The sequence below is a fragment of the Melopsittacus undulatus genome, chromosome 11 (assembly GCF_012275295.1).
Source record: "Melopsittacus undulatus isolate bMelUnd1 chromosome 11, bMelUnd1.mat.Z, whole genome shotgun sequence".
Taxonomy (NCBI): domain Eukaryota; kingdom Metazoa; phylum Chordata; class Aves; order Psittaciformes; family Psittaculidae; genus Melopsittacus; species Melopsittacus undulatus.
The window spans coordinates 17,512,373-17,796,711 of NC_047537.1; the positions used below are offsets into that span (position 1 = coordinate 17,512,373).

At 48.1% G+C, this 284,339-nt stretch overlaps 3 protein-coding genes across 12 annotated transcripts; all 3 read left to right on the top strand.

Moving 5' to 3' along the window:
- Window positions 1-11,244: 11,244 nt before the first annotated feature.
- LOC117436798 (uncharacterized) lies at window positions 11,245-20,548 on the top strand. Of its 4 annotated transcripts, XM_034067671.1 has the most exons (8): window positions 11,245-11,398; window positions 13,585-13,735; window positions 14,454-14,756; window positions 15,925-16,092; window positions 17,162-17,281; window positions 18,717-18,747; window positions 19,236-19,305; window positions 19,796-20,548. In XM_034067671.1, exons 2-7 carry the CDS (start codon window positions 13,639-13,641, stop codon window positions 19,267-19,269), a joined length of 753 nt encoding a protein of 250 aa, XP_033923562.1. In that variant the 5' UTR covers window positions 11,245-11,398; window positions 13,585-13,638; the 3' UTR covers window positions 19,270-19,305; window positions 19,796-20,548. The 4 variants fall into 4 exon arrangements, with proteins under 4 accessions (XP_033923562.1, XP_033923564.1, XP_033923561.1 ...); XM_034067673.1 differs by lacking the exon at window positions 19,236-19,305; XM_034067670.1 differs by lacking the exon at window positions 19,796-20,548 and having other exon boundaries at window positions 19,236-19,768.
- A 201-nt stretch (window positions 20,549-20,749) lies between these two features.
- CD7 (CD7 molecule) lies at window positions 20,750-32,175 on the top strand. Of its 2 annotated transcripts, none has more exons than XM_034067943.1 (5): window positions 20,750-24,279; window positions 25,828-26,166; window positions 27,667-28,014; window positions 29,336-29,445; window positions 30,425-32,175. In XM_034067943.1, exons 1-5 carry the CDS (start codon window positions 24,210-24,212, stop codon window positions 30,533-30,535), a joined length of 978 nt encoding a protein of 325 aa, XP_033923834.1. In that variant the 5' UTR covers window positions 20,750-24,209; the 3' UTR covers window positions 30,536-32,175. The 2 variants fall into 2 exon arrangements, with proteins under 2 accessions (XP_033923834.1, XP_033923835.1); XM_034067944.1 differs by having other exon boundaries at window positions 27,667-27,825.
- A 28,826-nt stretch (window positions 32,176-61,001) lies between these two features.
- Window positions 61,002-193,654, top strand: SEPTIN9 (septin 9). 6 transcript variants are annotated; one of them, XM_031044815.2, is made up of 12 exons: window positions 61,002-61,354; window positions 85,764-85,820; window positions 139,143-139,802; window positions 174,410-174,601; window positions 178,014-178,142; window positions 178,491-178,572; window positions 179,363-179,500; window positions 185,504-185,621; window positions 188,006-188,101; window positions 188,866-188,962; window positions 190,652-190,703; window positions 191,562-193,654. In XM_031044815.2, exons 1-12 carry the CDS (start codon window positions 61,333-61,335, stop codon window positions 191,695-191,697), a joined length of 1,779 nt encoding a protein of 592 aa, XP_030900675.2. In that variant the 5' UTR covers window positions 61,002-61,332; the 3' UTR covers window positions 191,698-193,654. The 6 variants fall into 6 exon arrangements, with proteins under 6 accessions (XP_030900675.2, XP_030900677.2, XP_033923316.1 ...); XM_031044817.2 differs by lacking the exon at window positions 85,764-85,820 and having other exon boundaries at window positions 61,003-61,354; XM_034067425.1 differs by lacking the exons at window positions 61,002-61,354; window positions 85,764-85,820 and adding an exon at window positions 99,069-99,204.
- The last annotated feature ends 90,685 nt before the right edge of the window (window positions 193,655-284,339 follow it).

The window sequence follows — 284,339 nt, forward strand, 5'->3', positions numbered from 1 at the left end:
TGGAAGTGAGTTGCTGGCAATGGCTGAAGTCTGAAGCACAGCTTTGCTCCTGCTCTGCCTGAACTGGGTGTTGGACCCCAGTACAGGTGCCTGCCATGGTTTTTGGCAGGAATAGATGGGCTCTGGGCTGTCTTTACAAAGACTGGAAATGCTCCGGCCTGGAGGGGCTTGGTCAGCAGCTCTGATGACTTGGAGGGGAGAGTTTTCCTCTCTGCTTTCAGCCTAACTGCTTTCTCACCTTTTGAAGTGTCACTGCTTCTATTTAGATTCAAAGAACTTACCTGGTGATAAAAGCATTGTGAAAAGTGTTTCTCACTGGCAAGCAAAACGCAAGCTTTACCTCTGCTTTCTTCACAACAATCAGTTTACAGGCTCTTTCTGTGAGTGTCAGGCATTGTACAGACACCTTAGGCTCTTGTGGAAAGTTAATGTTGTTCTGCATGAGTTATTTGCCTCTGTAGGAAACAAGCATTGACCTGTTTAATGTTGCTCTACCTAAGAAACCCCCAAGCCATCCAAGGAAACTGTAACTGTTAAATGTAATCCCTGTTTGTTTCTCTGCTAAATGATGTTGGCTGCTTTGCCTTTCCCATTTCTTCATTCATCTCATCTTATCGGATCATCAGGGCAAATCTGACTTGTTCCATACATGAGTGTCTCACTCCTGTGATCTGGCTGGAGATGAGGGTACCAGGTATCTGCAAGGCCTGTAGGCCCCCCCTGCAAGGAGTGTCTGCTCCACATTAGTGCTAATGATGCCTTTTGGTGTGACTTGGTTCTCTGAAAAACTCTTGTTTCCTGACAGGGTGAGAAACACTGATTTTAACCTTAAAGCTTGTAGTTTGCAACCACTCTCACCATCTAGTGAATTTGTTCATAGTATATCAGAGTTGTGATCTGGACTTCCCCCTTTCTCTGTCATCTTATGTTGTTGTGACAGTTAATGGTTAATCTAATCACAAATGAAATGAAGAAATCTTTGAAATCAAGATTTTATGGCATGTATTTGTACAGCAACCTCATCCTGCCACAGCGAGTCAGAGTTTAATGGTGTTATGCTCCATGAACATGCAGTATATTCAGAACACACTACTTACAGGAAATACAGATCTGGAATAGATCCATTCCTTCAACTATTCTGCAGCAGTGGTGCCTGTGGCTACACATGGCTCTGACCACGGGTGTGAGTTCTTCTGTGTTAGATTCAGCTCTGCCAAACAATTTAGGAAGATAAATGGATGCTGGAGATGGGCTCTTCATCAGGGACTGCAGTGATAGGAAAAGGGGGAATGGGTTCAAACTTAAACAGGGGAAGTTTAGATTGGATCTAAGGAGGAAGTTCTTTACTGTGAGGGTGGTGAGGCACTGGAATGGGTTGCTCAGGGAGGTTGTGAATGCTCCATCCCTGGCGGTGTTCAAGACCAGGTTTGACAGAGCCTTGGGTGCCATGGTTTAGTGTGAGGTGTCCCTGCCCATGGCAGGAGGGTCGGAGCTGGATGATCTTAAGGTGCTTTCCAAACCAACCCATTCTATAATTCTGTGATTCTATAAAGTTGATGAAAATCGCTTGTGTTACTTTTGGGCCAGAAAATTTTGTTATAAGAAATTATAGTTCATTAAGTGTGAAAGCTTTGCCTCTGAAGAAGCTTCAGATGATGTTCTCCTGTGGTGGGGATTTATGATGTGACTTTTGGGGTGGTGTTACTGATCCCTGAGTACAAACTGCACTTTCTTCACCTTCAGCAGCAGGACCTTTAGCTTTGCCCTCCTGTTGCCTCCCTGGGCACAGGGTGATTTCTTTGGCCTTTGGAACAGTTTTTGAATACAGAAGTGTGGGAAGGCCAGTTGGAATTACAATGGTATTAGAGGACCCTGCGACAGTGGATCCTGCTGAAGGAGAACCACGGGGCAGTTGTGCCAGGTCCAGCAGTGTGCCTCACTGACCCACGTTGTTTGCACACGTTGTTTGTCTTTTGGCTCAGCTGGAGCAGAGAAGTAATTTGTAACCTAAAATACTGGAGTCCATGTGGAAATCCCCATTACCTGCAATGCAGGATGGTGCAGCTCCCAGCAGCATCCTACTGAGCGCTCTTGGAGGGAGTCCCAGCTATTGCTCCAGTTTCCCATAGGGGAACTGGTGCTGTACGTGACACAATGCTGTGACCCAATGTAGCCTGTCAGTGAGACAGAGGCAGGTAAAGATCTGAAACCCTTACCAAAGTGCCCATCATGTCTTTTGACTGCCTGATGTATTTAGATCTGCTGATGCAACCCTGTCTCTGCTACCCTCATGTTGTGGTCCATGCTGGGGCTGTGACTTGCATGTCTCCAGTCTGAGCTCACACCCCTCCTGTGCGACAGCCAAGACACAGGCTCCAGCTCAGCTGTAATTGCTGCTGGGTGTTTGGGGCAGATTTGGGATTGCTTTTAGAGGATGACTCTTCAGATGTTAAAAGCTTTGGTGCATACAGGTTGTTAATGAGCTTTTCTCTTAGAGCAAAAGTTTGTGCTCTTTGCCTTTGCTTCCAGGATATTTGGTATGATGGTCATAAACATAACAAGTTTTCTACTTGAAGTAGAACATTTTGAAGGATGTGACCTTTCTGCACTGAGATGGGTAATTCTGGACTCTTTTGGATTCTCTGACAATAATATTTGCTGTACATCTGGTATCTCCCCAGCAACCAGAGGAGCAGAAGAAGGGCATGGATGCTTAGGTAATTGTTTGGCTGGAGATTGAGTTGTTGCAAGGGGAATGCCCTAAACATGTGTGAGAAGTCTGAAACTTATCTCTGCTTTGAGCGGCATGTGGCTTCTCCCTAAGCTGTCCTGGGTACTTGATTACTTCATTTTGCACGATCAACCTCTTCCATTCATTCCTCCTCATATCTACAGGCTTAAACTCCGGGACACCACTGTGTGAGGCATCTCTGCCCATGATGGAACTAGATGATCTTCAGGTCCTTTCCAACCCAAACCATTCTATGATTCAATGAAATAATAGAGCAGAGGCAGCTGCTTGTCAGAGCTTCAGCAAGTTGTGTTCTCCTGTGTGATTCTGGGGACTTTATCGTATAAAAAATGTTTTCCCACTATTTTATCATATCAAAGTGTTTAATTTCTCTCTGCTTTTATTAATTTACAATTAATTGAAAGCTGTGTTGATGCTCAGGTTATCATGTTAACTATTCTGCTGAGTGAAGGCAGACCCAGGATGGAGTCAGCCAGCAGGCTGCTTTTCAGAGCTGCTTGTGAGCTCACGTCCTGGTTGTGATATCATATCATTTGTCACTGCAGCTGTTTGCTTTATTGTGGTATTTCTGTTTTGTTGCTAGAACCACAGCTCCATCAGCTCCCTCTGGAGGAGAAGAAGCTCTCTGGGATGAAGCTCCTTGCCTGGAAAATGGCATCACTTGATCCCCCTGTCATGGGAGGGGGTTTTGGTCTGTATTGTTTAATTTTGATTTCTTATTCCCCCAGTCCTACAGGAATGATGGAAATCTTTCAGTGAAAAAATGCAATGATATTTATTTGTTGCAATGGCCAAGCCTTACAGACATTTAGTGTCTCTTATGCCTCTGACAGGTCTAGAATTGAATTGGACCTAAATATTATGAGTCTGCCAGCTCCTGCAGGGGTTGTCCTCAGAGACGTGATGCCAGCAGCATCATGGGAAGGAAGGTCCCTGAATGTTGGAGAATAGGTGAGTAGATATCCATGTTGACCTGCAACCTGCTTGGCAAGTGATGGCCTGGGAGCCAGCCTGGTGGCTGAGGCCAATGCTTTCCAACCCAGGGGCTTTAATTCTTTTCAGCTGAAAATGACCAGAATTGTTTGGATAAATAGGTCAAAGTCATGTTTGTGTGGGGCAAGAAAAGCTGAAACGGGAGTGGCTGAGGAATGAGGAAGTCTTTGCTTGCAAGCCTAAGTATCCACAGATCATGCATTACATCATTCTTGGTTTTACATAATTGTTGTTTTTACATTGTTGTTTATACATTAACCACTAAAGCACCAGGACATTGCACTGTGCTTTCCACCACTCAGGGATGGACTCGTGAAAAGGTAACTCTCAGGCCTCTTGTGAATCAGAGTGGTGCAGCCCTTCTTGTACTCGGTGATCCTGTTTGCTTCATGCTGATGGGCTCTGGCTGGTGCCTGCCTGAGCAGAGCAGGCTCCTGCAGGGCAAAGGTGTCCTGTGGGAGCCCCCACTGCCCAGCATCAGCCTGGATTCTGCATCATCTTCCCAAATGAAACACATCCTTTCTGTAGCTCCTGCATGTGATGCTTCAACCAGGTTCAAAATACACTCAAGTCAGTCATGGGAATGAAATCTCATTTTACTGAATTGATTGCATTCAGTTTTAATTGTGGAGAGAAGGGTTTTATCCGTGTTGTATACAAAATCAAACTCTTCTGATGTTTGTTTCCTTTTACCATAGAAAAGTTGGACACCCCTTTAGGTTGGGTGTTGACTGGCTCTCATGCACACCAGTGCTTGGAAACCTGGGCTGAAAACAGAAAGTCAAAATGCCTTTTTTAGGATCTTTTCCCCTTCAGTTACTCAAGGCAGAAGGTGTATTTCAAGAAGGAAATGTTTTCTAGGGATCTTTACTGCCCCTTTGAGTCTAGACTCTCTTGACATTTGATATAAGTCAGCAGTTAAAGACTAGGAAACATGCTCCACACATTACTTGCTCCCTTGCAACCAGTGTCCTATAAAGGACAGTTTTTATTGCTAAAAAGCAATAAAAGAGTAAACCAGAATATCTTTCCTGACATCTGTGTGAGATTGCTGATCTTCCCTGTAGGAACCATAAACAAGTATTACTAAATGTCATATAAAGCTGATGATATGGGACATCTTCAGCCTGTTGTCTTGAAACACGATAGGATAAGCAGAATCCTGAAATCTTACAAACTTCTATTTAGATGATGCATCCAATAATTTTGCTGACAAGTTTATGATTAAATAGGCAATGGATTCCCCTCATTGGGTGGGAAGATGGCATTGTGGAAACTCCCTAAAGGTCCCCATAGCAGGTGCTAGCTGGGAACTCACCTCACTGGATGTTCTCTGGTATGCCTGTCCAAGGGGCAGAGGAGGCTATGTAGATACCTCACTCACAATCTGCCTTGTGTTTGTGGGTACAGTCCTGTGCCTTGTTGGAAAATGAGACTTGTTCTGATGCTTCCGCAACAGTGTTGGTATCTACATAGCCATTGCAAGATCTTTCTGCACCATGAGCTGGAGTTGCTCCACACCTATTTGGTCCAGGGGGGAGAGCAGGGTGTGAGCACAGCCCAGAGCACACCAGAGGAGGAATCACAGTGCTTCAGAGGGACTCAGTCTTTCTGTCTGAAGTAGTGGACCCACAGCTTTGATGCAGACAGTGCCTGTGGGGGACTGTATTGGAGTGAATGTGCAAGTCACTGGCAGTGTCAGGGATGTTCCCCACCTGATTCCTCATCTGCAACATCCATCAAGGGGCATGGGTGGCAGTAGGATTGACAACTTCTGTCTGTCGATGTGCCGTTATCTCCTCAGTAATAATAAAGTCACAAGTCTGTGATTAAACATCCCTTGTAAAGAGAAGAAAAAAGGGTTAAAAACCTCCAGATCCCCGATACCAATGCAGTCTGTGTAGCAGGGGAGCAGAAAACAGGCCCAGTGGTGTCAAAAGATCACCTATATGCATATATTATTAAACCCTCTGTATATTTATCCTCTGGAACATAGAAACGAAAAAGGAAACCTGAAGTGGTTCTTCACTTGCTGGAAGCAGTGACACATCTCAGGGAAGCGTGAGAGTTCCTTGGATCGCTGGACTCCAGGGTCAGTTGTGAGATCAAGAAAATAGCATAACATCCGTGTTATGTTGACTGTAGTGCCAAAGCTGAAATAATTCCTCCTGAGAGTCAAGTCCACATCACAATTAAACCCAGTTCTTATAAATGGCTGAATTGAGAGCAGTGGTGTCAGATGTGAAGCATGAGTCACACAGGGAAAAGTTCAGGAGGATGTAGACTGTCCCCAGTTGATGTTTTCTGGCAGCGACTGAGGAAACAGTGTTCTGTCCAGGGGGTCTCTGGAAAAATATCTCGGGACAGAACAAGACACCAGGAGGTGACAGCCCCCTAAAACCACATTTCCTCCCCTGGCTCCCCCAGATGGCTGTACTTCAATGGGCAAATCTTAATCCCTGGTCAGAGCCAGTGGATCTGGAAGTTATGGCTTGTTCATGGGAAGGTCTTTTGTCTTAGCCATAGCAAAGTGTTTGTTTCGTCTTAGCCATAGCAAAGTGTTTTCATTTTTCACTGTGACTGGTTTGATTTCGTTTTCCTCTACACTGACTGATCTGTGTGTACTTTCCTCTGGTTTTGCCTAGGAGTGTAGATGATGGCATGTGGACAGTCTGTTCCAGCCTTGTGAGATCTTACAGACTTTTCCTTTGCTCTCTCTCATCCAGTGATTGCCTTCTATTGCCCCTGCTTGATTTTGAAGACACCAATTCCCACTGGTGGGTTTGGTTGGTGCTGCTGAACAAAATGCTTGGCTTTTTGCTCCTTCACAGTAGAACACCTACAAGGAAGGATGTGACTGAAAACTCTCAGTTCCTGTGTTGAATTGTGTTGTCATTTAACTTCTTACTTTCCTATTGAGTTCCTTTGACTAGCAAGTTGTTGCCTAAGCTGGCCTGGACTAGGACCAAAACCCGGGGACATAAAATGCCGTATGTGGTCATGGGGTGGTTTCCCTGGGTTTGCTTTTTGAGGAGTGCTCCCTACCCTTATATAAGGAGTAATACAGTCCCCAGTGTAGTAGTATCAGATATACCTGGGAAAGGTTTTCCCTGCAATGTTTGTCAGCATTTGGATTTTGTTATTCTCTGGTCAACATCTGGATTTAAACTCCTCAGAGGGCGTAGGAGCTTCTCTGAGATGCCAAGGAATGTGTCAACTAGGTCATTGCCTTGTAAATATTCAGTTGTGCTCTTCGCTTTAGAGCAGTAACATAAGTGTTTGTGTAAGTAGACTTGCTTTGCAATTCCATCATTTTAGTTTTGAGACAGAAATGTCCAAAGCCTGGAATCTGTGTTCTATAGATGGAGACACAAATGCAAACAAGTTGTTTGGCTTCTAGAAACAAGGTGGTTAAGTAGGCTATGAAGTACTCGACAGACACACAGACCTAGAAGCAAGTCATGGCACTCAGTAACTATCTTGGGGGCATATTTCTCAAGCTCCAGTCTGAAGCCTGGAGGCTGGAGGTTTTTGTTCTTTTACAGAGGTTAAACCAGAGTATGGGAAAGGTGAGTTGCTCCAGCTCATATTGTGTGACCATCAAGGAGGTATGATGTGCTATTTGGTGGACTTGGCTTTTTACGTCACACAGTGTATATTTACTTATGGAAATATGTTCATGTTTTGAGCCTACGCATTTTCCAGGCCACCAACCCACACTGCCTGATAAGTATTCCCAATGGAATTTATAGCTGGTTATTTCCACCCTTTGTTCAGGCTGAAGAAAACAAAACCAAGATGTGTGGCCAAGGCTGGTGTCTCCAAGCCTGGGTTGTAGCAGAGCTGTTGCTGCAGTTTGTCCTCCCTGACATGCTCTTTGTGTTTGCTGGGCCTTTGGCAGGGCAGACTGATGTGAGACAAGGAGTGATTTTAGCTGGCAGAATGGAGATGAATCCTATTGCGCTGGGGTTGAAGGGATTGCACCAAATTTCAAGTTGGAATTATCAGTCATTGAGAGCTGCCTTCTGTTCCCATCCTATCTCATGTTGTATAAGCCTTTGTTTTGGAAAACCAAATCACTTGCTCATTGCCTAATGCAAGTCCCTTTCTTCCACAAACAGCTCTTGACTCATGTTGAAAGTGCTTTTAGTTTACATCCAAAGTGCATGAATCCAGCTTTCCTAGAGAATGGAAAATGATCTCTCCGCTGCTCTTGTACACCATAATCATGTCAGCAGTTCTTATGAGCTAGTGTAGCTCGTGGCAGCAGTACATTTGTATTTAGATCCCTCCTTGTGTACAGTTGGTGCGATTGGCTGCATGTATCACATCCAGTTTTGGGCAGTAGTAAAGCAAAGAGAACAACACATGCACTTAATTAAACCTTGTCTGTACCATTCAGAATACATTAAATAGATGGAGGAGGATGGGGCTGGTTGCAAATATTCTTTAGTAGTGACTTTTCCAAGAAGTGCTTGAATAAGGCTCTTGAACTGTCATAGGTTACAAGTACAAGCACAGAGGTTAAATTTTCCTCTTGGCAGGCGAAGAAAGAATGGGCTTACAGAAGTCATGCCATCCTGAGAAGGAACAAGGCTGGGTGTGGAAATAACCTCCTGGAATGGACTGGGCATTGATGCAGCCTCACCAGGGAGTGAGTCTGGATGGCTGAGGTGCTTTCAGCTTCTGCAACAACACCTGATGGTGGTCCTGGGCACAGGCAGAAAGAGCTTCCCTCCCTGCACCCAGGCTGTGGCAACAACCCAACTTGTAAACCACTGCAGCCATGGAAGTAAAGCTGAGCATTAGCTAAGTCCTCGTGCTGAAAGAGAAAGCAAATATTGCAAAGTGTTGAAAAGAAAAATGTCCAGGGAAAGCAAGAGGAGATTGGGTTTTCTTTTTATAGATGTGCTCCTTGTCCCAGTGAATTGGAGCTGCCATTGGTTGAGCTGTGACCCTGCTGTGGCACATGGTTCTCTCTTATCTGCAGTTCACTGTGATACTGCCTGGTGATGTGGCTGCAAGAAAGACATGTTGTTGGTTCCAGCTCTGACCTTGGATTGATTTGCACTTTCTGCCTCCAGGGAAAGGTACTGGCAGTGTGTGTGTGTGGCACTGGCCAGGTCAGTCAGGCTGTAACTCCATCTGCAAGTCTGTCTGAATACACTGCAAAGAAACAGGCTGGCTGCATAAGGTGCATAAGGTGGGCTGATGCCAACCTTATGAAGTTTAACCCTGCCACGTGCAAGGTCCTTCACCTGGGTCTCAGCAATCCCAGGCACAGCTACAGGTTGGGCAGAGAAGAGATTCAGAGCAGCCCAAGGAGAAGGACCTGGGGGTGTTGGTCAATGAGAAAATGAACATGAGCTGGCTTCAGTGTGTGCTTACAGCCCAGAAAGTAACCGTATCCTGGGCTACATCAAAAGGAGCGTGACCAGCAGGTCGAAGGAGGTGATCCTGCCCCTCTACTCTGTTCTTGTGAGACCTCACCTGGACCATTGTGTGCAGTTCTGGTATCCTCAACATAAAAAGGACATGGAACTGTTGGAACAAGTCCAGAGGAGGCCACGAGGATGATCAGGGACTGGAGCACCTCCTGTATGGAGACAGGCTGAGAAAGTTGGGGCTGTTCAGCCTGGAGAAGAGAAGGCTGCATGGAGACCTCAGAGCAGCTTCCAGTATCTGAAGGGAGCCTACAGGGATGCTGGGGAGGGACTCTTCATTAGGGACTGTAGTGACAAGACAAAGGGTAACGGGTTAAAACTTAAACAGGGGAAGTTTAGATTGGATATAAGGAAGAAATTCTTTACTGTGAGGGTGGTGAGGCACTGGAATGGGTTGCCCAAAGAATTTATAAATGCTCCATCCCTGGCAGTGTTCAAGGCCAGGTTGGACAGAGCCTTGGTGACATGGTTTAGCATGAGGTGTCCCTGCCCATGGCAGGGGGTTAGAACTGGATGATCTGAATGTCTTTTCCAACCCTAACTTTCTATGATTCTATGACTCTATAAATCCTGGCGGACTTGCTGGCTTTGGAGCAAATCACAGAAATATCTGCTGCAAGAGGTCTTAACAGAGCTCTAACCATAACTCCTGTAATTCTACCCATGATAAATTCTAGTGCCTTCCCTGTATAGATGTGTTCTGACCATGGATTGAACAGAGGAGAGCTGTTAGCCCTGTTTTGGAGGGCCAAGGAGGGGGTTATGCCGTCTCTCCCAGTAGGATGTAAAGCAGAGCAGCCCCTCCACTGCTTTGCACTGCTCCAGCCACTTCCCAACCACACGTCACAGTTTCTCAGAAATTACTTTGACAGGAAGCATTTTTGAGCAAGAGCAGAAGTGAAAGCTCTTTTCTGCATTCCAGGCTTAGAAAGAACAAAGATGTGAAGGTTTGATTGTTTGTTATGAAAACCTCTTTCTGTCCAGGTAGGTCTGTCTGTATGGGTCTTGGGAACACAGAGACAAGAATGACTCTCACTGCAGCTGCTCCTCAGCAGCAGGTTGCTGAACGGGGTTTTGGTCTGTCTCTGGACTGTTCCCTGGTCTCGAAAGGGGGTCCCCCACTTTTTATCTACTGAGAGGTGCTGCTTGCCCTTGTATTGGGTTTGTATGGAAAGATTTTGATAGCTGGGGGTCTACAGGGATGGCTTTAGTGAGAAGCTGCCAGAAGCTTCCCCTGTGTCTGGTGGAGCCAATGCCAACTGGGTCCAAGACTGTCCCGCTGCTGGCCAAGGCTGAGCCCACCAGTGACAGTGGTAGCTTCTCTGGGATAACATAGCTCCAAAGGGGAAAAAAAACCCCATGATATGGTAAGTTCAGCCAGAGAGAGGAGTGAGAAAATGAGAGGCTGTGGAGTCTCCTTCACTGGAGATATTCAAGAGCTGTTTGGACTCTATCCTGAGCAGTGTGCTCTAGGTGGCCCTGTTTCAGCAGGGAGGTTGCCCTATTTGCACTCAGGTGGTCCCTTTCAACCTCAACTATTGTGTGAAATAACAAAGGCACTGTTTGAAGAAGCCACCCATCAGCCCTATTAGTCCCCACAAAGGAGATAAGCAGACCACAACATATGTGAACTACTACAGAACAGATCCTGGAAGCCTTCATTCCATGGTCAGAACTAATAAATAACATTTTCTCTATTAAAGAGCAAATATAAAAGTGGATTGTTGAGATTAATGCTACAGGTATTCACTTTTCAAAGTGCTTTGCCAAGGCTAATGAGCATTATTTTCCTTGTGTTGCAGATGAGTCTGGGAAGTAGAGAGGTTTCTTTGACTGTTGCAATGCATGGAGAGGCAGATTTACTCCTCAGGTGCCCATATGCTGGTTCCTGGAGGATTTTCTGTGGGGTATGATTTTTCCCATGCTCTCCAGCCTCAAAGTCCCATGGAGCAATGCACCCTGACCTTTTGTGTGTTGTTTAGTGCTGCTGTCGTCTTGCACTCTGGGAAGAAGTGAAAGCGAAAATCCAGTGGTGTTTTTAAGAGAGGAGAAGCCGGTTGGGTGCCTTTTTCTCTGGGATCCAAGTGGTTTCTGCATCTCCTGTGCAAGCCTCTGCAAAAGGAGCTGAATGAACCAGGGGCTGGAAAGGCTGCTCAGGCAGGGAAAGGAAGAGGCATCAAGGCTTCTTTGGCTCCAGACCACTTTTGAGGTATTTGTACTGTCTTCTCCTTTAAGGGGTCCTGTCTTCTAGCCAGTCCTTTCTCTTACAAAATGTTGTTTCCTCTTTTTAAGTCGGCAGCTAAAACAGGCTCTGGAGCAGGAGGGAAATGATCAGTGTGTTTCCCATTTTCACCATCAAGAAGAATGTGCTTATTTGTGTGCATGATCTGGCTACGTATAAAATGCTCCTTTTTATGGCCCTGCCTGCCAACCTTCACGCAGTGCTGCACTACTTTCACACTGCCCTTCTGAATGCAAAACCCCAACAGCTTCCTTAAGTGGTGCACTCTTATGTAAGAGTGAGTGACACAGAAGGAACGGGATAAATCTGTTAGAGCATTCTTATCTTCATGTAATTACCAATAATGTTTTCTTCATCAAATTAACCTGTATTTTTTTCATCTTGCCGTGTTTTGTTAGTATCTCCTTTTCCAAAATTGCCTGTCATATTGGCAAAGAAAGGATAATTTGCCAGGAGCGTTGCAGCAGAAACCTTTGCCTCTCTGCTTTCAGTGAGCAGCTGCTGCCCAAGCTGGAGGAGACTGCATTGTTTTCCCTGTGGTTACTGGTCCACTCCCCAAAGGGAGCTGTGGAAACCCTGGTGGTTCTGGTTCAGAACAAAACTCAACAGAGAAGCAAACCAGATGTATCACTCAGTATTTTGTATCACTCAGAATATTGGGTTTAAAAAATGAGAAATTCAACCAGTGAAACTGTTCATTCTGTTCAACTTAATGTGCTGCAAGCAGAACATAAACTCTTAGTAGTGTTTTCTACTAGTTATTGTGGAAAATCTGTTTAAGAGCAGTTGCTGGGAAGGTGTGTACTTACTCTCAGGTTTATTGCAGGCGTATCTCAGCTTAAGCACAGAGTCCTGCTGATTGCTGTCTGCACCAGCTGGCTGGAACTGTGGAAACAAATTGCACCCAGGCTCACTCTGAAAATCTCTGTTTTGTCTCTTCCCGTGTTCTCATCCCTGTTGTGTTTTGCTTTGCTTGGTTGGTTTTTATTACGAAAGCTTGTGAGTTCGGCAGATTCAGCAGCTCGACAAGGTGAAACCAGTAGTGAAAGTAATGCAAAAAGTAGCTCTTATGTAAACGCTGTTCCTTTTCTAGGAAAGAACTTGAATGGAAAAGAAAATCCCTGGGATCCGCTGAAGTTCCCTGATTTTTATTTCGTTGTTTCCTTACTTCCTTCAGTACTATTCTTGTTTTCAAGCTGTTAAAACTTGACTCCGTTTGTGGTTGTGTTCCTCCCTTCGCCTCTGTTTCTGGGAAGTGGGTGGGACTTTCAGCAACTTGAGACTAGTGCAGGTAGTCGGGATAAGCAATGTTAACTTCTGCTCTGCTGGAGACTCCATGCGTAATTAGAAATTAATGCCTGAATACTCTGAAGCTTCCTCAAGGTGCTTCTCAGGTAGGGACATACCAACACAATGTTGGTTTAATGAAGACTTCTAACTGAAAGCCTTTAGAGCCAGGCTAGTGAGGAAAGTTGAGTCAGTTTTCCAGATTTCTTTTTTCTTGTTTGGATAAGTGAAACTTGTGTTTTCCTGAAACCTCTTTCACAAATTCATGGCAGTTTCATTGAAATGATTGAGGTTTCATTGCTGACTAAATCCAAGGTGTTTGTTTATTTTTTTTAAGAAATACTGTAATTTGAGCAGATATTTTCTGTATCTTTTAGGTTTAAAAGTAGAATTCAATTTGACAATAAATATTTCATCTTAGGGCAAACAAAACATTCAGCACCAAACATCTTCCTTGTCTGATTGTTTGTTTGTTTTGAAAGTGACAGCAAGTCAAGATGTTATTTGTTGCATGTATTTACTGAATGATGTGTGCAAAGCCTCTGCCCAGAGGAGCCCGAAGGACCTGGACATGGAGCCTTCTGCCCAGCAGGCTCAAGACGGATTTATCTTTCCCTGCAGAAACACCTTTCCCTGCAGCTGTCTTCTGCTGGTCTAAAGGATTGCAAGCTTGGTATCACCAAAACTCATCTCAGTGTTGTAGCAGATAAGCAGTATGAGCATTTCTTTGCCAGTATTCCAGTTCTCTTGGCTAGTAGAAGCTTTACAGCACTTGAAAAGTGTTTTCTAGAAGGATAATAAGGAAGAGATAATGAATGCTGAATAAAGATAATGAATGCTGAATACTGCATTTTATGCTCAAACAGGGAGGAACCTGGTGAGGCTGACATGGGATCCTGGAGAATGTAAGAGAGCATCCAATGCTGCTGGTGATGAACACCCAGGGCAGGCTGATGGATTTAGCCCACTTTGTGCAATTGTGTTTCCTGCTTCTAACCATTGCATCTTCCTGTCCAAGTGAGTCTCCTTGTTTGACCTCTGTGCTTTAAACTGCACATTAGTAGCTAAAAGCTTTTTAACTGTTAGAAAGCTCAGTTATGTCCAGTTAAAAATAAAACCACAAAACCAGTAAGGGGAGAAAAGGAAATAAGGAGGTGAAGGCTGATTCATTCAACCTGTCACAATCACCTAACTTGGAGGGGTGACTTTCTGGTTCTGGCTGAAGTCAGATGAGGTGAGTCCTCTCTCGTTCAGACTCTCTTAGGAGAGTCTGAATGAGTAAACCCTCTTTCAGCTCTCAGCACCCAGTGCTAGCATATTCCAGCACTTCAGCCAGGCTGGTGGCGCATTTTGGCTTTGGCTGTGAACTTCCTTTGTCATAGGATCGGGATGTCTGTTGGAGGTATCCCTGATAAGATTGTGCCACAAAGTTTTCATAGGGAAGAAAATAAGAACGGATGAGTCATCTGAGCCTGTCTGAGCATAGAACCACCTTGCTCAGCAGGAGAAATGTGTTTTAGCTCACTTCCCAAGCTGCCACCAATGGCAGCAATGGAGGAATTATGTCATGCTTCTACCCCCAAAATTACTCTGTGGTCTGGGCCCAGTACCCTAAATTGTCCATTGGCAGACAGCGTCCCTTAAACCATGACTGGATTCACCCACACATTCTCTAACACTAAAACTCTGGGGAGAAAATTGGTAGAAAAGAATTTTTCTTTGGTTTCCCATTTAGGTATTGCCGTGGCCAGTGATGACCCTGCAAAGGGGACGCACGACTCTTCCTTTGGCAAGACAAATGTGGCAGTCTATCACTGTGAGAGCAATGCATGCGAATCAAGCAATTACGAAGACTGCACCAAAATTGGTGAAACACAAAATGAGAGCTTTTCAAATGAAATAATTCAGTTGGTGACCAGTGACACACACATCACCATGTGCTTTCATCAAGGAAATACGCTTCCTAAAGGAATTTATGCAGTCTTCTGGGAGAAAGACATGGGAGCAGGAGACTCGTGTGGCATCCTGGATTATGAAGGTATGCTCTGCTGGGAACCTGGCTAGGAACTTATGGAGGACATGTTTTGGTTATGAACTGTTGTATATTTAAGCAGACAGCAAGGTACAGAAGTAAACAACTTCTGAAAATGAAAACTAATGCCTTTTGTGATGAAGTCGTTGAGTCGTTCACAAAAACAAATTCAATTCTCTCAGGTCAAACAGTGCTTAAAACTACACGAGGAGCAATTCAGACAGATGCGGGTCAGGGAGGAAGCTGGAGGAAGCCGTTCCTCCCATAAGGAGAAAAGGTAGAAGGTGTAATTGTGAATGGTTCCCCTAGATGGCCCCCGGAGTACAGAGGTGGCAGCGGTGCGCGTACACGTACCATATGGGTTCCTGACCAGGGATTCTATCACGCTGTAAGCCAGTATTACAAAGAACCATCCCTTAAATTCACATACTGAGCTTGATGTGTTGTGGCATGGAATATCACTTTGGCTAGTTTGGGTCGGGTGTCCTGGCTTTGCTTCCTCCCCGTTCCTTGTGTCCCTCCTCACTGGCAGAGACAAGAGACTGGAAAGTCCTTGATCAGGGTTCAGTGCTACTGAGCAACAACCGAACACTGGTGTGTAATCAGCATTGTTCTCAAACTAAAGCCAAAGTACAGCACTGTACAGCTGCTAGAAGGAATTAAGTTTCCCAGCCAAAACCAGCACAGTAGGAAGGAAGGAGTTTCCAAGAATCTCTTAGAAGAGGAGTAAGTTGTATGGTAGCCCAGTGGCGTGCAGGCTAGGTGAGAGATGCACCCTGGGGTCTGAGGTTTACCCAGCTGCTGGTCTTGTTTGTTCCTCTTTTTTGATTCCTGTATGTGAATGGGGGTCGCAAAGTTTTGGCATCAACTGAATGGATTTTAATTGCAGAAAGGTGATTACAAGCTTTTTATGAATGTTTTGTTGTTTTTATTATATGTGGAAAATTTTTGCTTTCCTCAAATTTGAAGATTTCCATTATTGGCTCCCAGAACAATTCAGCAGCTTAAGGGAAAAGCTAAATGTTGATTTGAACAGCTGGTGAATTAAACACGGTTACAACAATCTCCAATTTCTTGTGGTAAATGGAGGGCCCACGTTCTAGGCTTTTTAACCGTTGATTGAAGATCTTCTAAATGATCCATATTTATAATCAAAACTTCTTCTGTCTTTCAGCTTCCTTGAAAAATAGGTACAGTAACATCATTACAGAGGAGGTAAAAGTTTGCTGCAAAGCAAGCACAAACCTCTCAGTGCCCAACCATACCTTGAGGTGCTACACTGAAGTGTTGGATGAGAAACCCAGAAAATCAACAGCCGACATCACTGGTGAGGGAAATCAAGGTAATAGCTTCATGTATGTGTTTGCCTTTTGCTTTGAGAGAGGTTTGCCTGGACAGATGTGAGCAGAGTTTCATGTGGGTGGCACGGGGAGATGTACTGTACCTTCATACCTTGAATCCACGCATGCTGTAGCCATCCAAACTCAAAGACTTTTCACAAGTCCCTGTAGGTGCCCAGTCCTGGATTCATGTATCCATAGATGCAGGTTTCTGTGACTGTAGTGGTATAGCTGTAGATACAGGGATGCAGAAGGAAGGTGCTATGTGATGGCTGTGCAGCAAGTGTCCAAGAATTCCACTTAACAGTAAGTGATAAATGAGACTGTGATAAATGAGACTTCATCTCTAGACTAAGAGGACATTTGTCACATACAGGTATTTTTATATCTAAATTTCTTTCACTGTAGAAATCCCTGGCATCTTCCTTAGGTTATGGACAAACAGGGCATCTTTGTTTGAGACCAGTAAACACCATTTAGTCTCTTCTGGAGACAGTCCTTAGTAGGGGTATGGCTCTTCTTCACTCTTTGCTATGTTGTTTGTTTGGGGGGTTATTTTTTTGGTTTTGGCTTGGGGTTTGTTTCTTTTTTTTGTAATTTTTGAATGTTTGCTGGATGAGTCTATGATTCCTCTTCCAAACTGGACCAGTATTAAAGCAAGCTTTCTAGATGTTTGTATGTTTAAATTCCCATGCATTGAAGTATTTTAAAAATGGCCAAAATGGATTTCCCATGTGGCCTTTTAACCCATCACTAAAGATGGGTCTTGTCCCTCTTCGTTTTGGTTATTTCAGATGAGATGGATGTTCAAAGGTACCTGTTGTGGTGGGGAGCCAAGAATTGGCTTCCAATGTTAATAACCCTTCTTTTGTTACAGGCATCTTCATTGATGTGAGATGATATTAAAATATCCTAAGCCAGAAGCTATTTGTTCTCTCATTCATCAGTTCCTTTTCTCAGCTTTTGTAGAAGCACCAGCTCCAGTTCTCCCTAGGTGCTACTTCTGAGGCAGGCTTATTTCTTGGCACACCTGTTTGATTCACATGGACTTTATTTTCATCTGCTCTCCAGATAATCCTCAATATTTGGTCAGTGAAAAGAGCAATGTTGGTGTCATCACCACCGTAACAATTCCTGTGCTTTGCGTAGCAGCAGCTCTGGCAATATCTTGTGTGCTACGGAAAAGAAACGGTACAGTCTAACAAAATGTGATGTTTTCTATGGATAACATGCCTTGCAAGTGGTGCTGGTAGTAGAAGAAGCATAAAGGGTTTTCTTTCTGGATTTCATTTCCATAACAAGTTGATAAATCTCATTCATTGTGAAGGGGAGGCTGGGCTAGCAGCTGATAGGAATTCCACCACTGCATTTGGTCCCATGACATAGGCCCCAGTCAGAATAGTTTGGGTTGGGAAGGACCTTAGGATCATCCAGTTGCAACCCCCCTGCCATGGGCATGGACACCTCACACTAAACCATATCACACAAGGCTTCATCCAACCTGGCCTTGAACACTGCCAGGGATGGAGCATTCACAACCTCCCTGGACAACCCATTCCAGTGCTTCACCACCCTACCAAGAAAGAATTTCTTCCTTATATCCTAATAAGCACAGAACACATTTCCTTACTGCTACAGTAGTACATCTAAGTGACTGCACTGCTCAGCCTTATCCCTGTGAGATCCAGCTCCTTGGAGTAGGCTCAGACTGCAACATTGCCCTGCAACTTTCCCTGTAGAGACATATCCCAGCCAGGAGACTGCTGATATCCAGACATGGACTAACAGGTCCTTTAGGTGGAAGGTTCCCACTCACAGCTGTGCCTGCTGAAGAGCCAATTTAAATTTAAGAAAGGATATTTTCCTAAATACATCCAAGTGTGGAGTTTGTTTTACAAACTAATATGCATGGAAAGGGGGCCAACAAGAAATCTGGAGAGAGACTTTTGACAAGGGCATGTGGGAATGGCTGTAACCTGACAGAGGGGAGATGGAGATGAGCTCTTAGGCAGAAGCTCTTCCCTGTGAGGCTGCTGAGGCGCTGGCACAGGGTGCCCAGAGAAGCTGTGGCTGCCCTATCCCTGGCAGTGTTCAAGGCCAGGTTGGACACAGGGGCTTGGAGCAGCTGCTCCAGTGGAAGGTGTCCCTGCCTGTGACAGGGGTTGGAGCTGGATGAGCTTTAAGGTCCCTTCCCACCCAAACCATTCTATGAAAGGGCTGGGATAGGCTCTGTGGAGTGAATAAAGAGTCATGTGGGTAAAATCACCTGGGAATATCTGCCTTTTGCTCTTCCTTCCTCCCCCATACCACAGAGACTGCAATATTCTTAAAGTGAGATGATATTAAACCACCTCATACTTCAGAACAGTTGTGCTACAATAGAGTATAGAACTTGAGATCCAGCTGTGTTGTCATGTGGCAAAGGATCAGACCTGCCATATGTGGTGGGGTCTTGTACAGGTTCACAAGGCCTGTGAATCTCTTGGAGATGGACACCAGTGAGTTGCTCAGGCATTTCAGATTCCATTGGGAAAAAACAACTGCAAATTTGTTAGTTTTAATTCTTTTAAGTAAATCTTTGCTAATGCTGGTACTTTACTTTTTTGCTCTTGTTGTTTTTTTCTAGGACCTGTCATAGTGCTTCATCAGACTTCATGGTAAGATTTGATTTTAATCAAACTACATTTAACTATGTTAAATGGTGAAATCACATTACTATAGTGGCAGGAGGGTGTTTGGTGAAAGACTAGATATGTTGACTAGGACCGTGTTCAGCAGATGCCCATTTCCTCCCTACATCAAGTCTGAGTCAATAGATTTTAGCCCCTACATGACTTTCCAGTGGTTCCATTACTCATGCGTTGGTCATGTGCGTGCTTCTATAGACACCCCTTGACATACAGCTTCCTCCTGTATCTTATAACCAACCTGGCACCAGGGTTTATGAAACAATGTGTAATGCCAGAAACTGAGACATCTCTCAAATCCTGAGCTACTCCATCCTGTAAAAATAAATGGTGGGGTTTTTTTTTCTTTTTAGGAGAAAATAATTAAACAATTAAATTTGTAAGTCTAAATTTAAAGTTAAATTCTTGGTCAGAATTCAGTTAAAGGTTAAGATTTTTGTCTTGTGCTCCCTTTCTAGTGAATGGAGTGAAATATCTGTCTTGAGAAGATGATTCATCTCGCCTTAAAAAGGTTTTAAGATGAAACAGGTGAATTACCTTTTGAAGGTGCCTCCCTGGCAACTCTAAAGGAAGCCAATGGGAACAAGCCAAGATGTTTGAACATCTACAGCTGGACAAAACACAAAGGTGTCTGAGAAAAAAGAGTTGTGCAAGTGTTTGCAAAACTCAATAAAGATAACACTAGTCTCACTGTAGTTGTTACAGTAAGATGTATTAATGGATATATTAGTGTGACAGGTAAAACATTTCCCACTAGTGGTTTCTGTGAGGTCCTGCCCTTAGGTGTGACACTGGGTGATGCTGCAGGCCTGTCCTGAAGCCTCTCTAAGGCGAAGGCTGGTGGGCCACAGCAACCAGGGCAGGGTTTCAGCAAAGATGCCATGACCTTGCTGGGCAATCAAGCTGCAGTCCTGTTACGTTTCAGATTTCCAAGCCAAAATACAGACAATTGGATTGTAATTGTTACTGAAATCAGCCCATGCCTTTGACCTCACATATTTTTCCTTCAATTCTGCAGCTGTTAGAAAACTCAGGAGTGGCTTCGGACAGTTAAAGCCTCACGCCTATTTGACAAACATCCACAAATGAGAAAAGTAGGCTTGGTGCTAGCACCCCACTCCTCAGTAGCGTCATACAGCATTCAGCTCAAGAAGCTCATTTTATGAGACCTCATGGCAGTTTTCACGAACGTTCCTTCACCAAATCCATATGTTCAGTGAATACCCTTCAGCCACAGTTGTCCAGCTTCAGGCTTTCACAAGCAACACAAGAAGCTCCCTGTATCTCCCCTCCTGCCCTGGTGCTTCGCTGAGGACAGCAGGCATTGCAAGATGTGTGCCTGGCTCAGCAGCACAGGTTTAAACCAGCTGAATTCTCTCAATGGTTTTCATGACTGCAATGATCAGTCCGTGTGAAATTCTGCAGAGAACTGTACCTGTGCTCAGGAAGGTTGTGCTGAACCTTGAGGTGGATGCTCACTGCATGTCTTCCATTTCATACTGTGATAGCACGCCCACAGGGCTTTATTTTCTTTACCTCCTAGGTGATCTCTAGATAAAAAAATGAACTTCTTACAATCCCTACATCTGAAGACAGGTTTGGGTATGCTGTGTGCAGTATGTGATGAATGCTGCACTTCAGGGATCTCCATTTTGCAGTTGAAGCGATTTATCATTCACACTTGATTCAGTTAAATCCCCAAAAGTTTACATTAGACCTAAGCTGGCTTCAGGCTTGTCCTGGGTTCAGCTGTAGCAGTCATTTTTCTTCTTCCTAGTAGCTGGTGCAGTGCTGTGTTTTAGACTTTACCCTGAGAACAGCACTGATAACACCCTGATTTTTTTCGTTGTTGCTCAGTAATGCTTACCCTGATCAAGGACTTTTCAGTCTCATGCTCTGCCAGTCAGGAGGGGCACAGGAAGACAAGAGGAAGCAGAGCCAAGAGCCGGGACACCTGACCCAAAGTAGCCAAAGGGGTATTCCATACCACAGCACATCATGCCCAGTATAGAAACTGGGGGGTAGTTACCTGGAAGGCTGGACCACTGCTCGGGTCTGGCTGGGTATCAGTCAGTGAATGGTGAGCAATTGCTTTCTCTTCCTTGTTATTTCCCTTATCATTATTATTGTTGGTGGTAGCAGTAGTGGGTTTGTGTTATACCTTAGTTACTGGACTCATCTTAACCCGTGGGGCTTGCATTCTTTCCATTCTCTGCCCCATGCCACCGAGAACTGGGGAGAAGGAGGTGAAGTGTGAGTAAGCTGCTGCGTGGTTCCAAGTTACCAGTCAAGCTTAAACCATGACAAGACTCTTGAGCAAAAAGCAGCAGCAGCACAACTGGAAAAGCAGATCTATGTAACAGTGTGAACACTTGTTGAATCAGTTTTACATGGTTTAATTACCCATAAACCTGTAGCTGAAACTTCCAGCAGGAAATCTCAAAGGATGTGGGTTGTCATGTGACTCTTGAAATTTGCTGCAATCAAATCTGAAGGGAAAAGTTCATAACGAAAGACATCCAAAAATATGTTATTAATTAATGTCAGAAATGCAGAAAAGCCTCCGTGCTTCAGTTTGTTTCTTGTTTGGCACAGCAGACGAGTGCTGTTAGGAGGTGGTTTTCCTTCCCCAGTGAAGGCTTTACACTCATGCTGATCTGAGATACCCTTTTAACTCAGCTGTCACCTTATTTTTTGGATTTTGTCTTTCTAGTTTTAATGTGGTGGAATGCAGTCAAAACATCACGAAGAGATGGCAATCCCCAGCTATTCAAAGGCTTTTAGGTATTTACTGATTATGTTTTGATCCACTTAAAATAATTTCTTCATGTTATGTTATTATGTTACATCATGAAGAATGTGATAGTATAGTTATTCAGTAAGCCAGAGCTAAGGTTGCCCGTAAAGAATCCAGACTGTACAAGAGTTTGGAGGTATAAGGAAAAGAATTTCCCTCTTTACACAGTGCCTTAACACAATTGCAGTTCCTGGGTTTTTTTTCCCCAGAACAGGGCTGCTGTAAGTTTTCAATGGAGTAGAGCTGTGTCTAAAAGGAGTGAGTGAGGAAGAGGTTTGTTTGGTGTAAAAGCCATCCTTTTTGGAAGAGATAACGTATCAGCTGCTATAGGCTGGGAAAGGAGTGCTTAAAATGGGTATGGGCCTTTCAGTTCTTGGCCCCACTGCAGCTATCACAAATGCTTTAGATTCTGTTTCTTTCTGCTGTAAGTTGTTGCTGTGGGTGCCTTCAAGGAAGTGCCGATTGCTCCAGCACATGCAGTCAAGCTGCACGCTGAGATTCTGGAGATTTCCACTGATGTACACATTGTTTTCCTACACCTAGGAAAATCCTGTCTTCAAATTGAAGGCTATGGCAGTGTGGTGCATGATGCCAAGGACTCAGCGGAGGTACAGAATTGTTTCTCTAACGACATCTCTTTAGGCTTACAAGGGTGTTATGAGAAATAACCAATAAAAACCTGTCACACAAATATTCCTTTACAGGTTACTCAATCACCATTTTTCTAACCATTTTGTTGTTGGTTCTAGCTGATACGTGCTTTAGAGGTGGCAATCTATGTTATTGCTTAAGCAGTCATCGCTTTCACAGACTATATGTCTTTTATGACTACACAGCAGTTAAGCACAAGATATCCTCTGCTCCCAGAACTTCCTATTTGAAGCAGCCTATGAGGAACAAACATTATTTTTCTCCTTGGTCCACTTATGCCAGCACTTTGTGGTTAGCCTTGTATGTGCAGCTGCATTGTGTTCTTAAGATGGTCCTTAACATGGCAGTTCTTTTGTATGGTCTTTTATTGAGAAAGACAAATGTGTATAGAAAAACCTCTGTATGTGTGTATCTGGTGTTCAAATTCCTGGCTGACCCTGGGTGGTTTTCATATAAACTCAGATTTTGAGTTGTTTGGAAAAGGGACAAAATGATATCTGAGAACTCACATGGTATTAATTTGAGGGAGTCAGGTTTAATGATGTGCAGATTTGATTTCTACTCTTTAGCATCAGCTGGGGCCAGAGAGCTGATCAATCACAGTCCTTATGGCTCACTCAAGCACATTTTCATTTTGGTTTCTTCTTTCTACTGATGATTATACAGATTGTGATATTCAAAGGCATCGATACCAACTGTTTCACTTTGCCCCTCCTGAGCTGTGTCATGCTGTTAGACACCAATTATCCCACATCTCAGGAGGAACAGCTTTAAAAAATCTACAATACTTATTCTGGGTAACTGCACTGTGTTGTTCTGCAATATACAAATATAGGAAAATAGTTGTTTATGAAAAAGACTGCTCTGACTCACCAAATGCCATCATTTGATATTTGTAATTTCATTTTAATGTTTTGTCTGCTTGGGGTTACTTTTGTGTTTTTATACCATTCACAATGAAACAACTTAAAACCTGGCTATTCATTGATAACCCTGGGTTGATGAGTCGTTACTTCGTATGTTAATCTTTTTTACAAAGCATCACCATTAGATGGTTCCCAAACTCATAATCCAGTATTATTGTCATGATTCACTTTAATATTACAAAAGCAAAGATGGGCAGTGAGAGATATCTCCTGGCATTTACTTTTGTGTCCAGTAGTGAGCCTCTGTAGGGCTAATTGAAAGGTCATTTCACAACCTGCCTGAACTCTGTTTTCTTTACAATGACTGATGGAATGCCTAAGCTTCCAAGCATTCAAGAAACTCTTTGGGAACTCACCCCTTTCCCGAGGTCTTCACACAGAGAACAAAGCAAGAAGAGCTTTTCAGCACATCGGGGAGAGAGCAGGAGCTACATGTGAACTGTCACAGAGATTCCCTAGTTACCAGCTCTTATGCTGCAGACACTACAGAATGTGTCATTAAATGTGAAGGCAGGAGGCATGTGAGAGGTATAAGAATTTAAGGTTTATCTGAAGTAAGGGAACATCTCTCATCTACTCACTCGTTACAAAGCCAGGACATTTGCACCAACCAGTGGGAAAACTGACAGACTGAACTGATTGTACCGAGCTCCTACATTTCCAGCAGGGACACAACTGGGAGATCATTGCCTGAGTTTAGCACTGTGAAGAGCAACTTTGAGCTTATTTTTCCTCAGTTGATTGTAAAGGGCAGGTAAGTGCTCACCACAGAGCACTCTTTAAAGTCCTGCCCCCAGGGTTGGGGGTTGTTCAGTAGTAGGAAACCGTGGGCGTTTTAGGTGTGAAGTCAAAACCAAGATGCACCTCTGGAAAGAAATCTCTCCCTCCACCCTCCATCACATTCATTTTCATACTAAAATGAAAGCTGCACATTGCTGAACTGCCTTCAGTAAACAGCTGGTGTAGCTGGAAGAAAGCAAGGCAGGTGTGGCATACAGCACTTCGGGTCTTGCATTCATCAGTAAGACAACAGAGAACAAGTAAAAAGATCCTTGAAAATGCCATGGATATGTCTCCCAACTGCGTTGCTCTTCCTTCTGCATCTTCCTTGCTTCCCTGGCCAGAACGGTACGTACAGCATAGATGCTCTTACACTTCACAAGTCTAAATCTTTCCTTTCCCCCCTTCTGCTCCTGCTTAGTCTGTCTCAAGCAGGTCCCTGGCAAATTCACCAGCAGCAAAAAAGAAGTGGAACTTTGGAAAACATTCCCTGGAATTATCGGATGAGTTTTTAGAAAGAAGTTTAAAAATCATGTGATCTAAACTTTTCTACACAGAAGTTGCACACTGTGGAAGCAGTGGATTCCCCAGTAATCCAGCTGTGGGAATTACTGGGAAATTTCCCAGAATTCACAGTAATGAACTGTGTCTGTATTGTTAAGGTTGACAGGGGAGCCCACTGCTGGATAGAAATGAGCATTGATATTTGCTAGAGACAGAATTATTGAAGGTGTAATAAAACCTTACTAGAAATTTCCAATGCTAAATATTGTTGTAGCTATTGAGAGTACAGGTTGTAGGCAGTGAAACTGGTGAGAATACTTATTTTGCCCTTCTTTAGTTCATGTTCGTTGAGGGGACAATACTGGTTTGTGCAAACAGGCTGATGGAGATGGATTTCCTGGGCTTTCCTTCCCCACTTGTAAAGGCTGAGTGCTCTGTGCTTCTCCAGCTTTCTCCATCACCCTATTTCTGTGCTGCTCTGGAAGGTAATGTTGACAACTCCTGGGTTGCCTTAGTTCCTTTTCTAGGTGGTGTAAGAGGAATGTCCTTGTGTCTGATGAGGTCAGATTGACCGACTGTATCAAAATTCCCATGATCTGGTCTTTCTGTGGTTGTTCCCTTATTAAAACTAATTGGTTTAAGTATGTAGGGATCCTTAATTTGCTTGTCAACAGTGAGTAATTCTCCCCTTTGTAGACTATGTCCTAGATACACAATACTTTACATTTCATTGTCCTGCCCTTGCTTTTTAATGTAATTTCTTTTAGGTGTTTCCTGTTTGATCCCTCTGTTCCATGCTGTTCATTGCATGAGTACTTACTGGTCAGATTCTTTTGATCTTGAGGTCGTTTGGGAACTCAAAGGGTTTCATGACATTTTTATACCTTTGTTTTTTACCATAGGCTGGATTTGCACTTTCTGCAATTCTCGTCCTAAGAGGCTGCATTATCCACTTGATGCTGCTAAAGCCTCATTTCTTTTTGTTTTTTAAAGTGTAATTTTCTTCCATTCTCTGCCATTTTTTGGATACTTTTGTATTCCAGATTTAGTTCCTCGACCAGCTCCAATTATTGGGCTGAGTTCAATGAAGCTTGTATTTTGAGAATTAATGGGATCATGCTGGAAGCTACAGAGCAGACTAAATATTTTTAATGAGTAACAAGCCTCTTTTTTGCTGAGGCATGAAAATGTTGAATTCCACAGGTCAACAGGCATGAAAGGCACAATCGGCTTCAGGGCAGCCAAGAGATGATGGATACAGAATAGCAAGGCCGAGGTCCAGTCTCAAACAGCAGTTCTGTTGATGGACTAGTTTTGGAAACTACTTCAATATTATGAACAGATCAAGAAGAACACTGATATTACAATACCAATTTCATTTCTTATTTTTAGGTGGAGAAAATGAAGAGTCAACAGACATTATCAGTGTTCGTGAAGGAGAAAGCATCAACATAACTTGTTCAATTGAAGGTTCAGAAAATGAAGTGGGAACATACTTGAAAACTAGCATACAGCCTGTCAATGTGGTATATGTTTCCAGGCACAATACTTCATATATCCTTCCTGCTTTGGCTAACCGCACCAAGTACTCAAAGGAAGGAAGCAATCTCAGGATAACTCTGCACAATGTGCAGGAATCGGATTCTAATATCTATCAATGCAGTACATATGTTAAAACCGAAAGCAATCACAGAAAGCTGTTTGGGAAGACAACCATAGTAGTGGTAAAAGGTACTGCACCTTTTCTGTCGTGAATTAATAAATATAGCTGTATATTTGAAATCAAAGAACGGAAGAAAGCATAATGGGAGAGGGAGTCTGACAGGACTTTCCCCATGTCTGCTCAGGTAATGTACTGATTTAAAGGAAACTGTGAGTCTGTTCTGTAAACAGATGAAGAAAACACTTTAGGTAGAACATTACCAAGAAAACCCCCAGAACATCAATCCACAACAAATTTAACCCTAGCTATGGGTTTTCACATGAGTCATAGGATGCTGCAGCAGTTTGGAAACAGCTAGGACAGTTAGCTCTTTCCAAAACAATCTTTCCAATCTCTGTGAATAGCTAGGAGACAATGAGCCAGTTTTTGGTCGTGGTTTTTACAAATGTCTTTTCCTTTTTACTATTTCATCTTACAGGACAATTTGATAACAACTGGGAAGTTGGTGCTAGGCAGGGCTTGCAAGCTGGGCATCAGTGGATAAAGGGATGTGGGGTTTTTCTCTTCTTACCAAACAGTTGATGATGGGCACGAACACTCCTTTTGGCAGGTGTTTCTAGTTAGAGATTTTTCCCTTTTAAAACGTTTTTATTATAAGAGGGTTGTGTCCCCAGTATTCTCTTTGGCAGCTTGTTCCTCTACATCCCTTCCCTGCTGATGAGAGCCTCTAAACTGCTACAGCTTCACCAGAAATCAGTTTTCTTACTTTCCTGTCCTCAGGGCATGCAAAACGTACTTGACAGTGGTGTCAGTAATAGCCTGTTATATCTATGAAGAGTTACCCTGTCCTTCCTTAGGCTTCCCTTATCAAGCTTTTTGACTGTTTTCTCACATGAATTCCATCTTGTTGATTATGTACTGTTTCTCCAAATTATTTTATTGAATTATCTTGTACCTCTTCAGGATTCTGCTCCTCTTCTCTAAAATGTTTGCAACCTTCCCAGAATTACCTCTTCTACAAATGTGATTAATTCTGTCTTCATTCTCTCATCCACATTAACTAATGTCAAAAGGGATGGGGCTTGTCCTCAGAGGAACTCAGTGAAACTTGTCTTCCCAGCTGGACAGCAAGCCATTTATAACTCCTTTTTGTTGAACACTTTCAACACTCATGGAACCCACACTGTATGATTTCACCCAGACAAATGGTATCCAGATCTTGCTATAACTTAATTTCATTTGAGAAGGCAGGCAATAATCCATTTCTCAAAGGCAAGCTGATGTAGTTGTGTCCCCTTAGAAGAGTTCAGTACAAAAGATATGTATTTTGTAAGTAGGTGGAGACCTTTTACAATGGGGTAAATGTATTTGATCAGTCCTACTTTCAGCAAAACCATGCCAGATTGTTCCCAACACACGTGTAAAGGTTGCCTCTAAAGAAATAATTTCATCTAAATTTCTGTGGTCTATTTTTATTGTCTTTGACCTCTGTGTTTAAATTGCTGTATTTCATAGTTCAGCTGTACTGTGTTGAGTATGTGGTTGCCATTAATCTCTCTTGTTCCTAGGTAAACGCAGTGGAACTGTTGAACAGGCACCGCTGTATGTGAATCCTCAGCAAGGCCAATCTGTCAGCATTACCTGTGCATTGAAAACCTCACATGAAAATGAAGGGATCTACTTGCTCAAGACTCACATGCAGCCTGAACCAGTGCTGTATGTTTCGGGTCAGAATACTTCCACTGTTTTTCCTGCTTTTGCTAATCGCTTGGAGTATTCAAAGGAAGGGGAAAAAATCGTGATAACTCTACACAACCTATGGATAAATGACAGTGACATATATGTATGTGCTGGAGTGGTGAAAAACTCCTCTTTTCTCTCAGTGAACAGAAGTGGCACTATGATGCTGATTAAAGGTATCCTTTTACTTGTTCAATCGTAAAAGACTAAGGTTGTAAGGCAAAAGCTGAACCTAAAGCTTGCAGAACCTTAGTAAGGACAGGGGAAGCACTAATCCATGGCTAGACTTCTTCCAGTACCTGGGAAAGCTTGGAGAGTGTGCTCAGACTCCTCTGCCCTGTTGTGCTAGGACACAGCCAAGCACTTTGTTCCTACCTGCCTTGTGCTATCAGAGGGGAATTATGAAAGAAAAAAGTTGCTACAATCCCACATCTTAAAAATAAACCAAGTTCAGAATCAGATAACAAACATTCCATTGTGTCCATGTATAACCCATCACATTTAGGGAATTAATTAGTATTTTTAGCATCAGTTCTTTGACCTTTGTGTGATGTAAATGTCTTTTAGAAACCACTTCTCTTTGTGTTTAAAAATAGCTCGTGCTAGGGAGTATGGAACAAGTCCTCAGGCACTTACTTAAAGTACCACAGATAATAGCAGAGATGATCTCACACACCCTTATTATACACTGAGCACTCTGGGAGCATGATCCAAAGAGAGGGGTGGTTTTTCTTCTGCAGGATAGTGGTGTAACTGTTTGCTAAACAAAGACAAGCCCAGCAATATAGTGCTTGGTTTTGACCTTACCAGTATAATCTAACCCTGTGCCCTGGGCTGTGATGAGATCTTTGGGTAATTAAAGTAAGGTTTACACAGGCCCTAAGAGTTGCAAACGATTTGTCTTCAGTCTGCAAAAAAGGCTGTACTCTCACTCTGTGCTGCTGAGCCATAGAGGGTGCAAGGATTCAGTAATGTGGGTTAGGGAAAGCAGCATCTGCACATCAAAGAAGCATTGTGATTACCACTATTATGTTATTCAGGTATGGATTAATTGAGGTTTTAGAGAACTTTAACACTTTCCACCAGCACTATTGTGCTCAGTGTACATACTTCAGATAACAGTAGACTCCTCCTGTTATTCTGCTTGTAAACCTAGCTGTTTGCTGTAATTCCTATATAGTCCTGGCCAAACCCTCAGCATTGCTGTCATACAGCAGTAAAACATTTTCTGTTTCCATTATAAGTGTGTGGTCCTACTTCTGACCAGTGCTATAGAAACTACCACCTTTATAGAGTGCTTCTCGCTGACCCCCCACATGTGATCCTTAGGAAAGCACAGAGAATAGAAGTGGGAAATAATATTGGGATAACAGATGTGGCTCTGTAGCATGCTATTGATAACTGATTCTTTGCTGACCAGTGAATAATACTTTATTAATAATAAAAATAGAATTCTACCTCTTCATATTTATAATACTGATATAATTTTACATGCAGAAGGAGAGCAGACAGACTGCAAGAAAAATTCCTGGCTTGTCTATGTTCTTATCACCATGGTCATGCTCCTGTTCTCTGTGCTGATGTGCTGCACCTTGAACCGTGTTGATGTAAGTTGCTACAGTGCCAAAGGAAAACTGAATCCAGGCACAGTGAATAGGTGCTTTTGATATTCTTTGTAAACAGTGACAGTCAAGCAAACATTTGATAAACCTTAAGAATCATGGCTTTCTATTGTCTCCTCTTTGCCCTTGGTTAATGTCTCCTAGCTGTAAGCTCTTGGCAGTAAAGTCTGTGTCTTCTTATGTTTCTGTTACTTTTAGTAAATGAGATACTGTTTGCCTTTTGAGACCAAGCCTCAAGTAAGCCTCACAGTCAATAACACAGCCGATGTTTGCATATATTTCCCTGAACAGAGCACCTTATTATTCTGTTTTGCTGCTTTCTTTTGTTAGTTGGGAATGGGACTGTATATATCCACCTTGTATTCGATGTAAAGAGGATGTTTGCAGGAGAACGTAGCATCATGTCTGAAAGTTGCTGTAGGAGAACAATTTTATGCCATCCTAGAAAAAAGGCAAACAAGATTCTTTTGCCTTTACTGGTGTTATTTACACTCATATTGTGCAGCCAGTGCCCAGAAATTGTCTCTGTTAGATCCTTCTGCTCTATAAAAATGACTCAAAATCGACAGAGTATGGTTCACAGACCAGACCCTTATCTTGTCCCTTCACTTCAGCACTGCTAAAACCCAGTGGTATAGCATCATTCTTGCAAAGCCAAGAGGCCTTCTGGGAACTGTCCCTTGTGTAACCAGTAACAAACTGAGGATAAGCCTTATTTATGCTGGAGCCACAGTTACAGCCATCTCTTGAATGAACTTTTGGTGAAATTACATCAGACTGACAATAGAAAGTTAAATAAATAGGTCGACAGTTTCCACCTATAGTCTAAGCCCTCACTGGGTGATGAGAGGTGGCTGGAAAGTAAATTTCCATTTCAGACATATGGACTCTGAGGTGTAAACTGACTCCTTGGTCAGAGTCTTTTCAAGTTTGGTGCTCAATGGCTGTTTGGTTTGTTTTGCAGTTGAAGAAGTATTTCCAGAACAACTCCCCAAATACAGTATATGAAGACATGTCTTACAGTGTTAGACAGCACACCTTGCAGACAACCAACGCTTGCTGCATTGACAATTAAGCTTCTGCCAGCTGGGACCATGCATGGATCAACCATTCCTTTACAGGTCTCCCTCAGAGCTGCCCTAGCAACCTGATGTGGTAGCTGAACTGAAGATGCTGTCCCTTACCTTCTTCAGAAGAAAGAAAAACCCACTTCATTTCCAAAGCTTTTTCTGTTTTTTGATCACTTGTAATTTTGGGTTTTTTTGGTTAATGTATATAAAATGTACAGAAATGCAGGTATCCTGCACATGTGTTTGCAGTTTAGGATGGAATGCAGTGTTTTCTGGACTATACTTTCTGGCTGGAGGCAACATATGGACTCATTTCTTTGATTGATCAATAACCTTTTCAGGGAAGGGGGGGTAGATGATGGAGAGGTCCGGCTCTGAGCTTTGGTAACTGCTCAGAAAGACTGTAAGATGCAACAGATCCACATATGCACGGATTGTAGTTCTCTTGTGAATCCTCATGGGTCTGCAGAGGAGCTCAGGTAGTGAAAACTACTCAAGAGTTACAGCAAAGAAATCTGCTTTGAAGAGACCTCAGAGACGTTGTGGCAGAGCGTGGTACGAGTGAGGTGCTGCGTGTGTGGGAGATACTTACGCAGAGAACATAATGGCACTGGAAAAACACAGTCAAGTCTGGATTTCAAATTACAGCCTTTGTCAGAGATACTGATGTGATCGCTGTGGGCTTGGTGTGGTTGACATGCCAAATGACCAGACTTGGGCCATGGGGGCATTTTGGGACAGCAGAAATACTAGTGATGTGCTGGTGTTGTCTCAAACTCCAGAGCCTTTAGGACTACACAGCTGAATGCATTTCTCCAGGTCAGTGAGTCTACACTGTACAGTACAAGGTGAACTGATCTGAGATAAAACCAATGCCTGCATTCCAAGCAGGGTGTGGGTAAGTCAGATCCAAATCTCTTAAAAAGGAATTTATCAACGCCATCAGTCAGGTGGGAACTAAGTTTGGTTCAATAATGGCTTAGGACAGGTTGCTGTGATGAGCTTAACTCTCCTCTAGCTAAGCAAAGGCTACAGCTTTCTCTGGGGTGTTTTGGTTTTGGAAAGCTGTGTCTGCTGCAGAGAGTCAATAGTTTGCATGCCCAGAGGAATATCAGATTGCCCAGTCCCGAGGCAGGATAGATGGGTTGATGTGTGATTTCTGGGAACAGGCTGACACTGGAATTTTTCTTTACTGATGTACTTGTTTAGTTTTTTAGGGATTAGGGCTGGTTTGCCATTAATGAGAGCTGGAGCGGAGCCAGGCACAGGGGATTCCCCCTCTCCGAGGTGAGCTCTGCTGCGATTCCAGCTTGCTGAGCCAAGGCTGCCACTTGGGAGAGCCCATTTCCTTCCAGATCTTACTCCTGAAATGCTGTGCAACAGACCCGAAGGGGAAATCTGCGCATGTGGGTGGCTGATGGAGGGGGTTTTACCTTGTAAGAGGTGTCTGCTGCTTGCAGACCCTGCGGTCTTCACATACCTGTACCTGAGTAAAATTATGTTTAGGACTGGGGCTTTGTGGAGTTGTGCTGTGTTTCTATACATGTATTAAAGACTTTCATATATCTTGCAAATGAACGCTAGTTATTGCAAATGAACACTAGTTATTGAAGGGACTGTTTCTCTTAGTGTTTTGTTTGGTTGCTGTGGGGTTTCTTAAATAGAGTTACTCAAAGGCTTGTTCCAAAATGCTGCAATGCAACACCTCAATAAACAACAGATTTTCCCCTTTATTCACCAAATCTGTGTGGATTTGGGTGGTTTGGGGTTTATTTTCTTTTTTGTTTTAAAACTAAGCACTGAAAAAAATTACCAGAGATCCCAGGGGGAACAAGAGCATCTGCACTGGGGTCACTTGGAAGGCCCTGGCTCAGAGGGGACTGGGCTGGAGCAGACCCTGAGGGACACAGCATAAGGAAAGCAAGACCAAGCCAAAACGTCCCCTATGGCATTTAAAGCAATTCTGTCTGGAACAGCCCCAGCTCCAGTGTGGATGCAGAGCTGGGGAAGATGATCTAACAAATTAGATACCAATCTAGGAACTAAAGTGCCCAAATCAGAAGTAATCACTTCTTATCTGTTCTTATTTGTGAGAAGAGGTGCAGGCTTAGCAGAGAAGGGCAATACTCAAAGAGAGACAACATACAGAGGCTCAACACAAGCAAGCTGGCACTAGAGAGCAGTTTTCTGTAGCACTGCTACTGGGCAAACATGACCACAATGATTAGAAAAGAGAAGCTGTGAAAGGAAACAGCAGTGGAGGTGGTTGCTTTGGCTTTCATAAATAAACCTAGCTGAGGAAAATGCCATTGAGTGAGAAATGGCCAGAGTTGTAGCTGTGCAGGGGAATAGAGAATCAACCCCACAATCAACCCAAGCAGTGGTGAATGAGCTGCTTGAAGAGAATTGCTGGGGAAAATAGCTCAAGAATGTCATGGAATCACTGAATGGTTTGAGTTGGAAAGGAGCTTAAGATCACCCAGTTCCAACCCCCTGCCATGGGCAGGGATGCCTCACACTGGACCATGTTGCCCAAAACTGTGTCCAACCTGGCCTTAAACATGCTAGGGATGAAGCATTTACCATTTCTTTGGGCACCCTGTGCCAGCACCTCACCACCTTCACAGTAAAGAACTTCTTATATCTAACCTGAACTTCCTCTGTTTAAACCCTTCACTCCTTGGTCTTATCACTACTCTGAGGAAGGGTCCCTCTCCAGTATCATTATAGGCCCCCTTCAGACACTGGAAGCTGCTCTGAGGTCTCCATGGAGCTTTTCCAAGCTGAAGAGCCTCAACTTTCTCAGCCTCTCAAAGTGTCAGAGTGAGGGGTTGGGTATTTGGCGGTTTAAGAGGGTTGGAGGGTCCTAAAATGCATCCTGGAGACAGGCAAACCAGATTGTTCATCTCCACAACTGACAAGAGAGCTGCTCTGGGATTATCCTGTTGCCTTTGTTGTTTTTCTGTCTCCTGTCCCTGCATTGGACAGGGAAATGCAGTATAGGGCTCCGAGTCTGGGCCAGGATCCAGAGCAGTGAGAATGGTATCAGGGTATTAGTGAGGTCCCACCCCATTTCATGGGATAAATGACAGAAATTCCTGCTGGGAGCAGAGCACATGGACTCAGTAACATTGAACTGAGGAAAGCACTTTAACCCTTTGCCTAAGGAGTATCTGACAAGTACATGATTGAACTCAGATGGCAAGAACATTCATAAGCCAAGCTGAGGCGCAAAACGTTTTCCAGGAAGGCACTATATGGGATAGAATTACGTCCTCCTCTTGTTGTGCCTTGTGATATGCAAGTCTAGTGACTGTCCTGCAAGCAAATGTGCTTCCAGCAGCTGTAAATGCTGCATGACTTATTTCTCACACCTACATTGGTGTTATTGCCTGGGGTTAGGTCCTTCCACCCATCTGTTACTGGTTGCTCCTTGTGATCATTATTCCATCCAACAACTTACACAGGAGATTTACTTGGAAGATATGACCGAGCTAGAGGGCAGGGGGGGATGGACGTGGCCGTGGACTTGGACTTGCACCAGGCCGTCCTGCTGCTCTTTGCTGTCCTTGCCCTTGTCCTCGCCTCCATCTGCGTGAGGCTGCGTGAAGCTGGGAAGGAACGGCCCCGGGAGCTGGCAGTGGCTGAAGCTGCCAGGGAGAGCAGCTCCGGGAACCAAGCAGCAGAGCAGCGGGGGGGAGGAGGAGGAAGAGCGGAGAGAGGTGAGAGCTGAGCAGCGGGAGCAGACGCCGGAAGAACCGAGTCCCGCCGCCATTCTGGACCCTGCGACGGCCTAGAGTATTCCCCGGCAGTTGCCTGCTGAACCCCAGGAGGATGCAGGAGACCACGCAGCGCTTCCCAGCAAGGCAGAGGAGGAAGATCCGGACTCGGGAGAAGAGAAGCTGGTGGTGGGAGAGCTGGCAAGCACAGCAGCTACATCAGCCCCAGTGACGAGTGCAGCTCAGGCAGCTGAGAGTTCTGACGGTTATGAATGTTTTTTGGGTGCCCTTGGGACCTGTTTGCTGATTGTGATAGGGATCAGCATGGTGGCACACACACAGAGTGTGTTCTATCCACAACCATTTTGTCTGATCCCAAAAGTTAAGCAGAGTCAGGTTTGGGTCTTGTCTAGGGTTAGACAAGTATATAGAGGCACCAGGAGGCTGTCCCCAAGGCTGGACAATCATGAGTGGCAGGGCATGTGGGACAGTATGGGCGAGTATCTGGTCCACTGGGTTCTTCCAGTGCTTTGGAAGCATTGGAGGTGGAAGGCAGCTGTATGGAGTCCCCAGCAGCAAGCTGTAGAACTGCTGAAGGGGACGGTGAATGATTTTGAGCCTGGTGGGCCCAGATACTTCAGGCCATCAGTCCAGAGGTGCAACATAGAGGTTGACTCATGATCGAGGGGTGGACTTAAGAGTGATGGTGTATTTAAAAGTGGGATCTGAGCATGACGTGAATGGTATGGAATAAGGGGTGGATAATGTCCTGGTTTGAGCAGTAGCAGTCATTTTTTTCTCCTTCTTGTAGCTGGTGCAGTGCTGTGTTTTGCCTTCTGGGCTGGGAACAGTTGCTTGATAGCAAGTATGTTTTGAGTTACTGCTTGGGTGTTTTTTGTTCAAGGCCTTTTCTGAGCTCATGCTCTGCCAGGGAGGAGGAGAGGCCGGGAGGAAGGAGAGACAGGACACCTGACCCAGGCTAGCCAAAGAGGTATTCCATACCATAGCACGCCATGCCCAGGATGTAACTGGGAGAGACCCGGAAGGGCTGGAGCTCTGGGGGGGAATGGAGGAGGTATCAGTCGGTGCTCGGTCAGGCAGGGTGGAGTGAGTTATGGGTCAGTGGCTGGTGAGGTGTTGTATTCTCTTCGCTTGTTGTTTGCTTTATCATTATTATTTGTAGTAGTAGTAGCAGGAGTGATTTGTGTTATACCTTAGCAATTAAACAGTTCTTATCTCAATCCATGGGGGCCACATTCTTTGGATTCTCCTTCCTAACTCTCCGGGAGTTGGGGGAATGAAGGGGGAGAGTGAGTGAACGAACTGTGCAGATTTGGTTTAAACCACGACACTGGTGACTTCTCAAAGCCCTCTGTTAGTGAAAAACCCATTTGCATTTGACATTTCTGAGCACTTGTTTCCCAAGGCATTTAGTTTCTGTTTGAATGTTTGGTAGCACTCAGCTCACGATTCACAGCCCGCTTACAGTCAAGTTGAAAACATGCAGGGTTTTTCTGGTAGACTGATTTGGCTTTCACAGTTTAGAGCTCTCAAGTGCTGAAAATGCCTTCTTGGTGCCGCTTTTTTGACCTGACATCTCTGGTTAATATGCTTCTGCTCTAGTTAATGGACTCTGCTGATGCCTGACATCTGATTTAAAGAGTATTTGTGTCGTCATGCATGGTTTTAACACTATTTGGAATGCTTCAGTAGTGAAGTATTGGCTGTGAGCAGCACGCGAGAAATCTTCCAAATGCCACTTGAAATCTTAACAGGTTTTAACTTACCTTTTGATATATCACTGGTAGTACATTACTGGTCTTACAACTCTCTCATAATAGTCAGAGTCTTACCTTGTCTACAATATTAAGGCTTAATGGTAAGAGATCACAGTTTTCATTCAAGGAAGTGAAATAAAGCAACCAGCCTAAATGCTGAATAGGGTGAATAAGCCACTTTGTCCTAATACTAACATTTCAAAGGGTTGTCTTCATCTACCTTGTACAAGTGATTTTCTCTTCATCTTGAGGACATGAGGAAACTCTACTGTGTATAAATAAACTTCTATTAGGGCTGAATGAACACTCTGGATGGTGAAGATTCCTTCCTGTGTTACTACCTCACAAGAACTATTACTTTGCTTTTGGGTGGTATTTGTCTACAACAGCTGGCTGGCATGTTCCTGAAACTCTCCCCAGAGATCATGTCCATGTCCGCAGAGAAGATGCCCACCTCAGGTACCACAAATGTCCTGCTATACTCTTGTGCCTCTGACTGTAATGAGAATAATATCTTAACATTGCAGATGCCAAGTGGAAGATGTTCTCTCCCTCTTTCTCTGGATTAGTAACAGCAATTAAGAACTCTGTTTGGTCCACCTCCTTCTAATACAGTGGAAAACTACATTAGTCTCTTCAAGGAATCTGGCCAAACTCTGTGGTTCAGGAGCCACTATTGCCCACTATTAAGACATGAAGGCCTAAATGATGCAGCCTTCTCTCATACAAGTTGTAAAACCTGACTCTGGGGCTACCTGTACAATGCTTTACCAACAGAAGTAATCATTTCATCCTCATACAGCAGAATTTCTTACTCTGCTCCTGTAAAAAAGAGAAGGAGAGCTTTGATTTTTGGGTGCTCTTTCTCTACATATAACTGTTTTACAACTCTGAGACAAGTCTTGTGAGAAACCACAAAGGTCAGCTCATGGTGTGCAAGCTTGTGGGTGGCTGACATTTAAGGTGTAGCTGTGTTCTCCTCTGGCTGAAGGGTGGCTGCTGAGGTGATATTTTGCCCTAATATCCCAAACTTCTAGGAAAGAACCTGATTTCAAAAGCACTCTGTGACATCCCTATGGATTTCTCTGTTACTCTCATGCACTGTAATGCTCATAGTGCAAGCGTCTGTAGAGAGCCTTGTAAAAGTAGTGGCAGCCAGTGACTAAACGCTAACAGCTTTCGGACTCAAATCTCTTTCATAAAGGAAACAAGTTCGAGGTTTCAGGAAAGCCATTAACAAGAAACTTGGCATGTATGAGTGTCCGCACTGCAGATGAGGAAACTACAGTTCCTAATGCCTAAAATTAACTGGCTGAACTGAAAACCAGGCCTTTCTCAGAGCATGGTGTTCCTCCCTTGCAGATGCTGGTTTGGAAATGAAGTTGTTGTAGGCAGAAATGCACAATTCTATTTCTGTCTTAGCCAAAACAGGAAATAGAGGAGAGTTTCTAGGAAGTTTCCTGCTCATAGGGAAACAAAAAGTGTAAACTGAGGCTTTGCAACTTTTAGACTTGTTCAGAGTTAGGTGAACCAGGAGGGGTCCATAGTTGAAAGGATGACCGTTGGTTTCTTGATTCTCTGCTGGTAAATCTCACCATTATGATCATGGCAAGTTAGCAAATAGTCTTAGAGCACTTGGCTGGAGGCAGAAATGTTCTTTCAAAGCTGGTTATTCAATGACAAGCTCAAACACTTGGACCTGAGGGCACCACACTGATGGCAGGAACAATCACACTAAAAGCAATTGCATTCATTAATAACATGCTTCTTTGGCTACCTTCTCTTAGGCTGCTCTCATGCCTCAAGATTATGAGTGTGGTATTTGTGGTAAAGATACAGAAGTCAGGCTGCCGCAGGGATGCTTGAGCTGTTATGTTTCTATTTGTCAGTCAGAATTGCCTCAAAATGGTTTATCTTATCACCATCATGACATATGGACTTGCAAGGGCAGTCTGGCAGGAGATTGTGGTTCCTTTGTGCTCAGAAGGGCTTTTGCACTGCTTCTGCAAAGCAGAAAACAGGTGCACAATAAGGTCACTGCACACCTGGTCTTGCTAGTCCTTCTCTGGACCATTACCAGCAGATGAGGCCTGTGGTCCCTCATTGTTCCTCTCCCACATTGCGCTCTGCAGTATAGCTTGCTGTGGCCATTAGGTTAGTCAGTGGAAACAGTTCTTTGCTGGCCCAAGACCAGCCTGTGTTGATAATGCTCTCCTCATGGTTTACTGCCAGCATATGTCAAGCACAGGGTTCAGGTCATAACAAAGAACTGTGTGAAAACATAAACATGTCTTGCAGGCTTGTCACAGCCCTGGGCAGCTCTGACAGCTCCTGCAATCTGGGCAGAGCTGTAATGGACGGTATTTGAATAGGGCTTGAACTGCTCAGAGCATCATTCATTCACTAATGAGCCTTCTGCTTCTTTCCATTTTAAAGAAGGGAAGCTGAGGTACTAAATAGCTGATGTCCTTGGACCAGGCTGAGGCTGAGTCAGGCAGTGCGCAGTTCTCACTCCTGCATATCATGCAACCCCTCCAACATGAACTTGTCCTTCATATTTCTATTCTGTTATTACATTGAATGAAATAGAGGAGAGTAATGGGACAATCAAACCTGTTCAGCTGCGAGCTGGCATCACTTTCATTGCTTCACTTTTAAAGGGTTTGATTTTTAATCTTTGATCTCACCTTCTTCTTAACATAAAGACATAAGAGAAAGCACCTCTTAATTTTACACAATGCCTGCTTTTTATTTGCAATAGAACTTTTGGCATGTGCCAAGGGGCACATTGTAAGTGGCTGGTGACTAAATACACGCTATCATGCGGTCACCTTGCTCTGTCAGGCACAAACGATAAGATCTGTCAGGCACAAAGATTTTCTCTTTTACTGTGGTTTAGGGAGCTCAGATAGCACCTCTGACATGGGAGTGGAGATTGGCACATGATTTTTATGACCACTATACACATCCTGCCGAGACAAAGCCTTTCAGCTCATACACTGGATCACTTTATTTGGGCATTTCTGCATGATACTTGTACATCTCCTCTGTGTGTGGCTAGCTCAGATATTAGCAGCAGTCTGGCTTTTACAGACCTAACTTCCTTCTGGGCTCAGATACTCTGCTTGCAGCTACACCACTTCAGATACAGTCATGCTTAGGGCTTGTGTGGGTATTGCAGACAAGTGTTGCTGGGTATCGGTATCTCAGTGTGGAGGTCATGGAGACACATCAGCTGACAATGCTCAACTACTGATGGACCAGCACTGCCTTTCACAAAGCTTGACATCTGTACAGATCCTGAATAAATCTGGCATCTGCGATGCACTGAGCTCCAGGATACCTCAGCTGTGTTGTCCGCTGGGCCCAAAAGCATTCAATAGCTATGTTTGAAGGGTTAAAAGGAAAAGTAGGGATATTCACTGCAGTACTGGGCCCTTCCAGGTGTGAGCTCAAGACTCAGTAAGTTGGGATGGAAAATGTTACCCAATACTCAGTTCAGTTGAAAGCTGAGCAATTGCTTTATGCAGCTACCCTTGTGCAGTGACCTGCTGTGCTTTCTGCCTGCCAGCCCAGGGCTTCTCTTGAGCCCAGACTGTGCCAGTCACTCTGATCTGTGATGTGACCCTCATGATCTGCTGTTGAATGCTGCCAGCTCTTAGGTGGCCCAGCTGGGTGATCATCCCAAGGTTCACACTAATATGCTCTTATGAAAGAGGTTCCTTGGAATGCTCTTCAGCCTCAGTCATACATGGACCAGTCTGCAGGTTATTTGTGTCTGCTTGGACACTGTATTCTCAGTTCTGAAATGTCTTTTGCTGGTTGAAAGATTCTTTGCTGTTTGAAGTAACTTTTTCATGGTAAGTTTTGCACATGCTCAGCTATACATACAGTCCTTGTTAAGTGGCTCTAATTTCCTTGCATTACACAGCTGGGTACAGAGGCCATTTCAGACCAGTAGGAAACTAATTCCCTGCTTCAGGTTCCCTGGGGGTTGAATGAACGTGTAATGAGGTGCAGCTGAGGCTGCCTTGGGTGCACAGGGGTTTGCAATATAAAACAGAGGAGCAGAAAGAAGAGAGGCTGGTGTGTTTGAGCCAGTAGCCATGGAGTTCAGGTAAGGAAGTGCTGTATTATTCTTGTTAGGTGTAAAGATGTGTTACCAAAATTGTACACAAATGTTCTCTAGCTTTGTCCTACATTTCCTTTAGTTTTTGTATATCCTTCTAGCAATCGCAGGTCCTGCAGCTCTAGTTTAGAAATACTGAAAAAAGCAGCTGACTTCTTGTCTCTTGGAGTGCTTATGGGTCAAAACCTGGCTAGAAGGGTGCATGAAGTCCTGCTAGTGTATTCCAGCAGCCGTTTGATCTCAGAAGGACAACCTAGCTCTGTGTGTAACCTGCTGTGTTAAATGTGTACTCATGTGGGCGGGCATACAATGAATTTGTGCTAACTGTCAGCGCAAATACTTCCTGGAAATAGCAGGAGAGATTCAGAGCTCCACTCCCTGGGATGCTGGGAAAAGGCAGGACGTGAAGATGATATTCTGCTGTAAGTGTAATGTTGTTTGTAAGAAGGTTGCTGTACTTTCCTGTTGTCTCTAATAAACCCAGCAGCCACCATTGTTTCTGAGCTAGCATTGTGCTCACTCTGGAAGTGGTCACAACTATGCTAGCAAGCAAATGAGGAGATGTTACAGCCCTTTGCCACTCTGCGATGTCTTAGTTGCTATTGGAGATGCAGCAACTGCAACTTGCATCTTGCACATCAATGATTATCCCCCTGACACAGCACTTTCTCTGTGTCTGTCCTTTGTCTAGAAGGTGTCTAAATTAACCCCTGAGGTAATTTGCCCCTTTTCAACTGTGCAGCAAGAATGCGATCAGAAGGGCAGGCATATACACTGCCTGAGCAACCTGAATATGTTGTGAGTTTTTCCATGCCTCTGTTGGCAATGTATTTCCTCAGCAGCAAGTTCAATCTGTGAGAGTTAGAAGCTGCATTTCTAATATTGGGTCTTTTCCTCCACACTTTTGTGTGTTACTGGTTTCCTTTGCAACAAAACAGGACGTGTATTCAAGAACCACAAGAACAACAAGTGTTAGCTCTGTGGTTCTTCAACTTACTACATCAAATTGCAGTTAAATCTCCCATCACACTGTTGAAAAGCCTGGCTGGTTGAGGAGAAAGACAGAGAGGGGCTGTTACTATGAGATTCTTTACAGCTGGAGGAAAAGGAAATACCAGAGGCTATTAGAAGGAAATCTGTACTTAATACTCTGTGGTATCAAATTACATCTCCTTTCGCTTTTTTTCATACCTGTGAAAGCATGTTTCAAAGACTTTAAGTGGTGGATATTATAGCAGGAGTTGGCATCAATACTTAAGAGGAAAACTTTTGATCATGTATTAGTGTTTAATAGTGTAACAGTATGAAGATTTTTATTAATATGTGTTCCAATGCTTGGTTTGAGGCACCACTTGCCAACTCTTTGGGCTTCCCCATTCAGGATGGAGGGAACCCTCTGGCTTGTTTAAAAAGTCCTTTTGAGAGAATAGAAGAAGATACAGATTGTTAATAGAGCTTGGGAAGAGACATCTTGAAGGATGCTGAAGTACTGGGTTAGGGCACAGAGGATCAGAGCTGATACAAGTGTAGGGCTAGAAAGGACTGTGAGAGGTTACCTGGTCCACGCCTCTACTACAAAGCATAATTGTCTGTATCTAGGTGTAGACCATCCCAGGAATTAGGTGCTTGCCCAACCCGTTCCTGAAGGCTCCTGCTGGTGGCATAATTCAAAGTCTGTGCTGGAATTTAATTTGTTGTAACTTGTATGACCTGATATTGAGCTGTTGACAAAATGCAAACAAAACTGCTCTGTTCTTTGAGTACTGTCAGTGGTAGGGTTTGGCCCAGAACAGGGGACCTTGGAGGTGCTGCTGCCAAGAAGAGCTCTTGTACAGGGCTGGTAGCAACATGACAGAGGTAGTACTGATGTGCAGTCTGCTTAAAAAGAAAGCATCATTTCTAAAGCTGTTTGAGACAAAGCAGGTAAATATATCACGTGGAAAGATTTCATCTACAAACAAGGACAGACCAATTCACTTATCAGTGAACACTATATGCTGGACAATGCAAACAGAAGCTGACGGTTTTGCTCTTGCATGTCAGCAGCAGTGCCTAAATCTCCAGAGCTTTCTGCATGTACATACAAACACATGTGGGTGTGTGAAGGTGTGCTCCCCACCTTCCACACTGAACCTATTCCTATCAAATATTCATCAGAGGAAGGTTTTTCATCTGTACGTTCTGCATTTCAGTCTGAGAAGTATTTTGGTGACTTTGATGTTGGCTGCAGGATTCAGATACCAGGGAGAAAACTGAAGCCTCTTTAATTTTCTGCATTTTGGATTTCTGCTTCATTAAAATTCTTTTGAAGATCTGTCTTAATGATAGATCTTTAATTCGGAGTCTTCCTCCCAGGAAAAATAAGCTTGCAGCTGAAAACAGATGAACCCACTCAAGAGAAAACCCTCTAATCTGACCATTAGCCATGGGTGGATGGTGCAGGTACCTGTATTTCTTGTCAATATTTGCCTTGCCCCAAGGGCCCGTATTTAACCCCAGTGTGTAACAGTAGTGCTGCTTCCACACACTTGCCCAGGGTAAAAAATAAGAGTATCCTTCTTTGAGTAATTCTTTGAGACACAAACCAGACAACATTGGTCCAGTTTGAACTGGGTTTTAAACTGTAAGCACTTGGGTTAATGTACAGACTGTTGGTGTGGTTTGTTACAGTGCCTGAGTTTTCAGAGACTGGGAAGCACCTGACTTGCTGTTTGTCCTGGCTTCAGCATCCATATATAAAAGGCCAGATTGTTTGTTACCTTTCTTCTGCTCTCTTATATGTCACAAAGGAGAGCAAGAGGCACAAAGGTGGTTGGAACAATATCTTTGGGGTGTGATGTGCTTGTGCGCAGCTTCCTGTGTACTGAATTTGGTAGACTAAGGCTTACATTATGGTTGACTTCTTATCCAAAACACCGAATGAGAGAAACAGCCTCTGTTCTGAATGCAGCCTGGGTAGGTAGGTTCCAGAGGACACAATCTTTGGCTGGGACTGGGGGTGGTGCTTAACATCTTCCTTTTCAGCTGCTTGTTGCAAACCTTCACCAGTTCTGGCTTCTAGGGGGAACAAGCTTGATGCACGTAATTCTCTGATAGGAAACAGATGGATAAGTAAATGATGGCATTTTCAAGGATCACTTGCTCTGAGGAATCTCACCTGGGAAAAGCAGGCAGGCTCGCTTTGCAGACAGCTTCGAGGAGCTCTTGGGTTGGTTCCTTAGCTCTTGAGGAAAAAATTCCCAACTTCATCTGTTTATGTTGGAGTCTGTTGTGATTGTATCTCCCTGGTTTTGCATAAGCTGATCTTACTTCAGTTTAGCAAATGCATTAAAAAGGGATGAACTTGTCAAGTGCTCTTAGTAGCAGCCCTTGGTACTTGGTTGAGCATAGGATGAATGTTTTGATCTGTAGACAATGAAAACTATTAGAACAATGCTTATTTCAAACCACAAGCAAAAGACAGCAGCTTGGTAGACAAAACTACAGCTCTTCAAGTCTTGTAGACAAACTCTCAGAGCCCTTGAGCTTTAGCAGTGGTTGTTACACCTCTCTTTCTAATGTGTCTGCCCTATGTGTGTGTTTTGGGAGCTGGTGGTGTGGGTATGTGTGTATAAGTAGGAAGAGTTTATCCACATTCTGTCTGTGCTTTTTATGTGGTAGTTTTTCTAGTACAAGGACCTGAACAAGGAAGAAGAGATTGATTCTCATAGTTGGAGGAGCAAACACTGCACACTGCAGAGGTCCTCATTCTTCAGCAGCATTTCAAGTTGCTGTACTGAGTGCTGAAACTAACCTTAACACACCTGATGTGATGATGTGCTAAAGCATCTGCATACAAAATGGCTGCTGCCATGGAAGCCTTACAAAAGCTCCTTGCTTCTGTCTCTCTTGGTCTATGCTAATTGGAGATGCGTCTTACACCATAGGTCAGCTAGTGACTAGAAATAGCTTGACCTAGTCTGTTTTGCCAACTTTTCAAGAAATGGGTGAGAAATTGGAGAGTTTACAAACATGATTAAATAAATGATATAACTGCTTTAGACAGGCTTCATCTTGAAGATGTAGACAACTGTAGCATGACTTTCAGTTGTCTACAATGGAGAAGTATACCTCCAAGGATGCTTTTAAAGTCTGCAGAAGCAGAAGGATGCTTACAGGAAAAGATCCTGAGGAGCTGGATGTGTCCTACAGAAGAAAACACATCAAACCCTGCTACAGTTTATGTCTCTCCCTGGCCTTTAACACACAAACCATCAGTTCAGGTGTCGATGCCCACACTGTGGGTAACAGTTTGGACTGGTGGAACCCATCCTGTGCACAGAGTCTATTTCCAAAGTGTTGGCAGTGGAGCTGGGAGCATCCCAGCAACACTGGTACATGGAGGAGTGAAAACAATGAAGCAGCTTCCAGTGGCTTCATTCCTATTAGGGCTTTCATGAAAGGGCTTCAGTATGCTTTACACTGAGAGTGGAAGAGACTGTTGTTAATTAAATAATTAGCTGTTTAAGATGTATTTATTAGGGCTTAACAGCCAGGCCACAGATATACATCAATTACAGAGCCACAATATCTGCAATAAATGTTTCTCACCCCATAATCAAATATGGCTTAATTAGGCAATGCTGGGAGAACAGTCATAATAAATAAAATGGGTAAGGCTTGCCTCTATAATTGAGATTTAATCAGAGGACTCTTGTATGCTCATTGAGTAATTGATTATTCTACACATTTATCAAGGATTAAAAACTCAGTGGTAGATATGCAAATCCCCGTGTATTAAATACATCTGAAACCTTCAAATACCATTTAATGCATATTAACATTTTGATTAAATCGAAATGCTCAGTGCTCCTGCACTATGCTGTTTTATTGCTATTTGTCACTTGGTTTTCTCAAGCTAAACTGTTTGTGTGTTTGTTGTTTTGCAAGTGGTTGTAAGAGATGGGCAGAAATACACCAAAGGGAAAGGGAAACAGCATCTTGTGCATTCCTGGAATGAGCAATATATCCCTGATGGGACAGCAGGAAATACCTTTGCCCTGGCTGCTGGGGAGCAGACTAAATGAAATGAAGCAGCTGAACACACTGAAAGATGCAGTAACTCTTTCTAAAGAGTTACCATCATACTTAGTTCTACACTTGGTAAAACAAGCATGTAGAAATGCTCATGGGCAAATGGAAAATAACCCCTCCTGAAACAAGAAATCAGACCCATGTGCAGAAACCTTAATTATTGTGAGGTGTGGATGGGTGCTGCTCAGCGCTCTCTAAGAACCAGCCAGCACAAGATGGGTCCTGCTGGCTGCTGGCAGTTGTTGATGGAGAGGCATTACCCCTTGTATAGCCCATGAGAAGCAGCCCTGGGTCTGCTGGGGGAGCACTTTCTCAAAGGAGAGCAGGTTCACTTTACTCATGTGAAAGCACGATTTAAACCAAGGGTAGATCACAGGACTGCAGCTTGGTAAATCCCTTTGCATCTGTGTGCAAAGTGCTTTCACCTTTTGTAAGTTCTAGACTCCTAAATATTTTCAAGCCTCTTGATCATTGGATCCAAGCAAGTGACAGTGGTGTACGTTCCTCAGCTATCATTTGCAGATGCTGGGGAGGACAGGTCCTTTACCATCCCCGTTGTCTGCAGCTGGAGACCATTCATCTAAATTCAAGAATAATGAATGACCTAAACCTTGCAGTGTCGATGGCTTGCTTTATTTTCCAAGTCTCGTAGAGTTTCCTGCTAGCTCCAATTTGGACACAAGAGGGTGGTATTTCCTCAGTAATTTGTCTACCGGTGTTGTGGGGTTGTAGGGAATGTACCCTAGAGAGAAAATAACCCTTTTTTGGTTTCTTCTAGCATGGCAGGGTTAGTCTTGTTCCTGCTTGACGTTGTGGTCCACTGCTGGAGGGTGCTCTGGAGCTGGGTGGACACTAGGACATGCTGCCTCTGAGCTGAGCAGACCTGCAGCCTGGGGAGCTACAGAGCTGTTGAAGCTGACCAACAGCAGTTATCCCTGGGTTTCCTCACATCACCAAGACCCCTGTGAAGGCCAATTCCCTGATGTGCTTTCAGAGGTGCAAGCTCTGTTGGATACCAGTAATTTCTATAGCATACACATCTTTCACCTGAGGTGTGCAAATGTTGAGTTCCCTTTGCTGACTGCACCACCTTTAAATGCTTGACAAGCACAGAATAAACGGAACTGCTGCTGCCCCAGGCAAGGATTATGATTCCTGATAGTTCATGGAGCAGTGCTGAGAGAAGAGCTATCTGCAGGATAAGCACATCTTGTTCCTGCACATCAGGTCTTGTTTTCCACAAGCCAGTCTCACCTACAGCATGCTGATTTAGGGGTGTAAATCTTGGGGCAATGGTGGCTCTGTTTCTGTATTCCAGCTTGCCTGTATCTCCAGCTTGGAGAGAGGACACAGGTCAGTCTAAACAGCCTGTGAAGCACTGCTTCTTGGGAAGCAACTTAAGCTCAGCTCTGGAGGTATGTGTTAAATCCTATCTACCGCCATGAAGTACCCAGGAACCGAGTGCCAAGCACTGCTCCAACACCACCCTGGTCTGCCATCCTGCCATCTCTTCCTCACCTGCTGTCAGGTCTTGGTGCCCATCTTTGACTGTGCTGGGTCACTGCAGGTCATTTGCAAGACTCTGGGTCTGCTCTGGTCTAATGGTTTAGCTCCATGCTTAGATTGCAGTCACTGGTTGGCCCAGGAGCGAAATAAGACTCTTGGAAATAGCTGTCAGATGTTCAGTTACAGACAAGCTTTGGCTCCCTTATAAATGAGCAAATGAAAAGGGCTGGATTCCTTAGGAGATGGTGTCTGACATCAGTGATAGCTGCTTGCCTCAACCATTTGTTGTCCAACAAAGTACCCCAACCCACCCTTCCTCATAAACTAAAGGCAGTGAAGAAACCTGAGTTGGAAATGCATTTTTTCCTAGTGCCTTTTTTGCCCTTGTAAAGACTGTGGTGATTCTACCATGCCCTGGGCTTTATGTCACAAAGTGACTGTGCCTTGTTCAGTGCATTCAGTTTAGAGGGCAGCAAGTAGGACTGCATTGATCCCCTCCCTGGACAAGGTTAATGGTAACTCTCACCCTACTCTTAATGCTCTGCTAGTACAGCCAGATGTGGATTGTCTCCCCGAGTTGTCATTGAGCTCCTCTGATTCACAGCAGTGCCCTGGACCAAGGCAGTGACTCAACCTCAGGCAGCAGCAGGATGAGTCAAACCTCGGGCTTTTACAGAGTGCTGGATGCTTCAATGGATGTGTAATTCCTGTGCTTGGAACCCGCACAAGACAATGCAAAGCAAATTACCACAGACTAAATATATGGTCAGGATGTGTTGGAAGTTGGCAGTGTAGCTGCCTGGGGTAGCCAGGGAGGGAGGAGAGAAATGGTCAGCTTTTTGAACTGGATAATGCTTGGGATCATTTAAAAGACTTTAACATGGTTTTGGAAAGGAAGAGCTGGAGGAGATTCAGCTATATAAAGCTGGATGAAGGCTGAAGGGTGCAATGTGCCTGGGAATTGTGAGAAGGGATCGACAGACAGCTTTGAGAAGGAGGATGAATTTAGGAGCAGATAATCTTTCACAGCAGTTCAGAACAAGGGTTTGGCATCTCCCTATGAATTGGGAGATGGACTTCTGCTCTGATCTATTCCATGATCCACAGCTCCTTTCTGATCCTTTGTAAGAGTTATGCTACATGTTGGCAGCAGTTTCTCTGTGACACCATTTGTATCCAATATAGAGATCAGTTCTCGTCTGGTTTGCCATAACTAATTGCTAATGTTGTTGCAGTGGAAAGAATGTTATAAAACTGAGTTAGAGCTTTGTGTTTTAATTGACTTATTTTTGTATTTCACCTGGTTTGCTCAGTGAAATTAGAATGGACTTTGCTTCCTTTTTCTGTTCAGAGTCACTTTCTGGCCCTTTGCCCAGGCCAGAAGAGCCCCAAGCTCTTCAGTACTGCATGCTGATTAGAAGTGGGGCCAAATCCCATTGTAAAACACTCTGCTTTGAATAAAGAGACAGCTGTAATGATGCCTGTGACCTTTAGTTTTACCCTCCTACAAACAGGATAATTCAACTTGATGGTGCTTGAAAATCTTAACTGGGCAGTGCTTGTTCCTGTGAGCAGTGGTTAAAAGGAAACGAAGAATTCTTGTTAGTGTTCTGAAGGCAAATACCCACCTGGACATATTGGTTCTGCAACATTTGAGGAGAGGAGCATGACATGTCGGAGGAGGTCTGAATGCTGAAATGGCCTCTTCAACTGAGCATCCTGCTGTGGGCAGTACATTACCAAAACAGCTCTGCCATGAGTCACACGCATTGTACTCCCTCCTCTTTCCCTGCTCAGCGAGGAGAGAGTGCTTCAGCTCAGAGCTTGTTCATAAAAGAAGCCTGTGTTTGATCACCTTTGTCCTCACCCTGCAGGTAGAGAGATATGTCAATAGATCTCATTTTAAGGCTTCAAAGGTAACATGCAGCTTCTGGAGTGCTGCTCAGGCTGCCTAATCAAATTCCCTGTAATGATTACTCTGCTTGCTAGGCATTCATCCATCCTGGAAAAAGGCAGGGGGGCCTCCCTGCCCACTCAAATCCAGACCATCTATAGGCACAGTAGCTCCTCTGATAAGCACTTTACAGAAAGAGAGAGTATGCAGGTCAATCACCCTCTGCTTAGTGCAGCAAGGACATGGGAACAGCTGTGTATGCTCAGCAGACAAACCTCAGCGATAGACTGAAAATACCATGGGTCAGCTGCTATAAATCTCTTCTAATGTCACTGGAGCTGTGCAGGTTTCCATCACCTGCGGCCTGAGTTCTGTATTTATTTGAAAGTTCCCCAGGGTGACCCTGCTTTGTCTCTGCTGCCAGCCGGTTGAGGCTTGTTTCTCAGGAGACCATGCTATCTCAACATCAGTAGGTCCATACGCTTCCTTCTGCTGGAGTTTAAGGGCACTGTTACCTTCCTTGTCATCAGCTCTTCTGAAGCCTTCTCCACCCCTTTGTGGAGATGCAGATGGGACCTGGGGCATAGAGGAACTTGTATGCTGGTTAGCTGCTAATGAGACAGGGTTTGTATAGTGCTGGGAGGCACATGGCTCAGCAAACAAGCAACGTGGGGCAGGCTGCATGAAGTGTGCTGTAGGTGAGGTGTAACAGCAGGGGGGTTGCAGTGTTCCTCATGTTACTGTTTTCATTAGGCTATCGGTTTATCTGTAGCTCTACGTATCTGCTAGCTGAGACACATTGAGTAACCCGTTATAAATTATCGTGTTTGCTGTTGTTGGCATTTCTGGTGTTGAAATACTATGTTAGTGCTATTATTTTGCGCGTGTTGATGCATGTTTGCATACACATGGTTTGGTCTCCCTGGTACATACAAGATAAATTTCTGAAGCAGGGACACCTCCTGTGTGTAAATATGCATTTTGCTTAAAATGAATGTGTTTTTACAAGGTTATTTCCTGAGTGAACAGGACCATGCTTGCAGCCATAAATAATTTTATACCTCAGTTTGCTCTTTACAACCTCCCCATGTAGGACAGAAATAGTAAATAGCATTCAGATGCTACCTCACTAAATGGTTAAGGAGGAAAAAGAAGGCTTTAAAACCATTTAAATATAATGTTCTGTTCCTATGACTTAGGAATTTAATTCTGCCTAACAAGAAAGGGCACAGCCGTGGGACTGACTGTCCAGAAGACAATTCAGAGCTGGAAAAAGCCTAAGCACTCTTCCAGGATAAAGGGGACAGTGTGAAATCTGCAGCTTCCAGCAATTCTTAACTGGTTGTTTAAAGCTGCTAAATAATAGGAGTCCCCTTTGCCCTTACTGGTACCATACATAGACATGACATAAAGCAATTCCAGCTTCAGCCAACAGTCTGGGGTATCTGATAGCTATTTTACTACTTTCTTTGCTGTTTTAGCTGACAGTGATGGATCAGATGAGGGAAACTAGGAGGGCAGGAGGAAGGGGATTAAGATCTTAGACTCAGCAGCCCCCCTTGGGTATTGCTCCCATGGGCAACTGCTGCTGAGCATTCCCCATTTTGTTTCTTCAGTGATTAAACTAAGAAACCAAACCAAAGGACGCAGGAGAAAAGGGTTAAAGGATTAGGAGATGGTCTTTGAACAGCCATGTGGAAGGTAATGAGGCATGAATTATTAAAATGATTTCAATTATAACTGGCAGCCACATGAACTGCTTTTGCACTGGCTTTCTTCCTCATTGGGAAAAGACAGGTTTGCAAGTGCTCATGTTTTCTTGGAAGAGATGCTCTTCCAGAAATCTTAGTTGTATAAATAGTGTGGTTTGTCATTGGGTGTGATTCTTCTGTGGTTATGTAAGTTGAAGTGTAAATGAAATGGGCATGGCTCAGCAGCAAGACATATTTGTTCTTTGAAGACCTATGGAAATGGATTACTACCATGTTGCTGAAAGGATGTGAGAATTAGTGGCCTCTGATACTTGATTTGGAAAGATAGGCACTGGTCATATGCTGCTAATAATTAATTTAGAAGTGCTCTGGCTGTAATTGAAGGAGCAATACATTTATACCATGTGTTTCTTCGCTTGTGTGTATCTTGAAAGTAGTGTTTTTAGAATTACTCTATTCAGAGATTTGTGGACAATGATCAGACTGATTTATGCTCAAGCTTTATAAAGACAGGCACCACACAGCTAGCTGACTTTCCCATATTTCTTCATGACATACATGCCTATAGAAATATAGGTATTAGCAGGAATAGCTCCATCTGGTGACTGCTAAATATTTTGCACAAAAGCCTGTGTTTTGGGTCAGAATGAACAACCTTGGTCTGACTCCTTAGGAAAACTCATGTGGCTACAAAGACCAACGAGCATGAGTAAGGCTTGCAGTGTTTGCTACAGCAAATGGCTGTGGATAAATCCTGGTGAGATGGGAATTTGATGAATGCTTCAGAAACATTTATTTACCTAACAGACATTTTTATTTGCGACTCATTAATTGCTTGAAGGAGGTGTGGGAGAACTGACTCCATCGGGGCACAGTTCAACAAGTAAACATTGAAATGTGAGGTATCCTGAAGCTGCATCTCTGAGCAGTTTTGTTGAGCTGTTAGTTTCCATTACTTTTCTTCACACCAAGAAGTTCATCTTCAGAAGTCAGATGTACTCCATTCAGAAACATGATGGCTGAAGGCTATTGCCAGGTGAATGCATCCCTAATTACTTTCTGTACCTTTTATCTTCATAGGAAAAGAAAAGTGATGGCAAGGAAGTAACATTTGTTGTTGACTTCAATACACATAGAATGAACTCATCGGGAAAGGAGGTGTGTGCAATAGTGGCTGCAAAGCTGAATAGATAGAGGTTGTTACTTCACTGTCCTGTTGTGGACAGTGACCGCAACATCCAGCAGGGATTAGTGCATCCTTCCAAGGGGGAGTACCTGATCTATGGGCCAGCCACGAGAGGGCAAGACAGCAACAAAAACCTGCGTGAAAATGAATCTGTCAGGAAGGGAAACAATTGCCTGGGAAGAAAGTGGGGCCAAGCTGGGAGCTTGCTGGTCCAGCAGTGAATGAGAACCCTCCACGGGGCCCGGCTGGTGCCATTGTTCACAGTCACGGCAGGCAGCACTCGGCCCTGCTCCTCTCGGAAATGTGAGTTATTAAAACATAACAACAGCAGGAAGGCTTTTGCACTGAGGCTTGTACAATATCCCTTGTATAGTTCCTGAGTTTTCCTCCTTCTCAGAGCTGAGCTGTTTTCCTTTGGCCACAGGTGAGATGAGGGGTGTTCCTGCCCATGACCCTGCCAGCAGGTGACCACTCTTCCAGCTACTCTGCAGAGTTCCCCTTCACAGCCTGTAGGAAACGGAGGCCAGATCCCCCCTGGGGTTTCTGCATGACAACAGACTCTTTCCAGCTCATCCAGCACAGCCTTGTCTCGGGAGCAGCAGAGAGGCACAGGGGGATGAGGAGGGAGAAAGCATTCCTTGCTGCTACATTCACATAGTTGCTGGCACCAGCCAGCTCAGCAAGCTCCTCCTGAAACTGCTCCAGTCTCTGAAATCATTTCTATGAGGAAACCATTCATGCTCTAGCTAGAGCCCTAGCTGACTCCTTAAAGCCCCAAAACCCACTATATCACTGACAGCAGCCAGGAGCCTATGATGCTGCCTGGCTTGTTTTGGCAGGGCTAAGGGTCTGGGCTGCAAGGAGACCAGAGTCCTCTGTTGTTTTCGGGCAGTAGTTTCCCCACATAATTTTGCACTTCCTGCCCGTTTGCACAGAGCTGGAATCAAACTCCAGTTCTATTTTCTTAGTTGCCCTTGATGCTATCCTTGTCTTATTCTCAGTAAGAAGAAAAGCAGCTTTGCACAGCACGACTCTTTTTTACTCACTTTATCATTGGTGCTGCCATTACAGGAGCTGCCTGTGAAGCGTTAGTGTCAGCACTAAAAAATGTCACATTTATAAAGCTTATGATATGTTCAAGCAATGTGTAAGGTGAAAATAGATACTCAGGCTCCAAGGTGCTTCCCAACAGCAAGATTGTCCCGTGCAGGGACGTAAAGGACCTGGGCAGATCAAGCCTCTTGCTAACCACAGCTCTGAGATGTGCTCTCCACCCTCCCTCCTGAGCCTGTGTTTAAGTCCCTCTTTGAGGTGGGTATGTTAGCCCAGTCATGCTGTTACCTGCTGAACAGCAGCAGGCTTGTTTCAGTGTTTAAATTACCTCTTTGCATGTCTCTCTCAAGTGATGATTCATTTTGATTGATCAGCTTTGAGCTGGGTGTGAAGGCAGCCCTGGCTGCTTCATTACTGGCACTGCTGAGCTCTGTGTGAAGCTGATTTTCACCTTTCAAAGCTACTGCCTATTGCAGCTCCTGTGTTAGGTTTGCTCCTTTCACCATCAATGGGAAAATCCACGGGGCCTTTCTGGAGCTTTCCAAAGGTGTTTGTACCCAGCTAATTTGGAAATCCTGGACTTCTAGGCTTAGGACTTGTTCATGTATGAGTTGATTGGAAATGAGTGGCTGAACCTTCTACTGCCCTAAACCTTGTGCAGGTGTTTTAGCTGCTGCTAGTTGATGGCAAAAATCTTTCCTTTAAATTCTGGAGTAAATGATAACGATAGATCAAGAAGAATGAGAAATGAAGCGGTGCCAGTGTAAAGAGAGAGAAAATAATAGTGGAATTATGTCCTTAGCAAGCAAGGCAGAGACAGAAGTGATGGCTAATGCTGTGTGACAGTGCATCACAGTTAAACCCGCACCAGTTTCCAGGAATATTGAGGGTTTTATATATATAATAATAGACCAGGACTATAACTCTAGATGTGGGTTAAACCAATTGCTTTCTGTAGGCTCTTTGTGTCACAGTTCCCCACCTGTAAAGTTGGATAATAGTAATTTCCTCCCAGAAGGGCTGCCAGTGCTGGCTAGAAGCTGCAGTGTGTTACAGCAGCACTAAGGAAACAGTGGCTATTATTAATCACTCCCCATATTTTTTCAGCATTCTGCATAAATAAGTTTTGTTTGTTTTGGTTTTTAAACCTTGGAATTGATGGCTGGGCCAAATTATAGCTGGAGGCTGAGAGGTACCAGGAAAGACATCCAAATGCTTGCTCTGTATAGGACAGAACTGCTGAGGCTGCATCACTTGTGGCTCCTGAGCCTCATGCCAGCATACAGAATTCCCTCCTTACAGCTTTTCCATTCCGCATGCCAAGTATCCAGCTCTTCAGTCTGTTATAAATCTTCCCTAATTCTGTAATTGCTTTGGTAGTGATTATAGGCAGGCTCTTGTTGATCCTTCTGTGGTTTTCCTTTATCCACATTTTCTGTGGGCTCGTTTATTGTTGTTGATTCTTTGTTATTTCCAGATCCTTGCTTCCCTTTCCCAGTTCCAGCAGGCCCCATGGCTCCAGCCCAGCGCCTTCCTGCCAAGGCAGAGCCCCCTCTGCACCCGGGGCTGCCGCTCCACGCAGAGCCCTCAGGGGCAGGGGCTCCTCCTGCCTCTCGCACACCCGCAGGTACCGGAGCAAAGGGGTAAGTTCTTGTCCCTCATGTTCTAGATCACACTGGGATCACGTTCAGGGATGGATTGAGTTGATGGTGGCCAGCAGGGGTAAGGGGGGAACGTGAGGGAAGATCAGTAGGGGAATGGAGGGGCAGCCATGACGGGTAAGGGGTGGCCGTGAGGGAAGATTGTGAGGGGAAAGGAGGGACGGCCATGGGAGTGAGAGGCAGTTGTGAGAGGATATTATGGAGCAGGGGTAGCCATGGGATGTGAGGGGGGTCTTGAGGGGAGATGAAGGGTGGCTGTGAGGGGTAGGAGTGGCGGATATACAGTGTAGGCCACTACAGGGGCAAATAAGGAGTGCCTATGAGGGGCAACCATGAGAGGTGATGGGTGGCCATGAGGGAAGATCATGAGGGGAGAGAGGGTTGGCAATGAAGGGTAAGGGGAGATTGTGAGGGAAAGATCGTGAGGGGAGAGGAGAGGTGGCCATAAGGAAAGATCGTGAGGGGAGAGAGAGGCAGCCATGAGGAGCGAGAGGCACCTGTGAGAGGATACCATGAAGGGAGAACAGGGGTAGCCATGAGGTGTGAGGGGAGGCTGTGAGGGGACATCAGTTTGCCTTTAGTGATGTGGTTCCATGGTAGCATTTTCAGTCCTGGGGTAAGGGTTGGACTTGATAATCTTAAGGGTCTTTTCCAACTCAGTTGATTCTATGATTCTATGAATTTAAAAATCAGGGAAGGCAGGAAGTTAAGCATAGCTTTAAGCACGATTGAGCTGCTCCCTGAGTACCCAAGGATGTCTCTTAGCAGAAGTAGTTACAACAGCAGCCAAACAATCATGCCTGCTTGTTCTCTTGGCACACGCTCAAGCCTGCAGCCAGGCTGGTTGCTGCTGCTGAGAAGACAGAATAGCTGCTGTGTGGTCCCTCTGCCCTGCAGCAGTTCAGAGCCATGCTTTCTGTGCCTGTCTCCAGAGCAGCAGGACCGGTAAGCTCAGCTTCTGGGAGCTCCAGCACCCAGGCTCTGTTCTACCTTTTCCCTCTCCCCAGGGTTCTATGTTCACTTCTCTAAACTGCACTTGTGGAAATGTACCTGGTAACCAAGGCAGGGGCTTACCCCAGTGCCTGCCCTTGGTCAGACTCGGTTATGTATACCTGGATAAAAAACTGTGAAATTCTCACTTGGTTCTAAGATCCATGTCTCTTCCGTAGCACTTTGAAAGGATGTGATTGTTGCAAAGCTGAGGTTGTTGCTTCATTCTTGTAGTTTCAACTAAAACTCAGACCATAAAAGCCATAAACCAGGATTGTATATTTGTGAAAAACGGAGCAAGCTTTGCGGGGTTTGAGAGTTTGACTTTGACCTGTTCTTGTTTTTCAAGCTTGCAGCCAAATTCAGAAGTGCTCAGCTGGCATTTCTGCAAGCAGCCTAAGGATTTTACAATGAGTCTTAAGAGTGAATATTCATGTGGGTCAGCTCATGAAGCACCTGGAAGAGTTTTGTTTTCAGGGACTGGGGCTATTGAAAATGGAAAACACTTCTGACCTTTCATTCAGACTTCCCCTGCATTCAGGGATTTTCCTTCTATTGAGTGCACATTGACTATTGCCCTTAGCTTTTATTTTTTTTGTCTGTTTTACACACTCTTCCACTTTGATTTCAGGTTGAAGTATTCCCTTCCCTAAACATGGGAGAGGCTGCTCTATGAAAATGGCCATCTGACGTACCTTGCGGTTGAGCAGATGTTATCTTCTGCAGTAATGAAATTCTGCCTTGAGTAATTGGACATTCTTCCCGGTTCCTCATAATTAAGGCAGAAGAAAAGAACAAAACCAGCTGATTTGATATGAGTAATTGCTTCATTAAGTTATTTGCTTCCTCACCATAACCGTCAGTCCACAGAAGAGAACAGCATGACCATCAGACCATATATAATGGTATTCTAATGCTGTTGTGGGTCTTTGGTTCTTTGTTGTCAGATGGAATCATAGAAAAAGGAGTTGGGAAACACACTGCTAAATCGTATACCTCTTAACCATATGCACTTAAGACCACAGAGGGAGTCTGGCTGTTGCTAGCTGTGCTGTGTCCTAACTCCAAAAAACGCAGAGAGCTAATGTATGAGGCTTTAGATCAACACAGCTGCCTTGCCTCCTGTATCTGAGCATTGTGAATTGATGCTGGGAGGCTGAACATCTGTGTTTTCCCTCTGTGGAGTAGGGTAGGGGAAATCTGCACTGAATCCTGGCCACTGGCAAGAAGAAAGTGGCTCAGAACTGGAGTATGGCAAATCTTAGCTGTAGTGATGGCTTATGTCACTGCTGGCTTTTTGCATTTAGTTTTACTGAGTTTGGCAAGCAGGTTTGCATGTGTGTTTGGGTACACAAGGACTCATTGGAGAACACAGATTCCTGGAGATGCTGAGGATGGGTAAATGGGCCATGTTGACTTGTTACATTGCATGCTTTTAACTGGGATCTCAGACATAATTTCAAGTAGAGGAGTCTCCATCTATGTGGACTTGAGCTCCTCTCATGCACATCTGAATGCCCCATCCCCATGATTCAGTGGCTTTGTTGCTCATAAATAACAGGTCACCCCCAAATGCATTTCATAATCCTATCCCTTATTTCCTCATTGCAAGCTTGAGAGCCAAGCCTGCTGCATCAGAGTAGCTGCAGGATTTATATGTGCTTACTGATAAAATCAGGGCTTGGAGGCTCCTTGGATGTGAGTTCTGCTGAATGATCCCCAAGTGCTCGGGGAAGCAATTTTAGGTCACTGAGATCAGTCCTCCAGACTTCTGCGTGCTGTTCTCTGCAAAACTCCCAGGAATGCTCTAAGTAACTTTGATCATCAAACTGATTTCTATCTCCCTCTCCAAGCTCTGGGCAGGTATGTTTTTATAAGGCAGACATCACCGAGCTCAGAGCTGGCAGACCCAACACGCTAAATGAGGATAATTATGAGCTTAAGTAACCAAGGATCAACTGTGTCACAACCAGTGCATTTTGAGTGAGCACTCCATTAGGGCTGCAGGGAAAAGGAAGAGAGATCATAGGTGCCATAACACTTTAATTTCCTCAGGAAGGTGGCAGAAAGGAGGGCAGATTCTGCCCGTGCCACAAGTGCCCAATGCTGGTTGGTTTGCTCTCTGTATTCTCACAAGCATCTTGGTGTCTTGGCCACCAACAAAAGTCGTGCTCTACAAGAGGCACAAAGCATGGACGGAACTTTGCCTTAAGCTGGGCTGCCAGCAGCCAGCCCACTGGCACAGAGCTTTCCCAGCTGCAGTGACTGAGTTCAGTGGCTGACAGAACCACCTGGCCCTTTCCTGCTGACTTGGTGCATCCAAGCAGTTGGACCTGCCAAAGTACACAGGTGACTCAGGCCCCATTGCACATGCAGCAGTGCCAAAAGCCACCCTTTGTGCCTGCCAGGGCAATTTCAGGTTCTGGGCAATGGAGGTAACCCTTTCTTGGCCAAAAGCCACAAGTTCTCATCTTCTTTGTGGTCTCCTTCCCCTCTTGCTTCCTTTCGCTTGAGTCCAGGGGCTCCCTGAGATGAGTTTTGCTGGGCTTTTGCAATGATCTCCTGGGTCAGGGTGCAGTGCCACTGCTCACCTTATGCCCGGTTTGGCAGCCTCCTCCCTGTGCTGAGCAGGATGAGTTGCTGGTACAGAGAAGGGTGGAAAACTTTACATCCTCCCTCCAGGCCCACAGCCACTAAAGAACAATTGGTCAGGAAAAGGGAGCTTGGAGGATCATACGTAAAACAAACAGAGCGGGAGAGGGAGATGTGCGTGGTTTGTAGTCCTGACATGTGAGTTTTCACCTCTAGATCAGTTGGAGATACTGTTCCTCCCAAGGAGGAGGGTCCGGCTTGCTCTGCTGCGCACTGGCAGGTCTTTGCAGCGTATGTTTCTGCTCATCTAACAGCAGCTTTTGTCTGCCAGGCAATGTCTTTGAGCCCCAGGGAAAGACTGAGTAGCACACAGCCTCCCCATACCTCTCCCTGGGAAAACTCAACCTTCCTTCCCTTTTGCAAGACAAGAAACCAAGAAACTTAGTCTGAGAGGCTGAATAAAACAGTTGGAGAGATGCAGTTACACAACTCAGTGTACCCTAATGTCTAGCTTTGTACTAGTCCATGAGATCATAGGTTTTTACATGCAGCTCACCCTTATTTATTCTCCTTCCTCCTCACTACAGTATTCACTGTTTGGTGTTATTGCCTCTGCCAGTCTCCCTCAACTTGACCCTCTCCTGAGCATCTGATTCCCTACCCCAGCCTACTGTACATAGCTGGTGGTGCTTGTCTCTCGCTCCTCTGATCACTATTATGTTCAGTGTGGGAGATTGCATATCTCGGTGCAGGACCCACACATGCTAGGGTATATGGTTGCCTGGAGGATGCTGCTGGGGGAGAGACAGCATGCACTGCTTTTGTGCCTGCCATGGAACTGTAATGTGTGTTGCAGACTAATCCATGAAGAACCAGCTGCTGAGAGCATCACAGCTGGGTCAGGCTCAGCAGCTGCTGTAGGAGGTGCAGTATCTGCAGCTCTGGTGGGTGCAGTGCCACTGGGCTAGGAGGAGCCTGCCCATGCTCAGATTGCTGCTGTGTGCTTGCAGTTGGGCATCAAGAGACAGTGACAAGGGAGGCTGGCACAGTCCCTCTGGAAAGAGGCCAGCTCTGCACCACTGCCAGCACCATACTGGCACAGGAGTGCCAGGGTTGGATGCAGAGGGGTTGTCCAGGGCTGGTGCAGGATGCGTGCATGCCCCAGGTCATATCCAAGCTGCTTTGGCAAGGCTGGATGCATGAAGCTCACACAGTGCCTCCCTCTGCTGTGGCCAGGCCAAGCCAGCAGTCTGATCCTTCACTTTCAGGAACAATAAATTCTCACAGTAATCTTATGAAAGAGGGGGGAGGGAGAGAACGAACCTATAAATGACTTACCTATTTGAAGCCTGTGGGCTCTGCATTGTATTAAACATTAACCTGCTCTTCTGAGCCAAGCGACTGATCCTCTTGGTAATTCTGAGGCCAGGCAGCCAAAGAAAGGGATTCTTTGTCAGACAATATTTCAGGGGAAAAAAGTCCCTTCAGCCAATTTGTGTCTCATCGTGTTTGTTTGGCCCTGCAGTAGAAAAGCCTGCTCCACAATTTGCTGTTTGTATTTGTGCAGTCAAGCAGATCAGATGGCTGTACCCCAGCCATGGCTCCGAATATGCTGCTCACCAGCAGCCCTATGAAGGCACAGCACACCTTGCAGGCATAATCACACACACATGTGGTGCCATACACTTAATCGCATGCATGTGCACATGCAATCACACACTTAATCATGCACACATGCACATATACTCATATGTGAGAAGAACAGAAAACTCTTTTGATCTTCTGTGAAGTATAGCCCTGTGAATGTTGAGTATTAAGAGTAGCTGTGTCCATCAGAGAGATGCAGGCAAAAGTGGAGCAGTGGGGTTAGCATTTGGGAGTGGGTTCTACCGCTGACTTTGCCCTTGGGGTACAAGGTTGGGCAAGTCATTGTGCTATTGTTTCTCCTCCAATTGTGACTAATGAAGTTAAAAGCACCTGTGGCAAGAGTAATATATTGTTATTATGGGCTTAGATGTGTGTTTACTTAAGTAACAAAGCTTTGGTGGTTCAAAAGTTTTCTTGATGACAGAGTTTTTTTGCAAACATCTCCCTGCTGGAGACCAGCAGGAACAGAACAGTAAGGCAGGGTAGTCATGCAGCAGCAGGTAGAGTTGTTGCTGCTATGACCTGGGGAATATGTGAGTGCTCCTGAGCTGTTCCAGTGCAAAGTCTGGCTGCTTAGCACTGAATCCCCCAGTGACTTCAGCTAGCTCTTCAGGTTTTGCACTAAAGCCTGAGAGGCTCAGACAATCCGTTTCTTCATATCTGCTACAGAAGCAAAAACCCATGGCTGAAAAATGGTGACCGTATCCTTTTAATCCAGCTCATCTGTCTCCATGCAATGCTGGGTTAGGGCTGGGTGCAGCACAGTTATTCTCCTGCTGTGGAAAAGTCTAAAACCAAATGGAAAATGCTTCCTATACCTTGAGCTGGTGTCATTTTCTCATGCAGACAGGACTCGTGCTCTGCACCTTCCCGCAAGTGACTCACCCAAGCAGGCTGTGGGAACATTTCCAGTGATCAGCCCAGTGTTTCCTGCGGCAGTTCAAGCTCTTGCACTTCACTGTGCTTTTAGTCATAACTAGTCTTAATTTGCTCTTTCTTCCTGTCTGTGTTCATAATGCCCCCAGCTTATTGCATTTGTGTAGCTGATTGTCCAACCTGTGTTTCACAGGGAGTGATCAGGAGCATGTCTGCTTTCCCGGCAGATCTGCGTGCTGAGGCACATAAGTACTTGCAAAATGGAGCCTCCTCTTCCTCAGTAACCTGGGGACATGCCCAGATCCCAGTGCTCTGGGGAACTGGTTATGGAATACGTGGCACTCTGCATCCTACTGGGCAGTGAGTAACTGCTTGCACATAGCTCTCCCTATGTTGCAAACCTGTGTAAGCATTTTGCTCAACTTACAGCCTTGAATGAGTCCCTTACATGTAGGTATGAAGAGGAAAGAGGTGTTTACACCGCAGCATGCTGACAGGCCACTAATGCACTTTGAACTAAAAACTGCCTGAGAGCAGATCTGACCTAAGCTGCTCCAGCAGCAAACAGCTGAATCAAAGCCATGGGGTGTGCTGGGCTGGAGGCGTGAAATTCCCTCCCTTCCCTTTGCTGCACTAGCTAAATACACTGGGATTTCCAGGGCTGGTAGTTGGTAGGACTAATCCCCGAGACCGTTTGTTTTCCAGGGGGATAACATGCTGCCAGGGAGGCTGAGCCCTGCTCTACCCTGCCGGTGCCGAAAGAGTTGGAACAGCCCATAACTGTGTGTGAGGTTGGAAAAGGTGTGTGCTAATTAATTGGAGCGCTGGGCTGCCCCTCGGCTGGAGCCACGCGCCTGGATGTGGTGGCAACGTGCTCGTCCCCTCCCCATCACTGCCTGCACCGACAAAAGGATCACACCTGCGGCACGGCACCCCGGGGACCCAACGCCTCACCCAGCTCCTATGTCACAGCTCGAAGCGACGGCATGAAGAAATCCTCGTATTCAGGTGAGTAAGTAACAGCCTGTTGTTTCTCTCTCGCCTCTTTCTCTTTGGGTATCTACTGGGAAAGAAAAGGTTTAACACCCCCAAAAGTACAACTTGCACAAGCCACTCTCCCTCCAAGCACTCTGTTACAGAGTGAGCTATTTTACTGTGTATAAGCAAACCCTGCCGATCAGTGGAAAAGGCTTAAAAAGCAAAACAAATCCAGTGAGGCAACTTGTTCCAGGCAGAACTCGGTGTTGGTGGCATGGAGCTTGTTATTCAAAAGGCACCTGTGCCAGCACAGGGTAAGCTCCAGTGCTGAGCAGCTTGAAATGGAATGGAACGGTACCATTGTGTGAGACACCAGCTTCTTTGGGGCTAGAAGGATTTCTAAATGGAGGGCTCTCCTAATGCTGCAGGACTCTCCTCTCCCTACTACCCATCCTGTTTGTTTCATCTTGCCCGTGGGGTGAGGGCTTTGTGCCCTCTGCTCTCACAGGCTCACCAGGCTGCTTCCTCCCCAGCTAACACAGGAGCAAGCAGCACTGACTGATGTTATTTCTCTGAGTTTTCTGTGAAATCCTGCCAATAGTCCCAAGAAGCGGCAAGCACACGTTAGAGTGGACACAACTCCTGCAAAAGAGGAGACATGTCTGTAGCTCACCCTTGTAAAGCTCAGGTGCTTCTGGCAGCTCCTCAAGGTGAAGGACTTTGCTCTGCAGCTGATTTCTGCTTGGTTCCAGCTATCAACCCGTGACCATGTGCTCTGTAAGCCCAGTTCTGTCTTGGCTTTGCCCCAGCTGCTGCAGGGATGTGGTGTCACCATGATGGCCTCCTAACATCCTGAGTCACCACGGGGGTGCTGGTGGCAGCTGCTGTGCTTTGAACCACTCAAGCCATGTCATGGCCAATCCTGCCTGAGCTCATTAGCCACAGGAGATGGGGGTTTGCCTTCACACAGAAAATTCCCTGTGTGATGCTGCTGCCTGTTTATTGTTAAAATGAATTAGTCATGTTTCTCTCTTGCACATTTCTCATTAGTGTTGCTAAATAGACTGCCAAGAAGGTTTTATTAGGGAACCTGAGAAAGCCCGAGCATGATTATTAGCATGTTGTAATGGATTAAAGTGGGTACTAACGGTTGTGCATTGTGTGTAGGAAGAAGTAGCTGTACAGACCTCCTGAGATGCAGACAGTGGCTAAAGCAGCCCTGGAGCAGTGCGAGAACTGGTCTGGAGATAACTGGCTGTCACAAGGAAAAGCTGTCAGCAGCTGTGTGACCTGCTATTATGCAGATGAAGCCAAGTGGCCCCTAATTGCTTTGCTTGCTTTGGTTGGTTGTGCTGGAGTGGAGCTAGGGCAGTGCAAAGCCCGTGATGGGACTGGTGTGGCCATAGTCACAAATCCACCTTCATTCAGTGTTGCAACTGAGGTCGGTTGACATTTGGCCAGTACTTTTATTTCAAAGGAACTGCAGTGGTACTTTGGAAACACTGTTTGCTTTGAGATTTCCCTTGGTACACTGCAGAGAAGAATGGCACTAGCCAGGATGTGCTAGACTGAAGCAACAGGATAACTGCACTATGTATTACCTGCACTAATCTTCCACAACGCACATGCAGCTCTTCTGAGCAGGTCCTATGTTCATGTGGTAAAGGCTCCACATTCATGTGTCAGCTCCTGGCCAGGCAGTGCTGAGGCCTTGCCTCTCACTGATTGATTGGGCAGAGAAGAGCTGGATTAATCACCCACTGTGCTGGGGAGGGTGCCTTTGGAGAGCTGCCACCTCTGTCAGCCCTCCTTGCACTATGATTCTGGAGGTTTTCCAAGTTATGGAGCAGTGATGGTAGCTTGCTTGGGGGATTTGCACCGGGAGTCCAGATTGCGTCTCCAAGACATGAGTAAGATATACAGGGTGCTGCAGGGCCTCTGAACTTCCTACTGCTTGAGAAAATGGTGAGGTGACAAAGTGATTTCTCAGCTGCAAAGCCTGTGCTTCTCAAGCACATTGCTGACAACCTCTGACAGGCTGGAAACACTGCGCCTGGCTGAGAAACTCCTGAAAATGATGACAATAGGAAACCCTAAGCATCTTCAGAACACTTTTTGAGGTTAGGGAGCATCCCTTGCTGGCTTTGTTTGCTCCTCTCCAGTATATTCTGGATTTGTTCTGTGGACTGGGTCCCACTGAGCCCAGCTGGAGCATCTCAGTTGACTTCACAGGGCTGAAGCTCCAGCTCTGTCCTGCTCTGCTAAAGCAGCAGCGCTGCTGTAGTGCTCTCCTGTTAGCAGGCTGCTCCCCACCCCAGGAGAGATTTACTTTTTCTAAAGTACTACAGGGGAAATGATTACCCATCTGCTATGGCTTTTGAGCACATGCCATATAGGTGTGGTTGGGATAAAGAGTTTGCTTTAGAATGCTTTACCTCTTACCAGCAGAGAGGCTCAGACCTTTGTGCCGTAGCCGCAGGCACATGCAGCTCAGCCTGGTAGCACTTTTTTTCCTGGGACTTCCTGGCAGCAGCAGGAGGAGGACGGGAGAGGGAGAAAAGGAGAATTTACATAGCAAGTTAAAAGTGAGCAACAACTGCTGCTGAAGCCAGCTCTTATATGTTTGCTTTAGGGATGTCTATTATTTCAGATGCTTAAGGCAAGGAGAGGTTTTTCCTGAGATGTTTTACTTGTCCTGGAATACTATTTTTATAAAGGATTTTTCAACTCTCCTTTCCATTACTCAAGCACAATTGCACTGCCAAAGAAGCAGTAGGCTGGATTTGTGATGAATGACACAATTACTTATAGGTATTATTAAAGATGGTGCAAATTGTTTTGGCCAAGGACTGTTTGCAGTTTCAAGTTTCTGTAAGGTGTTGGCGTGCACTGAAATAAGGATTGTCATCATTACAGTGCCTCCAGAATTATCCATAGTGGTTGTGCGATACCTCTTACCTAAACTGTGAACTCCTGATTTATTGCTTAGGCACTTAGGGAGAAATAACTCCTCACATATGAGCCAAGGCTATAAGAAAACTGCGGGAGTAACAGTGAAAACTGATCTGATCATTGCAGTAGGACTTGGGAACAATATTGTTTTCCCCACATCATGACTCACAGAATGATTCGCTATAAAACATGGAATAGAATATTATGACAATAGGGTATTAGTCAAATTGGAGTTGTTGGCATTATCTAGACTGGGAAGCTTTGGGGAAAGAGGTTGGTATATAGTGTCCCAGGGTCCCCTCCTGCCCCAGCCCCATTGTGTTGCCTTGGTGCCGCCACCACACAGCATCCTGTAGATGCTGGATGCCCGCAGCTCTGGCCCAAGGCAGCAGCAGTTACTGGTACTAGTGGGGCAAATCAGGTTTGTACCTCACAAAAAGGCTCCATGTTTATGCTCCAGTATGTGCAACTGGTGAAGCAGAAAAGCAAGTGAGCTCTCGCTGGGGGTGAGCAGAGCTGCTGTGTGCAGCTGTGATAGCACAAGCACACACTGCAGCGAGTGCTCATCTGGCAGTCAATGGAGTTCATCAAAGTGCAATGAAGAAGCAGTTGGTAGACTTGACCCCCCCTAAAAAAGCATCAGGGGCTGTGACTGGATGTGTGGTGCCTGTGGTGGGGGCCTCAGTACATCTCTGGCACAGCCAGTCCTCTGGAAACACTGAGACTGGATCTTTTTCAGGCTCATGCTGCACAGTGTAGTTCCCTCAGTGGCTTTTAACCTCACTATTACAAAGCTTGCTGGCTAGGACAGAGATGATCTGGTGTTCGCAGAGCCACATTGTTCTATCCTGAACTGGACTCCATCTCCTGTCATCTAACTGGCACCGTGTGTCTAAGCCATGATAAAATGAACAGAGTTGTTCAGACTGATGTGATATTTGAAGTTCAGTGGCCAAACAGCAGTATCAAGGACAAAGCATTTGTTTGATTTAGTTTGACATTTTGGACAGAAATACAAAACAGTTTGTTTTGAAATATACGAAAATTAAAAAGACATTTTTTTTCAGCTCAAACTCACAGCCAGCTCTTATTCCCCCAAACCTTCCAACAAGAGATTAAAACAAGATAGATTATTGTACTGAGGATTTGCAATCAATCACAAGAAGCTGGATCCTCAGTCTGTGGCTGTTCAAACCGATTGCTCAAAAACTGAATTCAGTGCAAGCAATGAATGCCTTCACCAGCTCAGATGAATCAACTGTCCTTTTGCCCCACTTCTACCCATTATCTCTGTGTGAAACAGCTCTGCCTGTGCTTGATGTGCCAAAGCACTTTGCAGTAAACTTCATAAACCAGTAAACAAACTGGTTTATGAAGAGGCATAGCAGCCACTGGCATGGCTTTTGCAGTGCTTGGGCAAATACAAGGTGTAATAAGGAACGGCATCAACCTTCAGGAAGGCTTCTGTAGAAGAGCAGGAGTGGAAAAACCCACTGCAGCCAGAAATACCAGGGTTTCTGTACCCATCCTGTGTCCTCACTGCTTGGTGGGACAGAGCTACCACTGAAACCACAGGTGGAGGAGCTAGCATGCTGCTTATTTGGCTTGTGTTTGCTTTTGAGAGAGTCACGCATTTGTGTGCTGGGTTGCTGTTCTGCTTACAGCTGATTCCTACCTCTCACCTTGCTCGGAGGCTGCCATTTCAGTTCTTTTGCTGCCACCCATCCATGCCTTCTCCCTCTTACAGGTCTCTGCGCTCAAGTAGAGCTGTGAAACCTGGCCTGGGCTCTTTTCCTTTACCATCAGTGGCAGAGCAGGGTGGAGGCATTAGTAAAGTCAGTGTGAGTGTGGGGGATGTAAAAGCGAAGGAAAAGGGTGAGCAAAGAGTTTTGGATCCCAGGAGTAGAGGGATGAGGAGGGACAGTGGTGCTGGCAGGGCCATCATGGGGTGAGCTGCCCCAGAAACACTGGTCCCTTGCCTGAGGCTGTGGAAGTTTTTCATTACATGGTTTTGTGTTGGCATTGTGTTACCTCATGTTACTGAAATAGCAGGAAGGAAAATAACAAGGAGTACAAAATGAACTTGTTAATCCAAGAATAGCACGAAGCTGGTGCACAAACAAAGGGCTTTGCTGAAAGCTCTGCAGGTTGGTCCGCTGTGTGGATGATCTGCATCATTCACATCCACGTGAAATCTAGTTGATACCAAATGTCCATGGCCCCAACCTTTCTTTAAGCCCCAAAAGAAAGAGAGAACAAATGTGATGCAGTTCCTGCATGACGAACACTTGCTCACTATTTTGGACAGCCCCATCTCCAACTGGTCCATGCCAGTAAACAGCAGTCACCGTGCATGTTCACGTTCACACAGTCTGTCTGGTGGGGTTTCTTTCACAATCTTCTTTTTGTTCTGCCTCTTACCACATCATGTTTTTCCCTGCTCTGTCCCTGCCTGAGTCACTTCTTCATTGCTGCATGTAAGGCTGGACATAGCCTTTGACATTCCCACTGCCTGCTGCCACCAAGGTTCTTTTTGAGCTATAGTAACATTTAGAGATGCCCAGAGAGTGTGGTACCATTGTCCTGAGTGCTGCAGAGAGGAAAAGTAGAAATGTCCTTCCCTCCCTCCCCTTCTGAATCCCCAGATGAGTGGTGTGTGATGGGCAGCAGAGGCAAAGGCTGTATGAGCAGGGTGGTGTCACAGAGCATCCTCCCAAGCTAACACTATGGCCAAGAGGCAGCATTACCCAGGTCTGCATTGTGTGGTCAACAGTTAAAATCCTTTATCAATTCTTTTGACTACTTTTAAAATTAGAAAGTTGTATGCTTTGGAGAATTAGATTTCTCATATTCCTGTCCTCCCTCATAGTACTAAAGCCTGTGATTTTCCTCAAGTGCCACAAATTGTTGGAGTCTCTGTTGAACAAAAGCACCCTGATCCTCAGACAGACTCTTCTCAGCTGCCTTAAGGGCCTCACAGTCTCTTTCTCTGGGTTAGCAGATATCAAGAGCTGTTGATGGCATCAGTCCTGGCCATCTTACTTGGCTTACTATGCTTCCTTGTTGCAGAGAATGAGGTGGGATCGTGAGATTTCCAATCAAAAAGCACAACTGTTACATTTTACTACCATGATGACAGAATATATTCCCCTAAAGGTCAACAGAGTCTGTTGTCACATGTTTCTGATGGCTCGTGATGATTGACGTAATGTTATGAAAAGATTCTCCTATAGCAGGTTCTCCTGTATCAGCACCACACTGTGCTGGGCTGGCAGGATCAGTGTGACGGGTTTGGTTGGGTGCTCCACCATGGGAGATTTGGCTGGCACATACAGACAGTGGTAGAGCTTTGGTTCTGGTAGCAAAATGTCCCAACATCTGTTAGGAAACAGTTTGGAGAAGCAAGGGAATCCAGCATATGGAGAAAGCCAAATAAGAAACCACAACATGCAGACATATGCAGAAATAACAAAAAGCCATGTGTGGCCCAGCGGGGTGATTATCTGCTTCCCTGAAACACCAATCATCTTCCCATTCCCACCTGGAGTGAGAAAGGAGAAGTGGGGCCATGTGGAATGGGGAGATGTTGCTGCAGAGAATACTTCCCTGTGTGCTCACTGCTTGCAGGGAAATCCCTCACAAGAGCAGTGCTGCTGGTCAGATAGTAAGTGGGGTGCTTTGTGTGAGGCTAACCTGTCCCATCTTGGACAGGAGATGTTGTGGGGTTTGCAGCATAAGGTGGGATCCAAACCCAGGGCAAAGCCTGTGAAAGAGGAGATGACTTTGTATCGCAGTGATTTGGGAAGATTTAACCTGTTGGATAGTGTGTAAAGTGTCTGCTTCCTTTTCGTATGCTCCCTGGTGCCATGCAGGATGGGGTGAGATCCACCAGTCCCTAGGCTTGGTGTTTACTGGCCACACCAGTGTCTTTAACAACAAACCAGGGAGTTTCTCTTCCTCCCCAGTCCTGGCGTCCTCTGGAAGAGCAGCCATGCTTGTGTAGCCATCATTCCCTAAGGAAATCACATGCCACAATCAGTGGTGTGGTGAGAGAGATGCAGCACTGTCACTGGTGAGTCAGCCTGTTCCCACACTGGCCTACAGTGACTTACCAGTGACAAGGGCAGCAAAAATTACCCTTTAAAGGGTTTATATTTCAGAGGGGGAGGTCATAGCTGCCTGGGAAACTGCTTTATTCTGTGTTTATCCATCACTCAGGTGATGGTTCAGGCTTGCAAAGGCCTTTCTTGTAGCTGCTGTGAGACGGGGCAATTGGTCCATCACTGTAGAAGTCTGAAAAGGAATCCTGCCTTTGTGTTGTAAGACAGCTTCCACTGTTACATGGACAAAATAGCCTCTCATGGGGCTCAGAGGGATTCAGTCATCTCTACAGCAGAATCCAGCATCAGGGTGGGATGGCAACAGGAGGACAGGAAAAGAAAGTTTTTGTCGAAAGCTGCTACATTTGTGAAAACATCTGGCCATGCTGGGCAAAAGAGGCTTCTTGTGCAGTTGTCTGAAGCACAATATAAGTTACTCCATGACCCGAACTTTTAATTTCAGGTAGGGCTGGCTCAAATCTGATGTCCAGAGTATGTAACTGTCCCCTCCATTTCCCTCAAACCTCATGCTGCCTTCTAGGCTCCCAGGTCAAGCAGATGGCAGTTAAGCTGGAGGGATGATAGCAAGCTGGAACTAGCAGCAGAAGGGATTTTCTATTTTTCTTCCCTTTGTCCATGCCAGATGAATATTATTTGCAGGAAACACTTTGTGCAGCTCAGAGATTTGTTTAGAGAAGGAGTGTAGGGGGAGGAGACAGCGAAAGACATAATGGAAATTAAAAAGGCTACAGTAATGTTCAAGAAAGTCTGTAATTTCCTGGTGTGGGAGTACTGCTATTCTGGGGACCAAGGGAATAAGGGCTCCAGTTCCCAGGGGAGAGAGTGCTCACTGAGGGATGATCTGCAGAGGCACCAGCTCCTTTTGGGAAAAGCTCAGCACACAGCAGTTCTCCCTGAGGCCTCACAGGGCTGAATCCAAAGCAACTGCTGGGAGCACAGAGGGAGTCTGACACTCAGATGCTCCCTCAGCTTGTCTGGAGTCATGTCCCTTTGCGGCCTTCATGGGGATCCCAGGGAAGATTTGAGTGCATGTACATGGGGAGCAAGTTGGAGTCCTTATTGCCTATAGCTTTATATAATAGACATTAGAAACAAAGCAAGATGCCCTCACCAGTTACTGCTGAGAGCTGCTGCTAAATGACTCAGTGGCTGAGTTGTAAGTGCCTGGACATGTAGGAATAACAGTTGCTGAGAAGAATAACAGATCTTACTGTGCTACAAGTCAGGACAAAGGACTTGCCCATAATAAACCATGGGAGGTGGCAGGGGGTTTGCTCAGGTGAGTTTAAGGCTGATGGAAAGCTGTGTTAAGGAAGCCTGCAGGAAAGGTACAGCCCTGGGCTGCAGAAGAACAAGTGTCACCCACTGACTCAGCTGGTGGGGAGCTCCCATCCTGCCACTGTTTGTGACTGGCAGTGTCATCCACCAGCACTCTACACACACTTTGCTCTCCCAATACTCAGTTTCCATCTTCCTTCCAAGCTGACTTTTAATTCATTTTTAAACTTAAAATCAATATATGTATATTTAATCAGTAGGAATGAGGATGAGATGTAGTTCATTGCCTACATATAATTTAATGTGAAGCATTGAAAGTTGTTGCAAATCCAATCTTGAAATGCCATAATCCTCCTCATCCTCTGGTTTGTTCTGGGGAAGATTTCTGACCTTGCTGATTTTCAGTGTTCTAGGGATAAAAGGAGTCACGTGAACTGCATTGCTTTTATCTAAGGTCAATTTTTGGGAGCACCAGGAAATCCTTAAATTCAGACCTTTATTATGTGCATTTGCAGCCCTGTCTGCTGCATGAAGGGATTTTTCCCCTCTGGTGTCCTGCCTTCACATGTTTGAGAGCATGTTTTATCAAACTAAGCATTATACTGAGAAATGGGAGTGTGAGATGTGCCCAAGCTGTATTAAACCCACCATATCCTACTATGGGATTTCAAATGCCTCTTAAAATAATTTTTCTTAGCAGATAGCTTGTGACTCTCAGAGCTGCTGAGTGTTTTCTGAACAGTCCAGACTTACACAGCCTGAAGGATCAACATTACTGTAGCTAATTGCCCTTCAATGTTAATTGTCCTTCAGCTCCATCTGCATCTGTAAATGCTTTCCCAAATTGCTGTCCTGACAAGTGAGATGCTTCAGTTGGCGAGTCCCACATCTGGGCACGGAAAGGTTGTCAGTGCTGTGGGATGCTGGGGGATGTCATGGCTTGGGTGGTCCCTCCTGTCCTGCTTGGCAGCTGCAGCACATGGCTGTGATTTATTTCCTGGAGTGGGTTTTTGTCAGATAAACCTCCCAACAGTGATGTGAAATAATCCTACAGCTGATTCCTGCAGTTAATGTTTGGAGCAATGAGTTAAAATTGGGGAGGATGAGCTCAGCCCTGGCAAGTTTGATCCATCTGTAGAGGTTTCAAACCTGCTCTTCTCCATGTGCTTCTTCACGGATCAGCCACTCTCTAGGAAATCAGCATCAGACAGCAGTGTTTTAAATGAACATCAGGCTTTTCAGACAGTGTATGTGGTGGGGAGAGGGAAAGAGTATGTCTGTGGCTGCACTGGGGGTTTTTTGTGTTTGGCTTTGTTAAGTTTAAGATTATCATGGGAAACATAAGAACCCTGTGCCTGAGCCATGGTGGAGAGGGAAGAGTAAAAAGTTGTTTCATAATATGTGTCTGGATTAATGTTCAGATCTTACTGAGTCTTTTATATCCTGTGATTCATAAATATAAGTATGGGAGCCCCTGGGAATTGATATAAGTCAGAAAAGCCTCCAATGTCTATGTACTGGGTGCTGATTATTGCAGGCATCTACATTAAACCATTTTATAGACTGTTCCTGTTCCTTGACGAACAGTTTGTGAGCTGCTGTTGGCAGAGTTTGTAACACAGAAGAAGGGTTATTGGCTCTGGACACTGGGAAGCAAGGAGCTGGAATATTGGTCTGGGGCATTGTCACACAGCCCCTGGCTAGGAGCACAGTGCTGGGTAAAAATAAAGTGTTCTCATTCCTAGCTCTGTGGACATACTTCTGTATCCAAAGCCCCTCCGTCTAGTGGACAGACTGATAGCAAGATGCATAGCCAGGGTCAGAAGTGTTTCCTACAGGTCAGGTGTACACAGGAGTGTGGGTGGGAAAGCAGAAGCTGTGCTGGCAGAGCACGTACACTGGTGGAGATTGGTGAGGAAGACCAGTACAGCAAAGTGGAGAGGAGTGAGCAAGGGCAGGGCCTGGAAGGGCAGGAGAGGGGGATGCAGACCCAGTGCACGGCACAGTTCACAGTACCTCTGGGCTCTGGGATGGGGCAGAGACTCAAGGAAGGAAGCGGCTTCACTGATGAAATGAGTGTGTTTCTTCCTCAGCCACCACTTTGAGCATTACTGCAGCTGTCTCCCAGCAGGCACTGAAGGTGGAGAAGATGGGGGCAGGAAGTGAACCAGGTTCCACATGGTTCTGGGCTACAGCTCTGAGTGAGACAGAGCAGAAAACATCAAATCTTGTAAGGGTGCAAGAGAAAACATCCAGACAGGAAACAATTTCTTCAGAGAGTTATGCACTAGGATGAATCAGAATAGTCAAAAGTTGTCCTGGGACATACTAGGAGGGATGCTGTGGTTGTCTCTGGGAAGGTAAGAGCTACATAAGTAACCTCTGAATTGTTTTACAATTGCATTTCTTTGTTCTAAATGTTGTTATAAACAGTCTGATGAGGTAATGTGAATTCTTGTGCCTACAGAAAGAAATTTCTATAGATAATTTCCACTCTGTGAACACTTCCCAGTGAGGCTGCATATCTGCATAGAAATTCACCTCTCCCATGAGTAGAACAGGAGCTATGAACAGTTTGTAGCCTTGTCTTCCGAGCCTCCTTGTATAGTCACAGCACAGGTAGACAGCACAGGTCTCTCTTTGAACTTGTCAGATAGACCCCAGGCCTCTGTATGTGGGAATGGTGTCTTCTTCAGCATTCCTTAGTCTGTGAAGTTTTAACTCTACTCATCTGGACAGCGGAAATGACAACCACAGGCAAAAACCCCACTGGTGTCTTAGGTCAGGAGCATTCTGAATGAGAAGCTGCATATCCTTTTTAAATCTACATGGTCTGTAGACACAAAAGGTGTCACAGGATGGAGAGCAGTGGGTTAGGAAAGGAGATGTGGTGTTAAAAATACCTGTCTTGTGCTCAGTATGGCACTAAACTGTCATTGCATATGGAGAGGAGGCTGCTCAGATACTCAGCCCATGAGCTGTGGCTTTTCTCCTTCCTCCTCCCCACCTCCTCCCCACTGACTGTGAGCTGCCAGAGCTGCCTGAATAGGCACTGCGGCAGCCACTTTACCCAGGACTGTTCCATGCTCTCCTGCTTTCTATCTGGAAATGACCTTGTATAAAACCTCTAGGAGTGCATGATGCTTGCCAGGGTGGGTTTGTTTGAGTTTCTCTCTAAGCAAATCCCTGGCTGTCACGTGGAGCTGGAGCAGGTGCTGTGCAGCACCTTGTTCAGTTCCAAGGTACTCAGTTTCAAGGCAAAATCATGGCTCATTAACAGAGCCTGGAGGGTCTCATGTTAACCTGTTGAGTGGAGGATGTCTGGGCATTTCCATAAGGCTCTGCTGCTCCCTCAACACTCACAGGCCTGCAGGGATGGAACAGGCTGAAGCAGTCAGCCTTGCTGATCTGAGGGGAGCAGGCTGCTAGCTGCAAGACTGGCCATGCATGGTCAGGTGTCCCTGCTTTTTCATCTAGCCAAGCTGTCCTGCCTTCTGACGCAGGAGGGAAACTTATGGCATGGCAGAACTCAGATAGACAAACTGGTTGAGTGTAAAGGAACCCTTGAATCAGGGCTGCTCTGCCTGGCACCTGGTGGCTTTTCCCATTGAGGATCTACTGCACAGGTTTGCAAAGGGAACAGCTATAATCCTTATCTTCTACAAGGTGAACTTCTCCTGGAGCTGAGCCTGTATGATGCAGGTTCTCCTATTTACCCAGCTCTGACCGTCTGCCTTCCACACCTCAACGTGCAGTCAGCTCCATCCCACCACCGTGCAAGCCCCTGCCTGGAGTACTTGTCACCCTAAGCTATTTCTGTAGCTGATGTATCCCTTCTGGGATATGAATCTTCTATAGGAACCACTGACCTGAGGAAGTCTAGTGAGTAGATTAGACCTTTGTACACTGGTCATTGTTGAATCACACTGCATCCTATTTAGTGATTTTGTTTGGTTGTTGTCCATTTCCAGTGTCTCGGGATTAATTTGAATTCTAATATTCTCTAGCATAGTAGCATTTCATCCCCACTTGGGATCATCTTCATCTTTTATAAGCTCTCTATTTCCCATTTCTGATGAATAATGAAAGATGTATCCTTAGGTCAAAACACAGCTGGGAGATCAGGCTTTGGATTAAAAACTGCTTTGGCATAGTCCCTCAGAACATCCTGGAAGCATCCAAGCCCTGTTGCCTATAGATTATGGGCAAAACAAGACTAAACCAAATAGAAACCTCTGCTTTGGGGGCTTAACAGCCTCCTCTGCTTTTCAAATCATGTAACCGTAATCTTTGCAAGATTAAACACAGTTTCAGCTGTGGTTTTTCTTTATTTAATTTCACTTTCTTATGGAATAAACTGATGGTGACAGATGCACAAGGGCCCTGGAGGACAGTGCTTTGTTTACACACAGAAAACTTGGGGCACAAGGGGTGACGATTCCCTCTGGAGAGGGACACGGTTGTTTCTTACACTCTCCTGGATCATGGGTCTACCTGGCAGTGGCCTTGCTCTGTGTTTGTATCACCCAGGCAGAGCCCTACAGAGGGGCTTGGGGCTCCTCCAGGGGATGTCCCTTGTGAGTGAACATGGTCTTTTCACCTGTGCTCCCAAAGCCCTCCCAAGTGTCCATGGGAAATTCTCTGTGAACGACACATATGCTTATACCACTTTCTTGCTGAGGAAACTGAGCTGCAGAGGAAGAGGCTGCTTCATTGGTTTGTGTACCCAGGTTGGGGCATAATCATCTATCCTGACTCCCACTCCTTGTGTAATGACTGTGCAGATGATCAGAGTCTTTCTATTCCTGTGTCTGCAGTCTTTCAGACATGAAAGCTAGGAGAGAGGTAATATCCCCTATTACAGAGGACCGAGGCCTGGAAAAAAACAAGATGTGATTTAATGTTGCCTAAGTTGAGCCACCTAAAAGCCTCTCTGAATCAGAACTGGTCCCTGCAGCCTCTCTCCAGCCAGGGGCTGTCAGTTGAATCACCCTATCTTCCACCTCCATCTCAGGATGGAGGTGACTCACTGGTTACAGAGCCTGTCTCCTCTTTTGACTGTAGAGTGTGTCTGGGGCTCCTATGCAGATGTTTAACACACAAATGCTTAGGTGGGCGCTGCCCAGGCTCCCAGGTATCTGTGGTGGAGCAAGGAGTCAAACCCAGGTCTCTGAAGACCTCTGGTTATGATCCTAAGTAGTAGATGTCATTCCTACACAGACACCAAAGCATGTGGCCACCAGCTTGCAGCAGTGGTGCAGTGAGAGATTGCTTGGTGTAACAGCAGTTTTCCAAAGAAGCGGCAGCATCCCTCCATGCAGCTCTGGCTGCTTCCTCTGATCTGCTTGAGTCACAGCTGGTTGAGGAACAGGCACCATTTCAGATCTGATGTCTCAGAAATGGTAAATACATTTAGTCTGTACCGGTGAACATTTTTCTCTGGCTCCAAAACTGCTCACAAAAGAGGTGCTTTCAGGGAGAGGAAGAGGGGTGCCAGCAGGAAGCTTGCTGAGACAACACAGAAACATTTTCTACCCATGATCTCAGCTTCTGGAGATAAGGCTGGAATTCTGACACCCCCCAGAGCATCCTCCTTCGGCCCTTTGTTGATCCCACAGCTCAGGCCAGGGGAGGGAGGTACCCACACAGGTGATGCTCTCACAGAGGATGCAAAGGGTCAGGACAGGTTTGGGCTAGAGGCACATAGCAGTGCCATGGATCCCCTCTGGACAAGAGGTGTTGGAGTCCTCTGACTACAAGAGATGCAATTTGGGAAAGGTCAGCTTGTGTAATAAACTCTGGTGATGGTATAGAGGTCCTAAGAAGTGGCCTGAGTGTACTAAGACCTTTCAGGTTTGGCTGGCAGCAGTTTGGGCATGTGTTGTAGTGGGTCAAACACTATGGCTCATTACTTATGGCATAAGGTGTAAGACCATGTTGTGAATCCTCTCATGTGCTGCTACTTATAACAGTTCAAGGTCTTGGTGGTGCTGGGGTTGGTACATGGAGATTTGGGTTACTTAGTAGTTGCAGGCTGAGCTTTCCAAGGAGGATCTACCCCAACACAAATCACATCCCAGCCCTGTGCCTACCCGTGTATTCATTACACAAGTGGCAGCAATTGTCCTTGTTGCTGTGAGGATTTTCATAGCAGAGGCTGAAGATTTGTATCATTGGGGTGAGTGACTCAAGGGAGGGTTCTGGATTGAGCCCAGATCTCCGCTGCCCTGCTCCGTTACACCGAGCATGCCATGTTCCATGTACAATGCTGCCTTTCAGCCAGACCCACAGAATAGGCTTTGTGTCTCCTTCTGTGAGCCCTGTTTCAAGAGAGAAAAGCTTCCTTAGAGGCTGCAGGCAGTGCTCTATGGCTTGAAATGGTTTTCACCTGTGCCAGGAGTGATTTCATTCTGCCCTTTGCCAGGACTGAGCTCTTTGGTGGTGCCAGGTGCTTTACCTTCTGCTTGCTGGCAGCAGCAGAAACCCATTAGGGGAACAAGTTGCACTGGGACCACTTGGTACCTGGGGAGAGCAATGTGCCATCATGGAGTTGTATCAAGTAGAGGTGGTTCCTACACACGGGGTTTATTTAAATGAACTTATTGGTATTTTTCCTGCTGCCCTTCTGTAGAGTTGACTGTTGGAGAGTATGGATTGGCAGAAAGGTAGGTGCTGGTCTAGAGTTATTTTGTCCCTTACAAAGATTTAAAAGAATAAGCCAATAAGATTTTGTCACTTATGGATTGATTCTATATCTTGGTTTTAAATTAATTTAGTGCATTTGTGCTGAGTACCTTTCTCCTCTGATGTGCAGAAGCAGAACACAGCTGGCATATTTTGTTGATATATTCCTAGTTCTCTATTAAATGCATTTGAATGTTTCATATGAAAGAGACTGAGAGAGAGGGAGCTCAGAGGAAATTTATTCTCAGTATTAACTGCTGACCCCTCACAGAGTACAGCCTTCAGGTACTCCTGTAACTGACTTTAGGACTGTTTCTGTGGGTGTCTGACTTGGAGATGGAAGAGAAAGTGGTAATTGCAGCACCTCTTAAGATAGAGTTATACTGCAGTTTGTAAAGGCCTTTTGCAAACTTTATTATACATTGATCTGCAACATTAGGTACTCAACTATGTCCTAAACACTGGCTCAAGTTCTATTCCAATTTCTCTGCTGAAGCCACTATTAAATATAATTGTAACATACAAGAGAAAACATTCAAAGAATGTTACTAGCTTATGAAACTGGATTGCCTTGGCTACTTTTGAGGCAGACTTAATAGGAGAAACCCTTCAATTGTGTGGGTCCAGGGCTTCCTTGTAGTCTAAGATTGCAACTTCCTTTCTTTCCTGATGGTTAAGAACAGCGGACATTATTTCCGTAATCTATGGGTAGTGCCTGAATCATCCTTTACAGTACAGCTAAAATGTAAAACCATTAAATAATATATCCCTCCTGCTCCTATAAGCAGGGGAAGTGTTTGACACCTCATTTTACTGGCAGAGAAAAGGATATGTGGAGGAGGAAAGTTACGTGCAGCGAGTCATGGTGGAACCATGATGGTGGCTGAGCTGTTCCTGAGTCCTCTGCCTGCAGATGCCTTTGCCTCCACAGCTAAGTTGCTCCTCCCTCACCATCCATCCACCTCAGCATCTTCCTAGGGCAGGTTGGCTTCCAATAAGCAGAGATTGGAGCTGGGGTTAAAGATTTATATTAGAATGTGGATATTTGATGTCCCAAGGGAGCAGCTGCAGTTCTGAGCTTAAATTTTTCTGTGTAAGGCTATCCATGGGGCTGGTTTCTGACCTGCATCAAGGTATCACAGGGGTCGTACCAAGTGGCTCACTGTTGTATGAGCAGAAGATTGTAAAGTGTGTGGGTTTAGGCTGCTGTTACACTAGGGTTGTTTGGGCGAAAGGGCCCCAGGTAGTGTTTGTAGCCCAAAGTACATTTGTGTGGATGTTTGATGCAGTGAGAAATGGGATCATCATCTGCTGGAGCTTAATGTTTTTGCAAGATTACCTGCTCTCAATCAAGTGTCCAGACAGCTGGTAAATCTTGACTGTCTGTTTGTCTAGGTTTCTGGTTAGGGAGAAAATGGGATTTGGTGGTTGAGGTCCTTTGGCTGCTTCTTTACCTGTCTCCGTTTCCTTCATCTGGATGTTACATGGCTGCAGTGGAGCATCTTCTCTACTGCAAGGAGAAAAAGGTGCTTTGTCACAAGACTGGTGTGAGACTTTGACGTGAATGTTAGGATCTGAGTAAAACACCTGGTTAAGTTTTTCCTTTTGCTGTGTCTTCAGAGTCAGACACTGGTCTCAAAACCAAAGGCTACCCCTTATCTCCTCCAGCTGTGAATGAAGAGTTGCTCACTAAGGCTGGGGAATCCAAACTGGCCAGGTTTGGCTGCTCTGGCTGTCCTGTCAGCTACAGACCAAGCAACCCAGTGGGTCACCCAGGCTCAAGAGAACCCTTAACCTCTGCCCTTTGTCGTCTGCAGCCCTCTGGCTAGTGAGCTGCTGCTTCTTTGTTCTCAGTTTTTCCCCTTTGCACACCCCCAACCCTCTCTGGGAAAAATCAACATTTGCCTTTCAGAGCCTGGCAAACAGAAGGGGTCTGTATTACATCCTGATGGCAGCCCCAGGCTTGCAGAGCTCCAATGATAAATCCAGTAATGTTTGTTGCAGGGGGACCCTCTGAAATACAAGACTGGAAGTTCTGTGTGTCTGAAACTAGAGCAGGGAAGCAGTGAACAGTCATGGAGCAAATGCTGTGGCTGGAAAATAGAATGTGGATTGCATTGTGGTTACAAGAAGGTGGCAAGAAATTGATTTAAACATTTCAGGAAGGATGATTGAATTGTTTTACAGATTGCTGGTTAGTGTGCTGAAGCTGTGCACTGTGTCAGTGTGAAGCAGAGAGCCAGATGCTGGGCTGGGAAGTTTGCACCAGGAGTTCCCGTGTGGTCAGAGCCAGAGCATTACTGGCCCATGAAGAGTAGGGAGGAGAGCCGTGGGGTGGTTTGGGAGTATTTGATCGATATGGAAATAGCACATTGCAGTTTCAGAATTCATTTCCCCTCCTTCAAATCTGACAGAGGTTTTCTCCAACTAATCCATGGTCATTGCCTGAGGAAGTTAGGTGTACTCCTAAGTCTGGATGCTGGAAATATTTGGGGCTTTTTGGAAGGCAAAGGATGAGCAGTGTTCATTTGTTTTGTTCTTTGTTTCCATAGTGTTCTGCATGCTAAGCCTTATCCCTTGTCCATCCAGGCTCCTGAGGGCTCTTGTGCTATTAATGTTAATCAGTAACTAACACATTGCTAGCTTTCTGAAGCTCTTGTGGCAGCTGGTTAATGTAAGAGTTTGATTGCTTCCTTCTTTGAGCAAGGCTGCAGCTTGCATGAGTTCAGGCATCTTTCCCCCTTCCCATCTCTGCTGGTGAGCTGCAGGTTTCGCAAATCCAAGCTGCTCTTGCAATGGCTTTGTGAGCTCTGTGCCATATTCCTGCAAAACATTCCTCATTTAGGGAAAATACCATGAGGACACTGTTAGCTGTGGTTCTTCATATTCTTCTGTCTCGGATTTCAAAAGCAGTGAGCAGTGAGGAGTGTGATGAAGATAGGTAAAGTTTAGAGGGACAAGATCTCTTTGGAAATGTACTTGGCTTCAACAGTGAACTGGAAGTGATTTTAGATGTGCCAGTCATTACCAAGTCCATTCCCAATCAGTGTAGCTTCACAAGAACAGCTTTCTGTTCCTTTACAAACCCTTTTCCCTCCCTCCTGCTGTAAAAGAATCACATAAACCAGCAAAGCTGACAATACATACAAAAGACCCATTTTTCCAGTCCCTTCTAGTTTATGTGGATATTTGCATTAGAAATACACAGTTACACAAGTCATTGATGTGTCAGCATGGTGATGTGGCATTCCTTGTGCTGCCCGGCCACATTACTGAAAGGCTCTCACCAGAAAGCTCCAGCTGATGACTAACATGCTTTTTCCTATGAAAAACTGCTTGTGCTAATTTATTTTGTTGTGCTTTCATGGTTGTCCAGCATATCTCTGGATGACTATCAGCTGCAAGGGATTTGTGGGTAGTAAAGACCAGATGATCACAAAGAGCAGTGAAATGATCTTGTTATTTCTATCAAGCATCTGAGGATTGAGTTTGCTCACCTCAGAACAAATGCACAAGGAACAGGCTGGGTCTCTGTGCTGTTTAAAGGCCTTTTTAACTGTTGAGCAACTTGCCAAAGCACTTGGGGTCACTCCAACTTTTTAATCTTGACATTGAGATTGAATGTTTCTGAAAAGCCAAGACTTTGTTCAAGCACCAGCTTGAATTCATGGTGACTGAATAAAAACGTGTGGTGTGGATTTTGCAGGTCAGTCCAAGCAATTTTCTGGCCTTGAGCTCTAAGGATGAAATAACTGATTTCCTGAGCATCCCTGCAGTTTAATTTGAGTTAAAGTCTTAAAGGAAAGCCTGAACTTGAGCCAAGGTTAAGGTGCTGTGTCCCCTGCCATCTTCTACAGCCATGTACAAGACTGGTCCTTCTACCTAATGCTCCCCTTTGCTGTGGTCAGGAGCTCTGGGAAGGCCACTGCTGGGTTTGGGGAAGCCTTTCTAACACTGGGAAAATTGTGGTTTAATTCTTTCTGCCTCTTATCATTAGGACAAGTTTTTGAAGCATTTTTTTAGTGTTTGGCACCTGAAAGAAGTATAACATTGTGGTAGGAATATATTCATCTTGCTAATGTTAATTTTCCTGTGGTTTCCTTGAGGGTTATATGTAATACACACTTGGGCTGGGTTCTTTCTATGTGTGAACTCATGGCTCCACTTGTGTCAATAGTGCTATGCTGATTAGCAGTGTTGTCTGGCCCCAGCCTGATGATATCCAGCTCTCATGTGAGGGAAATGGTTGCTGGTGGTTTAGGTTGTATGGTCTATACCTATAGACCTTCAACCTAGACACATGCAGCTTTTTGGTGCACCCATGTGGTGGCAGCTGTATTGGAGGAGGTAGTGGTTTGCTCCTGAGCCTGTAATCAGTGCACCTTGGGAACAGCATCCCTCCATTCCATCAGCATCCTACACCCAGGAGAGGGTGCTTTGTAAAGAATCCTATTACATAGAATCTGGAAAAGTGTTTTTCATTCTTCAGTGCATGTTTCTGATTAGTGCTGGAAATGAACATGAATATTTTCCCCATATTCCTTTTGAGTTTATTGTTGCAAGTGGATTTCAATTTAATGGAAGTAAAGTAGTAATTGTGTGCTTCGCTGCATTTGGGCTTGAAATGATAGAGATCCTCATTCCTTAGCTACTCTGCAGACAGATGTCTCTCCCTTGCAGAACTCTGCTCTACCAGACCCCCTCTGCCCTCACTGTGACACCCACAGCTTCCTGTGCAGGGCTCTGCCTCTGAAGGTGATGTCCTATGCAAGCATGAAAACTTTACAGCTCAGTCTCCAGCAGCTGGGTTGTGCAGTGTGGATCAAACCATGTCTGAGTTATTCTTCTGTTAATAGGTCCAGGGCTTGGTACTGATGAGGTCTTCTCCAGCTTTTTATCTAAGGAGGTTTTAGAACTTGTCTATGTGAAGCAGGATGAAATACAGGGGCTGGTGAAGGCAGTCTCTTGACCACTGACTGGATAGTACCTGTGAAGTAGATAAAAAGAGAGCAGTTTCACATGCTCTGTGGTCCTGAGAGTGTTGCAACGAATACGTACATCCTAAAAGAGAGTCTGCCCTGGTCCCTGAGCCAGCTCTGCATCCGCTGTAGGGCAAATGAAGTGATAACCTTGCTGCCATCTTCTATAATCCCTGTCTGTGACAGCAGAATGGCTTGAGGGGATGTCAAAGGGCAGGTTGGATTACAGGAGGTAGGGCTGTGCCTCTGCACAGTGCACAGGCTGGTGCCGATCCTGCCCTGGAGTGGATCAACTGTAAATGTCAGCCTTTGCTTTAAAAACTGCTGGTGCTGTGTAAGTGCTGTAGACACCTCTGAAGTGTTGTTCTGCTGAGGGTTCTCCCACCACCTCAGTGCCAAAGCTGAAGTCTGGGGTGGCTCATGACTAAGCCCAGACCTGTACACCCAGGAGATTGCTCTGGGAAACAGAATGCAGAAATCTCCACAGGAGGAAACTGGTCTTGAATGGAGCCATCTCCGTGTCTGGACACCCTGCCACGTTTGTGCTGGGTGAAGAAGAAAGCTGCATTTTCTGACCTCAGACTCACTAGCAAATATATTTAACAGAAGCAAGGGCCATGCTGGCTGCTCAGCTGAGCTGGTGCCGCTTTGCTGACTCCAGCACAGTGAGGGATGTCTCCTGCTAGTTTTGGCTCGTTCCTGTCCAACAAGACTTTGATTTGATTTGGGCTCCTTTGTTCATTTGTTTTTTGTTTTCACTGGACTGTGTAGAGAGAGCAAGTTCCTGGGTTACATCCTCCATTGTTTGTCTTCACCCTGTGGTTTCTCTTGATAATGGAAATTGCTCATTTGTTCTTTTGATATTTACATCATGTGAGTGTAGCTGCCTGGCTCACTTACTGTGAGAAGGGAATAAATCTCAAGTGGCCTGTCTCATTGTTGTTATCTGCATCCATACAAAGTTTGGGGTGTATCATGTGAAAACTGATGTGTTTTGGAGAATATGCATGTTGACTGTATTGGAGGTGAACATCTCTGGCAGTTCCCTTCAGAGCTCTAGGGAAAAGTCACTCTGTAGCAAGGACAGTTTCTCCAGACAGGCTGGATCCAGTCTCCCTCTGCATCAGGGCAAGTACCTATAGGATGCTTCTGTTTCCATACTGCATGCTTTACATCCATGGGGTGCTTTATCAGCAGCTGCAAGAAGCATGAAATAGGAGGGTGCTTGTCCCAAAGGAAGGAGTGGTTTAAATGTGAGCCTGGCAGGAATCTTGCTTACACTGACATAACTCACTTGAAGCAATTCTAGGTTTCTTGTATGGGAGACCCCAGAGAAGCCCAGTGTCCTTTGCTGCTGCTGCTGCTTTTCTGCTGTGCCATATGGTCCCAGCCTATGGATCTGGAGGGAGTTAGCTGTTGATTATAAAATGAGAAAAAACATTGCTCAGCCAGTGAGCCAAGGTGAGGCTGAGCTCTGGGAATGTTCTAACTCCATCCTGCTGCAGCACATCCGCTGAGATGAATGAACTGTTCTTGGACTGACCAATTTTAACTATTCGACTCTTCCATTTTAGAGGCATTCTGCCGGGGACATGGGGAAGCATTCCTCATTTCAGCTAAATAAAGTATATTTCATTATGTTCCTTAGTCCTGTGCACTACAATAAATTTATAGCATGGCTTGAGGGCATTTGAACTGTGTTAAGAGGGAAGGCTCATAGACACTGTGTCTGGGATGGAAGCCTTTGATTTTCCTTTCACAGCTCAAAGCCGGGTCTCAGCCTGCTGCTTCCATGCTATAAATAGAGGTAACCCCAGAGCACGCTCAGCACGCTGATGCTCTCTATCCTGCCCGCAGTGCTGCCTCCCTGGCAGGGTGCTCAGAACAGCATATTTTTAGCAGTTGTTTTCTCCTTTTTATTTTTTTCTTTTTTTCTCTTTTATATTTTTCCCCATCTCCTCTTTTCTTTTCCCTCTTCTGTTTTCTCCTCCTCTTTTCTTTTCCCTTTTCCTTTCTTTTTTCTCTTCCTTTTTTCCTTTTTTCTTTTACAAATCTCTTGTCTTGCTAGGCTGCCAGCTTCCTCTGCTGTTTATCTGCTTTCCAGGATTGTGTATGGCTCCTCCCTTGTTGGAGGGGCAGTGGGACACCACACATAACAAGTTTGGCTTGGAATCCATAGAGCTCCCTCCTCTTTCCAGATTCAAGCAGTGCTGTTTAAAACTCTGTTGAGCAGAGGAAATACCCCTTTTCATTCTTGCTGGTTTAATCCCTTTGCTTATTGTCCAGCAGATCTGATAGAGCAGGGTAGAAATCCTGACTATAGACCAGCAAGAAGCAGTAGACGGAGGGGAGAAAATAATTGAGAAAAAAATGTCAGGGATTGGGTTTAATAGAAAAAATAATATGTTTAAAATTGATAATGCTGGTTATAGTGCCAGCCCCTGGAAACTTCAGCCCTTTTCTCACTGGCAGTGATGGAAACTGCATGCTGAGTGGTGTGTGCAGCAGCACTGTCCTGTTGCAATGCAGATAAAGCTCTGGAGAGCACAGGCTGGGTGCTCACGCCTGTGTGTGGGCAGTCCTGCCTCTATTTCTGACCCTTCCGCTGTGGGACTCTTTGAGGGGCAGAGCTGAGCTGGGCGATGGCTCTGGGTGGTGCTTGCCAGGAGTTCTCCTTGTGCTGCCTCAGTTAGGCAGCACCGCTGCTTTCCTGGGCCAGCCCTGTGGTTCAGCCACATGATGTGGTAGGCACAGAGGCTTTTTATGTTAGAAAAGGAAAGGGAGAGAGAGAATGAACCTACATATAAATATATGTAAGCAAAAGGTTCCGAGCATGAGATTCTTTTTCCATGTTGAGTTGCCAGGCAGCTCTTTCCTTCCCTTCCTCCAGCCAAGGGCTCATGGGTATGAAAGATTTCCTGCCTTTTTTCTTGTATGATGCACTCTTCCAGCTGACAGGGTTCGTGAGGCTATGGCTGTGTTACAAATCACAGTTTAGGGATGTTCTACAACTTAAGTTGGTGCTGCTTTAATCCCTGTGGCTCCATTCTGGAGCTTGACAGCTGCAGCATTTGATTGGAGATGATGGACACCATTACCTGGAGTTGTTGTTCCTCTAGCAATACCCACAGAGACTGAGGAGGTGCTGGACCTTCTGGGAATCTGTATATTGAATATCCTAGTTTTTGGGGTAGTTGCAGAGTATAACATCCCACAGGAGGTGCTTCAGTGCATTCCTTTGTGTCACCTTTTATTGTGTCAAGAGAAGAGAAACTGAGGCAGTAATCAACATCTTGTTTCTGTGCATGGCTACGGTTTAACCAAAGGCTTGCTAAGTTGAAGTTTGGTTCTTGCTGAGATTTTCAGCATCCCTGGGAAAGGAATGTTGTGGCAGTCGCCACATTACAAAGAGGCAGCTGGAATGGCAGAGAAGTTAAATGAGTTGCTGATGGATTAGAATGCTGCTGTAGCCAGGAGGTCCCACTGGCTTGCCTGGAGTCTGGGAGGCAGGCAGGGAGTTACTGATTGCTTTCTGAACTGAGTATGGGAACGGAGGAGACAGGTGTGTCTGGGGTATGTCTTTCAATGTAATGTATGATGTAGGGTACCTTAAGATATCCACGTATCTTCTTCCAGCATGGTGCTTATGCATTAACCATGTGCTAACCCAATGAATATGATGAATACTTTTCTCTGTTAAAAAAGATGGAGCAGAATTAGCTCAACATCTGGATCACTGTGGTCTGGTTTATCATCTGCCTGAACATGAGATGCATCCCATGTTCCAACTGGTCTAACCTCACGGCAGGGTTCTTGTACATGATGTGTTCCCATGATGCTGGGTGAAGCCCAGCCAAATGTGAGCCTCCCCCCCCCTCCCCCCTCAGCTTTCCTGTAGTGCTGAATGCAGGAGCTGCTGCTGTCCTTGCAGCTGAGTTTGCTGGCAAGGCCAAGCACATCTGGGATGTGGTCTCTGTGCAGGAGCTTCTTTGCTGAGCTCTCTGCCAGGGCAGGGCATGTGCTGGTCCTTACATGCCTGTGCTTCCCCCTCTCAGCCAGGAAACCTGTCCCTGGAAGCACTGCACTTGTCTCCAGGATAAAACATCCTGGAGTGAGAGGTGAATGTGTGTGTTCTACTTAATGATTTCAAAAGTTATCTCTGGTGTTTCTGGAAAGTGTAAATATGTTTGTGGGTTTGCTATGTTTGAATAATAATGTTTGACATCTTCAGGGAAAGGTGGAGGTCTCTCTTCAGGTGGTTTTCTGTTTAAAATAACATAACATCCCTTCAATTGCAGATCATTATGCAGAGCAGATTCCCAACAGAAAATGTGCCTTGCCAGATACAGAGTCAGAGGGGGGGGATTGCTCCACATACGACATTCACATTAATTCCCTTGACCCATTCAAATCTTCTTGCTTTAGGAATCAGCCGGACTTCCAGTGGGAGACCTCGGAGGCTCAGTGACCAGACAAGTCCAAGTAAGCTCCAGGAATTTCTCTCTCTGAAACTTCCTCATCCAATAAAAAAGTATAAACTAAAAATTGAGAGAACGCAAGAGGTAACTGTCAGGGACCACGTTGCCTGCTCCTGTCCACTGGCTGTGGCTTGAAAGTCAAAGCTGCCTGCTGATAAATGCAGAGCTCTGCTGTCAAGAGCAGTATATATATGAACCAGTGCATATATATTAACACACACACCAAAAAATCCCAACCCTGAACTATGAACATGAGAAATATAAAATGAAAGGGTAATTAATTACTGGATAATGGATCCAGAGAGAATAATTAGAAATCCCCATCTCAATCCAAGGGGTCTAACACAGTGCACCAGACAGCAGCAATGGCCTGAGGTTGAAATACAGCTTTAGTAATTAGCAGCTCTTTCATACTCTCCTTAGCTATTATTTTTTATTGGATGTGGAGATTTATGGATTATATGTGCTTGTGACTCAATTTACACTCCTAATTGCAGCTTAATGTTTCTGAAGCTGTTTCTGATTCGGAAGGAAACAGGTGGGAGGGATTTTGTCTTGGAAAAGGTGTTTTTCTGCCTTGAGAAAGCAATAGCAGAAGTCTTGATGCTTGTGAGTACCTGAGTCCATCTGTTCTGCTCGTATGTGCATGACATGCGTCAGGACTGCCCAGGTACAGAGACACATCTGTGGCGCTTACCTGCATTGTCCTGACCCAAATTATCTCATTTGTGTAGAAAATTTCACTGTTCTTGTCTGAAATACTCAAAAGGAACCTGAGACAGCCCATTTCTGGATGCTTTGATTTCCTGGCCCCTTTTGCTGGCTGTACTGGCTCCTCTGATGAACCTGTAGTGCTCCACAGAGAAACGTCTGTCTCTGGAATCAGGGTCCGTTGTACATCAGATACATTCATCTTTCTCAGCAGGTGCTTTGCTGCAATTGAAACCTTCCTTCACATTTCCTTCACTGAGATGTGTGACTTTCCCTTGGCATTGCCTTATCTAGCATTTTCTCTGGCATGCTGAGAGTGGTGTCTGCTGCTTGCTGCAGTCTGTCCCCCAAGAACCCCACTCACCTCTTCCTCACCTCACTCTGGCCATGCCCAGCTCAGGGATTTCACCCCTTTGGATGCTCTGTCACTCACAGTTGCTCCTTGGGAGCTTGTTTTGTTATTTCAATTCATCTTCTCAGCCCTCATATCCTGTCTCAGCTCCCAGATGTACTTATCAAAACAGTTGTTTCCAGCTTTTCCCTCTGTGTGGGTGGGAGGAGAAAGCCACCCTCAGGATGCTGTCCTGGAGCAGTGACTTCAGCGCTTTGCTGTATCGAGGCATCAGCACATGTGGAATGGGGATTAGTCACAGACATCTGGTTAAGCATGTGCTGTGACGCTGTCTGCATGGTCCTTATCGAACACTCATGAGAAGCACTGGGACAGGCCTTCACGTTCTGGCACAGACAAGGGTGATGGAGACATGGCATGCGGTGCCGCTGTCCTGCTGCTGGCACACTTGCTGCTTTGCATCTGGAGCTTCTCAGCTGTGCACTGTCACCATCTCCAACCCTGATGCTGTGGTGTACCAGTGGGAGGGTGTAAAAATGGTCAGGGTAGGCCACTTGTCCCCAGACTAATGTCAAATGCCAGGAAAAATGCATTGAGCTATAATTTAGTGTGGAGTCATGGTATTGGCCTGGGGGCTAAAGCTTCATGGTAGTGATTGTTCAGTGCAAAGGAAAGCTGTATTTTGAAGCTGGTGCTTCAGAACTCAGCCACCAGTGCAGAAACTGTTAGTTTTGAACTGAAATGCAGGTTTATTTTTTGCATGTGCAAAAACCAAAGTTGCAGTCTCAGCCCTGACACCGTGTGTCTTCACATATCTATGTTTGAGGACAGAAGGAAGAGTTGGTACAGCTCCAAAGGTAACTGGTGTGTAGAGAATCTGAACTGAAAGACACAGCACGTTTGTTCAAGCTTGTTTTCTTTAGCCTCTAATTACATACTTTGGCACTTTTCTGGCCAGAGACCTTTTAAATGTTAATATTTTTTTCCATGTTACAGTCAAATGAGCAGGTCAGTACTCCAGTTTGGATTGCAGTAAATATTTAGGACTCCATACAACTGCAGCTCAATTTCCCCTTGTTTCAGGTCCAAACGTTCCCCTCTGCACATCTGACCTTGCACCCAGAAGCTTTTATTCCTGTAAAAGACAAATTGGGGTTGGGATGGCTGAGCAGGCATTGCAAGTGAGGCACTGCAGAAGGGGTTGCTTCGGGCTCTTTGCCACCCTAACCATTGCCACCCTTGCTCTTGGGATCTAGATACTACACAGTCATCCACACACCATGTATTGCTTTCAGATAGGCATTGATAGCAGGAACTTGGAGATCTGATGTTGATCTATTTTGGAAACCTTATCCTGTGATGCTTCTCAGTTTTACTCATCCCTGTGAAAGTAGTTGTAAGGTATTGGCATCCAGAGTTGTTCAGTTGGCAGTGATTCCAGGGCTTTGGAACTGAGGTTTTGGTTTGTATGGGCCTGCTGCATACTGCCAGGTAAGCTAATGAGGTGGATTTGTCTAGGCTGGTCAGTGGAGAGAGCTATTAAGGTTCTCAGACACTTTCTGACTTTAGAATGGAAAGAATAAGCTTCTTGGAGGAATCCATAAACCTATAGGATTATGGGGGACCATAATTTATTTAGGTATCTACATTTAGGGATATATGAATCCTATGTTTTGTCTTAGTTTTCCTTTGCCTGCAAAAGTGGAGTTCCTATCACATGTACCTGAGGAACCTCTCCAGGTTTCCTGCAGCCCCTTTAGGCACTGGAGCTGCTCTCAGGTCTCCCCTTCAGGAGCCTTCTCTTGTCCAGGCTGCCCCAGCCCAGCTCTCTCCCCCTGGCTCCAGAGCAGAGCTGCTCCAGCCCTCACAGCATCTCCATGGCCTCCTCTGGCCTCACTCCAACAGCTCCACATCCCTCTTGTGCTGCTGCCCCAGAGCTGGATCAGGACTGCAGGGGGGTCTCACCAGAGCGCAGCAGAGGTAGAGAATCCCATCCATGAGCTGCTGCTCATGCTCTGGGGGTGCAACCCAGCACACGGAGGGTTCTGGGCTCAAGCGCACACTGCAGCTGGGTCATGGGGAGCTTCTCCTCACCAAACACCCCCAAGTCCTTCTCCTCAGGGCTGCTCTCAATCCAGTATCTGCCCAGCCTGTGTTTGTGCTGGGGATTGCTCTGACCCAGGGGGAGGACCTTGCACTTGGCTTCATTGAACTTCATGAGTTTCTCACAGGGCCACCTCTCAAGCCTGTCCAGGTCTCCCTGGATGCCATCCCTTCCTTCCAGCATGTCAACCACACTAGTGAAGAATAGTATGTCAGGGAAGCTACTCCCACTTCATTTTTCTACAGCTGTACCAGATGAATTTGAAAGTGAGAAGTATTTGCTGACATTTGCCATCCGGAGCAACAATGTGTTCCCCAGCCGGCCACAAAACAGCCCCAGAGCAGTTGGAGTGGTAGAAATCAGCATCATATTCCTGTCGGGCAGCCAGCTATGTTCTGTACTTTGATTTGTTTCCAGCCTACAATTCAGTTTTTGCTAAGAGGAGGGAATTTCCCTGGCAGGAATAAAGCAAGAGGGTCCAGAAAAAAGATAGAGTTTACTGATTTAGCTAAACCAGCATGTTTTTTCTGTAGATGAATGCAAGGAAGAGAATGCCTTCCAGTTGCATGGCAGCAGGACTGCTCCAGGACCAGAGCTATTGGTGGGTCAGGTGCTTTGTTCAGGAGAGATCCCAAAGGGATGGAAGGGGAGCAGGTGCCTCAGCTTTCCTGTTTCAGCCTTTGTCTGGCTGCATGGCTGCCTGGAGCTGGAGCAGGGGCAGGCAGCCAGGGCCAGCTGTACTCCAGGGCAGGAACAGCTCTTCCATCCAAAACAGACAGGGTGCAAGCGGCCCCACTTCTGCATCATCAGCACTTGGCTAAGGGTCAACCACAACTTGTGCTGGTGCTTTTTGGAAGCGTAGGGCATAATTTAGAGGCATGAAGTTCAAGGCTGCCTATCTGGGTTGCACTGGAAAGGGGCACTCAATGATGTCATGAAATCTGCACTGGGGCAATTTGTTTCCTAATCACACAATAAAGACTGGTTTGGGCTGGAAGGGACCTTAAAGCTCATTTAGTTCCAACCCTCTGCCATGGGCAGGGACACCTTCCACTAGAGCAGGGTGCTCCAGGCCCCTTCCAACCTGGTCTTGAACACTGCCAAGGATGGGGCATTCACAGCTTCCTTCATCTGCCTGCTCCAGTGTCTCACCACCCTCACAGTAATGTCTAAACACTTCCCATGGGTATACAGTGGAGGCACTCCCATGTTTGTTGATGCACCAGCTCAAGACCCTTGTCCACCCTTTAGGTTGATGGTGGTAGACATGATGGTCAGAAGCCACAGTGTGTGGGCAAATGGAGGCTGCATATGCAGGATGTGTGAGATGGTTCAAAGATGCTGATTGTGGTTTGAGCCTGTAACCTTTTGCTTGGGGCAGAAGCTCTAGGACCCCATTGACCATGATGGGCACAGTTTAAATGAGCACCATCACCTCAACAGGGTCAACAGGATTTCAGCAGGGTTCACAAATTTGGGATGCTCCAAATTCAGGCAGTGAGTTAAAAGCAGATGTGGTGATAGATCTTGTTGTTTCCATCTCTCCATTTAGTACCTACCTTGAGGGCTGTCTTCTCTCTTCATGCCTGGAGTCTGTAAGAGAACAGCTTTAGAAACTGGTTTATGTGAGGTTGTGGGTTGACCAGAAGAGTGGAAATAAGCAAACGTCAAAAGCCAGGGGCTCCCTAGTCGAGCGTACATGATTCCTGTTACACAAGCTAATTCTGAGTGCTCTAAAAACCATTAGCTTTTGGAGGCTTTTTCCCAGGGAAATGCTGCCAGGACTGTCACATGTCTGCAGCTCAGACACGGGCACCCCCACTGCACAGCACAGCCCTCCACATGTGATATCTGACTTTGGGAACCCTTCCTGTAAACCTTGGTCCAGAACTTCAGATTGTCCTAATCTTTTCTGCATCCTTTTTTTAGCTTCCCATTGGCATTCTGGGATTCAGGCTCTGAGTGCAGCACTGCTGGTCCGGCTGGAAGCTGTGGGGATGCACGTCTCTTTGCAGTGTGATATTTTAGCACAGAGATGCTTTTCACCTTGGTTGAGCAGCAGAGGGGTTAACTAGAGATTTCTGGTTGCAGCCTCGTGGCTTTGGATGTGTCCCTAGATGAGGTCATACGAATAACTTTGGGCAGCCTCTATTCCCCTTTGTTTTAAGCACCGCACTGGTCACCACAGCTGCACTCATCTCCGTGCCAGAGTGTCCCCACACACATGCACCACTTGCTCCCCCCAGGCTCCCCAGTGACAAGCCCTCATTTGACATGTGTCCTCTTGGTCTTTCTCATCACAAGGACAAAGTAACAAAGAGTGAAGCTTGCTCAGCAGCCAGCTTGGAGAGTCCTTTTTGCAGCAGCACAGCTCTGCAGGAAACCCCATCTCCAGGCAAGACGTTAGAGTGAAAGGGCTGCTTACAGTTCAGGTGCCTGGTTTCCTGCAGGAACACACATGAAGATGGTGCTTGCATAATGCTGCCACGTGCTCTCCAAGCTGCCTGTGAGAGTCCTGTGGGGCTCCCATGTGCTTCCTGCACGTGTGCATTACTTACAGTGAATGAGGCTGCACAGACATTTGACTGCACAGGTAAAATTAAGGAATAGTGATAGGAGCCATGGGCCTCTTTCCTATTGAGGGATGTGCTCAGCACTGGCTTGTCCTGGTCCTTTTCAATACCTGTGATTCATCTCCAATCTCAAGTACAGTCTCTTAACCCCAAAAGGCTACTGGACATTGCAGGATAGTAGGTAAATTTCCTTATGCTTTCTTTGTACAGCACTTTGGGCTCTGGTGTGAGGAAACCAGAGACAGTACAACACAAATCAGTTGTTCAGGAATGACTACTGATTTAATGCTCTGTAATGTTTGGGGGGCTTTAGCTGCTTACTGTGTTTGAAGATAACCATCTTTCTCACTGTGCTGTAATATGGATTTGTTGATTAGTGCTGGTGAGGTCCATAGGGCTCCCCTGAGGTCAGGAGATGTAGAAATGCAGAGTGCAGCTGCTCCAGGACAGCAGTAGTCCTGGAGTGAAGTTATTTATCACCTCTGGACCAGGTGTCTCTGGAGAAAGCTTCTAACACCCTTTCAAGAGAACCTTATATTAGCTGCAGCAGGGAGGATGTGAGAGAGCAGAGAAGAGGAACAGCAGTGGGGTATGGTTTTATTTCATTTCTTTGTCTCATTCCATTGTGAAGGATGGAAGGAAAATTCCCTATTCCTCTAGACCAAAACACAACGTGCTGAGAGAAATAAATGTTAATACCTCTGCCAGCCCCAGCCTGTATCCTGTGAGGGACATGGCTGTGCTGGGATGTGGCTGACTCAAGGTGCCTATGCTGGAGGTGATGGAGCGAGTGAAAGGACATGCTTCCAGCCAACAGGCACTGGAGGAGTGGCACAGCTTTGGAAATGTGCATGTGTGGAATATGGCATCTTGTGCCCTTCCCATAGAAATGGGGGAAATTAACAAAAGGAGGAAGCAGGGCTGGTATGTCTTCACCTGGTCTGTACTGCGAGCTCATGGTTACCTATGCAGCTGTGTGTGGTCATGTTTTATTTGGGTGCATACATGCGTCTCTCCATGGTGTTTATTTCTCTTACCTCTTTCCTGCTGAAATATCAGTTTTCACATTGCTCTTGGGTATGTTGGCAGACCAGGTCAGGGCTGCTCAACATTCCCTTTGCCCCTCAAAATCTGGTGTCCCTCATCACTTGGGCAGGGGTAGATTCCTGAGCCCTGGCTGCTGCCACAGGCATTCTCTGAGCCACCGAGGCCAGCACATCCTGTGGTGGCTGGTGCTTACCAAACCTCCTAATTGTACCTTAGGCAGAGAGTGTGGATTTGCTCTTTGCTATATTTATCTGGTGTCTAGGACTGCAAAGAAAGACAGGAGCGCAGCCTTTTATGTCCTTTTTTGCAGAGAGATGACTTGTTTGTAAGGTAACTGCAGCTGGGTTGATGGTAAAGCCCTGTGGATGTTCAGGGCTGACCTGCAAAGTCTCTGCTGAGATCTCTGCTGAAATTTTGGTGGCCATGAAAGCAATCAGTGAGGTCCAAGAAAAGCACCAGCAGCAAGAGGCATTCCTGATTGACTGACTTGGGAAGCAGTCCCTCCATGGTTTAAGTTTTCTGTGGGTTAATTTCTGATCAGAAGCACGTTGTGATGTTCAGACGAGTGTCCAGGCATGGATGATTCTGCTGTTAAGTGAAAATGAGGTCTACAGACAAGTTCTGGAGTGTTTGCTGTCCTTCAGCAGATTGGCCTTTCTCCAGCAATGGTTTGGGCAAGAGAAGACAATGGCATGCCCTCTTTCTGCATCATACCAAGGCAGCATCTCTCTATGTTTCAGTAAGGTAACCCAGTGAAATCCGTGCACGAGACACCCCCTTGCCTGTAGCTGCCCGAATAGGCAGCAGCCTTTAGAAAATCTCCATGTTAGGGATTTGCCTAAAAAGGATGAAACAAATGACTTGGTCCCTCCATGCCAGAGGAGCTGCTTCAACACACAGGAGCAGAGTGCTGCTTCACACAAGCCTGTGTGTAAAGTGCTTAGAAATGGTACAGGTTTCCAACTGAGCTAGTTGCTGCTGCAGTGCTGGTGAAGTGCAGGATCTGGCCTCTGGGCTGTGGCTGGGGTGGCTCCATGGCTCCTTGGACAAGGATGTTGGAGGGGAGCAGTGTGTAATGCAGCCTGCACCCTGCCGTATTAGATAAACCCAGAAAGTAAGAACAGCAACCCAATGGTGTTTCAGGGTTTGGTGCAGTCTTTCTTCCTTTCATCTGCCTGCTTGCAATACCCAAATGGTAACACATTCACAAGCTTTGCTCCTTGCTGACTCTTTCTACCAGGTAAGAGCAGTTGTAGTGACCTGCCCAGGAGGCAGGAGGCTGCAGACCATTTGTCTGCTGTTCAAAGGAGAGCATATCCTGGGAATCCTGCCTTCCCCCAGCAACTGCTTGGTAGGGAGTGACCGCAGACCTCCAGGTATGGAGTAGCATCCTCATTTGGGGGACTCAGGGAGTGTGTTGTAGAAGATAGAGTGTTGAGAGGGCAAGAGGGATGGTGCTGAGGAGTCCAGGAAGGAAAACATAAGCAGAGGATGGTGGAAGAGTTAATATTTATGTGATACCTCTGTGCTCTCCCTGGAGGGTGAGTGTCCAGTCCTCCTGCCTCACCTCTCACTGCACTGCCGGCAGCTATTAATACTTCAACACATGAGTGTTAAAGTGTGAGCAGAGAGCCCGGGAGGATATGCAAGGGATTTCCGGCAGTTTGAGGCTTTCAGGCAGAGAGGTTGAGAGCCAGCACAGAGGAGAGCTATAACAGGGGCTTTCCTTAAAGATACATCCCCCTATGGGATGAGATGGGACACGGAAACACTTGTATAGGCATAATCTTGAGGAGCTGCATGGGCTAAGGGCAGGAGGGGAGATGTGCTGCTGCTGTTTTAGCAATCCCCTGATGCAATTGTCATACATGCTTCTGGGTGGTGATGAGCTCTGTGTCCTGTGCATGGCCTTTGGCTTGCGAAAACAAGTAATGTGGGAGGATCTGTGGTTCCCTGTGTTGAGAAAATAGCAAGGGATGGGCAAAACAGTGCTTGTCAGCCAAGAGCTGTGGTCCAGGGCAGAGGAGCTCCAGCCCAGCTGGGAGGGGGTGGTGGAGGTGTGAGGAGATGAAGAAAACACAACTGGCAAAAGAACAAGCCAGCAGCATTCAGAGGATAAGTACCTCCCTGGTGTCAGGGTTTAAGCCCAGCCAGTAATTTAAAATCAAGCAGTCACCTGCTCGCTCCCTGCCTTTTTCTGCCCCGCTCCAGGAGGGATGGGAAAGAGAATCAAGAGTGTAACTCCCACAGGCTGAGATAAGAACAGTCCAGTAACTAAGGTATAACACAAACCACTGCTGCTACCACCAATAATAATAATGATAAGGGAAGTAACATGGGGAGAGAATACAACTGCTCACCATCCACTGACCGATACCCAGCCCAACCTGAGCAGCGTTCTGGCCCTTCTAGGTAACTCCCTCCAGTTTCTATACTGGGCATGACGTGCTGTGGTATGGAATACCCCTTTGGCTGGTTTGGATCAGGTGTCCTGGCTCTGCTTCCTCCTGGCTTCTCACATCCTTCCTTGCTGGCAGAGCATGAGACTGGAAAAAGTCCTTGATCAGAGTAAACATTACTGAGCAACAACTAAAACCACCGGTGTGTTATCAACATTGTTGCCAGGCTTTAAGTCAAAACCACAGCACTGCACCAGCTACTAAGAAGGAGAAAAATGACTGCTACAGCTGAACCCAGGACACCTGGGAAAGAGGAGATCTCCTTGCTTTGGGGTTTGCTTTGCATTGTTGTTTTTTTTTCATTTGGAAAGAAGACAAAGAAAGAATTTTAGCCAGCATATCTTTCCTTCCCCATCCTCAAGGCTCATATAAATGTAAATGAAAGGTTTTTGGAGCGAACAGTCAGCAGAGGCTCAGATACTGTCACCTGCTGGCTGGGTCCAGCCTGGGGGTAAATGGCATAGAGGGAATATAATGGATGAACGTTTGATTGCACTGTTTGAGTTTGGACCTGTATTTCCTCATGTGAAAATGCTTCACTGTCCATAATTTGATTCAGGTCTGCTCTGCTCTGTCCTCCCCTCTGTACTCTTCTCCCAGCTCGCTAGCACTGCAGATAGCTGAGCTAATGAAAGAGCCAGCTGAACCCCCATTTTTCCTGCCTCTCCAGGCCCTGGAGGTCTTCGGCTGCTCTGGCGGCTTCCCATCACTTTTGTCAATGCAGAACCTGTATCACTGCATGGACTTGCCATGTTCACTCTTTCCAGCTCTCTCAGCAGCAGGGCTGGGGTTAGAAGGTGATACCTTTGCTACAAGCCTGGCTGGGAGTGGCGAGTTGTGACTATGGGGCTGTGTGTGTGAACTGGATAGAAAAGGAAATAACACTTCTGTTGGTTGAGCTAATCACAGCATAAACCTCATGAGACAGACAAGGAGTTGCAAACAGGATCTAAGTTCATACCTGCAGACATCTGTACCATGGTGGCAGCTGCTGTGCCTGGTGACAGTGTCACTAGCCCTAAATCCCCTCCCAGCTACGTGGTGATGTCCTGGGCTCTGGGAGGGGTGTGAGTTTGTGCTGTCTTCACAGCACCTTCTCTATGGGTTCATACACAACACGCAGTTTGTAGTTCAACAAAGGGCTTGGGCACTGCTGGGCTGGTCCAGGAAAGGTGTGAGAGAGAAAGAATTGAGGCTGAGCCCAGAGCAGGGTTTGGGCTGCTTTCCTTACTGTGATTTCCTTCCTAGCTTTCTCTGTACCTGGCAATGCTTCCTCTGGCTGCCACGCGTTGTTAACGTTTAAACCTGCGAGGTGGTGCAAGGGAAAGTGTGTGCCCCCCTGTGCCAGCCTCTGCAAGCACAGGTCAGTGTTGGAGCAAGGCTCTTGCTTTCTTTCAGCTGCTTGTTTGCAAATGGAAACTGGGTTTATCTTTATGGCAGATAGCAGTGGTGGCCTGCTCCTGCCTCTTCCCTCTCCCGGTGGCTTTGCCAAAGGACAGGCTTGCAGGGCATTGAATCCCAAGAAGACAGCCTGAACCAGGGGAGAGTTCTCTGTGCCCTTCCCAAGCCTTACATGTGCTTGACTTCCTCCCCCCCCCCAACCCTTTTAAAAGTAGTACTAGAAAATGCAGTATAAACTATCTTTATATAGACTTGTGCAGTGCACAGACCACCAAATACCCATTTGAACAGGCATGTGGTGAGCTTCTCAAACCCAGGGAGGGTGGGAGACCCCCAGCCCTCTAACATGCAGGTTGCTGAACTGCATCTTTGAAGGGAGAAAACCCCAACCCCCAATCATGGGCATGGTGAGGCTGAGCACTCCCCTCCCTCCAACAGACACCCCAGTGTCACCACTGCCTGTGGCAGGAGCACTTTGCAAGCACTGCTTCACCTCTGCACCCTTAAAGTGAATCCTTTGCTTGAGGACTTGAGTTTGAATGAGAACATCTGCCTGGAGGTTATATGAATTTCAAGGTCAATTGCGTTAATCATCATTTGGATTCACTTCCCTGAGTGTCTCATGGTGATCTGCCCTGCCAGATATGGTGCCTTTGCTCTGTCTCTCCTAATCACCTGGATGTTGATGAGTTCAAGTCTACAGGCTGAAATGTGTGTGCTGCACTCATCTCTTCTTCCTTTCCATTCACCTTCTTCCTGTCTTGATGCTTCCCCTGAGCTTTTCCTTCCCTCTCCACTCTAAGGAGTTTGGCACCACAGGCTGCTCTGCTCAGTAGAGGCAGTGGAATGGATTTTGTGCTACACGAGGCCATGCAGCTCCCCTGGGTCCTTACTTTGTGTCTGGCATCTTTGACGTCTAAGGCAGGAAGCATGGTTTCAGCCTGTTCATGGGAAAACATTGCTGATTGTCCCCTCTCTGATGCCTTGGGCACTGGCAGCTGGAAGATGCAGAGCTTTAATAGCAAATGAAGAGGAATTTGGGCTGGAGGAGCTGGATTGACCCCACTGCTTGGCATTGGCTGTTTGGTGACAGTGACACTCCATCAGCTGCTGTATGGGGGAGACACGTGCTATTGAAGAGCAATGGAGGTCCAGGCTGTCCAAAGGTCCCATCAGTTCCTGTAACACCTGGAGTCTTTCCTTAGAAGTTTATTCATCCAGCCAGGAAACCACTAATCCTTCTGCCCACACTGGGGCAGGGAGTGGAGAGCCAGGCTCTGTCACTGCTATCACACTTGTGATTTTCCGTGTGGACTGTGAGTGACTTGAGGCAAAATGTGTCACATGTAATGTGCAGAGCACACGGGGTCCTGTCAGCACACCTTGGCCTGTGTAATGGCCATGCTATCCCTGCTGACATCTGCCATCCCTGCCTCCAGGATGGCTTGTTCTCCACCTCTGGGGTTAGAGGCTGTGTCCTCACATCTGGCTGGTGACTCAGGCTCCACTGTCAATAGGAACCAGTGCAGATGACTCAGGAGGGTCATAAAGGGCAGTTTGGGCAGCAGTGTGGGCACTGTCTCAGTGGAGGTGCTGACACAGTGTCCCCACTGCCTGCCCTGGCCATTGGCCATGTGGAACTTTCCAAGCAGGCCAGCCCATCGCTGTCACATCCCTCCACCCTGGCCTGGGAGAGGAGGAGCTGGCAACAGGCTCTACAGGGCTGCCCTGCTCCCTCTGCACCCCCATGCCCTGCCAAGGCATCATAGGGAAGGAAAACTGCTTTCAAATCCCACCTCACTCCGCTGTGGGACCACGGAGAAGACGAAGAACTGCCCACTTTCACTATCGCTTTCGGGCTGGCTGCAGCAATCCTCCTGTATCACAGCTCTGCAGTGGGAGGAAGGCGAAGAGGCTCAGTGCCAGGGCTGGCAGCGAAGCTCTCCAGCGGGTTGCACAGGGCGAGTAAACATATGCGGTGCTCGGGTCCTGCCTGGTAGCAGCAGCAGCAGCAGCAGCAGCAGCCCATGATGCTGTGCTTGGAATGAAGTCAGCCTTCATCAGCCGAATAGTTTATGCATGAATCGAAACTTCAGACCTGGCAGGGTGGGGGAACGTGCAGGATCTGCACTCTTATAATGCTGGAGCCAAGGAAGGAGGAGGGGATAGAGGAAATAGCAGGAAAATAAGACTGGGGAAGCGGGGCGAGATTTGAGAAGCTGGACGAGTTGTTCGCTCTGTTATTAAGAGGAGCCAAGTCCCTTAAGCATCTCCTGGTGGATATAGGAGGGAGCTGTGGAGGCTGGAGCGCTCCCCTGGACATTCGCATGCTGTAGCTTTAAGACTTTTACAGAGGACTCGGGATTTCCAGTTTTCCTGCGCCTGGTGGAGTATTCCAGGGAGTTACAGGATTTTTCGGGTCATGCACCCCCTTTTTCCTTTTTCTTCCTCCTTTCTCTTCCTCTCTTACTCTTCCTTTTCATTTCAAAGAGACAAAGCTACTTCAGTTTGGAGCACAAACATATGATCAGCACATGGAAATGTGGTAATTTGGATGCATTCATGATTGCAACAGATTGAAGAAATTAGACCAGACAAAGAGCTTTTTTTGGAAGAGGAGGAGGCAAGGGAAGGAGGGAGGGAGAGTGGGGGAAAGAAGGGGACGCCACCGAAAAAAGGGACGGCTGTGACACGCGGATGCTAAATATATCCCGTAGTAATGGAGAGGGACCGGATTTCAGGTAGGCTATTGATCTTTTAACGTGTTATATTCTGCCGCTGCCCTCCTACCTTGCCAGCAGCTTCTGCACTTTAAGAAGAGAAACAGCCACGTTCCGGGTGGATTTCAGCCCATTCCTTTATTTTTTTCTTATTTTTTTCTTTTCTTTTTTTTTTTTTTTTTTTGCAACACTTCCTTTCTGCATTTCTTCTTTTTTTTTTTCCATCCTCCTGAGCCCTCGAGACAGAAGGTGGTTCCAGCAGAAGCCGGGGAGGGGGGTGAAGGGGGGAAGCAGAGGGGGGGGGGGGGGGAGAAAGAAAATGCTTTCTAAGTCTGGATTTCATTTGAGTCTCTCTTTCCCCCCCTCCCTCTGCTCCCATGTGCCGCACGGCACGGGGGGATGAATGCTGAGCCTGTTAGCTCAGAGCTGCGAGCTGGGAAGAGGGAGGAAAATAGCCGAGCTCTTGGCATGGAGACGCGTTTCTGCTCCGAAGGTTGGCTCCTGAGTGTGTGTGTGTGTGTTGTGGTTGTGCTTTCTCTGCTTGCCAAAGTATCTTCCCCCAGCTTTTGCCCTCCCATCCCTGCCCGCCTGGCCGGGCAGAAGTTGCCTGCGTGTCCTGTGGCCATTCACTGAGCTGGGGGCCATGGAGCTGGAGTTTGCTTCACCACGTGTGGGGACATTTGGGTGGGGGGAGCATAGCAGGGGGTAAGCACAGGAATGAATAACTCTATTTAATTCCCCAGCTTCCCTGCAAATCCCACCTAATGGTGCATGTCTAAGTGGTTGCAAAAACTGCTCCCGGGTATGTCGAGCTGTTGGGTTGCAATGAGCTGTTTCTGGGAATGCTGTGAGTGTAACAGCTTCCAGCAGCAGGGAGAGGGGACGGGCAGTGTGGCATCACCCATGAGGCTCGCTCTCTGCATGCTGAGCAGGATGGCCAGGATCAAAGAGGGAAAGGGAAGGGGTGTCTGTGCCGGACTTGCAGCCCCAGTGTGCTGCAGCCCAAAGGTGGGTCTTGCTCCTCCAGCCCCCAGCATAGCACAGCCCCAGGAGGTACGAGGCCTTTTCTCCTGGGCGTTCCCGGCTGGCTGCTGGGCATCAGCACTGGGAGGGAAACCACAGGGATGGGAGGAAGTGCTCAAGCCAGGGTGGAGTGAAACTGTGGGCAGGGAAAGCTGCTCCCATGGCTGGCATGGACCAAGCCCCCTGGGCTCCATCTGGGGATGTGCTGAAAGCGCCTGGTACCCCTGAATGAGGACTTACCTGCAGGAGTATCCTCTGCTCCCCATCGCTCCTGGGGAGTATGGGTGGCACCTTCTCATCCCTCTCCCCATCTCTCTTGCTCGTGCTTTCTCCTCTAGTTTGAGCCACTTCAAAGCATTCCTGAGAGCTGCTTGTAACTGGGAGCCTGGTGGGTGTTTCGGCAGCACAGGGCTTTGGGCTGGACAGTCTTTGCTGCTGCGTGAGGGCTTTGGCTTGGCTGGGATGTGCAGGGAGCAGGGGGTGGCAGGGGTGGTTTGAGCTCACCATAGTTTGGCCTTTCACATCTTAGTGCAGCACTGGGTCCCCTTCCTCCCCACAGAGGTGGCAAGGGGCCAGTGAGAAAGGGGACTCCCTGGTGATGTGATTCAGGGCTCTTTCCAAAAGAGCATCAAAAGTGGGTTTCTCTCAAAACCCATTCAATAGTGAGTTTCTCTCAGCCCTTGATCTGCACATCGTGTTCAGCTGCTGCAGAGAGCCCAGAGCCTCGTGTCACCCACTCCCACGGTATGCAGCATACAGCATGGACAGAAAGACCCTACATGAATGTCTTTGTGCAAAGGTGCTCTTGCTAACCCCTGGGAGTACAAGTAATGCTTGTGAAACATTGCTCTGATGTGCCTAAACTGCAGGCAGGGAGGCAGGCAGCAGGCAGGGCACGCAGGGGTGCTCAGTGGCTGTGGCCAGGAGTAATTGAGCATGGTGTGTGTGCCTTCACCTAGGATGATGGGGGTGTAGTGTGGGATGATAAACACAGCCACTCAAGCATAAATGGTTTGTGTGCTGTGTGGGACCCCAAAGCTGTGCAGGCCATTTCAGTGGTGTTTCTGATAACGCCTCTGGTGTGAAATATCGGAAAGGGAAACAGATGGGTCAAAGGGCTGATTTCAGGCCTTCTCTACAGGTTCGTCCTTGGAGAGCTTAGTGCATGCGGGTAAAGCTGCTCAGTTGCAGCAGTCTGGGAGTGAATCCTAAACCCACAGAAAACTGTGCTTTAGGAGGTTCTGGGAAGAAAAGTGACAATATCACCAGGTCATGCTGTTGTTCCAGGTCCATGGTGCAGCATGGATTCACAGGGTGAGCTGCTTGTCTCACACTGGTCCTTGCCAGAACATGAGCAGGTTGTGCCAGCCGATGTGCTCCGAAGGTCTTGCAAGGCCTGCGGCTCTGGCACCACTGTGCTGGTGGGGACTGGAGTAGGGAGCAGATCTCAGCCTGCCCTGGGCTCCCCCTGCCATGCAGGCAGCAGGACAGCCAGGGCCCTGGCTTTAGTGACTGACTGAAAGATGACTCGGATGAAAGCAGATCTATGCGGTGCTGGGGGGCACATCCCAGTCACTGTTCTGGCCCCAAACATGCTTTTAATTAATACTCTGCTGTGGGTGGGAATAGCTGAGTCCTAAGCTGAGAGCGGGGCTGTTGGATGGGGTGAGGGCACACCAGGGCGGGTGGGAATAGGGCCTGGCATCTTCTTTGAGGGCTGCTTTCCCACAGCTGCTGGAGCTTGGCATGTCCTTTTAGGGTCTCCTCTGCTCAGCCAGAGTGCAGGCTTTGTCGCACAGAATGGTGTTCCCCATCCAGGATGCTCTCTTGGGAAGGCATTGAAGGTGAGAGGTGATGCTGTGGGTCTGTGTCTGGTTCACTGCCAGCTCTGGAGCAGCGAGGGTCTTCCTCAGTCTCTGTACAAGGTACCAGTCTCAGGTGGTGCCTGTGGGTGCTGGTGTAACACAACCTCATATAACCTGCTGGTTCCTTTTAATCTGATTTACCCATCTCTCACACATTCCTGCAAGCTAATACTGCATAAAAAGCCTTAGTTCTAAATTAATTTGTTTCCAGGCATCCTTCTCCAGTGGGTTTGGGTCTGAGAGCTGTGCTCTGGGGCTGCTGATTCTCCCTTCTGCCCTTCTCCCAGCCTTGCCGGGTTGCTTTGGTGGCAGTGGCCTGGAGATGGCTCTCCTGTCTTTCCTTAGCAGATGGCTCTTTTCACTAGCCCTGATCTTTCTACAGCGCCTGAATTGTCAATACTGTGGGGCCTCTTACCTATTCTTAAAAGCAAAGGAAAGGCCTGCAGCACCCCAAACAGTGGGATTTTGGTTACTGATGGGGTGATAGTATGGGTGCAGCTGTGATGGGACAGGAGGACTGATCTCCCAGGTCAAAGATTAATGTCACCTTTGAAATGGCACTGTGAAACCTCATCTTAAGAGTTAACTCATGACGATGATGATGATGAGGTGACTGCAACACCTGGCTGCAGTGAGTGGCATCTGTGAGGCAGGGCCCAGCAGCAGGCATCTGGGATTGCTGGAGGTGCTGAATACCAGGAAGGAAAAGCTCTTTATTATCCCACTGCTGAGCATTCTTAACCTGTCAGTTACATATCCACTATAGATATATTTGTGTGTACATGTTTGTACAGAATTTATCATGGTTTTATACATCATACTGCTCACATCAGCGATCCAAGCAGCGAGGAGACAGCCCCTGTTTGCAATGCTGCTTTGTGGAGGCTCTGCAGGCAGCAGCCTTTAGGCTAAATGCAGCAAGACAGAGCACCAGCAATAGTCCTTGGAGCCACCTGGGAAGCACCCCTGGGCTGAGCAGCAGGAAAGGAAAGTGGTGACCCTGTGTGTGAATGCTGGGGATGGGAGGGGCTGCTGGCAGGGAATGTGCTTGGGTCTTTTTTCCTTTCTTTTTCTTATTTCTGATTATAAGTTACTCTTACAGATGTGTAGCAGGGCAGTGGGATTGGGCTTGCTCTGATCACTCTTGGCTATCTTGTCTGTCTCAGGTTTCTTGGTGCCCCTGTTGTTCCTTGGGAACGGCAGATAAATGCCTGACCTGTTTCTTTCCAGTGCTGTTCTCACAGCTATACACCTTGTTTTATGAGCCAGTTTTCTTTCTCCTCTGGCTTGCAGCACCTCACACATGTGGAACACCTGACGAGGCATTTACAGTCTGTGTGGTTCTACCTCCCGTTAGATCCCACTACGTTCACCCAGCCTTGACATCCAGGGACAGGTCCCTTCTTATCCTGCCTTTGCTGGTGGCTGTTGGTCTGTCCTTAACCCTTCCTTCTGCTGTCAGTGCCCCACTGCTTGTGTCCCTACCTGATGCTGACCCTTGTGGTTTGCTGCAGATTCTCCCCCGAGTTTCTTGTTCAAGCCTTTACCTTCACCCTGGATGTTCTGTAGGAACCTGCTGTGACAGGGGGGCTCGGCTCATTTAACAGTCCATGGTCCATGCAGGCCCCCTCTCAGGGAAGGGTTTGGGTTTCAGCGGCTGCAGCCTCTGCAGACCGTTGTGCTCACAGCATGCTCAGTGCTGCTCCCAGCCCACTCCTGGCTGCCTGCTCCTGCCTGGCCAGCAGATGCATTCCTGCATTTGTCTGAGGCCTTTCAAGGTATGAAGCATTATCCATTTCCTGATGGCTGCTCTTAAATCTGCTGGAATTGCTGTTCATCTCCATTTTAGACAATCCCATTGCGGGGCACAGCTCATCTCTTGCCTGGCAGCACAGGTAACACTTCCTGACACCACCCAGCTGACACCTGAACTTGGCTTGCCCTGGGGCAGGAGCTCCTTTGCTGCCTGCTTTGTGCTTCACTGGATGACCTGAGGTCTCCCAGCAGAGCGATTCCCATGCTGCTGGGGTGAGGGAGGACATTTCTCATGCAAGTGAGGGCGCTTCCAAGGTCCAGCATACCATAATGCTGAGTAGGAGCAAGTACGTATTTAGGGAAGTATGTCTGGGTCAACACATGTCTTCTGTTGCCTTAATGATCTCAGAAGCACTATATCTATGTCCTGTTGGCTTCTCCACGTGGTTCTTACAGCTATAAGTAATGGACAGTCTGTTAGAGAGCAGGGATGGCTTTTGCCATGAGTGCTGCTCTTGGGCTCGGGACTGTACAGCCTGACTGTGGCATCGTATGGGCATAGGGAAGGTCCTGATGGGCACTGAGTCTCATCTTAGGAACAGTCACCTGGGAAAATGTAGGCGACATTTCTTGCTCTGCCCCAGGTTTTCTGTAAATCCCTGGGAAAAGGTACTTGTGCTTCTATTACCCTTTGATTTCAGGTAAGGATCTGTTGTCTGGTCTCTGTGCTGAAGCTCTCCATAGGTGAAGGGGTGGGTGCATGGGATCTGAAGCTGGTCCACCCATACTACTAGTGCTTCATGGCAACTCTGGACAGCTGATGGAGACAGCGTCCTTTACATGCATGCTTAACCAGCATCCATAGACAATGATGCCCTTCCACTGAGTTCTAGGGTTATGGCCATGTTTCTTCCCAACAGCTTCTTTTTGCAAGGGCAGCTTCCTTCCTGAGATCCAGCACTGAAAATTAACTTCCTTATGGTCATCTCTGGGTGGGATACAGCATCCCCTCTGCCTCTTCCCTAGCACTTCAGGCTGTTATATGTCCTGCGCCACCACCTGGGTACCACTTCCCTGGCACAGGATGACTGTGAGACCTTTCTGCCGGATGGAGCTGCTGTTTGAGTGGCAGATGAAGTGAAGCAGCCCTTTAGTGTAACATTCAAGAGAGCCAAGGGATGCTGATGGTAAGAGTGTTCTAAGAGATGCTAAGAGACTTCTGAACAGCTTCAGTCAGGTTGTGGCTTGGGGGGAATGGGTATGATTTTACAGGTGAATAAAATGCATTAGTTTTACAAGCACTAACCACATAATAAACCTGAAAGTGCATTTTTTCATAGTTAAAGGACAGCCCAGGTTGGAAGGGACCTCAACACATCCCCTGGTCCTGGCTGTTGTGGAAAAGAGCCTAGGTGAGAGTATATAGCATTGTGTCCAATCCCATCTTGAAAACCTCCAGCTCTGAGGACTCTACCATGTCCCTGAGGAGATTGTTCCAGTGATTGGTTGTTCTCCTTATAAAAATAACCCTTTTGTGTATCAAAATGAAGATTCTTTTTATTTTTTCCCCTTGGCCTCATCCATGTCAATGGGAAGCTGGTGCCACACAGGTCTCACAGTGGCTAAGCATCTTCACTGAGGGTAGAGCCTTTGTCAAGGTGTGTTTCATAGAATCATATGAATCATAGAACAGTTTGGATTGGAAGGGATGTTAGAGCTCATCTGATTCCAGCTCCCCACCATGGGCAGGGACACTTTCCACCACACTAGGTTACTCCAAGCCCCATCCAACCTGGCCTTGAACACTGCCAGGGATGGGGCATCCATGGTCTGAGTCCATCAGGTGGTTTATGGGAACAAATAGAAAGAGTTCAAATCCTGAATGCTTGGCCAAGGATGCTTGTTTTGAGGAACACCTAAGGAGCTGAAAGACATCTCCTGTGGGGTGGAGTGGTGTGAAACTGATCCAGGCTTCCCAGCTTTCAGGACTTGGACCCAGGCTTTATGCCCAGGCCCATTTCTGTGGTGATCAGCATATTGTGCAGAGCTGCACAATGGTGTTCGTTAAGGATGCTGGTGGTGCCTGGCTCTGGAATTCTGTCCCTGTGCCACTCATTTGTACGAGTTGCAGCAAGTCACAGGTTCCCCCCATTTCTCTGTCCTTGAAATGTTTGGACTTTGAGGTTGGGCAGGTCCCTGTTTGATATCAGGGGTCCTGTGTGAGGGTCTGTATCCCTGCAGCTTCCTCAGAAGCAGCTGGTGCTGCCCAGTCCTTGAGCTGTTGTACCAGCTCATCTCTGGCTCTACCCCATCTGTAAGCAAACAGTTTTCAAGATCTTCTAATACAAGCAGTGTTGGAAGTACAGAGCATTGTGCTGCTGGTACCCCCTGGCCTGCCCTGGTGGGACCTGGCCTGGGAGACTCATCCAAAACAATGGAAGTGCTTTTTCTTGCCCAGGGGTGTTTTTTCCAGACCACTCTGTTACTGGTGTTGCTGTGACAGTGCTGTCAGGACCCCAGCTCTGGTCATTGGTTTTGGGTGATGCTGTGACAGTGCTGTCAGGACCCCAGCTCTGGCCATTGGTTTTGAGTGATGCTGTAACAGTGCTGTCGGGACCCCAGCTCTGGCCATTGGTTTTGGGTGAAGACTGCTGGGGGTGTACCTGGAGACAAGGTCCTGGTGGCTTGTGCAGACAGAGAATTGCCTGGGGCTGCACAAGCCATCAGCTCAGATCTTCCCCTTCCCAGTCCAGAGACCTGTTTCCTTGACTACGCTGCCTGTAAAGAAGAGGCTTTTTTGAGCTGCTCCAGCTGGGCCTTCACAAACCTGCATCCTACAAAGAGCATTCCAGAAACTCCCTGATGCTCTTTTAGCACATGTGTGCAGGAGATTCCTGCTTAAGAAGCATCTAGGTTGGCTTCACAAACCGCCTGAATGCCTCCAAGAAGTAGGTACCTGCTGCTGTCCGATAACTGAGGGCCCTGGACTGACTTTGCAAGACCCCGGGGAGTGGACAGGGGTTGTCGTTCTGCATTTGAAGCATACAGCAGCGGCTGTATCCCAGCAGTCTCAGTCATGGGTTTCCAGTGGGCTACAGGCAGACATCATCATCCCTAGAGCCTTCATCTCTGACTCACAAGTGACTCATCCCCATCCCCAGAGGTGCATGGGTCTGGGAATGGGGTGGGCAGGGATGAGCTGCGGCCAGCAGGTCCCAGGGCAGGGTAGGGCATGGTGCTCCCCCCGGGAAGCGGAGATGCTGGGATGCACACCAGGATGCTGCGGCGGCGAAGGGGGTAAATCCCAGTCCAGGGCTGGCAGCAGCACCGGTGCCGTTAGGTGGCGGTGTCCGCTTCCCGGCTGGATACGGAGCATGGGGAATGCGGGGCCCCAGACCTCTGCCGGCGATCGCAGCTCTAGTCCCAAGCCCCAGCGCTTGCGGGTCCCCCGGGAACTCCCCGAGGAGCTGGAGCTTCACCTCTGAAAGCAGGCACTGGACTGAGGTTGTGTTAGGCTGTAAGAAGGCAAATAACTACTAAATAACTGCTGAGGATTACAGCAGAGGACCCGAAATTCCAGTATGTGTGTGCATGGAGGGATTTGCCCAGGTTGGAAAACTCCTGGGCAAATCCAGGCCAGGTTAGACGAGGGCTGGAGTAAGCTGCTCTAGTGGAAGGTGTCCCTGCCTGTAGCAGGGGGTTAAAACTGGATGAGCTGTAAGGTCCCTTCAACCCAAACCAGCCTGGGATTCTGTGATTTTATTCAATGAAAATAGATGCTTCTCACTACAATACTGAAAGCATCTCTGTGTAGCTCTCCTAAACAGATCCACTTTTTGGCACAGCTTTTATTTACTAGTGAGTCAGGGTTTAAACTGCATGGGGAAAGAATGATCTCGTGCCAATTAGAAGCTGGGCTGTTGGAGTCCTTTTCCTGCTCTGTATCCTTGTGTAAATCATTTAACACGTGTGCTCCAACTTCCTATATGGAAAATGAGGTAGATACTTTCCGCTTCTCGTAGGAGCTTCAGGAGTGCCTATGAGCACTCCTCATAGCAGAGACAGCTGTGAGGGATTTGTCATGATAAAGCTGGGAATTTGACCCCTTTGAGATGCCGGCACTTCCATGCAGGGCTGGGATGAGGCTCCCTATGGGGTGGTGTCCTGGGTTTGGCTGTAACAGTTATTTTTCTCCTTCCTAGTAGCTGGTGCAGTGCTGTGTTTTAGGCTTCAGTTTGAGAACAGCACTGATAACACCCTGATGTTTTTAGTTGTTGCTCAGTAATGTTTACTCTGATCAAGGACTTTTCAGTCTCATGCTCTGCCAGTGAGGAAGGGCATGGAAAGCCGGGATGAAGCAGAGCCGGGACACCTGACCCAAAGTAGCCAAAGGGTTATTCCATACCACAGCATATCATGCCCAGTATAGAAACCGGGGGGAGTTACCTGGAAAGGACCAGTCACTGCTTGGGTCAGGTTAGGTATCGGTCTGTGGATGGTGAGCGGTTGTGTTCTCTCCCCTTATTATTCCCCTTATCATTATTATTATTATTGGTGGTAGCAGTAGTGGTTTGTGTTATACCTTAGTTACTGGACTGTTCTTAATCTCAACCCATGAGGTTTACATTCTTTCCATTCTCTTCCCCATCCCTCATGGAGCAGGGGGGGAAAAGAAGGGAGCAAGGGAGCTGTTGCATGGTTCTGAGATACAGGCTGGGCTTAAACCATGGCAGGTGGAAGCAATGGCTGGTTCTAAATGGAGATGTAAGGCTGGGGAGTTCACACTGGATCCTGCAGAGCATGGACCAAATAGTAAGATTCTGGGATTTATTCCTGATCCATGAAGTCTGTCCTCCAGTCACTGCAGGCATGGCAAGTGCAGGCAGAGCTCCCTCCTGAGGGACTCTGGTGCTGAGCAGTGCAAAACAGTGCCATGTTCACAGCTGGAGCACCACCAAACACCAGTTTACACGTCTCTTCTCTGCTCCATTTATCAGCAAGGGCTGACTGTCCTCTATTCACCAGGGAGATGGAAGAGAACATAAACCCCTTTGTCCTTCCCCACTGCCTTCTGCTGGTGACCTCCAGATGAAGTCTTTAAATATTGTCCCCTCTCCCATGAATATGACAATCTCCTGGTCTGGATCCCTCAGTTTGCCCCCTTATTTCCTTCCCTCCCCCCTCCCCCCCCCCCCCCCCCCGGAACAATTTAGCAGTTTTAATGTATTGATTTCCTTCTCCTGTGAGGCTTCTCTTGGTTCTGTGAGGTCAATGGGACTTGGAACAACAAGGCTGGATTTGCCACTCCAGAAGTGTTCACCAGGAGGGTTCATGTTGACTTAATTTATCAGGTTAGTGGCAATGCAGGCAACCCCGAGAGCAGATGAACCCTTGGCCCAGGAAGGGGTGGTCTTCAGCACACAAAATACTGTGCATTTCTTTCCTCTCTCACATTCTTTATTCCATTCAAGGAGAACTGATCAATCTGAGTATCAGCTGGCTAAAAAGGGCTGGTTGACATCTGCATTGGCAGCAGCTCTCCAGGGAAGGAAGTCTGGTTGACACTGTCATGGCTGGGGAGCAGTTGGTTGTGTTTTGGGATGTTGTTGTTGGGTTTTTTTCCAGAACATGTGAAAAATTCCCAGTGGGTGGAGAGGGAAAGTGGACTATGGAAACTGTGTGCGTCGTGCTCTCAGCTGAAACACACCCTAGGGAAGGCATATCCTCCATAAGGGGAACAGTAGTATTGGCCATGAACCAGGAAACCCTTCCCTTCCCACTCCCTGTGCAGCAAAGACCTGAGTGCTGTAGGCAGCATTTCCATCCACAAAGGCTGTTCCTCTTTTTGTACCTCTTCACGCCCTGGAACACCCCTGCAGTGGCCTGTTTAAGTGCACGTGGTGCCCTGGGGTGGTCGCCCCATTGCTCATCAGTTTTTTCCATCAGACCTGTGTTACTGGTGGTGCTGGGCTCTGTACTGGGGCTATTCACTGGCTGTGCTATAGGAACATGGGGGATGTTGCTAGATTTTGTGTGGTACCCTCAGTGTCGGCTGAGGTGTGTGCTTTGGATGCCTTCTCCTAGCCTTGCTCCAAAATGATACAGCAGGAGGTATGTCATGGCATTGGGCTTGGCTTGGTGCAGATACACTACACGTGCACCCAAAGCTGTACAGAAACTGGGTGCTAAAACGGCCTTTTAGCCCATAGCTGATCCCCACACTGGTTAAGACCCACCTCTGGTGTCCTCTGCTCACTTCTGTTGCTGCTCTACAACCCCCTCACTGTCTTGAGGCTACTCAGAGAGTGGGGCCCTTTGTCTGCAGCTGGAGAGGAAACTTAATCTTGCCCTGTACAAAGGTAAGAAGCTGACAGGCAGCAGCACCAGGACGGAGGGGTGGAGGATGTGCAACAGTGGGGGATGCTGATGTGCTGATGTGATGTGGAGCTAAAGTGCTGTGAGGCAACAGCATGGATGGGAGTACTGCAGACCTGGGGGGAAGAGAAGATGGACTCTTTTGGGAAAAAAAGGAGCCAAGAGGCAGAAGGAGGGGTATTGGAAGGACTCTGCAGCAGCAGGGGTGGGGACTCAGTCTGAGCTCCCCCTTTCTTGGCTTGATGCCTTCCTCCCCCTCCTCTCGCTGTGAATGGTGTTTCCTCTTGCAGGCCAGCAGAGACCCAGACCCTGCTCCACCTCTGGTGAAGCTCAGGCTTGCCTGCTCAGCCAAGCTTTGCTCATCTCCAGACCCTGTGCATAGCAAGAGGTTTATTTTGCTGTTGGTACTGCAGAGTGATGCACATCCCTCTGTGAATCTAAACAACAGCAGACAGTCCCCAACCCTCTGCATTGCCAAGAGTTCATCAGACAGCATTAAGCAGCTATCAAAGCTGAGCAACAGTCCTTTTCTTTGCTGAAATTCCTCTTGTCCAAGGCTGCCTGTTGTGTCGGTGGCCACCAGAGCCCTGTTTCTGGTGGGAGCCCCTCTGTGCCTTGGCAGCAGCATAAACCATGGGAAATCCGGTCCTGTGTCAGATGAACTGCTCAAAGGCACCTTGGTTGTGCTCAGGACATTCTGCTGACAGATTTTCCCATGGAATAAAAAGTGCTGGCTGCTGACATGCAAATGTGAACTTTTACTGTCAGATTTCACTGCTGCTGGTTTATAATCCAGAGGGTATGGTGGGGGTAAAACCAAGGACAGCTTTAGGGCACAGAGGGTGTATGAACTTGAGCAGAAGTTCATGTTGTGTTTTGAGCTGAAATTGAGTTTTTTCCAGCTGCAATGATACCTGCATCCTTCAGGAGCTGATGCACAGGCAGCTGGGAAGGAAGTGGGACTGTTCCATACTTGCTTCTGCCTGTCTGAGTTACTCAAACTGCCTCTCACACTTCCTTCTCTGCTTAAACAGTAAATAGGAGCTGCATTAATAAACCATGTAGGTCAGCAGTGTCTGTGGGATGCATAGAGTGTGGCAGGATGTGTGAGGATGGCTCAGATGATGCATGAGGCTTTGAGGCATCACCTCCATTGAAGCCCATGTACCTCAGCTGATGTCCGCTCTGACTGCCCAAGGTCCTCAGCTCCCAGGGACTGTTGCACGTTTCCTTCCAATGGCTTTAGATCTTGGCTCCCACGTCCCTCACTTGCCTTTTTGTTGATGGTTTAAGTATTTTTCCTGTCTGTAGGAAAATGAATTAATGTGAAGAGCTGCCAATATCTGTAAAGCTGCTTTCTGAGGCAAGCTCACAGATGAGATTTCTTTTAAAGCAGATATGTCAGATCCATCCTCAGAATCACCCATCAAAATATCCCCTTCATAGCACTCTCATTCATTTTGCATGGGCCTGAACAATAAAGACAGTTTCAGTCTTTTTACTGGCTTGGAAAAGAAACTGCTTCAAAAAGCAACAACAAACCTGATGTTTTCCAGCAGAGATGCAGTATTTGCTCTGTGGGGGGCTGGTCTCTCTTGGGAAGTGCTGGAAGTGGCCGTTCAGATTCAGTACCCTGCTCATCAGCTGTGTCTGTCATGAACAGCAGCCTCTTAGCTTGCAAGGACTTTGTTTTCCATAAAACAGAAAGTTGCCCTTTTAATATTAAGAGTTCAGGGCAGATTCTGGTCTGACATGGGCTGTCGGAGCTCCAGCAGCTGGAAGCATATTCCCTGGCAATCCTGTTGCGCTTGGCGTTTTCCTGGGGTTAGATAAACATCCTTGTCTTACAGATGGGGCTGGGACATGCAGTCTGCAAACTGCTGGCAGTCCCTCGCAAGATGCAGAGCTGCACCAGGAGCTCTGTGATGTTGAGGTGGGATGGGATGGGAACCAACCTGGGCACAGCAAAGCTGCTGGGATCCTGCTGTGGGGTGTGTGCTGTGGCTTCAGCTCAGCCCAGTGCCTGCTGCTCCTGAAGTTGTTGGGAGCTGATTCAGACACAGCAAGAAGCTAAACCAGCAGGGCTGGGGTACCTGCACAGTTATCCTCAGGAGTTCCGACTTGCTTGTGTGGCTCCACCTGATGTCTTTCACCTTTTTGTGCCTTCCTAATCTCCTCTTGCAGATGTGATTCTCCATAGGTTCAGGATGCTGCAGGAGCTGGACCTACACACCCACTGCAATCGGGTTTTTCTCTCTAGGAATGAGTAGGAGTTGAGGTTTATCTCCATACTGGCAGAGAAAGGAGGATGCCACAGCTCTGGTAGCTTCTGGGGGCTGGGTGGAGTGGGAAAGTGGAAAAGCAGGACACGGGCCTTGAGGAGCTGTGTTTCATGGGCTTGCCTTGAAGCCAGAGCACTTTGAGATTTCCAGAAGCTCTGGGGAAGGAGTGGCAATAAATCTGGGACATACACAACAGCCCCTTGCCCTTCTAGTGGTTTCTGACATACTATGCTTTTTTGACCACAAATGGAGCATCAGGCTCTAACCCATGGGGGCTTCTCTTGGCTCTCAGGCTGAGAAAGTGCTTGCTTTATGAGGGCTTGGCTGCAAGGAGCTCCCAGCACTGAGTGTGAGGGGCAGGAGAAAGGAAGCAAAACCACAGATAACACATTGTAGAGCCCTTTCTTTGCTGGGCTGGGAGATTTTCTTGTCCTCAAAATTGAGCTCCTGGAAGCTCTGGCTGCCTCTATGGGGCTTCCCAATGATGCAGCTCCAGGTGAGCTGCACAGCTCCCTCAAGGGAAGTACCTGAGGGGAATGCAGACCAAGTGCATCTTGTAAATAACCAACAGGTCTAGTCACTGGGGCTGCAAATTCATCCTTGGGTGACTGCTCTGTGGGCTGTGGGAGCCCTTGAGATAGAAGAAAGATAGATATTCCGTCTCTCTTTGGATGTGGCTGAAAGTTTGAGTTGTCATATAAAAGATCGGGAGTGGTAATGAGATGCAAAGAGGTCCTTGTCTTTGGGAATGGGGACTTCTAAGGAAGCATCAGACATTGTGGGAAGTCTAGAATGGTTTATGGCTTGAGATGCCTGTCCATGGAAGATGTCCTGTTCATTGCTGTAACCATCCTTCTGCTGTGTGATGTGAACTCTGGTCAGACCTTCCCAGCAAACTCCTGCCTGTGCCTTGGTGTGCAGAGGCTGCAGCTGTTTCCTTCCTTTTGCTTTATTCCTTTGTCAGCTTTCCTTGAGTTTTGACAGCTCTTCACCCTTATTGACTAGAAGTTTGCTGGATGTAGCAGGAAAACTGTGTTCAAAATACCTTTTCAGTGCTCAATTCAGGGAAATAAAGGGAATTGTTTGAGAGTACCACTATGCTTCTGAGTAACACACAACATTGGGGTGTGCAGAGAGAGATTGCCTGGTTCTTGGGATGGGGATAGGTTGTCTTCACATTCTCAAGTCTATAGGTACTCAACATGTCTGGCATTGAAGAACTGGCCTGGACTGTTTCCTGCTTTAGCAAGTGGAGACAATCCAGCCAGTTATAGAATCACAGAATCAAAGAATGGTTTGGGTTGGAAAGGGTCTTAAAATCACCCAGTTCCAACCCCCTGCCTTGTGCAGGGATGCCTCACACTAGACCATGTTGCCCAAGGCTCTGCCCAACCTGGCCTTGAACACTGCTGGGGATGGAGCAGCCACAGCTTCTCTGAGCAGCCTGTTCCAGTGCCTCACCACATCACTACAGTTCCTGCAAAGCTCACCCTCTGATTTGATGGATAACACTGATCCTTGGTCAACTCCTATGCTTTTGTGCCTTACAAGTGGGTAGGGAAGACTATGGGGAGCTTGTACTGTGCTGGGATGCATGAGAAAGACAGCAGGAATATTCACTATGCGGTGGAGTGCTTGCTCCAAAGTTTTAATAAGATGCTTAGCATTACATAGGAATGACCATGTTGTAGCTGGTCAGCATGTGCAGGTGATGTAGGGTGGGAGCAGTAACAGAGGAGGAAGGGGTTTCTTTGAAGTATCTTCACAAGTGCACTTACAGGAGTTTGACTTCTGCTGATGTTGTCTACTGCTCTGCCAGGACAAGTGCCTGTGCTCTTGTGCTGTTGTGAAGCTGACTGTAATCAGCTCATGGTTGACTGAGCTCAGAGACCAGGAGCTGCACAAACCTGCATTTTCTGAAGCAATCAGCAAAGTTGCTGAGCGATGCAAATCAAAGTGACAGCCAAATCAAGACACGTCCATTAGAGATGAGCACGCAGGCTTTATTCTGGGACTGTACCAACGTGACCAAGAGTGAACCTGAGTGTCCCAAATCTGATGTTGTCCTCAGGAGACCAAGAACAGTCTGATGCTCTTGCTGGTGTGTTCGTATCTCAGCTAATGAGCAACTTGGCATGGTTGGTGAGGCTGTTCCTTGTCTATAGATCTGGGACAGCCCCTCTCTGAGGGGTGCAGAGAGGATGTGGTACAAGAGGCTTTTGGTGGTAGGATGTCCACCAGCCACTCCTCCCTGAGAGACAGCAGGGCACTAACGTGTCCCCTGGGCAGGCTGGAGAAATGGGTCTTTGTGTCCAAGGCTTTGTTCAGATGGGCCTCATCAAAGCTGCCAAACACAAGCTTTTCACCGCATCTGATGTGAGGGTGCTGTAGTTGTGCAACACCTCTGGCTTCCATCTGTGTGTTAAGCTTGGATGGAGGTATTTAATGAAGACAGGATGAAGGTTTCACTGAAGGGCAGGACAGCACAGAGTGGAATTTACAAGTGAGCCCTGACATGCTTCCCTCCCTGCTCCTGCCTCACCTAAATCCATGGATTATAGGAGATAGATGAGGTGAGCAGATTTTGGTATGAATGTGGCTGGAAGCAGACACAGATCGTGGATTAAACATGTGCATTGCAAGAAAGGGGCTTTCTTGAGGCAGACATAGAGGCCTGCTGATGCCATGCAGCCCTATTCATCTCCAGCTCTGATGCCAGCATCATTATCAATGTGTTTATATGAAGCTTGGCTGCAATATGGCTCATCCTCCTCAAGTTTTCTAAGCAAGCCTGTAGCTTTACTAAATACTCCTTGTATTGTGCTGCCAGGGGCTCTCTTAGAGGCCAGTAAAGGAGGTGGCCTGTTTGGCCACAGTAATAACTGGACCGGAGATTCAATTCCCACATGTCTTAAATCTGTTTGCAGCCTGGCAAGTGACCAGGTGGGCACCTCTTTTTCCAAGTAATGGATTGCTCACGTACAAATCCGCCTCTGCCTGGTTCCACAATGCCTGGCTTACCAGGGCTGCACAGGAGCATGCCTCTGCTATCACACTTGCAACTTTGCTGAGTGCCAGAGCTGTGCAGGGAATGGTGGGGATGGGGACAGCCCAGCCCTGCTTCTGTACTGGGTCACCATTTTTGGCACTGTGCGCACCCAGAGCTGCTCCAGGGCGTTAGCACATCTCTGCAGTGTATGGAATAGCTGTCCATCCTCCAGCTGGCAGGCAAGGCTCGCCCAAGTTACAAACAAGCACTGTGGAAAAAACTTGCTTGGAAACCACTTGCAGAAGTGGAGCTGGAGCTGCGGATGAGATGCCCCTGGCAGGGAACGTGCAGACTTGTGGCTGGAGGATGGAGCTGGTGGCAACTTAGTGATTAAGGGTCCTTCTTGTAGGAGGGTGTTGCTGATATGTCAAGGCACGTGTCTCTGCAGAAGAGCACTCCCTGGGGACCCAGGCACTGGATCAAGGCAGTGGAGCAGCTTTATTTGACTCTCAGGAATGCTGTCTGGTTGTTAAACAGACCAAACTGGGGGTACTGTTGTGTAGGGGGGGGGTTCAGTGGGAAAGGAAGGTATGTAAAGACAGAGCTCTGGCAGGTCTGGCAGTTTATTTCCTTTTGTTAACATAAACATGGCTGTGTTGATCTGCCCCATGGATACTTGTCTGGGAATAGCAGTATTCCTTGAGCTTATAGCCACTGCCAGACCCTGCTGAAGGAGAAAGGCTGATGCTTAAAGCACGCAGCACTTTCCTCCTGCCATTCCTTTATAAGGAAAAACAATTCAGATTTAGTTTCTACCTTATTTTAACTTCTTCTAAACAAGAGCAGTTTAATTCCTGCTGGTGGAACATCGAGTCCAGCACTCCCTGACCTGCTGTGGTTATTATAGGCACTGGCACTGCAGATTAAAATAAAGTATTAACAAAAGGCTGAGCTCACCAGACAGTGGTGTGTATGATGGAGTAGAATGGCAAGTGGGCACAGTATGAGCTTCTTGTGGCTTGGCTTGGTATGATGGCAGTGGCCACATCTCGTCAGAAAGGGGACTTGCCCTGTTCCCCTCTCCCTGCTGAGCTTGGCTGCAGGGGCTGCAAACAGAGAACAGGCTGTGTGTGAGGAGACATAACCCATCCCTGTCTGTCACTGCAGGGAGCAGGTCCAGCTCTGCTCACTCAGGACACTTGGACTCTGCTTCCTTCATTTAGAAACAAAATGCTCAGAGCTAATTGCCTGGCAGCCTGCAGCAAGATGCTTTGCACAGCCACCCAGGGAAGGGCTGTGTCCCGCACTGATGGCACTGCAGAGGCTGCTGCAGTGTCTCTGAGCTTTGCCCTATTCCAGGACCCCCAAACTCAGCCGCCTCCAGGGTTTAGCTGTCCTGTTTGCTGGGGAATTGCCAGCAGGGAGTTTCTCTCCCCCTCATACTGCTGCTGGAAATCTCCTCCTCTCTCCCGCCTGGCTCGGTGCCGTCTGTCTCTATGGCTGGTGCTCTGCCCCCAGCGTGCTCATGGGCCTCTTTCCTATTTAGGGCAAACACTGGATGGCCCCCGCTTTTGGCTGCTTGCAGCACATCTCCCAGCTGATTGCTCTTCTGTTTTGGATCCTCTTTTGTTTCTGCAGGCTGAAATCCCCAGGGTCCCCCCACTGTGTGCTGGCTGCGGCTGGTGCCGAGGGATGGCTTTTGGAAAGCTGCGCTGGGGCAGGCGTGGATAGGGGAAGCCCAAGTGTTGACCTGCTCTAGATGAGGCTTGGTGTTGACAGTCTCTTCTAGCAGACAGGGTGAGCCTGAAGATGGTGGTGACAGCATCAGGTCCCTCCTGAAGTGATCTCAGCAGAAGCAAGCGCCCTGCAGCAGGGAACTTGCAGGCATGGGGCTGTGTATCGGTGAGAGGGGGGCAGAAGTGGTTGAGCATGTGAAAGGGAAAAGAAGTCGAAGGAAATTTCACTAAAAGCTAGCATATTGAATCAGTTTGATTTGGTCTTTTCAATCCTAAATCAACTGTGCAACTTTCCCTCTTTGGGTCCAGGCTGACCCATCTTTTTCCCATCTGCATTCCCCGACCCTAGGGATTTAATGGCACCAATCCTGCCTGTGTTGGACCTGCCAAGGTCTCCTGGCCAGCAGAAGTGCAGGTGGTGGAGCTGAGGGCATGATTTCCCTGGCCAGACCATCACAGGGTGATACTGGGGAACCCAATTCCCATCCACAAGGGGATGGGAGCACACAGCCAATGCAAGTTGGTAGTGATGCCTACCCACTTGTGTACCCTTCCCATCCCTTTGTGGTGGAGCTGGAGCAAAGGGAAAACCACCAGCGGTGCTTGGTGCTGTGTGGATGCTGCTGGCCACACCTCAGCATCCCTGCTGGTGCTTTTGCTGCCATTTGCCAAAGCCTTGAAAAGGAAAGGAAAATTGTGATCATTCTTCCTTTCCTTCCTTTCCTCCTGCCCTTGTGTCCTCCTCCCACTGTGTCCCAGCTGCCTGGAGGAAGTGGAGTGGGTGTGGGGCTGGGAATTGTTCTTATCAAACGGGTTGATGTCAGAAAGGAATAATAATAATGAAACACTCTTGGTGGTGTGCAGGGAGCTCAGGAGGTACTGCTGCTCCCGAGGCCTGACCTGAGGCTCCTGGTGCTTCCTGAGCCCTTACACGGAGTTCTAGGCTCTTTATGCTGCTGCAGATTTTGTTGTGTGCCTGAAATATCTCAGAGAAGCAGGGAGAAAGTAATGGGGGCTGGTGCAGGGAGCACGAGCTGCTGGAAACCGCTCTCTGAGGAGCAGGGGCAGGTATAAGAAAAGCAGGATTCCTGCCATGAGCTGGTGTATTTATGACTGGAAAGGTTTGGGTTGAAAAGGTCGTGAGCAGGAGGCTGAGGGAGCAGCAGAGGCAGTAGCTCTAAAAGCCTCTTTTCCAGCTCACCCTCTGCTCTGCAGCAGGGACAGGAGGGTCCCATGGGTGGCCCCTTGTGATAAGAGGGGGACGGTGAGAGCTGGAGGGACGCAGAACAGCTGGGATATGCATGGGGAGGTGGGATGGAGCGGGATTTGCACCCATGGGGCTGCCATGGGGGTGTACTCAGCATGGGGAGCCCATACTGTGCCTGCCCCCTCCCCATGTGTGGGGATGGAGTTTCCAGCCCTGCCTTGGACACCACGTGAAAATGAGTTGTGCACATCTGGAAGCGGAGTGCATGCACATAGCTCTGCTAGTTTATTTATTCCTGCAAATTCTCCCTAATTAGGGACTGTGGGAAGTCTGCAGCAATGGAAATAGCCTCTTTCTGAGGGGTTCAATCTCCTGGCTCACCCTCGCCTCCCCCTTTTGTCCCTGCAAATATGCATGGGGTAGAAATTGAGGAGAGGTCTTTCACACCTTGAGGTCCAGGCACTGCACTTTCTTCTGGAGTCAGATGCACCCTCAGCTGCACGGGAAGGCTTTGCAATGGAAACGTGCTGTGCCATGTGTGTGTTAAACTCATTAGAGGATAAGCAAGGTTTCTGAAGCCTCTTGGTGCTGTTAAAACATCTGTGCTGTCACACAAAGCTGCTTTTTGTGCCTGCTTGATCTTAATATTAAAATGCAGTGATTAATGAATAATTTTTAAAACAATGAAAGTAATAAAGTCAGTTTTCTGCTTGGATCTTCAGCTGCACCTCCCAGGTTGTTAGGAAAATCTGACCTGAAGCTAAATGAAAAGAATGAGGGCATGAGATTGGGTTTGTTTCAACTGTGTGAGGTTCAGGCAGATGCAGTCCCTGATCCTCTTCCCATTTCCTTCCCCTGCAAGTATCCTCCGACGTTTAATCAGCACCAGGGAGTTGTGCTTCCTTTCCTTCCCCTTCCCAGGCCCGGGGGCTGCCAGCCGGCTCCTCCGGTGCAATGCTCACCTCCTGGGTGTGCACTTGGCTGGCGCTGGTGCAATGCTCTTGGCCTGGGCTCGGGACAGCACTTCCCTTTCCAGGCTCTCGGCATGCACAATAGCCGGAATCACCATCTCAGCGTGGAACACTTCAAGCTGGGCTCCAGCACCAGCATGAGGCTGGGGGGGCCCGTGGTGAGCTCATCCTCTGCATACAGATCACTGGATATAATGGGGCAAATTGCTTGTTGGAGCTGAGGAGGGTTGGGCCCATAGGAAGGGGATTTGTTAGGTGCAAAGCTGTGCCCTTCCAGCATAGCCATGTGCTGCTGGATCTGAGCATGGTGAATGCTGACCTGCAGCATCCTCCCTGCAGGCAGTGGGACTGGGTGCCTGGTTTGGATCCCACCTCAGCACTGGTGTGAACCCAGGGCCACTTCATCTCCATCCCCCAGAGGCAAGGAAGGTGCTAGGGACCATCGAGAGTTTGCACACGTGTTGGGCAGGAAAGGCTTGGCTCTGTTTTCAGGTTAGCAGGGTGAGATGATGGATATTGGTCCTCTGCTTGCCCAGCTCAGTGTAACCACATGCAATGAATTCTCTTGCCCTGTTTGAGAACGAATCTGCACTCTGACATAATGGAGTTAAACCTAAGATGAAGTTATGCACTGATCCCCTGCGGAGGTGGAGGAGAAGAGGCTGCAGGGACCTTGTGTCTGCAGTTGTTCCTCCACCTGCCCAGTTCTGTTGGGCCTCTCAGCTCCAGGATTGCCCTGAAACACCAGGTTTGCTGTTTTCCCTGTTTGTGCAGTGAGTATCTGGGAAGCTGCAGGTGCAGGAACCATCTCCTACCCCATGTCACATTGTATTTCCTAAAAGTAGCCATGCCCCACCTCGAAACCTTCTTGGCTTTTTGTCCTTTTGATTTCACAGCAGTCCCTTTATATCTCCCATCACTAACTGTTAAAATCTTCTCATTTCTAGCTCATGTTGACCTGTTTGTGCCATAACCATGTCTGAGTTTGGATTGGGCTTTTCTTTTGTTTCCCTAGTAACAGTGATCATTGCCTGCAGCAGCTTTCCCCTGTAGTACACCTACTTCGATGCTTCCAGCAGTCCCATCCCCTCTTCACCTTCATTTCTGCTTGCTTTTCCTGACATTGGGCTGCCAGGATGGCTCAAGAAGGAGCAGTAGTGATTTCTGCTTTGCTGCTGGAAGCATCTCACTGTTTCAGGAGTGCACTTGCTTTAACTGCATGGTGTTGGTGGCTTGCAGCCACACTGGGACTCACTAGTGCTATGAGGTCCTTCACAGTGATGCATTCTTCACAAGCAAAGACTATTAAAAAGCCCTTTAGGTAATGACCTCCCATCATTCTTCCAGATTTCATCCTATTTCTGTTATCCAGGTTTCAAAGTTACCTGACCCTTTCTGTGCAGTACTCTGGCTCTGTGTTTAGAGCAGGGGCTGTGTAGCTCTGTGGCACTAAGGGATGAGATCTGGCCACGTTTCCTTTACCAAGAAATTCAGCTGATTATCCATAAATCTCAAAGCAGCAAAGCTATTTTCATTTTTTTAAGCTTTTCCCATGCCCTTAATTTCCTTGCAAAGGAAGGGAAGTGTGACCAGTGCTGAAGTGTGGCCATCCTCACTGCATTTCCTTTGGAAGCAGGAAGAGCCTAAAGCCTTGGGAAAGAGCCTTTTCTTGTGACAATTCCTGCGTAATCGGCAGGTCTGGATTCATCTACATGAGAGCACTGGTGGAGGTGATGGGAACTGTATCTCTGCTTTTCCTTCCAGAGTCCCCTCAGCCAGTAACACTGGCACTTCCCAAGGAGCTGGGGGCTGGATTACCACCACAACCAGGTCTGTCTCCCTGTCATGTCTGTTACATGCCTCAGTTTCCCAGCTGTAATGTGAAGATCATGGAGCTTCTTCCTGGTGGATTGGAAAGCAGATTGTTTTGGGGGGGAGGGAGGGAGAGGGGGGGACAGAATCACAAGAAGTCAGAAGGTGCAGGGAGCAGAGGAACAGAAGGGAAAGTAATTGCAATAGCCTTATTTTGGGGGACTTAGAAAGAAGAGCTGTGACCTGCTATTCCTTTGCCTTCAAAATCTACCTTGTCTGGGTTATGATACATCTGCTTCTCCCTGTTAGCCTGCATTGGTGCTGCCTGTCTGACCACAGCTGAGTGTATGGTGCTGGCAGTGCTGCTCAAGCTTTGGCTTTTGGTGATGCTTGTGGGGATGTTGGACCACTGCGGATGTTGGGGGTGGGTATCACATGGTGCAAGAGCCTCCATACTGCATCTACCCAGAAAGTATGTTTTATCTGAGATCAACAGCAAGAAAAGATATCTGAACTCTCACTAGAAACATTGGGTGGTTGATAATAGTGTTTAGCTGTTCCTACCTAGTACTTTTGGTCACTGAGTCTCAAAACATTTTATAGAAGAGGCCAGAATCAATCAAAGTTTTGTTTTCTAACTAAAATAGGAAAAGGCAAGATGCTGTGGATGAATTACTTGCTTCTGTGTATGACACATTTAAGATTCAAGTAGCCACAATGACTCATGCCACCCTGTCTAACAGAGCTGACGCTCATGACTGGGCAGATCATGAGAGTGATAACTACTGCATGGGCTCAGAAAACCCTGACTTGTGGGAGGAGGAAAATCTGCCTGAAAAACTGCATTCTTAGTAGCTTGCAAGGAAACTGTATGGTGCTGTCTAAAATGCGTGTGGAAAGCCCCTTTTCTCCTTAGCCTATCTTGATAAGGGATCTTCTAAGGGTTTTTTCTTCTCTAATGTTATTTTCCTCCTTGAAGTGACTTCCTAGGTCTGCTCTGCGTCATGGTCCCCCATGTCTGTGCCAGGGCAGAGGCAGTGACATTTGGAGGAGGTTGTGCTGTGATATGGAGAAGCACTTAAGGTACATTGTTGCCTGGAGGGCAGGAGAGGCCAGGGATGAGGTACCCAGGGGACAAGAGTTTCTTGCATCTCCCATGCTATCATGGCATTAAGCTAGTTTATCTTGGTGTCCATAACTAAGTCATCAGCAGATTTTACAGACTGCCTTTGTAGGGGCAGGAAATCACTTCTAAGCCAGCAAAACAACTTTGCAGGAAGCTTATTGCTCATCTGAAGAGCAGAGTGATGGTGAAGGAAAATGGCTGAGCAGTCAGTGCCCTTGATGGCCTGGGTTAGTGAGGAAACAAGAAGTATTTCCATTATCATGTAATGCAGCAAGGGAAGTAATTTGATTAAAGCCCTCCTGCAGCCACCAGTTTGCAGAACAGGGATTGGGTCTCAGACAGCAGCTGCTGTGTAAAGTATCCTGAAGGTCTCAGGTGACCAGGAGCTCTAGGTGAGTACCCTGATAACAACAAAACCAGTTAGAGAGACTCTTCGGTTTTGCTAGCAAGGGGAGCAGCAGGCACCAGAAGAGATGTGATCTGCTCTCTTTCTCTTGAAAAGTGAGTTCTCCCTCTTTGCTACAATGGAATCAAACATCCAATGACAAACACTTGTGAAATGTTGGGAGGGAGGAGCAGGAAAGCCAGGTAAGTGACTAAGAGACCAAAGAAAATGCCTGACATGAGGGACAGAAGGAATAGAACCTGATGAGTTTATCAAAGGGAATGCAGGTGATGTGATCAGTGTGGGAGATCAGGAGAAGTTTCAGGGTCCCTAATCTCCTTGATCTACCAGACAAGGGCAGAGCAGGGCCTGTACTGAAACTGCATTTGGATGAACAGCATGACACACACTTGTGCTACACTGGTGGGGAGCCCCAGAGACAAATCTCAGTGAAGGTGGTGATTCTCCATCCCTCTAGGGTGGGTGCTCAGTTTCCTAGGATTGCCTGCCTTTCTAGGAGAACTGCTTAGCTGAACACAAGCTTTCAAGTTTATGATGCAGGTAGAACACCAGATGAAATGGATTTAGCTCGTATGTGTAGACCAGACAAGTGAATAATATTTTTGGTCTCTTTTGCTTAGGAAATGCAGAGTAACCCAGGGAACTGGGACTAAAGCAAACTGCCTCAAACTCTTCTGCTGAAGAGCTTTGAGCTTCTTCAGCAGTTTCATGAGACCAGAGGACATCATCATACCACTCACTGCTCACTGTATACCAAGCAATGGGGGCTTTTCTTGTGGTTTACTTCCTATTGCCTCCTGTTGACCTCAAAAACAGTGTCCCCATCACAGTGCCACACTGGTCCACTACTGTGTGACCTAGTTCAAGGAGTCCCATCAGGCTCCAAGCAGCAGGTCTGGCATGAATCTCATGGGGTTTGTGAGGGGGGAGACTCTGAACATCAAAAAATATGCTTGGCTCTTCCTCAGCTTGACCTTATTGCACTTTTAAAAGTCCTTTTTTTACAATACTGAGTTTTAGTTTGTCTTGCTTAGTCTGTTTTCCCCCCTTTAAACCCATTCTACAGGCTTGCAATGAGAGTGTAGGGGGAGTTAAGGATGCTTAACAGCCTTCTTACTCTTGGTTCTTCTCCTCCAGCGGCGCTGTCCGGGTCAGTTTTAACAAAGTAGCTTTTTTTGTCTATCTGTAACTGAGGTTGATACGTGCCAGCCTTTTGTGCCTGTTTGAAACGGATTAGGATGTGACCTGCATGTGAGCAATGGAGGAGAGGGAAAGCAAGCCGCTTTCTGTGGAAAATCAATGCTGTCACCACCGCTCCCTGCAGAGCATGTGCAGATGTGGATGTGACACCCTGGCATGATAGCCACAGGTCCACACTGGTTTCTGTTCTTCCCTAAGGCATGGGGAATGGTGCTCAGGCAGCAGGGCCTGACAAGGGGACACAGGGAGGCACGGATGGTGTATTGCACAGGGAGGCATTTACACTTCTGCTGTTGCCCAGAGATGCAGCACTGGTGCCTCTCTGCACTGCTGTGGTGTGTTGGTTTCTGATGCCTTTAGAAGTGCAAGAAATGAAAGCTGAACTCTGTTGCCAGTGAAAGGGGGAGGAAAACCACTGTACCTGTCTTAAAATACCACACTTGTAGTTTAAAAGTACATTCTCAAGACTATTTAAGCTGTTCTCATGTTTTAAAGTAATGCCTTTCCTTGGATTAAAACCTCAACTTATTAACAGGATTGAAAACCTGGACCTTCTGAGTCTGGGAAAATCGGTGCTGTTGGTTTTGTGCTCTGGTTCACATCACTCTTGGGGAGTCTGTGGTGTTTGCAGACTTTGGAAGTGTAAAATTAAGTGTGTGACATAAGTGATGAGGCATGCACTTTCTGCAGGAACAGTACTACTGTTTTGCATAATTCTTCTTTATGGTTCACCCAAAGTGGACTAAAACCCCAGCCCATTAATTCTTCTTTTCCTGTTGATGTGCCTGGACACATTTCAGAGATATCATCACTTTTAAATGATGCCACTAAAACACAGGGTGGGGAGGATAAAAAGAGGGTCAAGAGGGCAGGAGCTGAATCAACATGGGAAGGGAGAAACATCAGATCCTGAGCAGAGAGATGCACAAACTGAGAGGGTGTGAGCGGCGGAGGGAAGGTGGCTGTGTCATAGAAGGGGCTGGTGTTGATGCCTGGAGCTCAGGCTGGAGTGGAGCAAGCTGTGGCACTGTGGGGCTCACACAAACGTGCCCAGCTGCACACTCAGCTTCGGGGTGGCTTTTGTAGCTTCTTCTGCTGCTTCGCTGGCGGCTTCCAGAGCTGGCTGCAGAAGTGGCGATGGTTTAGCACTGCTAGCTAGTGCTCTGGTTTGGTTTCGAGAAATCATGACAACAGAGGAGGGGGGGTCGAGTTGCTCCTTTCCAAACAAGGGCAAGTTGAAAAGCGAGCGGATTATGGTGCTCGAGAACATCAGGGGTGCAGCCCTCCCGTTTAGGCGGGTACCATCCCTTTCGTGGGGCATCCTCGGGGGCTGACCCAAGGCTGGTTCCGCTCTTCTTCTGCACCACGGCAGGCACCGGGTTCCGCAGAGGGGCCGGCACCACGGTGGGGGGGGGGAGCTGTGACGGGCGTGGGGAGCAGCCAGTGTGCGGCGAGGGGCCGGGCCGGGCCGCGCTGGGCTGGGCCGGGCCGGGCGGCATGGCAGCGTGCCCGCCGGCGCGGGGGGCGGCCGCAGCCGCTCGCCCTCCGCCATTCATTCGGCCGCAGGCGGCGGCGGCTGCGCGCACCCGCCGAGCCGGGGGGCAGCGCCCCGCTCCCCGACCATGGCCGACCCGGCCGTTAACGCGCACCTCGAGGGCATCATCTCCGACTTCGAAGGTGGGTGGCCCCGGGGATGGATGGATGGACGGACGGACGGAGGGGAGGTTAAGTTTGATTTGGGGCTAAACCGGGAGAAGTTGCCGCCGGGCAGCGCGGAGCCGCCCGCGCCCCTCGCAGGCACCGCGCTGGGCTGAGCTCGGTCACCCCGGGTTCAGCTGCTTCTCCCCCGCCGCTGCTGCAGGTCCCGGTGCCGGGGGCTCTGGGGCCGGTGTTGTCGGTGCCGTCTTTGGGCTACAGTGCCTTTTGTTCCGAGCCGCTGTACCCGGGTGTTATCTGCTAAGGCAGGATCTTACGGGATGTTTTTTCCTTTCCTGCCTTTCCCAAGTTGGTTTATGCAGGTTTTGAGCTGTAAGCACAAGCCTGACAAGACTAAAAGTCTGTGAAACCCCAGGCATTGGCCTTCTGCTGACTCCCAGATTTTGGATGCGGACACAGCCCCGGAGTAGCTGGGAGGCAGATAGCGAACCCAAGTTTCCAATATGTCCATAGCGGGAGCTGCCCGCCCTCGAAAGCTTCGCAGTTGTCCCATGGCAGAGCTCCAGTTGCCCAACAGCGTTGCCTCCTCTTGGATGGGGGCTGCCTCCTCCCTGGGTGCCTGGGGCTCTTGCCCTGTTTGCTGGCTTTTTCAGGCAGGAAAATCAGCTCACGGGGAAGCGCGCTGCTGCCAGATGGGTACGGGAGTGAGAGACAGGCAGAAGGAAGGGGGAGGCTGTGTCTGAAGCAGGCGCTGAGAGATCGGCTCGGGGGGGCTCATCTTCCCGAGCACAGTTCTGGAAGAGCAGCCCCGTCCCTGCGCACTCACATCCTGGCAGCGACCCAAAGAGAGCTTCGTGCAGCGGTTTCTAGAAGAAAAAAACAACCAAGAAGTAGTTGAGCTCTGGGGGCCGTGATGGGAGCTTATCCAGGGGCTGCGTGGGGATGGCGACTGGCTACGGGCTGGGATAGCTTCACCGCCTCCTGCTCGAAGCCAGCCTTGCCTTCGGGAAGCAGCACCGCGGTGGTTTTCCTCTGGGTAGCTGAGGAAGCTGAGAGCACAAGGGTTCCTCTTCCAGGTCAGGCAGGAAACGGGTGGCAGAGCTGGGGTCCCTGCAGCCCTTGTTGGAAGGTTTAGCCACATTTCTGATCTCTTTTTTCCAGCCCTTGGGCTTTCTTCAGCTAAAGTTGGGAGTGGATGACTTAGCAGGAGGATGAGGAAAGTCAAGTCCCTTAGGAAGATTGGGACTAACAAATGCTGGGACACAGAGAGTGACCCGAATACACCATCAGTTTGGCACTCGGGGTTCAACGGCGCCTTTGTAACTGTCCTGTGGGCACTCGGATGCTTCCCCACCACAGGGCTCCCCAGTGCTGATGTAATTACAGCCTTTCCTCTCCCTGCTCCGATTGCATTTAAATCTCAGAAGAATGAGTAATTCCCTACTTGGATATGATAAAGGCTTTGCTGTGAGCCCTGGGGCTGCTTGTTGGGGCTGTGTGTGCTCCTCGGTGGCACCAAGCTGCTCTGCAGTGCCATTTTTCTCAGTCCATGGAGCGCTTTAGAGTTCCTGCCTGTGCAGAGGGAGAGGCTGGGGAAAGCTCTGTGCATCTGCAGCCAAAAGGTCTGGCCTTGCCCTTGAGCAGGGATCCAGGCTACTGTTTCACAATTCAATCCGTTTTCTGGGCTGCAGAGCAGCTTCTTAAGAACAAGGCAATTCATTTCTAGCCTGTAAGGCAGGAGATGCAGTGTTCGTGTCTGCTGGGTGAGTGTCTCGGCCCCAGGCAGCCCGTGGCCAAGCAGGAACGATGAGCCAAAAATACGACAGAGCAGAAACACCAGATCACCCAGCAGGCAGAGCCCTCTTTGTTCCTGCCGCTCACACACTGCCTGCCCTTCCGAACCACCCTGGTTGTTCCTGCCTGCTTTCCTTACAGCATTGATGCCTGGCATGGGACCCACAGTTTTCTTGTCCTCACAGGGAGCTGGAGGCTTGGCTGTGGGCTGCTGGTGTGGGAGCTGCCAGCCCCGTGAGTCCGAGGAGGATGTAAGGGCTCTTTGAGAGGGGGAAAGGAGTACAAGATACAGTTTAGTTTCCAAATCAAAGCAGTGTGTGAGAGGGAAACACAGCATGGCAAAGTGCATTCTTCCTTGTGCCTGATGATGGGTATCGTCACCCCAGGCAACAGAACATGTGTCCACCTCTTGCCATGCAGCAGGTCCTGCAGGGAGGGCACTAATCTTGATGTTTGACTGGCAAAAGCTTTCTCATCTCTAATGGGGGGAGCATTGTTAGGTCTGTGGTCTGCCAGGATTTACAGAACATAATAGTTCTGCTCCATGGCTATTGATTTTGGCAGGGTTTGGAAGCATGGCTGGCTTAGCCATGGTTGCGGCAGCACTTCCCAAGCTCACCTCTGTCTTGGAAGGGACTGTTGGTTGCTCAGCCCTCCAGGGTCTCAGACATGCACCCCTGAGCTGCAGGGAAGGCAATGTGTAGCAGTAAAAGGGATGCTTGTGCAGTGTGTTAACGTTGTGTAAACACCAAACCATCCTGACCTGTTCATGTTGGGTGATGCTGGAGTGTCGGTGACTGCAGAGAGGGGTGGATGTTCCTGTTCGCAGCTTTGTTTGGCTGTGATGATGCCTAAAGATATTTCCAAAACATGGTACTCATCTTCCTGCTAAGGATTTAAAACACTGTACACTCATGATCAACTGTCTGGTAGTAAGACAGATGAGATATACTCCAGCCCCTCATCCTGGTGCGATGTGGCTGCTGCTGAGCAGAGTCCCAGGGGTAACTGAGGTGCATTTTTGCTTCCAGTTGCTGCTGGTGAGTTGGCAGCAGTGATGCTGAGCACTCTTTGCCTTTGCCAATGCTGTCAGTCAACACCAGATTCATTTCCTTGTAATGCTGAAAATACAAATGTCACGGTGGGTGCAAGCTGCGAGTGCTGGTAAATGCTAAGTAAGGCTGTGAGTGTGTGGAGTGTGCCAAGGGATTCAGTGTGATGGCCAGAGCTAGAGCCTTGGTGGGGGGGAGAGGCAGAAACTATGAGACAGCCTTTGCTTAGGGTTGTTTTTCTTCTTCCCCACTCTTGGATGCTTTTCCTAGAGACATCTACAGCTTGCACTGCCTGATGAAGGCTTTTGCTAGGATTTCAGCGACAGACTTCTTCTCAATGAGGTCCTGACTCATGCTAAGTTCTGTCCTGGTTTTAAGGGTCATTGAAGACAAAGAAACATTCAGCCAGGTTGTTTTTGGGAGGGGGCTCTATTAGAAATAGCCTTTTCTATGTGCATGAGTCTCACAGGCTCGTCCTTAAAATCTACTTGAACAAATGCCAGGGATGTCTGTGGGACACGTGGCCACAGTGCATCCCCTGTGCTGCTCGGGACTGCTGTGCCTGCTGCCATGGGGAGCAGCTGCTGCCGCCTGCTAATATTAGCAGGAATGTGCCATAGGGATGGTCGCAATGTTATGTGGGTGATGAGGCTTGAATTCAGTGTGGTGAAAAGCCCCAGAGAGGGGATGTGCTCTGTGTTTGTGTAAGCATCTCGCTGAATGAGGATTCAGGGTCTCTCCTGGCAGCCATGCTGAAGGGGCTGCAGAATGAGTGCTTGCCGGGGCTTACATCCATGGGAATGGGCTGGGAGCCTGGGTCCCACTTGTGCAGAGGTTCAGAGCCTGGAAAAGGAAATGCAAAAGATCTTTCAGGTGATATCTCAGATCATCTGAACCCTCTGAGTGAAGCAACGCTCCTGAATATCAATTGTTGGTTAGACTGCAACTGGTCTCTTCTGGTATCCTTCATCACCAGCCCAGCATGGGTAAAGCCACTGCCACTCTCCCAGCTGAACAATGTAGAATGCTCTGAGACAGCAAGTCACCTCTGATATCCTCAATGACAAGCTGTATAGATGCTTCTGAGAGTTTTCTATGTCTACTCTTCCTATCTAAGTTCCTGAATCTGAGACAGAAGGATGGGGGTTTTCTGCCAAATCAGTGTGTGGAGGGAGAGGCAGGAGCCAGGGAAAGGTGCCTGTGGGAAGGCAGGAGTTGTGTCTTTTCCTGTAGAAGTTGTATCTTCCCCTGTAGAACTGGCCTTCAGTAGAGTGGAAAAACCATATTTGCCTGGTTACACCAGCAGGGACCTGCTGTTGTGGATTGCTGTTTGATTTTTTTCCCCTATGTATATTTAGTTCCTTGGGAATAACAAGGTTGTAAGGGAGTGGGAAAGGGAAAAACAGGACTTGGATCTCTACATCCATGTGAGCTGGGCTCTGGGGATGGCCTCTGGCCCCAGTTAGGATGTAGGCTCATCCAAAGGTCATTGTTTGTAGTCATCTTATGCAAGGAGGGCTGGGCTGCATGTCCTTGGGGATGGGCAACGGCTCACTGCAGCATGGACCAGAGTGTCCTTGGCTCTGTGTCAGCATGGAGGGTTTCCAGTGTTGGCTGATGTGGATGAGCTCTTGCTGTCCACTGGAGATCAGTCTTGAGCAAAGTGAGCACAGTGCTGTGGTCATCATAAAGAAACCTTTCAAAAGTGGCTGGATGGAAAGGGACAGAAAGAGAATGAGGCTTGATACTGGGGCCTTTGCAAGTGTACTGCTGGTGCCTGGAGGTAAGTCAAGGTTTGGATCATGTACACCATGCTGCCTCTTCCAGGTACTCACCAGTCTCTGGGATCTTGGTAGCATCTTTCCCTTAGTAAGAAGCTCACCTAAAAGGTAATAATTCCCCTGCTTTACTCTTTGCTTCTTGGTGGTTTGTGGCAGTAAAGTGAGTAGGAAGCACCTCTAGAACATGTTGGGTCATGCTTAATGGATTTAAGTGACCATGTCTAAATCTCTTGGCCAATGCCTGCCAGTAAACCTGCTGCTGAGAGTCATGGCACCACCAAGGGACCTCCCTGTCTGGTGCTGGGTTAGTTGCTGTTCTGCAGCCCTTCCTTGCAGGGAGCTGCTCGGCCCATTTTCCCAGGAGTCAGGACCCAGACAGCAGCCGCAAAAGCCTGGACTGGGACTTGTCATACATCCAAAGACAATAATGGAGACTGCAGAGCCCATAATCGCTCCAGATATTCATGTTTCTGACTCTGATATTTGATCTTTGAGGCAATGTCTTTCTGCAGGACCATTACGCAGGCTCTTTCCCTCTCCCAGTCTTCCTCCCTCCTTTCTCCTGCTGCAGTGTGCTCTGGCACCTTAGTCTTTAGAGGTGGGACATGGATGCAACAAGCCAAGTGACCCTAAATCCTGGTTAAGCTTATTTGAATCCTGTAAAAATGAGCTGATGGATCTGAATCCAGTTCCCAATGGGGATGTGCCTGTTTGGTGGGGTTCAGGCTCCATTGGGGAACTTTTTGTGGGACAGGGGTGGGCTCTTCAGCATGGGGCTAGGGTTGTGTCCTGGCCATATCTCATTTCATACCTTCAGGGTATCGTTTGATCCTGGCACCCCTCTGCTTTACTCATGGCAGCATCAGCAGTTTGCACTGCTGCATAAATTGTGTTGGTGAGGAGTAGCTCTTGGGCAATGAAGGGGTTTATTGTCACCTTCAGAGTTGTCCCGAGATTAATGACAGCTCTTATCTCCTGCTGGCTTTGAGTCAGGCTTTTACAGTGATTGCTTTTGTGAGCTTGTTGGACAGAGCTCAGCACTTGGGTCTCCTGGGGACACTTTCGGAGTGATGACTCACGTGCAGGGTCTGTCCAAGCTGGCTCTTGGCTGGTTTGCATGCCAAAAGGTGCCACACCATGGGTGTCAGGGCAGTCTGTCCCCTGCACCTTCCTAGCACTGCAGCAGATACCCTGTTGCTGGCACCCAAGTTAGGACAAGTTGGGTTTGGGTACCAACGTGTTGTCTGGGTGTAGACACCACCACCATCAGACAGCCTCCTGTGAACTGCAGGGCAGGGGACACCATGACTACATTGCTCTGTGCCACCATCCTCCTAGCAATAGAGGTAATGGTTTGGGTAAGCATCACAGTGTTATACAGCCCATTGCTCCTAGTGAGTTTGGTGCTCTCCAGCTTGACCCAACCCTGGGAGTTGTGGCAGGTTAACAGTGAGGGCATCAGCACACAGCATCACACTGGTACTGGTGTGCTGGACTGCTCTGGGAGGGAAGGAGGATGCTGAGGAGTGGGGGTGGGAGTTAGTCTTTCTTTCATCTGGTCATTGGAAGCCCCCTTAAACAGAGACACCAAAGCTGGCAGCAGTGAGACCAGCAGTCACTGGGCCTGACTGGCTCCTGGGTCCCTCCTGTAGCCAATTTTGCTAACTTACCTTTTTCTGTAGCTTTTTAAGCATCATGTTGCAACACCACCTCTCAGAGCGTCTCCTCAAGCTCAGACTCGGTGATTTAATCACTCGGTCCTCAGGCTGGTCGCCTATCTGAGTGGCTCCTCACGTTCCCTGCCTGGGTGTTGGGAGCCATGGGAATGGTGTCTAGCTGCTTCCTAGGCCTGGTACAGGGCAGTCTGGGGTCTGCAACACCATCTGTAACACACTTTTGCCTTCTGGGTAAACTGGAAGGTGTTCTAGAAGTATTAGTGAACCAAACCAAACCTGCAGTCACCCGGGAGGCACAGAGAAGATCTATTCTTCTCCTTCCTCCTCCCCATATGAAAGGAAACCGGAGCACAGGCAGGAGGCAAAAGCTGCAGAGAGCCTGTGGCAGAGCCAGTAATGCAATCTGCTGGGCTAGAGACCCTGTGTTTGATGTCATTTGCTGTACAATTATGAAATGAATAGAAGGGATTTAAAATAGACTGCTGTGATCTGCAAGCATTTTGCTGAGGGTTAATGGTTATATAAACCAAAGTGTAATGGAGAATCAAAGCTAAAACTATTCTAGAACTGTGTTACAGGCACTGGAAAGCTGGGATTTTGGATTAATCTTAGTGTGGATTGTCTTTTTTTCCACTCTTAGTCCCAACTTCGCTTTTGCATGGTCATTTCTGGTAAATGAGGAGTTTACTGCGTTGCTCTGAGGCTGCTCCGTAGGTTACTGCGTGTGAATGCAATGCAGCTTGAAAAGCTTTGCTTAATGTCAGAGCCCTGAACTTGCATTTCTCCCCAGATTTCCTCCATGGTTCAGCTCCTGGTACTGGTTGCACAGTTCAGGAAGGCACTGCAGATTAGCAGCGCGTTGCCAGTGTACCTTCTCCACCTGATTTGTGTCAGACCATGCAATCAACCTATTGCAGCTTCTTTTGAATGCTGTTTCTAAAGTCAGTAAAAGATTTATTTGAGCATAAACCATTCCTAATCTGACCCAAACCAGGGCAGGGGTCATGCTACAACAATGGATTGTCATTATGTGTTTTTATATGTATTCGTTGCAACAAGGTTGGTTTATCGGTAAAAGAAAGGTGTGAAATCTCTTGGTGTAAGCATGGGGAGGGGATCCAGCAGCTCTGACTTCTCACTTACTTTGGATGACCAGTATCTTCAGGAAAGGTGCTTTTAACATTTCCTGCCTTAATTTCTCAGGGTGGAAGAGGGCAGCTGAATTTCTCAGGCTCTTTTGAAGCTGGTCCTGTACTCACAAAGTCCTGCCAGTATGTGTAGCATCACTTGCTGCCTGCAGTGCCAGTGAATTTCTCATCTCAGCCCAATGGTATTGAAGAGCTCGGTGCAGTTGGGAGCACCTGGTTGTTGAGGATGCGATAGATATACCCTCCTCAATCCCTACAGGACCTTTAGGTTTGTGTAGACACCCTGCAGATACATGAAGAACATCCTACTTGTCCCTGTAACTGAGCCTTTAGTTCACTACAATGCATCCAGCTCTGTCATAGATGGCAATAGCTATTCAGCAGCATCATGGACAGTAGGTTTGAATAAGCCAAACCCGGACTGGCCCCATGGTAACATGGGCAAACACACTCTGCACTTGAGCCAGGGAGGAAAACTGCCGTGAGCATCCTGCTGCCTGGTGGCAGGGGTCTGGGAAGCTTTAAGGGCTGTGAGCAGTTAATGCTGTGTTAAGTTTCCAAGGGTTTCCTTGAAAGATGAGACCTGCAGCCTCCCCCTCTTTCCTCCCCAGGAACAGGAGGTGACCATCTGGTAGCAGTTTAGAGAAAGGCAGCACTCTCAAACGGTACCATTGTATGGTGTGAAATAACGGGGGCCTGGCTGCCCCGCTCCCATAAGGCTCTTATGTGTTGGAAAACCCAAGACCAGCTTTCCGTGCCTAAGGAAACAAGCAAATGTAACCCTGGGGTCACAGCACCACGTGAGGGGCAGGGGATGCTTAATGGGAAGCAGTTGGATGCTGTGGTCATGGTGAAGCCTCAGGCTCTGGTTGTGAAGCAGGTCCCAGAGGAGGCAGCATCCCTCACTGTTTATTTTGGTCTCCTCCTGAGCTCTGTGCATAGAGGTTTCCTTGTATAAAGCATCCCCTTGACTGTTCCTTGGGTATTCCATTTAAAAAGGGAAGAAAGAAGGAGCAGATGTTCCCTCCTTGAGCCTTCCTGGGTTCCATGGGGTGCCTGGAACTGCTCTGTGGGGTGAGATGAGCTGTGGTGGATGGCATGCTGTGTAACCCTGGTGCTTGCCACCAGGAGATGTGGAGCCCTTGGGCAAGAGGCAGAGCCTTCAATGGTATCTAGGCAGCCTTGGCTTGGCTGGGGCCCCCAAGGAAGGACTCACCCTCTGGGAGAGGAGCCTGTGGATAGGAGGCCTTGGCTGTGGGTTGTTTGGTTGTGACTCCTCTGGAAAAATCTTGCCTGTTTTATGAGCTACTGGGATGTGAACCAGACCTCTTCCTTCTCTTCCCAATTTGAAGATCCCTAAAGGGCAGCACTGACTGGTGGAGCGTTACCTGCTGGTGCCTGGCTGTGGGGTGGCTGCGAGGGTGCAGTGGCCACACTGTGCAGGCATCTCCAGCACTGCAGCACAGAGTAGAAAGAGACTGAATATTTTGCTGCTTCTCAAGCCCTGTGCCTGCTTGGGGAGTGTTCAAGCCTGGGATGAGGATGTGCATTTCTTTCCCAAAGCGCCTGTTTGGCAGGGACCACATTCAGGTGAAGACTGTGTGTTTGCAGGAGCTGCTGCCATTGTGGGCAGCTAGCAGAGCTGCCTGCAGCCAGTGCCATCTCAGCCCCTGCCTCTCTCATCTGCCAGGGCCATGGTTGTGTGATGCTAAGCAAAATACCACTACTTCAAGAGGTTTGCAAAAGTCTGCTCCCCACAGGGACACTGCCGGGAGCATTTCCCAGCCAAGGCACAATGCTCCTGGGCAGAGGTTGGCAGGGGAAGAGGTTACATCTGAAAGGAAGCACTCTGAAATCTTATTCTGGGGCTTTCTCTGCTGTGGGAGGGGAGATGCTGCCTTTAGCTGTGGTGGATTGAGCCAGAGCTGCCTGAATTGGTTTGGAATCAGTTAAAAGGAAGTGAGTGTTGATGGCAGCACCGTTTTGTGCTCGCATCCCTGTGGTGCGTGCAGCTCCGGAGGAAGAGGCGGAAAGAGGCACCTCAGCCTCTTTCCCTGGCAGCCACCTCTGGCACCAGCCAGCTCAGTGGGGATGGGGACCAGACCGGATGCTGCTGGTGGGGATGGTGGAGCCCTGCTGGTACTGAAAATTAACTGGACAATTACATAATGGGTATAACCCAGTGAGTCCATCCTGGGCTCTGTGTGGGGCTGGGACACCTTGGCCCAGGGTGTCAGGGACATATGGCCCTATGGAACCTAAGGCATTAGCCACAACTGCTGGGGTAGGACCCAGCACTGTGAGGTGGGAGCAGGATGTGGGCCCTGCAGCTCTGCCCTGCCTTCAGCTCCTGTTGCTGTGGATCGGCCAGCTTCCCTGCAGGAAGCCGGGAGGAGGGTCATTGGAGTAGAGGCTGTTTACTTTCCTTTCTTGGCTCTGCGCAGGCTATTTTTAAGCCTTTTCCCTCTTTTTTGAGAGGTGCTTTGCTTCCTGAGGTCCTTCTCTATGCAAGGAGCAGGAGAGGCAATGGTGAGTAGAGGAGCTGCAGCCCTGCACCAAGGGGCACCACAGTTGAAGGTGGCATCCCCGAGGATCATGTTTGTGGGTGCACGTCTCTGTCTTGGAGGTAGAAACACAAACTCTGTTAGTCACAGGCCCCATCCTTTCTCCTGCCTGGGATGTGTGACCTTCTCCATGCCACACTGGTCTTGGGGCAGGGGCCACATGTGCCAGCAGGACAAGCTGGGTACTGGAATCCCTGTGCAACCAGGGCATCCCATCCTGCAGAGAGCCACAGTGGGGAAGCACTTGGGTTGTCTCCAGTCACATCAGTGACACTGCTGGGGAGGGAATGCCACTGGGATCCTTGTGATCTTGCTGTCAGGAGCTGCCAAGCTATTTCTAACCTTCACATGGGGTGGTAGTTCCTTGCCCAGCCCCTTGGTACCTCCTTACTACCCGCTGGGACCGCAGCTGGCATGGCTGGATGGCTTGAGTCTCCTGTGGTGTAATTGTGGTTTTCCAGCTCTTCCTTAGGCTTTTTGAGCCCCTTTGTGTCTGGGCTTTGACCTTTCTCTCCTTTCTTCAGCAGAGCCCAGAAAGACTTGGAGAAAAGCCATTTTGGGTGTTGTATTCGGTCCAGCCCTATGATAGGGCAAGGGGATGGCTGTGCTCCAGAGACACTGCTGGTGGTGTTGGGCAGGTTTACCCTGGGCTTGGGGCACTCTGAGAAGTCTGAAGTCAAAGGAAAGGGCCGTGAGCAGCAGCACCGGCAGTGCCATCAAGTGACTCACTCACCACCCAGGCACTTCTTTAGCAGTTGCAAGTGGCATCAGAGGAGCTGAGGTGATGGAGGTGGTTCATGCCATGACCCCTGCAAGTTCATCCAGAGCTCATTATTGGGTCAAAAAGAAAACCCCAAATGCTTGGTACTGAGAAATTTCCAGGGTGATTGAGGATTTCCAGGTTCATTAAGGAAAGATGCTTGACAGTGTTTCCTTTGCTATTGGGTTCCTTAAGAGCATTTTGCTTCAAACTGTTCCTCCAGATGCATTTATCATGAGGTTATTGGGCTGCTTTGTTGAAGGGAATAACTAGAGGCTGAGCTGAAGGAGTGATGAGCAGGTTTTAAAAGCCTGATGTGGACACAACTGAGACCCCATCCATTGGGTTTCTGGCAGTGCCTGGCTGTGTCCTTCACTGCTCTTGCCTGCCTGGTGCTGCTCAAGGCCAGGGAAAGCTCCCCATTAGGTTGCCCCTTCCTCTCTCTTTGTTTTCCTGCAGAATACAAACTGGCCTTGACTGGTGCATTGTTTTAAACTTGGGATTTCAGGGAAAAAAATAGCTATAATGCCATTTTCTGCATTAAGGGTGTGATGGAGAAGGAAAATGATAGAAAAGCCTGTGCTGGAAAGCCTGAGAGTTATGGACAAGTTGGAACAACTCTCAAATGTGGGAATTGTCTGGATTAATTGTTCTGGGGGTGCTGAGAACTGAGACACAGACCTGCAGTGCACAAGATGTGCCAAGCACAGAGCGCAGGCAGGGATTGCTGCAGGGGGCATCTCCTCTGCAAGAGGTTGGTGACATGGCTGGGAGAGCTCTGTGTGATTCACAGAACAGAGAAAATGGAGGAAAACCATCTTCATTTTACTTCACTGCCTCCCTCTTTCCTTTCTTCTACCAATGTCTGGATATTTTGGAGATGCAGGGCAGACCTTCCTGTGTGGTTTGTCCAGCATGGGAGCCCCAGCTCCAGGGGTCTCTCTTTCCTCACCATTTCCTTTGGGAGTTGTGCCATGTGATGGGGCCACCTCTGTTCCCAGCTCCTGCTGCCCAGGATGGGATGGAAGCACTGCCTATCCTGCCTGGAGCAGGGGGTGGTGGCTGTCAGCAGCTGTGTTTGCCATTGCTGCTGGAGCAGAGGCACGTGGACATCCCCTGTCCCACCAGCTGGACACAGCCGTGCCAGATGGCTCCTCTCCAAGGAGGATGTGTCTGAGGGATGGAAGGTCCCTGGGCCCCTGTTCCCTGTGTGGTGGCTCTTCTCCAGCTTCACCCCAGGGGTGGGTGGACAACCCAGGATGGGAGAAAGCTGTGCTGCAGTCTCTTCCCCTTCTCCTGGTACCTGGAATGGTCTCCATCCCAGGGCTTTAAAGGCTAAATCTCACTGATATTATCCTGCTGATGTGAAGGATGGGTGGACTCACTACTGATGCTTGTGCTGGTTGTCAGCAATGTGGCTCTCATCATGCTGAGGCTGTCATGTGGCTCAGCCTCACCTCATGGAGACTGCTTTGGGACCCTGGGGCTGTGCCTCATCCTGCCCCAACCCTGTGCCTGCCTCAGTACTGTGGGGCATGGGGGGTAGGGGTAGCCTGTGGTGTTTGGATGGGATCCAGTGGTGGTTCTCTGCTTTCCCCCTTTCCTGTGAAGCTCTGCCTTTTGTATCCGCTTGGCTCCTGGGTTTAAAGGCATTTACTTCTTTGAAGAGGACTGGCTGGGGGACACGTGGATGTCCAGGCAGGAGCCAGGACACAGTCAGGCAACTGCTGGCCCTTGACTGTGTAGCTGGGATGGGAGCATCACTCCATGGATGGAGGCTTCCTTCAGTGGTGCTTTGTGCCCTCAAGCTGAGGTCTGACACCAGTGTCCCTCCAGTTCCCACTGCCATGCTGCAGGCTTAGGAGGCTTGGGGGGTTCTTTACATGTAGCCTGCCCAGCCATGGAGCTCTGTGTGCTGAGGGGGACCCTTGCAATGGGCAGGGCTGAATGATGGGCACCTGTCTGAGTGCTGCTCCGCTCTGCAGGGTGACCTGGGTGTCTGTTCTACTGCAACTGGGGCAGATCCTGCTCAGTGCTGGGCTCTGAAGGCAGCAGCATTGCCTATTCAAGTGTAAATCAGAACATCCAATCTGATGCTGCATCCCTCTCTCTTTGCCTGCTGACTTCTCTGCTAGTAAAATGGGGATGGTGATGTTTAGATTTTAGGATGTCCCTAAGTCATATCAGTTGGCCTCTTCCTTGTATCAGGGCCTCACGTCAGTGTTCTCAAAGCGCTTCAGTCTTTGGCTGAGGTGATCTCTAGGTTTGTTTTTTGAAGGGTGTGAGCTTCTGTGCTTGACACCTTTGGTTTTCTTGCTGTGTTTAAAGTGATTCAGTGCTCTCCTGGGATTGTTTTCCTGTTCCCAGCTTGGGTTTTCCTGGCAGCACTCACTGGGAAGCCTGTGCTTACCTGTGCATCCTCTAGATGCAAGAGGGAAAAGGGAGTGTTGGGAGTTGAAGCAGTTGCTGCCCTGAGTCCTGTGCTGTGCTGCAACAGGGCCCTCTGCTCCCCTCTGAGCATGCATGGGAGGAGGGCAGCAAGGAGATGGTTTCTACTCTGGGGTTGAATTTCCTGGCTCTGGTCCCAGTTTGTTACTGGGTTTGTAACCTGTCTGAAGAGGCAGAGCCTGGCCCTCAGTCCCCATCTGCTTTAAATGGCATTATGAACCCGCAGGTGAAGGAGTAGAAATAGGATTAAACCTCACACAATGCCTCTAGGTTTCTCTTGAGATGCTCAGGTGGACGGTAACTAAATTCTGAACTCCTTTTCTTGTCTTTCAGCTCTGAAAAGATCTTTTGAGGTCGAGGAGGTAGATCAGTCTTCAAATTCCTCCACCCCCCCACGACGGGCCCCGAACCCTCTCCTCAGATCCACTGTATCCAGCTCCACACAGAAGTTTCAGGAACTCGGCGCCAGGAATTCGGAGCCACCCGCCCGACATGCGGACCCCACAGCCCAAAGATCACCCAAGCCCTCTCTGAGGAGAGTGGAGCTCTCCGGACCCAAACTGCCTGAGCCGGTGTCCAGAAGAACGGAAATCTCCATTGACATCTCATCCAAGCAGGTGGAGAACTCCACCGCAGGGTTGTCGAGGTTTGGCCTCAAAAGAGCAGATGTGCTGGGGCACAAACCCCCCGAGACCACCCCAAGGAGGACTGAGATCACCCTCGGCAAGCCCCAGGAACCGGGTCTCCGCAGGGTAGAAGCGCCGCCATCAAAGATCCCTGAGATGCCCCAGCGAAGAGCAGAGGTGGCCAATGTTCCTGTGCCCGACACGGCCACCAAGCGTGTGGAAATTCAGGTAGCCAAGGCCACCGAGGTGCCAGCCCCACCAGCACGGCCAGTGGAGAGCTCGGAGCCTCCCCTGACCACCCAGCCTCCCCAGGCAGAGCCAAAGCCACAGCCTGTGCTGATGGAGAGCCCACCAAAGAGAGAAGAAGGTGAGTACAGCTCTGGGCAGCTGCTTGGGTGAGATGCTGGCTGAGGCTCAGAGCCCATGTGGGGATGCTGAGCATTGGTTCTGCTCTTTCAGCTCAGGTGGTGATGCCTTTTAAGGGTGGACTTGGATCTGTACTCAGATGTGTCACATACATGGTTGTTATCCTTGAGTTTATCCTGGCTGAAAGAACTGTCAGTTCAAATAAAAAATGCTATCAAGCCTGCATGGAGGTTAAAAAGAAAATGCCAAAAGCCTGGGTGCTTTGCAGAAGATGACAGTTCTGCCAGCTCAGGCCCCATGTGCAGCCCAACCTGCCTGCACAGCACCTAGAACAGGCTCTGAGGTGCTGGAGAGGTGGTGGTTGTGGAAATGTGATGGTTTGTTGTTCAGTGTCGGAGTGTGTGGTTGTTGTGATGCTTTGTTTTTCAGTGTTGTTGCTTATGGTTGTGGGCAGAAAGCACCTCATCATTAGGAGGAGTCAGTGTTTTCTTGGCCGTGGAGCCAAAATCTAATAACATCATGGACCAGAGCCACTATTAAACTGGAGCCCTGGCTTGTATTAGCAATCTCTTGGTTTTGATTAATTCCGTATTAAAGCCAGCTTCCCTCCCCCGCCAGCCTCATTTATTCTCCTGATGTTTTGGACATGTCTTTTTTCCCTTCTTCTGGCCTGCTAATGATTTTTCCCATCACCCACGAGCTCTCTCCTGTGGGATGCAGTGGTTGGTTGGGGGGCATCACCTCTCACCCTTGGGTTGTGGGATGGTGTGTGGTGGCTGAACCAGGACCTGGGAGGTCCGTGCCTGGCCTTGGAGCAGGACCACGTGCTCTTGTTGCACCCTGCCATGGGATAGTCCCTGCTCCTGCTCCGTGGGCACAGCAGTCACAGGGCAGTAACGGGGTCTGTGGAGAGGCCAGGTTTTGGTGTATGTGCATGGTCTAAAATCAAAGCAGGGGTCAGTGGTGAAGCTGATGCTGAACCCAAGACTGAAGTGGGTTTCTCTCACTGTGCATGTGTATGGCTTAGGTGAGGCTGTTCTGAGCTGCATTTTAAAGAGCAGACAAATGCCTTCAACGAGTAGCAGGTTGGTCCATCTCCAGTTCTTACAACCCAGCCCAGGGGTGGGGCTCAGCCTGGGCCTCCCTTAGGGGTTCTCTGTCCCCAGCTGCCGTGTGTATGGGACACAGGAGGCCCATCTTCCCACAGGACTGGGTTTGGGCTGCTCTGAGCTTCCCAAGTTCTGAACTGAGGACAGTTGGGCACTTTCAGAGCAAACGACCGTCTAAGCTGCTGAATCCCCCAGCTGCCCAGGGACAGGGGCAGAGAGAGGCTCTTTGCATCAAAAGGACTCCACAAGCCCAGGACAGCTGCTGGGGATGAGTTTTACCCCAGAGCCCAGCTGTCAAGGGCCTGCCCTGCAGAGCGAGCCAGCCCTTGCTCCTGGTACAAAAGGGGCTTTCAGTCTCAATGCTTCCAAGAAGAGACAGGGGACCAAGTTGTAAGGATAGGGAGGGCTCTGGCTCCTTCTCCCTCTGTGTCAGCATGCATGTACAGCTCAGGGTCACTGCCAGAGCCCATGTCCCCTTCCCAGTCAATCCCAACCTTCTCCATCACCATGACTTGAGGTTCCCTGGGCTGCTCTTGTGCCATGTTGCAGAACATTCCTCTCCTGGTCCACAACACCCACCCTGGGATGATGCTGAGTGTGTGGATGGGATCTCTCCTTGTTGCTGGGAGACTTCAGGGAGCCCTGCAGATGGATGCAGGCACATTGTTGATGCTCACCAGATCCACTGCAGCTCTGACCACACCACAACCCCCAAGTGAAAAGCTGGGCTCCCTAACATCTGCAGCAGAGACAACATGTGATGTGAAGTCCTGCTCCTTCCTGCTGCTCCCAGGGTTTAGGGTACCCAGGAAATGCTTCCATGGCACTGGATGCCCCTTGATCCCGATGCTCGGTGGCACTCCAGCACAAGGAGCTGAGCAGAGGATGCAGGCAGCTGCCTGTGCCTGTGCTGGGACCTGCCTTCCCCAGCTGCTGCCTCAGCTGCCTTGTCCTTAACCCCTTGTCCTCCCGCTGGAGTGTGCTGTGCAGGAAGAGGCGGGTGGGAGGAGAAGGGCAATGTCAGAGCTTGGCAGCTCAGAGCAAACCACAAAGGAAAGGAGTAATTATAGCACTGAGCTTCATTAGAGCGGCGCGGCTGGTGGCGTGGGCTGAGCCTGCTCCAGAGCCATGGTTCTCAAGCTGGAGTAGGGCAGGAGGTGTCTTCATGGGGCAGAAGAGCAAGAAATATTCCTCCCCATCCCTGTTCTCTCTTTCCTGTGCTCCCTGGGGAGCCCTGGCTGTGCTTTTGCAGGTTTAACATGGAGCTGGGCCATTGGCAGTAGGGAGATACAGGCCAGAGATGTGCATCATGGGTGTGATGTACCAGCACACCAGCAAAGCAGGACTTCATGTCCCCATGGTGGCTGGTGCTGCCCAGCTGGGCCAAGGAGATGTGATGGGATGGCCAGACAATGGAGACTGGTACAGTCAGAGCCATCCAGAGAAATGTGAGCAGGGTTGTGCACTGGCTGTAGGCAAGGGGGGAATATGCAAACGGCAGAAAGAGGCAGAAGCAATTGAAAACAAACATGAAGTAGAAGGTGAGGGGAGGTGCTGGTTGTGACCCACAGCCCTGGGCGCTGCAGGAGTCTCTGCAGTGGGTAGAATTTACCAGAGTTCTGCCTGGCACCTGGGTCCTGTTTTGGTGACCCTGCCTGGTGCTGCAGCCTCCATCTTGCTTAGCCCCCATCACCTCCTGCTTCTGACCTTCTTCTTCCTCCCTGGTTGTTCTGGAGCAGCAGCTTTGTCTGGGGTGTCCCTCATGGCTCCGGACGGGAGGGCAGCCCCACAGGTCTGCTTTCCATTGCATGCTGCTGAGCAAGGACAGGAAAAGGGAATCGTTTTGGAGCAGCAATACTTCATCCAGATACATCCAATGGCCCTTCACAAAGGAGAGATGTTGAGGCTTCTCCTGAGCTGGATGAATCCTCAGAAAGAGCCTCACTGAGTCTATCGTGGCTGATCCTGCCTCAGCATCCCCTCCCACTGGTGCCTCCTGTTGCTGATGTTGGTGTTGTGCACGTGTGGTTGAACATTTGCTCTTCTGTTGCTTCTCATGCCTTGCAGTCTGGTGGTGGTCGGGGTTGAGAAGTGGCAGCAAAAACGTTTTTGGTCCTAGAAGACTTAATGTTTTCCCCTTTGGTTTAATATTTCCTCTGTGCTCCCCCCAGTCTGAACCTGTTTGTGTTTGTGGGCAAGCTCAGTTCAGGTGGTGGTTTAGAAACAACCCCAGATGAGGAGTGAAAGGTGCTTTGATCCAATGATCCTTTTTCTCTCCTCACAATCTGCCATGGTCACATTGCCCAGGGCCCTGGGGACAGGGTGCTGCAGCGAGGTGGGCTCTTCACCACCTTCTGCTGCCCTCACCCCATTGTCCTACTCTTGGCAGCTGGTAGGGCCACAGTTCTCCCTCGCAGTCCTTTCTTGCAAGGATGCTCTGGAACTTGTTCAGATAAAGTGGATACAGTGAATAATGGGAACGTTCACCTAAACCACAGTCTTGACCTTCCTCTCCAAAAGCTGTGTCCCACTGTGGTGATGTGCAAAAACTGTCTGAACCATCTCTGGGCTTTCAGCCTTTTTGGAGTCTTTGTCCCATCACTGCTTGATGCTCTCCTTTGGCACAGCCATGCAGGGTGCCCGGTGCCCCTTAAAAAGCAGTAAGGGCCCCCCTCCTATTTGACTGCAGAACAAGAAGGGTGACATCAGGAGGGTGAAGCAATTCACCTTCTCTTTATTACAATTACAATTCAACTCTTTCCAGCCTGTGAGGGTGATGGGGCTGGACTGCCTTGCTGGAGCTGGGGTTAGAGGGATTTGGCTGGCTGTTAACACAGCAACACTCCCCACAGTGAATGAAGAGGCCAGGGCTGAGTGGAGATGCAGTGAGTAATCATTTCCAGCTCCCCAGGCTGCACTGCAATTTAACTGTACAAAAAGATGAAAGCGGTAGGGAAACATTTCCTTAAAACCAGCTGACACATTTGGGCCGGATTATGGGCAGTCTTGTTCTTGTTGTTGTTTTTAATGGGGAAGTGCCTGCAGCCCAAGATACCAAATGGAGAAGCCGAGTGGGAAGCTCAGAGTCCCAATCTGGGAACATGAGGGCCGAAAATACAATAATCTGGAAAACTGGAGACCTTCAGCACCAGTAACTTGGAATGAAGGAGCGTGTATGGGGAGATGACCGTGTCCCAGAGTGGCGACACTGTCTGATCCAGGATGCCACATGCATGGCCACCTGCCCTAGGGAGGGGAGTGGAGGGGACTGGGTACTTTCTGCTTTCCCCTTCCCACCATGTGCCCTGTTCCTGTGCTTGCAGGCAGCTTGGTTCCTTCTGGAGTGATTTGGGGCGCTGTGTATATCAGGAAGTGGTGGTACTTATGCTGCACATCTTTCTTTGCCCTCCAGGAATGCTGTTCCCAAGCTCATTACATTGTGTTCAGCTCCAGTCACATTGGCATTCTTTGTGTCTGTGTGGGCACAGTTCATGTGGATGCCATCAGGGTCTGTGTGGGTGCTGCAGCCTCAGTGCAGGCAGCCAGAGGTGCAGTCACAAGGAGAATTCATTTGCCCTGTTGGAAGTCCCTCAGGGCCCATAGGAAAAGCAGTGATCTCCCCAGTGGAGATTCATTATGCGAAGGAGTAGTTTCCCATAGGAAACATTACAGTTCCGACTTCCCTTCCCTGCCCCATGTCGTTAGAGACCAAGGGAGGGCAAACCTAATGGATGCTAAGCTGCAGTCCTCCTGGCACTGTGCCGAACAACCTGGCAGGTCTCTTCCATGGCTAGGTTGGGTCTGAGGGCTCGGTTGTGCATCCATGGCACTGCTTCCTGAAGCTTGCAGGAAGCATCTCGGACTGAACTTGTCTCTGTAGAGGCCAAAGCCTCCTGTTCCCAGCAGAAGGTGATGAGCTGCAGGCTCTGTGCTGGGGTGAGGAGGAGGACCCTCCTGGCTCTGCACCTCCATCCGTGCAGCCTGGGGCAGCCACTGGACAGAGAGGTGCCTTTGCTGCACTGAGAACACAAGAGTGCACTCCTGCCTGCTGTTGAACTTATGTATGGGTAAGTGATGCTGGAAGGCACTGGGAGACGCAGCCCTGGCTGAGGGTGGCGTGGATGAGCCAGACCCAAGAGTTTCTCTGTTTATCTTGTGGTATTTGCATGTCTGGAGCCCATGGCAGTCGTGCTGGGGAGCATGCTTCCCGCCCATCAGCTCCTTTGGCATCCTCAAGCTTTCTCACATTTAGATTAATCATCCTACAGGCTGATAAGGCAAATAAAATCTGTTATCTTGACAAAGATAAAACAAAGGGGTTGCTTTGATCTCCTGCAGTAAGGCCTGGCCACTCTTTTTGTGACTTCTCAGCTGTCTGCTGGGGGAGGGAAGCGATGGCAACGGTGCTGAACCTTCTGCAGTTTAAGAAATCATTTTCTTCTAAACTATTTCTAGACCTCTGTCCCTGCCTGAGTGTTTCTGTTGGCCAGTGGTTGAAGGGACACCAGAGGCTGGGTACAGTGCCAATTCTGTAAACTGTGTGAGAGGACTTGAGAAGCTAAATTGAGATTAGAGAGATAACTTTGTTTTGAGAAGATCAAACGTTGTTGTGAGCAAAGAAGATAACGTGACAGCCAGCCAGTTGTGTTCTTTACCCCTCCAGCAAACAAACAGGCACACAGGCACTTTTGTATTGTCCAAGATGCTGCAACGAAGCTGAAGTGAATGTGGCTATAAATGGAAGAAGCAGCTGGTCTTGGATTGCAGCCTGTACTCAGACTTCTTTGGGCCCAGTTTTTCTTGCATCTGTTACAGGTTTTAAAGGAGGGACTTGGGGAGAAGGCTGCTCTCCTTCGGGTTAGTTGAATTTGGGCCATTCTGAATGGGGCTTTGTGAAGAAGTTCCCTGGGTTTCTGGAGGGTCGCATGCATAAATACTTCACTCTTGAATTCTTTCATTTCAGCTTAGCATGAAGATATCAGGAGCCATATTGAGAGACAAAGCTGGACCGAAGGGTTTGGTCCAAACCATTTTGCAGACAACAAAACTTTGCAGATGTTTCTTTGTTTATAAAAAGCAGATCATCTTAACAAGGCAGCTGAGGTTGCTGTGCCAGCCCAGCAGTGCCAGCGTGGGGATTCTCAGGTCCTTGGTTCCTCCTTGCCTTGTGTTGTCTGCAGTTTCTTCCGCGTGCAAGCAGTGGGTTGGATTTTGCATAGCAAAGGCATTTTGTACAGCAGGAATGAAGAATGACTGAAATGCAGCATCTTTCATCACCGAGTTCAAAGCTGGCTGATGCTCTAGCAAATACGAGCATAACCTCACATTTATGTTTAGCTTTTCAACCCGAGAGACAGTGTCCAGGCTAAGGCTGAGCTGGGTGGTCCTACCAGTCCCTTGGTGTTCTCTGCATTCCAGGTCCTCAGAGGCTGTCTGTGGTGCACCACTTGCGTGGTCCCTGGCTGGTATTTCCAAGGATGCAAAGACATTTAGTGGGAGCTGAGCTCCTACCTCCTTTTGCTTCTCTGTGAATTCAACCTTTGCCTGTCTGTGAGAAGCACCTTTTGTTGGGAATGCTCCCAATGGATCCCTTGCAAGTAGCTTCAGCCATACATACTACATGGTGTTCACCCTGTCTTGCTTGAGCTGTCTGCACTTGAACTAATCAGTGGATGTTTCCCTTAGGCTGGTGGGAATTGTGTCCTTAAAGGGTTTTTCTCTGCTGAATGTAAAGAGAGCCCATGCAACCAGTTCAGCTGGGGATGTCTCCTATATTATTTCCAGAGTCAAAAAGATGGAGGTGAAAAGGGATGCTGCAGCAGGACAGAAATGCAAGACACTAATTCCTTGTTACCAGTGGTGCTTGACAGCCCCCAGCAAACCTGGTCCCCTTGTGTCAGCTTGTTCTGCAAACAGGTCATTGTGGACAATTATTTACTTAAGAGTGAATGGCTCAGACTGTCTTTGATGCTTATCATAGTACTTAAAAGTTTTTATGATGGCTCTTTCCGCCTTCTCTTTCTCTCCTGCTGTGCATGGAGTGGGACAGACATTCCTTCCCTCTCTCAAGGCAAAGCTCACTTTGGGGAGATCTCAAGCAGGAAGATTAGATGGGAATCGCAAAGGTTATGGTGTCTAGGAGGACAGGGCAGTGATAAAAGTTAATGATACATAAGCTGTTAAAAGGAGCTTTCCCCATTACAACTGTATGGTAGGACACAAGTCTTTTGTAGAGCTTTCAACTCCAGCCTGGTTGCACCTGGGGTGTATTTCATGTGTGACAGGGAGAGCTGCAGGGACATTGCAGATATTGCCCTACTCAGCACTGTGTTTGCTTCCCCTGAATGTTACGACTCTGGATGTGAATTCTTGTTCACTGTGTTATTTGCTCTGGTCTGGGAGGTTGTGCTGCTTTGTGTCAAGGTACTGAAGTGATGGTGTCCTCTGAACCCTTCTCTGCAGTTCTGGCACATGGAAGTACAGGATGAGCCCCTGGTTTACAGTCTCAGAGGGTATGAATGCATGGCTAAATGCTATAACAGCATAGGGGTGCTGTCCTCCGCACACGTCACATACTTGGGGTGTTCACTGGCAACTCCCATCTGTAGTAGAGATAAGTTCAGGGACCTAGAGAGAGAAAACCACTGAGGAGATGGCGAAAGGTTGGATGGCAGAAGAGCTGGGTCAGGATCCTGTCTTTGCTGTTCATGTCTTCATTGTCCCTGGTGAATCTCCCTACCCACTCCGGTTTCTCCTTTTCTAACAAGCAGCTGGTGCATGCGGCAAGATGCTTCAGGTTCCGTCATTGCATTGAGTCCTTTCTTCTTGGAGGTTCAGTTGGTGGTAAGAAAATTGCTGATTCTGGTTACAGAGGTGGAGTTGTGGAGAAGCTGCTCTGTCCAGCTTACTGGGGTGGCTCTACAAAGGGAGAACTCCCCAGCTGTCCACAGGAAGAGGGAGGGTATCAAATGGTTCCTATATCAAAACCATCTCCAATCTACTCTGTTCTTCAGTCTGTTTTCTCCTAAGTTTGAAAAACCTGTAGTTTGGAGGAGGGAAAAAAAGGATTTGGAAGGCAAACTTTGGATGTGTGGGGAGCAGATGTGGGGACGGATGCTGCCTCCTGATTTATGAGTGATGGAGACTGCTGACACTGTGGGAGGTGGAGCGGGCACTGCTAGGGTGTTTGCATGCTCTTTGCTTCATCTCCTCCTCCTCTGCCTCCATCTTGTGCAGATAGGAAGGAGAATAGAGATTACCTTGGAGTCCAGATTTATCCTGGGAAAAAAAGGAGTAGATCTGAGCAACTTTTCTGATAAAACATAATTGTTTAGACAAACTCTGGCTGAACCCGCTTCCTCCTGCGGCCCAAGGCGCAGATAAATGGGGTGGAAGTGGGAGGCCGAGTTCACAGGCTGCTGAGGCTCTCCCTGAGGTCACACCACCCCCAAGATCCCCCATCCACCCCTTTTGGTGGCCTTGGAGAGAAGATGAGAGGACACAGTTGAGTGCTGAGGATGCTGCCCAGCCTTTAGGTAGTTCAATGCAGAGGAGATGTTGGTAACACAGCACATCAGTGCTGGAAGACTCGGGTGGTCCTGGAGGGCACCATTAGATCCATCATAGCTCATTGGCAGAGGATGGATTCTTCTGCTGACCATTGCTTTCTGGGAGGTGAATTTGCTCCAGCCATGTTCTCTCCAGGCCTGGGGTCCTGTCTGGGCAGAGCAATGCCCCAAATTAATTTTGTTTGGACTGGAAATGGGGAGACAAACAGGATGTGGGTGGGATGTGGCCACAGGAGAGGTGTCCTCATGCCCTGTGTGGCTCCTATGGAGGTCTCCGGGAATCAGATGAAATCTGAGATCCTGCTGTAATGCTGATGGTCCTCCCTCAGGGAAACAGTCCTCTCTGCCCTACTTTGTGTAGTAAATACAAGTTTATTTATGGCCCAGAAACCCGTGCCCTGAGGCAGGGAGGTGAAGGGTTCCTGTGCGATCCTGGGCAGCTCTGGGGTTTCCTCTCTGCTTTGTGGCTTTGGTTCCTAGGCAGAAAAGTCTTACAAAGGAGCAGCTCTGTGGGTGGGAGCTCAGTGAAGCTGAGGCCTTTGCATGGGCCCTGGGGCTTGGCTTTATTTGCTTGTAGCAAGGACACGAGTACATGCGTGTCAACTGGAGAAGAAGAGCTGTGAGGAGATAACCAGTGCTCAAGTGTGACACATGAAGCAGCCAGGAACAGAGGCAGGCAATGGGCTGCCATCCACCTCCCTCCCTCCTTGGTTCCTGTCATCCAGCATCTCCCCACAGCCTGAGTTTGCCTTGGACCCTGGGGGATTTGTTCTCTTTTCTCGTGTTGGGCTGAAGCATGGCCAGGGTCCTCCTCTCTGGAAAAGGGGCTCTCAGGGATAGTGCACAGGGCTGGACCCTTCCTCTGCACACAGAACCTCATGTGGAGGAAGGAAGGATGTGGCTGCCCTGGCACAGCCCAAAGCTGCTCTGTGGAGCTTCAGAGAGGAGTGGGAAGGGTCTCTTTGGGGTTGGTTGAGCCCATTTGTGGGACAGGCAGTCTGTGAGATGCTTGTTTGAAGAATGAGCAAACCAAAGCCAACATTTGGGTTCCTCTGCAAGAGCAAAGCTGGAAAAGCCTCAGATCGTGGACTGCAAGAGACAAGGGGGATGTGGCTGTGGCTTTGTGCTGGGGAGCAGTGCTGTGTCCCTTGGGGGGACACAGAGAACATTGAGTTTATCCATTTCCTTCTCATTTTTACACATGCACAATTAATTCTCTTATTGTCTGTGGCAATATTTATTTTACTGCTCTGGGGCAGCAGGGACTGGAGAGAGGTTTCACAAACTGAGTTTTCCCCCTGCAAACCCCTCCTCTGATCTCGCTCTTCCAGCTGCCAGCCTGGTGTTAAAACAGCTTGCATCCAGGCCGAAAGTATTTGAAGGGCAGAGCAATGCCTTGCAGGAAATGGCTTAAGCTTCCTGCTCCCAAGATGGTGTGAGTGTTAAAACAGAATGGGAGAAATATTAGACATCCTACATCCGGCACGGCAGAGGAGAGCGACCCTGGGGTGATGTGATGGAAAACCTGGACCCCCCCAGCTGCCTGTGCCCAGCAGCTTCCTGCAGGATGAGGGGCCCTGACAGTGCCCCCCGGCCCCATCCCCTTGGCTTTGTAGGGGAAAAATGGGCAAATTGTTTCCTGCCCCCCTGGGCTTTGCTGTGTTTTGGTTTTGTGGGAAATGTGTGGGGGGAGCTGGTCAAAGGTGGGGGGCAAAATGTCAGGGGAGGGAGTTTCCAGCAGAAAATGAGAGCTGGGAAAGCACTGGGCTTGCTGCAGTGTTTGCTGCCTGCTTATCTGCCACCTCCCAGTCTGAGGTGAAAGGCAGCAGGATGAAATAGATGGTCAGGATTGGAGTTGGTCCCGTTTGTGTGGGGCTGGAGCGGGACCTTCTGCATCTGTCAGCGGAAACCTCTTTGACTTTATTGGCTTAATCAGAGGCAACTTCATTCTTCCGGCCCAGATGATTTCCCACTTCGTGCTGGCTGAGCACCATCTACCTGGCCAGGCAGGGAATAGCAGCCGGATGGCCAGGATAGAGATGCATAAGGATGGAAGAGAAAGGAGAGGATTTGTGTGCAGGCAGCAAGGAGGGGACAGGGCAGTGGTTCTGTGGATCAGGGTGGTCCTCGCTGGAGCTCTCTGGTGGGTGTCGCATCTTGAGGTGTAATTCAGCTCATTGGGGATTTTTGCTCCGTTATGGAAGGCATCTCCAACCCCAGTTTGTTGGCTGGAGCATGGAGATTTAGATGGTTTTAATTGAAATGCTACCAGATGGCTACAAAATACCTGCACTGAGCCCAAAGTTGCACTGTAGAAAAGGGGCAGGGCAAGCAGGGTATGGTTCAGAGCTGGTCTGAGTTCGCTCACTCTGGCTTCCTGCTAACAGTCACTGGGAAGCACTGGGAACGAGACCTCTCACACCCATACTGGGACCTGAGTCACTTTGGGAGGCGTTGTTCCAGTCCTAGGAGCAGAAGGAGAGCATGTGGGTGCCCTCTTGGGCGGGCTTACCATGAATGGAGCATTATGCAGAGCTCTGAACATCCTCCTCCCTGGCTTTCCTCCTTGACCCTTTCTTTCCCTGCACCATTTCACATGGGAGCCTTGGCTTTTCCGCAGAGCACAGATCAGAAGGGGTAAGTCCCATCCTCAGCAAGCAGCTCTGTGCCTGGGGAGGGGGGAGCACTGATTGCTGATGCTGATGCACATACTCCCCCTAGACCCCCAGCAGCACAGCCCTTGGCGCCAGGATTTGGCTAGGCCCACCCTGTTTGTTTTCCCAGGTTTTCCATGGGATGCTTTTCCCGGAAAAAACTTTGGCCAGCAAACCTGGGGGAGGGGGAGATGAGGCTGATTGCAATCTTCAAAGCAGTCACAGCTGGCTGAAAGCTGTGTTTGCAGCCCAGTAACACTTCAGTGGTGCCCTCTGCTCTTGCACAACGTGCTGGGGCTGGTTAAAGCTCGGGGGGGAGGAGGGGGGGGAGTGTGGTGTGGTGTGTGTGTGATCCAGCCCTGGTCCTGGCATTGCTTCCTGCAGGCAGGGCTGTGGGGCAGGAGGGGAGGGATGGGCTGCATTAGGACTGCTGGACCAGCAGGGCAGATGCTGTGGCTGTTTTGGTGTATAAATACATTTATTTGTCTCAGAGCCATCCCCATTTGCCTACATGCTGCAACACTGTGCAGGGACCAGCAGTGTGGTCATGCACAATAGGGAAGGGATGAAGAGGATTTGCTGTCCCAAACAGAGCTGTATTGAAGCCCATTTCTGCCCTGCTCACCCTGTCCTGGAGCAAAACCTCATGGATGGAGCTGGTGAAGCAGATATCCACACAGCATCCTTGGGTCCTCTGGGTGCCTTGGACGGCAGATGGAGGAGAATTAACTGGAAAAGGAAGCATTCTTCCACAGAAGTGTCCTGGAGCCCTTCAGGCATTTCAGCATCCCCAGTCTGCTGAGCAGCTGTGGTGTAAGTGTGGGCCCATAGGAAGGAGCAAATGCTGCTCTGTAAATTGCTGTGTGCTTGATTTATTTTTCTTCTTCTTGTTGGCTGACCCCTGGGGCCCCCTCCCAGCCCTTCCCTCTCTGTGACAGCATCCCTGCACAGGATGAGCCCTCCTTCCCACGGCTCCCGCAGAGGGATGCAGAGCCCCAGGGCTGAAGCAGCGGGAGAGGCACCGGAAGGTTGGGGAAGAGGTTTGGAAACAGCTGATTGAAAGGCTCCATGTGGGGCAGAGGGCAGACCTGTACAAAGGTCTGTAGGGGGGGCAAAGCTTATCCTGCAGACTGCTTGAAATCTGAAATGAATGGGTAATTTAGGGCCCAAGGAGTGAGGTTTAGCAAGTCTCTGTGAAATGCTGTGATCCTGCCTTGCCCACAGGTCTGCAGTAGGGTGAGTTAGGGTGGGAGGGCAGGGATATCCATATCCATCATGCAGTCAGTAGAGTGGGGGTGTGCTGGACCTGCCTGCAGCCTCCAAGGGGTAAACACAGCACCCAGCCCTCAAAAGGGCAAAGACCGAAAGAGCTTGGCCTGGCCAAGCTGTCACAAGTTGGTACTTGGTCCTCAAACACAACACCTGTGAGATGGAAAGAGAATAGATGGATATTTTTATGTTTTGAATGTGCATATCTGTTTCTTGTGCTTTAGGTTTTGCCTGTTTCCTGGTCCTTGCAACCCAGAGGGCTGTTAAAGTGGTTATCTTAAGGATGCTTTCCAGAATCTCTGGGATCTGTGTGCTGGGGCTCAAGGGAGAGTCTGGTGGGATGTGGCTGTTGGTCCCTGTTCACAGGGTGAAGGAGGGGTGCTGAGCTGGGGGATTTTGACTCCTCTGGTAGACACAGCAATACCTGATGCATGACTGTTTTACTCCCAGCTGGAGCCAAGGTGCTTTATGCATCATTTAGGTGGAGGTCTTCCCAGTAAATGAGTTGTCAGGGCCATAAAAGAACACTGGAGCATTATGGTGGCTTCCCCCAGCCCTGCTCTCTGGATAAGTTGTTTCCTAAAATTCCTTCCCCTCACATGATGGAGCTGATTTATAATGGGGGTTGTTGGAGCTGGAGTTGTCCATTGGCAGGACATGGCTTTCCTTGCTTAGAAGGCTTTCCCTTGGTGGGGTTGGAGGCACAGCTGGTTTCCCCATTGCTCTGTATCTAAAAATACCAGTTTGTATTGCTGCCCTTGCTTGAATGATCCCAAACTCTGGATCTGGGGGTCTGTTCTTGGAGCCCTCAGTGATGCTTTTCCTTTAGGACAAAAAACACGACTGATGGTCAGTGCCCCAGAAGTGCTCCTAGTGCTGTGGGGATGGGGGGGACCTGGGCCCCTGCGCAGTGCTCTCTGTTCTTGGCTACAGGAGGGCGTCAGAAACAAGTGCTGTATCCTGCGGAGCTGAAAACCTCAAAACGAACGGGGATGTGACCTTTTCAGAGAGCAAAGCCACTGCATTATCTGCAGATCATTGCCTGGGGAGGAGGGTGGCTCTGAGTGGAGCTTGGGTTGCTATGGGGCTGCTTTCACGAGGTGATGGGGCTCAGTTTGGTGGCTGGTTTGTGCTGCTCATGTTGAGATGATGGTTTCAGAAGCTGGTGGGGAGCGTGGCACTGGTGCATCGGAGGAGCCAAGGATGCATGTTGCTGTGGGTCAGTGCTGCCTCCCCTCCCTGTGTACTCATGGCGACCCAGTGGGACATAAAGTCTGGAGCATCCCCTAACCACATTCTCCAGTCCTTGTGGGAAATGGAGACAAGGCTGGAGGGGGACATTTGATGTCCTGCAGGTTTGCATCCAGGAGGGTGGTGATCTTGGTCTATGTATACATAATAATCATAGAGTGCTGGTGAGACATGAGTGTGGGTGCTGGGAGCTTCGTTCCCCACTTGGTGTGATCATGGTGCAGGTCTGCTCTTCAATATCTCAAAGATTAGTGCTTATATATATACATATACATATATACTGAAATCTCTTGAGGAGTGTTACAGCCTAATTGGAGTTAGGTGCCTAAATTCCTTTTTGAATGTGTGTCTTGGCTCTTCTTAGCACTGCCCCATCACATGGTGCTGGCAGAGCATCAAAACCCAAGATGTGCCCTGTCATGTGGGGTGGGGTGAGGGAGGAAGGGGCAGGAAGTGGCATTATCAGCCTTTAGAGAGCCTTGGGGCCTGTCTTGATGTTACTGTGATGCTGGAGAAATTAACAGTAACCTTGTGTTACTGTTACTTCTGTATTCAGTAGGAAGTGTTCTTCAAACAGCGGATTAAGGTTAGGACATCTCAGCTCCAAGACTGCCACCCCACCTTTCCTATTTCTCTCTCCAGCAATTAAGCAGCTTGAATCCATCCAGACCATCATCCAAACTCCTTATGAAGCTACAGGATGTCCTGTGAGATTACTGAGAACTTGAATGAGGGGCTTTCTTGGCTTGGCAGAGGCTGAGCAGACCCCAGAGAGCTCCCGTGCTGGGGGAAGAGCCCGTTGCCAAGTCGTAGGAGGAATTCCCACGTTTCTGTTCCTTCCTGTTGGCTGCCAAACACTTGTCCTGTCCATGAAAGCTTATGTATTTGGTTGGATTTAACCTTTGTTCAAAGAAGTGAGTAATGGAGATCTTTTACTTCTGGTTTCTGGGTGTAAATTCACGATTCAGCAATAGCTTTGTATGCACATCATGATTCCATGGTGGGAAAAGCTGGAGGAGAGACAGAGTGACTTCGCCTGGCTGAAGTCCTTTATAGCAGAACTGGAAGCCTGCAGAGCAGTTACCCTTCCTTCCTGCTCTAATGAACCCCCAAACCAAGCTTTCAGTGTCAGCCAAACCTTACCATTTCAGTAGGAACACAAAGACAGCCCCATGGGATGTGGGATTTCTCACGCCTGCAGGCACTGCAGGTCCTGCCCAGACACATGGACACACAGATGCTCCTGCCAGCAGCAAGCCTGCCTGGCTCTAAAAGCAGGGAGCAATGGAGTTTCAGGGAAGGGAACTGCTCCTTTTTGTTACTTCTTTTCATGTCTACAGCAGAAGGCACAGCTAGTGCTATTTTTTTGTGCTCAGGACCCTCTTTTTATTCTCTCATTCATCTCCTATGGTATGAGTCCAGCACTAGGGATTGCCACCGGTCACATAACCAACAACACCCAGTGCTGTCAAAGTGGTGCATGAACCATGGCCTGGCCACCTCTGTGGTATTAAGTATGGGGATGACCTAGTTTGGGAAACCTGAGGATGACCCAAACTTCAGCTCCAAGCTCCCAAACCAGGCAGAGAAGAAAACAGAAAACCAGCAAGTTCTGTGACTGTGCGAATTCGTTATCTGAGGCCATCAGCACATGTGGGATCAGTCTGCAGCCGGGAGGAAACTACACAAAGAAAAGAGGTCTCTGAAATCCCATGGTGAGGTCTTTGGGCATCTCACAGTTCTACCATGTTGAAGATGCTCCAGAGAATTCCCTGCTGATGTTATTTGTTGGTTGAGCCCCTCTGTGCTCACAGAGCTGCAGGGAGACTTTGCCACAGCTTGGCACAGTGATGTGCTCCACCTCCTAGAGCAAGCATTGAGTTGTGCCACACAGCAGATGACCAGGTCACCGTGCTGAGTTCCACAACAGATGCATCCCATCACCTGGCATCCCACAGTGAGCCAGGAAAAGTCGTCCTGTTTGACATCAGCTGTATGGCAGGGCAGTGTGTGGCCTCCACAAAGCTGGAATGACCCCATCTCCAAAGTGATAGGATTTGGTTTTAATTAAACAGACACCCATGTAGGTGACCCTGGGGCACTCCTCCCATCCGGCAGCCCCATAGGGGTGGGGAGGAGCTGCTGATAGAATAAGGCACTTGGTTGCTTTAGACTGGGATTGCAATGGTCCCCTGGGGAAGCAGTGTGGAGAGGTTGAACCTTTTGTAAGGGTTTGCTGTTCCTCTACCAGCAATTCCTTCCTGGAGCTGAAGCTCCAGGGGAGCAGGAGAGGCTGGGGCAAAACTGCAGTCTTTTTTTGGCTGTGAACACGTAGAAGTCAGAGGTTTGTGACCCACCAAAGAACAGGAATTGGTAATTGCTTCCAAAATGACAAGCTGTTGACTGGAAGAAGTGCAGACCTATGGCTTTGCAACCAGCCCAGGGTTATGACCGGTGCCATAACCCCACAGGCTTTGTTTGCATATCTGAGTAAGTCTCTGCTCTTCCATTAGTGCCTCCTCTTAGCACTCCCTGAAAATTGCCACAAAAATTCCATCTTGGTGCAATTTAGGATATGCTTCAGCCTGCCCTGAGAACATCTGCTATGTGTGCATGGGTGATATTAATCACAGCATGAACGTGGCCAAGTGTTAAACAGCAGAGCCTTCCCACCTCCCCCCTGCGCATGAAGGTTGGTTCCATGTTCCAGCAATAAAATGAACGGGGCAGGCGGGGATCTGGCAGGAACAACTGCTGTGTGGGATGAAGGGCTGAAGAACACCTTTAAGTGGGCCAAGAACCTATGTAGTCCTATGACTCTTTGAAATCCCTGTGGTGTTTGAAGCTATTTTCTAGTCCTGCTCATCTCCCGAATCCATGGTTGTTCCTGCTGCGTCTGCAACTGCTCCCTCTCCCCTGGTGTTTTGAGGCAGTTTTGGGTGTAAACGCTGCTCCGTGTTTCCAGGAAGGTAAACACCCCTCCCTTGCCCTGCTTTGCTGTGGAGATCTCAAACGGCAAAGGGGTAGAGATGTTGTTTCTGTTGCACAGATGGAGGAAAGGCGTTGCAGAGGCTACTGAGAAATGCGCATGTATCTGCTTGCTGGGAGGGTGCTTGTGTTTTATGGTGGTTTAGCTCCAGGATGTGGCTTTCTTTAACGTTGGGCAAAGGGACTGGCACAGGGAGTGTTCTTACTCTTTTCCTTGGTGACCACATGGCACACAGGGGGCAAACCCCCATCAGCACCATGCTCTTCACATTGCCCCCCGAGGAGAGCCCCAAGTTCCTCAGTTTGTGGCTGAGTTTTTTAAAGCAAGCAACAGAACCAAAAAAGACAGAAAATAATCAAAGCTCAGTCTCCGATGCCGCTCGCTCCTTAACCACTGAGGCTGCCCTGCTTCCAAGAGAGGCAGCCCCTGCTCTGCTGCATGGGAGGGAGGGATCCGGGCTGGGGGGGGATAACTCTTGTGTGGTGCCTTTGATGTTGGAGGCTTTTACCCGCGTTACCCTGGGAGAAACTCAAGTGCTTTTCATGCCTGGTGGTGCGGGAGGCAGGGAGCCAGCAGGGATTTGCTTTGTGAGACCTTTACCAAGGGAATTGAGTAGAACTTTGCAGAAGTTGGGGGACACTTGCTGGGGCAGCACCTGAAGTAGGTGCTGAAGCATCCTTGCCTCTTGAAGGCACCAGGCAGCATCTGTGGTCCTCCTCGTAATCCTTGCCTGAGTAAGTCTGAGCACTCCCCAGCCTTGGGGAACGAAAGGTTATGCTGAGTTCTCCATGGCCAGACCAGAGGAGAGCTGTGGAGTGGGCAAGTGGGAGCCCTGGCTGTGCAGTGAGTGCAGGGGAAGCTGAAGGGTAACAGAGATAAAAAAGAGCAGTGGCTCAGCAAGGGGGGGAAATACCAGGGGCATGATGCAGGCATTGATGCAGGTGAACGCTTTGTCAGGGCCTGTGCTGCAGGAGGAGGCAAAGCCCGCTGGGCTGCCCGCTCAGGCTCGCCTGGGATGGGGATGTGCTGGGCTGTGTCTTGGGCAAAGAGTGGGAGAGGGGAGTCACGGCAGGCAGTGCTGGGTCCTGGGGGTGAAAAGGAGTGACAGCAACCCCGATGTGACCCAGCCAGTGGGAGGTCCCTGGGGTGGCAGCTCCCAGTGAGCTGGGACCTCATTGCAGGCAGGCTGCCCTCACCCAGCTCCCACAGCAAAAAGGGACCCTGGCTGCTGGGGATGCCAAGTAAGGGTGTGAGTGCTGCCTGTGGAAGGGCCCGTACTGAATTTGGGAGCCCTGTCCCAGCCAGGGGAGGGGGTGGTTGTGGTTGTCTGCATCTGTACAGGCTGTGGGGAGGGGCAGCTGCAGCCTCTCCTGCCTGGTAGCATGGGGCTCTATCAGCTTCACTGACTGCATTGGAGATGCTCTGGTGTTACTTCCCCTGGAAAATGCATTTCTGTGGCATTGTGGAGAGCATGTCTGCTAATGTAAAGGGGATATGACACCTTGCTTTCTGCTTGGAAGTTGGTTGTGAACTGGTAATTGATGGGGAAGGAACTGCCTGGTGTTTGATGACCCCTTGTCCTGGTGAGCAATGGGGAAAACCCATCTCCTGAGCATCCTTGTGAGTGCTGGTGCATGGAGCAGGGCACCATGCCAAGGACGCAGCAGGGAATTCCTCCTCTCCCTGGCCCTTTTCTGTAGGTCTTGGTGTTTGTGTGCAAAGTGCTCCGCAAAAGCAGCCTCCTGTTCTGCCCTCCTCTCACCCACCCAGCCCCAGTGCACACACAGCAACCCCGAAGCTGAGCTCACCCTGGGCATGCAGCAATCCCAAACCTGAGCTGCACTCTATGCCATCTGCATGCACAGGGGATGTGCTGTGGGTGTGCTGGAGGCACCCAGAGCCCTGGGGACACCCTACACCCCCAGAAAGGAAGGCAGTGATGAGGGATGAAGGCAGCTGCCTGCCAGGGGCGATCTGAGTGAGATGTCCGGGCTTGGGCTCTTGCCCCCGGGACCCCCAGTCCCGCACCGTGGGGGGAGGTCCTGCCGCTTGCGACCCAGCGGGTCCCCACTCATGGGGCAGCCCCCGAGGTGCCTCCCCCAGCCCTAAGAGCGTCTCCTGCTTCTTTCTTCTTTTGAACCAACCGCGTCCAACCCCTCCCTCCGCCTGCAGCCTCCGGCCCCGGCTCCGCGCTGGACCGGCCGGGGCCGGCAGCCGGGTCACGCCGCGCTCTGTGGGTGCGGGTGGACACCGGTTCCGTTCCTGTTCTATGTGCTACGTTTGTCTCTTTAGTCGGGAGAAGAGAAGGCTCAGAGGGACCTTATCGCTCCCTGCAGCTGCTTGACAGGAGGATGGAGTGAGGTGGGGCCGGCTTCTTCTCTCAAGTAACAAGCGATAGGACAAGAGGAAACGGCCTCAAGCTGTGCCAAGGGAGGTTTAGACTGAATGTTTTACGCTGCTGTTAGAGATGTGCTGCCTGAGGGTCCTGGTTCCCTGGTGCTGATGACTTTGACTGAACACCCCTGTGGGATAGGAGGGCCTGGGCAGGGTGATGGGAGATGTGCATGTGCAGGCAGCGCACGATTGAGCTTCGGTTCTGAGATGGTTGATGGCTAAAACACCATCCTGTAACAAAAAAAGCAAGGGTTGCAATGATATGTGAACACCTGAGCATTGCTGCCCCATCCCCATGTGATTCCAGACTGCAGGATACAGCACCCAACAGGAGTGCAGCCATCCAGAGTGTGTACCTTGCCTACAACCCTGCTGTAAGAGTGTCCTGAATACAGACAAGGACATGTTAGGATAGAAAAGATGTGTGGAGCACATGGAGGACTGTGACAGCCCTGGGAGTTGGGATCCCTTCCATGCTTCTTGTAGTTGCAGTCCATGATTTTCCATGTAGAGAGCAAAATACCTGTGTGGCTGTGGGGCTCATGGGTGGCTCAGCTATGGTGTACTGAATGTGTTTGACCTCACAGCCATTAAGCACATGTGTTCTCACTCGTATATGCTAGCCATAGCTCGAGGTATGTAGATGTGGCATTTAGTGGCTCATAACCTGGCAGCAGCAGTTCCTGGATGCCTCTCCATTGGGAATCCAGACTTCCCCTCTCTGAGCACAGTGGAATTTTTATAGCCTTTGGTTTTAAATGCTGTGACTTCTGTATGGCTGTGATGATGTATCCAGCCCTGTCAAAGCTGCGCTGGGTGCCCAGAGAAGCTGTGGCTGCCCCATCCCTGGCAGTGTTCAAGGCCAGGTTGGACACAGGGGCTTGGAGCAAGATGCTCCAGTGGAAGTTGTCCCTGCCCGTGGCAGGGGTTGGAGCTGGAGGAGCTTTAAGGTCCATCCCAGCACAAACCAGTCTATAATTCTATGATATGATTCTATGTTGATCCTTGAGTAACGTGTCTGAGGTTTGCTCCTCTACGTGGGGAAGGCTGGGCCGGGAAAGGGGAGGACAGCTTTACCTGGGTATTGTGACCTTACATCTGAAAGTAACTTTATTTCAGTTTCCTCTAAAATTTGGTAGGTGCTTTGTGGAGAAGTAACACAAACTGGATGGAAAAGGTCAATCTTCCAAATACAGCTCAGTGGCATCCTAAGAGTCCCTGTCCAAAATTCCCACATGGCATTTCAAGGTACCAGGAGGGTGTGGGGCCAGAGAGGTGGGAAGGAGTGGTGGCAGAGCCCGTTTGCTGCAGAAGTGTAGCTGCCAGGGCTACACTATAACATGGGGAGCGATGCAGCACAATGGGACGTGTGCCTGGGTGCTGGCTGGGAGATGAAGTCAGGGACAGTTCATCCTCATCCATAGTGGGTGTGAGACCATCTGCTTCCCAGCAGCATCCCTGGCTTTGTTCTCTGGGCTCCCCATCCTTGTGGGGAAGAAACAGAGCTCTGCCATTCAAACTCTAAAACTCTTCGGCTCATGCTGGCTCACCCTAATCATCCTGAGATGTGGTCCCCATGATGCTGGGCAGTGTCGTGATGCTCATGGGTCCCTTCCTATATGCTCTCAGTGATTGCTATGGTGGGTGCAGCTGAGCATCACCTGTGGGGAATCTGGCAGTGGTCCTTCCTCCAGTCCCTGATGAATCCAATGAGAACCAATGCCAAGATCGGGCTACTATGGGGGTGCTTTGGGGCCACCAAACCTTGCCAGGCTGAGGTGTCTGCATCCCTCTGTGTCCTGCTGCAGGGACGCTGCCTGGTCCAGCCATCCCCACCTGGCTTTCCCTTCTCACAGACTTGTGGAAAAGTGATTTCTTTTCCCATTTCCTGCCCACCCCACCCCCCCCAAACTGGGATAATTCTTGCTACAGATACAAAACCTGCTGGAGGGGCCTGGTCAAGTGGGGCTGTAAAAGACACATTTTCTTTGGGAATTGGATTAAGGCTCCTTTTTCTGTGCTGGATGGATGTGGGTGACATGAAGTCTCTCTTTGTCCTGCACTGTATTTCTGGCCCAGCTGCAGTGGGTTAACCCTTTCTCATCCCACACAATCCTGGTGATGAATGGCCCTTTGCTAAGCAACGGGGACCTTTTCCCAGGGCTGCTGTGGGTGGAATCGGGGACACTTGGGCTGTGTCCTCCTCACGTGCAGCTGGGAGGCTGAGTGGCAAAGCTGTGATGCCTGTGTAGGGGATCACAGTGACATGTATGTGGGAAAGGACCTGCCCTAGTATTGCTTTATGCTGCCTTTCCTTGGTGTTTTAATCTGTCTTTATTCCCCCAGATAAACTGCTGGAAGGGGAGATGTGCCCCAGTCTGGTACTGGGAGCAGAGCCCTCTTGGTGCTGGGGCAGCCCCAGGCTGCCTGGGTTGCACAGAGGGACATGGGAGGGAACAAAAGCCACAGTGAACACAGTCTGGGCCAGCTGGTGAGAGCAGAGAGGTGCTTGTGTGCTGCTCAGAGCAATTGGCACAGCAGTTGCGCTCCCTGGGCCACTGATGCCCAGCCAGGCCCTGGCACTGTGCTGGAGGCAGGAGCATCCTTTTGTCAGGAGAAGACTTAATTCCCAGCCAGCAGCAGCACCATGGTGGGCAGAAAGCACCCAGACGGCTCCAAGGAAGCCCTTGGCTCCCTTGCCCAGGGTCTGAGGAGGCAGCTTGGTTTGGTCTTGGCTCAAATCTGCTGTGTCTGAGCAGAAATGAAGGTGACTGCATGGCTGTGCCTGGGAACTGGGGGCTCTCAGCATCTCATGCCGCACACCCAAGGCTTGGGTCCATTTCACCTTTTTCCCTCTGCTGTGCCGCATTGCTGCATCACCTTGGATTCACCCCCATTGCTCCCAGCTTGTGAAGTATATAAGCATGACTTATGTATTTATGCAAAAGCCAAACGGCAACGGGGACATTCCCTGCTGCGGCTGGCTCCCTGCAGCACAGATTCTGTACTGTTATCAGGGCAGCCTCTGATAAGAGCAGAGGAGGGATTTCCCCACAGGAGGTCCTGGACCATGTCAAACAGCACCAGGAGGAGCTCTGCAGACCTCCAGCAGCAGTGGGCTTGCAGACCACAGGTCTGGATTCTCCCTGCCCCTCTGCTTGGCTCAGTGTTGGGATATGATCACCCCAAGACTGTTGTAGAGCTGCCACCATCTCTCAGATCTACCCCAGGAGCAGATGGGGACTGAGCGGGACTCGCAGTGCTGGGAGCTGCAGGAAAGCAACGCGTTTCCCTCTCCCCCGTCCTCCTCCTCTCCCCCTTTCTCCTGACCTTTTCCCATCAAAACACAAAGCACTATTATTCATGGAAAAGCACCTCCATCAGAGAGGACAGCTGGCCTGCAAGCAGCTTGCTGGGGATGGGTTGCTATTAATTAAGCTGCAGGAGACAGCCCAGCAGCTTGGCAGCTTGAATGGAGTTTTCCTTCTTTTCAAGGTTGGGGTGCCCTGAATTCTTTCTTCTTTACCTCCAAAGGGAATTTATAGGTTTAAAAGGAGAAGCACACAAAGGGTGGATAAAGGCCCTTTATGTGCAGCTTGCACAGAAGCACTGCTGACGATGAGGGTGCGGAAGGTCTATAGGGACCCTTAGGACACCCCAGCATTCACTCTGTGCTTGGTTTGTACAAGGTGGATGCTGTGACTCCCAGGGATTTCACTGCCTGGGCAGCGCTGCAGCATCTCCTTGCCATTGCCTGGGCATCTCATCTTGAAAGGAGATCCCACTTTGGGGCAAAATAGAGTTTAAACTACTTCAGTGAGTTCACTTGAGCCGTGGGGTGAGCCAGGCAGACTGAGTTCCCACTCTATTACCATTCCCCCCTGCGAAGGTGATTTCACCAAACCCATCATCCACCCCTGCTGCTGAGTCCACTTTGACCATGCTGCTGGTGCTGTGTGAAACAGGCAGCGGTGGAGGATGCTGTATCCCTGTGAGGTGCCCTTTGCTGTGTGGGACCCACAGAAGGTCTGCGTGTCCCCCTTCTCTCTGAAGGGCAGGATATTGGGGTTTGGTGGGGTGGGGCTCTGGGATGCTTGTCTTGTGGTGTACAGAGGATTTTGCTTTACCCTTTGGGGAGTTATTTATCTTTTGTGATAGTCTGGCTGGGGGTGCCTGGGGGGTAGAACATACCCTTGAGGAGAAGGGATGGGGATTGCTCCTAAAGGAAAGGCAAGAAAGTGCATTTCCTCTTGCAGGGCTGAGCTGTGCCATCTGCAGAGCTGTCCTGGACCCTCCTGAGCTGCAGTGTTTTGGTGCCAGCACAGACCAGTCCCTGCTGAGCCAAACCTGTGCTCAGACCTGCAGTGGGGGGAGTTGCCTGGAAGCTGCTGAGTGTGTTTTGTGTCTGAACTGTCATGTCAGTAGCAGAAATGATACCCCCTGGAAGGGGAAGGATGCTTGGAGGAATGTGTTTTTCCTTGCTTTCTCCAAATATTTGTGACCCCAGAGTGGTTTTGTAGCAAAGCCCATTCCCTTCTGGAAAATGATGGATTGCTCAGACATGGTGAGGAGCCTCCTGCCTTCCTTGCTCAAGTGAGCAGATGCTGCAGAAGAAACGTAGTGGAGGAAGGGAGGCTGCTGCAGGGGCACTGCTGGGATGTGACACTGGGAAGCAAGGCATGGCCTCCCTGCAGAGCGGGATGCGGTGCTGTAAAGTGAGGCATGGCATCCCTGGGGAGCAGGATGCGGTGCTGGGAAGCAAGGCACAGCCTCCCTGGGGAGTGGGATGCAGCACTGGGAAGTGAGGTGTGGCCTCCCTGGGGTGACTAATGCCAAGGACATGGTGCCAGCTGTGTGCGCTGGCTGATGGCAGCATGTGGAATTATTGCTTCCTTCCTTCCCTCCTGGAAAATGGGAGTGAGCTGGAGGTGTTCTGCTGGAGAAGCCCCTGGTTTTCAGCGTGGTGAGAGCAGGAGCAGTCCTGGTGCCATGTGTAATGTTGGTTCAATGAAACCACCATGGTTCAGTGATGCTGGCAGGTTTGGTTGCCTGCTCCTGGCCAAGGCACTGAGGAGTTGATGGTGGTTGATCCCTGTGCTGCCTCAGGATGTCCCTGCTCTGTGGGATGGCGCCTGCAGGGCCCTGAGATGCTCCCGGCAGTGCCTGCATACCGTGGTACCTGCTGCTCCAGTGCTGTCTCTGTCTCTGAAGCCACCAGCTAACATCTTTTATGAAGGAACTGGTGTGATACCTGCAGAGATCTCTCTGCCATGGGCTGCTCAATGCTGAAAGCCAGGTAGCTTGAAAGAAAAAAAACAGCATCAGCTATAGACATGGGAATCCAGTACAGCCAGAAGGGAGGAAATACTGTTCTGTAGGTCTTACAATTACAGACCTTCTGCAGAGTTATCCTGCCTGTTCAGAAGGGACCACGGCAGCTGCCTGCCAGAGCATTCCCAGGCTGTAAACACCTGCAGACCTGCAGCCAGGCTCTTAGGGAAGTGTTGGGGTTCATTTTAGATGTTCCTGTTGATATGGGATCCTTTCTCCTACTGCTGGAAGTGATGGTGTCTCAGTGTGTAAAACATTACATTTTGGTCTTGTGGTCTGCAAGCCCTTGACCTTGGTCATGCTGCTTTGCGCTGAGCTTTATGCTCTACCAAGGTCTCTGGATGTGCTTTTCATTCTGCTATTGATCAGAGATGATAAATATAGCTGCCTGGATTTCCAGCTATCCATCAAAGTCACTGGGGACTTGCAGGTGGTCAGCACTGCTGCACTACTCAAACCATCAAATGATTTACTAAGCCTTAACGGTGCACTTATAACTGGGAACTGGCAGAGTGCAGTACAAGTTGGAAATGTCCCTTCAGCATTCCGTGGAGGTGACAGGAGGTTCTGAGGATGTCTTTAGTGGTGGGCAGATTGGGGTCAAACATGTTCAAGGCCAGGCTGGATAGTGCTTGGAGCAACCTGCTGTAGTGGAAGGTGTCCCTGCCTATGGCAGGGGGTTGGAAGCAGATGAGCTTTAAGCTCCTTTCCAACCCAAACCAGTCTGGGATATGGTTCTGTGTTGGCACCTTCTCCAGCGAGCCCTACTAGCCCTGCAATAGCACCCTGTGCAGTGTGGCTGTGATATGGGGACCTGCATAAGGCAGGCAGGAATCTTCCTTGTTTTGGATTAGTTGCAAGATTAGGAACTGGATCTGTAGGTAGTTCAAAACCCTTGGTAGGAATTGCAACAGCAAGAGAGCCTCACTAGAATTGCTCTCAAACTCTGATTATCATTTATTTGTAAGAGAAGAGCAATAACTTTGGGATTTTAAAGCTCTGAGTAGGGGATGTGGATAAAGCTCTTGGCTTCGTTGTGACTTTTCTGCACGACCCTGGGTGAGTCACTTAATCCTTCTCCTGTTCATCTGCACCATAGGGGTAAGGCTGCTTCCTTCCTCTGGTAGGTCCTGCCTGTTTGCAGAGTGAGCTCTTGCAGCCAGGAACAAGCAGTGGGAGAACAAGTACGGCAGGGCCATGGTCCCAGGCAGGAATAGAGATGCTCCTGGGGTAACAAACCTCTGAGGTGTCTCTCTGTCACTCTGCGAGTGCCTCCTCTACACAAACAGCCCCAAAGCCCCCCAAGAGCCTTCATAAGGACAACACAGGTGTCAAAGCCTAATGTATCTATTTGCTTTGAGGCCAAGGATGGTATTTTCTTGTCCTGAGCTGCTTGCTCCCCTCCCTTGGATTGTTTCTGAGAAGGATGAGATATGAGTTGAAATAAAGTATTTTCTATCCGAAAAACAACTTGTACAGCGTGAGCTCTGTCCTGCTCCTCCTGCAGAGCTTCAGTGACCGAGAGGGGAACTTTTCTATAGTCTGTTGGTTTTGTTTCCCCCCCTCACAGGTAAGACTAAAACATCACATGGTTTCAATGGGAAAACGTACTACAGAGGAGCTGGTTCATGTGGCTGAGCATCCTGGATTCACCCAGGCCTTGGTCTGGGCATGTGAACCACATGCTGGATGCTTAACACCTGCACAGAACTACAGATGTGGTTAATGTGAGGGTAGGGACGTGGAGAGTGAATCACATCTGCAAAGCCCATGTGCACCTGAGATGCCCCAAGCAAGCACAGGATCTGAGTGAGCACAGCAGAGCTTTGCTGAGCTGCTTTCCCCCCTCTGCTCCTGCCTTTCTCCAGCTAATGCAAGGCTGGAGGGACTTGCAGAGACCCAGCTGCTCCTCGGGCAAGCCCACTTTGGCATCTAGCATTGGATTTTCCTGGAGATTAAGGAGATTAAAACACTAATGCCCACTGATAGGGGTTAAAGCTTAAAGCTTTATTAAATCATAAAAAGTGGTGTAATCCAGCAGAAGGCTATGCACAGCTGCAGTGTAAGCAGATTGAGGCTGGGTTTCCTGCCTGGGTGCTGGTGTGGAGGTTTCTCAGAGCTGTTGCTGCTGGTGGTTGGAAAGAGAGAAGGGAGGTGACAGCCACGAGAGAGACACGGGTTACAAACAGGGTAGGCTGTGATGCTGCTGACATGGGCAGCAGGGTTTGCCTCTGGAGAAGTAGTTTGCCAGTGGCCAGTGATGCTGATAACAGGTCAAAAGGGATGGAGAAGTACCAGCCCCTGGCCTAGGGGCTGTGCATGGGAAATTAAGTCCTCTGGGTACTGAGGACTGCAAATGTGCAAATCCAGTTTAGCCCTTTTGTTGCCTGCAGGCTTTTGTCTGGGAAAGCAGATCTGCAAACTGCAGGGAGCTGGGGGAAAAATCATCCCAACATCATAGGATAGGTCAAAGTGACACACCAGAACCAGGGTCCCAAAGAGCCAGGTTGGCTTTGCAATGGTGACAGTGAAGGGAGAGAGAGCCCTTCTGCCCCTGCTGAATGGAACCGAGGGGGCTTCAACCCTCACCAGATCAGGCCAGGACCTCACATCTGTGGTGGGAGCAGGGTCAGGAGATGCAGTCACCTCCCTGCACCATGCAGCTTGATGCTGCCCTTTCCACTGGTGGGAGAGGTGGTGCTGGTGAGGCTTTGGTAATCAAGATACAAGGCAGGAAGAACTTGTGGAGACCGATAATATCTTTGTTCAGCGTAACGGACATGATTTTAAAGAGCAGCCAGGCTGGTGTGTGTAGGCTGCTGTCTCCAGATGTGGCCCAGGGGTTTTCAAACAGCTGCGGAGCAAAGGGAGCCCACGGTCGGCGGCGTTAACACCCACCGGCGCCAGGTGTCGATCCCTACTGCGGGAATTCCAGGACGCTGGGAAGCAAAAGGCAAGTTTCATCCCGGAGCACCGAGGGCTGTGCTCAGCGCTGGGGACGTGCCCTTGCCCCTTGGGCTGCTCGGGATGGGACTTTGTCCCAGCCTCGCTTTTCCCAATGGAAGTCCCCAGCGGGTTTCCCCAAACCCTTCCGCCTTTGTTCCTCTATGGGCCCCCAGTAGCGCCGGGAGCTGGAAACCGCCTTGGGGTGAAGCAAACTTCCCGGGATAGAGGCTCCATCCCCCCGGGCCGGGCTGGAGGGGGAGGAGGGCAGCGGGGGAGGAGGCAGGGTGATGGGGGAGGAGGAGGAGGAGGAGGAAGGGCGATGGGGGAGGAGGCGGAGGGCAGCGCGGGAGGAGGCGGGGAGCCGCCGGCTGCCGGAGCCGCCGCCGCCGCGGGTGAGTTGCCGGTGCCGGGGGTGGGGGGAGCTGAGAGGGGCTCATGGAGGGGGGGAAGTGGTTTTGGGGGTGAATTAATCAGGGGAAGGGCCTGAGAGCGAGGGGGGGGGCCCGCCGATTCCCACGCGGGGCCCCGGACACCCGAGTGCGGATGGGGGGGGGGGGGGGAGCCGGGGCGGGGGGAGCCGGCGGGGCTCATCCCGCACCTCCCGCCCGGCCCCTCGCCCCTGCGCATCCCCCCAGGAGGGGCCGTTGTTCGGGGAGGCCTGGCCGCGATGCCGGCATTGTCCGGGGATGAATAGCGGCTCTGTCCGGGCAGGGGGGGAACCTCCTGCGGGGTCCCGGCGGCCCTGCCCGCGCTGCTGCCCCCCATAAACGGGCTCCTGGGGCGCCTGGGACAGAGCTGCCCTTCGTGAAAACACCCGAGAAGAAAGAAACAAAAACGTGACCCCTAAAAACCCAAAACACCAAAAAAAGGTGGAAAACCCAACAACAAAACCCCAAGCAAAAGAAAAGCATTACAAGCTAAACTAAGCCTGCGGGTGTAACCCCCACCCGCTGAGCACGGGTTACTCCCGCACCTCGGGGTGCTGCTTTTCCCTCTGCTGTAGCTGCAGAAGTCAGCGGGGGAGCTCAGCCGGGTTTGGAGGTGCCCGTGCGAGGTGCCCATGGGGGCCCGGGGCCGGACAGATTCCTCCTGCAGCGCTCTTCTGGCGAGCTGAGGCTGTGGAGCGCGGCCGGCTTCTTTGTTTTCAACATCAAGAGCTCTGCGGAGCAGCAGTGGCGGGTGAGAGGTGCTTGCGCTCACCCCGCGGCTGGGAAGGGTCCTCCACATCCCTCCTGTGAACACCATCGCTCAGGATGGACGGGGCTTGGGTCCTCTCCCCAGACCCACCAGGGAGTCAGCTCTATGGGGGTCCTCGGGCACCCCGAGCATGTCTGCAGGGAGTAAAGGCTGCGTGGGGCTGGCTGATGGAGTAGTTTTTGCTGGTCTTGGTGTGCAGGAGGGTTCCCTGGTGATGGGGTCATGCCCAGAGAGGCAGGGCTGGTCTTGGGGTCAGCTCTCACTGTACCTCCAGGGAAGCTGCTTATGGAGGGACATCTTGGGGCTGGGTGGCCAGAGCCCTCCACGTGCCCAAGGCTCAGTTTGCAAGACTGGAGCAGACAAGACTTGGAATTATTTATGATCATCTCCTTCCTTTTACATTTCTCTGGGAAAACAAGAGAAGAACATAACAACTCCTTGCGGGTCTCTGTAGGTGGTTTAGGGCTGCTGCCTCACGTGGTTGAAGAAATGAGGATGTACAGTTGCCGGCTGTGCTGCAAGGGCTGGCACGTGTGTGAATGGGGCATGGTGTTATGGGGGGTACAGGCCTTGCATCATATCTGGGGTGCCCCAAGGCAGCACAGGGGCTTGTGCCTGAGCTTCCAGCTGGCACTTTGTGAACACTTGAAATTGCATCCGGGCAGAGCTGGCACCACAGTTTGACCTCTGGGATGAGCTCGCTGCATCCCAGCCTAGAAACACCCGTGACTGGACCTTGTGGCAGCTGGAGGGTTAAGCCGGAAGGGAAGCAGTGGTGGGGAGCCCTGGAGCATCCATCTCTTGTAAATGAAAGAGCTAGTGAGGGGTGAGCTGGAGGGGTGAGCTGTGGAGGACTGTTTCCGGAGTGGGGAGGGGACGGAAGCGCATGTGGGAGCGAGCTGGGATGGTTCAACATGCTGTGTGTGTCCGTGGCTTGTGCCCATGGCTCAGTGCTATAGCCCTGTCTGGTCACCTACTGAAGTGCTTGCTCCAGAGCACAAATCACTGCTTCCTTTCTGATCTCAAAATGGATTAATCCCCCTGTCATGTGAGTAGAAGCCTTGAAACCTGGAGCATCTTCCATGCTCAGCAGGCACCTGGACACCTCTCTGACAGCTCTTGGGTTGATTTGGTCTAAGTGTAGTTCAGCATCCTCCCTTGTTTCTGGGTCATGTTTGTTGGCACCTGAGTGGAGATACAAGCTGAGAAGGAAATGTAACTGGTTGGTAGGTGGGCCTGGGCTGGTGGCCAGCCTGAGACCATAGCCTCGTGCCCAGGGATGCGAGGGACAAGCTCCAGCTTGGGCCTGGCTGTGCCAGCCAGTGCAGATAAATCGCAACTGAACAATAGAAATGTCCCTAAGTTACAGTTTGGTGCTGCAGGGTCTGTGGTGGTGGCTCTGTGTGCCAAGCTGAGCTCTCCTCCAGGGTGCAGTTTCAGCACAAGCTGTGTCTAGCATTCCCTGGTACCCACACATCCCTCTGGGACCAGTGTGGATCTGCTGCGTGCAGCACTGGGAAGTCCCGCAGTGGCTCTGACTGGCAGCAGTGCCTGGGTTTGCATCCAGCCCTGGTTTTGCCGCCTCTTCCCTCCTGACTCCTGTCCCCTTGGAAGAGAAAGCTGTGGCCCTGCCACCTCCTCCACAAGTGGGATCCATTTCCATAGCTTGTGGTCACTAGCCTGGTGTGCAAAGGGGAGGGTTGTGCAGTCCCTGTGGCTGGCTGTAGTTAACCAGGAACTATAAATTCACCCTTTGGTTCCAAAAATATCTCAGTTACACCCTACAGGCACAATTTGGTAAGATTGCTGCTTCCAAAAATTGACAGGTTACTTGCTGCACACTGCTCCCTGGAAAGCTGAGTATCCCTTGTGGATGCTCAGCTGCCTGGGAAGCTGTTATGTTCTCACACCCCAGTGTACCACTGCTTGCTGCTGGGAATCTTTGCATTCACATGAACCCATCCAGCAAACCTGGAAGCCCTTAGTGCTCCCAGTCTCTGTTGTGTGGGGGGAATGGGGTTTATCCCACTGCAGTGTCCTGAATGCTTGTAGCTCTGCAGAACCGGCTGCAGAATCACCAAAAGGTGTCAAATGCTTGGAGCTCACTGCATCCAGGGATGTTGCTTTGGTTTCCTCAGCAAGCATTAGCATTTCTCCGTTGACTGTGTGTACAACTGCACGGTGTGTGAATGGCTTGAGTCTGGTGGTGGGGCCATGCCCAGGTGCACTTCCTGGCCTCTCTTGACGGCTTCATGGAGCTGCTGAGAACCAGGTCCATGACCAGTGCAGGGTCAGCTCTGCCTTTCTGGATCACCAGCATCCCACTCTCCATGTGTTGCTGGAGCAGAGCATGGAGCTGCTGGGCCTAGCCAGGAGCTGGGGTATGTGAGATGTTCCCAGTCCAGCCTCTCCAAGGATTATTTGACCTTCATATATCTGCAGTGGAAACACTGTTCTACCAAACCCTTTCCCAGATCCTCGATGAGGACTGCCAGGCATTCCGGGTGAGCCCAAGGCCTGTTTTTGCATCCTGTGCCTGCAGCTGACCTGGGATGTTGCATCAGTGGCATCAGTGCAGCATTCCGCAAATCCCATCCCGTGCACAGCATCCAGCTGGCTGGAGGAGCAGGGGGGCTCCCGGGGGGCTCCTGGGGCTCCCCTCCTTGCGGGGTGCCTTTCATCAGCTGCTTTGCAGATGTTGGGTTTGGCTCATGCCTGACACACATCAATTACAACACAGCAGCTCCGAGCCTTTGGCAAAGTCAGCTTTGGAGCAGCTGTCCTGAGTCAGGCTGGTGCCCAGGCTGGAGCCGTGGGCCTGGTCCCGCTCTGTGCAGCACTGCCCTGACAGTCTCAACATCTGTGCACATGTGGAGAGGGTTTCCCTGGCAGGGGAGGTCTAAATATGGCACAAGCACGTGTTCCTGTGTGCTTCATGCTTATCCAGGAACATGTGAGCAGGAGGGAGCTGCAGGCTCTGCCCCCATCAGCCAAGCAAGCAGTGAAGCAGTGGTGTGTGGGGTCTGTGCCTGCTCTTGTCAGGGACCCGGTGGCAGTCAGGAATTTCTGATAGTATAGGGTCTTTATCAGTCCATCCCTCCTTGCAGTTCTCTGGAAGGATCAGCTCAGTGATGCTGGCATGGGGAATGCTGCAGGTTTGGCACTATCCCCACAAAGAGCACAATGGGTCAGACCAGTATAGGATCTGGCCATGGTGCGCCCTGGACAGCCACTGCTGCTGATCCAGTTTATTTCTAGGGTCTTTCTGTCTCAGACAAGTGTCTGCTGGGAGCGCTCCCAGCACAGCATCCCCCCCTGCCTGTGCTATGGAGTGGTCCTGTGGCTTGGCCGCATCCTGCCTCTGCTGTGCTGCCCCTGGGCTGTGCTGCTGAGGGGCATCCCGGGTGGCAGCGAGCCTGCATGCTCTGCAGGTGACAAACCACTGCCTGCCATCACCCGCGCTTCCTGTGCCTTTTGTCTTGCTGGGGCCCAGGGAGCCTCCTTCTCACACACTGAAAGCAATGTGGTGAGGCAGCTTCTGCTCCCTGTGCTGGGGACAGGTTTGCCTGCACATCCGCCTGCCCAGGACAGGGTCACCCTTTTGCCTGCTGCTCCTTAGCAGAGCTTGCTGGAGAAGCAGCAGCCAGGAGGTGCTGGAGATGCTCCTGGCCTTCATCCCATGCAGAGGATGGCTTTCTGCTCTCTTTAATTTCTTTGTTTCTTGGTGCATGCTGCTGGACCTTATCTGCACCGATTTCCCAGGCTGCTGTCCCATCCAGCAGGACTAGAATGCTTCAGGTTCTCTCCCATGCATGCAAGGAGAAGTTGGAGCCATTGCATAACCCAGCCCTGCTGCTGGTGGCAGCATATTTTCCATCTGATTTAGTTGTTTTTTTTCCTAGTGGTATCTAAGGGGGGGTTCTCCACTTTTGGCCTTGCCATCTTGGGACAAGGCTCATTTGGGATCTGCCATGAGGCCTCAGGCATGCCACATTGATCAGCTTTGAAAGGGGCAGTGTGGCAGCACGTTTCCAGCTGTGCAATAGCCTGAATCCATGTGTTCCCCAGAGGAGCATGTTGCTACCATGTGTGTTTGCTCTCTGGCAGCTCTGTGAGTACACTGGTCTGCACAGCCTGGGATTGAGTGTTGGTGGAAAAAAGTGCTCAAAGTGACCCAACAGTCCTTGGGATCAGTTTTGGGTTTGCTTTTATCCTTTTGCTGTACATTTTTCTACTTAGCCTATGTTAGAGTGTGCTGTGCTCGCAGGAAACCAGCGCTTCCGCCTTGCAGACCGCAGCAGGCTCTGTCTGACGCTGCTCCTGCCATCACTGGAGAAGGGATGGTGGGCTTGTGTTTGGAGGAGCCCCTTTGGACCAGCCGTGCTCCTACAAAGCCCTTTGGAGGGTGGGAGAGGAAAGCAGGCAGCACTTCATCAAAGGCCAGAAATAACAGTGGGGTTGAGAAACTGAGCTGAGAGCCCTGTTGCTCTTTGAAGGCAGGAGGAGGAAGACTTTGCAGTAAAACCTTTGCAAATAATCATGGAATGGTTTGGGTTGGAAGGGACCTTAAAGCTCATCCGGTTACAACCCCTGCCACGGGCAGGGACCCCTTCCACTGAGCAGCTGCTCCAAGCCCCTGTGTCCAGCCTGGCCTTGAACACTGCCAGGGATGGGGCAGCCACAGCTTCTCTGGGCACCCTGTGCCAGCGCCTCAGCACCCTCACAGGGAAGAGCTTCTTCCTGATATCTAATTCAAATCTACATCATCAGCATCATCATAAATATGCATTGCAAAGAGCTTAACAAGGATAAAATGCTTGCTCAGGCTGATGGTTGCAGAGACTCCCCCTCTCCATGCCTGCACCAGAACAGCTTGCTCTGCACAGCTGATATTTCCAGAGCTTGCAGGGACCCAGCTGACCTTATCCATGTTCTGCCTTTGCTATATCCACTGTGGGCAACATGAAGGAGCTGGGGCTGGGTGGGAGCAGACTGAATCTCCCACTAGTGCATCAGGGTCAGTTTGTCCTTCCTGGTGTCAGATGCTCCTGGTGCTTCAGGGAGTGGATGGTTCCCTGAACTCTGTTAGGAAGCTGTGGGTGTACATCTGCTTCTGAAGCGCTTTGCTGACCTGGAGCTGTCTTGCAGAGCTGATGATGGCCCTGTCTCTGCAGGAAGCTGAAGGGTTTGGTTTCCTCAGGCAGAATTAGAGCAAGATCACAAAAGCTTTGTGGCTGTGGGGGTGTTGTCTGGCATGACCCGTTCTGATGCCGATGTGTTGGTTTGGGGTTTTCTGCAAGCCAGAGCCAGCAGCCTCTGCACTGTGTCAGCCGGAGCTGGAGGAGGGCACATGTTCATAGATGCTGAGGACTTTTCTATGTCCTCAGAGCCACCCTGTTCCCTGAAACGTGGCCACGAGGCATTCCCAGCAGCAGTCTGTATAGCACTGTAATTACAGTGGTAGGGGAGCAGGCAGGCTGTGTAGGACTGCAAGGCTTTCACTGCAGTGCCTGGGTATGGCTCTGTTGCTAAAGGTCTTCATCACTCACTTAAGTAAACTCCAGCCTTGGGCCAAGGACTTTCTCCTTGCCGGGTTCCACTCTTTGGTGGCAGATCTGCTGCTTCCTGCTATGCTTCCTGCTCTGACAGCAGCATCCCTTTGCAGTGGCAGGCTTGGTGATGTGGGCAGAGATCAAGGCGAATCCAGTAAGCTAAGAAGGGGAAGCCCAAATTCAGTATAGTTACAGGTGAAAGAAGATCCCATTTGCCTCCTCCCTCTTAGCCTCTTTGTGTCCTGAGTCTCTGCACAGGCAGCTCCTTTCCTTCCCTGCCAGGAGCAGCAGCATCCCTGTGTGCTTGGCACTGCTGCCACCCCTCACCACCCTCTCTTGCCTCTGCAGGTCCAGAGGCAGTTCCCAGCCACGCACCCGGCATGACGGACGTTCCTCGGGATGCCGGCCCCAAGCAGGCGGCGCCGACGCGGCCGGAGAAGCCGGCTGCGGACTTTGGTTACGTGGGGATCGACGCCATCCTGGAGCAGATGAGAAGGAAAGCCATGAAGCAGGGCTTCGAGTTCAACATCATGGTCGTGGGTGAGTTCTCCTCCAGCACCAGCTGCTCACAACGTGGTCAGCGTGTGGGGTTTGTTCTGCTCTGATGGTGTTTGGCCTCTCTGGAGGCCCCTCAGGAGCAGCAGCTCGAGCTCAGCACTGGGGTCGCTGCCTTAGGAGGCAGCAAACCCTGCTCCCAAGGAGCTGGCTTGAGTTCAGCTGTCGTTAAAGCTGTCAGTGGGACATGGCCTTGGTCCCATGTGTTTTCCAATGTCTTGGGGTGCGTTACCCATGGGCACATTCCAGAAAGGAGCATCCCAGGTGTCCACATGCGGGGAGAGAGGCCTGGAAGGTTGTGTGTCCAAACCCTGCTGCTTACAAGCTCCTGTTCATCAGCTTTGCAAGGCTGCAGGGGGGTGGCATGAAGCAGTTTTATTTCAGTCAGAGGCCACTGGCTGCTCTGACCCCCATCTGCTGTGGGGGTCTGTGCTCCTGCAGCCCCTCTGCTCTGGGACTGCATGAGCAGCTCACCAGCAAAATGCTGGGTGTACTGGGGAGCTGGGCACTGCAGGACACTGGGTGAGAGGGAAAACTGGAAAGAAATGAGCCTTTTATGCTCTTTTCCAGGTATGGGTGTTTGCCTGGTGCTGTACAGCCCTTCTTGTGAGTGAGGCTGAGCTGTGCAGGCAACAGCTCTCCCTGCCTCAACCTCGGGGAGCACAGGGGGATGAGCAAAGTAAAGCCCAGGCCATGGCCCATGCTGTGCCAGTGGGGCCTCACCATCCTGCTTCCTCCTGTGAGTCCTAATGGGACTGCAGGCTTGTGCAAGGTGCCCATGGGGTAGGAGCTGCTGCAGCTCCTGGGGTTACAGCATGGATCGATCTGGTGCTTGCTAATTCTGTGCTGTAGCCTCTCAGGGAGTTCTGCTGATGCTCTGACTTTCCCATTTTGATATTTTCATCCAAAAATTGATCTATGAAGAGGGCTCCCCAGGCCTGGGGATGGCTGCTAACCCAGTCACTGCAGAACCAGTTCTTGCAAGGCTCTTTAACAAACACAGTCCTTTGTGGAGCAGGACTCCCATGGCAGAGGGATTGCAGCACTGATCCTGAGAGTCCACAAGAAAGGTTGCATGAGCTAGGCCCCTATTTCCCTGCCAGAAGAGGCACCCATCATTCCAAGCAGCCTGTGCTGTGCAGCATCTCAGCTTTCCGCTTTGCAGATGCAGAGGGATGTTGAGTAAAGGGCCCAGCTTTGCCTTGGCAGCACTGTGTGTGGTATGAAAGCCTGTACTACAGTGTGGCTGGAAAACATTGTTCTTCCCTTGGCAGGCTCTGGGCTGACTGTTTACAGGCTGGGGAATTCATGGCAGCATAAACAAGTGGAGCTCTGGCCCTCCCAGAAGATGCGGGAGGGCAGCAGCACCTCGGGGGTGCCCCTGTGGAAGCTCTGCTGAGACTGGGAGGCAGCCGCCAGCCCCTGTCCTGCTGCACTTCCAGAGAGGATGTTCAGGCTTCTAGGGATTAGTTTAGCTCCTTTATTCCCACCCAGCCTAAGCTGTTAGTCCTTGCATTGAAATTGTTCAGTCCCTGGTTTACAGTGGAATGGATGAGGGGAGAGAGGAAGGAGGCAACTTATCCTGTGTGGGAGGTAGGAACGGAGCAGTGCTGCCAGTGTCCTTGTGGTGGGGCTTTTTGAAAGCTTTCTGCCCAAAAGGGCTTCCCTAGCCTGAAAGGAGGCTTCATGCTGAGGTCAGCTTAGCCCCTTACCCTCTAAGCCTGTAGAGAGGAGAAGAAAGGTCTAAGCTTAAAAACCCCCAAAGCACATCTTTTGTGTTCAGCTTTTGGTGCAGAGCAGCTGGAAGAAGAGAGCTGACCGGGCTCAGTGGGAAACAGCCACACTTTCCCTGCCGGATTTCAGCTCAGGGCTGCAAACCAGCGGAGGTGGGAGCAGATCTGTCCTGTGCTCAGCCACCGGGGCCATCATGTCCCAGGTGTAACCATGTCCATTGCTCAGCAAGGTCTGCCTGTGCCCAGAGTTCAGAGGGGGACATCGCATCCATGGTCATGGTGGCTCTCAGCCCTGTCTCTTTCCAGGCAGTGCAGCTCCGGCAGCTTGGACAGGCAGGAATGGACTGCCAGGAGCTCTAGCCCTCTCACCCCTCTTTCCTCGTCTCCCCACGTGCTCTGTTCAGTGATAGGCAGTGCAATGAGAGCTTCACTTTGGCTTTCTGCATTCACAGCTTCAGGCCTGTTTGTGCTTGGCCCCATGTGTTTTCAGGCAGCAGAGGACCAGGAGCATATCACCCCAGCCTGGTCTATGTGTTTCTTCTATAACCCAGCTGTGAGAGTGCGCTGGATCGCAGGTTCCCAATGGCAGCATTGTACACTCTGCTCTAAACTGCTGTTTGATCGAGTAGTGGACTGGCCTTGAGGTGATGCCCAGTGCTGATGTGCTGGTTGACCCTACCCTTGGGTGCCTCTGGCAACCTGGATGAGTCAGGCAGGGCCTTGGAGGAAGTAGAGGAAACCAGCAATAGCTGGTTGCAATGTGGTTCATCAGAATGGGGCAGAAGGGGCCCCCTGTGGTGTGTGCTGGAGCCCTGCAATGACTGCTGGGGCCACAGAACATCTGCTCTGAAACCAACCATCTGCTCCCTGCATTTTGAGGAGTTCCTCTGTTTTCTTTGCTCTGGAAAAGTTGCTCTTCAGTCTCATGGAATAACTGGTCTGGAGACATGTGTCCTTTCTGCACAGATTGGCCTCAGCTCTGGGATATAAAGCATGAAAGCACCTCTTCCTAAAAGATGTTTTTGTTAAAGTCGTGGAATCCGATGTGCTCCCTGGGATATTGTTTGTGGGACTCAGTGGAGCTCCTGGCCTAGACCTGCTGAAAGGGTTCTGTGCAGCCAGCTGGTCTGATTGCAAAAGCAAGTCCATCAGGGAAGCAGCAGCAGATGCTGCAGGACTGAGATCTGGAAAACTGTTGCTGCTCTTAATTCTGTCCAGCTAAGGGCTTGCCAAGATGCTCCTAAATCTTCTCTGTGGAGCTGGACAGGGGAAGCTGCAGGAGGCAGAGGAGGAAGGGATGCTCCTTCCTGGGGTTCTCTGGTCCCTGTGCCCTTCTCCAGGGCTGCTGGGTGTCACTGGAGCCCTTGAAACATCCCTGTCGGTGTCTGCCTGTCCTCGGGTTTGCTGTGATTTTGGCTGGATGCTCTTGACCTCCTCACACTCAGCAAACCAACTGCTCTGGAGCTGAGGAAGGTGCCTGTGGCCACAGCATGCATGGACTGGAGCATGGACTCGAGCTCCTTCAGCAGGGGGGGCTGCAGGGGAGCAGCTGCACCTCTCACCTCCCTCCGGCAGATCTGGTGCAGGCTGAGTCTGTCAGCATCCCTGGAAAAGTAGCCCGGAAGTGAGTGAGTGCTGACTTGGGTTATCCTGCTCTCTTCCAGGTCAGAGCGGCTTGGGGAAATCCACGTTAATCAACACCCTCTTCAAATCCAAAATCAGCCGGAAATCTGTACAGCCGACTTCTGAAGAGAGGATCCCCAAGACCATTGAAATCAAATCCATCACTCACGGTGAGGCTCTATAGATCCCACCTGGTGCTTTGGCTTTCGGACATGCTCTGCCTTGTGTCTCCAGAGATGCTTGCAGGGCTGAGAAAACACTGATTTTCTTGTGTATCCACCAACATTGGCTTAGTTGTGATGGAAGGGAACAAGTAAGATGGCCAGGGGAGGTGGCATTTCAGGGCAGATGGACTGATGCATTATTCTGGAGAGCTGATATGTGCCTGTTAAAAGTCCTGAAGGTTAGTTTCTCCCCTGGGAGCAAGCTCCAGCCTTCCAGCTGGTTTTGGGAGGGTGGGCTTGGCCAGAGCACCCATTGATGCTCCCCTCATGCACTGGCTTCCCTCTCCATTTCAGAGATTGAAGAGAAGGGGGTTCGCATGAAGCTGACGGTCATCGACACCCCGGGCTTTGGAGACCACATCAACAATGAGAACTGGTGAGCTGGCTGTGCTGGTGTGGGGACTGGAGCAGAGGACCCAGGGCATCCTGACCTGGAGCTGGTGCTGAGGGCTGTAGCCTGGTCCTGTGCCACCCGTGCTCCGTGGGGAGCAGGGAAGAGGGTTGTTGTGGGTGGCAGCGCAGTGCCATGCTCCCCAGGGCTGATCCTGGACCATCTGATTGCCCACAAACATCCTGCTGTTCGGGCATGAGGCAACCTTTGTTTGTGGCTGGGAGCAGCTGTGTGCCAGCCTGGCCAGTCCCTGGCCTTGCTCATGTGGCTCTGAAGGCTCTGCCAGCAGCCCCTGGAACAGTGGCTGCCTGTGTGGGCAGCAGGGGCAGGGCTGGCTGATGGCAGGTGCCTTCTCCTCACCATGAGCCAGACTGGGCTTGTGGGGTTTGATGCTGTTCTTTCTCCTGTGCCCTGACACTGTGCAAGGAGCCAAGGGATGCTCCTGGTGATGCCCCGCTCAGCAGATGTATTCAGGAGACAAGGGAGGATTTTTAGGCACTTGCTTGTCTACACCAGCCAGTAAATCCCCTCCTGCTGTGGTGTATGGAGTTGCCAAGTGTTGAATGTGTGAAGTTTGTGATTTCCCTGCAGTTGCTCTATGAATGGGGACTGACAGGACCTAAAACATTCCCTGTGTGTGTTTTGGTTTGTTTGTTTGATAGGATTCTGTAGGATGCAGAGCCATCCGCGGCATGGTGCACTCTGCTTCACACAGTCTGGATTCAGGGTGATCCAGATCCCTCACACATCATCCCATGTTCCTCTCTCTCTGCAGCTGGCAGCCCATCATGAAGTTCATCAATGACCAGTACGAGAAGTACCTGCAGGAGGAAATCAACATTAACCGGAAGAAGCGGATCCCCGACACGCGGGTGCACTGCTGTATATACTTCATCCCAGCCACTGGCCACTCGTAAGTACCCTGCCCGCCTCGCTCAGGTCCTCGGGCCTTCCCTCTCCTGCATTCAGTCTTGGACAGCTCAGCCATCAGAGTCATCCTTGGGATGTTTCCTGAGCACTTGAGGAGCTTGAGGACAGCTTGAAGATGTCCTTCCTAAGGCTGGAGCCCTCACAATAACAGAGCAGAGCTGCTGTACCCAGAGGAATGTGGTGTTTCCTCTTCCAAGGGGCTATTGAAGCCTCCCTGAGTTAGCTGCTTGCTTTGCTTTGGTCACCTTGTTTGTTCGACAGAGGATGGACACCAGTCACCAAGCTCTCAAACTGGACAGAAAGGCTGCCTTTGCAAACAAAGCATTAACCATTTTTGCTGTGCTCCTGCCTTTGTAAGGGGAGAAGCTGCTTTTCCTCCCACTCCCGAGGGAGCAAACACCCTCACCCTTTAAGGGTATTTTGTAGGTTGTTTGACTAGTCTGCAAGTGGGATGGAGTTTATTCAGTGCAGAGCTCTCCTGGCTCTGGCACTTCTCAAGTGACAGCATCAAAGGCCCAGATCTTGCTCTATTTTTTTCCTCCTAGGCACATAGCCCACAGTGAAAATCTGGGGCGCTCAAAGTGTCACAACATAAAACGAGACCCAAGTTTCTTTTTGATCTGTGTCAGTTCCTTCCACTTCTGGCTCTGTCTGCATGGGGAGATTTTTGGGTCCGTTTTCAAAACTAAACTTAAACCGCCAGCACTGTATTAATGTCAGCCATTTCCCCTTCCCCATGTAGAGATTTATTCCAATAGAAAAGACTTTGTTTTGCTTCTGTCAGTGGGTAGACCAAAAATGCATTCTTTACTGGGATCAAATGACTGCATGGGCCAGTTACGCTCTTCTTGTGTAACTGGCTGTCGATTGGGAGCAAAAGGGGCTGACGAAACCTTTATGGTTTAATACAAGAAAGCAAAAAACGTTTCAAAGGGAGATGACATTTTTAAGCCAGTCTGACATGTTGGTCCCACTTATCTCAGCCCTGATCTGCAGACCCTGCAGCTCAGAGTGCTGCAGCATTAGGTTTTTCTCATTGCTTTGGGTGTTTTAACTTTTCCAAGCACATCTGATGCTTAGGCCCTGCAGACTTGCAGCCGTGTGGAGCCCCATCCCCATGTCCCCTGCTGGAGCCTCTCCAGTGCGCGCTCTGGTTTCTCTCACCCGCCGGCTAACAGCAGTTGTGGGGATATTCAGCTGCTTTGTTTCTTTCTCTCCCAGGAACATGTGTTTCCAATATCCGAGCAAGCCTGGCGGTTGGAGGCTGCTGTTGCTGAGCCCTGTGCTGGTCCTCCGCCTCTGTAGCCTGATAGCCCGGCTGGGGCCATCACACACGCCCCAGCCGTGGCTCAGGGGCTGAGGTTTCCTGTCCCGGTGTCAGAGCTGGCCCCTGGCTCACATGTCCCCTTGTGATGGAGATAAGCTGAGGAATGAGTGAAAGGGACAAAACCCCACTGGGACAGCAAAGTCAGTGTGAAATTTTGCTTCTCTGTGAGCTTGAGTGGGCACTGGCTTTCCTTGCTGCTCTCTTGTGAAGCCCAGGTTACTGCCTGTGGTCCATGGACATGAATGGATGGTCTGGCAACTTCTGCTTGGTGGAGCTGCTGTGGCAGTTCTGGTAGAAGAGGATCATGCTCATTTTGAAGGACAAGGATTTAGGGACCCATGTCTCGGGGTTGTAGCATGAGGCTGAGTGTGAGTTTGGGCCCCTGATGGGGCAGGTGGTCCATGGTCCCTTGCAGATGGGTGTGGGAAGGGCATTGAGGTCCTTGCTGCGGTGCCTCGGGCTTCTCCAGGAGCCAATAGGGAGCAGTGCTGGCAAGGGCAGTGGCTTGTAGTCCTTCAAGGACCTGCACTAGAAACATCCTAACCCACCATGTCTATATGGCACCATCTGTGTGTGCCCCATGCCGCTTGCCATCCCAGGGTGCTTGGTGCCATCCATCCTGGGACAGGACAAGCCACAGGGCTTGTTTGCATTGCCTTTGGGGAGCTGCTGTGTTCACCATGTCATGCAGCCGAAGCAGTGGTGACTTGTGCCCATCTGTCCCTCTGTGCTCACATGGATGGGCATGGCATGGGACTCAGCATCCCTTCCCTTGCACATAGCCCCAGCTGCTGCAGCATCTCAGCCTGCCAGTGACATGTTTCTTAAATGAAAAGGAAATAGGATAAAAAGAAAGCAAAGTTACCCGAGTGCACAGAGTCAGAGGATGGAGGCGAAGGTTGCTTGGCTCTGGCTCAGTCTGGCCCTCCCATCTGGGCAGCTCGAGGGTTAATCAGTGGAGAAGCTTCTGCTGCCATCTCCCTTTGCAGGGAGTTCAGGACAGGCTTCGCAACCCATCTAGTTTGCACACACCCTCTCCTTCTTGTAACACTCCCCTAAACCATGTTTGCGAAGGCTGAGTAAGGTGCTGGCAGTAGCTTCTGGCTGCAGCCCTGCAAGCCTGGCTCTGTGCCACCCAATAAATAGCTTGGCTCTGACCCTGTGAAGCTCAGCTCTGAAACAGGACTCTGAAACACTGTCCTGGTCCCTGCATCCCCTTTTCTGCCTGTACCAGAGCTGTTGGCTGTGGGACAGCCACACACCCCTGCTTGCTGCCCCTCTTGGTGCCCACCGGGTCCCTTGAGCAGGCTGATGGGTCCTGGTGATGGTGCTGGATGGCTGCTGGGTGCTCCCTGGTGTTTGCTTAATGCGCAGCTCACATTCTTGCTGCTTGTTTGATCTGGGGCACAACCAAAAGGAAATAACTCTGTAGCTCACTGTGAGTTTTGATTCCTGTAATGGCATTTCAAGGGAACCAGCAGGAATGAGCCTCTGGTTAGACCCTGTCCATGTGTGGCGGGTGCTGGCAATGCAGAAATAACATGCCCAGGTGTACCCAGCTGCACTGCTTTTCCCAGCCCCATAGCAAGAGAGGAGGGGGGAGCAACCAGGACTGACTAGGGTGGTCTGAATCCTGTCCTGCATCTCCTTCTCCAGTCCACTGCCTTTAGAGCTCCTTCACTTGCTTCCGCCAAAGCCAAAAGCATTGATGTGTCTAGTTGCAGTTTAATATCAGGGACCACCTGCAGAAGGGGAAAGAAAACAGATGCTTTTCCTCCTTGAGCTGTACCTTCTCCTTTGTGGTCTGTTTGGAGCAGACTGCGTGCACCTGAAATGAAATAACTAGCTTTCTCTTGCTGGCTTGCATGCCTGTATATGTAAGGGTTTCACTGCTAATCCTCACCAGGTGCTGGCATGTGGGGCTTGTCTCACAGGATGGTGATGGTGGTTAAACCCAAAACAGGTCCCTGCAGATCCCAAGCTGCCCCACTGTGACCTTGGCCATGATTGCCTGGTTAGTGCACATCAGACTGCACTCATGATCACCTTAAGTCATTTATTATCCTTTGGTGTCTTCACATGAATGTGACGTCTAGTGACATGTCTTGTTCTTAGTGAAAAGAATCACTTTCTTTTAAATACTTAGGGTCTTTCAGGGTTTCCCAGCAGGAGTTGATGGAGTATGTAGAAACTTGAAAAATTCCCTTTAAACATAAAATTTGCTCTTCTGGGGAGCCCCTTGGTTCCCTTCCAGTTCTCCAGGCTGATGCAGTGAGGTGCCCATGGGAGGTGACCTCCATGGACAAGGCACTTGGCCATTGGAGCAGCAAGTCATGGCTGAAGTGCCTTGGGCTCTTCTGGCTTTGGCTGCAGACCAGTGTGGGACATGGTCACTGTGCCTGGACATGGGCAGGGTGTGGGCCGGCTCTGGCTCTGTGTCCTGCTCTCAGGCTCACTGCTGGCATCCTCCAGGTATCAATGAGTGTTATGGGTCACTTGAGCTGAAATTCAAACGTCTGAGTGACTGCTAATTCATCTGCATTGTGCAGATGTGCATCCTGGTCTTCACTCTAAAAGCTGATGAAAGAGGCAGGAACACGGTCTCAGTAGGGAAGAGGCTTTTAGAAGGGGAAAAACTGTTTGAAAAATAGCAAAGAGAGGAGGGGAAAGAAATCTGCTGGGCAAGGAGCATAACTGCATTACTTCCTTGGAGGTCTGGGAAATACATTATGCAGAGCTCCAAACAAAGTTTGCCAGCAGCAAGTCTGCTTAGATGTGTCCGTGGGGGTTTCCCTGTGTTATTTCCTATTCTTTTCTATTTAAATAGCCAAACTCTTTCTTTCCTGGGGCCCAGGGTGATCTGTGGCTCCTGAGTATGTGTGTTAGGAACTCGTTTATCCACATGCTAACAGCGTGAGCTGGGCTAATGATGTGCTCTGGGCTATGTTTGCTGTTAGCATGCGGAGGGAAGGTCTGCCTGGCAGGTCCAGCCCAATCCCTAGGGTTTGACCAGGGAAAGTTCACCTGGGTCACCAGTGCTGGCTCTGCCAAAGCAGCCTTGAGCTGCTCCTTTGGGATCAGCCAGAGCTGAGTGGGTCTCTCTAGGGCTGGACACCCGTCCCTAGGCATGGAACTAGGCAGGGGTGGCCTCATGGAATGGGGGCACTGCCTTGTGGCTGCAGAAGAGCAGGATCAGCTCCCCCCACTTTGCTCTTGTGTGTCTCTTGCTGTGTTTGCAGGAGCTGTGATGGGTGTAGGGGGGTCTCTGAGCCCTTCGTGAGGCCTGAGACCACGGTGGGGTTTGGGTTGAGCATGTTGGCAGTAGCTGCTCTTGGCTATGCTCTGCTCTTCTCTGCACTGTGTTCCCCCCTACAGGGCTTCTGTTGGGTCCCTGCTTGCACCAGGGCATTTTAAGTCACCATCCCGTTTGTTTCAGTTTCTTCCTCGTTGCCATGGACCTCTGGCTTGTGGCACAGGGTTGGTCTGAAGCCTACAGCTCCTCTGAAATGTGACTTCTCTCTGCCCCAGTCCCACCAAAGATGAGTTGGGTTGTGTCCTGCTGACACATGCCGTCACTGGAGGTCATGGGGATGTACGAGAGGTTTCCCTTTGTTTCCAGGGCTTTGGTGTTGACCTTCCTGTGCTTTCACTGAGGTTTTACTCCAAACAGGCTCCTTACTTAGTGCATGAGCACCCTGCAGGTGTTCCTGTGCCTTGGCTTCCTCTGCAACCTCCAGGTTTCCTTTCTTCAAGGCAGCATCTGCTCAGCTGTCACCCATCACCTCCAGAGGCACCAAGGGGACCTCCAGCAAGTGGAGGTGTTCCCAGGAGCGCTTTTCCTGAAGCTGGTTTGGGACCCCTCAGCAGTAAAAGCACCTTCAGGGAGGACTGAAGAGGGAGGGAGGGTCATGGCCAGGCCCCCATTGCTGACTGCAGCCCGGGACACGAGCAGTGTGGCACCAGAGGCTGTGTCCGTGCTGACAGCAGGAGCATTTAGCAGGGAGAGATTTCCCAAAAGCTGCTCTTTGGGGTTTTGCAAATCTGCAGCTTTCCTCCAGTGAGACTTTTGTTGTAGAGATGTTGTGATGGTTTTGCCCTCTGGAACAAGCAGCATCTCTTCTGTGCTCTGGGAGTCCTGGAGAATTAGCAGAGCCTTTTTTAATCCCATGTGAGATGCAGTCCTGGCTCATGCACAGCAGTGGGTTGGTGCTCAGCACAGGAGCAGGAATAGCCCCTGGATGATGGTTGACAGCTTGGCTAGGGCTGGAGGAGGTTTCACACTGTGGTTTCTCTCCAGCTTGATTCGTACATCATGGGCACAGCATCACCCATGTTCTCAGCCCAGCTTTGCCAAGGACACTCGTAGCTTTGGGCAAGTTCCTGCAATCCTCAGTGGCTGAGCATCCCTACAGAGATCAAAGCTCTCTCCCACTTCATGGGGCTTTGTGAGGGTTTGCAGGCGATAGCGAGGTGCTTTGAAAGGGAAACGTTTCAAGTGTTTGTCTGCAAACCAGACCTGCTTTTAAGAAAATGCCTTTGTCCTATCCTAAAGGAAGGATCCCTCCTCTGTGCCTTGCCTTTGAATGCCTCTGCAGGGCATTGCAGCAGCCCCCACCTCACTACCAGTGCACAAATCCCTTTTGCTGCTGTGTTTTTTAGGCTCCGACCGCTCGACATCGAGTTCATGAAGCGCCTGAGCAAAGTGGTCAACATCGTCCCTGTCATCGCCAAAGCCGACACGTTAACGCTGGAGGAGAGGGACTACTTCAAACAACGGGTAAGGACCTGGCAACTCTTCTCTGGGCTCCCATCTCTTGCTCCCCATCCCCTCCTGCACCTTTACCCCTCCCAGATCCCTCATCCTCCCCGTCAGGGCTGGAAAGGCGAGTGCCTGGCCCCGAGCCCAGCACATTCCTCCGGCTGCAGCTCTGAGCGATCCCACGTGGCCGGAGGAAAGGCCTGTGGTCCAAGCAGTTCCTTGTGTTTCTCTTGGATCTTTGTCAGTGCAGGATAAGTTCTGAGCTCTAAGTCTCCGGGCCTGTTTCTCCTGCCTCCTTTGTTATCGGTGTTGTTTTCAGGCTGGTTTCTGTTATACTGGGAGGTAGATGGTGCTGCTGGAGAAGCTGGAAAACCCTCCCTGTACAGCATCATGCACTGATACAGGAACCAGGCAAAACAGATGTGTGAGTGTGCAGAGCTCAGCTGGGCAAGATTTATGGAGAAAGCAAGGAATGAAATTCCCTTGGTTGCCTTGGTCAGGAGCTGGTGGTGGGGAGCTGAGGAAGAGCTATCTGAATCCACAGCAAGGCATGGGCTGCTGAGAGGTGGATATGCCTCACTTTTGGGCTCAGAAGGGCTATAAATCCCTTTGTGTAGCTGATGGATGTGGCTGCAGGCATGATGCTCTCAGCATCCCTGCAGACATCAGCAAACCACCAAGCTCGTTGGCCTGTGAGTTTGAATTGCAGTGGAGTGAAGCAAAGGGAAAGAGGGTCTTCCAAAAAAGGCAGTTTTAGTGGCTACCTCCATTAGTTACAGAAAAGTTGGCACATTAGCCATGGGTGGTTCAATATCTCTGTACAGAAGAGGGTGAGCCACCCCTTCCCAAACCCATGCTCCCAGTTCTTAACAAATGGGATCAGACACTGAAATATCCAGTCTGGTTTTGGGGGCTGAATCCAAACTCTGCAGGCAGTTCTCTTAGCAGTGAGCTAGAGGATGCCTGGCAATGGAGCTGAGAAGTAATCCAGGCTGTGCCTGTCTGCATGGAGATCTTCCAGGAGCTGGTGCAGGAGGATGGGGTGTCCATGGTGCCACATCTGCTCTCTGCAGTGGCTTTTGCATACTGCTGGCTCCATGTGCAGGTATCCATACATCTGTGGGCAGGTGGCTCTGGGACTGCAAAGTCAGTCTGGGATCTTAAATGTCACCTGGGCACACTCAGCTGCTGATACCATCCTTGTGTAATGACAGACTGTGGGGATAGCTCCTGGCTCTCCAGCTCTGCACTGGCTCTGCTCTGGATGAGCTCACCCTATCTCACATCCTGATTGTAACCAGACCCCTAAAATCCTCCCAGATGGAAGGAGAACGCGTAGCCACAGGGAGTGTTTATAGTGCCCCTTCTGCGAGGGGCTCATCCTCCTTATGCTTATGGCTCCAGATCTGGTAGTGCGAACAAGAGGGCAGGTAATGAGCCCAGGTTACAGGCTGGGACCCTTTCCCTTTGCTCCAGCGCTCCTGGGTGTGTGCTTCCAATGCAGAGCCCTGTGTGTACCTGGGAGTGTAGCTAGTTTGGAGAAGAATAGGTTTGTAGGTTTGGATCAGGGTGGGCAGGTGATGGTGAAGCCCCAGTCTGGCTGCAGGGTACCTAGGTTGATGCCAGCATTGCACTGAGTTAGTGGAATGGGCTCTGATGCCCTTTGGAGTTGCTTTGTTGGGTTGTTTCCCTAAAAATAGTGTGTGGGTTTGGCTGGGGGGTGGGAGGCTGCTGGGGGTTCCTCTGGGCTGATCTGCTCCTTTCCAAGCCTACAACCTAGGGCTGACATGGAGTTTATTGCCATAGGAAGCACGCAGGCTGGGTTGGGGTTTGCAGCTTTGTAGAAAGCCTCTGAGCAACCGGTGAGCTGAGCCTGCATCCATTTCAGGAATCCCATTTCAGCATCTCTTTGCCTTGCACAGAAGCAATATCTTTAGAGGCCATTCTCCCGAGCTGTCTGTATCCCTGTCCTTTTGGATCAATCCCTGCTGTGACTCCTTTTCCAAGAAGTGTAAACAAACACCAGAAAGCAACTTCTTAGCATTGGGTTACATGCCTGGCAGCGATGTTTCCCATTGTTTGGTGCAGCTTGTATTGTCTTATTCAATTCCAAAGCAACGCTCAGCTCATGTAACTTCATCTCACTCTCAGCCTGAGCCATGTCTTGGCACCAGGTTCTTGCAGAGATTCCAGGGCAAGGGTTTGGTAGGTGTGCAGCAATTAAACTCAGGTCTGTCTCCAAGGTGGGCAGTGTTTAGGATGCAGAGGGAAGATGCTGCTGCTAGGCTTTGCTGTGGGCATTGCTCACAACAGCCTTTTGGGTCAACTGGGAGCAGCTGCTGTGGTGGGAATGCAGCTCCTCTGCCTGTGTGTCCTCATGTTTCTCTGCTCTTCCCCCTTAGATAATGGCTGATCTTCTCGCCAATGGGATCGATGTGTATCCTCAGAAGGAGTTTGATGAAGACTCTGAAGATCGACTAGTGAATGAGAAATTCAGGGTTAGTGCCTGTGATTGTGGCTTGGATGTGTTTGGATGGGGGCCTGCAGCTCTGGGGGCTGAGGATGTCCTTGGGGGGGTCTCTTGCAAGGAGCTTCTATTTTCTTTCCAAAGCCTCTGTCCACAGGGTCTGCCTGGGACCAAGGATCCTGCCAGAGCTCAGAGCAGGGACAGGGGAAGCTGTCTTCTCTCATCCGTGTCGCTGCTCCTTCCCCAGCTCCATTCCTCAAAAGGTGCCATCAGCAACCAGCGAACAGAGGGGTCTTATGGCCCCTTGCCTGCCCCAGGCATGGGGAGTGCTGGTGTCTGCCATGAGGGCTGCTCTTCTGGCATGGCTGTCATTTCCTTGCTACAGGAAGTAACTTTTTGCCTCAAGAAAGTAGATTGGGCAAATTCAAAGAAGAAAAGAAGTCCTCTGGGGGCTCTGAGGTACAAAGTCACCACCTTGGATCAGCAAGTGATGAGGGATGCATCATGATACCTTTGCCCCAGCTATGTGCTGGTGCCTGCAAAAGAGGTGCTGGGCTACACTGGTTTGGGGCCTGGTTTAGACTGGTTATAGACTGGGCATGCAGGAGAGATGCTGTTGCCCAGGTTGTGAGCTGTCTGCGGTCCCTGGCAGGCAGCACTGCTCAGGAGCATCACAGGCAGACCAGCTCATCCCATGACTCTCCTGAAGCAGCTTGATGTAAGACTTTGCTCACCCACTTGGTCTCCTGTCACTTTTCAGGAGGAAAACGTAACCTTGTTTTTCTATTTCCTCAGGAAATGATCCCGTTTGCAGTGGTGGGCAGTGACCAGGAATACCAGGTTAATGGAAGAAGAATCCTTGGAAGGAAGACCAAGTGGGGCACCATTGAAGGTATCTTGTCCTTGTTTCCCTACCTCCTGAGCCCATCTGCCTGCCCTGACAGAAGGTGATAAGGTTCAAAACCAGCACAGAAACTGAGGTGTATATAGTGCTTCCCTGCCCCTCCAAAGAAAATTACTTCTCTGGTGCCTGAGGGCTGGAAATACCTTGGCAGATGCTCCTGTGCTGAGTCCTTGGGCCTTTGTGCATCTCAGGAGCTGCTGAGTACCAGAGGGGTCACTTTGGGCTGTCCTGTGGCCTTGCTTCTGCTTGTCTCTCAGTTAAATGCCTCATGGCTGGATTTGAGGGCACAAGTGACATCTCTCTGTCTCAAGCCCAGATTAGAGCCTTCCCCTGGCATCTCTACCCCCCACCATGCATTTGGTTGATGCCTTTTGTGGGATCTCTTCCCTCTTCCTTTTTCATCCCATCCACATCTTCCTGGTCTCTCCCCCATTTTAAATCGTGGTTTAAAGGCTACAGATGGAAGCTCCTGGCTCCATCCACATGTTTCCCTGTCCTGGTTTTGGGCAGCCAACTGGCACATCTCCAGTGCCACCCTTCTTACCTTCCGCCCTTTCATTTCATAGGATTCTCATTTACGAGTCCGTGTTGAGGAATGGTTTAACAAAGATGCCAGGATAATCAGTGTCTTTTAAAGCTCTGCTGCCCTCTTGTGCTCGGTCCCTGGAAGCGCTGAATATAAGGGGATTCATTTAACCACTCACCTTCCATGTGTGGCATGTGCCTTCAGCACAGGGAGACCCCAGGACCCAGCCATGGCCAGGGACAGCTTTTGCAGAACAGTGTTATTTGTTAGTTTGCCATTCCTGCATGATGTACAAACCTCTCTGGGTAAAAAAAGAACTGAGAAGAGGGAATTTATCCTCTGGATTTAAACTGCAATTTGTCAGACAAATGGTGATGGGGCAGCACCCGTTGATTTTTCCTTCTTGCAAACACTCTTCCTTGCTCCAGGCCCTGTTCAGACACAGGTAGCCTTGTCAGCAAGAGCCCGTGTCCTTCCACAGCACCCCAGCCTGTGCAGCAGTCCCCAGAATGCCTGGGATGCAGCAGGATCCTCATGGCAAAGCTACAGATGAAAAACTCCTGTGTTCATGTCTGTTAAGCTCCTGCTGTCCCTTTCTCTGCCTTGTTTGGGGTCCACTTAAGCTTGTGTTGGTCCAAAGAGGGGTTTGTGCTGGGGGATGCTGCTGGGAGCTCCCTTGTTTGGTGGAACAAGGTTGCAAGGGACTGTGAATGCTCAGTCAGACCTCGCCAGCCACTTGGGCGTGCTGAGCTGGGGCAGGTACCTGGGCACCAACCCTACAGCAGCACAGGGGACTCCTGAGTCCTGAGCCTTGTAGCCCCTGAGGTAAGAGGAGAGATTTAGGTTAGGCATAAGGCAGAAGCTCTTCCCTGTGAGGGTGCTGAGGCGCTGGCACAGGGTGCCCAGAGAAGCTGTGGCTGCCCCATCCCTGACAGTGTTCAAGGTCAGGTTGGACACGGGGGCTTGGAGCAGCTGCTCAAGTGGAAGCTGTCCCTGCCCGTGGCAGGGGTTGGAGCTGGAGGAGCTTTAAGGTCCCTTCCAACCCAAACCAGGCTGGGATTTCATGATTCTGGGAAGTCCTCCTTACCCCATGTGGTTGCCACACTCATGCCATGGGTGCACGCTGATGGGTTTCTCTCTTTCTCTACCAGTGGAGAACACGACACACTGTGAGTTCGCCTACCTGCGGGACCTCCTTATCAGGTTGGTAGGACTGTCCCTGTCCCTGTAGCCTTTGGTCACCAGGTGGCATCCAACAGAAGGGGACAGCCCAGCCCAGCTTGAAGCAGCGGCAGCTTCTCTGCTCCTCCATTATCCCTCCATCCTTCCATGCCCTCCCAGCCTGCTGCAGCCCCTCTGGGAGGGGTGACCTCACTCAATGGGACGTGGTTTCAGGGACTTTTCTCAGCTATGGTCCTGAGCAGGATTGAGAGCTGGGTCAGGACAAACTCCAGGATTGGTGCTGACAGTGTGGCTCCAGCTCACCTACAAATAGCTGGAAAGCCTTTTGGCCTTTGTGAACCCTCACCAACCCTAGGTCCTACCTCCAGTCCAAAGACTGCATCCCATGACTGTGCCATTGTGGAGTCTGGGCAGCTGCTGGTCCCTCTTGACAGAAGCATCCCTGCCAGGGAATGGGAGGCTGAGCCCCCTTGCCTTGCTGGAGGGGACATTGGGCTTCTCCCAAATTTGGCTGCAAGATAAAGCCTCCACACACGAGCTGTTGCTGGCAGATAGTGGTGTGGGGCTACAAAACCTGATCCCAGGGACTTGTAGGACTGGGATCTTCCTAGATGGGTGTTATGCAGCCAGTGTGCCTGCTTACCCAACCACAGGCTGTTGATAGCAGTGAAGGCTTCTGGTCTCAGCTGCCTATAACTGCCTTTGTTTCCCTTCTGTGCCCTAAAGATAGCGTTAACCAGTAAAGCAGGAGGGCAGATTTGGGCTGGATGGGGTGTTTGAAGGCAGAGGTCAGGGATGTGAAGGTTGGGGTGGCAGAGGCTGGGCTGACCGAACCTGCACCCAGTGCAATGTGATTGCTCCCATCTCCCTTTCCCACAGGACACACATGCAGAACATCAAGGATATTACCAGCAACATCCACTTCGAAGCCTACAGGGTCAAGAGGCTGAACGAGGGCCAGAGCTCCCTCTCCAACGGCGTGACCGACAAAGAGCTGGTGGCTAACGAAATGTAACCTCTCGCTCCGTAGCCAGGACCTTGCTCGCTCACGCTCGCTCTTTCTCCCCTCTTCCCCCTTTATTTTTATATAAACCCCCTGCCACTGTCCCTGTCCCCCTCTCCCCAGCCCCTGCCAATGTTAACTGACCAAATAACTAGACGCTGTCTCTGTCGTGCGGGGCTCATCCCCCCCGCTTCGTGGCATGAGTTTTCTTCTCAGCCCCTGGTCCAGCATCCCTGGGCTGGGGACCGTGTCCCCGCAGAGGTCGGGCTCTTGCTGGTCCCCAGCAGCCGAGCTTGGGGGAGCAGATCCATGGGGTTGGGGTGCCCTGGAGCCCTGCCTGTCCCTCCATGCAGAGGCTCTTCTCCGTCCATTGAAGGCAAGAGCTTCTCCAGGTGAATGTCGCCTTTGGAAGCAAGGTACGGTGGTATGAAGAGAGCAAGACGGTGCCATCCTTGTCTGCTATTGCCTCCTCCAAGCCCTCTGCAGCCCTCTGGGACCTGCCAGCGCCCAACCCAACCCCTCTACCCTGCCTATATGCAATAAACTGGGAGTGCTTAGGTGTCACCTCGCCTGTCAGCGACCCCCGGCCCCGCAGAGCGACCTGCTTTGGGAGAAGTGCCTTTTCAGACTGTTACCTTGGAATAGGGGGGAGAGGGGAGGGAGGGCTTGCCTTGTCTGTCCTTGCAGCCTGCAGAAGGCCTGCGGCACTCAGCAGAGACTCCTCTTCCCTCTCCCTTGACCCACAGATGTGGCTGATGTCCTGGCAACACTTGTGTATTTATTTGTCATTCGGTTGGGTGGGTTTTCCCACCACAGGCTCACAGTATGTTTGTCCAAAGGGGGCTGAGAGTGGAAGGTCTCTGCAGAGTGGTGGTGGGAGGTGCAGGGTTGTCCTGTCTGACCCTTGTGGTTCTTGGGGTTTTCCCTATGTCAGAGTATTGGGTATGGTTTAATTCAGTTCTTGTTGTGGGGGAACCCCTGTGTGATGTGTGTACGTGTCACACGCTCCTCTCTTCTGCTAGCCCTTGTGTAAGGGGATGGTGCATGTGTGGACCTAGACCTGCAGCGGTGGGGTGTGCTGGGGCAGTGTTTGTGGGTGCTGCACCCCATGGTCCCTCCTCTGCCCCCCCCCAAACCACCTCTTTCACCCTGTAGGGGGTTGGTTAAATAGCACCATGGCACAGGTGTCTCCACCCCAGCTCACCCTTTCCATTCTCTGCTCCACCAGTCTCTGTATCTCCTCTAAGGGATAAAACTTCCTGCAAATCACTCTTTTGGGGGGGCAAATACTAAATTGGCAGCTGTCCCATCCTCTTGCACTGGAAGGTGCTGTGGAACCCACCTGATAGTCTCCATGAGGGTCAGATCCACCTTCAGGTGACTAGAAGGAGGGAGGAGGTTGCTCTCATCTCGGTGGGGATGCCCAGATGATGTTGCTCAGTGGAGGGTTTGCAGGGGCTCCCCATGCATGTTCCCTCCCAGCAGCCAAAGCAGGGGTGCATCGAAAGGAGAATCTACTCCCTCTTAATTCATGTTCACCCCACAGAAGTGAAACAGCTGTTGGGGAAGAACAACTCCACTTGCTGACTTGCTATATTTTAGCAAAAACCGAACCAAAAAGAGTGTATTAACTGAAGAAAAAAATGTATGTATTTCAAGTGTTAAAAAAGGGGAGAAATCTCTCATGTGAGGCACTTCTGCAGATGTCATCTTCAACTTCGGTTTTCCCTCTAGTTGATGCCTCAACCTGGGCCAAGCAAAGACCCGCTGCTTTCTCCTTTGTAACCTGAGTATTTTTGGGGGAAGTCAAGAAAGAAAGTGAAAATAATACAATAAACCCCCTTCATCCAGATCTATTAAAATGGCCTTTTGGGGGTTATAAGCATTATGACAAATTTAGTCCATTTTTGTATAAATAATAGTGTTTAATATGTATTTCCCAAAATAAATGTTTTGAATGCAAATAGGAGGAGGCTTGTTTGGAAATGTCTGTTCCCAACCATGGTGTGATCGCTGCTGTGTGGACAGCGTGGGGCTGGGGGTGATGGGACAGTCCAGCTCCAGAGCTGCTGTGCTTTGCTTTCCTTGGGGTGAGGGTTTATTTCTCCTTGACTCATCCTCCCTCTGACACCTGCCTCAGGTGCTCTGCAGAATGCTGGAGCTGAGCACCCTGGGGACCAGCATGGCCTCAGCATCCTTGCACATCCCAAGGGAGGCAGGAGGGTCCCCTCCCTTTGCTCTCATGGTGAAGCTGTTTGACTGCAGTATTTTCATTCAGCATGGATTGCACCTGGTCTGGGGGAGCAGCAGTTTGCCTTTCACACCAGTGTGGCTTTGGCTTCGCAGGGAAATGGTCTTCAACACCTTTAATGGCTGCAGGGATCGCCTTCGGATGCCCTTGGGAGTGGGCTTCACTTTGAGGACTTGTATTCCTGAAGCCACCTCTCTCCCTGGTGTCACAGAGAAGACCCTGTTCAGTCTGGTGCTTTAACCTGTATCTTACATGTCTGTTGTAGCCCCCTGGTCAAGTCAGTAGAACTCAAGTCAGCTGAACTCAAAAGCCATCTTGACAGCCAGCTCTAGGTGACCCTGTGCTTGAGCAAGGGGTTGGACCGGATGATCCTTTCCCTCTGGGAATCTGTGGTTCTGGAATTGTGTGAAAACAAACCCAACAGGACACAAGTCAGGCTGAGCTGGGTTCCTATGGGTGTGTAGAGCCCAGGACAGGATTAATGTACATTTTTCTTCTGCTTTTCTGCTGGCACCTGTGTTTCAGAGCAGTGAATCCGCTCATCTTGTATGGCATCCAGTGAGGTGTGTGGTAAGGTTTGCTGACAGGCCCCCCTTTGCCCCAGTGCTAAACCCATCCTTAGCAATACCCTTGTTTTGGTGTGTGCTATCCTATTGTAACTGGAGCCAGACCAAGGGCAAAACCTCTTGGGGGAGAGGGACTCAACATGTAGCAGTTACATGCAGGGACCATGGGGTTTGCCTCTGGACAATCTGCAGCAGCTTTTCAGATGGTGATTTTCTTGCACTGGTGGCTGAGGGTTTTTGCTGCTTTCCTCAGTTCTGGCATTTGACTGTGTCCATGGAGGCAGATGGAACAGAGCATGTTCCAGGCCTGGTGACAGCCTGAGAAATGGCTGGAGTGAGGGGAAGGCAGAATTCCCAAGCTCAGCAATAAGAGCAGCTTTTGTTCAACCCCAAGGAGGAGCTTGGAGGATCGGAGATCCATGCCTGGGAATGGTGCAGGGAATGGCTTCCAGATGTTATGAAGCCCTGAAGAGGTGGGGTTGGGGAAGGGAGAGCAGCAACACCAGATGCTCTGATGGAGCAGGGCTTTGGTGCTATGGGAAAAAGCCCAGCTGCAGGAATACTTTGCCATTGCAAATCACACTCCCCTTCCCCAGAGCCTCAGCTGTGGGGCCGGAGTGACCCTGGTGTGGGGCAGATGAGGAGGGTTTGGCAGAGCAGGAGGCAAGCTTGGGCTGCTCCCCCTTCCAGCACCCTCCTGAGCTGTCTGGAAGGGAAATTTGCCTAACGATGCTGTAGCTGACAGAAAGGGCCTTGCACTAATGGCTTATTGAGTGGCCTCACTTTAACAAATGAGGGAAATGAAGATGAGTGAGAGTTTAATTACTGAGCAGAGCAGAACAGAGCAGGGCTTTCCGCAGTGCCAGCACTGGCTCCTCTTCACTGGGTTGTGGGAGGGAGATGAGGACCCCCCAGCATAGATGAGCCCTTGGGGTACCTGGCAGCACTGGGGGACATGGCTGCTTGGCCAGGGTGGGCTGGAGGTGGGTCCCAGCCCCACCTGAGCAGCCCAATGCAGAGATCATCACCATGCAAAGAGGATGACTATAAATAATAAGAATAAAAGGGAGTATAAATAATTAAAGCAGCTCATCGTGAGTAGTTCCTGAAACGTCTGCCTGATTTAAAAACTAATTACTTGGGGGGTAATCACCACCAGAAGCGCATCTATTTACCCACAATGCTGCTCTACCCTCCTATTCCTTTCACTCGCCCTCTCCTGATTGCTATCCCAGGCGTCAGGGTTCAGACTTATCACTCGTCCATAGCACACAATAAACTCTGTTGTACTTGTCCATCTCGCTGATTAATAACATCATTGGAGATCTGTTCAGGGAGAAATAAATCCTCTCTGGGTAGGAGGCCAGGTGCTGGCTGTGGCTGTGTCCTGCCTTGGAGCTGGGAGCTTGCTGTGTCCTGAAGAGATGCTCTTGCTCCAGGGAGGGTCCCTAAAATAGGGCAGCTCCAAGTGACTGTGAGCACGGGGTACCCCAGGGGGATGTGTTATCACCGGCTCAGGATGAGCTGCTGGTGAGACTTCTCTGGACCCTCACTCTTACAAGCAGCCCACAGTGAGCATCAAGCCCTGAACTGGGCAGTGTGGGACCTGTCCTCATGGGAAATGTCTCCTTTTGATGTGCAAGCCAGGCTGGGGCATAGGCAGAGCTGCTGATCTCAAGCTTTAATTACTGTGAAGCTGCTGCACTGCAGTTGAAAGCCTTAGGTTTTTATTTGATCATCTTCTCTATGGCTGCAGCAGAAAGGAGGATTTGTCCCCTCCACCTCCACCCCTGTGCCACCTCCTCACGCCACCTCCATCACAGGGGTGCTGGCCCCAGCCTGGCTGCTCCTTCTCAAAACCACAGCAGCAATGTTCCTTCCATGCCCATGGCAGCTGACGTTTGTAACTTTGCTGTAGTTTGTATTTATTTGAGCTGGATCTGGTCCTGTACAAATGCAGAAGTGATTCTCAGCAGCAGCCTGCTGTAGGAGCAGTAGTGCACTGCCTTGCTTCATTTAAGGAAAAAAGGATAATTTATTCCTAACTTATGGGATTCAGGAGACTTCCACCCGCAGCCCACGATATTTTCTCATTAACATCACCCAGCTAAGCTAAAAACTGCAATTTCATAAGTCATTCTTCCTTCAAAGGCACATTACCAGCTTCCCAGGGACTCCGAAAGTTTACTGAGGCTTAAAGACATACCTCATAGCATGCAGTGATGTATCAAAGTCCCTCTTCTTATTACTACTGAAACCATCTCTTTGGTAAGTTTTCCTCCCATGAACATTCCCATACCTGGGAATAACCCTGTCAGGATGCATCATATGCATAGCCCTGCCCAGGATCTGGTGGTGATGGACTTGGGCATCCTGACCATGCCTTTACAAAGAGCAGCACAACACAACACCTGGGTCATTACATGCACTAATGAACCGATGTGCCAAGCCAGAGCCTCTTAGTGGGGTTCCCAGCACCAACATCTGTTGTAGGTGTGTGTGTGCAATGCAATGGGGGCTGAGGTGAGTGGTACTGGCCAGAAGGACTAGCACTGAGTCATCCTTTATCTAGAAGGGAAAAAGAAGTAAGTATTTAGCTGGAAGACAGAAGAAAAGTGATTGCTGAGTTTGTTGCTTTGCCCTCTGTACCCCTTGGGGCTCAGCTGGGCTGTGGGACAGTGCAACATCCTTTGGGGGGGGTCCAGTGTTAGAGCAGGCAGCAGGGATCATTGATTCACCATTGCTCTGAGTGGGAGCAATAAAACCCAATTGCAGGAGTCAGGCCATGGGAAGATTGATACCTTTTGTCCCTTATCCTCCCTCTGATGCTTCTCTGTAAATGACATGAGCCAAAACACTTCTTTTTTGTACTTTCTTTAGTGCTGGGGACTACCCACAGTGAGAGTGTGGGATGGAGGGGCTGGGATCCAGGGAGATGGATGACTGTGTGTGAGTTTCTTGTCACAAAGACTCATCAAGACTCAGGGCTCAGCAGCTATTTTCATTCGTGCACCATTTTTAAAGGTGGTTTCTTGGCTTTTTTTGTATATTTATTGTAAATTGGAGCTGAAAGCAAAGTTTACAGACCCCAGCTGTTAAAAATAACAAGAGTAGACTTTTAAAAGCCACGTCCTGAGCTAGCTTTGCAGATGACAATGACAGGGAAGCAGAAAGAGCCTCAGTCCCCTTGCGAACATCCTCATCACCTTACACTGTATTAGCCCAGGGCTTAAACTGTGGGGGAGCAGAGGCGCACGTGGTGAGCACTGCCAGCAGCATCCCCGTTCCCTGCCCTTCTCCTCTGCCACCAGCTTCAGAAGGAAGTCAAGATTAGCATCATATTCCTAAAGCAAAATCACACATCGGAGACCCTCCCTGGAGGAGCAGGGCTTTCCTCTCTAAATATCTGTCCCAATATGTTTAATTTGCAGATGAAATTAAGGCCAGGAAGAAAGGGAAGGCTGCCTTTTCATGTGTGGGCTGTCCAGCTTTGCCTTGAATATCAAAGTGAGATGAGTTACAAAGCACTGACTCGCTGGGATTATCTAAGAAACCTTGTAGGTCCCAAGTGACGGCGGGTCCGGGATCAAAAGGTGCGGTGCTTATGCACAAAGCCAGCGCGGTTCTTAGATCGGCCCCAAAGAGCCAAATCTGGGCTCAGTTTGCAGAGTTCAGGGATTTCCAAGGAAACAAGGAGGTAGGTGAGGAACCAGGAGAGGCTGGGCTTTCACGTGGCCTTTGGATTAAATATTAACCTGCTGCAGTGGGTTACGAGGATAAATATTGTCATTAATCATGTATGTGCTCATTATTCTGGTGAGAATAGACTGCTCGAGCTTCATCTGCAGGAGCGTTTTGACTCCAACCTCCCATTTTCTGCTCATAGGTTTCTGTAAACCAGCATCTTTTATGGTTTTCTCTCTTCAGAGAACTTTTTCCCACAAACACATTTATTGGTTTCAGCATTTTACCCCTTAAGCTTTGAAAGCATCAGGTGAAAAGACTTAGCATGGGATAGCCAGGCAGGAGAAAATGCACCTCTAATGTTGCTAAAACAGGGCAGGTGGAGCAGGGTGATGGTTCTGGGATGGCCAATGGGGGTCACAGCCTGATCTGATCAGGTCTTGACAAAGGGATCTGTTGCTGTGTGCTGCACTGAGCTCCACAGACATTCAATGTGGTGAGAGCAGAGCCCCAGAGCACCTGGGCATTCTGAATGGGATGTTGTTGGGAAGTGCTTATTAGCCAGGCAGAACTGCAGCTCCACTGGATCTGCACAGCTGAGAAGCAGCACAGGAGAGTGCAATGGGCCTGCATTGTAATTGCAGCCTGTTGATATTTTTCATGTTAGAAATAGTTGGCTCAAAAAGGCCTTTTTCATCATTCATTTCATGAAAAATTGGGATTTTTCCTTCTTGTCTGATTTTATTGAACTTTCAATCACTGTCATTTTCTTCAGCTTCTCTTCCCTCCTGGTTTGAGCTGCTCCTTTCAATTATTTGGTGCTTCCCTTTTTATTCCAGTCATTCTTTTTAAAGGCTTGAATAGAAGGAAGAGGGAAGATGGATTAAAATTTATACCAGGACAGGAAGTGGCTGCATGGCCGAGAGTCTAAACCCCTCTCATTAACAATGTTTAATGAGGAACAGAATTATTGAGCAAGCTGAGATGTCTGCAAATGACTTCTGAAACTCTCCAAAATGGAAGGGAGCTTATCTAGGAGAAAGCTGATGAATGAAGGGGAAAAGCATTTGGAAGGAGGCTGAAGGAGCTTCTCTAATGACCATCTGTCCCACTATAGAGATTAATGGATGTTGAGTAAAGCTGCCTCTGAGGGACTCATCTCTGAGTAAAGGTAAGACCAAGGATGGTGCTTTAGAGGTGCCTTCTGCACCCAAATAGACAACCCTATCCCATTGGCACCAGCTGTGTCCCTCTGCTCCTTCCCCAGTGATGGCTGCAATGGCTTGTCTCTATCAGCATGTGCAGAAGGAAGCACTGAACCCATTCTCAGCCCTATGGGACAAAAGAGATGGAGCAGATGCTGCGTGTGTCCCTTCCTCAGTGTTTGTGCAGTCTGGTGGCGAGGAGGAAGGGGTAGCCTGGAGGCTGTGCCAGCAGCCCTGGCTGGGGCACTTCCCACTTGAGGTTTGCAGGCTCTGGTCTTGCCACCCAACCCTGCCTTCCTCTGGCATCTTTGCTGTGTTTAGTAGAGTTGTGCTGCAGGAGGAAGCTGATTTGAAGCTGATTTGAACAGGTTGGTTTGCTTTTGTCAGCCAGGCCAGTGCGCTAGATCATACCTGTCAGCTTGGGAGTATGAGCAGTGTGGGCTTTTGTGGCACAGCGAGGTGAGTGATGCATATAGCACGTGGGGCTGTGTAAGGTTTGCTGGAGAGACAGAGCCCCAAACCTGTACCTGTGCTGTGATGAGGGGGCTCCTGTGCCTGCAGGGCCACTGTGATGCTCTGTGCTCCTGCTGCTGGAATGGGCAGCTTGGCTGGGCCCTGAGGTACCTCCAGGTGCTGCAACAAGTGCTGGTGCCTGCCTGTATCTGATGGTCACAGAATGCTCATTCTTGCTGTGCTGGTTATAGCTTGGCAGAGACTGGATTAATTGGTGGGTTTCATTCCTACTGAACCAGGGTGTATATATAGCAGATGGTCCTTTAGCAGCCAGAGCCTACACAGCTACACCTTTATTTAAGCAAAGCTTATATATACATATTTCATACTGATGTGTATATTTCACGTGAAGGTATATTTGATACTGCTATTTATTATTTTTGCATCAAGATTTCTGTGTAAAACCTGGTGTAGATGACGGAAAGCGTGTCTCTAATGCCATGTGCTCCCTTAATGCTGGAGTACTTTCTGAAGTATGATGATGGGAATAGAAGCTGGCCAGGACACAGGGCTGGGCTGGAAATTTTATTATATTATAGTTATATATATATATATAAACATATTTTCTATACATTATATGACATATATTTTATATCTATTATATAACATATATTTTATATCTATTATAGTTACAAGTACTGTATTTAAAAGATGTGCTTGGAGGATTCTTGTGCCTCTGTTTTGCTGCTTTTACCTGGGACACGTGTATCTGCTGCATGGCAACAAAATGGGTAGTTGGTTAATGCTGCTCCCTGTATCAGCAGGACGGGGTGGGTCATCACCCCTGCTTCAGGGTTACTGCCTTTCCCACCAGTTACTGAGGCTGGAGCTGTGACACCCCTCAGTACTGTCCTTCCTCTTCATGTCTGGGGCCCAACTGCCTGCAATCCGAATGGGTGTGCTTAAAATGAAGCCTGCTGACAGAGCCAGGCTGGGATGGGTGTGGGACAAGGCTGATGGGCTGCAGCAGTGTCTGGGCATCACACACTCAGGGCTCACCACGGCTCCCATCCTCTTACAAATGTGGTTGAGCTTGAACCACAGGAGCTGCATTGGTGGTGCTGAGCCCTGCACCAGTCTCTACAGAGCACTGTGAACATGGGCATGGAGGAGCTGTGATGGTCTCCACATCCCCATGCAGGCAGGGAGGGGATCTCTTCCTCAGGTACAGGCAAGGGGTTGCTGGCCCCAAGTGGCTTTGCTGGAGGATGAGCTCATCCCCATCCCTCTGACTCCTTTGGTGGTGAGGAGGGATCCAAACGCAGCCACCCTATTTTATAACTGGAATAAAGGCTCAAGAAAAGAATCACTCCCTGAATATCGTGGGGATGGTATTTTGAGTCTTTGCCTGGGAAACGGTCTCTTCTGATTCAGCTTGTTCAAATCATCTTAACAGTTCTTAGCAAGAAAAAAACCTCTGTATCCTCAAGGCAAGTATATTTGGGCAAAGCAATAAGAGAGACTTTCAGAGGTTTGGAGGTTACAGTGGGAAATAGCAGTTATTCCCAATAAGCAGTGTTAAATGAAGTGCTGCTGACAGTAGCCTGAGGCAGGTTCAAGAGTTTCAAGATTTGCAACTAAGAGATTAACTAAAATAGATGTCTTATTACAGGCAAGTTTGTATCAAAATCATTTAAAGTACCTTTAGATGCTGTAATGTTTTTCCTCCTAAGTGCTCACAGTATATCTACAGCTTCCTCCTGGCTTTGGGAACAAGCAACGAAAGGGCCCTTGATCTTGGTGAGCGTAAGACCCTCTGACGAAGGCAGGAGGACCCAGTGGATCAGCAGGTTCCTCTTTGATGGGAGGCTGCTTTAGCAGAGCTGCTGTAAACAGAGCAGACATCCTGGCTCAAGGCTCCCTCCTGTTCCCTCCTGGATGCTCACCTGTGTGGCTGGAGAGCAGGTACAGCCTGGGCTGGGTGCACCAAGCAGGGGGTTTTGTCAGCACTTTGGGTGTAAAACACCTCTGCAAGAAGAGCAGCAGCACTGCCCTGAGCTAGAACAACCCGGCCCTTCCTTTGAAAAGGCCACAGGATGCTTGGGAACACAAATGCTGTGTTTAGAGATGTAAATGATCAATGGGAAAATGAACATGAGGTGGCTTCAGGACATGGAACCGTTAGAACAAGTCCAGAGGAAGCCATGAGGATGACCAGGGGTTGGAGCACCTCCCATATGAAGACAGGCTGAGAACGTTGGAGCTGTTCAGCCTGGAGAAGAGAAGGCTGCGTGGAGACCTCAGAGCAGCTTCCAGCATCTGAAGGGGGCCTACAGGGATGCTGGGGAGGGACTCTTCATTAGGGACTGTAGTGACAGGACAAGGGGTAATGGGTTTGAACTTAAACAGCAGAGGTTTAGACTGGATCTAAGGAAGAAATTCTTTACTGTAAGGGTGCTGAGGCACTGGAATGGGTTGCCCAGGGATGTTGTGAATGCTCCATCCCTGGCAGTGTTCAAGGCCGGGTTGGATGAAGCCTTGGGTGTCATGGTTTAGTGTGAGGTGTCCCTGCCCATGGCAGGGGGGTTGGAACTGGATGATCTGAAGTTCCTTTCCAACCCAAACTATTCTATGATTCTATGAAATGGGAACAGCCATCTCCAGGCACCGGTGAACACAGAACATCTTCATCTGGATAGTGCCATCCATGCCAGGCCCAGAGTCCAGCAGCTGCTATCAATTCCCTGTCACCCTGCAGGACTTTGCTGAGGCAGGAAAATGGGTGTCTGTTATTTGGGTGGGATTCCTGCGCTCCAGATTTCTGGAAGCAATCCAAATCTGGGATGTCAGTGTGCTTTGGCAATAGCTCATCTCTGTGGAGATGAGCTGCAGGACCACAGTGCTTGTACAGCCAGAACTCTGGAGAGGGATGGGCTTTTCCCAGAGGGGTGCTTAAGGTTATCAGTGATTGTGCCAGGGATGTTGTGCAGGTTGATCAACAGGTCTGTGAGAGGAAGGCTTAGATACCTACAAAAGGCATACACCAGGAGTGATGAAACCAAGGAAATGACTGGAGATCCAAAGAGGTTTCCAACTATAAGGGGTCAATGTGCTGAAACTGGCCTGGCAGGGGCTGAGTGATGCTCTGTCTCATGAGGAGTTACTAAGGCTCGGGTTTACCCATGGGCAGGTGATATGAAATGCCGAGAATTCCCTGAGGTCTGGGAAATGGGAGAAAGGGAAATGGGTCCTTCTGTGTGAGGCCAGCTGTGCTTGAGAGGTGAAATATTGTTTCTCCTCCTTTTTCCTTGTGTGTTTCCAGGTTCTGCAGCTGAATGGCACTGCTGTGTCATTCAGTAAACCAGAGATTGCAGCTTCTCTTCATGTGAAGAAGGAAAAATGCCTCTGAGTGTCTTTGCAATCCACTCTCTTTGAAGAAGAGATGTCCCTCTAAGGAGGCAGATCTTGGTGCTGACCTGATGACAGTGCAGCCTGCCCTGTCCAGCGAGTGTGTAAGATGTCATTTCAAAAGCAGCATAAAGCAAATGACAGTAGAATTTGATTTTCTGTCTCATGTTGAGCAGGAGCTTCCTGTGCATGGGCAGGGTGAGGTGGCAGTGAGTGGCCTTACATCCACTCCAGTGCTAATGGTTTTGCCAAGGGATGTTACAAATGTCAGGTACGAGTTATAGCTCCTCTGAGCTGAGGAAGGGTTGGTTTTCCTTGTTTGATGGAGAGGGGGGAGCTGCATCTCAGAGAGGCTCTGGGCTCTATCAGCAGTCAGTTTTCCCTTTCAGTTCTATGGAGAAATGTTGTGCTTCTCAGGGCACTTTCACGAGCCTTTCCACACCAAGATCTAGCACCTTGTCTGTGTGTCTGCCCTGCTTATGGGGCTGAGAGTTTAAATGCACTGAACAGCTGGAATAACCCAGTCCTTGAGGCCTTTGCAGAAAGCAGGGGAGTCACCAGCCTTGTCCTGCTGAAGAGGACAGGTCTGTGCTGTGTGGTGGGGCTGAACCCAACATAAAGCTGAGCTTGGATCAGGCTTGATTTCACATATTCTGTATTGTCATTGCTGCTGCTGCTGCATTTATCATCAGTCCTATAGCACCTTGTGTTTTCATGTCTCCTGGACTCGGGTGGTCTGGTAGCATCCCTCCTTTCCCAGTGAATCTTGCTATCCTGTGAAGAGGCAGAGAGGCACTTCAGCAAGTGGGGGCCTTAAAATACTTGCTTTCTGCAAATATAAGGAGTCCAATTTTGTATCAAAATATCATTAAATTAGCTGCAAAATTAACTATTTGGAAGTCCTGTTTTATTATTTTTATTTGGAACAAAAGACAGAGCCTGGCCCTGCCCCACAGAGACCCCACAGTGCTGCTGGCAGTGCCTCTAGTCTGTGAGTGCTGGAAGCACCTCAGCTACTGCCCGAGGGCAGGAGATGAGTGGAGGGCTTGTCCTGTGTGAGTCCATTGCAGTGTTCAAGGCCAGGTTGGACAGAGCCTTGGGTGATATGGTTTAGTGTGAGGTGTCCCTGCCCATGGCAGGGGGGCTGAAACTGGATGATCTGAAGGTCCTTTCCAACCCAAACCATTCAGTGATTGTGTGAAATGCCTCTGGGGTGCTCCAGTGATCCCAGGCTGATGCTGTGCACATGGGATGCTTCAGTGCAGAGCAATGAGAGCAGAAGTGGATGTGCAGATCCACACTGCTGCCGGTACCATAGCTGGCTTTCTCCAAAGGGAGCCTGAAGTATTTAGGTCATGATCTGCTAAGAGAGGGGCAGCCTGGGGAGAGGCAGCTCTCACAGCCTTCATGAGACATCTCAGAGTCTGCCTTGCTGGATTTTGGCAAGGGAGACCTGGATGTAACAAGAGGATTTAAAAGTGGGAAATGTAAAACAGCTGCTTCAGTTGTAATCAAGCCAGAAACAGGGAGGAGGGCAAGGCCTGTGGGGGGTTTCCTTACAGACCCTGGCAAATGGGAAGCTTTCCTCTTTCATTTTACTGGGCATGAGGAAGGTCTCTGGGACCTTGGAATCCTGAACACGAGTCAGGAGAGCTGGGTCTGCACTGTGAAACCTCAATAGTGTTGTGAATTCAGGGAAGGGGCGAAGGGAAGTGCAGGGCTCTGAGAGGGATGTAGGAGGGGTTGGTGAAAATGGAGATGGTGAGAATTTGATGTGTCCTTGCCCAGACTTGTAAAGGCTTAAAAATACCCAACACAGCCCAGCCTGCAGGTGTGGGGGGGTGTCACAAGCACGGCTTGGTGAGTGCCCCAGAGCATCTCCCAGGGCAGCCTATGGGGCTGGAACTCACCTGATTGCACTGGGGGTGAGATGAATCCTTCCTGTTAAGGTTGGTTGTCTCAGCTAAGTACGGTGAAAGCCAAGGGTAACCCATGCAGGTCTGTCACACACGCACACAGTACAGCAGGAGTGTCCCTCCTGCCATCTCTGTGAGAGAGCTGCTGTGGACAGGAAGCCTCAGAGAGGGGCTTGTCCAGCTCAGGCCCTCTTTTCTGGCTATTGTCATCCAATGCTTTGGAGTAAGAGAGAAGAAGCTGTCTCCAACCTGCCTGGAGGGGAGGCTTGTCCTGGTTAGCATACAGTGGGGTTTATCCTTTGCATTAGATGGGTATTCAAATAATTTAACAGTGGATGTTCTCATCTTTCATATTCCGAAGGAGTTGTTTTTGTGGCTCTAATGCTCTCATGCCCTCAATAACGTCTCTGTGAGCGTGTTTCTCAGGTTAATTATGCATTAAGTTTACATAAGGCTTTTCCCTTTTTAATCAATTCTAAACCTGCTGCCTTCAGATGTGCTGAATGCGCTGACACTCGGGTGCTATCAGGGGGCTCACAGGAGTGCTGCACCCACCTTTCCACCTGCCGCTTCTGTTGTACACCCTGACATGTGTCCTCTGTTTGTCACCATGCTAAATGAGCACCCTTGGGACTCCTGAATTCTAAGACCTTGCAAGTAAGGGTTATGATAAGACTGCATAGAAGCAAGTTGGGTATCATTGTTCTTTCAAGGCAAGCATTTCTGTTTGCAAAGTAACTTGGCAGTCTTGTGTATTTTGGATTTAGGCATCCTGGTGTATAAGCCAAAGCTAACAGATATTAATTAGTCGGAGGACTGGAACTGTAATGAGTCAGTCACTCACATAGGGTGGCATTTTTCTGTTAAATACAAGTAATTGAAAGAAAAAGTTGTGTTGAAAAGCTCAATGGTAAAAGATGCCATATAAATAACACACTGTGGGTAGGGAGAGTTAGGAAGCCGAGGGGAGGAACAGCAGCCAGGTTGCTTGTGCAGCAGCTGCTGCAGTGCCTGCTATGGAGGAATTACCCTGGTAGCAGGGAAAAAGGAGTAAAGGAGAAATGTGGTCTTAAAAATCATGGTGGGGGGACAGGGAGTTGGAAGAGCTTTGCCAGTGTGTGTGGGAATGCACAGGGAAGTTGTGCCTCTGGAGGATCCCAAAAGGGAGGATGCTCAGGGCCTGGAGCACCTCCTGTATGAAGACAGGCTGAGAAAGTTGGGGCTGTTCAGCCTGGAGAAGAGAAGGCTGCGTGGAGACCTCAGAGCAGCTTCCAGTATCTGAAGGGGGACTACAGGGATGCTGGGGAGGGACTATTCATTAGGGACTGTAGTGATAGGACAAGGGGTAACGGGTTGAAACTGAAACAGGGGAAGTTTAGATTGGATCTAAGGAAGAAGTTCTTTACTGTTAGGGTGGTGAGGTACTGGAATGGGTTGCCCAGGGAGGTTGTGAATGCTCCATCCCTGGCAGTGTTCAAGGCCAGGTTGGATGGAGCCTTGGGTGATATGGTTTAGTGTGAGGTGTCCCTGCCCATGGCAGGGGGGTTGGAACTGGATGATCTGAAGGTCCTTTCCAACCCTAACTATTCTATGATTCTGTGATTCTAAGGCTGGTCCAAGAGGCAGTGATGAAGGTCTTGAGGCCTGCAGTGCATACTCTGGATTGGAGAAATTGTCCAGAGTCCTGAGAGTGCATTTTAAAGGGATTCCTATAAAACAGCTCCCAACCCATGATCCCATTGAGGATCATTTCAGGCTGAATTTTGGATGGAGAAGAAGCTCCGTGTGAAGCCTGTTTGGTGGCTACATTAAACACTGGCACAACCTGGGAGGCAGGGATGCTTGGACACCAAGAGTCAAAATCAGGGATGAATCTATGGAATGGCCTGAAGTGCAGCCATATCTCTGGGTCATGGTCCCAGGAGTGTGTGTGTGATAGGAGGTAAAAACCAGCTTCTGGACTTGAGATATCTGGCAAGGGTGGCCCAGAGATGCCCAGAATGTCTCTGGAGCAGGGAATGACAGTGCTTGTTAGCTCAGGGGGTTCCCAGTGGGATCCACAGCTGCACTTCTGCGACCCTGCTGCTGGTGAACCAAAGCCACAGCTGCATCACCAGCAGGGCTGTGTCCAGAGGCAGGAAAGAGACTGGAAATCACAGCCAGCCCACAGGAGCAGGGAGTCCTGCAGTGGGGAAGAGCTGCTGTGCTGAGCACTTCCCATTGCAGAGGGGCTCTTGCACCCCACAGTGACCCAGTTCCATGTGCTCTGATCCGAACCGGGCTTGGTAAGCAGGTTTCCCATGGAGGTCAGGGTCTGTCCCACCTGGGCTGCTGCATCCCCACCTGAAAATTCACCTTGAAGCAGGCTGAGCTGCTCCTGGGGTTTGCATGATGGGGAATAGCTTATATGTGATGAAATAGCACTGGGCACCACAGTAATTGATGGGGTTTTAACCGTTTATTTCCGTTCTACATAACCTAGCTGTCTGTAATGATGGCCAAGTCCTTCCTCATCGCTGGGTGGTACATGTTGGAGACGGTGGGTGAGGAATGGAAACCAAAGCTAAACAATGCACTTTACCATCTTTTTTACTGTAAGAATCTTAATACATTACCAATCATCGGTGTAAACCATCTCATACACAACCCAAAAGCAGCATCGCTGGCATCAGCTGCTTCGAGCTTCCCCGTTAACCTCTCCAGAGCAAACCCTTCCCAAACAGCCATTTCGGAGTGTGCAAAATTGATTTCCTATTCGGCCTCCGCAGTGGGAGAAGATGGCGGCGCGGAGCCGCGGGCGCCTCTTCTGCTTCTCGGCATGTTCTGGAGATATCCTCTTCCCCCCTCACGTCTCGATGGTGGAGGACGGGTGGGTTTGGTGCTGGGGGTGCTGGTGTTGCTGCCTGGGCACATGGGTCCCTCCGGGTGCCTTTTGGTGAGCAAACCCAAGGATAAACAGATTTACAGCAGCCCCTCCTTGGGTGATTTCCACAGCGCAAGGACCCCCTGCCTCCCACCCCCTCCCTGTGCATCTTCTCTTAATTAATTAATACTGCATTCATCACTGCTTAATTCCCGTTTCCGTAGCACCCGAGCAGGGGGGCTGTGGGCAAGGGCGGGTGCTGAGGCAGTCGAGATCCGCTGTCTTAGTGGAGGAGCTTAATTAGCCCCCGTGACAATATGGGAGCATTTCCCACAGCTCTGGAATGGGGGTTTCCAACTGGTGCCCAGTGAACGCAGCCCCAGGTCCCTGTGCTGCTGGTTGGGGTGCGCCTGTGGGGAAGGGTGATCCTTTATAAAACAAACAAACATTCCCCAAACTGGTCTCTTTTGGAGCTTTGTGAAGGACAGGAGGCAAAGAGGTCTGGTTGGTGCTGGGGACAGGCAGGCTGGACACTGGGGATAGACCGCATTGGGCTGTGAAGGGTCTGGCACACACCTCTCTGCCTGTAGCTGTCACCATCGGCGTTGCAGGGCTCCTTTTCTTGCAGTGTTTTTACCTTAAACACAACCTGTTGGCACAGCAAACATGAACTGCAGTGGTGCTCTTAGGAGAACAGCATAACTTCTTGAGGGCTGTCTGTAAAGAAAGCCAATGTGCTTGTTGTCCTATTTGGGGCTTAGATCAGTGCCTTAATTTTGTTTTCTCAAGGTTTTTATCTCCCCATCTTTAACTCTTCTCCCCTCTACAAAAACCCCAAGGAGAAGCAAACCCTATGTGCCCCACAGCTCATTTCTCAGTGGGGTGGTGACCCACAGGTGTGTGTGCTCCTACCCAGGCAGATCCCACCTGCCTGGGCACCATGTCTAAGATAAGATGGAGGTACCCGGCACACGTGTGTGAGGAGGGAAGGGAAGATGGAGGGGGAACAAAAGCAGCAGATCCGCTGCGGTGCTGGGCCGGGCTCCTTGCCAAGAGCGGCTGCGGCACACAGCCCCGGTTGGGGTGGTGGTTCCCCCCATTGACATGGCTGGCGATGCTCCCGCCTGCCCTCTCCTCCCCGGGGCATGAAGGTGTCTCTGGGCTGGGATGCTGGATGCTGTCTCACCCTTCCCACCGCTAGACGGGACCACGGCACCGGCAGCCCGATGCGCGCCTGTCCCGCGTGACTCGCATACGCAATGCAGCCATGCTTAACGAGCGTGAGTAATTATGCCAGGCGGAGGCTTGGGGTGCGGGGGGCGGTCGGGATGTGTGTGCGCATGAGGGTTGGTTTTGCTTGATGGTTTTTTTTCCCTTCATAATTCCCATCATTCCCACCCCTTTTCCTCCCCCCTGCCCAGTCCGTGGCATTGAAACTTGGCCACCTCCTTGGCGGTGGCTTTCGGGAGGGCCGGGGATGTGGGGGTCAGTTGGCACAGCAACTGCTGTTCGGGGACAAAAGGAGGCTTTTTTGCAGCGACAGTAGCAGCTGCCAGCCAGAATAGCAAATCCGTGCGACTTGGCACCACTCCAGCTTCCTTGAGGGTTGCAGAGGGATGGTATGTTGGAGGGTAAGACTAGCTAATTAATCTTCTGGCAGGGAACAATGTAATATCAGACAATTACAAAGACAGAATGAAATTACTATAGTGGGAAGGCTGGCATATGAATTTCTCAAAGGGTCCATCCCTCAACCCGCCGCTGTTACTTAATATGCAGGAAAAGCACCGACCGTACATGTGCTTTTCTGTTGTGTGTAAGGGGGGGGTTGTATGAATTGAATTATGTGTTTGGAGGAGGGGTGGTGGGATGCGGGCTCCGTTGCAGGATAAGCTTTTTGAGGAGCAAAAAGGAGAAGGAAGAGTTGTTCCAAGCAGAGATGTTCCCTGTCAACTACCATGCCGAGAGGGCAGATGTGGCGCGTCGCTGGTGCTACAAGCTCACAGGGTCTGGGATGTTTTTCCTGGTTATTTTTAATGATTACACTGTGATGCTTGACAGATACAGATTTTTGGAGGAGGATCTGAGTGCTGGGCAGAGGGGGAGTGATTTCCTTCCATCTTTTTGCATGGAGAAGCCCTCAAAGAGCTTTGGAGCTGCTGAAAGTTACTGGGGAAACACACCTACCAGTTCAGTGGTGGTAATTGCCAATAATTAGTTGTAATCACTGCTACCTGCAGTTGGGACACTGTGATGAATAAGGCAGTGCAAGCCACATGGTGCAGGCTCCCTCTCTGTTTATTTGCTGTGGGGAAAGAATTAGGAAAGTCTCATTTATCCTGGAGCACAGGAGAGCATCGGTGGGAGATCAGCCTGTGTGGAATTAGTATAGGAAACCCCTCCTTCCTCCTCCTTCTCCTCCTCACCAGGCTTAGGGATAAGCTAATGACTCTCCTCCCTCCGCATGTCCCTCCCAGGATGAAACTAAATGCAGTGGGATCTCTAGAAGTGTCATTAAAACCCCAATGTGGAAACAGTGTCAGTCAAACTCTGTTTGCAATGCTGGATGTGTGCATACTCACACCGAGTCCTCGGGGACACGGCCAGGAGCTGCCTCAAGCCAGCTGAGGATCTGGAACAACTCCAGCTTGGTTGTTCTTTCTGCTAAGGAATCAGTTTTGTTTGGTGTCTGTAGAGGTGAGATGGTGCAGAGATGATGTTTAAAAACCTCTGTCTGCCCGGGGTGCTGTGCTGGGCTGCCGGTTATCACTGAACCTGGTGGAAACTTAGGCTGAATAAGTGTGGTTTTTAAGGGGTTGGCAATGTCAAGTGCTGGACTGGCAAACTGGGCAGAGCAGGAGGAGCTGCACACAGCCTCGTCCTTGACCTGTGTCCTGAAAGGTATCCTGGTGGGTGCCAACCCACCCATGGGGATTTGTCTGAATATTCCTCAGGGCTGGCTAAATATCAGAAGCTCTTCACATTGGATTTCATTAGGGATGAAGGTCCCATCAGAATTCCTTTGGTGTGGTGCATATAGATGTGTGGAGCTGCCTGTCTGCTCCCTCTGCCCAGCCTGGGCTCCCTGTGCTGGCTCTGAAACTGGAGAAACCAAAAATTCCCTGCATAGCCAGGGAATCCCAAAAGCCAAGTCTCTGCTCCCACCACCTGCTGTACCCACCTTCTGTTTGCTCTGAGGGTCCCCAGGTGCTCAGGTGCACAGGGGCTGCTCTTTCTCTGGATGCAGAAAAGAACGGATGTGCCCCTTTGCTTGCTGTCCTCATCTGCAGGCAACCAGACCTCCAGGGCCTGAGGTTCTGAGGGAAACTCTTTTAAGATCAGCCCAATTTATAGGCTGAAGGTCTCGGAGGTTTCCTATCCAGATAGTGATGGCTCTAGTTGTGGATGCTGATGAGAGTGAAGGAAACTGAATTTATCCCAATCATTTAATAAACAATTCATTAGGACTCAAGCTTGAATATCAGAAATCACGCAATTGAGTCCCTGTCTAAAGTCCTGCTGAGGATGGACTCTCCCTGGCCAGCAATCCTGTTCAGACCTAGCCTTGGTTTTGGCTCTGTGTGCATTATCTTGTCCACTTCCACACAGGAGCAGTGCTGCCTGGCTGAGACTATCCCGAGTTGCTTCATATTCAGCTATTGACACCAGAGATGTTTGCTTCCATAAATTGAGTGCATCTTCTTGACTACAGGTTCAAGTTTTCCTCTGTTATGGAGTTTTCTTTACACTGGAAAAAATCTGTAGCACTGGAATTTTACCTTTTAAACCCCACAATAAAAACCACAAAGCCCCAGCGTCTCACAATCAGTCGAAGCAATGAAAGTCACCCACTGGGTCTTGCTCACGTTCACATTGTGGGGCTGAATTTGCCCATTGTCGTGGTTTAAACCAAGTCCCCCAATGCTATATCCAAACGCATGTGTGCTAAAGCACTAACAGAGGTCTGGGCACTCTTTGACCTGAAGAGGTGATCCCTGGTGCTGCTGAAATTCCCTCCTTGCAACAGGCTGCATCTCCCCTCAAGCCTCACTGAGTGCTCCAAGTCAACCTCTGGAGTTAGGAAATTTAATTTGTAATAAATCTGCATTAGAGTACAAGTAAATCTGCTTCAGTGGCTATAAAAATTAATTCCTTATCCTAAACATTATTATATAGCTTTCAAAATGAATTGACTGTGGTTGGTAGCCTACTATGTGCTGTTATTGGTAATTAGTGTAACAAAACAGCATTGCTGTAATATTTCCTGTCTACCCCTCCCCCAGTTGGGAGCTATTTCCTATTAGAGAATCAGAATTGCAAATGCCTGTGTGCAAACCGCTCTCGTTGGTTGCTGGATGGATTCTGTGTGTGTTGGAAGTCAATCTGTTCCTTTCTCTGGGTCAGCCTGTGGTTTTCTGGGAGCATTTGCTTCTGAGAAAGCTTTGGTGTGGCACAGGGCACCATGACAGCCTGATGCTGGAGGGTGCTGGTGGCTGCCTGGTGGTGCCCAATGTTCTTGGATCTCCTCTGAGCTTTAGTTTGTGCTGATGAGGTTGCTTACCACCTCCCAGGCCTTTGTGCCCTGCCTTGCAGGCAACATGCATATCAATACCTTTGTTGTCTTCATTCCGAAGCTCAGCTTGTCCTAGAAGACATTATGGATCTGGCTATGGAAGTGCTGGAGTTGGGCAGCTCTGAGTCTGCCAAGAGGTGGAGGGAAGCAGGGGCTTCCTTTTCTGAAGCAAACAATAAATGAAGAACAAGGCTGAGGCAGCAATTCCCGGGCAGCTAAAGGGAGCACATAGCAGAAAGATGCACACATGGAAGGCTGAAAGAACCTGGAAATCTCTCCTATGATTTTGCCACTGGACGAAGCAAGTTTTCACACCTTACTCTGTTGGCTTGACTAAGCAACATGAATGGGATTAAAAGGGGGATGGAAATAGAGGAGCAGCAACTCAAAGTTTAGGATATACATTTCTACTTCTTATGAGATAGATGGACACTGGTGGGCAGCTTTGCTTCACAGCCCTGTTCTCATCTTGTCCAATGCCATTCTGCACTGCAGGGCTGTTCTGCCTGGCCAACAGTTAGCAAAGGCTGTGCCCACCCCAAGTGTCTTGGCATAACCTCTCAGGAACACCCATACTAAACAATGCTGACCAAAACATACAACTGGCATTTATTTGTGGAGTTTCCCATTGGATTATATTTTCATCATTGTAAATCTTTGTTTCCCCCCTCCCAAATTTGCAGCCTTCACCATCACCTTTTGAAACATTCCTTTGCAGCCCTGAAGATTAGAAACCTGATTCATAGGGAATGAAAGTTCAGATTCTCCTGTAACTTTCTGACTCTGGGATCTGGGGCTGTATGTGAACTACCTAATTTGAAGCTTAACAGCTCTGTAATAAGAACCTGGGACCAGAGAAATTGGAAGCTGGGGGGAGCCTGGTGTTTTTTCCATGCTGTCCCCAGCATGGAGCTATTTCTTGAGTTTTGATGACATGACAGCTTCAGAAGTCTGGATATATGCCCTGGACTCAGTCAGCCAACATATTACAGAGCTGAAAAATGCAGAAAATAAGCAGTAAAAGTGAATGGGAGATATCTTTGCCACCCTGGAAAACATTCAAGATTTAGGTACAGTAGTAATAATAATAATAGCAGTACCATTCTTGGCCCAGATGAGGATGGTAAATCGTAATTCCAGCAAGTTACAAAGTGAACAGGCTGTGCCAGCCAAAACCTTTGATTAGGTTTTGGTAGCTGAGCCTAGGGTTTTGTGTTTCAGCTGGAGCTGGACAAATGCAATTAGCTTAAGCTTGAAGATACAAATTCACTCCAAGCTGGGGGAGGAAAATAAGCTGCATGTTGGAAGGGGATATAATCATGACTTTCTCCAACTATTTTCCTTAGGTCAAAGGATATTGAAATGATTTAAACCAGGATTTTTCTGGGAATGAATTGATGTATTTTCTTCCAATGCAAAACCCCACACTGATATCAGCAAGGCTACTGCTGTACTTTGAATCCTCTGTCCCCATCACTCCTGTAGGACAGGAGCAGCGCTTTGGGTGTTGCTGGCACTGGCCAGGAAAATGGGGATATTTTCTCCTTTGTTAGTTTCCTTATGGAAAAGTCTGTATCTCGCGAGTTTGTCTGGAATTGTTTTTAAGCCCTTTGACCAATTCCTTCTGGCCTCTTGCTTTGGGGAAAAATAATTGTGGCTTTTCAGGGATTCCACCCACATCTTTCTAACTGGAAGTTAATTTTGTTGCCCTGATCACTCGACTCTTACAAAGCCCCATCAAAGTAATTTCAGCTTCGTTGGTGCCAGGCAGGTGTTTCTGTATCTTTTTAATGAGCTGTGTAACTCTGGAGGAGAAACATTAAGAAAACAAGACCTGTAGTAAATCACTGTGGTGAATGAGTCCTTACTAAAGCTGGGCAGAAATCAGATCTCCTGCTCGCATGAAAAACTCAAATGAAACCAGTCTCAAAGTTAAAAAAAAAATCTGAAAAAAAAATGGGTCAAATTAAATATTTAATTTCAATAAAATCAAAGTTTTTCCAACATAATTTCAATAAAATCAAAGTATTTCAAAAGTATTTCTTTGGTTAATATTTTATGAGACAAGCCTAAAATTAAACATAAAGTTTTTTCTCAATGGGGAAAAACCAGAGGTTGTTTTTGTGTTTTTTTTTAAAGAAAAAAGTCCACATGATGAAAGTACCTTTTTTTCCCCTTAGAATAATTTTTTTCTCATACTGAGAATCTGTGTATGATGTTGTGTCGCAGCAGCTGGTTCAGAGAGATGGTGCCTCTCTGGGTACCGGATCTCATGATGCTCCAGGGACATAGATGCGCTCTTGCTGTTGCAGTGTAGTTTGCAGAAATCAGTCTTCAGTGTTATCTTTTCTATTTCTTGTATGAGCTTTCTGTAATAGATTTGGGTAGACAAGTAAAATAGTGATGTAATGGTCACTGTGACTTCTAGCATCTGTGTGAAGGACCTGTGGTTCTACTTGGCTCTTTGAGGTTTTCATTTCGTGCTTTGACGGTTGAGTACAACCTGTTTGAGGAACAGTGGCACATGTGGCAAAATCCCCTTCAAATTTGTCTAATCTTCAATTGTAGAAGTGTTTTTCTCTATTCTCCTTGTGCGCACATAAAAAGAGAGACTTCTTATAAATTTCAAAACACAACATGGTAAGGTTGGGACATAACATTAGTATTTGTGTATGCTTCCAAGGGGAAACTCTACTGCCTGGCCTGAGTTTATATATGCATAGACATTTTTGCTTGAATACTTAAAACTAAGGAGATTGTGCTTTATTGCCATTATTCTGTAGACTGCTTCCTGAAATCACATTCATTTTCAGCACAATTCTTGCTCTCTTGTCCAGACTTTCCCTCTGGCAACTAAAAGGGTTGGGTTTTTTTTGAGTAATAATAATGGGGCAATGCAATGAAAATGCAGGACAAACACAATGCAGATCAATTCTTTTTAATGTGGGTCATTAATGCATGTGCTTGTCTAGTGGTATTTGTCCTCTGATGTTTGGCAAATGTGCTATTTAGCTGTTTTCTTTGACCCTAAATCACTTTGTCTGCAGCAAGCTTTCACTCCTTCTAGGAGCCAAGCAGCTACACTTAACCTTTTGTTTTCTACATCAGATTTCTGACAACATAAATAGTTTGCTGCTCACTGGCAAGATTGTTGCACTGGCAGGAATAATCCTGTTCCTATCAGTTATGCATTCTGAGGCTTTTCTCACTGTTTTCCTCTGGTAGTTACTAAAATAGGCACAGACCTCATGGACAGGAGTCTATGCAACTGCTCCCGTTGCAAAGCTGAGCCTAATGGCAACAGGCATATGTGAACCAGGATTTAAATGAAGTTCCTGTAAAGCTATGGCTTGGGAGCTTTCCAGTGTCTGCTGCAGCTGCGCTGGTGCTGCCAGCACTGGAAATCTCAGATTTAAGTCTGTTAGATTTAACTTCTGTGCCGGTTTAGGCTACTTTGAATGGGATGCTTCTCGTGATGCTGCCTTTGCTCCCCTGTGCCAGGGAGCGAGATGTGTGTGTGTGTGCTGTGTGCTCCCCTGCACTAACCAAGGAGGCATGAGCTGCCAAAGGGAAGCTTTTCCCAGGTTTTCTTTCCCTGACACAGAGCAGGCTGCTGTTACCTGGGGCAGTTGCAGAGCAAACAGCAGCACTGCTGGAATGAGGGCAGGAGCTGTACAAACAATTTACTACCCTGCTGCAAGGATGCTACAACAAGGCCCATAAACAGTCACATAAAGGGAATCTGGGTGGGAGCTGGGAATACCCTGACAAACACAATTCTCCCTTAATTTAATAGAACGGTCCATTCAGCAGAGAATATATTGTAAAGCTCTCTCAGGTTGGATGGCCTCCTATTGTGTCTGGCCTTTGAAGTGCTGATTAGCTGGGCTGGGAACACGCTGATAAAAAGTTAATTTCTATTTGCTGTTGCTTTGTAATTGGATGAACACGAAAGCAATTAAATATTAAAACATACAAACAAATAACGAAGTCACTGTAATTAGCCAAAGTTTGATCACTGTCATATTTATTTAGGAGGAGATGATACGTCTCAGCAGGTGACATTTTAAATACCCTTGGCTGCTTTGGTGTTGTCTTCAGAGAATGCTGAATAATGTACGGAGGATTTAATTAAACCCCATTGTAAATCAGCTGTGATGACAGGGAAGTGACAGCCACATGTTGAAAAGAGAATTAGGCCGCAGCAAGAGAGATTAATTAACTATTTTCTACAGGGTTCAACCTAAGCATGGGCAGGGAGTTGGTCCGAGGAGGAGAACTTGGTGTTTAAGTTGTTTCACTTGAGGCTGGAGCCTGGTGTGGAGAAGGATGCTCTGCACCTGGAGATGCTGCAGCCCCTTAAGGGGTACCTGTGATTGTTCATATAAAATGAGAGAGGGAAACTGAGGCCCCTTGTGCTGCAGCCTGCAGCAGTGAGTGCTGCTGGGTGGCTCATCCCTCCCAGCACCTTTGCAGCCTCTGGGCAGGACAAGTCCCCCTGGGTTGTGGATACAGAAAAGATCTTTCACCTCGGTAAGTCGATCCCAGGAATCCTGAAAAGCTGCTTTGAATCTCGAAGCAGGAGGGGAAGGGAAGGGAAGGTTCTGGATATTTGCTCAGCTTTGGCTGCATTAAGAAGCCTCAAAGTTTATTAGGCAGTTATCCAAGCTCTCTGGTTGAGTATTTGCAGGATGTGCTTTCTTCAGGACTGTTGGTCACTGGCCAAAGCAAGTGTCAATGTGTTAGTAATGACAAGAAATAAACTCAACCAAACTGGTGGGTGTTGCCTGAATCCAATTTGATGAGTTTTGTGTTAATGGAGAAAGTAGTGTGAGAGAGAAATGACAGAGCAAAGGGATAAGGAAATGAGAGGAATAGAAATGTCAAGGGGAGGGTAAGGGGCAGTGTGTGTGGTTAATCAGCAGCATTCACATTTGAAGATTATCAAGCCTGATGGGTAATACTCTTAACTAATTTGGGCATTTCTAAAGCACTGCTACCTTCTGTGATCATGGGCTGTAGGAAGAGGAGGTGGTTCAGCTCTTGTGCAAGGCAAGATCTGATTGCTGGCAGGCCTGGAAAGCATTCTATCTGAGGCAGCTACAAGGAGCTTATCAGGTGTAGATCTAGCACTGGTTGCCACCTAGGAGAAGGTATAGACCACACCAGGCTTTTTCTCCTCTCTTCTCATACTGAGAGACAATATTTCCAGGGTTATGTGAGATGTATTCCCTGCTGCCAGTGAGGGAGAGACATAGGAGAAAGTCAGGCTGAAGAACCTTAGTAAATTAGATGGAAAACCCCCAGAACATCCCCATGCTGGTTTTGTAGGGGGTTTGTGGTGAACAGCCTTGCAGACTTTAACTGTGAGATAGAAGTCAGAGATAGAAGATATAGAGATAGAAGTTAATGAAATGGGCTGGGCAGTGGGGCTAACGGGGGCTTAGGAAGAGAGCCTTGTGAGGGGAACATGAGCCCCATGACGGGATTTATGGGATGCTGCTGTGCTTTGGGAATGCACAGGGTAATTTGGTCTCTTATTGAACTATCCCATACATCTCATCTGGCAGGGCCATCGCTGATCACCAGGGACCTGGGGTGAGGATGAGCCTTGATGTCTTGGTGTGGACAGCTCAGTGCAGAAGAGGTCCTTCTTGCACAGGTAAGATGCTGCCTCACCCGGGATCACAGCATGCGGATGAATCTTTCGCTGCCGGAGATGATGATTTGCACATGTGACTTTGCATTTCAAAGCCTCGTTTTTCCCCTCTCTTAGCAATGAAAACTGGGAGTAATTGTACACATAGCAGGGAAAAAATTCATTTTATTCCCAGAGGTGTAAATTAATTGATTCAGCCCAGGAAAAAGACCTGGGCACTTTTACAACCAACTCCCTGCAGGCATCTCCTCCTTGTACAGGTCTGATCAAAAATGCAAATAAGGTATTAGGAGGAGTAAGGGATAGGAAAGGATGGAGAGTAATAAGGAAATACAGTATTGTAATGGTGCAACTGAGTAGTGCTTCCTTCTCTGAATATAACACAAAAACACGATTTCTGTTTCCCAAATAGTCTGCAATTCTGCTGGATGTGCAGAGCAGAATGAAAACAGTGATGGGGAGCTGGAAACCCCCTTGTCAGGGCAGAGTGACTGGCTGGGCTTGCAGAGCACTGGACTGGTTTGATGCACCAGCCCCAGGGCAGGGGATGGAAGCTCTGCCTCTACTAAAAAAGGCTGTGGTGGTGTGAAGCAGCTCTCTCCGAGCTCCATGCAGTCACCTTTCCTCGGTGGCTGTGGAGTCTACAGCCTGACACCAGGGCTGTGTGGGGAGCAATAGTTGTCAAGAAGGGATTTATCCTTCCCCTCTTCCTCATCCCTGACTTGCTGGTTGTGGTTTGGGTCTCTTTAGCCTCTTCTGAAACTTCAGGGAGAGCTGCTGTGACAAACAAACCACACTGGTGCATGTCCTGGCACTGCCCTCTTGGGTTGGGCTTGGTGTAGCTGCTCCTGTGGGCTGGGTTGTGCTGCCTGATGGATTTGGACATGGGAGAGCACATTTTCCTCTGTACTACTTAGGCAGGCAATATGCATTGACTGTCTTCCATAGTGCTGGATTTATGGGCTCTTCTAAATCAACAGGGACTACTATGCATTGGTACAAGACTCTTGCTCTCTCCTCCTTTGGCATGTTTTCGCCATGATTTTTTGCCTTCTAGTGTAAGCCTTCAGCTTACTGGAGGTGTGTGAGGAGGTGTTTTGTGGTGGGTTGTATTACAAGGAAGAGATGGGCTTTGGGATGATCCATAAGTTGATGCCTCCAGGTTGAAATGGTTGTTTAGGTGATCCTTGCAATCCATGGTTAGAGACAACCATCTCTGAGCAGGGGCTTTTGGGGGCCTGTGTCCCTTTGTATCTACTGAGGCATGCAGACTCACTAGATAAGATGCAGAGAAACTTCATCTCGAATGAACCCCACTGCTGCTGGGTTCCCAGCTGCTGCAGCAGATGGGACTGGAAAAGCTGTGGGCTCATAGCTGAATGTGAAGGCTGTCAGAGCAGTGTCCTGAACACTGAAAGCTTCAATTTGCAAAGCTCCAAGAAATGGGTCCTTTTTGCATCTCAAATCGAGCTCCCAACCACTCAGTACCCTCCTGGTTTCAATTTGGCTCTGCCTCAGTTCCTCATCTCTACAAGAAGAATTCCACCTTTCCTCGCAGGGCTGCTCTAAGGCAAATTAATGTTTGCAAACCATTTGGATACTATGATAATAAATGCTGTGAAAGCCCAGGAGAAAATTAATAGCTCATTATTTAGACCAAGACTTCAATCGTATGCCATACCCCGGACACAGGGCTACATATTGAATGATGAGAATAAAGAAAAATATTGAATAGCTGCTCATTAAGAGAGCACCATCCATCTGGTGTATGAAAGGGAGCTTTTTCCAGCAGAAGAAAAGTGGTCCATGATCATGTTATTACAATGTGTGTTGCAATGCATCTATACAAGGGGACTGGGCTTTGGTTATCTGTGCAGGCTGGATTCTGGCATTTTTCAAGTGCTTGGCTGCAACCTGACTGCTCTTTTAACACTGGGGTTGGCTTTAATATATAGCAAAGAGATAAAAATGCCAGTAGATGGCACTCAAGAATATGGAGCATCATTCCCGGGTGTGTGAGAGCAATAAACGTGTTGTTGTGTACCACAAATGGCTTCCTCTGTGCAGCTTTTTATATCAGCTCCTTTTTTTCTTTCCTGCCTTCTTCTGGCTTGGAGATTCAATGCACAGAGCAAAGGGGAAGCAAGTGCATGAAGCAGCAGGGGTGGTTAGGTGCTCTGCGCACTCTGATCTCAATATTGTTTCTACATTTTGGGTTTCAATTACTTAACAGTCTAGAAATCCTGAGCTGTGCTCTCCTCAGCTGACCTTTTTTTTATGCTTTGCTTACAGCTTGCCTGTAAAATGAGAAGAGAACTTAATTTGAAAGCTGAAGTTAATTGACCTAAATAAACTAAGAGCCTTCTGTTGGCTTCATGGTGAAAAAACCCTGCATAACCCTAGCTCTCCCCCTTAAACATATCGCAGAGCAGAATGGTTTTCCTGGTGCATCTTCAAGCTGCTGCTGTTTACCGACAGTTAGTTGTGGCGTAGTATTGTCTAGAGAGAAAAGCTGTTGTGCTCAACATGGATGCGGAGAAGTGGGAAGGCAGCACCAACCTGGAGCGGCTCGGTTTGAAGTAGAAGAGATTGACCAGGGGAGTGAATCAGGAAAGGGTCTGGCTGCAGACTACCTGGGCTATGTAGAAAACAAGTCCTAAGCTGCAGAAAAGTCTCTTCATGTCTGCTTTGATGCCACAGAGCAGAGCCTTTTGCAGCCAGATTTCCTCACTCAATGTGTTGGTGTTACAGGATTGACAAAGGCAATTTTGGGCCAGGCTGTCGTCTGGAGGATGAGCCTGGCATTTAAGGTCTGTGATAACCTTTCTGATCTGTGATACCATCTTCCTGCTGGTACTACATACAGCCTCAGGCTGCCACCTCCTCTACTCTCACAGCCACAGCTACCACCCAGCTCTCCCACTCTGTCTCACCAGCTGGCTGGCTGAGCTCTGCTCAGAGAACATCAGTCTTGGTATGACTACACAGCCCTACCTGCGGCAAGCAGATGCTCTTGTGCCAGTTTAGCTTGATTCAGTACTACCTGAAACCAGAACAAGGAGTACTATGTCCATAGCTATATCAGTACAGTGATTTAAATGCTTTCTGGCTGCGTTCATATCATTTTTCTTATCCAGGCAAGTCTCTGGGCTAGGCTGAAGGATGCTCTTCTGGTAACTGCAGGAGAGAGGATGAAAAGATAATGGGCACAGTGTAACCCTCCAGCTCAGCTCCTCAGAAAGCATTGGTTGTGGAGTTCTGAGTACTGGCTAAAGATGGGAGACCTTGGTTTCACCTCTGAGTCTGCTGCGGACACATTCTATGAGCTTGGTCAAATGGAAGTTAGCCATTGCCCTTCTCTATGCCTCAGTTCTCTTCTTGTAAAATAGTTTTGGCAATAGCCTGTTTCCTTGTGAAAGCTATTGCAGCTCTGGGAATGAAACGTCCCCTTTTCACATATTCTTCAGGTGACATTCTTGGGGTTGGGGGGAGTTTGGAATGAGAAGTTTTAATGACATCATGGATTTAGATTGAAAATACAGACATGTTTGGGTCCGACACTCCAGAAACGTGTGTTTTCAGCTAAACCTCCGTCTTCAGAGGATTTGCCAAACACGGGGAGAGAGGAGGCAGCGGCTGGGGTCCTCCCTGCAGCTGTGGCAGTGGGAGCCCTCTTGTGGCACATACTGGATGTGCCTGAGATGTTGGGAATGTTGGCTTGGATGTGGAGTCGGGATGGAGAATCTGATTAACAAAAGAAGTAACCTAGAGAGAGAGAGAGAGACAGATGTGTGTCCAGGAATAACCAGTTCACTGGTGAGTTCTATTTCAAAAGCCCTCATTCAGTGCAAGGCAATCACAGCAGCTGATGTTGCTTCATCTGGGGGAAGTCACATACTATTGAAGAATTGCCAGGGCACCTCTAAGCTAGGTGGAAGAAGAGCATTGTAGAGTACCCTAAGCTTGAAGGGACCCACACAGGTCAACCCAAAAGTTAAACCATGTATCTAAGAGCACTGTACAAGTTCTGCTTGAGCACTGCCAGGCTTGGGGCCATGACCACTTCCTGGGAGTCTTGCTTCAGAGTTTAACCACCCTCTCAGCGAAGAGTTTTTTCATCATAGCCAGTATGAACTTCCCCTGACACAGCTTTAAACCATTCCCTTGCATTGTATTTCCAGAGGTAAAGATCAGCATCTTCAGCTCCACTCTCCCCTATGATGAAGTTGCAGGCAGCAGCAAGATCTCCCCTCAGTCTGCTCTTCTCCAGGCTGAACAAACCAAGTATCCTCAGCTGCTCCTCATAAATCATGTCCTCTAGTCCTTTGCCATCTTTGTGTCCCTCCTTTGGGCATATTCTAATAATTGCATGTCCTTCTTATCTTGCAGAGCCCAAAACTGCACACAGCAGGTGAAGCAACACCAAGGCTGAGCATAATGGGACAATCATGTCTTTGGCTGGTTAGTTATACTGTGCTTAATGCACCCCAGGTTATGGTTGGCCATTTTTGCTGCCAAGGCACATTGTTGACTTGTATTGAGCTTCCCATCAACCAAACCCCACTAGTCCTTTTCTGCAGGGCTGCACGCCAGCCTCTTGTCTCTCAATCTATGTGTACATCCAGGTTACACAGTCCCACGTGCAGAATCTGGCACTTGTTAAATTCCACACAACTGGTGATTATCCAGAGCTCAAATGTGTCAAGGCCTCTCTGTAAAGGCCTCTCTACCCTTGAGGGGAGCAGTTGTTCTTCCTAATTTATTATTGTTGTCAAGCTCACTTAGTGTGTGTTCAACTCCTGTGTTCAGATTATTGATAAAAGCACTGAAGAGCTTGGACTCAAAAACTGAGCTTTGGAGAAGAACACTATTATTGACTGGCCACCAGCCAGATGTTATACCATGTACTGCAGCTCTTTGAACCTGACCTTCAGCCGGTTGTGCTGCGTACATGTCTAACTGTATGCTGGGTATCTTGTCCAGAAGCTTACTGTGAGGCACAGTATCAAAACCCTTGCTAAAATCCACAAAACCCCACAGCCTCTACTTTCCCTTTGTCCATTAGGTGGCTAATTTTGTTATGAAAGGATGTTAACGTAGTGTAAAGCATGACTATCCCTTCATGAACAGATGTTAGCTCTGTTCAATGACTGTGTTGTCTTTCAAGTGTTTTTCAATATCTCCTAGAATAATCTTCTCCATAATTTCACCAGGCACCAAAGCGACACTGACAGGCCTATAATTACCAGGGTTGTCTGTTTTGTCCTTCTTGAAAATTGGAATAACATTTCCTAGCTTCCAGTTGACTGGGACCTCTCCAGCTTCCCAGGACCACTGATAAATAACTATGAAAGGTCTCACAATAACATCAGCCAACTCTATCAGTAACCTGGAATGAATCTCATCAGGCCCCATTACATTATGTTACACTTTGCAGTATAGCTGATTAGTTGCAATAGCTAATCCTGTACAAGTTTAAAGTCAACTGAGACCCTATTGCTCCCCCAGTCATGACCCTCCAGCCTGGGGCTCCAGGCACCCCAGTGTGCAACACTGATGTTAAAGTTAGAGTTGAAGAAGGACTTAAATGTCTCTGCTTTATTTTTATCCCTATTTGTGAGGTGACCATGCCCATACAGTGATGGACCAGCAGCTGGGACTCGCAGAGAATGCAAGCACACAGCCTTGGTGTGAAAGGGGTTGCATTAAACTAACCTGTGAGAGAGGTCACCTCAAACCTGCTCAAAAAGCTGGGCCAGGACTGGAACCTGCTGCTGCAATGGTAATTGAAATAACTGCAACCCAGTGTAACAGAGGGGAAATCACTGGCCGGGGAACGTCGCATGAGCTGGCAGCAGAAAACAGATGTTCCCCACTACATTTACTCTCTAAGTGAAAGTACAACAGATGCAAAACAGCATTAAAATGGTAGCAAGGCTGTAAATACAGCTTCTAATTACCACACCAGGTAATGTCAATTGCAACAATCCAGATTTCTCCCACGGATGCTCTGCAAGCAGGTGGGATGTATAAAGTCTTTTAAAAGATGGATTTGCTGGGGGTTTTTTCCTCCCCCCTTTTATGCAACATACATAAGCTCTCTCACTTAGGGCAGCAGAGGAGAGTGTCGCAGCCTTTCTGCCTGATGTATCTTTGGTACACGGTGCTGAGAATAACCAACGAGATGAGAACAGAGTGTTAAATGCAGAGATTTGGGGATGGGGAGAGGTGGGTGGAGGAAGCTGCCTAGTACGGGAATAGTGTGAGCAGGAAGGGAAAGGAAGGAGCAGAAATGAAAAGCTACAAGAGACAGTGTGAGTGACAGGGAGAGAAAATAGCACAGAGCAGGGTGGCCCCAGCTGACTTCTTGGAAGGTACAGTGTTTGCTGTGGAGAGGAGAGATTTGGGATCCTCCCGGCTCTGGCAATGCCTGAGTGGTGGAATATAAATGGTAATGGATGGAAATGCTGCCCCCTGATTCTCTGCTGACCCCTCTGTTCATGAGTCTGATCTGGGGTTTATAACCCTGCCAGCCGCAGAAGCAGCTCAGATCTTGCACATTAACATCACTGACACTTTTCTCTGCAGCTCCTGGGGTTCCTCTGTCCAATGTGGGACATGCAAGTCTGAAGGAGGTTGGTTTGCACTTCATTCCTTTCTTCTAAAGACTCTCTTTTCAGAGGTGATTTGGTTTTTGGAGTGAGTGGGAAAGTATGTGGTGTCAGGATAGTGCCATTTTTAAGGTGGAAAGGCCTTTTCAGAGGCTATTGCAGCTCTTCCTGAACATGGAAGATTGTGACTGCCCAGGTCCTTGTGTGCCATAGCTCTTCCAAATTGCACCTCAGGCATGGAGCTAACCTAAGACATAACTTGATGTGGAATACCAGCAAGGCCATGGGACACCCTGGAAAGGATGTATATGTTAGCACTGGCACACCAGTTCCTGTGCTATCAGCCCACCTGGACTGAGTGACCACTCTTCTACCAGAGCTGATCAGTGATTCCTGCATTGCTTTAGCAGGTTGGGCATGTTTCATGGGTTAATATGGAGATATTTAGAGCCTGAATATATCAAGGAAGAGAGAGAGAAAAACATTTCCCTCTCTTCTTTCCTGTAAGCACTCTTCCAGCTTTGTTGCTCTATCTGCTGTTGATGGCTGCTGGGAATAACATGTAGGCACTGAAGTGAGAACCTTCAGGACAGTCATATATTACACACAAGCGTGAGGATCAGTGCCTGCCCAGAGTTTATCCCAGATGTTGTTGTGTATTACAGGTACTTCTGAAGCTGATGCTCAGCTTCTCTTCATGCTCCAAAGCCCAGTTGACCACAAACCTGCATGCAGCCCTAGAGAGGCAGAAAGAGCTGGCTGGCCCCTTGGGATATGCAGGGGGGAACAACTGCCTTTGGGCTGCCTGGGGAGGGCAGGGGATAGCCAGGCTGTACCTGATTGGGGCACAGCACAGGGCCCATGGTGCTGCTGCAGCCCTGCATAGCCCCACAGGGCCCATTGAGGAGCAGGGATGTGTTTGCTGCACACACGTATGGTGAGAGCTGTAATACAGTCACAAACCAGAAAATCCCCTTCTCTCCTCCCAATCAAATTAGGAGGAGAGAGCAGCAGAAAGTGCATTAACTAATCAAAGTGTGATTTCAAATTGATTATTGCAAATTGCCAACCATAACAATTCTCCTAATGGCAGTGATTTAAAAATAAAAAATAACAAAACTAAGAGCCTCCATTAGGCACTGTGCTCACCCCTCCTTGCTGGGCGAGGGCTGTCTGTACATCCCAGCCCTTGCACAGGGCTCTCTCTGTGGCTCAGAGCCCTGGATTAGCCCCTAAGCCGAGTGGTGTGGGAGCAGATGCTTGGCTTTCTGCTGGTTCTGCCCCTGTCCACCATCGCCTGGCATGGGGAGGCTGGTGGCAGCCTTGCTGTGGGTGCGCTGCCTTGCTGATGGCAGGCATTCCTGGAGCCTGGATGTGGGCAGCAGCCCTGTGCACCTTCCCAGCAGTTTCCCTGGCAACCAAGTCATCCTGCCAGCAGCCTGCCATGTCAGGAATAAAACAAGATGACACTGCAGCTCCTCAACAAAAAAACCCAAACCACAAAAACCCCACCACAACCTGCCTCCTCCCCCCCACCCCAAACTGTTGGCTCCTTCCTCCCAGCTCCCACCCTGTGTTTTTGCAGGCTGTCCTGGAATGCCCTTGTGCAGGGAGCAGCACAAAGCACTGTACTTCAAAGACTGTCAGTCAGTTCAGGCAGATGCTGAAGTGCTGGGAAATTGGAAAATGGCTCCTGCATGAGCTGCATGGTCCTGCCTGGATCTTGGTCAGGTTTCTCTGTGTTTTCTCCCTAGACAGCTGGGTGGTTTGTTCAGCTGTGGGTGTTGGAAATGCTACGGGACCAGGAGTTTGAAGGCACCTGAACTGTGTCAGATTCCAATCTGGCACAGATAACAGCAGCAGCAGTGTTCCCCCACTGCCACAAACATGGCATAAATGTCCATCAGGTTTTGGGTTTCCCACTGTTCTCTAGTCATGGCCATTCTCATGGGGCCTTTGTGATGCCTTCAATGGACCTGAGACCTTGTCATGAAAGGGCTTCAGCAGATGCTGGTTCAGTGATGGAGAGTAAGCTGGCTGTGTATTTTACATGGAGTTGTACATGGTCTTGTGTTGTGGTGGCAAGATTAGGAGCATCTACCTAGAAGATGAGTATGTGTATTAGTGGTTTTGGTGGAATTAACCCTGCAATGTAAAGACAAGGGAGGAGTATTTTTTGAATATACATGATGGGTCATCAGGAGGACTTCTCCTGGGCACAAGTGAACATGGAGGGTCTAGAAATCTTAGAAAGTGGGATACAGAGATCTATAGTGAAATCTGTTGCTCCTCATAACACCTTCAGGGCTGGACATGTGTGTGGACGCTTGTAGAGGTGCTTTATACAGCACCTCTACAAGCACCTCTAAACCAAGTAGTACTGGGGAGTCTTTGTTTCTCAGGCCATAGTGTTCTTCTTCATTCTTCTCTTCTTTTTGTCTGTTAATACAAAACATGTGTCTGAAGGTCTTTCAGTCTGATGACTTTGTCCAGACTTATCTTCTTTTCTGATCTGCTTGAACAATACATGCAGATTTTACAATGTATCATGCTGGTAGCCCTAACTCTCTAGTGAAGCAAGACAAGGCTTTCTTTATGTTATAAACAGCCAATCTCATTACTGCTTCATGTCATATAAAACCAAATTCCTAATTGCTGTGTTTCCTCCAAGGCAGCTTGCCTCCCAAACTAGACCTGCAAGAGTAAAACCTCATGGAATCTCCTTTCCATTGGAGGCAAATAGTGAAACTAGAGATTTACTCACCTGCACATGCTGAGTAAACCATGTGTTTATTAAACGTGTTTGTCAGATTTGTTTCTCTGTGTAAAGCAGTTTTGCTTCGATACTTGCTTCTTCCAGTGTGTACATCAAATTCACTCAACTGGTAAAGTCGTGTTTGGGAACATAGGTTCTAGTTTCACTTGCTACTGATGCCTCTGTTTATATCTAATTGGTGTTATTAGTCCAGCAGCTCATAATCACAAGTACTTGTGCCCGTGTTGCCTGATATTTATACTAACCCATTGGGGTTGAATATAATCGCCTTCTCTTTTGATTACCATAAACATTTGATAACGTAGCTGTTCCCAGCAGTTGGAGAGGTCTTATCACTGATCTCAAGGGAGTTTGTTTCTCTGGCTCAGGGACACCTATCTAATGACAAGAAGATAATTTCTATGGAAAGGCTTATCCTGTTTGTACAGGACAAGTCTTGGGAATATAGAGTTACCAGGTAGGTACAATTGTTTGTCTCTGTGCAAGCAAAATCTGTCTAAGGTGGCTGCTGTCCTGCCTGCTTATGTTAAGAAGCACTTGAGCCCCATCTTCTCCTTCTCTTGGGTCCATTAATGTTCACAGAGGCCTGGAGATTCCCCTGTCTTCTTATCCTCCTCAACCTGAAAGGGAGAATGGCATCTCTCAAAGGAAGGCAAATGAACTGGTTGTCTAATCCGCTCCTAGTTGTAAATGCCCAGCTTCTAATTCTTACTTTGGAAAGACCAGATGATTCTTCCAGTCATGTCCCACCAAATGCCATCACTTGCTCATCACAAGGCTCATGAACTCAAGAAGAGCAGCCCCTGCTCTCTGTCTGGGGCTCAAGCACGCTGCCTCCTCAAGTTCTTTGCCCTTGTAAGTGAAAAAGCAAGAGAGCAGAGCTGTGGGGAGCAGTCACTCCTGGCACAATGGTTAACAGGTTCAGCACAAGGTTTTCATTTTCCTTGTATTCTTTTTCTTCTGGGGCTCTGGAAAGAAGGGGAGAAATGAAGGAAAAGAGAAAAGATATGATGGAAAAGCAGAAATAATAAATATAAACTCTTCTGAGTGACTGGGGAAGTAGGGGAAGTGTAGAAAATATTTAGGAAAAAAATCAAAGTAGTGTTTAAATCTGAATACAGAAAACAAGAATTGTGTGCTGCTTTTTCTGTTTTTCTAGTAGCTCCATTAGAACCTCAGTAATATAGAGAAGTCTATTAAAGGTTTTCAAGATGAAACCAAGTTTGGTTATTATCACTAAACAGCTCTTTGGTGGGCTGTATAAAAAGAGTCAATGGTCTCACTGTGGTTCTTAGTGAAACATGCTCAAACTGCAAACCCTTATATCAGCACTAACAGATGCTGCAGGGAATGAGGGCAGGTTTTTGGCTCTTCTACTGGCCTGTGCTAACACTCTGTTTCCAGGATTAGTTCTGCCCCAGGCATGGAGGAGGTAGCAGCTCTGGGGTCCTTTCCTGGGGCAATTCTTCCAGTTTTGGCTCTGGAGATCCTCAGGGGAATCTGCACCATGGCTGCTCTTGCTGCTCCTGCAGAGCTCTCGTAGGAGTTGGAGCCCAGCAGCTTTCATCTGCACTTAAGTCAGGGTATTACTATATATATATTTTAAACCTGTACATCTCTTCCATGAATACAGATGAGTGCAGCATTTCTTGGCATTCTTTTGTCTCTCTTGCCTTTGTTAGGGCTCTCTCACTTGCAAAGTACTTCATTGCTAACCCTTCCCTTCAAGGACTCGCACACGGTGTTGGGGGGACTTTACAGCAAAGCCTTGGTGAGCCTTAACTGCACTCAACAGCAGCATACTGCAAGCTCATTTGTCTTCCTACTGATCCAGGAGACCCCAAATGGTTGCAGAGAACTCATTGACCCTTGGAGAGAGATTTTACAATGTATAAGACCAGTTCCTGTCTCACTTGGCTTATTAAGAAGATGTGGGAGCCAAATTGAGCCTGAGAATGAGGTTTGCTCTATGGGATAGCAACAAAGCCAACTCTGTCTCTTGGAAGTGAAAAACAGAGGCAGCAAAAGAAGAGATTTGCTGGGATCTGGCAGTTTATACTGTCATTTTCCTTGGTCTATTGCCAAACAGATACAGTCTGTGCTTGGGGAAAACAAGGGGATGAGTCAGTCTTCTCCACTCAGGTTGTTATAGGCACCTCTTGCAGGCTCTAATTTAGACTCTGATTAGTAGATCTGAGCTCTGAGCTCCACCATGTCCCACTGTCTGTCAAAGGACCAGTCATTGGCCATAGGTCTGATTATCTTCACATGGTTAAGACAAGCCCAGTCCATTAGAGGCTTATCAGAATGGGAAATCAGAACCTCCACACCCATCTTCTGGGAGAACTGCCTATATTTGAGTCAAAGAAGCAGCCGAAGTCCCCTCTAGAGGTTTTTGCTCTCAAAAGGGATTTGGCATTGGGTCAATACAGAGGAATGTCATGTGCATGTGGCTCATGCTTGGTTTTTTGTGCCAGGAGCAGAGCACAAGGAGATGAGGATGCACGAGGGTTGGTTCTGCATGGCCAGTTGATGGCCCAGCTATGGCTCTTGGTACCACTGCTCAGCCATCCAGCATCACAGGCAGGTTGGTCTTGTGAGCATCTGGGGCCTGAGCAGCGCAGTGACCTGAAAGCATTCTGATGGGGCAGCTGGCCCTGCTCACAGCCTCTCTGCAGCGCTGCTGCACAATGATTTTTCTTGTAGGAAATGCCAAGAGAGGTAAAATCCAGGAGGGATTTTTGTGCAAGCCAATAGAGCAGCAGGGCTGGTGAAGAAATGCAGCCTCAGAGCTGAGTCACGTTGCTGTGCTCAAGTCATGCTGGACACAGGAATTTATTCTTCTCAATTGTCACCCTGATGGGCTCTAGAAGGGTCAGTGCCCGTGTTTTTGTGGAGAGGGACACTGCGCAGGGCTTGCACTAACAGCTATCATGATGTCTTTGGTGTTGTAGCTGATTTTCTTGCTAACAAGGAAGAGCTATTTATTTTTAATACTGTCCCTGTTCTGTTTTAATGGTAACTGGCTGATACTAGGTGTGACATGGACCTGTTAGGATGTTGGCTGCCTGCACAACCTGAGCCTGTGTGACAATCCTTATGAAAAGCTCACTGAATAAATATCCTTGTCTATTTGAGGAGATGAGGAGCTCTGTGTGCTCAGTGCCCACTGGATTCAGTATCAGTGCGTGTGCTCAGATTGCACAGCTTTATGTGTCTGCAGAAGTACCGGTCCATTGTAAACAAGGGAGTCAAACCTGAGGTGTGGTCTATGTGGAAATTTTCCAGACTCTTTCATCTATTGCTCATAAAGTTCTGATGAACACATTGTGAACCAGAGAGCTGCTATTTTCTCTGTCATGCAGCAAGTCAATGTAACGAGAGCGAAGTTCCTGACTGGGCAACCTGCTTAGAAAATGTACCCATTTCTTTTGAGATTAGTGTGCTTCCTCTGAGCTTTTTTTTTATCATGGATACAATTGTAGCTGCTTGTGGATGGACATAGGAAATTATCTCATACCATGTGTGATTGGAAAAACAACCCACCCCAGTTGCATTTCTCTGTTCCCTGCAGAGAACTTTATCTTGCAGATTGAATTGCAAATAGCAATTCCAATGGAATTACAAAAAAATAATTTTCTGAGCTTAGTTTCTGCTAAAAAGCAGGTCTGAAAGCAAGGTTTTGTTTTAATTAACTAGGTGGTTTGTAATCAATTCTCCCCTGGCAGGGATGAAAGCGGCTAGTTCAGTGGTCTAATTGTGAAAATACTAGCAGGAAAATGCATCTATAACCAGGCAAATAAATTCTCTTCAAACAAACACTCATGTCCAAAGCTAATTTGAATGCTAAATCCTAAAGATATTAAGTGGGGTTTTTCTTGATGTTTTACTCTTGTTTGGACATTTGCACTGTTTAACTCTGCAACTACCTGTTTGTTATTTGGCTGAATTAAGCCCTTCTGCCTTCGTTAGCATATACAGGAGCTTAGTAATACAATCAGGCACTAATGCGTTCATTTTCTACTTGACTGCTCATTCATTGAGATGTTAGTACATAGGAAGAATATGATCAGGGTGACTGTGGGATGAACTAATCAATTCATAATGAATGATGTGAAAATCCAGCTGTCTGAGGGAGATGGCCTCAGCACAGACTGAACTCCGCAGAACTGGAAGAGACCCCAACCAGGAGGGGTGCTCAGCCCTCAGCTGAGATGCCACCACCTCACTTCCCTAAAAATCCCTTGGGCAGAGTTTGCCAGGAGGCAGCTCAAAAGCTGCAGGTTGGGTTCATCTGGGGCAGCTTTGCACTGCACAGAAACCCAGAGACCTTCGGTGAAGCTGTAGAGATCTTTATTTGCAAGGGCTAAGTGCTGGCTGGGGAGAGCTGCCAGGGTTTCCCCAATGACAACTGCTCCTTTCTGTTTGCTTTTCCTCATCTCAGCCCCTGCCAGGAATGTCATTGGGTTATTTTCTGGTTCTGAGCCATTTGCTCTTACTGGTTTCACTCTAACTCCTCTCTTGGGAGTTAATTATTACAGATCTGCATAACCTTCCTAACTGCAGGTAAGAAAGCTGAGCTGAGATGCAGACCCTGTGGCTGGGGTCCATTTTAAGTCAGGACTGGCTTCAGAAATGTGTAGAAAGCAATCAGGTCGCTTACATCTGTGTGTCTCGAGCAACAGCCATGAGTTTGAAAGCCACATCTTCCCGGCGTTAGCAAATCTCCACCTGACAATGCTCTCACAACAGGAACTGAGCGTTGCCCCTTTATTGCCATTTTCAGTAGAAAACATGGAGACTTGAAGGAGCTAGGTAACTTCCTAAAGGCTACTTGCCTGTGTGCTACATTAAAGAAGTCCCTACTTTTGTGCCCTGCAGTGCCCCTGAATCCTGGCTGCTTCATATAGCAGTCTCCTGCTCTTTGCAGGAAGGTTGAAAGCAACCTTTAGGACAAATTATTTGCATGTAGATTTTCATCTCTCTGCTTTGCAAACCTTCGATGTCCCCTCCATGCTCAGCCTTATTAATACTGCTGGTGTATGTTTTCTTACCCTTGAACTAGGAAATGTTCCTTTTCCTTTCAGAATCTCTTTGGTTCCTACAGGCAAAGATGTCACCTGGGTTACTCTTGAATTGAAAGTAGATCTGACAGGAACCATTTCCTTGCTCGAGTCTTGGCATGTCCTGGACTTCTTGGGTACAACCAAGTTCAGGACCCCTGCGTTACAGACAATTCCCATTTCCTACAGATAGGAGTGCGGCATCCCAAGCTGTTGGTTCAGTCCTAGAGAAGGGATATGGCAGCTGCCTTTGTTTCAAAACAAAGGAAGTTTCAGTCTGGGGATGGGTCTTCTGATGTCCAGGAGCAGTTCAGTGATCCTGTCATGTGGAATGACTCCAGCTGGCAGAGATCACTGTGAGTGATGGCAAGGTGATTAATATGTCTTTGTGATGAACCCCAAAGTGATGTGCATGTGTACTGTGTGATGAGCGCTGAGGTCCACCCTGCCCACCTCCCTATGTGTTATGCCTATAGCAGCATATACATTGCAATCCTGGTTTGCTTTCCTACGGGAATGGATGGGGTTATTCATTTTGGGAGTGAAGGTGGGTTCCTGTATTGCTTCATTCACATTAAACCAAAAGATTTGCAAGTAAATTCCAAGGAGACTGAAATCAGGGAAGATGCTGACAGGGGTGCATCTGTCCTGGAGAGTGGAGGCTACATGGGCAGGGAAGTCAAGGGCTCAAGGAGGAGAGAGTTGAAAGAGATATAATAAAGACAGAGCAAGATCAGCTCGAGCTGTGTGTGTGTCTGTGTGTGCCTGGGTGCCTGTGTGTCTCAGTGTGTGGGATTTCGCTTCCCCATTCTTTCACCGCCCAACATTCTTTATTGTCTCTTGCAGGTAGATCACTCGTTGCTATAAATTTTCTTATCTCCAGTGCTTTTCCAATTATGGATAACAACAGGAAAGCAGTCATTGGTTTCTAAAAGGTCATCAAGATTTAGGGCCCGATTGGGAAGGGGATGACTTATGGAGTTAGCTTGTGTAAATCTGGGCAAGTTTTATGCACAAGTCAGGCACGAAATGTAAGAGAGATTCATAAAAACACAAAGATTTACACAGGCTTCAGTTAGTGGAAATCAAAACGGTTATGAAAATTTCCCGTTCTCTCTATGCCTGTTTATGCAAAGAATAAGCTTTAAATGTGTTTTTCAAGTGCCTGTGGTGCTGAGGAAGGGCTGTGCTGCCAGCAATGGACCACTGCCTGTTCAGAGGATGCTCAAGGTGGTCAATACGAGCTTCTCCCATACCTTGCCTTGCTACTCATCTAGAAGTGACCTGCTCCATGCCTGAAAGGGCAATCTGGTGTTGTCTGAGTGCTGGCAGTGTCTAGTGAAGTTGATGGCTGGGATGGAGCTGCTTCCCAGGTGACACCAGGATTAATGCCACTGTCTCTCTGCACCCACAAAGTCACTGCAGATCTGTAGGCCTTTATTCATTGAATTTGTCAGGTTTGCGGCTGACGTGAGCCTGCCCAGACACTGGTTCTACATCACCTGCTGTTGGTTGTGTCTGTTGCCAGCAACTGGAGAGGGAACAGAGAAGGCTGTAAGCCCCAGAAGCTGTGAGCAGAGGAGCTGTGGTACAGGCACCAGCTACATCCCAAAGGTTGCTTGCCTTTCCCATGTGCTCAAAGTGTAAATCAGCCTCTGGTGAAGCTACTGCTGCTGTCAGTGACATAAGGTGACAGCCTGTTTCCCATCAGTATTGCAATGGCTTTTGTGCATATACAGTGATGTCTTACTGCAGGGCCTGGCTCCATCTCAAGTGGCACAGCCCATGAGAATAAGAGTGAAAAATGTCTCTTTTGTGTTATGTCCTGGCCTGTCCCAAAGCATCCCTGGCCATCAGGTTCCCCTTCTGCTTTCCTCTGCTGCTGACATACATAGAATGGGTTTCCAAGCTGTAGAATCACGTGTTTTGTGAAAAATGCAATGAGTAACAGGCATTTCAAGGGAATTCAAGGGAGAAGGGGAAGGACTGCTGACAGGTAGTCCATTTTGGAGTCTTAGCTGAGGCACTGGAGTCGTAGAATCATAGAATCATAGAATAGTTAGGATTGGAAAGGACCTCAAGATCATCTAGTTCCAACCCCCCTGCCATGGGCAGGGGCACCTCACACTGAGCCTCAGCAGCTCAGCTACTGGACAGCCAGAGGGAAGAGACAGGAAGGTCTGCCCAAGGACAGATCATCCTGTGTGGAGACCTGGGTGTCCATTTGGAGATGTTTCTTCCTCTGTTTTCTGTGGAAGGATGCCTGGGTGACTGTGGTCCCAATAATACCATGTCACATGGGAGGAACTCAGGTTTCAAGGGGTGAGGAGATGGAGTGAAGGTATCAGTACTGCAGAGCATCACCAGAGCAGGCCATGGGCACACACAGCTTTCCTGTGAGGCTTAGAGGTCTGCAAGACAGGCTGAGTTCAACCATAGCATGGGAAATAAAGACAAGGCATAAACATTGGCTTCCATGGCAGGGCTGCTTTCCAGACACAGTTGTCCTCTCTTCAGGAAAAATGCCATATAGATACATTTTCCAAAGCACTTGACATGGCAAATGGCTGGGAGTGTGGCAAGTAGCCAGAGACAAAGGCATTTCTGATCATGCACCCAAATGTGATGTACAACAAACCCAGCAGATTTGCCCTCTAAACCTGCTTAGAAACACAATTCAGAGGTGGTACAGAAGTGTCTGGCAATGAAAAAGGTGTTGGGAGCTGCCATGTGCTACTTAACCTTCTGACTAATGCACGAAGTCATTTCTGTCACAGCTGTCTGAAAAATACCTTTGCCAATTAAGTTAATTCAATCAAATCCCTTGTATCCAGCAGAAAGGGCAGAGCAAATCCAGGTGAGGGAGAGAGAACAGAGCCCAAATTCCCCTCCATGTCACACAAAAGCAGAACAAAGGGCATGTGTGTGCATAAATATTTATAAGTAATTGCACGGCAGAGCCACAGCTTAACTGTTGACTTGAAAGCTGGCTCCTGGGATGTGTGCACCCATGAAGTGATGGAGTGACTTGGGGAGCCAGAAAGTGCTGGGTTTAGAGCTTCTGATTAGAGCTTCACTGGTTCGAATACAAAAAGGATGTGTTGAAGGTCTGTTGGTCCAAGGGAGGCTCCACTCACTGCATCACTCAGAGATGTGATACTGCTCCCTGCTTGCCTACTGACCAAAGCAAAACCATGCAGAGATGCCAGTGTTCATCTCCAGCTTGGAGAGCAGAGACAAACATGAGCAGTGGTGGGGATCAGTGTTCCAGGACTCTGTATCATGAAGCGTTGAAGCCTCATCTCCATAGTGGATTTCTGCCTTTTCTCATATCTCCCAAATGGACATGCTCTTGTTTCCAGCTATTTCTGTTGAGAATTAAATCATTTAATTTTTAACGTGGTAAACTTCTGTTTCTCTGCCCCCCTGTGCTTGGTATCATCAAGCCAGGGCTTGTTCAAGCTCTCCAGAAAGTGTGCCTCAGCTTAAAGGTGACGTTTCTTGACACCACTGCAAGTCTCTATGTTCTCCCCGCCTACCTAAAGCTGTTGTGTGAGGAGTCTGTTGCAACAAAACTTCATGTTATAGCAAGATAACAAATACTACTTGTCCAGTGAGTGATAATATCTCCTTCAAACAGATGGCAGAATCACATGCTTTGGACAAGGTCTGTGATGCCCATTTTTTGTGATATCCATGCACTTGCAGTATGACCAGACCTTCAGAAAGTGGGCAGATATAGCTGTTTGTCATGTGAAATGCAGAATATTTTGGACCATGGCTGTGTTACAAAGGTGGGGGTGTTACCTCTGAGAGGAAAAACCTGTATCTTATGAAGCATCCTCTGCACTTTCCCAAGAGCTGTTGTTTGTACTTTCATTGCCTTAAATTTGAACGAAGTGTGCATGTTGCTTCTCCTTAGAGAGTAATTTTGGTTGCAGCCACTTCTTTGGAAGCAGGATATGGCCATAGGGTGGCTATGGCAGGGCAGGGAAAAGGCAAACAAGACTCTTCTTCCTTGACCTGTTCAACCTCACCGGAGTGGCCCAAGGTCTCCCTAAATGAGGATGTGATACACCCAGCAGCAGGAGAGGTCAATCAATCAGGGGCTGCCCATTGCCGGTGCAACAATGATTAAAACAGGCTTTGCCACGTTATGTTGTAATTCGGCTCCCTGCCCATCTGTCTTGCCATGTTAAATATATCCATAGCTATGAGGAGGTCATGGTCAAACCCAGGAGATCCCAGCTCATGTAAATTATCCTGCTTATCCCCCAGACTCATAAGAGCTTGTAAAAGAGCTAGTAGATGCAGGATCCCCTCTCCAACCCTGGGGTTTATGTAGCATCTGGGCCTGGCAGCAGTTTTCCCCTCCAGGGACAAGGAGGAGGGAGAGAAAAATTGTCAGTTCCTTTATTTTGTCTCTTTCCCCCTCCCCTTTTAGTCCTTATTGGCAGGACAAGGAATGGCAACTGAGTGAATGTGCTGGCTTCCAGATTGACACCAAGTGAATACGGCCACTGGTAATAACCGCCTACGAGCATTTATCACTTCCATGGATTATAATGTGGGGAGCAGGTGTCTGACCTGCGATGACAAAAACATGGAGTGTTGGTAGGAAGGAAGAAAATAGATAAGATGTCATTTTTCAGCACAATTTTTCTCTCTTTAATGTTCTCCTAGATTATGGAAAACAATCATGGGATGGGGAACGCTGATGTTTTATGGTGTCAGTAGGGTTTAAGGCTTTAGGTGCTAAAAAAAAGAAGTGATGCTGGATCCTGGATATTATGGGGTATTTATAGGATGCACCAAGGTGGGCTTTTAAAATTTATTTACATGAGTCAAGAAAGATAAATGGCATTCTGTATCCGAGTACTTGTATCCAAAGGAAATTAAAAGGAACACAATCCTCTTGAACTTGGCCTCCACTTAGGGCAGAAAAGTGACACAGAAATGACCCTTCTTAGATTAAAGAACTGCTCATGACTCGAAGGAGGTGGTAGAAATCAGTTTCTAAAAGCCTTTCCTTCTCACATATTTTCTGCTTCCCTTCATCCCTGCTTGTTTCTCACTACAGGTGCTACCAAAAACAAAAAGAAAGAAAAAAAGAAACAAAAATCCACTAACTTTGCTGTGGTACACCCTACTAATGTATGTTCTAAACAACTCTTCTGTGTGACCCATGAATGCTGCTTTAATGCTGACTTCAGTTTTCCATCACTGAACGTATTTCAAGATGGAAAATGGTTTTAACTTTCCTGATCTGCAGTTTTGGGTTTAAAACCTCATCTCTCATTTTAATAATAGTAATAATCCTATTCTGAACTGCTTTCATGTTTTCCATCTGAAGAGCTGGCAAATGTCCTGCGCATTTAAGCATCACAACATCCTAGAACCAATGAGGGCAAACTGCCAGAATTCAGATCCAGTTCATTGCACAGATCAGAGCTGTTTGTAGCTGAAACCTTGGTTTAGACTCATTATTGCAATGTATTGATGGGAAAGAAGGAACTGAGAGGCAAAGGGATGTTGCAGGTCAAGGAGCAGCCCATCCCCTTGTTTCCAGGCTCCAGGCAGGTCAGCCTGGCGGTGCTGTGTCTGGCTGTGAGAAATGCTCACTACAGATGCCAAGGAGATGACAACCTTTGTGTTGTCTCCAGATGTGGATGAGTTAGCTCAGGACTTTCTTTGCAAACTGCTGCTGCTGTTGAGCACTAAGAGAACAGCTTCTGCTGGGAGTGATTTGCTGAGGTGGGTATCTATGGAGAAGGCTGCCTTTAGCACTGGAGTAAGGGGAAAACAGTGCCCTCCTTACTGAATGAAAAGAGCCATAAAGGAACTTGTCACAACAACAGAGGATGGAGAGGACAAACAAAGGCAAACGGCTTCCTCCAAAGCCTGACATCCCCACCTAGAACCATTTCACACTCCTGTGGGGGCTGACCAGGCAACATCCACCACAATAGAACAGCCAGTTGCAGCATCAATAAAGAGGACATCAGTGCATCCAAGAGAAAGTGGTGGTGATAGCATAGGAGATTGTGTCTTGAAAGGCACAGAGGCACCCATCTGATGGCCTGACCTGCTCTAATGGAGGTGTGTGAACATGACCCAGCAATGTGTGCTCACAGCCCAGAAACCACCCCTTGCCTGGACTGCATCAAACTGGGTGTGAGCAGCAGGTTGAGGGAGGTGATCCTGCCCCTCTGCTCTGCTCTCTCTCAAGTGAGACCCCACCTGCAGCACTGTGTGCAGTTCTGGTGTCCTCAGCATGAGAAGGACATGGAGCTGTTGGAGCAAGTCCAGAGGAGGTCATGAGGATGATCAGGGGCTGGAGCAGCTCCTGTATGGAGACAGGCTGAGAACACTGGGGCTGCTCAACCTGCAGAAGAGAAGCTTCCAGTGTTTGAAGAAGGATACAAGGATGATGGAAAGGGATTCTTCATCAGGGACTGTAGAGATAGGACAAGAAGTGATGGCTTAAAACTTAAGCAGGGGAGATTCAGGTTAGATATAAGGAAGAAGTTCTTTACTGTGAAGGTGATGAAACATTGGAACAGATTGCCTAAAGAAGCTGTGTATTCTCCATCCCTGGCAGTGTTCAAGGCCAGGCTGGACAGGGATTGGAGCAAGCTGCTCTAGGGGAAGGTGTCCCTGCCCATAACAGGGGGTTGGAACTGGACAAGCTTTGAGGCCCCTTTCAAACTTTCTATGATTCTATGATTTCCTCCCTCTGTGGCTGGTTTGGATGATTGTGATTGATTAATGTCAGCTAATCCTAGAGATGGTTTGGAGCAAGAGACTGCCCAACATGTGTGATGGATCTCTCTTATTTTTTAGATGGAAATAAACCAGACTTTTCTTCACTGCAAATTTCCAAGCAGTGAGGTCTTTGTGCACCCATTGCACATCCTGTGCCTTGTTCTTCCCTCAACAGCTGCAGTGTCTGAGGTCACTGCTAAGATCCCTGTTTCAGTGTGACCCCCATTCTTGCCATCACTGCTCCATGCATCCTTTCCATGCAAAGGAGTAGCTCATGTGGGATGCCATAGGGAGGTGGTTTGTGCCTGAGAGGGAGGAAGGAACAGTGTCTCAAAAAGGCACCGCAAACTCGCCCTGGGCAATACATATGGTATAGAAGAACAGTACAGTAAACCACTGTTAACAATGGAGGGGGGAGGCAGGGGACAGAAAGTAGAGGTGAGTATGGGAGAGAAACCTTGGGCTGCAGTGATGTGCAGGGATGTCTGCCTGCATCCAGAGATGTTCTCTCTCCTGCAAGCTGGAGCACTCTGTGCATCAGCAGAGTCCATTCAGCTGTATTGCACTTTGGAACCACAAGACCACAAGGCGATCTCTGCACATTCAGATCAGCCTCTGAAGCAAATCTCCATATCCTTGAAAGTCAACCCATCAGAAATGATGGGGAGAAGAAGAATTCAAAAGCACGCCTCTTTTTGTCCTTGATGGGGTGTTCTTTGCTAGAAATGCTAGGGGAGAGAGGCTTTTTGTATTGTTCTACCAAAACTAAAGAATAAGGATAAAATTTTGGAGATGGTGGTAAAGAATTTAAAGGGTTTGCTTGTCTCTATCTGTAACAACCTTCTGCCTAATAATCTGAACAGAACTAATAATTTGAAAGGAAAGATAATTAAATTAAACAGGCAACCAAAGTGGAGGAATAAGACTTTTGATGAAGAAGGGCGGCTGGGGAAAAAGTAGAGGAGGTGGCAGGGAAAAGCAGCACATCTCTTTAAATTGTCAATCTCTCAGGGCAAGGTTGCTGCAGACATAATGAGTGTCCTAGTGAATTATCTCCCACTTTTATTGTCTGTTGCTACCATGGAAAGATGGGGAGGTGGGGAAACTAACTTTTTTTTTTTTTTGAATTTGGACAGACTTAAAGAAGTGGCATCAAATTTGAAGGGCACCCAATCAATCTGTTGTCCTAGCTGCATGAAATTGTATTTCCTTGCCACTTCATATCTTATTTGCAGCAGCTGGGCTGTAAGTCATTGGTGATAACATTCTTTATTATGCAGCCGTGTTTATGAACTGTGCCTGGAAAGAGATGATAGAAATATGCAGCAATATGCAAAGGGGGGGATGCTGGGGGGAGGGGGAATAAATGCTAGTTGCTAGGGCAACCGTGGGGCTATTTTGGGCATCAAATTTTGCAGATGATGAAAAGCATTTTCATGTGATGGTTGGTCTCTCCGGGAGGAGAAGGGGAGAGAGGGCACACAATAATCCAGGAAGATAATATTCAAGAAGGCAGTCATTTAATTTTTTTCATATATAAATACAGATATAGTTTCAGTTGAACTGAAAATATGTTAAAACTAAAGGAGCCAGTATCTCCTAGTTAAGAGGAAGGAGAGGTCTTTTAAATAACTAAATAGGAAATGGCATGCTAGTAATTTGGGAGGTTTCCTACAGCACTTGGCACAGTCTAAATCTATCCAGTGCTCTTTGGAGAGCACTGCATGGGTCATGCTGGTGTCTGCAGTTACTCCTCCTTGCATCCAGTCCATCTCACCCCAGCTCTCTGCCCCAAAGGCTGTCTCCATCTCTATCACAGTAGCAATCAAGTCAATTAATTCACAAGGCTTGTTGTCACAGGTTAAAAAAAACCCAAGTTATCCAAGACTGCTCTTGACTCTTGCTCATCATTGAATCCCATTCAAATGCCAAGATTCATGAAAAATGGGAATTGATTTCAGGTAGTTGCCTTCAACCAGATCTCCAACCTGCAGGATGTGAGCTGCTTCCACCATGCCGCCATAGGGGGCATGGGTACAGGCACCCTAGGGCAGAAGCTGTTGATCCTGCTGGGAAGTATCCTGGCACTTCCAATACTGAGGTTCAGGCACTGGGAACTGACAGTCTGGGCACTTGATGTCTGTGCTTCTGCAATGCTTTGAGCTGAAGGTCATACTGAAGAGTTGTCAGGGCCAAGGGTGCTTTTACAGAATGAGCACAAGTTTCTTGGTTTTGGGCTGGGACAGGGCAATACCAGAGAGCAAAGGCTGCTCACAGTGTGAGTGAGGGGGTGAAATCATCTGAGTTTGTCCCACCTGGGACCAGAGTGAATCCTCCTCTGCTGTTGGGTCCTGGGTGGGAATGCAAAGGTCATTAGGGTTTTGCACCTTCACCTGGGGAACTTTGGAGCTCAAGAGCAGGAGGCAGGTGAGCAGACAGATGCAACAGTGCTCTGGGAAGGTGAAGCAGGACTGTGAGCAGGGTAAGAGCTTGTTCTTATCTCCCTACTTCTGACTTCTCTGAGTGCAAAGTTTGCTTATGCTTCAGGCTTGTTCTGTTGCAGTGATGCTTTTCTTAATTTGATTTTACTGGACTTGCTCTGAGGACAAGCTCATGAGTGTTTGCAGCCCCTGCACAATCACTGTTGCTTGAGCCATTCTTAAAATCCTGGGGACTCTAAATACATTGGCACATTAAGCTGGTTAAAATGAACTGTGCATGTTTTCAGCAAGAAATCTATTTCCAATGCAATATAATGTGACTCTCTTATTGCTCTAAAGTTGTGGTTTTAATTAAGTAGTTATGTGTGGCAGTGAGATTCTTCTTGAATAATTAAATCAAGGTAGCTTAGTGAGTAATTGTAAAGCGAATTGCTCACACCATCAGGCTGCTGTTGAGACAGTCTGTTTTCTTTCAGAGAATTAATCCAAGTGATGCCTGTTGCTAAGAAAGTAGTAGCACATTGTGCTGGGTAATGGGCATTTGTCTTGGTATGCTTTGTTTCTCAGAGCTGCAGCTTTCTAATGTTGAATGCCCATTTTTCAGTTGTCTTCTCCAGAAACAAATGCTGATGGGTTTCCACTTTGCATGTTCCCTTTTCCTTAATCTGCTGCCCTGGGTAGTTCAGTTCAGAAGGCTGAAAAGGGAGTGGGCGATCATTTAGTTCCTAAACAATGCAAGCACAGACCTGATTTTACCAGTTCTTGTGCACATGAAATATCTTTATGGGCTGGTCTCCCAGCTTTTGGCCAAGGTAGAGCTGAGCCAGACCCTGGTGTCTAGTTCAGAGTTTTAGTTGCTTGTGTGTGTTAATCTGGTATTCAAGGTGTCTCACTTGGCATGTAGTAATTCTCTCACTGTTAGATATTCTGAATATATATATATATCTCCCATTGTATTAAACTTTATTTACCAGGAGATCAAGGGGAAATCCTCTGCACAAACATAGACATCCATCCACATTCACAGTGAAGGAAAATGACTGCACACTGTAGAAATAAGATTTTTTGACAGATTTGGGTTTCTTGAAAGTCTGCCTTTTGTTCTTTAGTAGCTTTCCTTCCTCTGCCCAAGTAATATGTCCAACAAATGTAAGGATTACACAAATTTGAGCTAAGCTGACTCCAGAGTAGCTTGTTGATATTTTCAAAGGCAAAACAAAGAATGAAGTGGGGAGAGCCTGGCCACCCTCCTGACATTATCCTCAGGCATCAGCAATCACACACTGATTTACCAGCTGATGTTCTGTTAGGGTGTTTATTCTGTAACCACAGTGTCCACAAGGACTGATGCAGATCCTGGTATCTTATGGATTTCCTTCTGTGAAGTGGGATTTTCCTTAAGTGCCTCAATAATTTAGGAGTTCAGCATTCAGGTACCCTTGGAAATCCCATTCCTGAATCTTCGTTATGCTTTATGAGCCTGCAGCCCTCAACAGGGACGTTATTTCATGCTCTAGGTAACAGTGTAAAACTGTGGGGTTTAGCACTGCACTGGCTTTGCACCAGGAGAACAATTCACAGAGATACTTTTGCTGTAGCAAACTCAATTCCCCATGCATTTTCTGGAGCCTTCCTGCTGTCACCTTTGTTTATGCCTCAAAGCTTCATGGATTTTTAGACTGAGATGAGCTCTTAGGCAGAAGCTCTTCCCTGTGAGGGTGCTGAGGCGCTGGCACAGGGTGCCCAGAGAAGCTGTGGCTGCCCCATCCCTGGCAGTGTTCAAGGCCAGGTTGGACACAGGGGCTTGGAGCAGCTGCTCCAGTGGAAGGTGTCCCTGCCTGTGGCAGGGGTTGGAACTGGAGGAGCTCTTTCTGTCTGTTTGCATCTCTGTAAAATAGATACCAGCACCAAGAGAGGCAATGGCTAGGGTGAGGGAGGAGCTTTTAGGTGAATAGGAGCTGCAGAAGTGCAGAGCATCCTTATCTGTTAAAGGCTTGCTCAGGTTTTGATGAAATGTCAGATTTGGAAAGTTTTTAGGGGAACTGTCCCACTTGTTACAGAAATTGTTGCCTTTTTCCCACTACCTCCCTTTTTTCAGTCTTCTCTTTCTAAGGCTTTTCCTCTGTATTCCCAACCACTCCATCCCCCAAAGATGGGCTCACTGCCTTTTGCTGTATTGCCATGTCAGTGCTGAGAAACTGGAAACTTCTGTTTCTTCATTTCTGGACCTTCCTGCACTTGAACGATGAGAAACCCTGAGCACTAAGTTGAAGCTGTCTTTCTGTGCACTGTGTAGTGTAAATGCTGTTGGAACAAGAATGGGTATGAAATCAGAAAATAACACAAATTCATTTAATTTTGTTTTTTCTCCTCCCACAGGACATGGAAGCTTCTGCCTGTGAATTTAATACCAAAGACAGTCAGGATCTTGGTGACGGACAGAAGGTCAGTCTTTTTAATCTGATTCATTCAGAACTAAATCATGCTGTTTAACACTGATGGCATTCATGTCTTCTGCTTTACAAAACAAAGATGTGGCCCCTGGTTGGCAAAAATGAGTCTGTATCAATGCTGAGATTAGCTGTGACAGAGGTAGCCAGACTGGGATGATGGCTTTGATGCAGATGTGAAACCCAGGCTCAGTTTTACTTGAAACTCTGGTTCAGGGTCATACTCTGATGCAGGCTCTTTGTGTAGCTGGTGCAAGGTATGAAAATAGATGAAGGCATCTTGGTTTGATGGTTGTATCTGAGAGTGTAAACCTTGCCTGAACATCTGAAGTTCTTCTGCACCTCCCCAGATTTCCTTTGGTAATTCACGTGTTCCTTGCTGCTTTTCTGGAGCAAAGAAGTGGTTGTTTAGGACACTCTGTGGTCTGTGAATCCTCTCTGAGTAGGGCAAGTATTTAAAAACAAACAAAACCCCTTTGCAAACATTTGTTTTGATGTTCTGGCTTTACTGTTTATATCCTGCTTGCATGTGGGATGTGGAAAGATGCATTTTAATCCAAACAGTGACAAAGGTGACGGCTTTGCCATCCAAGATTTCAACATAGCAACTGTTGGGGCTTTTTTTTTCTCAGAGCAGCCTTATTTATAACAGAGGAGTGTAAATGAGAGTAAGAAAAAATGCATCTTCATGTGTCAGTTTTGATCACCTCACTTCCAATTTTAGCTTGCTTGTTTTAAGCAGCTCTGCTTCCCTAGAAGGCCCTTTAGCTGTCCTGTCCAAGTTTGTTTCTATACATGCATTTGTGTTCGAGCAGCCTTCAGGTAAAACAGGCTTTTGTGTACTATGAGCTTTTCCTAGCATTGCGGGGGGGAGATCTAACTTCTTGAGAAGTTTGTGTGTATCAGTGTGTGTGTATACATCCTTGATATATTTATATACATATGAAATATGTAAATGTATTACTGACATAAATTTTGCAGTAACCCAAATGACCCAAATCTGTCAGGTCTTCTCCTAGCTGGTTGATTCCTGCCCTGGGCAGGAACAGTGTGGTTACCCCTTAGGAGACTTTTGTGGGTATCAAAGCCTACAGGAGACCATGGGAGCTGGGTAAGATGTTTTCATTTGATGACAGATGAAGTAGAAAGCACCAAACATCTGAAAGCTGTGCCCAGGCAATAGCACCTTACCCAGAGCATCTGGTACTCCCTATAGCAACAAGGTGTTTCAAAAGAAAATACGGTGAATATCACGAGTAATTACTGAAGGACTGCTCCAGCAGCTCCAGCATGTCAGGGGAAACAAAAACATCACAAAAACCCAGACCATTTTTGCTCAGATAATGTTTCATTCACTCCAGTGACCCCTCACCAGCCAGCAGGCTCCACTGGGTAGATGACTTGTCTGCCATTCATTGACCTTGCTATCATAGATTGAGCCAAACCCTCTGGTTTGTCAGTGCTGTAAGCCAAAAATGACAGTTTAATGGTTGTTAGTGAAGCTTTTGTACATGGAAAGAGCTGCTGTGAGTCTGTGATGCTAAAGGGCTACTTTCTTAAAGGCCTTGGAAAGAGGAGTTTTTTAATCATAGAATAGCTAGGGTTGCAAAAGACTTTAAGATCATCTAGTTCCAACCTCCCTGCTGTGCTTCCATACACTCCAGCCTATCACTGATACAAATGGCTGCTTCCCCTCCTCATCTGCCTGGCCTGTGTTTCCTATGGAGCCCATAACCTTCCATTCCAATGCTCCAGTAGCAGGAGCCATGCCACCATGTTTTTGTGATGCCAATAACATCATACCCCCTTAGACATGCACACAGCTCTAATTCCTCTTGTTTATTCCCCATACTACAGGTGTTTGTATAGAAGCATCTGAGCCGAGCTTCAAATAAAGCCAACTCATTAGCTGGAGTGGCTGAAATACTTCTGCATTGCTCCAAGCATTTATTACAGGTGTTGGCAACTGACTCTTGCATCTCTCCCATGTGTATCAAACTTAGTATCTTTTATTGAGATGGTTATCTGTAATGTGTGCCATTTTCACAGGAAGGTGCAGACCAAGTTGGTTGTTCCAAGTAGAGAAAATAGCATTATATCTAAGAGAAGCTTTAAAAGACAAGAATTGCTCTAAGCCACTCTTATCTGTTTCCTCAGCATGAGAGAAAACTCAGTTTTCAAGGGTGAAATGGGAAGGTTCCTGCTCTGGGAGGGAGGGCAGGCATTTAGTGCAGGGCACATCCCTGCAGACTAAGTAGGCACCTGCTTTATGCCCTTCTGGATGCTCAAACCTAATGGGCATTGCAAAGTGTGCTTGATTTTTACTAAAACTTAAATGCACAGGGCTGGAAGGAGCCTCAAGTGTTACTGTAGCTCCCCTTGCTGCTCCAGTGATGGACCAGCTGTGCCTCTCCCTGTAATTTCAGCTCCTAATGCCTTATCCAGGTTCAAGGGGGCAGAGGCTTTTGTCTCTTCATTTTGAGCCTGAACTGCTGGCTGAGCTCTCGGCCTCCCATCAGGGTGAAGGAGGTAACCTTCCTCCTCATGGTGTCCTCATGAATAATTCCTTCGCTTGCCCACTTGATTTCAGGTTTCCCAAAATAACTGACACTTTTCACACCAAGAGCAAGCAATCCTGGGGAAAATAAAATGCATTAAACAGCTGCATCACCTTGACAGAGCCCTGAGGGAGTTGGCACTTAGGGGGAAAAAAAGGGGGGATGTGGGCAGGAAAGGATTTGTAGGAAATTTTGAGTTGATAGGGAAAATACCATATTCCTTCCGCCGTCCCTTTTGCAGTGAATGTCTTGGTTGTTTCTGTCGGGATGTGATGGTCTTCTGTCTGTGGATCTGCATTGATGGAGCTAGGAATCCCTGGGAAGACGGGGAGGGATGATATGAGAGATACTTCCAGCATGGCTGGAATCAGGATCCATCCCGCCTGCCTGAGCAGCCCTTCCCCTTCAGACAATTCAGATTCTCCGTTCTGAGTGTGACTCCCCTCTTCAGATGTGCTGTACAATGTCTCTCCACTGGATACCCACTGAATGCCTAATTTTTAACCACTCTGTCTGTCAGATCCACAAAAGCTGTTACTGGAGGTGTTTGCATTAAAGAGCTCCACTATAGGTATCTGAGAGCAGCTGGCGATGCTCTAGACAGTATCCAGCAGTGCTGATCGAGGCAAAATGCTTTAGTCTCTCTGGCTTAATGGCTATGTGCATTTTCTTAATGTACCCACCCCCTCAATTGCCTCCTAAATTAGCATGCAGGATGTGTCCAGCCTTGGAAAGAAAAGAAGTTTGGAGCCTCTTCAATTCAGACAAGGCAGGTTATGATATTATTGGAAATAAAACACAAATCTGACATAGGGAGATCAGAGGAGAATGTGGGCTCAGCCTTGGGCTCTGGTTGGGCTTATGTGGGGATGGCAATGGCCTTGCCTTTGCCATGAGGTGGAGCATGTTCATGGAGGTTTTGACTTATTTGTACCCCCCTATAATGGTCCTCAGAGGTGGTTTAACCAGCTGGGCAATGCTAGCTTGGGGTAGGACTCTTGTCATATCCCAGTGGTGGAGAAAGGGAGTACACTTACTGATGCGGAGTTGGGTTGTTTGAGCTGGACACAGGACAGTGGAGTTCAAAACACTGGATATCTGTGGGTGATAAAATCAGGAGCATTCAAAGTCCACTACCTGCTAAAGGCTTTTAGGTGACCACCGTGAGATATGGCCTGTCCTGTGTGAATGAGTCTCCCTGAGAGACCTGACCATACTGAGGTACTTATGGGTGGATTAAAGCAGAGCACGGGATGTGAGTATCCCTGATAACCAGTGCCCCTTTGAGGGAGAGGCAACCACACTGCTGTGAAGAGAAGTCAGCCTGTGCTGCTCCGGTCGCATCTTTGGTAGCTGATGTGCTTCTCAGTTATGTAGTGTTTAAGATGCTGGATGATTTCTCCATCTGACTTCTCTGCAGGGTTAATGGCTGTGCTATGGAAGTGTAGCATCTGTGGCATTTGATATTATTTTTTCTTCTCAGTATCCCCACTTCTTTTTCCACTGTCCTTCACCTCTCCTGCCCTGCAATGCTGTGCTTTTAAATCTAAAATCAGTTTGGTTTTAGGTTAAGGGCGATCCATAACAAGCAAAAGCAAAAGTCACATAGGAGAGAGTGCATCAGGCAGGAGAGTCCCAACATGCTGCTGGCATCTTTACCCTTTAATCTACCCCAGTCTTGCTCCTTGGTCTGCTCCCCCGTAAGTGTGCCTTGTATTAAACACACAGCTGCTCTTTGAGAGCTCCTGCTTGAATTCACAGGTATTTAGAGGTGTTTGTGCCCTCAGGAGATGGGGCTGCAGGGCAGGAGCTGTGTTTCCTTGGGTATACAAGTGTGCACAGTGTTTAGTGCACTTGCTTTGATAGCAAACTGGTGTAACTGGACACTTCAAGATGAGATGGGATAATTATAATAACAGTGGAAAAACGCTAAAGGGTGATTTGCTGTAATGAGTGCAGATACACAGGCAAGCAGGTATTGCTTTGCTACTGTGGCTTTGCTGAAAACTAACCACAAAAGTAGATGTTAGTGCTTCCAGGGCTTGTGGTGTGCACGGAGGTGCAAATAACTGATTCCAAAGTTGATATAGTCAAAGAATAAAAGAAGATTGGATGCTGCAGGTTAAGCTGTTGTAAATTAAAACAGCTCTGCTGAGATCATTGCAGTTGTTTCAGGTTTTTGCAAACGTGAGAGGAGGTGCCTCTGTTTGTTCCAGCTGATGAGTGGTTTGGAAATGCCATTTTCTGGTATATGAGTCAAAGTGTGTGGAGCAACTTGGTCTACATAATACAGACTATTTCCTGTTGGAGTATTTCTGTGTGTTCTGTAAACCCACCAGACCTGTTGTCCTCTTGAGTTGCAAATTACAGAGGCAAATGTAATTACCCATTTTCTTTGTTACTAGTGTGCAGCTAGGAAGCTTCAAGCGATTGTCCCTTTCTTGGTATTTCAAAGCCGACTCGAAAGATGCATCCTTGATATTGAACACAATGAGATGTCCTTTTTTTTTAAATTCAATTAAACATTTGCCTACTGTGACTCTTTATTCACTGCAAATTGTCTCTGTAAATAATCTTCATCAAAAGTCAGAACCAATCCCCATTAGTTGTTTAGATTAATTAATGAGTCCCCCTGGAGCCACCCAAATGAATTCAATTTAAACGTCAACAACTTGGCTATGGAGTTTCCCAGGTTGGCATTAAGACAATATTAAACCTGCAATAAGTCACATTTAAAATGTTAATTCAAAGAAGCTCTCCATTTAGAGCATTTAATTAAATCCTTAAATAAACTGCATGGGCTCAATACCAGATGGTTCTGCATTTTCATTGCAGCAGAGAGCCTTGAAGTCATTGAGGGAAGTAATATTGGAGGCATGGTGAAGATAACCAGGATATATAGTGTAATAAAATCTAATCTTGTTTCCAGCAGGGAGATTCAGTGTATGTACACAACCTAGGCTAAAATTGTAAGTTAATTACATTAACCCCAGTGTACTCTGGTATCTGAGCAGCCAGAGATGAAATTAGTCTTTTTCCTATCATAAGATTCTTTTCAACTTCACTATATTAATTTTTAGCCAAATACTTACTCATAAGGAAAATTGAAGTTAATGTAACCAAAGACAAAGTAATGCAGTCTTAATATTCTGAAGGGATTACTGAGGGCCGTGAAAATACACTTTTGCAAATGTCACTCACTTTGAATGGATTTGTGGTGGGAAGGTGGGGGAAAGAATTATGGCTGTGATCTGCACCATGCTGGGGTTTAATAAAAGTCATGATTTAAGAAATACAGGCCTTGGAGGGGGGAAGATAAAGAACTCTGAAGGCCCAATTTCTGTGATAAACCATAGTGCGTTGCCTCCTCTGCCAGGCAGCAGAGGCATGAGATCTTTGAAATGAAGCTGAGATTCTGCGGGATGATTTGGATTAGGATACTTTATTCAACTCTAAATGTGTTTGGAAGCAGTTTTGGTCCTTGTTGAAAGAAACAACCTTTTGACATTCCCCATTTGTTTGGTAAAAGTTCTTGCAACAACAAATGAAGACAAAGACCTTATTCCCTTGGTAAAACCTCCAGGTTGCATTGGGAAGATAAGTTTAGGGTTTTCTTTCCTGTTTGCTTACTTGTTTCTTTAGAAGATGAACCTGTGGCCAGAGCCCTTGGATGTAAGTGTCCTGATGCCACTGGTTCAAAAGATGTTCTCCAGATTCTGTCTCACCTCTAACAATGTTTTTGAAGTGCCTTGGGGCCTTCTGTATGGTGTAGCCTCATCAAGCAGCTTGCTGTCACTGTGAGAAGCAGCTCAGTGCTCTGGATCTTAACTCGAGATCTGAAAGTCACCATGAGAAGATTTAGCTTGTTCCTTCCCTGCGAGCTGTAAAGCAGGGATGTTATTAATGCAGCTCAGCGAAGGGCATAAAGTTTTCCTCTTGATATTCAAGAACATGTAATTCAATTTCCAAAAGTATGGGTTTCCTTCTGTTGGGTAATAAAACACATCAGGGAGGAGAAATTACTTTGCTGTTGTGGCAGGGCAGATTTGCTCTGTTTGGGCTTTGCTGGGATGCTTTTTGGAGCCCAGGTGGAGGACTTGAGCCTTGTCAACAGTGCAAATTTTGTATGAAGGAATGGTCTGAGCCTGTTGATGCTACTGACCTTGTGCTGGGCTTCAAAGGACCCAAACAGGGGCTTTTCCTCAAAGAGGATTTACAGCTCTGCATCTCCATCCTCTCCGTGCCCCATCCTGTGGTGCTGGGGATGTGTATGCCTGTTCCTTTCCTGTTGTTATAGCTATGATGCTGCTGGTACCCAGGCTCCGCACCACCAGGATGTGGTCACCTCTGCAAAGCAGCTCCTTGCTGGGGAGCCCTGCAGCGAGCTACTGTGGTGTGCCTGCAGGGATGGAAACACAAAAGCTCTGTTACTTTGGTAATGGCAAGCTCTCAAGCTATCCCAAAGCCGGCGGAATGGCTGTAATAACCCCTCTGGTGTGGCTTGAGCCACATCCCCGGGGGGCTGGCCACATTGAAGTTAGCCATGGGAAACTATTTTATATAACTTAATAGTAGCAAGAAAGCTCAAAACTTTCTCCTCCATCCCTGCCTGTCTCCATCTCCTCCCTCCAAGGAAACCTGGAAGCAGCTGGGAGCTGGTGGATAGTGCAGTCCAGTACCACTGCTTGCAGACATCCAGCTCTGTGAGCCTCTGGGGAGCAGCAACCTTTCTGCTGTATCAGGTTGCATCCACCTCCCTCTCTGCAGGGTGCTGCAAGCAGGCTCAGAGGGGAAGATGAAGGCTCACTGGGGCAGTCTGGGACCTGAGCAAGCTGCTCTAGTGGAAGGTGTTCCTGCCTGTGGCAGGGGGCTGGAATTGGATGAGCTTTAAGATCCCTTCCAACCCAAATCATTCTCTGATAAGTACCACTACAGCCATTGCCCATTTACCTGCCTGTGTAGAAGACAAGACAAAATGAGCCTGTACAACTTTCCATCTCTGTTTAGAGAAGTCCCATCTGAAGAGCTCTGGAAATCCCCCAAATCTTGGTCCACATGAAAATGGTTTAAACAAGCCCCAAACTGACAACTTCAGAATCATTGAAACTAAAAGTACCTGATTGCAGTGGTCTTTGCAGTCAGTCCCTGTGCTGAGAATGGGGGCTGATGTCACAGATGATGTCTGCAGTTTGCTTTTGAAGGGATCGCTGTGGGATTATCTTTTCTCTTGGTGTGCATCATGTGAGTTGGGAAATGTTCTCCACCAAGGAAGATGCTGGAAAGCAGCAGTGAATTTTACCTCTTCTCTTGCCTTCTCTGGTTTACTTTTTTTTCTGAGGGTCACTGCTTGATCACACACATGCCTAAGGAGGTGTGGAACATTCAGATCACCAAGAGCTGGCAGGTTTCTGTTCTGTGGAATATAATCTCTGTGAGGAGCTCCTTACAACCCAGTGGATGGGAAACTTTACAGGGAGCAGAGGGAAATGCTGAAGTGATATTGTTTTAGGTCCTGACAGAAGAGTAAGATAAGCAAGCCCCACTCACTAAGATGAAGATGCTGCTTGTCTTCCCATGCTCATGTAGCACTGTGTAGTTCCCCCCCTAGGTAACAATCAGCAGAGGATTTCTTGTGCTGGGTTGTCCTTTATCAAAGCTTAGTGCCATGTTCCTTAGGTTTTGTGTTATCTTCAATGAATGGAACATAAATGCTGTTGGTCTCTCTCATGTTACCCCAGGTTGCAGCTGCACTGAGTTGCTGATGTGTGAGGGCTCCTCTCTGCACTGCACAGCATAAATCCTGCCTGAGGTGGTGGGTGCTGTTGTTTCCCTCACTCTGGTGCTGCAAATCTCACCCTCCAATTTTTATGTGGTCCATAGCAGCTAATAGCATCATGATAAAACATGAGAAGGATGTTCAGAGCAGTGTGAACATGCCAGTGTCTTCATTAGCATGGGGCAACAGGGAGGGGGAAACACTGGGAAGGGTCCTGAAGGGGATGCTGAATTGGCAAGAGAAGAGGGCATAGGATTTATTTGATTATAGGCAGCTGGATTTGGGAGTTGGTGTCTTGGTCGTTAAAGAGACAGCCTGGTTTTATTTATGGCTAATGAGGATTCATTTAACAGCAATGTTGAACATTTCTCAATGTATTAAAGAGAAAACCTTGTTCCTCTGCCTGGTGCCTCTGGCACTGGTGCTCACCCTCACCTTCTTGCTTGCTCTGTGAGGGGCTCTGCTGGTTTGCTGCATGTTGCTTTATATCCTTGTGGCTGGTGTTCTGCTATCTGGGGCTTGATTAAGTCGGCTGATGCTATGGGGATACAAAACCAATGAGGAGAAAAAATAACCCCAGAATGATGCTTCCATTACCAAGTAAGCTGTTTCCCTGGCAACATGAAGTTCTTGCAATGAGCCTGCTCTTGGGTTGCCCTTCCCTGCCCTGGAATACCCTCTCTGAGCTGCTGAGACAGCAAATGCTGTCCAGGGGCAATGGGAACCACAAGTGTTGGTACAGAGCTGGCCTGGGAAGCAGAAGGATCAGTTACACTGCTGCAGCTGTTGGTGGATTTATTATTTCTTTAATTATATTTCTGTTTATGAGTCCAGCTCTGCCCAACTTCCTCCCTGCCAGATCCATCATTCTGAGCCTCTTCTCCTCCAGGTCTCTGCCTGTGTGTCTCTGCCATCGGACTCTTGTGAACGTGTGGCAAAATGTTGTGCCAGCAAGTTGGAAGAGGTACTACAGATGCCATTCATTGTGCTGGCTGAAGTCCTAAAGAGCTGGCAAGCTCTGCATTTCCTAACACCATTTTAAAGTGTCAAAGCTGTATAAAAGCTTATCCAGCAGTGGAGCCTCAGTGGCACGGCTCTGATGAACAGGCTATAGTGCATTTGGAGATGCCTTTTACAGCCCTGCTTGACCTACATGTCTGCAGCCCCCTTCTTTCTCTGCATGTGGCAGAGCTGGGTGTTAACCATGGAGCCATCGTGGGCTTTTGGGAAGCTTTTGGAATCACATCTTGCTGGTATTTACCTGCAATTTTCTCTGTTTGACTCCAGCAATTATGTTTGTCCTTTCCTCTGCTGATCTCTGCTTACCCTCCGTTCTGCTGCTCCCTTTGCTATATGAAGTGGTAGGCTAGATTATATTTAAAGCCTCTCTTATTTCTCCAGGGCTTGCTGGGCAAGGATTTATGAGTGTCTTAATTCCACAATACTTGGGACAGAGGAGTGCTTGCTTGCTTCTTGGTGGCCAAAATAATTCCCATTATTTGAAGGTGTTCTTAGTCATCCCAGTTATATTTGTGGGGGTTTTGTGTTTGGTTGATTTTTCATTTAACTAATCATGCAACAGGAGCAATGATGTGCACACAACATAATACCCAAATTACCAAATAAAGGAAGCCCAGATGACTGAACATCTAAAGCCACATGGATTCACCCTGTCCTCCCCTCTCACTTCCAAACAGCATTTAGGATGCAAATATGCTTTTAAACATAGAATCCCAGTCTGGTTTGTATTGAAAGGGACCTTAAAGCTCATTCAGTTCCAACCCCTGCCATGGGCAGGGACACCTTCTGTTAGAGCAGCTTGCTCCAAGCCCCATCCAACCTGGCCTGCACTGGATGAAGGGCAGGGACCCACTAGCACAGTGTGTACAGCCACCAAGCAGATCTCTGCTTCTGCTGGGCCCCCAGCCACTGCATTTTAGTGGGAGTTCCCAGGGTCTGCTCCTGCTTTTCCTTACTTCTTAAATAAAGCTCCCTGATGTCAATGATTAAGGATTGCCGTGGGTCTGTAATAGCCACATGTGATTTCTTTTTCATATGGGTGAGCCTCAAAGTAATTTCACATTAAGTAAAAGATAGAGCAGATCTTGCCTGTTAAACACCCTGCTGCCCTGTGGTGTCTGCACTGTTATTAGTAGGGAGGATTTTGAAAGCACTTTGCTAGCTCAATTCTTTTCTTGGGGAACTCAATGGCAAACCTCTGCTTGCCTTCAGGGGTAACAATAGGCTGCTATTGTGTCTAGCTGAAAATCCCACCCATCCTGGGGAAAGTCAGGATGTCTTGCTGGTGTGTTGTGGCTCTTGCTTAAATAAACCAAATCCTGAAGTACTGATGGTAAATAAATATTTTAGCAAAGATGTTTTCATTGCTTTCACTTTTCCTTTTTATCCTCCTGTCCCAGATGCTTTTTTCTGAAAGGAAGTAGCAGTGACATGCTGGAGAGGTTCGTATTCAGTCAGGTTTTCCCCTGAGTACTAACTGGGGTGGTTACAAGGTGTGGTTTTGTTTGACCCATTCAAAAAGAGGTCCCACAGCTCATGGAGGGAGTGCTGTGGGCTTGTCCAAAGGCAAGCAGTACTAGATGATCTTTATGGTCCCTTCCATGAGTCTATGAGTTTGTGTGGGGCTTGGGGGTGATGCTGGATCACTTTCTAATCTTCAAGCTCAGTTTCAAATGAGATGTAAACCCGAGTTTCTCCTCACTTGTGGTCATTAAATGCCCTATGGCATTTTCCATAAGACCAGAGGGTCTTAGTGAAATCCCAACTTGATTAATTATATTCTTCTTCCCTAAAGTCCTTCCTGCAGTTGCAGAAGCTGCAGCATCCTTCCCTCCTTTCTGTGTTGTCAATTAAAGTGCAGACTTGTTAGCTGGTTTATTAGCTGCTTCCTTGTTAAAGAGACTCAGGTGGTTCTGTCAGTGCTGAAGTAAATAGTTTGTATACTGGAACAGTGTGCTTAGGAAAGACTTTGGGAGATCTGCAGGTGAAAACTCCTGTTTGTGTGCTTTCTCTTTTTTTCCTCTCTTAATGAGGGCAAATGTATCAAAGGTATCAAGCACCTGAGTCCACCTGTGGCTGGAAAAGCAGCCTAGGAACTCATCTGCAAGATGTGACTGACTTGTCAGCTCTCTTTTTGTCCTCCTGTGCTTGCATCTTCCCTGATCTGTGTGTGGTGGCAGGTAACACGCGGCTCCCAGGAACAACTCTCAAAGGGTTATGCTTGGTATGGTGGAAATGGCAAACAGAGCCTGCAGCAACAGCAAAGACCTCCTGTTGTAGTCTGAAGGTTCCCACACAGCATTGGTGGGGCTCTCAAAACAATTGAGTAGTTCCATTAAAGATAAAGCATTGCTCTTTCATTCTTGAATGTGAAGTTGAATCTGCGGTTACTGCTGTCACAGTTCTGTGAGAAATGGTGACTGCCCTGTCCTAGGCACTGAGCAAATGCAGTTCCTTGTTCTTTGAGGAACTGGAAGCACTAGAGACTTTCACCTTGGGGCCAGTGCCAACTGCCCATGTGGGATCTTACTCGTACAATGCTCTTGACTCAGCAACAAAGACAGGCAAACAGTGCAGTGAATGCCAGCCTTGTGCAGTCGTCTTCCACCAAACCACTCTTTAACTGAAACACGTGGATCTGTGGCTATATCCTCTTGTGCCATCAAATGCTGTGTGCTTGCACACATTCCTCACGAGGAAATAATTTTTCTGGGTCTTTCTGTTGCATCTGTCACCATCTCTCTCATGCCGCGCTTGCTGCTTTTGCTTCATGAGGCAAAACACGAGTGAGGTTATTAGTTTCTTGAAAGGGAGAAAACATCTCAGAGTGCTTTGTTTGTGAACAATAAGTACTTCTGCCCACAGGCATTAGTGCAAGTGGGGAACAAGCTAGTTAATTACATTGAAATCAATGCTATTGGCTTAGATGTAAAGCTCTGTTCTCCTTGCATTGACTGTGTCCTTCCCATGACAGCCTGTGCCCTGCCAGACCTCGTGCTGAAGGCAGCTGCTGCTGGGCTGCCCCAACAGCTGCCACCATGGTGGAGGTCAGTGTTTGCCTGCTTTGGGCCACAGCCAGCCCAGGGAAGATGCACAGCTCTAGATGTGGGATTCAAATTGTACACCTTGCCCCTACCTTTCTCCCAGAGGAAGGGGCACAGGGATATAGGACAACCTTAGGAGTTAAGATGTTGCACGGAGGATTTGGCAGCCCTGGTACGAGCAGGTAGGCAATAGCAGGACTGATCTGCACCCGTGTGCCATCGAGGTTCTGGTGCTGACCTGCTCATCTGAGTGACACTGGGAATGGAAGACTTCTTGACACGTTTGTGGCATGTCGAGCACAGCTCAGTTCTGGTAGCTTCTCCCACCTTTGACTAATTGCTGACCTGACATCTTTCTGATAGTGACCTTGTTTCAGCTAGTAATTCAAATATCTTTCAGTGTCAGAAATAATAAGTGCCACTGTGAGATGAACAAGCAGAGCTTAAGTTGAGCACAGATTAATGGGGTTTTAATATTCCTAATTTAATCACTCCTTTCTGTCTGAATGTGTGCAACATGATGTAGCAGCTAATTATTTTTTTAACCATGATGAGGATCTTTCCTAATCATTTTTATATTTAACATGAATGAAGGGAGGGCAGTGATTAATGAGGGAATAAATCTTATGAAACAGAAGCAAGCACATGATCAGTTAAAAATACAGCTGTCTATTCCCCCCCTCCTTCCCTGTACTGCAAATACTTAACCAGCTGCACCTTCTCAGCTCCAGAGCAAGATGACTTCAACCCCAAAGAGAAAGACGTGAAACTTTGCTTAGCCCTATGTGGTTCTGCTGGCATCTCTCTGCACGATCATCTTTGTGATGAATGCAGAATTATTTTTCTTTAAAAAAGGAAAAAAAATTGCCCACTAGATACATTAATGGTTGGATAGATGTCTTTTCAAATATTTGTTCCTGACAGGGTATTTGGAATTGCAGATGAGAAGCAAACCAGCTCTCAGCATCTGTCTGTTGCTACTGTACATTTCCATTGTGTGAAGCAGAGACAAAGCCAGGCAATTCAAAGCTTAAGTGGATGCTCTTGAGATCTTTCTTCTCTTCACCCCCCAACCCCCCTACTCTCTTCCCTCCTCTTTCCCACACTTGGCTGCATCTCTTCTCTCTAAATTCTATTTTTTCCTCCAGCCCTCAGCCCCCACGTGCTGGTTTTGGGAGTCTGTCTTCTCCCTGCAATTCGTCCCCTCCCTCCTGCTCAAGTCCCTTTGTGCATCCTCACTGACTGGTAATTCTAGGGGTATTGCTGAGCTCTCACGCTGTAGGATAGCTCAGGGTTGAAAGTTATGATGATCAGTGATGTGGGGCTTTTTCCCAATGTTCCCGTGCAGCTCAGTGGTTTATCATTAGCATCAGTCCATTAAATGAGTCATGTGCATCATCTACACCACTGGGTTTGTTGTTACAGGGTGGTTGTGTGCACCTCAACACAGCTGTTTTGGGGACACTTATTTGAGCTGGGCACTGCACATATTGCAGGGAAACCCCTGTGAACTAAGCCTCCTGCTGTGGACCTGGAGTTTACTCATTGAAAGCTGTCACTCTGAACCCACCAGTGTCCATAGCCATGGATAACCTGCAGTATAATCCAGGAAAGTTTCAGGGGTTTTGCTGGGGGTTATTGATTTTGAGGAGAGGTTTTCTTGTGTGTTTTGGGGTGTTTTTTGGTGGGGACACTGTGTGCAGACACTCCATTTATCCATGGACATGACTCAATAGTAGCAGCACCAGGTCCATTTGGATGTGTCTCTCATTGCCAGCTAACAGGCAGAGTTTTAATAACGGATCAAGTTGAGCTGTGCCTGAGCAGTGCTGGAAGTGACCCTCTAACCTGGGTGTCTTCTACACATCGTGAATGTGATCTAATTGGCTAACTAAGAAAGATAGGCTTAAATACAATTTCTGTTGCTTAACACCTTGTCATTCCTTGCTTGTTGAGTAAAGAGCACCAAGCTCAGGAAATCAGTGTTTTGGGCACCGATGACACATACCAATAGCTTGATGGATGCTAGGGAAGTTTGGGATCCTGTCATGTCTATACAAGCAGGCAGAGTCCTGAAAGGCTGGAGGCTAATGCAGTGTGGAAATGTGAGCAGAGGGGTGGGAGAATGTAAGGAAATGGGAGAGTGCTGTGAAATAGTTCCTAAATTGAGGGTTTTCTCTCTGGCTCAGTGCTTAATTAAAACTTTGCTGTTGAAGATCAGATCTGATTCTTGCTGCATAAACATTATTCAATTGAAAGCAGAGGGAAGATGATCTTTGCTGATCTAAGATAGGTAATGTGTGTCAGGAGCAGAAGTTAACTGGCAAGATCCTGTTTGCGTGAGCCCGCAGCTAGCAGCGAAGATCCCTTCCCTTAACAAGGGGAGAGACTCAAAGCAGGAGCAAAATTGTTTCCCAATCAGTTTTCCTCTAAGAGGTCTTTTTCCTGAAGTTTATCTGGTCACTTTGCAGCATTGCAAATGGCAGTGGCATAATTGCATTTGTCTTCCAAAGCGGTTTTCCTTGAGGGTGAGCTCCCATTTACCCTTGATTGAATTGTGTACTTTTAATCTCAAAGAAAAGCAAATGCAGAAGTATTCATTACAAACCTGCATTTTCTATGGTCAATGTCCCCTCTTCTAATTGCAGGTTCCAGCTGAATGTCATTTCTTTTCTCTGTATTTCCATCTCCCTCCCAGCACAGGCATCTTGTACTCCTGAAGCTTTCATGTAATAAATAAATAATCACACCTTTTCTGCTGTCAGAGCTGGAATCGTGCACAGCTGTTTGCCACAAGATACACAGGGGCTGCAAGGTACAGCACTGCTTAATGAGACTGACCTGAGGTCCTTGGGTTTTTCTTTTTGTTTAAAGCAGCTTCATTAGCTCAGGAACCTAATTGCAAATGACTAGATGAGCTCTGCTCTTGCTTACTGGGAAAGGCTGGAGTATTTCTCACCGGGGATTAGATCCTGGGAGACATTTAGCAGCTTAATTTTTGTGGGGAAGGCTTTAGGTGTGCTCAGAGCATCTTAGCACTAGGCTCAGAATTAGTAAAATAATTAGAAGTTCAAAGCAGAGAGGGGGCTGGCTCGAAGCCCCCAGCCTTTTTGATCTTGCAAGACACATGGCAGCATCTGCACGGACTTGGGAGCAACTGGACGTGGAAAGGGAGCTCTGGAAGCAGGACTGGTGGGTGGCAGGTTTCCACACTGCTGCATTACAGCACAGGGGAAGTTCAGTCCCTGGCTGGGTTCTATGACCAGCTGCCAGTGGACTTCCATTGTCTCTTCTGACCAGCTCCTTCCAACAGAGGGGAGTTGCATCACCTCTCATGCCAGCACAGTGCTCTGCAGTCCCAGATCAGGGGCTGCAGATGAGCCAAAAGTCATAGTGGCCTCTGTCACTTTGTCTGTGTCACAGCGTTCATCTGTTGGTAGCATCCCTGGTGTGGTATCACTGTTATTAGCATCATTAGCACAGGACCTTTACAGCCTCTGTGCTTTTTAGGGTTGTCTTTCTTGACCTCATGAAGAAGTCATCTTGAAGCATGAGTCTGAAAGGTAATAGAGGCCTTGGGGAGACCCTGTGGAAGTTTTGTGTGTTCCTATGTGGTGTAAGCAGGCAACTCCTTGGAGTTATTGTGGGCTCCTGAGAGTCTGGAGGTTTTGAAAGTGGGCTGCTTTTTGTTGACCATTATGTCCCATTTTCTGTGCTCTGTACTGGTACAGAAGTGGTTCAAAGACCTGTAGTGGATATTCTAGGTGATGATTTTTCCTTCTATGCTTTACCTATGAAAAGCAAGCGTTTGGAGGTCTGTTGACCTTCAGTGCCTCTTCTCATCTTACACACTGCACTTTGTATTTGTTTGTGAGATCACGGATGGTGTCTGTCTGGTGGAGCTTTGTGCTGATGATCTGTGCTTGGTACAATGAGACAGCACTCAGGATGGGAGACTTCAGGTCTCATCACTTGTTAAAGTGTGCTGAGAATGATGTAGTGAATGCAGCAAAAGCATCAACTTCCCCTATGCTGCCCAGCTCGGTGCTGATTTGCTTTGGCTGGGAGCAGAAGACAGCCTCTCCTAGGGCCCTGGCTGCTCCCACTGCTCCCTGCCCTTCACAGAAGCTGCCAGCACTGTGCCTCCTGAGATGGAGGATATTATGATTATATTAAGGTGGTTGCAATGCACCCAGGCTCTTCATCACTCTCTGCAAAACTGAGCACAAAACTGAAGGCAAGTTTTAATCTCTATCAACCAGAGATGTATCCGTGGTACTTGTCTAGAAGGCAAGAGGATCCCTGACCCTGTTTCTTCACTCCCTTGGTATTTTGGCCCTCTGGATTGTAAGAAGTGTGAGTAATTCATGTCCCTTATTAGTCTGTGCTGGGGAAAAGAGGGGTTTGAAATGCTTGTGTGACACCTGAGTTCTGCCACACAGCAAATATACTTGAAAGGCTTTGTCATATATAACCCACTCGAAGCGAGAGCATTCAGGTAAGGAAATGAAGGGCTGCAGGGCTCAGCTGTGCAAGAGGAAAATAATTAGGGCATGTTTATCTCCTGCTCAAACCTGCAGAGGTGAAAAGCAAGGAATGGGAAGGCTGGTTCAGAGGGAGCTGGGGGTGGGGAGGGCAGGAGGAAAAGACCTGACGTGAGAGTGAATTAAACTTCTCCAAAAGACTCATATCACTGGGATAAATCCCTCCTCCCTCCCTGTTCCTGCTCTAATAGAGGATGATCTCTGCCTTGCTGGCTTTTTCTTTCAAGGTCTCAGAACTTGTTTTCAAAAGGTTTAAGCCCTGGATCTACTGAGGAAAAGGGGTCACTCTTCAGAAGGTGCCAAGTAAAGAATATATGGATTTTTAGGGGTTTCAGATTTGTTAGAGTGGAAGGAATAGAGGCAAATATCTTCAGAATGTGAAATAAGCCTTTGGGTTTGATTGTTGCTGTTGTTTTCTTTCCAACTCAGCTGAGATTCCTATTTCCACCTGAGTCTGGTGTTTTTCTTTAGACCCTGCCTCTGCACTACAGACTGTTGAGTGCGCACACAATCACAGCCAGTGTAAAGTCAGCCTGGAGCTGTTGCTTCTGCTCTCACTGTCCCATCCAGGATCAGGCAATGGAGACCTCATCACAGCAAAAAAGGCTGAGCAATGCCCTGCAGCACTCTCCCTCTTCATTTCCCCTCTTCTCTCTCTGCCGACTCAAGATGTGTGAGGAGTTCACAGCAGTTCTGCAGACTTGTTCTAATCAAAACGCTTGGCACATCCTTTGCTTGCTCTGAGCTGTTTGCTCTCAAGCTGCCTGCTCCTTCTGGGCTTCAGACCTGACTTTCATGATCTGCACCGATATGTATCAAAGCAAATACAGCCTTTGCTGGTCTGTAGGTCTGATTCAGTGGCAGAACCCAAGAGAATATTTTCATCCCAGGCTTTGCCATGAATCTCCTGAAGCCCTGAAGAGTCTGTGGTTTCTCTCTTTAGCCTTGCCTTTACCTCTTAAGGCTTCATGTTCTCTTGGCTATCCCAATACATGCTGGTGCACGTTGCCTTTGTGGCACCTTGTAGCTCTGCATTTCTGCCGGTCCCTGTTTTTGCAGGAGGGACTCCATGAGCTGGGTGAGGATGCTGACTCCCCAAAGCTGGAGGATTGGGATTGCTGCTGGGTGAGCACTGGGCTGCTGGGGCTGTCACCTCTGTGGCTGCTGGTGGGTTGTTCAATGGCAGCCCTTAGTGCAAGTTGGAAAGTGATGCTGTGACTGTTGTGAGTTTGGAAATATGGTTGCTCCTATCTTTGGTTAACAGTGACAGGATTAAGAAGCAGACAGAATGTGAATTTTAGTTGGCAGGACAGTACCCTAGAGACTTTTGCTTTATCTTCTCTCCAGGGAATGCAGCTCTGAGGTTCTGCTGCTTCCCCACCACCTCCCATGCAATAAAAGCAGAACTGGGTGTCTCTTCATTTGTACAGCTCACCTTTATTTTTGGCCAAAAAGATAATCTGTTTAATCCTACCATATCCTCCATGAGACGCAGCTTCCTACATCAGTTCTGTGCCCCTGAGGGTAAAGAATTATTCAAGGCATCAAGCCTGACCTGGATTTTGTGTGATGTGATCGCATCCAGAGCATGGAAATCCATGCGATCAAATGGCAAATCTCTGAGCCTTGGCAGATATGCCTCCTGCTCTGCTAAAGCACGTTGCCATGGCTACATCTCAGTGTGAGCATCTTTCTCCTTATCCCAATGTCGTTCCTTCTGCCAGGGTTGCTGCCTGCTCTCAGAAGCCCGTCCTATCATGGGCAGCATTGGGCTGCGGCTGAGCATAGAGGCAATGGGTAGTAAGCAGAAAACAGGCTCCTCATCTAAATTAGAGGTGGGTGAATTGTGGCCCATGACTCTTTAAATGGAAAAAGCAAACCCAGCAAGAGCTTTAAATACCTGTCCAAAATGGTGCCTCTGTTTATGACTTTGGAACAGAGAAAAGGAAAAGCAACTGCAAGCTGGTTGCACTGAGAGCTGAGAGACCTGAGCTTCAGCTCTGCCCTTCCTGACAGGCAGTGGCAGGAGCATCTCTGCTGCAGTCCCCTGCATTGAAGGGGTGACAGTTACCTGGCATCTAAAGGTTCCTTGGGATTTATAGATGAAAGTAACTGGAACTGTGTTTCAGGCTGAGTTACACTCGTTCTGAGAGCAGCTCCTCTGTCACATAACAAAGGTTGCAGGTTTGTGTCAAAAAACAGCCTGATCTGTTTGCAGTCTATAAAGCAGAAAGAGACAAAAGCTCCCGAAGTAGTGTCTGTGTTTGGGGGGCTGTTACTACTGGGGTGCCTAAATTCCCCAACTGAGCATGAAAACCCTGTATGAGGCCATGGGACCCCTACTGTATATATTGGGGCTGAAAAGCCCAATGTGGTTCTTGGCTGGGAATAATGAGAACTCCCAGTGTTGTGCTGGGAGTAGGGATCCCACTGCTCTTCTGTAAGGCAAGTAGAAGTCAAACTCAGCATCCTCACAGGATGATTATGGTTGGTCCCTGTTTAGTTCCTGGGCTTGTATTTTCCCCAGCCCACTGAATGAATCTGTGTTGTCTTGCTTGGGGACATGGGTTGGGAAAGAGACAAGTAGGTTTGTTGGCCAAAGGGATTGTGCGTAGAGTTAAAGTTAGGTTGTTCCAGGTCAAGCCTTCCAAGCCCCATTTTAAAGTGTCACCTGTAGATAAGGCATGTGCATATCCAGTTTAACAATGTCTGCATCCTTCTGGCACATCTTCAGTGCAACTGAATCCAGAGCTTATTGTCCCCAGGCAGTGGGAAGGGGAGGCATTGCCAGAAGGTGAGACATGTTAAATGGGCTCAGCTGCCCAGTCCTGTGCCACACATACTTCAGCTGTGCTGGATGCCATCAACTGCCTACATTTTGTAAGACAACTGCTCTCAGTACTGGGGGAAGCTGATGATTTGTGCCCTGTACAGGTTGTTACCTGCCAAGACTCTAATGCTTTTATTGCTCATGCTGGTACTGCAGGAGGAAAGAAAATGCTCTGGATGAGGCATCTGTGTTCTCTAAGCAGCTGCTTTGTGTATTAACTGTTTTCCCGCAGGAGGGTGTCTGTAATACTGGTCTACAGGGTCTGGAGAACAAGATGTTGTTCCTCTCCCCTTTCTGCTTCACTCTCAATGACTGAGGCTGTAGTAAAGATGCAGTGACAGCAGTGTTGCTGCTGTTGCAGAGCTCCCAGCTCTTCTGCCAGCCTCCCCTATACCTTGGTGTGTGTAAGCAGAAAGGTCTTTCAGGGCTGGGGATGAAAGTTCCCCAACTCTCAGGACAAAAGAAATACAGGAGAGACCTTTGGGCTGTTGGGAGGGATCTGGTTTCCCCTACTGCCCAGATTTCTGGAGTTTCTCCTTAAGGGAGATTGAAAACGTGTATTTTTTCCTCTTCTGTTTTTAATTGTGCATTCTAATATGAAACTTCAATATAGGCACTTATTAAAGAAGCCTTCTGCTGCCAGAGTCTCTGTGCTAGATAGAAACCCCAGAAAATCCCCTCAACCGCAACATGGGAATCCAATTCTTTTCAGTTGATGAGACTGTAAACACATTGCCTTGGATTTGCAAGAGCCATAGCAAGAGTTTCAATCATATGAATAAAGCAAAAGAATATCTGATGGGGAATATTCCTGCTTTGCATATTCAAAACTTGCAGCCTTATTCTTAAGCAGCATCTTTTCAAAAGAATGGACTATAAAGAGGCAAAGAAACATTGCCCAGGGGATTTAGGGAAAGATCCTCCAAAATTAGCACAGTGGGGGGTATTTTTTCTGTCAAATTTAAATTTAATCCAAGTTAGAGACCTAAATTTGGAGCCCAGGCACCTGCTGTGGCCACAAGTGTCTCTACAGACAGCTCTTGCTCCCAGTTCAGCACCCAGTGATCCCAGGGAACATACAAAGGTAGCCTAAAGGAGCTTTGATTTGAGGTGGGTATCCTGCCATACGAGTGACAGTGCAATGCTGGACTGTTGTGGGTGACCTCAAAGATAGCAGTGACGTTCATCTTGAGCTGAACTGATCACCCAAATTCTAGTACTTCCCATTTGGCTGAAACTGGGTACATTTCCTTCCCATGCCCATTTGGTCTGGTCAGGAGAAGAGAGCTATAGATAGAGAGGTAATCCGACCCACGGTGCTTGAATGAGAAATCCGCTAATAGCCAGTACCTGATTCTTCTTATGTTCTCTCTGTACCTTGAAAGCAATTGGCAACAGCTAATTCTAAACATGAATCATCTTTTAGTGAAAAGGTTCTTCCATTTCCAGGCTAATTTTCTTTCTCTTGTGTTTAAGTTCCTTTACCAGCTGGCCTACAGAGTCCCTGTGTGTCTGGCTGGAAAATGTGACTTGTTACACTTCCCATTTGGGAATGCTTTTAAAAACAAGACTACTCTTCTCCAGATTTCTAACAATTTTCCTGGTCAAAGCGTATTCCAGAAATGAAGCTCTTGTCTCAATTCTTAGAACTTTGTGAAAACAAATTCTAAATCAGCTTTTAGTTTATCTGCATATTGAAACCCACATGCAGTTTGCCAGGAAGACATAATATTTCCCTTTTCAATACTGTTGCTAAGTTTTAATAAGAGTTATATTTATTCCACAAAGACATTGAGCTTGAAGAGCAGGGAACAGCATGGGGAAGTCTTGCTGCTGGTGCGATAACTCCTCTTCAGATGAAACTGGTCGTATATCTCAGGTTGGCACTAAAATACTGACTTCAAGGGCTGTTGGTATCTCTGCCCCAGCCCTTTGGTGGATAAAACTCGTTAATGTGCAAGAAATTGTGCATACGCAAATAGGCAGATGATAAGCAGCCGTTGGCCCTGCGCTCATCCCCTGGTGTTTTGGCTTCTTCCCACTTCCACCACCTCTCCCTGTGCCACTTTTCTGGAATCGGTTTGATCAGAGCATCTTACAAATCCTTAAATGGGAGATAGTAGCATTTCTGATCTCATTTTCCAGTATTTCAGCTGTGCCATAATCTATTTACCACACAATTTGTGTCACTTTGATAAGCGGCTGCTTCAAGACTGCATTTATTAAAATCAAGAGCAGGGAGAGCTTTCAAGTCTCTCAAGTGTTGTAATAAATGTTTGAAATTAGTCATTACAGTGTTTGCCATGGTTCATATCATAGACTCTATCTATATGACAAATGATCACAGCCTGGACATGCACTTTTTTCCTTGGTGGTGGTGCGTTCGCAGCAGGATGGAGCTGATGTTGGGACCAGCCCAACCCAAAACAGCAGAAGTTGAGCAGGGATGGAAAGGGAGGAGTGGAGAAAAGGGAAGGTTTCAGTGGGAAAGCTTATCAGAGTCTCAGAATAATGGCTTTGAGCAGAGAAGTGCTGGCTCAGCTCTTACTTTCCTGGCTAGAAAGGAAATAAATCTGTGAAACAGCCAAAAGCCCAAAGGAAAAGCCATGTACTTTTTGCAATGCAGAGCAATTGGTTGTTGTCATGTCTGGATTATGCAAAGTTTGGGTCTTCCCTCAGCAAATGGCTCCAGTGTGGGAAATTCACCTTGTTGCTCTGTTACAGATGGCTTCTTAATGTGTGCTGAAGTGGTCATTTAAGAAGGAAAAAGACCCAAACCAAATATCAAACAAAAAACCTCTTTGCTAAATATAGTTACATGTATATGCGTGTATATATTCACACATATTGCACACAGATGTATTAAACACGTAGAGCATCGAAAAGAGACAATTATTAAGACAAATATTCTGTCTCAATTCATTTTGTTCTTCATTTTCCCATCAGGAATGTAATAGCTAAATTTATAGTGTTGAGTCTGGGCTATAAATTCCATTATTTTCAGTGACTGTATCAATTCCATCCCTTGAAAAAGGACCCCCAAGGCAAGGGGAGAAAACTGGAATCAAAATCTTCAGAAGGGAGGATGCAGGAGTTGGGGGGGAAAAGCATCCCCTCCCCTGTTTCCTTCTTACTTGTTAGCAACAACCAACACCTTATCCCTACATGAAAGTCTGCTTGGTTTCCTGGTGATCCAGCTGGCATCCAGCCGGCACTACTGAGATCACAAGTACGTCGCTGTGGAAGTAATTGTGGTACTCCACACAGAGGTGCTGACTCAAAAGAGGAGCAGGAAATTATTTTGCCTGAATAGAAATGGTACTTATTTGCAAAACAATTCAATTATGGGAAAAGAAAACAGCACATCTTTATTGAAAAGAAACTGAAATGAGTGAACTCCTCATCTCCGGTTCTTGAGCTGAAAATGAGTTATTTTAAAGGCTTCTTGCACTGGGACAAACTCAGAAAAGGAAAAGCACAATATGAAAGAACAGTGTACTGAGATGAGTTGTTTTTCTGGCAATTCCTATGGCTTTTTTTAAGTGTTTTACTATTTCACCTTCTCTCTTAGTGTATGATTGAACAATGTTGACTGCAGCAGGCCAAGTGCTCTTGGTTTGTATGGACATGGCTGTGAGAACACATTGCTTGGTGCGGAGCTGGGTTTTTCAGTGCCTCTCACCATATTGCAGAGCTTGTCTGTGGAAGGCAGATATTAATGGAACATTAATGGACACTTCCTTGATAATATGAAGAAAAAGCAGCCCATGCCATGGGTTGAAGAGCTGCATGGCACTGCACACCCAGAATGGCTTAAACCTTTGTCCCAGATGTATGCTAAGCTCTAACTTCTTCATGTTTCAGAAGAAAAAACTCATTAGCATTTCCAAATGGCAGAGGCTGCTGGGTTTTCCCACAGGAGAGCTGTGAAGAGGCAATTTGCCTAATTATTTCAGGTCCTTTCCGCACTGGAGCTGTATTTATCTTCATGCCCATCTAAAAGGATGGAGCATTCTATCTTGAATGGCTCTTCTTCCTCACCCAAAGGTCTACACACCCTCAGTACATTTATTAGCAGTTTCTTGTCCTCAGCTGCATAACTTCAGATTGGTTTAATCTCCCTTTGTAGGATGGTCCTTGTGGTCTCTGTAGCCTGCAGATGGCTCTTGTATCCCGTGCATCTTCTAGGGGAAGTTTGATGGGAGTTTTCTGGACATAAGTGTTGAAAGCTGCCAGAAGTCCCTACACTTGCTCAAAATGCTTCCAGGGATCGTTGTTTTTTAAGTGGTGAAATTCCCAGCTGGCAGCAGGAATTCTTGTTGTTCTATTTGTGGCCTTGGTCACCTGGGCACACAGCCAGCTCTGATCTTCATCCTGAGCTCTCCTTGCTAGATCTGTGCCATTTCCAGCTCTCTGCTGCTCTGGCACCTACCCTGGTGCTTAACTTCATCTTTCCCTGGTGTGTGTTTGGTTTTCTTAGGCTGTGATCAGTACCTCCAAAAACCATTGACAAAGACAACTTATTTCTTATCTCCCTCAAAAACTTCCTTCCTCGTTGTGTTGTGCCCTTCAACTTCTTTTGAGACCTTCACCTATGTTTTACAGCTTCTAAATCCTGTCTCCCCAAGCTTAGCTAATGCCAGGTGCTCTATGGAAATCTGGATGAAACCTCCTGCATCTCATTTGCCTAGAAAATCTCTCAAGAAAAGACAGCAGGTTGTGCTGCTTAAAAAGAGAAGGGGGGGAAGGTGGGGGACAGTATGTTGTCCTTGTGATAGATACCGAAGCTAATGAAGACTGCTGATGAGCAGCACTGTGTCCTGGAGTCCTTTGTTTCCCCCAGTATAAGATGGATCCAGTATTTCCTCCATGTCTGTCTTGCAGAATTGTCCACCCTGTTCCAGAGTAGATGCTGCCAATTGGTACCAATTCCAGTTTCACACCTCCCCCTTTTGTACTTTGAGACAGTTGGTCTTATGATATTTATATATATATTAGCTTATAATTAAAGGATATTGTATTGAGACCATTAAGATATGACCTGCCTTACCTCCATAAATACATTTTTTTACCCTGCTTGCTGGGAAGGCTTTAAAAACATCCTCTTGTGGAAATTCATGCAGATGATATTTAGACATGCACTCCTGTTTTGCATGAATGTTTGACCTTGGGCAGAGCTGTTCAATGCAGGATGGATGTGTTGTGGCTGCATTTAATCATCTGAAGCAGAGATGAAGCCTTGAAAAACCACATAGACCCAATTCCCAATTCCCAGCCTCTGGATGGTAATGAACTTCTGAGAAATAGCTAATCAATAAATTGAACAAAAGACTCAGGCAGCTAAACCACTTTGTCAGGGCCTTAATTACAATTGCAGAAATAAATCGGGAGGGGAGGAGGGTGGTTGGGAGCCTTTGCCAGACAAAACTAACCCTTTACAAACTGAGCAGCCTGGCTTTGCATGAGCACCGTGTCTTTGTGCACGTGTTAGTGGGGATCTCTGCATGGAAAAATGACCCAAAACAGTCTGCTGCCTCCTGTCACGACATGACAGTTTGGGCTGTCCCTGTCCTCTGAAGTTACTTGAGAAGCTGGAGTGAGATTGTACTTAGCAGGAAGGAGATGTGGGATCTTTCCACAGGACAGATAAGAGATTGATCCAAAGCAGCAGGGCAGGCTGGGCTCTTTGACTTGGGGAGAAAGCTGAAGCTTTAGGGATCGGATGCAGACAGCAGGATAAGGAAGGACATCTGAGGACAGATACAAGAGATATGAGCCAGGCCGGCATCTCGTCTGAGTCCTGTATCTCTCAGGCAGGTTTCCCAGTAGTCCTAGCCTTTGCCAGCAGTAGGAGTGATGAAGTCGGCATGGAGGCTATCAGCTAAACCCTCAGAGGCTGGCTTGTTCCTGGTGCAATTACAGCATCAGGCATTCCATATGTGTGTCTCCTGGTGGTGTGTCCTGGAAAACAAAGGCATTTATCCTTGGGGATTGTCTTGTAGATGTGGTTTTGCCTTAAGAAATATTACGGAATAACAACGTGTCCAGGTTGATGCAAGCGTGCTAAGGCCAGATTGTGTGCAGGAGGGTGGATGTGTGTGGCAGAGGCTAGAAGGGCACGTGGTGAGGAGGAAAAACAAACTGGGGGGCTTTTTGAGGGGGGCCCTGTGGTCCAGGCACCACCCTGCTCAATCATTTACCCTTTGGGGATCTAGAGAAGTGGTAATGCCTTAAAGGAGTATGTCCTTTGGTGTGCGAAGTATTCAAATTTGGACAGAACTGACTGGTTTACAGGACAGATTTAAACCCTGAATAAGGAGCAAGAACTGGGTTATGTTGCATTAGAGCCATTCCTCACCCTTGCAGGGGAAGTTGGTTAGTAACAGGCTCAATGCCCTCCTCCTTTTCTGCAGCCTTTGGATTTAGCAGAGAAGAGGTTTCCTTGTTTCCTCAATGGCAATCCCTGGTAAGACAAGATAGTCTCTATAAATGGCAGTTCATTGCAGGTGGGTGGCTATAGCTGCTCTGATTCTTGGTGCTAAATGGAACTTGGACACCTTCACCTGGAGGACAAGCACCAGCAGCAAGAGCCTGGGGAGCTGGTCAGCTTGTGCTTTCCTACAGCAGTGAGAAATGGGGTTGGGTATGAATATTCCTGGATATCTAAGAGAACTGTATGGTTGGGGATAATATGAACAAACGACCATCTCGGAACCCTGTTCCCAAACCGTAACCCCACAGACTGAAAAAGAACAAACACTAGGTGCCATAAGCTCCATAGAGGACATCTCATGCTGTCAAACTCCAACAGGTTTTACTGCTTTGCTGGCTCAAGGCCTCACTGAAGGAGCAGTTAACACCTCTGCTTCCATGCCAGCCTGGCTCCTGTTCTCTGCTTACCTCACAGAGCTGGGGAATTGTGCTGCTGGTGACATCAAACTGCTGGGGATAAGATAGCTTCCTGGGAGCTGCTCTGCCTTTGAGGTCAGGTTCTTCTTGAAGCAGCAGATAAATCTCCATCTTGGCACAGCCGGAATGCTCAGAGAGCAGTCCCTGGGACATGAGTGAGTTGCTGCTGTCGGCACTGTGTTTACAGCACAGCTACAATATTTACAGCTCATCTTTGGTAAGAGATGTGATTCTTCTGAGTCCTTGTGAAGGTTGCTGCAAAGTCAGTAAATTTATTGATGGGTCTAGCATTTCTGTGTTGGAAAGCAAGGTGAGGGTGTTATATACATACAATTGGTAGGGAGGAGGACACAGACAGGAGGAGAGGAAAGGAGGGCAGCTCCGTGTACACCGTCGGCTTGGACTCCCAAACCTGTGTGTTATTCCTAATGAGATGGTAAGCTCCCAACAGCAGAGCATGGGCAGGGCTCCTACAAGGCTGCAGGCCCACGTCTCAGTAGCTGAGCGTGTGGAAGGTTTGCTGTGCTTATTCCTTCAGAGGGAGCTGGGGGTTTGGACTGTGTTTATCACTGTGTTTGTGTAGGGAAGCCGTGTTCTGCCATGGGAAGAGTGGCTGCACGGAGCCTGCCTCTCGCTTCTCATTAGCTGTGATTTCTGCCAATAGCCTGGAATTAAGACTGCATTGGATCAGGCGTGGTAGGAATGTTTAATATGAAGGTGGTTTATGCCTTGGAGAACTGGGAGCCCTCTGGACATGTACAGACCTTTCCCAGCAAGGCTGAGAGCTTATGGAAGGGTGTTGAGGTCTCTGGTGTCTCTGGAGCCAGCTGTGGGCAGGGTGGGCTGTGCTCAGCCTCTCTGAAACACTGTCCCTTCAGGCACCTCACTTCCCTCTGGGCTGGTCCTGCACACCAGGAACTCTGCTGCTTTGTTCTTCTATTGCTCTGAAAAGATTGGAGCAGACGGATGGGTGTTTGTGACTCCCTTTGTGTGGACCTGCACACATAAAGGGCAATGAGATACCAAGGTGGCTTTTGGAAACCTTCTGTCAGGTGTGTTTTCCAGGAACCTCTAAAAACAACTTGGCAGCATGTGCCAGATCTAACACCAGTTTCAGGTGTCACAACCAGTCACAGATAATGGCTTTAGTGTGTTCCTCTGCAGCAACAGAGAGATTGGATTAATTTTGAACTCATTGCACTTCCATTTACCATTCCCTGACAATCTATAGATGGGAAGGGTAAAATGCTCCACGTGATTTCCGTTTCAAATAACCAAGAGGGATCAGGGGCACTTGTCACGTGCCATGTGTGGGAGAGGGCACCCCGTTCCAAACTCTCCTGAAACACACCTTTGTTTTAAACTCCCTCCTTTGTGGGGTTTTTGTTGTTGTTTGGTTTTGAGGTTGGATTTTTCTTTTTCCCAAAATTCTTTGAATTTCAATGTGTTTATCAAACACAATAAAAATGCTGTATTTGGGGTTCTCGGTAGCGCTTCCCATCAGGTTGAGCTGTCAGCAGTGAGCAGAGAATTCCTTGAGCCACATGAACAAACTCAGAGGTGGCTTGGGCAGAGCAAGTACGGGCCAGGGAACTCTGTAGGTCAGGACAGAGCAACAGACACTGAGCCCTGCCTTTCCCTAAGGAAACCATGCTGGGTTGGATGGTGATGGCTCCAGTCCATGCCACAGGCTTGCTTCTTTGAGGATTCTGAGCTGTTTAATTTGGAACCACAGCTTTTCAGTTAACAAGGAAGGCTGCAAGTCGGATACATGAAAAATACAGGAAGAAGCTGGGAATTAAGTGCTGCCTGTTTCTAGCAGTTCTTGGTCCTGTTTAAAGCCTGATAATAGAGAGGCTTCTTCATGATCTTATTAGTAAGAAGGTTTGAGTCGTAGACCCCAACCAGCTTGGCAGTTAATAACACCCATATGTACAGTAATGCAGTGGCCATGAGTTCCCACTAGGACATGGGCATCTTACTGCAAATTCCCTCTGTCTTTTTTTCCTGACCTTACCCCAGTGAATGATCTGTTTGAAACTGAAGGCGTGTGTCTGATCTGCTCCCAGGGAAAGGAAAGCTTGAGAACATTTGACAATGCAGAGTTGAAATTAAATATCGTAATGATATAAAACAGTAAGCAGATCTGCTTGACAGCCCTGACAGCTATTTGTTATAGAAAACAGCGTTTATGATGTCAGTCCTATAAGGGAATGTGTTTGAATTAAAATAATTACAGCAGATAGTACAACAAAGACTCCCTGTAGTCAATCATCCTTCACAAATACACTGCACAAAATCTTCACAATGAGTGCAAGAAATGGAGGGACTGGAGCCTGGCAAACAAATACCAGTCGGAAGCTGCACCACAAGTCAAGCAGATGCTTTCAGTCATGATATTTCCTTCTCTTTTTAATCCTGGGGGAGAAAATGAGGGTTTATATATATGTGGATGTGTATATATATGTATATTTCCTCTTTCAGCTTATTCCTACTTCCTGATAGAGAATTGAATATGTTTCTGGAAGGAATGCAGAGACTCTTTCAGGTTTTGAGTTCTTTCTTGAGTTGCTCCTCTCTGCGTGTCCACCATCATTAGCTAGATCCATGTTTTCAAGGTGATCACATTGGTGAGTTTGCTGCTGAAACAAATACCTGACAATTACCTTGTCCTCGGTGTGTGCCGCCTGAATTCACCAGGGTGCTATGGGCAGGTCTGGTACGAACAAACTGTCACTAACATTGTGTAAGAGCTCCCTGTTTTGAGTATAAAATCTTCAGCTGCTGTCATATAGGTTCTAATTCATTTCTTATTAGATACATGGGTTCAGTTTAGTCTTGGGCAGAATGGTTCAGTTTCCTTTCAGGAGACTTGGAGCAAGGGGAAGTCTTTGCTCTGCCTGTTAAAGTAAGAAGCAAAAGGCAGAGTGCTGTGGTGTCCAGTGTCTGAAAAACTCTTCATCACACAGTAGAGTCCTGAGCCTAAGTAGGGGTGACCCTTCTGCTAGGTACATGCTTCTTATTCTCCCTTAAGAAACCCACTGTAATTGTAGCTTTTTATAGCCACAAAAAAATGTATTTTGCAAACTTAACAGAGAAGTGCAGTAGAATCAGTAAAGATCTTGTCCTTGCTAAGCATGCTTGAGCTTTGTGTCCCATCTTTAACTTCGTTTTGGCGTGCTCTGAGTATTCATGAGTGTGTATGTGCTCCTGAAAGTAACGTGTCAGTGCCTGTTTTGCTGGTAAGTTGAGACTGCTTTTAGTCAAACCCCTTTATTTTTACCCTTCCGACTTTCAGTTCACGTTGCATGTACATTGCTTAGCAAGTTGTATAAAATTGAGGCAGGAGAGGAACTTTTCTTCCTGGGAGCTTCAAGCGGGTTGCAGGTTTGCAGCACTGGCACATTTGTCAGCACTTTGGAGTCCTTGCATGAAAGCAATTACTGGCTTTTCTGTTTCTCCTTTCTTTTGTTCACCCTTGGTCAGCCCTTCCCACCAGCATATTCATTGCAAATCCAGGCTCTTGGCGCCCAGCTGGTGTTTTCTCAGGTGTGTTATGCAGGAGTCAAAGAGGGAAACCCAGCAGAGTCCCAGTGAAAAGAGCAGAGATAACATTGCATTGTCTTCCTTCTGCATTCCACCCTGCTCCCATTCTTCCCAAGAAATGCTGTCCCTGCTTCTCTTGCCTCTGCTTGTCCAGAGCCAAATATTCTCTTTATAGCTTAATCCTGCTATGAAGGTTTGACAAATGAAAGGAGACAACCCCCCAAAAAAGGGGGGTGGGGGGGTAGCCTTGTTTTCTCTGACTGCTTTAAAGTAAAGTGAGAGGGCTTCAAATGATGGCCTGGTGATCTTCTGTAGCCTCTGAATCCCATCACAGTCCCAATGACAATATGTCATCCTGCCTTTTTCATCCCAGCAGCTGCCAGTGCGTCAGGGTCACAAGTGAGCCCTCTTCTGCTCCCTGTGGCTGTGATTCCTGACCTGGCACTACACACCCAACACAAACCCACCCTGGCACAGATTAGCTTCTCTCTGTGTGTATAGCCCCGAGGCACCAGACCAGAGGTCAGAGAGCTTTATTAAAGCAGCTCTTTAATTTGATGAGATCTGAATGAGCTTAGATGAGCTACTCTCAGGTTTCCTGGTCGCATGTTTGGCATCACTTTATCTCAGTATTGCCCTGTGCTGCATGCGAATGGAGATACCGGTGAACTCATAGAATCACAGACTGGTTTGTGATGGAAGAACCTTAAAGCTCATCCAGTCTCAATCCTCTGCCATGGGCAGGGACCCCTTCCACTGGAGCAGCTGCTCCAAGCCCCTGTGTCCAACCTGGCCTTGAACACTGCCAGGGATGGGGCAGCCACAGCTTCTCTGGGCACCCTGTGCCAGTGCCTCAGCACCCTCACAGGGAAGAGCTTGTGCCTAAGAGCTCATCTCAGTCTCCCCTCTGGCAGGTTAAAGCCATTCCTCCTTATCCTGTCACAACATGTCCTTTTAGAAAGCCCTTTTCCAGATTTCTTCTAGGCCCCTTTAGGTGTTTGAATACTGTTATAAGGTCTCCCCTGATCCTTCTGTGTGTTAAGGCGGAGTCTAAGGGATAGTTTGCCTGCTAAAGACATGTTTTCTGCCTTGCTGTTATGGTGGGTTGAACTCTTGAGCCTCAGCATCTCTGGACAGAGGCAGTGAGTGTTATTCCTGGCCTCAGGCTAAAAGCAAGCCTGAAAAAATGGTTTTAGAGGTCACTGTAGGCATCTGTACCTGCCTTGTGTCTGAAAGCTCTGGTCCCAGCAAAGCAGGATGCTCCTGTCCTTGCCTGCTCTGCCAATGGCTCAAGAGGTTCCTGCATCAGGATCACCTAAGCCACCAGTAAATTCCTGCAGTGTGAATTTGCCCATTTATATTTATTCATCTGGCCTCTGCAGCCTCCTGGGCCAGCATTTTCCAAAACTTGTTATGTGCCAAAGGCTGAGGTGTTTCATTAATCAAAAGGAGGGAGCCTGTCCCTCCATCAGCCCAGAATTTGCATGTATGACACCTCCAATGAGGGAGTTCTCTTTAATCTCCTGGAAGCTGTGATTAGAAATCTGTGTGCCATCTCAGCTGTGCAAACCAGCAAACAGCTCAGGAACCAGGAAAGCTCTTCTGCCTGGCTTTGCATTTCTTGGCTCCAAATAGTTGCAGTGAAACCCTTGATGCTATTTGAGCACTGGGTGGGTTGAGATGTTTTTTTCCTTGGTGCATAGTTTAATTACAGCGAGGCTGAGCACTGACTCTCCATTAATAATACAGTGAATTTCAGCAGCAGATTAAATTTCTCTAAAGTAGTGAATTGCAGGGGAAAGTGAAGGAAAGTCATGGTCGGGGAAAATAAGTACATTAGAGGTCCTTTATTAGATAGAAGCCCATGGCATCAGGCAGACGGGTTCTTACAAACACACATATGAGAAAAACAGGGACTGCATCAATCAGCTTATCAAAATCACTTAAAAGAAATGGGCTTCTGCTGAATGTGTGGAGTGCAATAAAACATCAGTGTAACGTTGGACGTGTATTAACTGGCACAGAAAGATTATGACATGTCCATTACTGAGCTTCCTCTTCCTGCTGGCTGCAGAGAGGTCCAGATTCCTGCATAATGTGCTCCTCGACCTCTTTTCCCCCCTCCCAAATTTATTTTATTACCCTTGTTATGAACAGGCACACTATAAAATGACATTAGATGCAGAACAGCCACATGAGAGATGCTGAGTCTGCTCTGAACATCAAATGTACTTCATAAGGGCTATGTAAATAGTCTGCTAATCTAGTGCCATCTGAGAACACAAAAGAAACGAAAAGTGGGTGAAAGCCCTGCGCAAGCACTTCTCATCTCCTGCTGGGCCCCTTCCTACAGCACCTTCTCCCTCCAGCATCCCAGTGCCTCCAAGGGGCCTGTCCTGCCATGCCACCGTCTCTGGGTTAGCCATGGTTAGCACTTGAGCAAGAATTAATGGATGTGAGGGCAACCTCTAGTGTGGGCAGATGAAGGTTTTTCCTCACAAGCCATGAGGTCTCCGTGCATTAAAACTTAGACTAATGTTAAAGCAGCACAATGCAATGTGTGTGCACACAGCCAGGAGGTGATGGAGGAGATGAGCCTCCCAGGGACGGGAGGGCTGATCAGACTCTTGGCTCTGTCTCATCCAGGTTTTACCTGGAGGTACCAGTGCTTCATGTATGAACAATACAGACTTTAAACTGCCACTGAGTAGCTTTAGCCATTTATGCAGATAATGAAATGGAGAGCAGTTTGTTGTACTGTAGCTAAATGGGCCATGCCAATAGGGATGTAGGGAGACAGCTCCAGAGGGCTTTGGACAGGCAGGCACATGCATGCTGGATAGATGAGATACCAGAATGTGTGTGTATACATATATGGCACCAGAAGGCTATTTTTGAAGCCACTTTTTGGCCCAGCAACTGTACTTAAAATCAAATGAGATGAAGGAATTTTTCAGCCCAAACCATAAGAGACCCTGGGGGAGGTGGTACACAGGATTATGGACACTTATAACTAATGCAAAATAAACAAGACAAAATTATATGTAATTACTCCTAAAGTCATTTGCTTGTTTCCGTAATTGACCTGTGCATTCTTTAATCTTTAATGCTCCTTTAAAATTCAGCCTCGGGGACTCATAACGTTTATTGACGTTTGTCATGGTTAAGGCTCTGGAGGAACTGGGCTATATTAGAAGTCTTCAAAGAAATATCAATTTAGGGATAAGCAGCATTAATATTTTGTACACAACATCATAGGCTTTGAAAGCTTTACCTGATTTCTGTATGTCTTATAAAAAGCAAGCCATGTCAAAACAGGACAATGGGAGCGGTTCCATAGAGAACCTGCTGCTGCAGCTTTAGTGAGGCTTAGTAACAAAAATAAAAGGTTATGTATAAAACTGAAACGGTTGATACAGGAGACACTGATGTGTCCGGTCATGGTGGCAAGAGTTTTACCCCAGGCTGGGTGGAGAGGACATCAGCAGTGCAGCTGAGGGAACTGAGGACGTGTGTTTGCACTTTCCTTCTGCAGAAACACTGTGCTCCTTCCACTAACAGTGGGCATGAAGCTCAGGTATATATGTTGGGAGAGTGAAGTTCCTTGAACATGAGGAGCTGGGAAGATATTGCAGGCAGCTCTGAAACTTTGTGCCATTGCTCGTTACACAGGTACTGGTCTTCCCTGGGCATCGGAGATCTGCTTTGTCAGATGATGGCTTAAGAGAAGCAGTCACTTCATCCCTAAGCCCTGTGGGGTTCTGCCTTGTGTGAGCCTTGTGTCCAGTGTTGAGTGATGGATTAATGGTGTGCCTGCAGCCCATCACAATGTACTTTCCACTGGGAGAGGCTGGGTTATGCTGGGAAATCAAGTGCTAAGAGGCATTTTATGTTTTGTCCTCACAGCAGTGGGATCCAAGGTATCTTTAACATCAGGAGGAGGGTTTTTTACGGCATGGCCTGAATAGCGATAGTTTCACTCTTGTTAGTTACCATGAGTAACGACAGGACAGGAAAAGGTCAGGATGCCTGTGGGAGTCATACTCGGCTCGGGCTTCATGAAACATTGCTCTATCAGCTTTGCTGGTCCATACAGCTGAGCCAGCGCATGTAGGGCCTGTCCCAGCACCAGGACTGAGAGCCTTATTGCTGTTGCAAGATGAGATGTCACTTCAGTGCTGGCTTATCCAAGGGAACACCGAAGGGCAAGAGCAGATGGCAGCTGTACCCCTCTTCAGTATCTGAGCTTCTTACTGATTTGCCTTCTCCTCTTCCTCCATCCCTGGGTTGTTCACTATTAAACCAGTGAAATTGCTGTGGGGTCGGTTGGAAACCCCTCTTACACTGAAAACAGGGTTCAGCAAAGGGTATTTCTGAGGAATTTGTCCTACTTTTCTGTCAAGGGAAAAGACACCAAGTATTTTCTTTAGAGAAATGGATGTCTCAACAAAATTGGTGTATCTGTGGTGCTGTCAGAGTAATGGACTTGTGTTTAAGCAGAGACCAGCTCGGAAACCTTTGTGACTGAGTAGTCATTTTCAGCACCACTCAGGTTGCTGCCAGCAAGGCTGCTCGTAGGTGTAAGGTTTGGGGACATCAAGCTTCAGTGTGGTCTTTCTATAGCTGTCCACACCTCTCCACCTGGTGTGACAGCAGAGAAGCTGCCATCAGGTGATGTTCTTGAAATGAGGTATTCTTTCTGCCTTCTATGGAGCCAGCTTTCCCCTGGCTGCACCTCAGCGATGCCACTGCTGCGCCAGAGCACGGTTTCCAACAGAGTGGCAGAGTTGAGCTGCCTCTCGCATTAAGCACCAGAGATGTCATTAAATGGCAGAGGAGGGAGTGTGCGTGGAGGGGAGGTTCACCCCAGAGACATTACAGATTGTCTCATGCTATTTAAGTGGGCTAAAATTAGAGGGAAAGAATCTGCAGCTAATTGGACTTGTGCATTAATCATAGTCTGCTACTGGAGTACTTCACCCATTAGAATGTGTTAATTTGGTAATTACAAGGTGAGGGGGAGGTCTCTCTTTGTAATCCAAAGCCCTTCTTCGTGCTTATTGCACATATCAGAAGCAGGTACAGCGAGAGGTTGGAGGCAGGATTACAGTGGGGGGAGCGAGCTGCCTATTACCACCTCCTACCACACATGTGAACACGCAGTCTCTCTGGCTCCAGACACCTATAATTAAACTGGGATAGATATTGGGAGCAGAAGGTCTTTCATTTTCAGTTAACAGGTAATTAATTGTATCTCAGTTTCCATTGTAACTTCCCCCCTTCTTGTTATGAAAAATAAGGCAAATGTTCAGTGGTCTCCTCTGCTTGGCCAAGGAGTTTCTCCTTGCTCCTCTTTTTGTATGGTACCACTGATGTATGTGCTGGGAAGCTTGTGGTGGTCCCAAGAGAACTGTTCCTGTCCCTGTCTCCATTGCAGAAGGTCATTTGCAGACATTGATCCCGCAGCTGAGATGAAGTTGTTTCCCTCCCTGTGCCATCCGTGGAGTTGCCTTGCTGTTAAGTGTTGTCTGTCTTCTGCCAGCCACCCTCCTGGTAGGTTTTGTGAGATTCAGAGGCACTGCATAAACAGGGGAGATGGTAACAGAGAATTACCAATATGGGAAACAGGCAGAAAACTCAAGCTGGATAATGCAAGAGACTAAATACTGAGACAGCCAGTGCAATAGATGGATTTTCAAAGGTGTATAAACAACTAATGAGTAAAAACACTGAGATGTATGTGCTCTAGTGAGAAGCAAATCAGACTGGAGCTTGCAAAGCAACACTGCCTCCAGTGTCTTTATTTTAGCGGGAGGCTCCGTTCCCAGCTCTCTCATTAGAGATGCTAAGTGAGGAAAAGTCCCTTCACATGAGACCTCTTTTTTTCCCCTCTTTCTGTATATTTGCTGGTTTACTGTGGGGGTAGAAACCTTTCAGGGTGGACAATGTCCACTCCATCTCCAACCTGGGCAGGTGAACATTCACTGAAAGGACCCTGCTGTGGTGACAGAACATACAAACTTCACTGCCATTCCCAGCTTATTTTCTTGCCATTCCTGCTGCTCCTTACTCCTTGCAAAGGTCACACTCACTTGCTGTGAGTGGCTTCAGCAGTGATATATTTGTGGGCAGCCCCAGCAGTCACAGGCAGCCCTCACAAACACTGACCTGCAATACTGACCTCCACAAACCACATCATTTTCCACTTGGGCACCTCCAGATTGGTTCTCCGGATCTGCAGAACCAGAGCGTTGGTTTTGACTCCATCACAATAATTTGCTGGCTCATTAGCACTAACTCCTTAAAGGGGTGCCTTTAATGTTAGTAAGCCTAAAAATGTGACCTACATCCCCCTCCTGTCTTCCACCTCCTTGCAAATCCCCTGTCATTAATCTGTGTGTACTCTCATCCCTTTATAGCCCCTGAAAGATTTTGTGAGCCAAATAAAACTGCCCTAAAATGGGTCCAAATGCTGTGTCACAGCCAAATAAAAACCTTTATATATATATATATATATTTGATTATATATATATTTCATTTATTAATGAAGTTAGTGGTGGAGGAACATGAAAGTCAGCTCAGCCTTCTTCTGAGGTCTGTGTGCTCTTCAGTGTTGCAGTTTGCAACCGCTGAAGAGCATCTTCTCCTGTCATGTGAAATCCTCCCTTCACATTAAACCAGCAGCAGGTACCAAGGATGGCAAGTGAACAACAGATCTTAATTTTACACTTGTAGAGAGTTGTGACCAACAATAAGAAAAGCAAAGGTTTTTAAACCAGCCCATATTTGCCTTTTCTGGAGCTCATTAAACCAACACAGTTTGAACTGTGAGAAGGATCCTTTCAGTACTATGAAGTGTGGATGTGGGCTGCAGACTGAACCAGTTGGTATAAAGTGATTACCACCTTCATTAAGTAGATAAAGACCATTCACTGACTTCTGTTTTGGGGATGACTAATTTAAAACCTTGTTCAACAAAACGGATGATTAAGGGGTAATTTCGTTGGAACAAATTTATACCGCACAGTGACTAGGTGTGAAAGACACTTCCTCTGCACAAGCCACTTTGCACATCCAGGCTGTGCTTCTGGACTTAATTAGCATCCATCCTGGTAGGAATTGGGTTTGCTCAGCCTTCAAAGTGTTCTACACGTCTTTGAAATACGTTCAGGGATGGTCACTTCACCACTTCCCCTGGCATGAGCAAGGGAAAGGCAGTGCTGCAGCAAGGCTGCCATGCTGGGCTCTGCCTGTCCCCGCAGAGCAGCTCAAAGATTAAGCCCACCCTTTCTATGGAGAAGACCATGAGCTGGTGGCTGAACTGGAGGAGGAAATGAGTGACCTTACAAAGCCTTGTAATACATTTCTGAAGACCATTTGGCATTTTCCTTCACTGGCAAGGTCAAAGGTTTGAAAAAAAATCAAAGAAAATGCCTTTTTTTCACACTAGTATCCCCAAGTTCTCAACACAAAGGTTTAATGTAAGTGTCTTGAGTTGAGCTTACAGCAATACCAACATTTCTGGTTACATTTAATGACACTAAAAAATAGTTATAACTGCTCAAGAAGTGTTTTGTGTGTTTGGTTTTTAACTCCACCTAAGCTTTGTTTAAATTCCAGATGAAATTCCAGCATGTTTTCCATACAGTCACACAGCTGAGCTGACACATGTGTTACGTGTGTGCATTTAGGTTTGTGTGCATGTGCTTTGGAGTGAGCTATTGCTGTCTTTAGAGAAACAGCATTGGAAACCTGTTTTGTTTTCAGCATTTTATGCAAGCACGTTATCTTGTGCAGAATGGCATGTCCTAGAGTGTAAATCTTCACAGAGGATAAATCCAGGGAGTTTGTAGCTTCTTACTTCTAGCCCATCCTGACGCCAGGCAATCAGGTTGGGCTATTTGCATCTCTGAAAGCTTTCTCAGGGAGGACACTGGTGTTTAGTTGGTCATGCTGGTTTTTTAGCTGTGTGGTACTGGTGGATATATTCAGAGGGAACAGAAAGATAGGAAACTGGATGGGATTTGAAGCCAGTAATGAAGGCTGTGGTCTGTGTTTGCATGGCAGCTCTCTGGAATTCTGTGTAAGCATTCTTAGGTCTTTAAGAGGCAGGTAGATATTGGACCGGATCTTCAGCAAGTGTGGAGCACAGGCCTGGACCAGTTTGCCCCACTTAGTCCCTTACCTCTATTTGTTTTATACCTGAAATGAAGCAGAAGGACATTTTTTCCTTTGAGTGCCACAAAAGGGAATGCTGGTGCTGGAAACTCACCGAGTCCTGATTCTTCCTTCTTCCCTTTAATTGTGTCCTTCGAAAGCAGAGTCCTCTAGTGCTAAAAGAAGATGATGGCAAACTGCCTTGTTAACCTATTTTAAGTAAATCTGTATTGAGTTTCCTGCTGTGCCTAAGAGCTGGAAGTCCCAGTGGAGTTCTATATTTCATCCCTGTACTAGCTTTCTCTGGACTTTAATTCCCCACTATCCCTTTTCTTCTACCCCAAAAGAAATGCAAATTTAATTTCACAGGAAATAAGGATAAACTTGAATAAGATGATTTTTTTTCCCCAATATCCCAGTGTCTCCCACTGGTTAGTACCTAATTTTGAGGGATCTGACATTTTGCCTTTCTTAAAACAAATTCTTTGCATACAGCAGCTTCCCAGGTGCCTTTAGCACAGAAAGGCAAAGCATTGTAGCAGGGAAAAGAATTCAGTATAAAAGAGCAGTGGAAGCCACCTGTATGGTATTAGTAGGAGATGAAGAGAAAGATATTGCTGATTTTGATTAATAATTAATTTAATTTTCTATAGTCCTCTTATAAAAGTTCCTCAACAAATTTGCACAGTGTATAATATATGTATCACTGAATTGTAGCTATTTCTGGAGTACTTCATCTGTTCCACTGTAGACACGGGACTGGCTTTTAATAGTTTAGGTCAGTAAGTCATTATGAAAACCTCCACTGAAATAATATTCTTGAAATAATAACATTGATATAGGCTATATTGTTAAAGGGTGGGGGTTTTGCTTTTCTTCATTATAATTTCCTACTGTCTTTCTGTCGTGATATGACACAAGGGTTTTTAGCAATGCCCATTGGACCTACAAGGAAAATTAAGTGTATACCTAACTTTATCATTAAATCATATCATAGAATGAAGGGGAATATAAAGAATGAGATGTAGCTGTGGTCTGCTAAAAAAATGTTCCAGTCCACCCATTAAAAATATCCAGATAAATCATTATGGGGAATTTTTATTGCCCATTGCAGGATTTGGCTTTAGACACATGAGCTCTGGAGGTGTTCTTCAAATACACATCAGAAAAATGTTTGTGCTGTTCATTGACCTCAATTGTGTGTTTCATCTGAAATACCTGCCCTGGCAGAACACGAGCTCCTTAACACCACCCTGCCTCAAGTTCCAGCTTGCTAATGCCCAGCTTGGAATGCTGGTGTCTGAACATGGCTTTTGAGCCCAGCTTAGTCAGGCTCTACTTAGCCAAGCCCCAAGCTGTCATTCAGCCCCATCCTTACCCTTAGGCTTGTGTTTCATTGCTTTGCCAATGCAGGACCTGAATTCTCACCAGGTCCTATAGGGATACTTGTTTGGTTTGTTACCTTTTCCTCACCAAACATCCAAGCTGGCTCATCCCAGGGGATCTGGCAAAACTCTCCAGTGGTGGCGTTGGCTGGCAGAAAGGTCCAAGCAGCAGGAAATAAAGTCTAGCAGGCAACAGCAGCA

Bases quoted from the DNA above. Each gene is read 5' to 3' on its own strand.
- LOC117436798 (XM_034067671.1), top strand. From the start codon at position 13,639: ATGCTGCTGGTGATGAACACCCAGGGCAGGCTGATGGATTTAGCCCAC. The intron at 14,757-15,924 runs GTATGCTCTGCT...TCTGTCTTTCAG, and splicing joins TGGCATCCTGGATTATGAAG to CTTCCTTGAAAAATAGGTAC. The intron at 16,093-17,161 runs GTAATAGCTTCA...TCTGCTCTCCAG, and splicing joins CACTGGTGAGGGAAATCAAG to ATAATCCTCAATATTTGGTC.
- CD7 (XM_034067943.1), top strand. From the start codon at position 24,210: ATGCCATGGATATGTCTCCCAACTGCGTTGCTCTTCCTTCTGCATCTT. The intron at 26,167-27,666 runs GTACTGCACCTT...TCTTGTTCCTAG, and splicing joins AACCATAGTAGTGGTAAAAG to GTAAACGCAGTGGAACTGTT. The intron at 29,446-30,424 runs GTAAGTTGCTAC...TTTGTTTTGCAG, and splicing joins GCACCTTGAACCGTGTTGAT to TTGAAGAAGTATTTCCAGAA.
- SEPTIN9 (XM_005144219.3), top strand. From the start codon at position 99,583: ATGAATGCTGAGCCTGTTAGCTCAGAGCTGCGAGCTGGGAAGAGGGAG. The intron at 99,677-139,142 runs GTTGGCTCCTGA...CTTGTCTTTCAG, and splicing joins GACGCGTTTCTGCTCCGAAG to CTCTGAAAAGATCTTTTGAG. The intron at 178,143-178,490 runs GTGAGGCTCTAT...TCTCCATTTCAG, and splicing joins AATCAAATCCATCACTCACG to AGATTGAAGAGAAGGGGGTT.